Source organism: Drosophila subpulchrella, unplaced genomic scaffold (genome assembly GCF_014743375.2).
Source record: "Drosophila subpulchrella strain 33 F10 #4 breed RU33 unplaced genomic scaffold, RU_Dsub_v1.1 Primary Assembly Seq354, whole genome shotgun sequence".
Classification (NCBI taxonomy): Eukaryota; Metazoa; Arthropoda; class Insecta; order Diptera; family Drosophilidae; genus Drosophila; species Drosophila subpulchrella.
The window spans coordinates 8,622,393-8,875,926 of record NW_023665577.1 but is presented as its reverse complement, the minus strand read 5'-3'; the positions used below and the strand labels follow the sequence as shown (position 1 = coordinate 8,875,926).

General features: G+C 41.4%; 32 protein-coding genes across 64 annotated transcripts; 17 read left to right on the top strand and 15 right to left on the bottom strand.

The window, feature by feature from the left end:
• Positions 1–3,472: 3,472 nt before the first annotated feature.
• LOC119560458 (complexin) lies at positions 3,473–33,096 on the top strand. Of its 11 annotated transcripts, none has more exons than XM_037873909.1 (8): positions 3,482–3,503; positions 5,674–5,853; positions 7,382–7,547; positions 14,969–14,980; positions 23,147–23,304; positions 23,591–23,723; positions 25,884–27,000; positions 28,361–29,892. In XM_037873909.1, the coding sequence occupies exons 3-7, from the start codon at positions 7,493–7,495 to the stop codon at positions 25,955–25,957; spliced, it is 432 nt and encodes a 143-aa protein (XP_037729837.1). In that variant the 5' UTR covers positions 3,482–3,503; positions 5,674–5,853; positions 7,382–7,492; the 3' UTR covers positions 25,958–27,000; positions 28,361–29,892. The 11 variants fall into 11 exon arrangements, with proteins under 11 accessions (XP_037729842.1, XP_037729841.1, XP_037729840.1 ...); XM_037873905.1 differs by having other exon boundaries at positions 3,484–3,618; XM_037873906.1 differs by lacking the exon at positions 3,482–3,503 and adding an exon at positions 4,792–4,924.
• LOC119560457 lies at positions 19,790–22,814 on the bottom strand. The gene is made up of 2 exons (XM_037873904.1): positions 21,714–22,814; positions 19,790–20,920 (listed from the first exon to the last, which is right to left on the bottom strand). Exons 1-2 carry the CDS (start codon positions 22,606–22,608, stop codon positions 20,037–20,039), a joined length of 1,779 nt encoding a protein of 592 aa, XP_037729832.1. The 5' UTR covers positions 22,609–22,814; the 3' UTR covers positions 19,790–20,036.
• A 5,008-nt stretch (positions 33,097–38,104) lies between the features above and the next one.
• Positions 38,105–42,173, top strand: LOC119560377 (melanization protease 1). Its single transcript, XM_037873785.1, has 4 exons — positions 38,105–38,324; positions 38,518–38,681; positions 41,063–41,231; positions 41,283–42,173. The coding sequence occupies exons 1-4, from the start codon at positions 38,255–38,257 to the stop codon at positions 42,005–42,007; spliced, it is 1,128 nt and encodes a 375-aa protein (XP_037729713.1). The 5' UTR covers positions 38,105–38,254; the 3' UTR covers positions 42,008–42,173.
• Positions 42,041–43,286, bottom strand: LOC119560378 (charged multivesicular body protein 3). Its single transcript, XM_037873786.1, has 3 exons — positions 43,126–43,286; positions 42,752–42,992; positions 42,041–42,702 (listed from the first exon to the last, which is right to left on the bottom strand). Exons 1-3 carry the CDS (start codon positions 43,168–43,170, stop codon positions 42,311–42,313), a joined length of 678 nt encoding a protein of 225 aa, XP_037729714.1. The 5' UTR covers positions 43,171–43,286; the 3' UTR covers positions 42,041–42,310.
• Positions 43,287–43,936: 650 nt separating this feature from the next.
• On the top strand, positions 43,937–46,831 carry LOC119560333 (ATP-dependent RNA helicase SUV3 homolog, mitochondrial). Of its 2 annotated transcripts, none has more exons than XM_037873723.1 (6): positions 43,937–44,362; positions 44,418–44,921; positions 44,978–45,287; positions 45,341–45,475; positions 45,540–46,169; positions 46,229–46,831. In XM_037873723.1, exons 1-6 carry the CDS (start codon positions 44,053–44,055, stop codon positions 46,629–46,631), a joined length of 2,292 nt encoding a protein of 763 aa, XP_037729651.1. In that variant the 5' UTR covers positions 43,937–44,052; the 3' UTR covers positions 46,632–46,831. The 2 variants fall into 2 exon arrangements, with proteins under 2 accessions (XP_037729651.1, XP_037729653.1); XM_037873725.1 differs by having other exon boundaries at positions 44,224–44,362; positions 44,429–44,921.
• A 129-nt stretch (positions 46,832–46,960) lies between these two features.
• LOC119560334 (synaptotagmin-14) lies at positions 46,961–52,795 on the bottom strand. Its single transcript, XM_037873726.1, has 5 exons — positions 52,308–52,795; positions 52,084–52,245; positions 51,679–52,005; positions 51,386–51,612; positions 46,961–49,414 (listed from the first exon to the last, which is right to left on the bottom strand). The coding sequence occupies exons 1-5, from the start codon at positions 52,351–52,353 to the stop codon at positions 48,431–48,433; spliced, it is 1,746 nt and encodes a 581-aa protein (XP_037729654.1). The 5' UTR covers positions 52,354–52,795; the 3' UTR covers positions 46,961–48,430.
• Positions 52,796–56,598: 3,803 nt separating this feature from the next.
• On the top strand, positions 56,599–65,969 carry LOC119561106 (BEACH domain-containing protein lvsC). 6 transcript variants are annotated; one of them, XM_037875005.1, is made up of 10 exons: positions 56,599–56,788; positions 61,218–61,429; positions 62,661–63,091; positions 63,163–63,356; positions 63,425–63,636; positions 63,851–64,024; positions 64,102–64,186; positions 64,245–64,326; positions 64,387–64,960; positions 65,201–65,969. In XM_037875005.1, the coding sequence occupies exons 2-10, from the start codon at positions 61,258–61,260 to the stop codon at positions 65,224–65,226; spliced, it is 1,950 nt and encodes a 649-aa protein (XP_037730933.1). In that variant the 5' UTR covers positions 56,599–56,788; positions 61,218–61,257; the 3' UTR covers positions 65,227–65,969. The 6 variants fall into 6 exon arrangements, with proteins under 6 accessions (XP_037730933.1, XP_037730932.1, XP_037730930.1 ...); XM_037875004.1 differs by having other exon boundaries at positions 56,599–56,797; positions 64,387–64,988; positions 65,201–65,967; XM_037875002.1 differs by having other exon boundaries at positions 56,599–56,782; positions 64,387–64,988; positions 65,201–65,966.
• Positions 65,970–65,979: 10 nt separating this feature from the next.
• On the bottom strand, positions 65,980–74,797 carry LOC119561104 (zinc finger matrin-type protein CG9776). 3 transcript variants are annotated; one of them, XM_037874998.1, is made up of 7 exons: positions 74,010–74,797; positions 73,782–73,949; positions 73,056–73,243; positions 72,298–72,975; positions 68,288–68,439; positions 66,329–68,223; positions 65,980–66,172 (listed from the first exon to the last, which is right to left on the bottom strand). In XM_037874998.1, exons 1-7 carry the CDS (start codon positions 74,659–74,661, stop codon positions 66,162–66,164), a joined length of 3,744 nt encoding a protein of 1,247 aa, XP_037730926.1. In that variant the 5' UTR covers positions 74,662–74,797; the 3' UTR covers positions 65,980–66,161. The 3 variants fall into 3 exon arrangements, with proteins under 3 accessions (XP_037730926.1, XP_037730927.1, XP_037730928.1); XM_037874999.1 differs by lacking the exons at positions 73,782–73,949; positions 74,010–74,797 and adding an exon at positions 73,338–73,471; XM_037875000.1 differs by lacking the exons at positions 73,056–73,243; positions 73,782–73,949; positions 74,010–74,797 and having other exon boundaries at positions 72,298–72,591; positions 72,657–72,765.
• A 3,090-nt stretch (positions 74,798–77,887) lies between these two features.
• On the top strand, positions 77,888–78,305 carry LOC119560446. Its single transcript, XM_037873892.1, has one exon. It carries the CDS (start codon positions 77,911–77,913, stop codon positions 78,199–78,201), a length of 291 nt encoding a protein of 96 aa, XP_037729820.1. The 5' UTR covers positions 77,888–77,910; the 3' UTR covers positions 78,202–78,305.
• On the bottom strand, positions 78,226–80,671 carry LOC119560444 (S-phase kinase-associated protein 2). Its single transcript, XM_037873890.1, has 5 exons — positions 80,525–80,671; positions 79,463–80,339; positions 78,996–79,395; positions 78,781–78,940; positions 78,226–78,527 (listed from the first exon to the last, which is right to left on the bottom strand). The coding sequence occupies exons 1-5, from the start codon at positions 80,581–80,583 to the stop codon at positions 78,341–78,343; spliced, it is 1,683 nt and encodes a 560-aa protein (XP_037729818.1). The 5' UTR covers positions 80,584–80,671; the 3' UTR covers positions 78,226–78,340.
• A 54-nt stretch (positions 80,672–80,725) lies between these two features.
• Positions 80,726–84,468, top strand: LOC119560445. The gene is made up of 3 exons (XM_037873891.1): positions 80,726–80,864; positions 80,938–81,238; positions 83,635–84,468. Exons 2-3 carry the CDS (start codon positions 81,022–81,024, stop codon positions 84,093–84,095), a joined length of 678 nt encoding a protein of 225 aa, XP_037729819.1. The 5' UTR covers positions 80,726–80,864; positions 80,938–81,021; the 3' UTR covers positions 84,096–84,468.
• A 6,036-nt stretch (positions 84,469–90,504) lies between these two features.
• On the bottom strand, positions 90,505–91,457 carry LOC119560792 (Krueppel-like factor 16). Its single transcript, XM_037874421.1, has 2 exons — positions 90,803–91,457; positions 90,505–90,743 (listed from the first exon to the last, which is right to left on the bottom strand). The coding sequence occupies exons 1-2, from the start codon at positions 91,455–91,457 to the stop codon at positions 90,505–90,507; spliced, it is 894 nt and encodes a 297-aa protein (XP_037730349.1).
• A 16,853-nt stretch (positions 91,458–108,310) lies between these two features.
• LOC119560006 (probable sodium/potassium/calcium exchanger CG1090) lies at positions 108,311–122,651 on the top strand. The gene is made up of 7 exons (XM_037873280.1): positions 108,311–108,644; positions 115,003–115,236; positions 115,296–115,530; positions 116,405–116,694; positions 116,747–117,731; positions 117,936–118,124; positions 118,185–122,651. Exons 1-7 carry the CDS (start codon positions 108,642–108,644, stop codon positions 118,193–118,195), a joined length of 1,947 nt encoding a protein of 648 aa, XP_037729208.1. The 5' UTR covers positions 108,311–108,641; the 3' UTR covers positions 118,196–122,651.
• Positions 122,652–125,921: 3,270 nt separating this feature from the next.
• LOC119560809 (sideroflexin-1-3) lies at positions 125,922–131,152 on the top strand. Of its 3 annotated transcripts, none has more exons than XM_037874445.1 (7): positions 125,922–125,936; positions 126,775–126,944; positions 127,004–127,153; positions 127,258–127,375; positions 127,429–127,590; positions 130,460–130,587; positions 130,656–131,152. In XM_037874445.1, the coding sequence occupies exons 2-7, from the start codon at positions 126,782–126,784 to the stop codon at positions 130,898–130,900; spliced, it is 966 nt and encodes a 321-aa protein (XP_037730373.1). In that variant the 5' UTR covers positions 125,922–125,936; positions 126,775–126,781; the 3' UTR covers positions 130,901–131,152. The 3 variants fall into 3 exon arrangements, with proteins under 3 accessions (XP_037730373.1, XP_037730372.1, XP_037730370.1); XM_037874444.1 differs by lacking the exon at positions 125,922–125,936 and adding an exon at positions 126,142–126,280; XM_037874442.1 differs by lacking the exon at positions 125,922–125,936 and having other exon boundaries at positions 126,213–126,944.
• A 119-nt stretch (positions 131,153–131,271) lies between these two features.
• Positions 131,272–137,081, top strand: LOC119560056 (contactin). 2 transcript variants are annotated; one of them, XM_037873363.1, is made up of 8 exons: positions 131,272–131,482; positions 131,820–132,772; positions 132,826–134,511; positions 135,007–135,173; positions 135,239–136,111; positions 136,165–136,333; positions 136,394–136,527; positions 136,585–137,081. In XM_037873363.1, exons 2-8 carry the CDS (start codon positions 131,911–131,913, stop codon positions 136,876–136,878), a joined length of 4,185 nt encoding a protein of 1,394 aa, XP_037729291.1. In that variant the 5' UTR covers positions 131,272–131,482; positions 131,820–131,910; the 3' UTR covers positions 136,879–137,081. The 2 variants fall into 2 exon arrangements, with proteins under 2 accessions (XP_037729291.1, XP_037729290.1); XM_037873362.1 differs by having other exon boundaries at positions 131,272–131,561.
• Positions 137,082–138,763: 1,682 nt separating this feature from the next.
• On the top strand, positions 138,764–140,692 carry LOC119560840 (protein Tube). Its single transcript, XM_037874491.1, has 2 exons — positions 138,764–139,349; positions 139,404–140,692. Exons 1-2 carry the CDS (start codon positions 138,896–138,898, stop codon positions 140,309–140,311), a joined length of 1,362 nt encoding a protein of 453 aa, XP_037730419.1. The 5' UTR covers positions 138,764–138,895; the 3' UTR covers positions 140,312–140,692.
• A 1,484-nt stretch (positions 140,693–142,176) lies between these two features.
• On the top strand, positions 142,177–143,644 carry LOC119560836 (E3 ubiquitin-protein ligase TM129). The gene is made up of 2 exons (XM_037874486.1): positions 142,177–142,900; positions 142,955–143,644. The coding sequence occupies exons 1-2, from the start codon at positions 142,268–142,270 to the stop codon at positions 143,540–143,542; spliced, it is 1,221 nt and encodes a 406-aa protein (XP_037730414.1). The 5' UTR covers positions 142,177–142,267; the 3' UTR covers positions 143,543–143,644.
• Positions 143,645–143,687: 43 nt separating this feature from the next.
• LOC119560837 lies at positions 143,688–148,459 on the bottom strand. Its single transcript, XM_037874487.1, has 2 exons — positions 148,019–148,459; positions 143,688–144,167 (listed from the first exon to the last, which is right to left on the bottom strand). Exons 1-2 carry the CDS (start codon positions 148,217–148,219, stop codon positions 144,024–144,026), a joined length of 345 nt encoding a protein of 114 aa, XP_037730415.1. The 5' UTR covers positions 148,220–148,459; the 3' UTR covers positions 143,688–144,023.
• A 5,918-nt stretch (positions 148,460–154,377) lies between these two features.
• Positions 154,378–156,777, bottom strand: LOC119560858 (E3 ubiquitin-protein ligase MARCHF5). 5 transcript variants are annotated; one of them, XM_037874524.1, is made up of 4 exons: positions 156,673–156,777; positions 155,404–155,914; positions 155,146–155,342; positions 154,378–155,092 (listed from the first exon to the last, which is right to left on the bottom strand). In XM_037874524.1, exons 2-4 carry the CDS (start codon positions 155,908–155,910, stop codon positions 154,660–154,662), a joined length of 1,137 nt encoding a protein of 378 aa, XP_037730452.1. In that variant the 5' UTR covers positions 155,911–155,914; positions 156,673–156,777; the 3' UTR covers positions 154,378–154,659. The 5 variants fall into 5 exon arrangements, with proteins under 5 accessions (XP_037730452.1, XP_037730454.1, XP_037730449.1 ...); XM_037874526.1 differs by lacking the exon at positions 156,673–156,777 and adding an exon at positions 155,980–156,155; XM_037874521.1 differs by lacking the exon at positions 156,673–156,777 and adding an exon at positions 155,993–156,155 and having other exon boundaries at positions 155,404–155,940.
• Positions 156,778–158,070: 1,293 nt separating this feature from the next.
• On the bottom strand, positions 158,071–159,554 carry LOC119560948 (Golgi to ER traffic protein 4 homolog). The gene is made up of 3 exons (XM_037874686.1): positions 159,291–159,554; positions 158,994–159,228; positions 158,071–158,941 (listed from the first exon to the last, which is right to left on the bottom strand). Exons 1-3 carry the CDS (start codon positions 159,440–159,442, stop codon positions 158,309–158,311), a joined length of 1,020 nt encoding a protein of 339 aa, XP_037730614.1. The 5' UTR covers positions 159,443–159,554; the 3' UTR covers positions 158,071–158,308.
• Positions 159,555–160,776: 1,222 nt separating this feature from the next.
• On the top strand, positions 160,777–166,139 carry LOC119560944 (BTB/POZ domain-containing protein KCTD9). Its single transcript, XM_037874682.1, has 3 exons — positions 160,777–161,353; positions 163,990–164,121; positions 165,435–166,139. Exons 1-3 carry the CDS (start codon positions 160,835–160,837, stop codon positions 165,747–165,749), a joined length of 966 nt encoding a protein of 321 aa, XP_037730610.1. The 5' UTR covers positions 160,777–160,834; the 3' UTR covers positions 165,750–166,139.
• A 4,138-nt stretch (positions 166,140–170,277) lies between these two features.
• On the top strand, positions 170,278–174,162 carry LOC119559923 (methenyltetrahydrofolate synthase domain-containing protein). The gene is made up of 6 exons (XM_037873126.1): positions 170,278–170,608; positions 172,014–172,184; positions 172,244–172,959; positions 173,015–173,083; positions 173,137–173,356; positions 173,412–174,162. Exons 1-6 carry the CDS (start codon positions 170,530–170,532, stop codon positions 173,813–173,815), a joined length of 1,659 nt encoding a protein of 552 aa, XP_037729054.1. The 5' UTR covers positions 170,278–170,529; the 3' UTR covers positions 173,816–174,162.
• A 616-nt stretch (positions 174,163–174,778) lies between these two features.
• LOC119559924 (serine/threonine-protein kinase 32A) lies at positions 174,779–187,933 on the bottom strand. Of its 3 annotated transcripts, XM_037873127.1 has the most exons (9): positions 187,668–187,933; positions 180,354–180,520; positions 178,953–179,008; positions 178,728–178,893; positions 177,246–177,316; positions 177,048–177,174; positions 175,989–176,114; positions 175,671–175,852; positions 174,779–175,610 (listed from the first exon to the last, which is right to left on the bottom strand). In XM_037873127.1, exons 2-9 carry the CDS (start codon positions 180,406–180,408, stop codon positions 175,044–175,046), a joined length of 1,350 nt encoding a protein of 449 aa, XP_037729055.1. In that variant the 5' UTR covers positions 180,409–180,520; positions 187,668–187,933; the 3' UTR covers positions 174,779–175,043. The 3 variants fall into 3 exon arrangements, with proteins under 3 accessions (XP_037729055.1, XP_037729056.1, XP_037729057.1); XM_037873128.1 differs by lacking the exon at positions 187,668–187,933 and having other exon boundaries at positions 180,354–180,909; XM_037873129.1 differs by lacking the exons at positions 180,354–180,520; positions 187,668–187,933 and adding an exon at positions 179,276–179,823 and having other exon boundaries at positions 178,953–179,054.
• On the top strand, positions 185,003–186,261 carry LOC119559926 (ubiquilin-1). The gene has a single exon (XM_037873130.1). It carries the CDS (start codon positions 185,134–185,136, stop codon positions 186,184–186,186), a length of 1,053 nt encoding a protein of 350 aa, XP_037729058.1. The 5' UTR covers positions 185,003–185,133; the 3' UTR covers positions 186,187–186,261.
• Positions 187,934–191,511: 3,578 nt separating the features above from the next.
• On the bottom strand, positions 191,512–200,766 carry LOC119560147. Of its 2 annotated transcripts, none has more exons than XM_037873501.1 (7): positions 200,416–200,766; positions 195,508–195,638; positions 195,351–195,456; positions 194,467–195,285; positions 192,554–194,400; positions 192,349–192,494; positions 191,512–192,292 (listed from the first exon to the last, which is right to left on the bottom strand). In XM_037873501.1, the coding sequence occupies exons 2-7, from the start codon at positions 195,603–195,605 to the stop codon at positions 192,093–192,095; spliced, it is 3,216 nt and encodes a 1,071-aa protein (XP_037729429.1). In that variant the 5' UTR covers positions 195,606–195,638; positions 200,416–200,766; the 3' UTR covers positions 191,512–192,092. The 2 variants fall into 2 exon arrangements, with proteins under 2 accessions (XP_037729429.1, XP_037729430.1); XM_037873502.1 differs by having other exon boundaries at positions 195,508–195,632.
• LOC119560148 lies at positions 195,703–196,949 on the top strand. The gene has a single exon (XM_037873503.1). It carries the CDS (start codon positions 195,816–195,818, stop codon positions 196,893–196,895), a length of 1,080 nt encoding a protein of 359 aa, XP_037729431.1. The 5' UTR covers positions 195,703–195,815; the 3' UTR covers positions 196,896–196,949.
• Positions 200,767–201,513: 747 nt separating the features above from the next.
• Positions 201,514–205,676, bottom strand: LOC119559757 (eukaryotic translation initiation factor 3 subunit A). Its single transcript, XM_037872827.1, has 4 exons — positions 205,482–205,676; positions 204,299–205,383; positions 201,914–204,245; positions 201,514–201,802 (listed from the first exon to the last, which is right to left on the bottom strand). Exons 1-4 carry the CDS (start codon positions 205,528–205,530, stop codon positions 201,753–201,755), a joined length of 3,516 nt encoding a protein of 1,171 aa, XP_037728755.1. The 5' UTR covers positions 205,531–205,676; the 3' UTR covers positions 201,514–201,752.
• Positions 205,677–205,761: 85 nt separating this feature from the next.
• LOC119559758 (tRNA (guanine(10)-N2)-methyltransferase homolog) lies at positions 205,762–209,868 on the top strand. Its single transcript, XM_037872829.1, has 3 exons — positions 205,762–205,964; positions 208,120–208,915; positions 208,975–209,868. The coding sequence occupies exons 1-3, from the start codon at positions 205,839–205,841 to the stop codon at positions 209,517–209,519; spliced, it is 1,467 nt and encodes a 488-aa protein (XP_037728757.1). The 5' UTR covers positions 205,762–205,838; the 3' UTR covers positions 209,520–209,868.
• A 433-nt stretch (positions 209,869–210,301) lies between these two features.
• LOC119559759 (putative lipoyltransferase 2, mitochondrial) lies at positions 210,302–211,737 on the bottom strand. The gene has a single exon (XM_037872830.1). It carries the CDS (start codon positions 211,688–211,690, stop codon positions 210,983–210,985), a length of 708 nt encoding a protein of 235 aa, XP_037728758.1. The 5' UTR covers positions 211,691–211,737; the 3' UTR covers positions 210,302–210,982.
• Positions 211,738–211,882: 145 nt separating this feature from the next.
• LOC119560833 lies at positions 211,883–216,031 on the top strand. The gene is made up of 6 exons (XM_037874480.1): positions 211,883–214,373; positions 214,435–214,588; positions 214,646–214,770; positions 214,836–214,938; positions 215,012–215,283; positions 215,345–216,031. The coding sequence occupies exons 1-6, from the start codon at positions 212,263–212,265 to the stop codon at positions 215,448–215,450; spliced, it is 2,871 nt and encodes a 956-aa protein (XP_037730408.1). The 5' UTR covers positions 211,883–212,262; the 3' UTR covers positions 215,451–216,031.
• Position 216,032: 1 nt separating this feature from the next.
• On the bottom strand, positions 216,033–238,414 carry LOC119560834 (elongation of very long chain fatty acids protein AAEL008004). 5 transcript variants are annotated; one of them, XM_037874485.1, is made up of 11 exons: positions 238,182–238,414; positions 224,183–224,449; positions 223,013–223,095; positions 222,721–222,828; positions 222,478–222,558; positions 221,685–221,768; positions 220,602–220,658; positions 220,414–220,519; positions 220,209–220,345; positions 220,000–220,155; positions 216,033–217,674 (listed from the first exon to the last, which is right to left on the bottom strand). In XM_037874485.1, the coding sequence occupies exons 2-11, from the start codon at positions 224,238–224,240 to the stop codon at positions 217,363–217,365; spliced, it is 1,182 nt and encodes a 393-aa protein (XP_037730413.1). In that variant the 5' UTR covers positions 224,241–224,449; positions 238,182–238,414; the 3' UTR covers positions 216,033–217,362. The 5 variants fall into 5 exon arrangements, with proteins under 5 accessions (XP_037730413.1, XP_037730409.1, XP_037730412.1 ...); XM_037874481.1 differs by lacking the exon at positions 222,478–222,558 and having other exon boundaries at positions 238,182–238,412; XM_037874484.1 differs by lacking the exon at positions 221,685–221,768 and having other exon boundaries at positions 217,363–217,674; positions 238,182–238,413.
• A 6,684-nt stretch (positions 238,415–245,098) lies between these two features.
• LOC119559879 (elongation of very long chain fatty acids protein) lies at positions 245,099–250,146 on the bottom strand. The gene is made up of 8 exons (XM_037873015.1): positions 249,635–250,146; positions 246,849–246,983; positions 246,599–246,789; positions 246,455–246,535; positions 246,235–246,397; positions 246,034–246,170; positions 245,698–245,976; positions 245,099–245,251 (listed from the first exon to the last, which is right to left on the bottom strand). The coding sequence occupies exons 2-8, from the start codon at positions 246,907–246,909 to the stop codon at positions 245,099–245,101; spliced, it is 1,065 nt and encodes a 354-aa protein (XP_037728943.1). The 5' UTR covers positions 246,910–246,983; positions 249,635–250,146.
• Between the last annotated feature and the right edge of the window lie 3,388 nt (positions 250,147–253,534).

Below are 253,534 nucleotides of genomic sequence, written 5' to 3'. Positions count from 1 at the left end.
CCTATTCCCTGTTCAGAAGTCAAATCCTTTTTTGCCGTGTTGAGCTGATATTCCACTATCGGTAGAGTGGCGCCTTGAAATTCTTATTCCACCAAACTTTAACTGTTGTTTCACTGTGTAAGGACGCGTGTCTGTGGTAACTCCCTTGTTTAACGAGCCTTTGAGATACATATTCGGATTTAGAGCGGCGGTGATTTAGGAGATGTAAGGCAGCGACTGGCACTTATCTGTTCGGCACAATGTGCCAAATCATCGACCGCCATATAGACACGGGCTCCGGTCGACAGAGATATGAGTATCTCGTTGTCAGCCGAGTCTCGGCTGACATGTCAAACACAAAGACTGACACAAACACATGCGAAAAATTATCATTTGTCAAATCAGAACTTGAAACCATTTTAAATTTAGCCACTCTGCCAGTCATTTGCCTACGCCCAAAGCCACCGCAGCCAGCTAATACCCACACCCCATCCCAAAGCATCAAGCTTGTGCTTTTGCGGGTCCAAACTGACAATGTCTGTGTCTGAAGTAAAGAGAAGTTGAGATGTCATCTTTGCGGCGGGTGCTGTTGAATCCTCATTGATTGAAAACGGTCGTACTAACCATGGAAGACACAGGATAGGCTTCAGTGCTGACTGCATTAGACGGCGGATATTCGATATCAATATTTTATGACAGGCGGTTTATTAACTTTATTTTGCAGATGAAACTTTAAAAGAAACAAGAAATAAGGCAATTGTAAAGTCATTCGACGAGGTACCGAATAGATTATTGATAAAAGGTCATTTACTGCCATTTGTGATATTTTATAGATACGAACGAGGAGTAGTAAAACCATGAGGAAAATTAATAATGTATATTAAATGTGTGAATAAAATAATCCAAGCCAAAAGCCCAATCATTATGAGTTTTTATTCATCATTATAACTAACTTATATATTTTTTGAACAAGAAAATGTATATATTTTTATAGCTGTGACTTGTAGAGTAAAAGGGTATACTAGATTTGTCGAAAAGTATGTAACAGGTAGAAGGAGGCGTTTCTGACGTTTCACTAGCCGAGTCGAACTAGCAATGTCCTTCTGTCCGTATGAACGCAGAGATCTCACAAACTACAAGAGCTACAAGAGTTGGGACTTGGCATGTAGATTCTTGGGCTTGTGCAGCGCAAGTTTGTTTCAGCATGGTGACACGCCCACTGGCTAGCGCCCACATTCTAAATTTGTTTGTAAGAATTTAAATGAGATTTTGTTCTTGAAATCGGATCAGTCATTATTAAGTTATAGCTAAATAATAATCAAAATTTGCAAATCGAGATTGCACACAACATGCAGCAAATCAGCTGTTGTTGCTGATACGCCAGCTAGCCGCTGGAGGCGCTATAGGCTAGTTGGCGTTATAGGCTAGGTGGCGCTATAGGCTAGGTGGCGCTATAGGCTAGGTGGCGCTATAGGCTAGGTGGCGCTATAGGCTAGGTTACGCTATAGGCTAGGTGGCGCTAAAGGCTAGGTGTCGAGGCCATCGACTATATCCTTTTCTCTTGTTTTTATTTTTTAACTCAGGATCTAACATTGTTTCTTTATTGTTATTATTATGATATGTAGATCAATTAATAAGTAAAGCAGAAACTCGCACCCACGATCTCAATATAAGGCTATGTGCGCGGTAGACAGACTTAAGCATTAGTGGCGTTAGAAAGGGTGTGGCACACTTTCTTTTTGTCGATCGATAGGTATTGACGAGACTAATACATTTCAGTTAAAATTTGTTATCCAACATGAAAATTGTGTGCGCCACAGGCTTGGGCGATTTGTGGGCCTTAGAGTGGGCGTGGCATATTCGCATAACAAACTTGCGCTGCGTACAAGGCTACAGAATCTAAGTCTGAAACCGCAATTCTCTATCATTGATAGTTTTCGAGATATCTGCGTTCATATTTACGATTTTTTGAAGCTTGTGAGCGTTAAAGTGGGCGTGGCAAACTTGTTTTAGCTTAATGGATAGGTATTGATGAGAAAAATACATTTCAGTTAAAATTTTTATTCTGGCATAAAAACTGTAGGAGCCACAGTTTCGGGCGGCTTGTTGGCGTTAGAGTGAGAGTGTTGGGGTTGGCATGTAGATTCTTGGGCTTCCTGCGCAGCGCAAATTTGTTTTAACAGGGAGCCACGCCCACTCTAACGCTCACAAACGACTATAAAATTAAAAACCCGTCTGGCGCCCACATTTTTCAATATTTTGTAAAAATGTTAGAGATGGTTTGTTCCTATTATAAATACAATACAATTTCGCCACAAAAGATGAGAGTTTCTTCTTTCTGCTACACACTTTCCGACAAATACAGTACTCTTAATCTACGACCAACGGGTATAAGATGTGATCCATCCTATGGGAGCTAAAGGATATAGCTGTCCAATCCGATTCGTTCCGACTTAAATACTACCTGCACTTAAAAGAAAACGTTACGATAACTTCAATCAACAAGTTATGGCTACTGCTCAAAGTCTCTAGGCGATCCGGTCCCTTGTCAGTCATTTCTGTGCAAAAAGGCTGAAAGAGACCTTGACCGTGTGTAAAATGTGGCTAATTTGCCTGCCGTCGGCTAATGGCAAAGTGATCGAATGTCAAAATACAGCGCCAAAAATAATCATAACAAAGAAAATATGAGGTAAGGATGGCCAACGCGAATTCCATTGAGAAACAGCGGAATGAAGATGAAATTGGTAAGAGGGGTGGCGACGAGGTGGAATATCCAAGCCGGTGGCATAAGGCGAAATGGATTTGATTTTAATCAAAATAATAGGCTGCGACACCGCAGGATGACGTGTCTGCCTTAATTAAATAATTTAAATAAATTGCTCCTTTGGCACGCGCACGCGAGCACCCACGGGAATTCCTCGTTCTTTCCGTTCCCGAGCCTACGCTGGAGGAGGAGATTGCTAAGACCCGGGAAGGAATCTCCGGCGGATCGAGTAAACAATCCGGGCACAGCCCTTATCACTCGATATCTTCCGGCTGGTGCGTAAAGTTTACAAGCGTCGCTGTGCCACAATGAAGGCATAGCACACATGCCCAGAAATTAGCAAGGAATAACCTGTCGTCGGTTCCGCATCCGAGCCAGGTCTAATCGCACATAAGGCAATTTGTTTATCAGAACACCCGACTGCGAGGCTTGTGCTCATACGTGTGAGGGGGGGTGCCCGTCTGGCGGGCAGGCGGATACTCCCACCCCTAGAACGCCGTCTCTGGGACCAAAGGGAAAGTTGTTATTAGCCAACAATTTGGCTGAAAGCTCTCGGAAAGCAAGCTTTCGCATGGTTTGGGGTCAACTGTCAAATCTGACAGAAGAGGGCTCACTCGCCATCGACCTCTCTGCGTTGGGGGCTCTCTCTCTGTGTTCTCGCCGTGCGTGTTATGGCCACAAACTCTACACTGGCTAACGACTTGTTTTTGGCAGTAAATGTAGTTTCGTCCGTCGTCCCCGCCGCAGAGCGAACTTTTCGGTTTGTATACATGCAACGCGTCGAGCAGAATCAGTGTGACATTGCTGAGTGCCGCGTGCATTACTGTGGCGAAAATACCAAAGTTTTGTAGTTTTCGGTGTCCCGACTGTTCTAGGTAGGCAGTGGGTCCCCCTTTCTCCTGAGCAATTCCAATGGCCAGTGGACCATTACCCCAGCGACAGCAATGCCCTGGTGGCCAGGACGTGACTGTCATTCCAAGCAGGGCGCGTCGCTCTGCGGAGCCAGAAGTAATAAGCAATTTGTGGCGGAAAAGTTATATCGCGCGCTGCGCAGCAAGAGATGGCCGGGATATAATTGATTGGTATATAAGCTGAAGGGATTGCGTCGGATGCAGAAGGGCAGAGCCCAAGCCCAAGGCTTTTGCCCATCGCTTCGCACCCACGTCCAGCGAGCAGATTGAAATCGCCAAGAAACTATAATTGACTGAGTGGAGAACAACAAAGCCCCGCCAGTGGCGCTGGCATGGCAACCCTGGGATCTGAGTCGCACTAATTAGACGTAGGAAGAATTCTTTATCGCAGGACAGCCCCGCTGCCTCCGGGCCGTCGAAGTCGCAGTCCGCCGGCGGACGGATGAGCGGACGTGGCCAGAACTTTGCAATTTCCGTATTCAAGGCTCCCTGCTTCCGAAGCTGGCTTCCTGCCGCTCTTTGTCGGCCTCACATATGCAAACAATCTGGAATGGCAGCTGACGTGACGTGTGCAGTGGGTGCGGCGGTCGGAGTGGTGATAATGACTCGTTGGTTGGCTCCGGCCCACACCGCAGAGCGAGCGTCTTATCAGTAGCGCCTGGCCCGCTGGCTCCGGGAAGGCTCGAATCAATAACGCATCTCCAGTGCGTTCGGCGCAGGCGCCAGCGCACAAATGTAGGCAGCGCTTTCGGTTTCTGATTTCAAAGTCAAAAAGTCAAGAGCGGGAGATAGAGAGAGAGAGAGAGAGAGATAAAGGCAAAGAGAGGGGAATCGAATTATGTAACGGACAAAAGAAGCGGCAGATAAATATATTATTACTCGCTGCGAGGGGCAGGGGGCGAGATGGCGTTACATAAAGACCCCCCCCCCCCCCCCCCAGTCCTACAGCAACAACAGAGGGCTTTTGCGCCCTGAGCGCTCCCCGCTGAACGAGCCCCTAGTGCTGTTGTCCTTATCTAAGTACTCGTCCCACTCGTCGTTTCCTCTCGGCGACCCGAGCTGCACAAAGCACTCAAGCCCGAGCCAAAGCTTCGTCCCCTCGGCGAGCTCTTTATTGGATTCGGTTGCTTCGGCCGCAGCCGTCGCAGTCGCTGGCGTCGCCGACGTCGCTGCCTCTGCCGACGTCGCAAGCGGTGCCGCGACGTCGAGCCGAGTTTTCCATGTAGGGAACTCGGCAGTGGCGTGCAGAAGAGTGCGAACATAGCATGAAGTAAGAAGCGCCGAATAAAACATAGCGACGGCCTGGGTGAAAAGTGGAAAACCAAAGCAAAAGTATTAAGCACACACACACACACACACACACGCATGGCGCAAGCGAGTGCGGAGTTGAGCGAGTGAGGGAGCTTATATAGAGGCCTTGGGCACATATCACGTATACCCATGTCGATACTGGCCCACCGAGGAATCACACAAAAGTCGACGAACAGCGCCCGAGCACGAATAAAAATCAAATTGATTAAAAAACGTATTCCATCGAGCTAATTCAATTGCTCGACCATCGACCGAGTGCTGCAGTGCGAGAGAAGCTTTATGTAATCAGTGAAAAAAAAAGCGAAAACGGGCTGGCACCAAAAGAATTCGGCTCGAATTCAATCGAATTTATTTGCTGCGCCTGTTACGTAAAGTAGAAATCTCGTTTGTTGCGGCAACCGCCTCCCCCATCCGACCCCCCCCAACCAGGGGCATAAAAGGCACTTACGTGCACGTTTCCATAAAAGAAACCCTAATAAAGAAATATCGATAAAAGCAACAAAGCAGCAAAGCAAGTGGCACGGCAGCACAATAACAGCGACGACAAGAGAAACATCAGTGGCAGTGTGTGTCCCCTATTTTCAAATTAGCCACCAGGCCAACAGATTTCGGTTCGGGCAGCCGAGGTCCTCGAATCGATCCGGGATCGCCGGACTTTAAGCGTTATCTCGGGCCTTATCTCATACCCTTATCTCTGCTTGCTTTCAGGAACCTTGTCCGCCCAATGCACTCTCTTCTCTGTGGATTTCTTTAAAACAAAAACACTTTGGCGAGGACTATTTCTAAACTTTGCTCCTTCAACAACAAAATCCACTCTGTAGCGCCCACACACAGACACAAGAATCTCCAGCGGAAATCTGAAAGGAATACTTGCCGAACTAAGCCCAGGTAAGTGAATGGCCCAACCAATCCGAAAAGTGTCAGAAGTATTCCTCAAGTATGCTCCAAACTTTTACGCATTTAACGTCAAATATTTGTGCAAAGTTTAACGCATTTTTCACATTTTACGCGAAGAGTGCTTCATGGCAGTGAGATTACACAATCTCTGGGTTCCTTTAAAGCATGCGGGATGCAGTGTAGATCTATTATTTAATCATCAAAAAAGGGGAAAATGGCCGACCCACCTCGGCGTATACTTGATACTAACCTGAGCCATTTCTGTTGAAACCCGCTGACCTTTTTCTAACCGGGGCCAAACAGTCATGGGCGCGGGTGTGGTGTTGGGCCACGGGCAGGCAACAAAATACCTACGAGTCGGGTCGAACACAGCTTATTTGCGTGTTTATTGGCTTTGGCTTACTGGTTCCTGGGTTACAAAACTTCAAACGTAATTAGATAGCCAGCTGAGCGTTCTTTGGGTCAACTTGTGTTGTTTATTTGCACAAGGATAAGAAAGTGTTCCCTGCCTTTGTTGGAACCACACCTTTAGCTACCCGGCCATAAAATTCGAAGCACGAATGCCATAAATTTGTGCTTTTATTTACATATATTAAGTCAGGAATGTTCGTCCTGCCACAACCCCAGTCCCGATTAGTTTTCGGCTGAGTGGGAAGCCACGCTAGATGCTGGGGATTAAAGTGAATTTTCCAAACTGCAAATGCCCGGCCCATAAACAACTCAGCTGTTTGCGGACTGAGTGCCTATCACAGGGCCAGGAAAATGGACTGAAAGCGTCGTGCAGCATCAGCTTAATTCACTAGCTGGGTCGGGGGACTGAGGGCGATCACAAGCCAGCAGCAAAGTGTACGCTTCCCAACTGACACTGGCCAGGGAGATGGCCCAAATGGTTTTTATGCCAAACTAATTTCGTTGCTCGTTTGCTGGTGTTGTTTTAATTTGCGCTGCTAGCCAGAAACAGGCTGCCGCCTTCGGCTTAAGTTCGTTAGCCCAATTTGCGCAAATATTAATACATGGTTACAAAGAGACAGACACAGCCAGCAGCAATGGTATACTCCGGCTTGACCCTGCTGCTGCTCCCCCAGCCCGGGGCGTAATAAAATTGAAAATTTTCGGCTGGAGAGCAAGCAGCCCACATTCATTACGGCATTATTGTGCTACCAGAGCGGGCCGAGTTATTAAATTTCCCGAATCAAGTACAGCACCAGGGCTCCTACGAGGAGGAGCAGGGAGGGCACGGGCACAGGCCCGGCTGCAGTCGATGAACTGTCCTGAAACTGAGGCTCCACCCAGGCAAATCAGGAACTGGACACGAATCCGGGGGATTCAGCGGGGGCAAGGCTGATGGCCGGATCGTTTCTAGTCGGCTCCCAGAAGGTCAGAGGGCGGGGAGCTCGACTTAAGGCATTTAAGATAAGCGGCTTAAAGTATCAGGCCGGCCCAGGTGACAGGGCACTCCTTTTTGTCCTGCCACACACCAAATTAATTTGTTCTTTTCTCTTTGTCCTGCCGCTTCCAGCTTACCGAGGACGAGGAGTAGAGCCAGCGCGGAACGCAAGTGCACTGCCCCGCGCGGAAGTAGAGGAACCACAGCCAGCAGGCGCCACGCCCTTAAAGCGACAGCCCAAAGATGGCGGCCTTCATAGCTAAGCAAATGGTTGGAAACCAATTAAGTGCCGTTAAAGGTAAGTCCCACCGGAAGCACACAGCCTCTAGTCACCCCGAGCATTTTATTTTTGGCACCCGATCAATACACTTTGATATGGATGTGCGGGTATACATAATTCATTTTCAAGCTGCTGCGCAGCGACAAAAATTACCACACATGAAAGTGGCCAACGCTTTTAGATACACAGCAAGGTCCTGTCCGCCCTCCGCCATCCTCATCCGTACCCTCATCCTCATCCGCACCCTCATCCCATCTTCAACCCCTAGCAGGCATTAGGTAAAGTCATTGGGTTCCCGTTTGCTGCTGCTTAATCAGCGGCTGTGCAATCGCTCGGAAAATCATTGAATGCTTTCAGAAAGCGAAAAGTGGGCGGGCGAGGGCGAGAATATTTAAGTTGAAGTGCTTATCAACCGTCAGCATGCGAGCCCGTTCTGAGCCTGGGCATTTACATAGAGCAGCCTCCTGCCCGCGACATAATGTACATACATACATCTCCTTACCCCGGCAGTAACCCCGTTCAATTTGCAAGCCCGCTGCAATGCCGCTCCAAGGTTTGCCCCATCACGACTCCAAAAGCTGCAGCTGAGCCGAACAGAGCACATTACGGGGTCCCTTATCGAACGCAAAAATTCTGCACGAATGCGCAGGGAAGTGGTTCCGACAAATTGATACAGTTAATTGTGTAGATTGATGCTGAATTTGTCACACTCCCTTGCCCAGAGGGAGCCTCAGCCGGAGAACAGCTCAGAGCCGGGCGACTCAATCATTCCGCCATCCTGTTGGCCAGGCTGTCAGCTGCGACTCTGCTCGCTTGGCGGCTAGTACACTTGGCCATTAGGCTGTCAAATCTGGCAGAGAAACACGAAAACGCTATTAGCATGGGCATAAAATTCGAAAAACCGAACCAAATCCTACCCTGGTAGTGAGGGATTGTGTGGGCACTTACACACTCATTCATACCTAGACCAGTTACCAAGATACTAAGATTCAGATACTCTCCCCGTTCCCGTACTCGCTTCTGTGTCATTTGCTCGCCCCTCGGCCACCACTGTTGGCTCTCAATGATGCACCATAAAATCCGCCTTAGTAATGAAAGCGAAATAAAATATACTCGTAAAATGTATGGTCGGAAAAGCTTGCCAACAACAATTTCTAGCCACTTCTGAGCAAAGTTTCCTTTAGCCAGACTCACATGTCAATTGTATAGCTAGCGGATATTCAACGCTTTTCCATGAAAAACATATTTTCTGGATCTAGACTACGACTTGTGCGAGGTGGGGTGCTTAGTGGGTGGCAGGAAGCAATGCCAGCTAATGCATTTCCACTGTCACCACTTGCACTCGTAATCAGACAATTTATTTGAGCCCGCGTTGCCCTTTATTACAATTGCCTGTCCTGCGTAAGGATAAGTTATGGATTAGTAATAGCTTTTCTGGCCTGACGTTTCAGAACATTGAGAAATGTCAGGAACAAGCTACATTTATTGTCAGCGCCTTGAATGCTTTACAAATTTGTCCCCTTTTCCAGTTCCTAGAAACCAAAATTTGCAAACATCCTTACGCTGCTTTTCGAAGAATGTGCTGAAGGTTGGGACATGTGACCAATATCCAGGTTCAGTTCATACTAACATTAAGTATCTTCTTTCGGGTGCGCTTGTTACTTTTGTATACCCGTGCAGAAGGTATTATGAGTTCAGGCCAGTGGCGGATCCAGAATTTTGTTGTGGAAGGATAAAAGGAAAAAAATCTGTTGAGTATAAATCCAGCAAGAGGGAACGCTATAGTCGATGCCATCGACTTTCAAGTACCCATTACTCAGCTAAAGAGAGTGCGAAAGGGATGGAAATATGCTTGCCTGTAGCTAGCGCCAGTGAAATCAGCTGATTTGCTGCATGCGGTTTGTAATATTGATTGAATTTGCAAAATATTGAATATTACTTGGTTATAACTTTCTAATGAATTTCAATAGTTTTTGGCATAGATACCTAAGGGGCTGTCCATATATTACGTAATCATCTGGGGGTGGGGAGGGGGTCGTTGAAATAATTATGTTTGATTACATGGGGAGGGTGGGGGGTCTTGCACAATGATTACGTAATTATTTTATATGTATTTTTTATTTAAAGAATCTATTCATAAATTTATTTCCCTCCAATTAATGCTACCCTATAATTAAGTCGATACACGTATTCTACCATTTGTATATCGGAAAAGAAAATGATTAGTGGATCACTTGATCAATGGCTTGACGAAGAGAATGTTAGAGATAATTTCAGCGTAGACGAACCGAATTTGTCATAACAAACTCCAATCATAAACAATATTAAAGACTGGATTGCATACCCGTTTGAATCCACAGATTAAATCAAGAAATAGTAGTAGTAATACAATTATTATTTGATAATATATAATATATATAATTATATATATATATAATATATCTAACAGACATATTCAATATAACAGGTTTTTACCTGTCAAATATTTTTAGGGCAAATAGTCCAAAAATTAAAATTTTAAGCAGTGCATGACCTTTAATTGGACTTAAAACCATTTTTAATTTTTGGATCATGTATGACCTAAAATTTTGTTCATTATCAAACTAGGCTCTCAGTTTTAAAGCTATCGATGCAAAACTTTGCCAAGGGTCGGATCGGACAACTATATCCCAAAGCTCCCATAGGAATGATATGATATTTTCTTCATTTATTTTAAACCATTTCATAATTGTAAATAAAATTGTCGTTTAATCAGGCGAATGTATCACATAGCCGCCATAGGACGACAATCAAAAATGAATTAGAAAATAATTATAGCATTGTGGTTTTTGAAAAAATTCTGTTCTAGCCTGGGTACACCATTATTTTTAAATTTTCGAACTTTATATTTTTATGTAAAACTCGGAAGATTATATCATAAAAACACGTATGATTCAATTCATCGGCTTGCCGAGGCTAGCTTCCTTTCTTGATTACAGAGGACTAGTGCATTTTTGTAATAATTTCCTTATCTTTTATTTTCAGGTAAGCGTTCATAGAACAACCCCTGAACGTCGCATAAATACCGTGCGTAAGTTTCTGTCACCCCACCCCCTATCTATCTGCCGTGCATTATTAAACCAAAATAAAAACTTATAAACTTTATCAAAGCATACATAAACAACTTAATATTTTATAGATCAAAACATTGTTTTTATGGCACTACCTATTTAGTTTACTGTTCACCGCTTTTGTATCTGTTTTGAATGGAGACCAGGTCTTTTAGATTGGCAAGAGCATGATTACATGATACAAATTTAATAATTATTGGCCTTTGACCCGTTCAAGATTGAAACTCAAAAATGGTTTTTCATATAAAAAATTTTTAAAATAGTTTTACTTAAGCTTAACCTTGCACAACACATAAATTTCACACAAAAACATATCGGAGTTTAAAATTTAGCATAACCTAATTTTCTTATTTAATAATAGTTTAAGTGAAATAATTGTCAGCTTTATAAACCCGTCAAATAATAGAATAGCCAAAAATATGATCAGCAGTTACAAGTACAAGGCTGTTTGCAAACTGCCATTCGGGTAAAATGGAACCAAAAAAAATAGAAACATAAAATTAAATCTTTTTAAACTTCCACGAAGCAATTCCAATTTTGCTTATTAGTTGGGTGCTTCTGAGTACGAGGCGAATAAAAACGATTGCTCCATTATCTTTAGGTACCGCGGCTTAGCAAAGGATTCAAAAATCCAACGTTTGCTGATACTTTGAACTATATGGTCAATTTCATTGGACATATCTAATTTATTTTCCTGAAACACACCACGGCATTACACAAAAAACAAGAAAGAACGCCATAGTCGAGTGCCTCGACTATCAGATGCCCGTTACTCAGCTAACCAACTTTAAAACGAAGAACAATGCTGTAGTCGAGTACCTCGACTATCAGATACCCGTTACTCAGCTAAAGGGACCAAAGGGAGATGGAGAAATGCAAGCAGCAAAGCGAGATTGAAATGCGCCACCTACCCGTGATCTCAATATAAGGTTATGTGGGCGGCAGACAGATTTAAGCGTTATGGGCATTAGAGTGGGCGTGGCAAACTTTTTTGGGTCAGTCGATAGATACTGACGAGACTAATACATTTAAGTTTAAAAATTGTTTTAAGCACGAAAATTGTGGGCACCACAGGAATTTTTGTGAAATTTATTTTTATACCCTTGCAGAGGGTTTATTGTTTTCAGTCAAACGTTTGCAACGCAGTGAAGGAGACGTTTCCGACCCCATAAAGTATATATATTCTTGATCAGCATGACTAGACGAGTCGATCTAGCCATGTCCGTCTGTCCGTCTGTCCGTCTGTCCGTCCGTTTCTACGCAAACTAGTCTCTCGGTTTTAAAGCAATCGGGCTGAAACTTTCCCAAAAGTCTTATATCTTTTGCAGGTAGTATATAAGTCGGAACCAGCCGGATCGGACAACTATATCTTATAGCTCCCATAGGAATAATCGGAATTAAAAATTTAAAAAAATTATAAATTGGTGGGAATATAATATGAAACAAATTATAGCTTGGGTGTTTTTTGACATATTATCTTATACTATTGGGAATATCATTTTTTGTATTTTTATACCCGTTACTCGTAGTGTAAAAGGGTATACTAGATTCGTCGGAAAGTATGTAACAGGCAGAAGGAAGCGTTTCCGACCCCATAAAGTATATATATTCTTGATCAGGATCACTAGCCGAGTCGATCTAGCCATGTCCATCTGTCCGTCTCGGAAACTATAAGAGCTAGGCTATTGAGATTTGGCGTGCAGATTCCTGAGCTTCTTACGCAGCGCAAGTTTGTTTCAGCAGAGTTCCACGCCCACTCTAACGCCCACAAACCGCCCAAAATTGTGGCTCCTACAGTTTTGATGCTAGAATGAAAATTTTAACTGAAATGTATTGTTCTCATCAATACCTATCGATTGAAAAGTTTGCCGCGCCCACTGTAACGCTCACAAACCGCCCACAAACTTCAAACAATCGTAAATATGAACGCGGTTATCTCGGAAAATATCAAGGATAGAGAAATGGGATTTCAGATTTAGATTCCGTAGGCTTGAGCGCAGCGCAAGTTTGTTACGCGAATAAAAAATTTGCAAAAAAAAACTTTGCCACGCCCACTCTAACGCCCACAACGCTTAAATCTGTCTACCGCCGGTAGGTGGCGCATTTCAATCTCGCTTTGCTGCTTGGATATCTCCATTTTCCTTTGGTCCCTTTAGCTGAGTAACGGGTATCTGATAGTCGAGGTACTCGACCATAGCGTTCTTCCTTGTTAAATTTAATAATTATAACTGCAAGGGTATACAAACTTCGGCTTTCCGAAGTTAACTTCCTTTCTTGTTTTTAACTTTTTTCCATGTATTGATAACCAAAATTTGTTATGCCAAAAGTTTCTCTAAACAAATCTAATAGAAGCTGCAAAACAATTTTTCAAAAATAGTTTTTTTATATCATTTTTTGAATGTGACAATGTCAGAAAAATGTACTATGAAAAAGAGAAAAATATGGCTCGAATGCAAATTTCAAAAACATTTTCAAAACGTCAAAAAAATTTAAGCAAAACGTTTTTTGAAAAATTGTATTGGAGTATCGATAGTAGTCGCCTTCGTCACTACGTGGACTGCCGTCGACAGTGGCTTAGTTATTCAAAACTTGTTTGAATAATATTGCGATTGGTATGAATATTAGAATGTTAATTGAAATTGATTTTTTTGGATAGGGATCCATTTAAATTTATAATAAAACAAAATCTTCCAAAATTGCCGTTGCCATTGGGTGTGGCACTCCACTGAAGTAAGCTTTCGCTGCTTAAGAGCCCCTAGAATCTGTATGCTTATGCGTAACAGGTATTGTACGAAATCTCCGACTTGTTTTTGGAACTGTACGTCAAAGCTGAATATCAAAGATTTTTCTGAATTTCTCTGAAAGAACCGTCTCTAAAAACGCTTCTTAATGAAAGACTATTCAAATTTGTTTAAGAATTTATTGTCCTCTGTATGCTTCAGTTTCACTTTCAACTTGTTATTATAGATATGTTGTATTCGATCGGATAAATTATAAACAAATCTGGGTTTATCTTTTTCGGCCTCAAGTTCCGATGACATGTGTAATGCCGTGCTGTATAGAGGTTGTTTTAATAAAAACATTAACGTATCTCCAATTATTTGGGCAACATAATTAAAAATGTCGACAGACATAAGATTTTTGATTTCTTAGCTATACCGGCTTATCGATGATGGAAAATTTTTTGTGTGGGACTTTTACTCAGGAGCACCCAAGTATAAGCGTAAAGAAATAATGCTTATAGAATTTTTGCACTGCGTACCCATATAATTTGTTGAATGTTGATTGTAATCGCCTCATTCCGATGTTTGCATATTTAAATATTAATCCCCCAAGATTTAAATTTGGCAACAATTGTACCTACAATCTCCTTTTATACATTTTAAATGTCATTATAAGTCCTAGCTACCTAACCACAACAAGCTAGATATTTTCATGTCCCTTAGATATAATAAAAATATCGTAATTTATTTAACCTAAGTGCAGATCATATGACAAAAACACCCCGAAATAATGAACCTCCCAACCACACACAAAAACAAAAGAAGAATAAAATATATTTTTTGTTTATACCTACAATGCCTTCACAGCCGAACTTTACCTCATTGTAAAACACACGAACACTAGAGCTTGACAAGTACACCATGCCAAACACATTGAACGACTCCCAAGTGCACAGCAATCTAGAGAATAGCTTCGCTTTCCCACCCCCGCCCCACTTCCCTTCATTCGCCCCTTCCCGGCCACCCAACCGCTTCCTCAACAGTAAAACCTCCACGGCGCTAACAAGTTCTCCTCGAACAACAAAAGCCAACAATGAACACAGCTGCCATCGCACCGATAAAAAACATACGGAAAACACAATTCAATTTCTTCTATTACAATTTCTTCCTGATTACCAGCCCTCGTCTTTCAGTTCGCTCTTTATTTAGTACTCGCATATTTACATGAATGCCACGCCCAAGCCAATCCCGATCCTCAGAGCACTCGTGCCCCCAACTGCCTCCTTAATGGAAATCTGAATTGGAACCGGCTAAAAGAACCAAATGGTCGGGATCCCTCTATCTGGCCATTCGAGCAGCTTCTGTCAAATTATAAACCAAAATGCTATAGCGACAACTGTTCCCAATCCGAACCATCTTGTCTTCCACCAAGCTCCTTTCCGGCTTTTTGTATTCATTTAACATGTTTTATCATTATATATACTACTACTTATCCATACACAACTTGCAACTTCGAATTATAGTTCATAAAGTGTCCCAGTGAATCAAAACAGATGGTGAAATATTAATAATACTTTTCCTTTACTTCCCTGAACACGCTCGACAGATGCTGCAGGCGGTAATTTCTCTATTTACCATATTGTTTTATTTTACTATGTCCATAAATATATATTGTATGCCTTAGTCTTGATGCAATTCACAGCGTCTACCATTTGTATTGGACATGCATTTCCACTAGAATCAGTTATTTAAATTAATGGCATCATAAAATCAAAACCAATATCCAAATTCCAAAATAAAATCAACACAATCAATGGCCATCCGTTAAACTGGGATGATGCCAAAAATTCAGCTCAGTAAATCAGCTACCCCTATTATTCCAGTATTTCATAGTTTGCCTCGCTACCACGCTGCCTCCAAATGCTATACGCAAACACACGGCTTGGAGATAGATCTTCATAGAGTATATAACAACAGTTTCATTTAAAGCGCTTTTTGTTTCTTTAATTTCGTATACTCAGGGAAACTTTGGGCGGCTATGTGCATCTTGGAAAACTTTATATCTTTCAAATCAATGCTCAGAAGATTAAATTTCCAATCATATTTAAGCGCTAGTGGGTCAGCGGGTCATATCATTTATTGTGGCTGTAAATTGAAATTCGGTAATATTCACCCAACAATTTCCGCACAACTTGAATTCGTTTGGTTAAAACACGCTATTTACATCATCAACTCAAGATCTATAGTCTAGAAATGAGCATACTTCGCATTGCATCGGGTTTGGTTCTCTAATTTAAATTAGTTCTAGACATTTAACTTTCTTTTGATTTATACGAAATATACTCTTTACGCCGATACACCCAAACTCTTGCTTTTTGCGAAAATTGTTTTGTTTAAACGTTTTTATCTAATTCTTCTACTACTACTCTACTATCGAACTACTTCTACTACTGCTATGAACTACTTAAACTAATATGGAACCATACTAACTACAAAACTACTTACATCTTCTACTATTCTACTATAACTACTCTAATTACAACTCAACTACAACTTATATACTACGAATTTACAATGAGGTAAAGTATAAGTATAATGTATTTACTAAAACTATCGAAAAAACTTGTACTTAAAAGATAACACACACGACAAAAAAAATAAACCAACAGCACACCCACAACAAAATATACTTCCTATTATTTGTGTGCAATTGTTACCCTTTGATATACCCCAGTTAAGTCTACAAACAACAAAAGTGCCGAGATCCCTATAACATGTAACCAAATCCCCGAACTATTTTTTCTAGCGTAAGCCGACATTTTGACACAACCGAATACTACAAAATATTTCTTCCAGTTTAAAACCATTTTCCAGACCATTGTAAGTCAGTCCATTCCGTCATTTTTTAATTGTCTGTCGTCCATGAGCACAAAATGCTCACCCTTCTCTCTTAAATTCTAGAGACCTTGCCAGAAAGTATTCAACATAATATACTACATTTGTGCTATGAATTTCATGGATCCTTGAACACGTGAAATTCATGAAATAATACAGAATATTTTAAATTTATAAAGAGCTCTATAGCGTTAAGTGGGTTGTTCCTCAACATATCACGAATGGAGGCTGTATTCATAGTAAACTTTCGTGTGTTATCGAATGGGTGAAACGGTGCTTAGGCCCACACGATTTTGCTCGTTTTATTAAAATTTATCGTGATATCATGCACACAGTAAGAGATTTCAAGCAAAGGGAAAAAGTAGTCGTAGCAACGATGGGTGGATGAAGAGTACCGGCCTGGGGTGCGGATGGGGCTATGGGGCTAGAAATTATGTATATTAAAAATTCCTTAAATATCCCTGATCTGAGTACAGACCAAAATATTTGCATGCGGCTGTCCGGAACTCAGCCGACACGATGCGCAGCTGTGCATTTTTGACAAATTTTGCCGTTTGCTGGCATGACGTCGCATTCCTAACGTGCCTGGCAAGGGTCCCTGAGTGGATGTGGCAGAGGAAATGTTTCCACGACTGCGGATGGGGCACACAACTAATTGCTGGCACTATAAGAAAGAGCGTGCACGCGGTGAAATGCCTCCGTCCTAGCCAAGAGGCCCGAGCGCCTTCAGCCAAGATTCTGCGAGCAGTCAAAGGCGCAGTGTCTGCGTAATTTCAACACTTGCACACGCTCTGTCTTCTCACTTATGCACTCACACCCGCAGATCGCAGTCATAAGTAAATATCGGGTCCTTCGAGGCTGTTAAATTATAATTACGGCCGGAATGTGGTAGTTGCTATCAGCGACTATGACAATGAAAACATTAGCAAAAAGGCGTGTGCCATCTCCTCGGCGACTAAGCCAGGGCCTCTTCAGAAGTCCCACGTAGTCCCCACATGTCCCAGGATTGTGGGCCAGTCCTCAGCCGCCTTTCCTCCTCCTTTCTTTCCTCTATTTGGCACAGCCTTCCCTTTGACCCAGATGTGTGCAAGGCGGTGTCGTCCTTTGGGGCCCAACGAGGCTCAGCGGTCTTGAACCGGATTAAGCAAGAAAATAATTTGCTGTTCGTGCCTTTTCACCAACTCCATGCGTAGAGGGCAGCAAAAAATTACGCATTTGCGACTAAGAGGGGACGAGGGTGCAAAAAATACTTGACACAAATGAGCGTGAGTGTGTGGCGGGGTGGCCTCTTCCACAATAAAATGGAAATGGAACTCTAATGTATTAGAGCGTGTATTAAACAGAATAAATGTCACCCGACCAGCATCCGCAGCCACATCCTCTGGCACATCAACACATCCGCCTCGGCTGGGGCTTAGCCATGTACTTAGGGCTGTGGATAAGACAATTACGCTGGCTCCGTAGTTGCTCTTTGGGCTCGTTTGTGTTCCATTTGCGCCCTGGTTCCCCCACGACTTCCTCATCGGGTTGTGCTGACGTGTTGGTATTCAAAACAGCATTCGAAGCAATAAAACGCACTCTAGGGTTTATCCGAGAGCTGCGGCTCGTATATCAGACTTATGACTTCTGCCGAATACTTTGTGATGTACTGCCGGGCTCATCCCCCATATCTCCTGTCACCAAGCCTAGCCCTAGCCCCCGCCCCAGTTCCAGTTCCTTGAGGCAGATAGGTATTAAGTACCCTCATTTCGCCCATGACACGCAGAGAAAAGTAAAGCTTTTAACGGGAAAAAATAAAATGAATGAAGGCAAGAAACCCCAAGAACCAACAACCAATTTGTAGAGACTAGCCGACTGATTTTTCGGGCTGTCAAGAACATTTTTCATGCAAATTGAAAGCTTCCGCATGCTTAAAGGGCCATCAATGGCCTCGCTAACGGGTTGTCCATTTCCATTAGTGGGGGCAGCAATAGAAAATGAAGAAAAATAAGCGCCAAGAATGCGGAGCCAATGTCGAGATGATGGGATGTGCGTCTTTCGCTGGCGGTGTTAATTATGTTGGCATGATAATTACATTACAATAGGCTTGATTAGTTTTTAATTGAATTGTGCACTTATTCGGAGGCCATCTTGAATCTGCAACTGGAGTCGAGTTTTAAAGGGGTTTCGCCCATCAACTTTGAGGGCCAAGTTATGTCCACAACAGGCACAATCGCATTCGCAACTCGGTGGGTGTGAGTGGGCAGCACGCAGAAAGCGAGACGGAAGAGGGGGAAGTTCGTAAAGTTCATGAAGTTCATAAAGCAAATTACAAAAGTCCCATAAAAGCGGGCTCTTCCTGGCTGCTGCTCCTGCTCCTGCTGGGTGTATCCGGCTATTTGACACCATTTCGCAAATCAATTTTTATTGTAAAATGCGTTGACTAATTTATGAAAACAATAAATGCGTCTGCAAACCAAGTCAAAGTCACCCCCAAAAAGTTCATTCACAAAGCTATTCAGCAAATTGATGACTATAAATTCAATTTAATGTGCGATGCCTTCTGCAGCCGCCCAGAGAGAGAGAGAGAGAGACGGAGCGAAGAGCGGTCATCCGTCATCCCCCGAACGACACTCCCCATCCGCCCCACGGGCGGGAAAGTGCTCAAGAGCAGCCGCGATTCTGCGCCAACGGCGTGGCTGCGTCTCTGTCGCCCCACAAGAAGCGCCCTCGGAGCGGGCAGCGATGCTGCCTGGCTGCTCTTATCAGCATCGCAGGCAGGACCAGAGCGGACCCAGGAGCCGAGTCGGACTCAATCCGCTGGAAGTGCGCAGGCGCACGACTCGAGGGCCACTGAAATCCCGGCTCGGGCCAGCGCCGGCTGCGACGCGACTGCGGCAGCAGGCATGGCGTCAGGACATAAAAGGCCGGACCAGGACTGCCAGCACTCCTACTCCGGGCTCGCACTCCTGCGGCTGAAGTTCAATCCGCCAGTGCGCCAGTCCGCCAGTCCGCCAGTCCGCCTTCGAGCCGTCTTCTTGCACACAGTTCGTGGGCACTCGTGGTCGCGTTCGCACTGCACTTCGGGCACACGCTTGGAATCGATTGAGATGGCCATGGCAACGACGCCACTGGAAGGAGGAGGGCCACCACCACCACGGCCGAGTCGGGGTGTCGGAGATGTTGCAGCTCCTGGCTGAAACCGAGTCCAGTAGTGCCAGCGTCGGCTGAGGCAACGGTTGCACTTGCATTTACTCGGGCCGTAGACGGATACGGAGACGGAGGACAGAAAGCTCCAAGACGGACAGATAGCAGTGGCCAAGAGCGCCCTGAAATCATGAATTTCATTGGTATGAAACGCCTAACGCAAATCTAAGCCACAGTCTGCCTTCCAACACTGCCTTTCGATTTCCGGTGGCGGACTCTACTTGCTTTCGTCTTCTTTCCTTTGAACCAAACACTGCCACCACTCCACCAAACTACTACTACTCAACTCGCCAAAAAAAACACACAAACGCTGTCACTCTTACCGAAACCGTGTCCCATGTAAGTCTTTGCAAGCGAACAGCGAATCGTTTATTTTTTTTCACCTCCATCGCTCATACGTAACGTAGCCTATCCGTAAGCATATGGTGGCACTGGTGGTGCAGCCATGTAAAGTGGGGCGGGAAAAATCAATCGATTGGGGGTTGCTCGGGGGGAGAGCAGCTCCAGTGACTGCGGGCACGGCCTATCGATTTTTAACACACCAGCGGTGGGAGCAGCTGGACGGGAAGTTCAAGGTCCGGGCTCCGGCCAACTTAGAGGGTATCGCAGCTCTGGTGCTGCGGATAGAGACTGTCGCCGGGTCGACACTGGAAGGCCTCGCCGAACTCCCTCGAGCTGCGGAGCTTGGCGTGCGTCACCTGCCGCTTGCGGTCCTGCTGCAGGACGCCCAGCTCAGAACGGCAATCGACGAGTAGGTTGGCCACGAAGAAGAGCCTCCGCAGGGACATCTTCGTTCGTCCGGCTGCCAGGAGTGTGTCAATTCTCTCCTGGAACTTTGTTCGCGTGGCCAGCCATTGCCGGTACCCACTCAGCGCCAGCCTCTGGGCCAACAGGCTCAGGAGCAGATCATTGGCGTTAGCTTGTCCGGCGGCGCACTCCTGGAAGGCGCCGAAGCGCTGCTCCGAATCGAAGCTACGCCAGGCACCGGGCGTGCTGGAGCTACTGCCCGCAGCCACCAGGCTCAGGGAAAAGTACTCGCCCACCAGAAGGTAGTTGAGGGGCGTGCTCAGGTTGCGCTGCCCCAAGAGGGCACTGACCGTGGCGAAGGCCAGGTTGTAGTGGCGCACCAGCTGGGCGGACTGTGAGGGCTGCGGCCGTGGGCGCTGGAACTTGCGAAGCTTTTCCAGGTTCCGGTACAGGCTCCGCCGGCCCAGCAGGATGCCGTGGTAACTGGCGTCCAACAGCTCGTCGCCGTTTATTGTAAGGCGCGTGACGCTTCCGAGGAACTGCCTCGAGCTCTGCTGCGAGATCTCGTCGATCCACACACTGCCGGCCAGCTGATCCACGTAAGCCTTCCCCAGCACCGAGTACATCTGGGCCAATTCGTCGCGGTTCGCAGTAACCCTCGGCGCCACGTGCGCGTAGACATCACCGACATAGGTCTCCGCCAGTTGGTGGCAGTCCGCTTCCACGATATCTGAAAGAAAGGAAGCAAGGTGGCTTGAGAGGCATACCAAGGCTCGAATCCAGTTTAGTGCCGGCCAACATTTCTCGGTTAGATACAGCCTGTTAATTTGATTTTCTCGATCATCAATGTTAAAGCTAGCTTCAACAAAAAATAAACAGCTAATGCAATAATGGTAAATTCTGTGATGGACAGTTTTTCGTTTATATAAATTAATAGGTCGAGAAAACCGAGGTGCTGTTATGACCAGTTTACAAATCGGGTCCTTAGCTACATTACCCATAAAAACCGACCCTTAATTACACAACAACGAAACGAGAAATTCTTTAAAATGTGACAGGCTAATGACATTGTCCTTATCTTGGCTCATAATAATGTCCTTAAATGAAAGCATCGAACCACGAATACTTAAGATCAAGATGGCATTCACAATACTGATAACAAATTCTAAAATTAAACCATATTGACGATCTTGAATTAAAAAATCTAAACGCGAATTCCTAAGATTTAATTGGTACTGGCGAGTTTAACCATATTAACATCATTAAGTGGTAGAAATCAAATCGCGAATTCTTACTATCAAGATGGTAATTTATTAACCTCTTAAAAGCATGAAGAACTCTCTGTTAGATATTTTTTGTAATTTTATATCCTTACAAAACCTATGCGACATTAATTTATTATTCAAATGGGCCATTTAAACCTTAAATCTGTTATTAAACAAACGTGTTGTACTCTTGAAATTATTTTTCTTTGGGAACAAAGTTTTTGATAGCAGAATAGAAGACTCAATCGTTTAACTCACCCATTAAGTAGTCCGTCCAGATCCAGTTGAGCAGCCGGACCATACTGGTGTTCTGCAGTAGCAGGAAATACTCGATCAGTCTGGGCAGCTGCTTGACAACGATGGTGTCCCTCTCGTGGAGCGTTTTGCCGCCCAGCACCTTCCGGAAGTATCCATCCCAGTCCAATCTGCTCAGCGAGGCGTTTCCAAATGCACTGCGCTTGAAGTTGCCGTAGCTGAACTCCACCTGGTCGTCTACGTGCTCCGCCTTGACAATGTCCCGTCGACTGCGCTCGAGACTCAGCACCTCGAGGGCGGCCACGTGGGCGCGGCTCTGCTCGACTCCGAAGCTCTGCAGGACCTCGCCCACCCGCTGCTCGAACTTTCTCAGAGTGTTTCGACGCGTGAAGTCGGGCCTAAGCACCACCAGACGCCTGTTCGACTGCATGGTGACCGCCGACTCGAAGAAGTATGGCGCCCCCGCGTCGTGAAAGTGCCCGATAACCGTAAGCCAACTCTGGGTTTGGTTCGTCCGCTGACTGGCATTGGGCTTCATTGGCTCCAGGACAGGCCAACCGCCGCTTAGCCTGAACAGCTGAGAGGCCTTGAGCGCCTCTATGCCCCTTCCGCTCTCGCAGGACTTAAAGAAGTTGACCAGCTGCAGCTCCATGTCCATCAGCTGAGCGACGTCGGCCTCCTTGAGCAAGCTCTGGAACCGCTGCCTTCCCGTCTGGCTAAGGTTGGCACTGCGCGAGCAGACGTAGCCGTAGAAGTCCTGACATGGCTGCTTATTGGGATCCAAGTACTGCTCTATTTTGTATGAGAAGGTGAGCAGGTCGTTCTCCACCCTGGCCAGGCTGTCCTGACCGTAAACTTGGCCAGACATCCACAGGATGGTCAGTAATCTTAAAAGCATTTTCGCCCAAGTGCTGCTTCTAAGACGATTCGAATATAAATGTGCTTCGCCACCGTTCACCGTTTTTACCGCCGGTACCAGGCCTTGTTTTTCTCCTTGGCGGTCGGAATGTCAAAGGTCGCTGCTAATACGACGGCACACTTCCGCGCTTCTGCTTTCTGACTGCTGCTCGGACACACTGAGCCGCCAGGGCGCCCAAAGCTATGTCTAAGTTCCAACTAATCGCGTTCGCATTGGTTCCACCCGGGACTGACACTGGAATGAAAACTGAAATCACTCGATGTGATAACCCGCTAGGCGATAACGAGACAAGCTGTAAGGCGTGCTCTAATCATATGTGTCAAAATGTCGGGTTTCGATTCCGATCTAAAATTGGTCACGGCCGATTTTAAATTAAATTAGTTTTTAACATTAATGCTGTGTTTCTCAAAAATATTCGATTTTGACCAATGGCCAAAGTCGGCTTAGATACTCACAATATACACAGCTTAAAATCTCTGGGTAACCTCTTTTCCCGTCTGTTATGCAGGCGCTGTAGGAGGTGATGGAGGCGATGATGGCGACGACAAGGAAAAGGCAGAGGAGGAGGAGAGGGAGCGTCAGGAGGCCATTAAGGAGGCCGAGGACCGGCGCAAGGAAAAGCACCGGAAAATGGAGGAGGAACGCGAAAAGATGAGGCAAGACATTCGCGATAAGGTGAGTGGGTGGGGTCTTTGTGAACTTTGCAAATAAAGTGAATGTACCTACATATGTACATACTGTGCCCTGACATAATAGAACCATTTCCTGGCGCAGTTCAAATTGACTCTAGTAGGGAGTCCTTTTAATGAGCGACTCCCTAACGGAGTCAGATTGAACTTCAAGGGAGCGAGACAACAACAAGCAACTGCCAAAAGTGTTAGCTGATAAGAAAGTAGACAGTGGCCAATTTTCAGAGTCCTAAACAACCTCTTTATCTACCGACTTCATATTAATAATTTAGTATAACATCAAGAAGAAGGAAGAAATCGTGGAGGCGGCACCCCAAGAAGAACCCAATCCCCTGATGAGAAAAAAGAAGACGCCCGAAGAACTTGCCGCCGAAGCGGAGCAGGAAGAGCTCGACGACTTTACAAGTAAGTTTTGGCCGCCGCTGTCGATTCCTGTTCCCTCTTTGCTCAGCTACTGGCATCTATGTACTGCAAAAAACCTTCCAACGAGACGGGCCTTCGATTACGCCCCGATTGCCCCTTTTATGAACTGTTTCAGATTTTAGGTTGTCTTTTTTTCTTATCCTACTGCTATGCCAACGGCTCACGCGAGACTCGCCAAGTCCAGACAATACCTAAACATGTTGACTAACAATTAAAACCCGAACCAAAACCGAATAAACAATCAGCTTAAAACTCAACGGCGCTCGAATGTAGTAGCTGTGTTTATGTTTGTGCATCTGTGTGTATTCAAGTGCAATCGAACTATCCAATATAACTTTCTGAACAGCTGCCTACTAACCAAAGCTATCTATCTATCTATTTATATGTACTCTTTTCCATGTGTGAATAATATTTAAGCTCTAAACCTAACTCTAATGCTAACTCTAACTGCAACCCTATCTGTCTAAAATGTAATGTTCAAATGTAATGCAACGACGAGTATAAACATTGTCAAATACATCTATATAACAAGCGTGCACACCATTCAATTAATTCATTTTGTTCAGTTTTCAGACTTTGAATTAGTTTTACTACGTAAATAAGTATGTACCAGAGAAATCTAGATATCATTTAAAAACATGAAAGTGTGTACTTCATTTTTTATTTTATTCTATTTTAAATGTATGCCAGTTTTTATATAAATTATGGGTAAACGCTGAAATTAATGAATTGGTACTAGCAGACGTATTAGGTTTTATGTTATTTATGTTATTTACGTAATTCGAATAAGGTAAGTGCGACCATTCGTTAAAACTTTAATTTCCTTTTGTGTGGTAATATTGTTGTAATACATTTGTATTCAAGAACTACTCTTCAGCCTTCCACACCACTAACAATAACCATTTTCGACTACTCTCGCTATTCCAATAACCACTCCGATTCTCTGTATATTAATATGCAAAATAATTAGCATAAACAGACGAACCATAATCACCCAATACTCGACCGCCTCCCTCAACAAGATCAATATGCCAAAAACATAAATTTTTTTTTTAAATTAAACTGAGAATTGAAATAGGTTTGAGCAGATAGCTTTCGGGGCTGTAAAATACCATTTCAAATTATTTTATATAATTTTTAAAACATCAATTTCACCAAATGCACTTGTTCATAGTTAACATATAGCGCCTATTATTTCACATCCTAATATAAAAACACTATAACAAAATACATGTGCTTGTGTGCTAAACTGCATTTTTAAACTAAACACGCACATGAAAGTATAACTCTAAGCCAAAAAATATAAACGATAAATGGACGAGCAACAAATACAAAACTTTTTCCCTCTCTTTTACTCTTTCCCTTCAATATGTGTGCTATATGTATTTAACATAATGCAAAGTCGTATGCAAAATATATATATTGCTCATATACTGCATATGTATGTGTATTTTCCTCGCACCAAAATTAAAATCTTTGTTATTATTTCACTATCAATCTATCAAACAGCTACATAGAGCTTCAAAACAATCGATAGTACTTTGAAATTTTCGATATATTTCTTCTATTAATTTTAAGTCGATTTTTACCGACTTAATTATTCCTAAGTATCAAAATTTTAAGAAATATGTAGTGCAGTTAAATTTCCTATAGTAATTTGAAAATTTAATTCAAGATACGTTGTATAATTTCAACATTTTGTATACCGTTTCTTTGGGGAAGTAATAAATCAATTAAATAATGAAAAATCGATAGTATCAAGAAAAACTCAGAATCGACAGCAGTACCTATCGACGTTTTCAGCTCTACACCTAATTATAACTTCAAACATACATAAGACAGACTTTTACTGTGACGTTACAAGTACTACTTACAATAAAACCCTGACTAATATGCGAGTAATTGCTCTTTTGTTTTGATTTTTACGATTCTCATACGAATGGTAACCTTCCGCAACAGTAGACTTTCCAGTTAAAATACTGCTAAGATACCTTAGATAACAGTTACATCTACAGTATACCAGTTACAGTACATGAGCATCCATGAATACATATACATAACAGTTAACATGTCAAACATTTGTAGTCTATTCTACAAAATATGCTTATTTATTGCTGTTTCCATACTCAATTTCTTTTACAGAACTGAAAAATCAAATAGAAACGCAAGTAAATGAGCTAAAAACCCAAATAGAGGGAAAATGTGTCATGCAGTGATATGTCATCATATTTTCCAACAAATAAATAAAACGAAAAAATATAAATAATACTGAAAACATTCAACCCATAAAAGGAAATTTATTTAACTCGACATGAAATTGGATTTGTTAATATGAGATCAGTTAAGATTGGAAAACATAAACAAAACGAATTAAAAGCATTACAAAGCTAGAGCCTAAAATACCTGTAACCCGGCAGCAACGTAAAGCGTGTTAAACATTAAACCCCCAAAATCGATTACAGCTATAATCCGATACGAAGCAGATATGCGAAATAAAAATGCGAACAGGACGGTGAACTCCTTATGAATTCTAAAGTAGCTAAAGCATTAACCAAATTATTTAAAGCCCAACTATAGTGAAAGCCTTTAATAATATTCAAATCACTTTTGCTTCGATAATAATGTAATATACTCAAACCCAATTTACAAAACATAATCGTTGTTTAGTTGATAACATACAATAATATAACGATCTAATAAATATATCAAATCCGCACGATGACATTCGAACCCAAAAAGAATAATGAAAACACAAAAATAATATGAAACAAAATAAATATGAAAGAAAAATATTAAGCAAATGGTGTGACAGAGGAGGCTGCCGAATCATGTAGAACCGTCGAAGTATGTTGCTGAAATCACTTTGGACATGAAATCCATCATAAGTATAGAAAGAATATAAACTAAATCGGCGAATATGTTAAAATTGTCATTCAAATATATATATACACTCGTTATGTATATGTAAATATTATGAATTTAACCACGAGTATTTGAAAATACTTACTTGCAAACGAATTGACTGCGGATACGTTTAAATTATTGATGATTCTCTAAATTGTTTATCGAAAGCCAGAAAAAAACTATAAAAATAAAGGAAATGTTTCAGTCAATTTGTTTTTTAAAGTTCGAGACAAACCATCTTTAACAGCTGTTATATTATTTTCTTTCTTATACAAACAACATACCTACACTACAATTGAGATTTTCAAAACTGTTTGAGATAGTTAATGATCTCTCTGATTGATGCTTCTGAAATGTAAGTAAATAAGATTACTATATTACTATACATAAACCTTACCCTTACTAATAAATTATTAACAATACCAGATCTAAGTTTCATTTCCATTTATTTGTATCCATACCAGATAAGTTTTGATTCAATTACAATTCCGTAGACAATATTGTACAACAATATATAGAACGAGATTATATAAATCGGTAGTCATTTAGACAGGGACAATAGCTTATAAGAGATGCTAGGCAGTTCGAGAGCATAATGCTGTGATACATTTAGCATACATTTTCCCCCGAAAACTCATTAGCATCCAGGGACTGGACACCCTGGAAGAGAAAAAACGAAACATGCATGCACAAAAGTCGGCCACAAGAAACACAGACACCGAAGCATACATATGTATATAAGTCCTTTCACCGCATACCCTTTACAACGCCGAGTCCAGAATAACGACATATACGCCGATTGTCCAAAGCATCCGCTTGTAAGGGGTAGGAACACACCTGATGACATGCTAACTTATACTATACACACTCTAACATCTTCGCACAGAAAGTCTTTTCAGTGCCATTAAATTTGTGTATACAATATATACGTTTCCCAAACGGTATTTCACCGAGATTTTCTAAGGTACAAATCGCATTACCGTATGCATGATTGTACGTACAACAGAACGAGCCGTCTCCGTCCTAAATCGAGGCACTTTCCACTTTCTATTGCACCGTTAACTGCTTTTAGGTTTCCGTAAAATTGTCTAAGACTACGGAAAATCAAAAATGGACTTCACTTTGCATGCGATTTGTGACATGAACGGCTCGTGTATGTGTTATCAGTCTAAACATACATCCTAATTTCATATTACCCACACCCACATGTATGAAATGTGCGATTTTTTGTACAATGCCCTCCCTGACTGTGAAATCAAAAATAACACACTGTTTAAAGAGTTTAGACGAAGAGCGCATATGTATAAGCATATTGTACTGAATCGAAGCAGTCTTGCAGTCGGAAAGGACAGTTGTACTCCGGGTAACCGGACATAGCTTCTCAGTTGTATTTATTTTCGTTTCTTGTCATATTAAACTGAATTAAACTAAATATACTAATTATAATAAATGTTCTAATCACACTGCATTCTATATATATAAATATCTCTCTCTCTTTCTCTGTTGTCTCTCTCTCTTTCTCTCTTTTTGTTTTTAAAACACTCTCTTTCAAATCCTTTATCTGCGCCACTTCTACTCTGCCTCAAATTCTATATCTGAAAACAACTTGAACAACATTTGCAACAACACGAAACAACAACAATATCAACTATTATAACAACATCAACAACAATTCTACCAATTCTTCACAACTACGATTTGATGGTCCTTCTTAGACATGTACTCTCAACAACAACAGCACAAGAAAACGCCTACAGCCAGTACAAGAACAACATCAACAACAACATCAACTACAGAAGTATCTAAATATGTACTATAAGAGAAACCTATACTATTCAAGCAAACAATAGAAGTAAACAACTAGCTACATGATCAACAGCATCAACTAAACTAGATCATCGCAATTTGCAAGCGACAATTTCCGCCTATCTTATTTTTAAACGTTGTGAATTAATTTGGATGTGGCTTACCATTTATTCCAATCCATATACACACTCGTGTACTCTCACATAACATGGTCATGGTGACATGCGTATGCATTTAATTGACTATATAGAGTTATAAATGATTGAAATTATGTACAGATCCAATAAACAGCAACGAAATATGTGTAAAACTTGCATTAAGAGCTGCGTAAGGAAAAAAAGATAAATGTTCCACATTCTTCATCAACGTTAGCCAGCTGATATCTGTATCTTTAAAACTAAACACTTAAAGCTTCGTCCCATTGATCTGCTAAAAAATGTCAGATGTCTTATGTTACGCATATTGGTAGGACAGCAATAAAGTAAAAAGTTCTAACGCCCCTCTCTGTCAACCTAATAAAGCAATCCTCTTGTGCCCCCTCGCTCCATACAAAGTTAGGAACGATGAAACTGATGAATGAATGCCTTAACGTGGCTCAGATGACTAGACCATGAGTAGCGAATAGATGATGATAAGAAAAGGTGATTCTACCCTAAGGAAAAGTATTTGAAATCCCTAGCTTTGGTTTCCCAATCGCACACCTGTTACTAAATCGGAATCCAAATATCTTAGCTATGATCTCTTCAAGCTCGAAACTATAAAATCTATAAAGTAATGGCTTTCTAAATATTTATAGAAAATGTTTACCTAGATTCTACTATATCTATTGCGTTTTTCTCTCAGATACTCACATATATGAAGTTGAAGGTAACTTTAATTGTTTAATATATTGAATACATATAAATAAAGAAAACGAACACAACAAATGAAACATATTATTCAATCGTAACCAAGTTTTTAAAGTAATCATAAATGTTCGAAATGTTAAATGGTTCAGCCGATTTTATTTTCATTTATAATTTGTTAATATTGTGTTACCGTTTATATTATAGTAACGAAAATGTAATTATATGTATATCAGAAAGTTCACAAAACCACATATAATGAAAAATTTATATACATATATATATATATATATATATATATACATACATACATATATATATGTGTAACTTAATAGGGAAATGAATTTAATAGAGAAACAACAGACAAAAATTATAAATAAAAATGTTAAAAAGAATACCATTCAAGTCATTATTAGATGTGAAAGACGTTCTATACACTACAAATGAATTAACAAAACAGAAATAAAAACAAAACTTAAGAAAATCGTTAATAGTTGATTAATTATATTGTTACTTTGAACATTTAATTGAAACAAAGAAAAACAAAAGGTATAATAAAAAAATATATATGTATAAATATATATGAGAAAACACTACAATACATTTGGTTTTCATTTCGAGTCGGAAGCCCAAGCGTTACTATTACCAACCTTACACTCAATGCGACCAAATACATTGTCCTGATCACACTCGAACTTTCTACCTGCCTGATATATGATACGTATAGCTAACTTGATTTGGCATGACTGTTGGTCTATATGTTTTTCCGTCTTTGTGTACGTGTCTCTCTTCTTTTCGCTGTCTCTCTCTATCTCTCTATCTCTCTCTGTCTCTCTCTCTGTATCTGTCATAATCGATCTGTCTATCTATGTCTAACTCTGCTCCTCAAAGTGTCTGTCTTGCAGTTCAAAACAGTCACACCAGAATTTATGTACATCCATGAGTTTGTGAGTTCAATGTCAGAACTTTGTACAAATGTACATCGAAAGGCCAACATCCTGCTGCCTATTTTTGATCTACTGTACAGCCGTTAATACTGCTGAAAACTCTGTAAAAATGTGTATGGGAATGTGCCATGTTATCAGTCCTATAAATACTCCTTGCAAAAACGTAAATGAGTTATCTACGTTATCTGAACCAATTTGGGTTGGGCATCAAAAGAGTAAGTATTTACTTTATATATACAAAAACGATTAGATTTTCTTGGGCTATGTAATTTTTGTTGTGTAACAACCGCCTTCAACAACATTCTGAAAAGGTAGGTAATAGCATAGCCAATCAATTTTGTGCCCATACCACACCACACAACACATGACATACACCCATGTCCTTTTCAAATTCCGCAGCCACTGACGACAAAGTTGATGACCTCTCCAAGTAGAAATAAACTCCATTAGGAAAAGTATTTATTTCTCCTCTTTTTCCGAGGGTAAAAACAAAATAAAACTCAAAACAAACTATTCCCTTTCATGTTTATAATTTTTCTCCTGCTCGGTTTTTTATGCAGTTAAACATGTCTATTTCGTAGGAAGTTTTTTTCAGTTATTCAAGACTTTCACTCTTTTTGTGTGCAAATTAACTGATTTTGTCTTGTTTATACTTTCAGCCAAGTTGAAAAAACGTCTTAGCGATGCTTTTAAAAATTGCCCATTGAGAAACTTGTTCTAAACAAAGGTCTTAAGGTTGAGAGTCACGCCACGATTCGGTTTCAGATTACACAAATACACGCGTACCGGCCCTCTTGGGCATATGTGTTTATGTGAAAAAAGAGCATGGTGCTCTTTTTAACCTTCCAACGTGCATTACCTGCCAGATCCTGATCCACCCAGGACTTTTCAAGGCGGCGATAATATTTTTTGTGTTTAAACTAGGTTTACATTAAAGGATTTCGATATCCGGACACACTTTTACTCAATTATAATGTAACAACCAAACTATATGACAATTTTACCTGTCCCCTCTTTGAGAAAGTTGTAGATCGGGTTTCTCAAGCGCGAGAAACCACATTTTAGTACTAACATGTTTGGGAATGTTGGATACTTGAGTAATATTAAAACTTTATTAGTTAAGCGCTAAGCAACGCACATTGATACAATGAAGCAGTTAGTTCCTTTGTACTTGAAACAAGATGAGCTATATTAGAGTTGGCTTAACTTCTGTCATTCCGTAGGCAAAACGAGTAAAATATAACAAAATAATAAGTCTACATATACCGACTAGAAGAAATCGTAGAAACCAAATGTGAAATGAGAGATGAATCAACAACGACATTAGTTTAAAGTAATTAGAATAGCATACCCAGAGTCTTTCAACGGTGCCAAGAGCATTTTCTTATAGCATTCGTGGATGAATACGATTAATATATTTGGCTGAAATATTTTCGTTGATTGCCAAATAATTCATAAGATTCTTAAAGTACCTGAAATTCCATTGACCCTACTGGAAGTCTAGTATTAGGTAAAGGTCCTTATAACTATAACACGCATTTCTGAATGCAGAGAATTCTTGTTTATTTTTAGATCTGCTCAACGACTAATGCGTGTTATTACAAATTTTTGGCATTTCCGTTGGAATAAATTCTTACTATACAAAGGAAAAAATTGGTTCGGCTTGCCGAGGCGAAAATGTCCTTTCCAATTTCTTCTACTTGATATTCCGATTAGCTGCCATCTTTTAAAAGAACTTGAAAAAGATAAAAATCATTCAAACAATCATATCTAACTTAAACGATTTCGTGTCTTAATTTTAAATATCACATGATTTTACAATTTAAATTATATAAAAATAGGGGAAAGCAAAAAATCGAAAATAACAATATAGTCTAAGTATATATAATTTACATACCAAATGACCGACTGAAATTATTGTTAAAAGTTTTATGAATTATACTTGCATATATACATATATTGATATGATCAAGTAAATTAATAAATAAAGAAATATATATACAAGAAATTCATAATAATATATTAAAGTTTCATACCCTTATTAATCATAAATTTGCGATTTAATATATACATACAAGAAAACGTGTAATTCATTAAAGACGAAAGAAATCAAATTGTAAAGATGTATGCCTAAAGCCAAATGAGTTATCTACACTGGGAAACTGGTTTTACCTACAATTTAGTTATAGTAACCTAAAAATTGTTTCTGACGTTATAATTTAGAAAAATAATTTAAAAATTGACTCATGGCAATACGTTGCTTTAAACTCCATTTTAGGTAACTTTCCCTAAAATATAACGGCCGTGAAACTGTTTTAAAGCATTTGTTTCAGTTAACCAGATTTAAGATATTTTCTAAGAGTAGGAAATCGATTAATAGTTTTAAAACGTGCACCAAGACATACCACTCTTTTCATACCACGAAAACCACTTTCTAGCCTTTGTTTAAAGTCCCTGTTTCCGAAAAACTTTCTTTAATACAAATATTTGCTAGAACGCCTTGTAGGCATCTATTTAAAAGGACATCTTCAAATTTCCCAACAAAACCGATTGCAGTTAAGTAATAGTTACCAGCATACTGGCATTTCGAAAACGTATCAAACTTAGCGAATGCCTATTTTTTGGTTGATAAAAAATTAAACGTTTACCAAAATTCTTGTCCATTAAATAAACATTCTTGCCCTGTCAAGTGCGAGTAAGCAGTTACCGTAGCGGCTACCAGTATTGAACGATTTAAATTGAATTATATTAAATTGCATTGTAATATGTTGTCTTGTATTTACTGTTGAATTGTACTTTAGTATAGAACGAGTTAATTTCCAATAAAAAGTTTTTAAATGCATTATGAAAAAATTCCTGTATTGGCGCATTTTATTTTCATTACTCTGATGACAGTTGTCCTACCCCCACGCAGCCGAACTTAATAAAGCCAAATGGCCCCATATTCACCATCTTCACAACTCATTATTCTCACATTTTTCTTTGTAGGACGCATTTATTGGAATTTGGTAAGACTTTTCTTAACAATTCAAGCTGCTGTCGTTGCGCGAGAAGCATTGTTTAGACATGACATTCCTAAATGTTTGGAATTCGTAGACTTCTCTGTGCCTGATGACTATGCAGTCTTTTTCCCATCCTTTCTCTACTCTCACATGGCTGTGCATCGTAGTCATCATTCCTAACAAAAACGGGTGAATGGAAAAAAGGGGAGTGAGATGAAACTTTCTTGACATGGCTTACGTTCGATAAATCAATACGGAGAGTTCCTTTATTTCCTGCAGACATACATATTTAGATTAATTAAAAAGTTAATCGCTATTTCGGTACAACTGATTCAGTATTCGACTTAGTGAGATTTTGACGCATTCAATTCAGTATAAATAAAGCTAATATTACCTGAAACGTGCGAAACATTTATCACTAGTCGTAAGAATCAGCCCAATGAGCAACAGCGCATTTCTGGATCTTATAAATAATGCAAAAACGGCTTTTAATTATACAAAGAACACACGATTCACCGTCGTAGCACTTTGCAGTCAGCCAAGTGTGAAGAACCGTGTTTATTAACACAAAACAAAAGTATCTGCGAGGGCAATACAGTTGCTGCCCACAGATTCCCATTTAATTTAATAGAAGTAGACGGAAGTACAGCTCAGAGATAAGCCGGAGGTAAATCTTAATGAAATGCATTGTCAAATGAAATGGTAAAATTGACGACGTCCACTCTTTCTTGAAGTGGCCAATGGCATTAAATCAGCAATCTAATGGCCACTGAGCAAACGACAGGGCGACACGCACCCCCTGTATTTGAACTGCCAACTTGAGGGCTGGTTGGCCAAGTGCTATTCCGTTCGCATCCGGACCTTTCGGTCTGAACTTAAAAGCACTTGTAACAAATTGAAATCATTTATTTTACTTTTTGCATTTACTGAAACCCACACTTATAGCCAGCCCCCTTGCCCATTTTCAAGTAAACTCAAACTCTTTGAAAGAGCGAAGCAACTGTTCCCAAGATTGTACACCACGCCACAGCGCCACCTGGTCGATTCCTTTATTTACGTGTAACTTTTTAATGGATGGATAATCAATACAAAAACCCGTTTACTCTTTTATAAAAACTTTAAAAATATGGGCGCTAGACAGGTTTTAGCTTTATGGGCGTTTATGGGCGTTACTGTTGAATAAACTTGCGTTGCATGCCTAGTCCCAACTTTCTAGCTTTTTCGAGATCTCATTGTTTATACGGACAGACAGACGGTGAGACGAGCAAACGGAAACGGCTAGTTCGACTCGGTTAGAGATCCTGTTTAAGAATATATGTTTTGTATACTTGTTACACGCTTTTTGACGAATATAACATACTCTACGAGTAAATTAAAACAAAAGAAAGCATTAAAAAAAATTTGCAGGCACTCCAAGATCCATATAAGATGGTCGAAAATTGGTATTTACTCCCACAAATGGCCAAGAAGTACCTATAGATACACATTGTATTGTATTAAGCGCAAGTTTTCTTAAAAACCTGGTTGCAACACTATTGGTCAAGTCTTGTAACTTCAGCTAGAAATTGGTGTTGCTGCACTGTTTTGTATATAGATCGATTTCTTACGACTTTCTCTTTACACCAATGACGTCTCATTATGTATTTTGGCTCGATATAATGATAGCAGTCGAGAAACCCGTTTTGCTTTTCCGACAAGTTTATCTGGTCCTTAATTTTTTCGGACAAATAGCTAGCAGGGACTTTATCATTGACTCGAGACCCCCCGCCCTTAGTCGGTAAATTGTAGAGTTTTTGCTCAGTTTTTACTTTAAACCAAGTTAATTTAATCAAATAGGTTAATACACTGGTCGGCATAAGTATTTTGACGAAACAAAAGTTAAGTATACTCATAATTTGAACTTACTTCTTGTAAACTTTGACATCAATGGAAAGGTAATTTAAATGCCGTTTGAATGATACAATACATTTCTTGACCCATTCAGTACTTATTGAAGAGGACGAATTTGTGTAAAAATCTACTTTTTAAACTTTTTTCCTCGTCTTGAAAACTTAAATTTTTTGATGCAAAAAGTTTCTCCAAACAAAAATAATAGTAATTACAAAAAGAATTTTTCAAAAATCAGTTTGCTTATATTTTGTATGATTTTTTGAAAATGTTTAGTTTGTTAGTTTGAGCCATATTTTTCTTTTTTTCATACAAATTTTTTCCGACATTGTTTTTTAATTTGTTTAATGTTAAGTTGACATATTCTGAAGTCATCACAAAAGTATGCTTCATTTATTTATTTATTTATTTATTTAAGATCATAGTAAAGTTTACAAACTAATCCTAACATAGGGGGTAGTGCTAGCTACGAGGCCTTCGACTACCTATTTATGTAAGCTACATTTATATTTTTATAATATATTTTAGTTCTCATCCGAAGGAAGTGCATGAAATGCAGCATACCTTTATGCATACCTTAGTCCTCCCTTATGAATGACAAAAATTGTGTACATTTTTTTGAGACGAGCCAAAAAAGTTGATATTTCTCTTTTCGAAATATCGATATTTCATTCGATTGTTTGGTTTCAGAAATAAAAGAAGCGGGAATGAATGAAAAAAGTAGATTTTAGATGTTAGGCAAACTAAAATCAAATATTGGCGCGCAAAACGTACATTTAAACCTGAAATAGACAAAATACGGCATACTCTTGGGCATTCTTAGTAAAGCTCATGAAAATGGTTCGACTTCAAATTAAGCCTTCAATTAAAACTAAAATTACTGAAAACTAAGGCAAGAAACCGAATCGAGTCGGCGATGAGCGATATTAGTAATTAATCAAAGAATTTATTTTTGATGTAATGACTCCATTTGTGGATGGCACTCAAAAGCACTCGAAAAGCAAAGTACTCATTTGCTAAAAAAAAAAAACAGTAGAAATCAACGAAAATGTTTCTTTTAGAAAACAAATAAGACATACGAGCTATTTAATATTTTTTACTTGTTGAAAATAATGACTTCTTAAAGATTTGTTAAGAAGTCGATCAGCTACATCAGCATCTTTGACTTCCAAATTTTTTTCATTTCCATCAATATTTGATGAATTTTTTACTTTAAAAATACGGTTAAAGAAAACTACTTGGCCTAATTCTTTGAAATTTTGGCATAAATTAATTTAATGTATTATCAAAAGGACTCCATACTCGGTCTGGTCATTTTCTTAAAAAAAAAATGTATTTTTGGCCAAAAATCGAATCGGCTGGCCCAGTGTGCAGCGCTGAAATGTGGATCTGCTGGGTAGGATCTCCATATCATCGGACGTGCTCAAAGCCGTATAGTTGTCTACTACTGTATGTAAAAAAAATTAAAATTGAAACAGAAATTGCAAACCTATGAAAATAAAAGAGCAGAGTTTAATAAAATATAATTACGGTGGAGTCACTGTGGGCGACAGTCCACGTAGTGAGTGAGCGCACCAGGAGAGTGTGCGAAGGCGACTACTCCAATCGATACCCCATACCGAGTAATACACTAATCGAAAGGTATTGCAAAAACTAAAAAGATTGTATACCAAGACTTTACAAATTTTAATTTGTTTTCTTACTGATAATACGCGTCGAAAGACGCGTTTGTTAAGATGCTCCGTTCAAAAAAAATTTTATTTTGTTTGTCAGTTTGTCAGCTTGTTCCAAATCGTTGTTTTTGGGTCCTGAAAAGCTTAGATAATGTTCGTTTTAGTTCTACCACTTTTTTAAGACACGCTATCTTGGCGGAAAAACTGCTTTAAATAGCTCAATTTCGTACGCCCGTATCTTGTGAATTACTAAAGATACCGAGTTTTGCTATATGTCGCTTAAGAGGTATTTTGTTCTAGTGTGATTTGTCTTATAACAATAGCTTTAATTTATCGCCAAAAGATTTTTAAATTCAATTTTATTATTTTTTTTAATCTTTCAAAAGCGATTACCGATTTCTCTTTTAACTTTAAACCTTATCTTTTGAGTTATAACAAACTTTGAATTTTGTTTGTCCGCATCCAAACTCTATTGTAAGCAAGATATAAGAATATTTAGTTCAAACACTTCAACGACTTCTTTTTAAATTTGAAACTTTATATTTGTTGACAACAACCAGAAAAAAGGTAAACTATTATAACATAAAAAGGAAGCTAACTTCACCTGAAATGTACTTCAATTACATATGTATTGAAAAACAAGAGAGAGGGCTGAAGTAGAGTGCCTCAACTATTATATACTCTTTACTCAGCTAACTTAATAACTAATACTCATTTTAAATAATTGTATAGAAGGACAGAGGCACGGAAAGACGGTTATGACTAGCTAAACTCGGCTAATGACCCTGATCTAGAATATATATACTTTATAGGGAAAACGATTCCTTCTTACAGTTATATACGTTTCAACGAATACAATCAAACAAAAGTTAACGAGAACAAAACAAAGAGACGATCGCACGCAGGTTTTTGTATCAACTTTTGTGACGAAAAATGATTTTAAATTCGACTAAATAGGTATATATACTATACTATACTAAGTAAATATACTTTCTAAATTTTCTCATTCGGCATCCTTCATCTTGGGATGCAATCCTTTTAGTTTTTCGATACCATTCGCTTGGAGTTTCACTCAGATCGTTATTTTTTTTCGCCTTCCCACACTCTCCTGAGAGGGTCCCCGATGAGCATTAAGCAAAAAGAGCGAACAAGTCATGCTGCTTCGATCGCCTCGGAGCGAACTCGAAGTAGAAAGCGTTTATAAGCTCATCTGGTAGTAGTCTAAACAAAGGCAAGCCCAGAATTGCCCTCTCTTAGTTCTGGTGTGCTTCACCAAGTCGAACCAGTCGCTGGGAGAGACCCCGCTGATAAGCTCCACCTTAGAACAAGAGGAGCTCGTCCGCTCACCAGTTCCCAGCCGCAGTCAGTGTGTTTTCAGCAGGCGCCCAGTCAACGGATCGTTCTTCCACTTACGTTTGAGTAGTGCAGCCGAGAAGCCAAGATATCACCATGAAACCAAACTTTTTTCTGGTCGTTCTAGTGGGGCTCTTGGTGGGAGCAAGCAGCACATTAGCACAAGGCAAGTAGAGCCAGTCCCAGGCGCAGTTGAGGATTGTTTACATCAATTTAAAGCACAATGCCATCGCCTATCAGTGCTGAACTTCAACCCGTCGAGTGGAGCCAAGTCGATCTCAGCTCGTAGGAATTCCCATTCCCACTTTTGTACCCGCCGTGTTACTAATCTGGGTTTTATTTTTATCTTTGCTCCCCAGAGATCTTTGGGTATTGCACAACGCCAGATGAGAGCAGCGGCACCTGCATCACCCTGAGGGAATGTGGGTATCTCTTCGAACTGGTTCAACGCGGAGCGGTTTCTGACCAAGACCGACGATTTCTACGAAACAGCCAGTGTGGTTTCCGCAATGGACAGGTCCTCGTAAGTACCAAGTTTTTTTTAAGATTTATACTAAAATTGAAGAAGTTGATTCGTTGGTAGCCGTAAACTAAATTTTTCTGTCTTGCAAACATTCAACATTCTAAAGCCTTTTGTAGCTATAGTCTACCGGTCAATTTATAGGGTATTGCCGATTTTCAATTCAAATTTGATGATGATTCCATTGTAGGCATATCAACTTTTGTGACGAAAATGTATTAAAAGATTTACTAAATAAATACACTTTATAAATATTTCCTCATTCGGGACGCAGCAATAAAATTTGCCTGTGTAGGCAATTAGCTGTTCGAATTTAATGAAGCGTGACGAATGAGAAACATTAAGAAAGATCGTATAATACATTTGTATTATAAGATATATCGCTATATTGCTATATCGCTATATCGCTATATCGCTATCGCTATTAAGAGACCCCAACGCGATCTAAGCCAAAGAAACCTAAATGGGCATTGGCTTATTTCGATGTGTACTTTCTGCACGTGAAGTCCAAATTGTGGTTACATTTCAAAACCCAAACAATTTTTCACAGTGTTATTTATAGTTATTCCAAATCCAAACTGTCTTCTCTTATACTAAAAAGGTTTTTGTCTTCCAGAAATCAGGATTGCATAGTTTTCATGGATTTCAAATAAACCTTATGAGTTATTTGCTCTAAACGAATCTAAAAAACATGTTCCTAAAAATTTAAATTAGGTCTAGTTTAGCAGTGATTTTAGTTAAAACAATTATATCAAATTAAAGTGTATAGATCATAAATTTATCATTAGCATTACCTTAGCATAAGGCGTTGAGGAGTATCAGTTCCTTTGAATTTTAGCCATTTCTAGCTTTTATTCCGCTACACTATCACGGCTTTCAAAAAGTTGTAGAACAAATTTTTTTTGTCTTAATCTTATAATACGACAAATATTGAAGGCCTTTATTTGAAAAAGGACTAACTTTTATTTAAGTTGCATTACTTTGCAATAAGGTATTGTATTGCAATTGTTTTGGTACCAATCGACGCGTATTTTGGTGAAGAATATTAAAAAAATAATGAGAGATCGGTTCAATTTGCTTATCTCATGCTTAAATTTTTTAAGTGAAAGCTTTTCTGTCCATACCATCACTGAAGATTTTAAAACAATGCGGAGTAGTCACACTCTCCTGGTGCGCTTAGTCCCTACGCGTACTAACGTCCACAATAATTCTTATCCGGTTTTTCAAAACGGGTAGAACTTAAGTTTCTTATATCGAGCTTATTAACACCATTTAAATTTTCCCAGGACCTTAAAACACCGTTTTGAGACAACCTAAATACATTTTCCACTTTATATAGTTTATAAGGATTTCAGTCAGAAGTTTGCAACGCAGTGACGTAGACGTTTCCGACCCTATAATGTACATATATTCTAAATCAGGATCACTTAAAAATCAGGATCTTCCTTAAATATGTGTTCGCAGATCAAGTTTTAATTAAAAATGTAGGATATTTTGGTAGTGTAAAAGCTATTAGCCTGAATCTTTCGAATTCTTATTTTTATAAATACCTTGATCAAGGTAAAATCACATCCCGATCCTACGTGTATGTATTCTTTTAACTCCCGTTGGAATATCCAGAAGAAAATAGAAAAAGCATGCTGTTTGTGAAGGCATTTTGCCTAGTTTAAAAACTATAGACATGAATCTTCCCAAACCTTTCTTCTAGATACCTAGAACCAAAAATTTTAAAATTATTCAATCTGTGAAGACATTTTTGGTACTGCGAAATGACTTTAAAGATCTCGCAACACAATCTAATGTTATGGCAACCAAAACTTTTACTAAAAGGGCCATTTCTAACATTATTTTAATTATTAAAATAGTTTAGTGTCAAAATAAAGTGTTTTTGATTATAAAGCTTTAAAACTACATGGCCAAGCCGACAAGAACATACTCATCAATAATTATTTTTATAAAGATTATTGCCAGAGTTGTATTTTTTAATATCCATTCCCAACCTAACCCCTTAATTTCCAGGTCGATTGGGCTTGCTAGGACGATATACAATCATTTTTATTTTGTGGTCAAGAAAGGTAGTGGTTAACGTCACTAACCAATTCACCTGGGCTTAGGTTTAATAAATGCATGCATATGTACATTGTACACATCCAGTAAATTTTCTCACTGACATCCGAAATTCTGGATGTTGATGCGATCGTTACAACTTTTTACCTCGTTAAGATGTTTACAATCCGGGAACAAATACCAATTCCAATCGTTTTTCATTTGACGATTTTTTGATTCACCCCGGAATATAAAATTTTTCTCTACGAGTATGGGTATAAATAGATAAACCTCATCGAAGGGATCAGCTAAAAATTGTTTTTATACCACTTTCTTAGATTTGCTGTGCAAATAGCCGCATGCGTGTTAGTCCTTCAAGACTCCCCGGAAACAGTCTATTGCCTCAGGCCCCCAATTGTGGCGAAAATTTTGCAGACCGTGTCGTGGGCGGCAAGGAGACAGGCAAGCGCGAGTTCCCTTGGATGGCGCTGATTGAGTACACGAAGCGTGAGTGATCAAAATCCGCCCTGGTTCAAGACTGACCCTTTTCTTCACTAGCCGGTAACTTGAAAGGTCACCATTGCGGTGGATCTCTGATAAACAATCGATACGTGCTCACGGCAGCACACTGCGTCTCGGCCATTCCCAGCGACTGGCAGTTGACTGGAGCGCGCCTGGGCGAATGGGACGCGAGCACCAATCCGGATTGCACGACCGGCAAAAACGGTCGGCGGGACTGCAACGATCCCTACATCGACTGCCCTGTTGTAGAGCGGATTCCGCACCCACAGTACCCGGGAAACTCCCGTGACCAGTTACACGACATCGCGTTGCTGCGACTGCAGGACGAAGTTAAGTACACTGACTTTATCTCACCAGTGTGCTTGCCCTCTCTGGCGTCGCAACGCAACGATATTTTTCTGGGCCGCAAGGTGGTGGTGGCCGGATGGGGTCGTACCGAGACGAACTTCACGTCCAACATTAAGCTAAAGGCGGATTTGGATCCGGTGTCGACCGATGTCTGCAATCAGCGCTACTCCAGCCAACGCAGGACTGTCACTGCCAACCAGCTGTGCGCCGGCGGAGTTGAGGGTGTCGACTCCTGTCGTGGTGACTCCGGAGGGCCTCTCTTGCTTGAGGACTATTCCAATGGATATTCTAACTACTATATTGCCGGAGTGGTGTCCTACGGACCCACGCCCTGCGGCTTAAAGGGATGGCCGGGAGTGTACACAAGGGTGGCGGCGTATATGGACTGGATAGAGAACAATGTTAGGTCCTAGTCCTAGCTTATATAAATTACCAGTGTTGAGACATGCCACAGCAAATATCGATTTTTAATACAAGGAAAATTATACAATAAATAAATTTATATTGTGTAAATTACAACACGTTCAAAACAACTTGAACTGGGGCAATGTTCACTTAAAATATAAAAACTGAAGATAAGTTTCTGAAGATTATTTTGGTGTTTATGGTAAAGCGCTGACGGGTGTTTTGTAGTTTAGGATTTTAAAAGGCCTGCCAGTCGGAATCACTTGCTACTATTTTGGAATCTAAATGCAATCCGCATAGTAGTCTATGATCTAAGATCGCAGCGAAGCCAATCGGCTTTGCATCTCCTGCAGTTCTTCGCCCTCGTCATCATCCTCCTCAACCGCAACCTCGACGCGGGCAGCAGACGCAGACGCCTTGTCCGCCGGAGTAGCCTCTGGGGGCAGGGGCGCTTCTCCGAGCTTGCCGTCCGTGATCTCCCACAGAACCTTGTCCACCTCCTTGCCCGCCTCCTCCTCCAATTCCTCAGACTCCTCCAGCGAGTCCATGGTCTCGTCTAACATCTCCTCGATGATGCCGGCCTTCATCATTTCCTTGGACATGTCGCGCATGATGCCGGCCAGCTCGGGATACCGCACCAAGCTCTGCATGGCCTGCATGACCTCCGTGGACTTTTGCAGAGATCCGGCTACCCGCAAGGTGGCTGGAAGGAGGTCGTTAGTCGGGTAAGAGAAGCAAGGACACTGACTCACAAAGTTGGTTTTTCATTTGCATCTGGATAGAGTTAAGGTGCGCCTTTGACGTGTATATGCGGTTGATGGCCTTTCGAGCGTTCACAATCTCCTTGGCCAGAATGACGCAGGTGTCACGGTCATTTTTCTGGGCCGCCTGCTTGAGCGAGCGCTTCACTTTCTCCTCCTCCCGCTGAATACTTCGAATCTGGCGATCCAGCTGGTTGCCCTCTTTCCGTATCTTGTGCGTCCACTCCTGCACCTAAACGGAATACATAGAGCAGAACAAGATATACAATACAAAATGCTGTATACAAACATACAAGGTAAAATCAAAACAAACTCGAATGACATCATTTCTCGAGCACCTCTTTGCGCCGCCCCTGCTTCGTTACCTGTTCTTTGGGATCTTTACTTGGGGTTTTGCCAAATAAGCCCATTGCACTGTTGGAAACGTAAACTGTTGAGAATTTGTATTACTAAAACTCGTATTTCGTTTAAAAGTCCAAGTGACTCATTTCGGTTCTGACAAACAATACACAGCGTTGCCACCGTTTGAATAATCTTTAGAGAGGAGCGATTCGATACCTCACCGCTTTTACACACAGTATTTAAGTCTTTTATTGAGTATTTTTGACGAGTTTGGGTGATTAATATACTATACTACTTTCGTCATTTTTTTTAGAAGAAATACTGGTCAAAATTGTTAGTTTAAAAGGGATATAGTCACAGAATCGTATGCAAAAAAGTTGTTATAAATACTTAAATGGCTTTCAATGGTTATAATCTGTTTCACAATCATCAAAACGCTTGCCTGAATGTCTCTCTCATCCTTGATCAATTCGCTAAAAACAATGGAGAAATTATTTGCCGCAAAAAACATTCCACATGCTAGCTTTCAAATTGTATTGAGTTTTGCGTTCTTCCGTGTCTTCCATTTTTTTTTTTTTCGTAAAAACACAATCTGCACGTCCTCTCTCTTCGACTACGGATTGTGTATGCCTATCAGTGATTTTTTCTTCAGCGATTCTCTGTGTAAACACGAATTAACAACGATTTTAGGCGGCTGTGTGCAGAGGGTATTACGCGGCTGTGTGCAGAGGGTACTAAGCAACTGTGTGCAGAGGGTATTACCTTTACAAATTATCGATTAGTGCCGATTAATGACGTCAAGTGCATAAGCATTCGCCACCTTCCAATCAGCTGAGCCACGGCTGCACCGCCCGTTCTGTTATATCAGAGCTAACAACGTGGGCTTGCAAATTGATTTAAGCGAATTGTTGAATTAAAACCGGGCTTGTTTTACATTGGAGTGGCCGGCCATGCAAAACTGCAGGCGCTGCGTCAGCCTGCTGGGCGTTGTCCGGCAGCCACACTGCCTGCGTCCGTGTTATTCGATAGCTCCAAATTTGCGACATCTGCACCGGGCGGGCCTGCAATTCTCCCGGAAAAAGCCGGAGACGAACGTGTCCGCGCTGTTCAAGCCGGTGCAAGTGCAGGCTAGTGCCGACTCCGAGGACGTGGGATCCGAGCTGGTGGGCAAACTGGAAAAGGCTGAGCTCCTAAAGATCCTCAACAAGTTTACCCAACGCCGCGAAATCAAGTCTCTTTGCAACGAAAACGGGCTAGACGGTACGTGAGCTCTGATTTTATAGCCCACCCTCGTCTTATTTGCATTCGTTCCAAGCCTATTTACAGCAGCAGGCCTTCGGCTCGTTCCGGAGATACTGCATAGAGGCGGAGAATCTTCCTGTGGACCTGCACATTACCTTTAGCGATATTACACAAGGAGCGGGCCACATCGATGACATTTTCCCATACTTCCTGAATCACGCAAAGACGGTGTTTCCGCACTTGGACTGCATGGACGACCTGAAGAAGATCTCCGACCTGAGGCAGCCCGCGAACTGGTACACCAACGCTCGCGCCATTACCCGGAAGATCGTGTTTCATGCGGGACCCACAAACTCCGGAAAGACTTACCACGCCATGGAGAGGTACCTAAGTGCGAAGTCCGGGGTTTACTGTGGACCCCTGAAGCTTCTAGCTACAGAGGTGTACAATAAGGCTAATGAGCGCGGCACACCCTGCGATTTGGTGACCGGAGAGGAGCGCAAGTTTGGCATCAGCGAAAGTTCGCCAGCCAACCATGTTGCGTGCACTGTGGAAATGACATCGGTCAACACTCCATGTAATCGATGCGCTTCCTGTTCTTGAACCAGTTACAATCTTATTTTCCTGTTTTAGATGAGGTGGCTGTAATCGACGAAATACAGCAGATTCGCGACCCTCAGCGCGGATGGGCTTGGACACGGGCCTTTCTCGGCCTGATCGCAGATGAAGTCCACGTTTGTGGGGAGCCAGGTGCATTAGATCTCTTGCAGAAGATATGCGAGACGACCAATGAAACAGTTGAAGTGAGGCGCTACGATCGGCTTACGGAGCTAACAGTAGAGAGCACTGCCTTGGGTTCATTGGATAATGTCGTGGCCGGCGATTGCATCGTCTGCTTCAGCAAACATGATATATATACGGTTTCGCGTGAAATAGAAGCACGGTCAGTAAAACTAATTCATATTATCCGAATGATTTCTGAAAAACGTTTTCTAGAGGAAAGGAGGTTGCCGTTATATATGGAGGTCTGCCTCCTGGTACAAAGCTCGCCCAAGCCGCCAAGTTTAATGATCCCGCCAATAGCTGCAAAGTAATGGTGGCGACAGACGCCATTGGCATGGGCTTGAACCTGTAAGTGAGATGTTACAACATTTGGGCTCCGGCCAGATAAAAAACGCACGATATTTACTTTCAGGAGCATTCGTCGAATTATATTCTATTCCTTGATCAAGCCGGCGATGAATGAGCGAGGAGAGCGTGAGATCGACACAATATCGGTTTCTTCGGCCCTTCAGATAGCGGGAAGAGCGGGCCGCTTTCGAACTCAATGGGAGCACGGCTTTGTAACTGCCTTTAAGTCGGAGGACTTGCAGACCCTTCAGCGCATATTGGCTCAAACCCCTGAGCCGTTGAAGCAGGCTGGCCTGCATCCAACAGCCGATCAGATTGAGCTTTACGCTTACCACTTGCCGAGCTCGACCCTGAGCAACCTAATGGACATATTTGTAAATCTGTGTACTGTTGACGATTCCCTATACTTTATGTGCAACATTGAAGACTTCAAGTTCTTGGCCGAAATGATACAACATGTTCCGCTGCCTTTGCGGGCTCGTTACGTTTTTTGCTGTGCTCCCATTAATCGTAAAATGCCATTTGTTTGTTCCATGTTTTTAAAGGTAGCTCGACAATATAGCCGCAACGAGCACATTACCTTTGATTTCATAAAAAAAAATTGTGGCTGGCCGTTTAAGCTTCCGAAGACTATCTTGGACTTGGTCCATCTAGAGGCCGTATTTGACGTGATGGATTTGTATCTATGGCTAAGGCAAGTTTAACAGAAGTCGACTGACTTAAAATCTATCCTAATTCGCCTTGTTCTTACAGCTATCGGTTCGTGGATCTTTTTCCCGAGGCAGCCAACGTGCGGGAAGCCCAGAAGGAACTGGATGAGATTATACAGCAGGGCGTCTTTCAAATAACTCGTTTGCTTAAAAACACCGAGGCTAGCCAGGACGGAGAGACACACAGCTACGTAATGCGCCGAGCGACCCATGTGAAGGAGCCTCGTCTTCCCAGCGCATCGCGTGGACGCCTTACCGAAAGGTTGCTCGCGCAAGGCCTTTTGACTCCAGGTATGCTTAGTGAGCTACGCAGGGAATGGGGCGCCCAGCAAGTCGGCGATTCAAGCACACTAACTAAGGAAAGCACGGAAGCAACTGCGGATGGTGACGATGAGGACCATTACTTAGGAAGCGGCGGAAAAATGAGAAAAAAACGTAGAAAATAAACGATCGCTAGGACTAGCTGGTAGACTAAGCAAAAACGGATAGTTTTAATTTTAATATAATATCGTTTTATTTTAAGTGGCAATTAAGTAATACTAAAATTATTCTTTTGATAATCAACAATGACAATTTAATTGTTTAAATTGAAGAGTAGAAATAGATGTTATGTTATCTGTCTCAAAAAAAAAAAAGAATCACTTTATTTGCTTGTAATTAATGGAGGGAGATCCTATCAAAGTCTGAAATACTTGACAATATCCTAAACCTTGGGTCGAGGCTAACCGCTGTTGTACTGTTTGTAAATGTGTAATACTGACATTAACGTTTTTGACAATTTGATTTAATTTAGCCTCGCTTTTTATCCAACATGAAGTTGTAGATTTAGCTTATATATCGCATTTGTTGTAACAACGAACACACATTCACTTGAATTGTGGTTATAAAATATTCGACACTCAAAACATACAGATTTTAAAAAGATATAAATACTATAAATTGCAAAATACATTCATATGGTTTTACATACAAATGAATATTAAGTTTATTGCATGAGCATGGGAATAGCTGAATAGTTCTTGTTTTTCATGTTTCGATTTAACTTGAGTTTAAAAATAAATTAGTTTAGGTATTTTTTAAAGCTTTCAATTATCTCTCTTTATAAGTTAAACTTACGTAATTCATGCTGTTCAATGCTGAAACAAAACGCTCAGCTTTAAATATTCGAACCATACCGACCAAGTCGTCGGTTATTCAATCTAAGGACCCTAAGTTTCCAGCTCAGTTGTCCAATGCCTAATTCGAAATAAAGCTCTAATAAAATCCACATGCATGTAATGCATTGTATGTTCCAATATTTCTATCAACTTTGTTTTGCCAACTTTTCTTCTGATGTAGAAGATGTCTTGTGCGTTTGAATTCTAAGGTACCGATACTTCTTTGTCTTTCTCTGGATATCAAAACTGGAACATGAGCATGGCTCTTGATCAAAATAGCAAGAGTTAGTTGTTTTAATTTATGTGTGTAAGTTTGCAGGTATGATGTATTTAGGTATGTATGTAAGTATTAACTACAATTGTTCCTATGTATGTATTTTCGGTTTTCTTATTTTCTGTATTAAAAAAGTGCTAGTCTTAACAGACTTTGGGCAGCCTATGCCGGGCTTAATATTTAAATATAAGATGCAGAAAGGTTAATTACAAAAATTCGTCACTTATCTGTAAATGACGCACAAACGTACATATGCGTACTCTTTTCGCACCTCAGGTTATTCAAATAGTATTCTTTATCACAAACAATCATAAAATTCAAATTTTGAGTAGTAATTTATGAACTGGTATTTTACATGCACTTAACGTGCCACATACCATTGCGTATAAAATTTCAAAATTCTGTTATTCCGTTCTAGTTTTTCATATTTCTCACATTTTATGAACAAAATGTGTGCCAAATTGATTCCAAACTACAAATATTTATGGCCCAGTCTAGGCTAGATTGATCAGATGATCCAAACCATTTAGTCGGTCTCATCCAGGGTTAAACACTCGACAGCACCAGCCATCGTTAGTGAATCGACCCCCGTAAAAACAAATCACAAACACCGACCTTTGCTTCAAACAAAGTCCAGTTCCAGGCCCGGCTCAATATCGACTGCAACCGCATTGTCTGCAGGGAATTGAGCACCATCGTCCTCCAGGCACGACTTTCTCAAATCTTTCTCGCGGGACCGGTCCTTAAACGCAGCCAGGCCCAGCTTCCGGAGGGTCTTTCCGCTGCGTCCAGAGGGCTGGCCCAGCTGCTCGAATCAGGAGTCCACCAGAACGTGCCAGCGGGCCAGCATCTCGCCCTTGGGCATCTCGCACACATCGGCCCAGTGGGCCACTTCCTCCGATCCGGACGAGTTCAGGCCGAGGCTGAACCAGCCGACCATCTCGTTCTTCTTCATGTGCCGCTTGGCATACACGGAGATCATCAGAGTGACGTCGTTGAGTTGGAACAGGGCCACCTGGAAGGCGAATGTCTCCTTAAAGAGCGGGTTGGGCTGGCCTCTACGGGTTGAAGTCTTAGCCCGAGATATCTCCTGGCCTATGCTGCTAACCATTACCATCTTTACGTAGGTGTCTGGTGCCTTGTTAAGCGACAAGCTGCGGAACTGGCTGCCCTTGATGATTTCTACGCTCAGCCTTCCGGTGACCCCGTTGTAGCTTAGGCCCAGCAGCAACTCGGAGACGCCCCCGTGTTGCATGGACGAAGTGGAGCCTGCGCTTTCCGACCGCGCCAAGCTCATGAGGTCGCTGGTGGAACCCAGACCCGAGGATGTGTTACGGGGCTCGAGCGGCAGCCACAGATTCGTCTCCAGCTCCAGATCCACAGTCGCGAAGCTAACGTACGCCTCCCCAATCAGGCGCTCCTTGCGGAGCCGCTCGCAACCGTACAGCCGCACCCGAAGGCCCATGTTGTTCACTTCCTCCGGGTTAACACGGTGCAGCAGGAAGCTCTCCATGTACTGAGGATTCTCGCCGCTGCGGATCTTGGTCTTAAGTTTCTGCTTCTTGCTGGGCAGCATCAGCATCCGCACCTGCGTGTGGGTGGGCTGACCACTGCCCAAAGGCGGAATGCTTCTGGCTTGCATCACGTGCACAGTCATCTTCCGCATGGGGGCGTCGTACAGCAATGACAATTCTAACTCGATGGGTCCGCGCTGAACAGCTGTGCCCTTGGGGTCAACCCCTACCAGTAGGTCATCCGATTTAATCGAGCGAAGATCGCTGGTGTCAAACAGGGGTTCCTGCAAAGAGCAGAGTTGTGCGCATTAGTCAGTGGGGTTATACTTTTGTATTTTATATACATTGTATAGTCATGGAGATAACTAGAAATCAGTTACTATCGGGAAAAATTAACGAAAATTTTACTTTTCTGTTCTTATATTTTTTGTCCCATTTAGTTGGATAGTGTTAAAATAGAAAAAATATTTTGGTAATAGTCCAGAACAGCAGGCCCCTAGTTTTCTTTTAACTGATTTTATAAGTTGCGTGTTTTGCTATAAAAGCAAGTAGTTTTTTCTTTTTTGACAAAAATCTGTAGTTGTTTTTATAGCAGGCCAGTCCATCCTCGATGGATCTTTAAGAACTCGAGTGACTATGGATGACCAACATATAACTTCGCATTGTGAATCTAAATAAACCGAGGTCCAAGGAGGATTACTTATTTTAAAAAATGTTTGGGGTCATAGCTTCCTTACTTTCTTGGTAAATCCCAACTCCGGGATTAAAAAGGTATACTGTTTTTTGTAGTTTTTGTAAACCAATTTCAGAGCTAGATATTAGGCCTGTTCTATATTTCGTTGTCAGTATTGGTGGATTCTGAAAGTTATTCTTATATGTAAATATTTAATAAAAAAATGTGTATTGGTAGATTCTGAAAGTTATTCTTATATGTAAGTATTTAATAAAAAAGATGTGGCTTTTATTTTGATACACGTTACTCATTGAGTAAAAAGGTATATTAGATTCTTCGGAAAGTATGTAAAGTACAACAGAATCATTAGCCGAGTCGATTTAGCCATGTTCGTCTGTATACGCTTAGATTTCTGAAACTTTAAACTTGGTCAGAAATATAATCTTAAAAAATAAAAAAAACAAAAATCAAACTCACTTAAAGTCATTGAAAAAGATTCTTTGTTTTTATAGCAAAACAGGCAACTTTTAAATTTAATCAAAAGAAATCCACTCATTCCCGCAGAAAAATTTGTGCGCGTAAATTGCTAAGAAATCGCGGCCTATTGGGAGTAATTTTTTCACAAATTTTTGGGAAACAGGCCTCTGTTCTAGACTATTACCGTAAACTAAAATGTAACGTTATCGTAAATTTTCGGTGATTATTTTTTAATTTTCTAAGAGCCCGAAAGCCTTGTACATCAAGGGTATATAAACATTTTTTAGAGCAATTGCTAGATAAAGAGAACAATTCATTTCAGTTAAACATTTTTTTCTAGCACTTAAACTGTAGGAAATCTGAACTTTCTATCTATAATAGCTTCAGAGTTCACACGGACAGACAGACAGCCTGACATGGCTAGATCGACTCGGCTAGTGGTCCTGATTCCCTATACCTATGAACACTTTTGCCCGAATACAATATACTTTTTTACTCTACAAGTAACGGGTATAAGAATCTTCAAAACTGTGGGTAGCGCTATGGTCGTTCGTGGGCATGACAAACTTTTTTTTAGGTCAATCGATAGTTTGCCAATCTGTAGACATTTTTATTCAAAAATCAAATCTGTGGGCTCCACAGTTTTAGGCGTTTTTTGGTCGTGTCAAAGTTTTTTTTGGGTTAATTGATAACTATAGATGAAACCAATACACTTCTGTTAAAATTTGTTAACCAGGTTTGTGGGCGTTAGAGTGGGCGTGGCACTTTACAGAAACAAAGTTAAGCTGCGCAGGTATCTCTAGAATCTGAATCGCTTACTGCTACCTGATACATACGCTTTCTTGACGCATTCAACATATGACATTGCTTCCTTTCATGTTATAACCTTTAATAGTTAAGTTAAAGGATTTATAGCAGAGGCATAAAGATCTCGGCGAAATGAGAATTTCACCCAAAGAGATTTCCGAGTCACCCCGAGTGGGTTAGTAATTTTCTTCGTTGGTTGGTTAGTTTGTTGGTCCCTACCTAGTTCAAGAGGGTTTACTGAGAGTTTTTCCGGTTGGAAGATATTTGCTGGGAAACCTTTGAATTTATTACCACTTACGTCATCGTTATTGTTGTTGCTGGTATTATTGTTAGTGGTAGCACTTGAGTTGTTGTTGCTGGTGCTGTAGGTACTGCCGATCGGAACCACCACCACATTGTCCCGCTCCTTTTCTACTTTGAGTGGAGCAGCCACCTCGGCCCTGTGTTGGTACCTTAGAGCCTGCGTCTTGGCTCGGTGTTCTGCACACGGATTGCGGAAAGATGTTGCCGGGTGAGGGGTTGTGGCTGTCAAGAAGTCAAGACCCATTGAGACGCATGTCAATTAGCTGCCCCTGACCCCGGAAGCCTTACCTTTGCTCACGGCCATAAGGATGCCAGTATGACTGTCCACGGAGGCCTCCATGGAGTCGTTCGAGCTGCACTCGCTGTGCGAGGACGGGATCCCGACCTTGCCCCGCTCGGCGGTGGCCAAGGGGTCACGCGTCACCGTCACCCGCTGCAGGTCAGCTCCGGTCTGGTGGTAGTTAAAGCTCTGTGCTGTCAGCGGATTCGCTTGACTGATCCCCAGTCCGTAGCCGCCCGGCTTTTCGCCCATCTGATGCTGCTGGTGCCACCGCAGGCGCCGCAGGATATCCTCCTCAGAGTCGGAACTGGTGTTCTCGTAGCGCCGTTTCCGTGCTGAAAGGACAATAACCGGTCAGCTCGAGTCAGCACACCTGGGGAACGTCCTAGTCCCGCCCGGTCCTTTGTACTCACTGATCTTCTGCACGCACTTGGCCGCCAGGTGGCGCTCGTCGCAGCAGTTGATGGCATGGCGGTAGTGGAAACAGCACTTGCGACTGATGTACAGGAACAGCAGGAGCAGCAGCACGAGGACGCCGAAGAAGGCGCCCAGCAGCGTGGTCACCTCGACGGTGCCTGATGATTTAGATCGACAGGTCGGGTCAGAAGGGGGTGCTTTGGGTGGTCCGTATACATACCTAACGTCGGAGTGCTATCCAAGCCAGAAGCGGACGTAACAATCATCTTGGCTCATGCGAGAACCCTGGCCAAAACAACGTCCTCTACACTGAACTCATTACACCTGGACCGAAAGGCAAGTCGCTATAGCTTGCTTTCACTGCAATAAGAAAGCGAAAGCTCGGGAATATGACAGCACACTGGCACAGGACACCTGGAATCGATTTTTCGCAGAACAAAGGCTGAGAATCAGAGTAAATGAGTCGTTTGGGACACTGCGGAATTCAAATTCGCCTTAACGCATTCAGGCAACCGATGTTTGAGACCCGTGAAATTTTTTAACAAATGATAAAAGAGCAAATTCCAATATTCTAGTAATCACTTTCGTTTTCGCAAAGTCGTCTGGGCCTTTTAATAAGTCTTGCGGAGTAGGCAGCGGCCGTTTCATAAATAAGAAAATAAACAATCTAGGACCCGTGGTTTGAATCGGATTAGTTGCAAATACACTGGATGGAAAATTTGTCTCAAAGCTTACACTTCGGAGCTTAATCCCTCTACCCCAGAATGTGTACAAAAGCGTTCGCAAAAGCTCTGGTTTGACAGTTGCATTGCAGTAACAACTGTTGCTTATAATATTGTATATGGGGAGGACGAGATTTTTAACGCTCACGCATACAAGTTACAAATTGGGAATCGTGAGCACTAACCTTCGCACCAAATGGCCACCGGTTTTTTTTTATAAAAATTGGTTCAAACTATATGCTTAATTACATTTTAGAAGGAAAAGAGAAACCCTCAACATTATGTCACCGCTGACGGCAGTTCACGTGGTGTCGAAGCGCACCGGGAGAGTGTGCGTGGGGAACGCATTCCAATAGGAAACAGAATACCCGAGCTAACAAAAGGAGTGGACACGTAAAAATACTTTTCATGGTGATTTCAGTTTCCAACTGGTCAGCGGGTTGCTATATATATTTCTGGCCTAATAATGAAAAGGCGAATATTTATCATCAAAAATGGTATTAGTGTTTTTCAAAGAATTCTCAAGAAAGATTTATACACTTTGGGATGCGCTCATACCGATTGTCTAGCACTTTACTTACTCCGATTGAGACACCTCCAAGACACGGTTTTTGAACGCTTAAAAATCGTTGACCACGCATTCTTCTCTTGATGTGCGGAAAGTCATTGGGTCAATAAGGTGCTGTACGGCGTATGAACTATCAATTTCCTCGTTTTGGCCGGTCAAAAATGCGCTGCTTTGAGATGTGTGTGTGAGAGCATGCATTGTCATGGTGCACAGTGAAATTTTTCGAAATTCTCCGAAGACTTCAGGCAAACAAATTGTGGTGTTCATGCAATAACGAATGTATGCTGGTGGAAGAAATGCCCAAGGATGCCTCTATCTCACTGTTTGTCACATGAAGATCTTGCATTATCAATGGATCAATGTTCTCTGGCACGTTTGAATTCATTAAATCAGTTTTTGTGTGCTTTTGATCGAAATCAGAAGTTTTTGAAAAGTCAATTAATTGTTAGATTGTAAATTGGTATGCCTCAACACCATAACCAGAAGTCGTCATATGTATAAGATTATTAAATGTTGTAGTCCTTTTTTTATTGCAGCGCAATAAATAAATACTCTTTGAAAGTGTACTTGTTTAGACGAATTTAAAATCACTTTTCGCCACAAAACTTGATATCAAAACTTTTGTACGCAGAGGGTGCGATCGTCCCTTTGTTTTAACCTCGTTGAAAGGTATTTTTGTTTGATTGTATTTGTTGGAACGTTTGTAACAGGTAGAAGGAATCGTTTCCGAACCTATAAAGTACATACCCTTCAGTTCTGCAGTAGGGACGCGGTGACATGGCTCAAGGCAAAAAGCTTTTTTTGTGCCTAAAACGCTGTGCCGCTGTTGACGTCAGCAGAGCAGTCGCCGCAGCCGTAGAAGACTGCCCACGAAAACGATCGTGCAACAAAGAGAGGCAGATATTCGGATATTTCCCTCTCTTTCTTGTCTTAGATTCTGCCTGCACTCCGCGCTCGCAGAGACAAATTTCGGCCGGTCCGTTATTTTTTTTTGCGTCTCTCCGTTATGTTCGGCTAGCGACTAATATTTCGGCGGAAAAATTTTCGTGGAGCAGCGACATGTGAATGCCCTAATATTTTAGGAGCCTTATTGTATATCGAAAATATACAACTGATATTGTTTTATAAAAGTAAATTATTTGATTATAGTAAAATTAAGTAATTTGGACTTACTTATAATGTTATGTTTACTTATTATACATTTTTATTACAATATATTTTTTTAGTGTAATTATAGAAAATTAGTCCGTTAAAATTGATTTCAATATTTAAAACATTAGTAGTATTAGTAATAACATTTTTAAAAAATTCGTATTGTATTTTTTACTTAAGAAGTACAAATTATATAGTCGGATACATTTCGCTTTAGAAAGGGTATAGGAGCAGTGGCACGCGCCAACAGCGAAAAGAAAACAAAAGAAATCAAGTAAAGGGTTGAGAAGACTTGGTGCATTCTGTTTGAGTGATTGAAAGGGAAGCATGCATTTTAATTGTGCGCAGCAGAGTTACTTTAATAGTTTAGTTAATATAATAAAGTCAGGTAAGTGCTACATAAAGTTTAAGATGCTGTGCATTGATCTTAGTTTAAAGTACGTATATTTCGAAGGTATTCAATGGGTTCCGTTAGCCGAAAGTGGATGACGAAATGTTTTGTGGCAAAAAAAATCCCGCAAAGGGTTTATACAACGCTATAAATGGTAAATATACAAATAAACAAATAAAACGCATTTTTTAAACATATGTTTTTTCAGGAGCGTTGGCCATGGATTCAGAGGACCCGGACAAAGGTTTAAGAACGGCGATGACTAACTTTAAAAATAAGCTTACGAAGCAAAAAAACAGAAACAATAATTGTACAATTTTTGAAAATCTAAATAATACCATATAATTAAAATGAATTAAAATGAAATTAAATATGTATGTATTTTAAATTCTATATTTTTATAATTGAAAACTCCAGGAAAAATTTTGATTTTCACAAGTGATTCACTTGGGACGTGTCCCTTGCAAGTGATTTCACAAGTGAAAACTCAAGGAAAAATTCTGATTTTCCCAAGTGATTCACTTGAGACGAGTCACCGGCACGTGACAGGCCATACGAAAAATGAGTATAAGGAACAAGTGAAATCCCGTAGGACTTCGAAAAATTTTCATTTGAATTTTCACTTGTGAAAATGCGGACATCCCATACAATTTTCTATATGGAGCGTCACTTGTTCTTCACTTGTGCACAAGGACATGTCCCAGGTGATTCCCAAGGTGATTCACAAGTGAAACTTTTTATTTGGAACTGAAGGGTATGTTCTTGATCATATATACATACATATATAGTCTTGATCTGGAGCATTAGGCGAGTCGATCTAGCCATATCCGTCATTCCGTCTTTCTGTCTGTTCATCTTTAAGATCTCGAAAACTACAAAAGCTAGAAAGTTTGGATTTCGCATGATGAATCTCTGGGTTCATGCGCAGACCAAGATTGTTGCAGCCGAGTGCCAAATTTTCAAAGATTTTTGATTGTACATTTTATTTTAAGTTAACTTTCAGTATCTATCGGCATGCCAACTGTTATTTAAAGTGACTATTAGTTAATAAGTTAGCTGATTAAAGGGTATATAACAGTTGAGGTACTCGACTGTAGCCCTCTCTCTTGACTTTCAGTACATAATTCAAGTACATTTTAAATAAAGTTAGCCATCTATCTTGATTTATAATAGTTTACCATTTCCCAGTTGTCGTCAACGAATATAAAGTTCCAAATCTAAAAAGAAATCGATTAAGCCGGATTTTAGCAATCAAACAAAAATTGGCACAAAAAAGTATTTTTTCATAATTTCGAATTTACGACAAGGAGGCGTGCATAGTATTTATTAAACCCTCTCAACGACATATATCACAAGTTTATAGCTGCAGATGAAAGGGATAGCGGATAACGGACTGAAAGCCGAACGATTGGACTACCTTGTATAATTGTACCATGGATCTGAGTACAAATCGCTTAAGCGGAATTTTGTCGCTGCAGCAGAAACACGATCTGTCTGAACACCCTACTTTACTTTTTGTACCACGAATTATGCACAGAAACACCCACTGTTCGTCGCTTATGTTATCTGCACTGCACTGTATTTAACAGCAAACATCGATTACCGTGACAACCGGTTTTTTTTTACAGAGGAACATCGATACAAAAGGCCTTCGGTGTTTTTCCACCTCTAGTTTCAATATTCAACGAATTTGCTCTGATCTGTTGTGCGGTTAATTATCGGATGTTGTTTAAACTGCAGTTGTCAACCTACCAGATACGCGAATGTTTATCCGTGACCACACCTCCGCGCTAAGTCAAAATCGAATTCAAATTAATTTCCGAACGTGACGCAAATACATTTTAAATGGCCAAAGCCGCTGTGTAGGTGTGAGTGCTGTGTGTGCCAAATTGAGATGCCTCTGATAATATAATTAGCGTTAAACTGTTTTAAACGGTGCTCAGTGGGGCAATTCAAGCGGGAATTCCTGAGCATCGGCTAACAAGCGATTAAACTAATTTTTAGAGTTAAACAGTCCACTCTTAGGTAAAACTGTCCAGGCAGATTCAAAACCATGCAACGACGTCATCTCGAGACATTTCGCTTTTCATTTCGCAGCAGACACTGGCAACACAATGGTGAATTGGAGGGGGTGGGACTGAGAAACTCGATATAGGCGTATTTCCCATACCAAGACCACAGACGAAAGTTGACAACTATTCGCTGCGACTCACTTCTTCGGAATCCACATAGTTAGTCGATAGTTCTATTCATGAATGCTTAAACTCACATTTGTATATGAAAAAGATCATAAAATTTAAAATCGAACTAATCAAAACTTAAAAAGTTGTAGTAGTAGATGTAAATGTTGTTTCAACATAAAATATTATTCATTACATTCAAAAAATGTTTGTTTGGAGTCCGTGAAACCAATGCAACTCCAACGCTCTTCGGTCGGGTCAACAAACCAAACGACTTGCTCCTCCGACTCTTTGTTGGCATGTGAAGTTAGTCATTGATACGAGGTCCGGGGATGGATGGGGTCGCTTTTGCAACTGCCTCGCCATCTCCACCGACAACGCTGCTTCGCTTTATCGGTGTCATTGAAATTTTTTGAATGAAAGGGTCAATACACAGCAGCTTGTCTACTTAGGTATAACAATTGCTGAGGTGAAACCGGTTTGCCGCTTCATTTTGGATGAACTCGAGCATGGATTCATTACCAAATCCACCTGGTCACTTTCCAAGTATGACTTCAGTGGTTGCCCCAATATTGTGCTCCTTTGTTACCTCCGACTGATATGCCTCTATCTAAAGTGGTTGCCTCTTGTTGGCAACTTGGCCCAAAAATGGCAACTATGTAATGTTGTGTCTTTTTAGCTTGTGACGCTCACCTTGCTGGCTTGATTTCAGGGTCACATAGCTTTAAAGAATCTCAGCACCCGCTGTGTTAAATCCATTGCCATTCTCATTTCGTTAAGCGGAACAGGGTCAAGGACGTCGAAGAGTGAATCTAAGGACCTATACCCTGTTCCGTTATGCACTTTGCACAATCGTAACGTAACTACTAAGATAATTTTAAAAAGGGTTATTATGAATGTTTTAAATACTTATTTAAAAGCAATACCAAAACAAGTGAAATAAGAACATTCTTGGGAGTTAAACATTTTATATAAGTATGCATAAAACAAAATAAATTATGGAATAAATTAGGGCTTTAAAATCTAAAAATATAAAATATCTTTGGATAAAATACCCTGACGGGCAAATCTTAAACACGATTTCCCCAAATGCAACTTTGGCGTTTGTAAGATCTTTTAAAACTTATGTAGCCGAAAGCAGTTTTATTTATTTTACTTCTCAAATGTATATCTCATTTAGTCAATATTAAACATTTTCTGATTTTAGCTTCACTTAACTCTCCGATTTTATATTTAAATTGGCTTGTAAATTACCATTGGGTTTTTTCGTGTCAAGTATAATATTTTCTTTTGTTTGTAAAACAGTAGATCTTTTGTTAAAAATAAGTAAAATTTGAACTGGAATCAAAAAATACTTATACGTTTGTACCTTAAGCCTAGTACTCACATCGACGAAAACCGCGAGCTAACCATAGGAGTGAGCGAGAGGCAAACAGGCGGATAAAGGTTTTCGTCGGGTCTGTTTCTCAGCGCGGTACTCAGATGAGCTAAGGAACTACCAGAAAAAATACCAGATTTCGCGAGTGAATTTTCGATGAACGCCGTTAGCCGCGGCCCAAAGAATAAGAAATTTAATCTTTGGCGGTGTTCGTGCCATTGTTGTGGGACTTGACCGACAGGAAGCAATACCACAACGGGGCAAATCCGCAGAACAGTTGAAGCGCTGGAGGAGATCCACTAGAGAATCCCAGTGGGAAGGAACATGGGACATCGCTCGATCTCCGACGAGCTCTCCATTGAGGACTCCTCCTTCACCAGCTACTTGGCAGCTGGTGATGGAGCGGAGATAGAGGATGCGCCGGCTTCTATAGGGAGGAGAAAATAAGGTCGCCCGCTAAGGGACAGCTGGAGGAGCCTCACTCCTCCAACTTTCCCTTTTTTCCTCCTCACTATAAAAGTGGTGGAGTCCTGCGATTCTCCAATACAGAGGTCGTCGAAGATCGTATTACCGGTGGTTCTGGTAAAAAGATACTTATAATAGTACAACCTAACCAAATTCTTCTGGCCAGAATTTACTTTCATTGAGTGGACGACGTGCTCCTTCCCAATAGAATTCTCGATTGGATTACCTTCAGCACTTCCGTTCTTCTACGGATTTGCCCTGTTGTGGTATTGCTTCCTGTGGGCAACTTGGATTAGGTTTGGATTATACGTCCATTTTCATCTGCACAGACCTCCTGAAAACGTTTTGGGTTTCGCCTTTCATTTTTATACCTGTTACTAAAAAAAATCTTAAACGGAAGTAATTTTTTTTCTTTGAATCTAGTTTTATTTTTATACCCGATACTCGTAGAATAAAAGGGTATACTAGATTCGTCGGCAAGTATGTAACAGGTAAAATGAAGCGTTTCCTACCCCATAAAGAATATATATTCTTAGCTATGTCCGTTTGTCCGGATAAATGCTGTGATCTCGGAAACTATACAATATTGGGATTAGGCATGCACTGTTAAAATTCCTGCGCAGCGCAAGTTTGTTTCAGCAACGTCCACAAATCTCCCAAAACTGTGGCTCCTACAGTGTTCATTCTAGAATAAAAATTCTAGACAGCAATACACGAAATAGACTAAAAACATTTATATTAATTAGGGTATTTAATTGCGTTGCAAACGTTTGAAAAGTGTAAAAGTGTAAGCAGTTCCATACAATATAGTTTTCAAGGCCTACAACACCCCAGGCTATGTATACAAATCTGTTGTACTTGTGTAGAAATAGGGAGTTAATAATGGGTACAAAGCGATGGTCTGAGAGCGAAGTTAATAAAGTCCTAGATTATATGTTGGATCAATACAAAAATTTAAAAGTTATCTTTGCAACGATGTTTTAAAACGCAATTGAATATCCTAAATATATATGTTTTAGTTGTTCAATAAAATAGTGGGTCGAATAGCTTTATTTATTTATTTTTATAGCAAAATACGTAACTTTGAAATTCGATTAAAAGAGAACCGTGGAAGACCGCGCCTTTGTTTCTTAATGTAAATTCTTAAGAATTCGCGGTTCTTCGAGGATCATTTTTTCCGGAATTTTGGGGGTGAGGACCGTAAACTACAGTATTACCAAAAATACTTTCTAATTGGACTTTCCTTTTTTTTAACGAGTACTAGTGCTATTATAATTGTACAGTGTTGTCATGGCTTTTTTCATTAAGAAGAGAGAATGCTATAGTCAATGTCATTGACTATCAAATACCCGTTACACAGCTAAGGAGAGTTCGGCGGAGCAGCAAAGCGACTTTAACAATGATTGCACACTTTATTTCCTTATAACTGTTTAATAAATAGTCCGATTAGACCAATTTGTAGCATGTAGATGTATATTGATAATCAAAACAAAGACCATTTTCTTTTTTACGTAATATTCGAAAATGTAGGCGCTAGACAGGTTTAGCGTTTTGGGCGTTAGAGCTGAAATAAACTTGCGCTGCGCAAGAAGCCCAGGAATCTACATGCCAAATCCCAACTTTCTAGCTTTTACAGTTTTCGAGATCTAGGACCGAGTCGGCTAGTAATCCTGATCAAGAATATGTACACTTTATAGGGTCGGAAACGTTTTCTTCTACCTGTTACATACTTTCCGAAGAATCTAGTATACTATACTCTTTTACTCTACGAGTAACGGATATAAATATTCACTAATTCACAATGATTGACATACTTTTTTAAACCACCATACGAATATTTTTATAAAAACAAGAATTATGCCTCGACTATATCTATTACTACTTAGCCAACAAATTTAATACATAATCTTATGGTCCGATTTAACAGTGGCGGATCCAGAGACGATTCTTGGGGGGGGAAATTGAACTTATTCTTCGATTTGGGGTTCAAACTTACTGCGAGAGAAATACAGTACAAATTATAAAACAAAAATATTATTTGGTGAGAAGAGTGTTGTATTTTAATTTTTTTATTGCAGAGTATATTTTTCTAGCAAACAAGTAAAATTTTCAGGTTCTGTGGTTCCAAGGGGGGGGAAATTTCCCTAATTTCCCCCCCCGTGGATCCGCCACTGGATTTAAGCATTTTTTGGCGTTCCGAAAGGTTTTGACATGTTGCTCTGATGGTCGACTGCGGAAAAAAATGAAGGAAAAAATAAAAAGTTCTTTGTTTAGTTTCTGTTACAGAAGTGAAAAGAACGTTTTGCGCGAATAAATGACAACCACAAGTCCGAGTGAGATGAATACAAACAGCAGAGGATTGGATTCCACCGCAGACGTGCTCCCTTTGAGTGGTGGCAACAGCTCTCCCTTAACCCCAGAAAGCAACAACGAGAACGGAGTCCAGAAGAATGCCAGCACCATGGGTCTAATCAGCACACAGAGAGGTGAGCGAGATACCGATAAATAGTAGTTCAATGTGACGCCAAAATAAGCAAAAAAGATTGTACACTTTATTTGCTTATAACTTTTTAATGAATGGCCCGAATTGAAAAATGTTTGCCATGTAGCTTTTAAATGATGATCAAACCAAAATCTCATTTACTTTTTTCCATAATATTCAAAAATGTAGGCGCTAGACAGGTTTAGCGTTATGGGCGTTAGACATTCGACCCTTGGAAGTTTTAGCTCAAATACTACCTGAAAAGCAAAGAAATCATGTAATAAAATTTTCCAGATAGTTTCAAAACTGTGAATATGATTATAATTGATTATTTTCTGCTGATCTCTTAGTGCCAGGAGCTTTTCAATGACTATATTTAACATTTATCCATATACATACATTGTCTAAGCTTACGGTCAGCGATCGACTTAATTTTATTTTGTTTGATTCAAAGCCTTGGTACGTAATCTAACATTATAATGAGATACGTAAACAATAGTTAAGTCGAACCCAACAAACGAAAAACTCAGATTATATAATGGGATCCTAAATTATCTACTGTTTGATTCGCATGAATAGTTGCAAACAAATTTTGGCCTTGTGAGTAGTTGGAAATATGTACAATCAAAACTATTTATACCCGTTAGGCCTAGTATTCAACCTAACAAAAAGTCGTCCAAAAACTAAAAAGTTCATATAAAAAACGTCACAAAATTTTTGTGATTTATTTTGCCCTTGCAGAGGGTATAATAATTTCAGTCAGAAGTTTGCAACGCAGTGAAGGACCCCATAAAGTATATATGACTTTCTTATATATGACTGACCCATTCAGTGTTTATTGAAAATTCCCAATTTTTGTGAAAAGCTTGTGAAAGTTCAAAAAGTAACTTTTTCCTAGATTTGAAAAGGAACATTATTAATGCAAAAAGTTTCTCTAAACACTTACTAAACGGAAACTAAATCAAATTTGACAACTTAAAAACAAACGAAAGCGAACCAACCCACAAAACTCGTTTTAAGTCCTGTGTGAGGAAATATCTTAGGAATCCCGATAATACTTGGATTTAGTTGAATTAGGCTGAGCTGAACAAAGTGAAATAGTTAAGCCTGGGCTGTGAGTCATTAGAGTTTTCACAAAGACAGTTTGCAGGTCGTTTTTGCTTTTTATTAGCACATCTACGCTGGTATCCAAAACGATGTTTGGTCTTATTCCAACACTCCATTTCCTCTTTTAGCTATAGATGCCACCAAGCGGAAAAAAATTAAGCCGCGCAACATAGCAGCTTCTACTTCAGACCCTAAACCCGAAAAAACGGCGGCCACCCTTAATCATCCTAAGTCCAGTGCAGCCAACAGAACCGAAATTAACTATTCCAAGGATCATCTCGATGCCTGGCTTGAGAACTGTTTACGGGATGCCACAAACGCCCAGTTGTCATCCTCATCTGAGTTTTTGGACTTCATCCCGCCCACAGCTCCAGCTCGCAAGCAAATGTTTGTATGTCAACAGCAGCAGCAGCAGCAACAGCAGCAACAGCAGCAGCAACAACAGGAACAACAACAACAGATTAAACAGCTACAGTACCAGAAGCAGCAGGAGTATTCGAAGCGTTCACAGCCATATGGTGTTGGCTTAGGAACGCCCTTTAGATTGGGAATACAGCGCGTGAGTATAAGCCATAAGGAGAATAACATTTCGTTTACAACGCCAATCCAACGAAATTTCCCCTCGTACAGCACTCGCACTCCCTTAGTCATCGATATCCGATGCTAATCCCACCCCAGACCCTTAATGGCTGTGGCATAAGCTATGGTTGTGATGGTGGCCAGGAGTTTGCTAGCTTACCTCCACTGGTCAACATGATGGGAGGAGCAGGAGGCACTGGCTCCGAGCACGAACCAAATTCCACTGATGTACTGGATGGAAGAGGGTAAGTCAATTCTTTGAATTCGTACTGAACTACGTATCTAATAGTAGCCCTTATCTACTTAACATCAGGTTTCGATTCAGCGATCCATGCCTTTTGAACCCCTCCGATAACGACTCCAAGTTGAGTGGTCAGAATACCCCAGAGTGTCGGAATGGCAACAACAATGGCGTCGGCTGCGATCTGTCAGAGCAAAACAAATTTTTCGCGGCCCTAATGGAACAAATAAACATGTTGCATGACACCAATTCGAAGATCTGCCGTAACTTGCATGAAACAAAAGGTTTGTTGATTGTGGTGTCAAGAGCAGCTCTCGGAGATGTGTTCACTACAGTCCATTTAAAATGACTCATCGATATTTACTCACTGGACTTCTGCTTTAGTCACACAAATCTTCCGAAACTTGAACTTACTTGCTATAACCTGTTAATTTAGAATCAGTTGTCACTCATTGCCTCTTTCTACGTACTTTCTTGCACTTGTAAACACATTCACAGTTGAAATCGAAGCTTTAAAGCACGCTCCTAGTGGCCACCCTTGGGCGGGAGTCGGCTCGGGCGGCATGCGGCACCGTAGAGATAGCTTGAGCGGATTAAGCACACAAAGTCAACCTCTGGTATTTGGCGGTGGAATGGGCGGGACTCACAGCCCGGCACCCACCTTTCATTCAGGTATACACTAGGTGGCTCCCCTAATGTTGCCATGGATCTAAGTCGCCGATTGCTAATAACCGATTCTCCCTTTCCAGGCGCTTACACTCCGGGAATGATGACTGATGTTGTGCGCGAAGTAAAGGAGGCCGCTCGCGTTCGCGAAGATGCACTGCTCAGTCGGTAATAAGGGAATTTTAAGAGATATTTACATAGGTACACATATGCAATGTTTTTTCAGAGTTAAATCAATGGTTGAGGAGCGACAATGGTCCCTGAACGAGGGCAATGCCCGTGTTCTGCGAGATATTGATGATCTGAAGGTAAGTGCGGTATTATAATCTATAGCGACGGGCTTGCATTGCTGATTTTCTATACGACAGTCCCATGTAATGCAGTTGCGACTGGAGAAAAAGGAGACTAATAAGCGGCTGTCATATCTTGAGGCCGAAAACAAATGCCTGCGCCAAGCTCTAGCCGGTTGCTATAACCAGCGGCAAACATATCACGACATAATCTACGAAAATGACCGAGCCCGTGGATCCCGAAAGCCATTTCCAAATGGAGGTGGCGCCGGAGCGTTTGGAGTCAGAAGGGCGCAATCCTTTAACCTGCAGTACGGAACGATGCATCAAACGCCAAATCAAACAACGCACTCTCTGGAAGAGGATGACGAAATAGTGGAGGAACAAGTTTTGGAGCAGGACGAGCTAGAGTCCCTGACTGGCAACAAAAGGCAGTCTTGTTCGAGCAACGAATCCCGCAGCAACGGGATACAGACTTCAACCTCAAACGCTCACTCCCTGACACCTAAATTGCCACAGCAAACAATACGGAGCCCTCCCACTTTTGCGCTGATTTCAGATCAGGAAGACCCGGGAAATCCGCCACCACTTCTGCCGCGCAAGAAAGAGCACGCTCAGTTAAAAAGGGAGCTTAGTGAAGCGGACGCCGCACGTAAGGAGGCAAATCAACGTATAATTGCGTGGGTGTAGTTCGCTCTATTCTATATTCTCAAACTAACTCAGCACCCTTTAACTTCACATGCATGAATGTTTTAGAAGACACTAGCCTCATTACACTTAATTAAACATATCCACTTAAACCCAGTAACTAATAACCAAAACTTACATATTTTTGCATCTGTTTTTATCTTTCGACGGGTCCTTGTGGCGATGTACCATGACACTTCTATAGCCTTGAAAAATTGGTTAAAGACCTAAATGCCCAGGTGGCTGACCAGCCAAGATGGAACCCGAGCCTATCTGGCGCAGCTCTGGCAACGAAAGTCAGCATGGCGGACGGTCCGGTCACAGACTTATAGTCTTAGCTATTGGCCTCCGGCTCGAAACCAAAACGCCAGCAGCAGGCAATGCGGGTCACTAAGTTATAGCAGCCTGACCTACGTGAACGGTCACTTCAACTACAATGCACCTTTCGCTTCAAAATTATTTATAACTCAGTAACCTGTTCATAAGCTCTTACTTATTACTTAGAATGCTTTAATTCCGTCTCAACTAATTATTTTATCAAAATCATTTTTAAAACTCGAGCTCGTAGTTCGATTATATATTTGGCTAGCGCAAAAAATATTTGTTTACTAAAAATAAGTTGTTACTAAAACTTGATGATGAATGTGGTGTTCTTTAGCAGGTCACCAATATTTTGTAATGAAGATATTTTAACAAATTATGAACGATCATTCTAAAATGATTAACTAAAAAAGTGTACCTATTGAAATGAACAAAAATCAAAATGTAGTATATAGAAACAATTATATTTACTAGAATAAGTGTATACAAAGTTGGCCAAGAATGTGTTGTCGCTAACCATATTTTTTAAGTGCCATTTGATTAAACTGAAATAAACTAAGGACCACGAAAATCACTTAGCGCTGAATGGGTGTGTGTTTCTCATGTGCATCAATGTAAATTCAATATGAATTCAGCGCTAAGGGATTCGGGATCCCTTATACATTACATACAAATATGCGCATTTATTTAAAACGTTCCGTCACATAAAACCTCAAACATAGGTCTCAAACTAAATTATAAAACGGTTCCATTTCTTATGGGACACCACGACTTGTCCTTCGATCCGTCCATCTGTGTAGGCGGCGTCACTGCTACCGTTTTCTGCGGCCAAGTCAACTCAAATCTTACAACGCATCTGTGAGTTTGAATACATGTACAAAAAAATCATTTTAAATTGATTTACAACTAAAATTTAAGAGTTACTATGTAATGGTTTATGAAATTATCGATCTTAAAAAATGGGATTCATTTCATATGATGAATAATGTGACTAAAGAGACGTTCTACATACATTGTGCCGCCATGTCACTGCTGTCGATCCCTAGCATGGCTAACTCATCGAGCTCCGCTTGACGCCGAAGTTTCTCACTGTCTGAAGGCGATGCAGGTGGCTTTGGGATTTCTGAGATATCCGCTTGCTGTTTCAGGGCCTTGATTTTCGTCTCATCATCATCGACTTGCGGTAAGACTGGAGGGGAACTTGGCATAGGGATATCCTCTGCGTCCATATTTTTTAAGTTGGCTACATTTTCGCCATTCACAAGCTGTGACTCTTCATCCTTTTTCGGAGTCCGTATAGTTGAATTATTAGACGCCTTTGTTTCATCAATAGTCACAAGGTGAATACCCTGCTTAGCCAGATCTTGAAGATTATGTTCACTGAGTACTGCGTCATCCTCAACGATGGTGGTGATAGTCTGAGGCTCAGTTTGCTTTTCACTGTTTTCATTTGATGCCTCCAGTGACGTTCCCTCGCTAGGGAATATTATATCAAGGGCTTCGGCCAGATCTTTTGGCAGTTCCCCGTCGCGTGGTTGGTCCTCAGCGTCTAACGGCCTTGTTCCCAGATCAGATTCTGCTTCGTCAATGCCAGGAGGCAAGACGTCCTTCGCATGGTTTTCGTTATCATGATGTTCACTATTCTCTGGGCCATTGGCTTCCCCGTCAGAGCCTTCTCCCGGCGGGGGTGGAGGCGGGCAGCTCGTCATCAAGTTGGCGAACTGAACGGGATCTGGCATGAGCTCTTCGTAGTCAACCATCATACCCGCGTCAGGATGAAATGGAGGAGCGTTGCCGAAAGCATCTTCCATCATGGCCATCTGAATCTGCGCCGCTGTCGGTGCGGGCTGACGAACCGCTGCTCCACCCATTGGCGGAGGCGGTGGAGGCGGTGCCTCTAAACAGCCGTTGGTATAGATGGCAACAGCATCATAGTTGGAAGCTGCAACTGGCTGCTTTTTGAATACTGGCATCTTACCGATAAATGGCAGCTTCTTGCCTCCAGGCAAGGAATTGCTACAGGGCTTTGAAGTCTTTGACTTGCTCTCTGCGTCCTTCTTGTCCCGCTTAGTATCCGTCTGCTTGCGTTCGGGAACTGTACGGGGCCGAAACTCGGAATGCTTTACGACTGGACGCTCTATTCGATCGGTAGAGCGACTGCGACTGCGTCGGCCTCGACCTTCTCGGGAACGACTTCTCCGGCTGGATCTCAAGGGCGAACGAGAAAAGTGCCTACCTCGACTTCGAGACCGCCGCCGGTAACCACGGTCCCTATCCCGGTCTCGATCTCTCCGATCTCTATCCCGTCCGCGACTAATGCTACGGGTGTGGCTCCGCCGCTTAGAACGGGAACGGGAACGTCGGCCTCCGCTCCGCTTTAACTTTCCCTCACTTTCGAATGATGTATGCGGAATTATTTTACGGTCCTCCGAATCACGCGGTCCCTTGTTTTTGAGCCTGCCTTTGAGCTGCTCCAACAGTTTTTTCTCACTCTCACTTATTACAGGCTGAACAGTATTCCACTGCTTCAGCATAGCTTCGTCTTGTTTTTTTTGATCCTCCTTTTGTTCCTCACCACTGGCTGAAGTCCATTTACCCCGGCCTGAAGCATTTATTGAATCCTTTATGATTGGAGGCGGCGGCGGTGCTAGAGACTGAAGAGGTACTTGCGGCTTTACAGATGTCAGTGGAGTTTCCTGCTTTCGCATGGTCACGCGTATTGACGCTGCGTTTATTGGCTTATCTGATTGCCCACTTGTTGGCTCCTCGGTACGTCCTTTCTTTGGTTGCGGTGCCTTACCATCTTCCGACGAAGAGCTATCAGAGGATGACGATGTGCTGTTTGCGTCGATTGTACTTCTCTTGCTCTTCTTCCCATGCTTACGCTTCTTTTTCTTTCTCTCACCGCTACTCGTGAAAACGAAACCGAATGAAACACTATATTCTGTATTCAAATCCTTCTAGTCCTTACCTCTTTTTCTTCCGTTTTTTGGACGCCTTCTCCTCGTCTTTCTTGTTCTTATTTTTATTCTTAGAGTCATCTTGTTCCCTCTGTTGATTCATGGCCCGCTCGCGGTTGGCTTGCCACTCGATTTCATACTTGGGATTCTGGTTTATAAATAGCTAGAATCAAATATGATTAAGAGAAAAGCTAAAGTTTTATTTTGTTTAAAAAAAGTCACAAATTTAAATTTTAAAAATCAAACCTCCATAAATAGAATATTCGTAACTAGAAGTCTCTATAAGTCAAAAAATTGTTGTAAAAGTCGAGAGTATATAAAAGCTAATGATATCGATGCCTGCTTAGCAAATGGAAGAAAGAAATTCAGGCAGACAAGAACCAGAAAAAAAAGTGCAGTTCCATTCCACGTGTGGATTTAACCTTTAACATTACCCTTGCAGCGGATGTTATAACTTTAGTCAGAACTTTGGAGCGACATTTTCAACCCTATTAAATTTATATCGCTTATTTACTAGAAGAGTGAGATAGTTTCAAAGAATATGATTTATAATAATGTGTAAAACTTTCATGACATGAAAGTGGGATCGCTTTGCTGATGACAAATGGCGCTTGAAAACTTTAAGTGCATCTATTCCGAAATGATATTTTTTGAGATCCCTCACTCTTATATTATATAAGCAATATACATACATATGAACTCTAAGATCTCGGAAACTATAAAAGGTAGAAAGTTGGGATTAAGTACACCTTCTCTACGTACATAACCCTAATTTCTATTTGGCCCAAATTTTAAAACATTTTGTTTAAGTATAAATTTAATTTGATTTTAATGATCATTACCTATCCTAAACACGCCAATAATCATAACAATCGAAAAATTATTTTTAATGTTATGTATATAATGAAGTTAAGAAGTTAATAAGAAATGAAGCTTACTTCGGCAAGTCGAAGTAACGAAGTTAAGAAGTTAATAAGAAATGAAGCTTACTTCGGCAAGTCGAAGTAACGAAGTTATGAAGTTAATAAGAAATGAAGCTTACTTCGGCAAGTCGAAGTTTATATACCCTTGCAAGTCGTTTCTATGGGATCAATGTATTTACAGAGTTTTCGATTTTTAGAAAACTAAAAAGTAATTACAGATATATTAAAATAATATTCCATTTTATTTACGAGTTGAATATGTTTTAGCGATATCGAAATATATCGGTTTTTGTATTTTTATAACATAAATTTTTCGATCTTTCCTATGGCAGCTTTATGACACAGTAGTCCGATTTTTATGAAATTGATATCATAATTCTTAAGTATTAAAAATTATATATACCGAAGATGGAAATATGATTAAAAATAACAAAGCTACAATTATTTTCCTACTATTATCCCATTAATTATTAAACAAATGCTATTCGTGGCTAGATCGACTCGTCTAGAGACACTGATCAAGAATATATATACTTTATGGGGTCGGAAACGTCTCCTTCACTGCGTTGCAAACTTCTCACTGAGATCAATTTGACAGAACTGTGAAGAGTAATGTGGTTACGCCAAAACGACAAATAAATATACAGGGTTTTCACAAAAATAGGTATTTATGTAACGACATCAATATAAATCTAAAACTAAACTTAACTAACTTAACTTTATAAAATGTGAGTAATATTATTATGTTAGTAATATTATAATATATATTATATTACAATAAATTGATGAAACTAATACATTCTTTATCCAACTTAAAAGACACGGCATTTTACTCATGGGTAATTTTAACATGTTCTGAACATTTGGTTAAAATATACATATACTGAGTAATTTTGTTAGCTTTATGCTAACAAAAACAAAGTGAGCCAAAAGTCTTTAAAGTACGTACATGTTTCATCTATAAGTCAACTAAAATCGTCAGCGTTCAGGAACTTGCTCACTTGGTAAGCGATCGAAGAGAGTAGGAGCTCGTACCGCAAGATCCTCTTTGGAATTATAGCGTTGCGAGTGCGATTTCGAGCAAGCTCTTTGCATGTTGTTATTGGGCTTTGTTTTTCTTAAATCTCTATTAGAGTTTTTATCGCAGACTAGGAGATTCATAAAAATATTGTGACTCAATATTTTTTTGTGTTGTTTGTAAGAGACAAAAGATGGGATCGGAGGTGGGCAAAACAAAACACGTGTGGGCGGTGTTTCAAGAAGTTATTAAAATAGGCTTTGTGTGCATGTATTGTAATATTATAGTAATAATTATAAATAGCCCAATCCAGGCATATTTAAAAGAATTGGAAGCCGCTGTTTTAAATAGGTATATTTGAAGTCTTTTTTATATGAATAATATTAAGTTGATATTAATTATATTTTTTTCTGTGTATACAAATGTTGAATTTTTTAAATGAATAGTTTAAAATGAAAAATTAAAACATGTGCTTAATTAAGCCGATTCAATACTGTTAACCAACACTTGTTTTGGTTACGGTACCGTAACAGAAATAAAACAAGAAAGGAAGTTAACTTTGGCAAGCCGAAGTTTGTATACGTTCGCAGTTATAGTTATTAAATTTAATTCAAAATTCTTAAAATTACAAAAAATTATATTCCCAATAATATCAGATAATAAGTCAAAAAACACCGAAGCTATTATTTGTTTCCCATTATTATTTTCCGATCGTTCCTATGGCAGCTATTTATGTATATAGTCGTCCGATTTTGATAAAATTAAGTTCGAAATTCAGAACTAATTAAAAAATGTTATTTCCAAGCGTAGGAGATTATATGTTAAAAAGCACCAAAAATATAATTTATTAACATTTTTTTTCCGATTATTCCTATGGGAGCTATAAGATATAGTTGTACGTTTCGGCTGGTTCCGACTTATATACTACCTGCAAAAGAAAGAAGACTTTTGGGAAAGTTTCAGCCCGATAGCTTTTAAACTGAAAAACTAGTTTGCGTAGAAACGGACGGACAGACGGACATGGCTAGATCGACTCGTCTAGTGATGCTGATCAAGAATATATAATCTTTATGGGATTCTGACAGAAATCATAATACCCTCTGCAAGGGTATAAAAATGTTACCAGAAACCGAAACCGATTTAGTTAAATCGGTGATGAAGGTTAAAGTAACCGAAACCCATGTTTGGTTTGGATTTAATACTTGGCCCTTACAAGTTTTGCTTTCCGCTATTTAATTTTTTTCTTGTCTTTTACCTTTTTTTTTTTTAATTTTAGAAGTAAATAAACCCCAAAAATATAGGAAAAAAACAAAAGCCACTTTAAATAACATTTGGAGAGTTGCATCATTTTCTGGCCAAAATGGACTTATTCATACAGAAACTCGAAAGGAAGCTTTGCTAAACCGAAGTTTATATACCCTTGCAGCTTTAACCATATCATGCAATTAAAATCATTCGTATATTTTAGAAATCTTATATTTGAAAGATTTGTGTATAAATATACCGATAGTTGCCTTAACAACTATTTGATATTGTCGTACGATTTTTACAAATTCTGAAAGAAATCCTGTATTCATATACATATGATCAAATCCAAAGAAGCTAGAATTTTTTTTTCATAACATTCCTATGGGAGATATCTCTGTGGAGTTCAGCTTTAAAACCACTTTTTCTATAATAATATGTTACCGCTGTACACGCCGGTATCACTTTAAAAATTTTCCAAAGAATCGTTCTTGAGATATTCGCGAAAAACATGTTTTTAAGAGGTAGAAGGAATCGTTTCCGACCCCATAAAGTATATATATTCTTGATCAGGATCTAGCCATGCCCGTCTGCACAGACATGCATGCACAGACGCAGAATGAGACAATTATAGAGTGTGTTATGTATAATTTGTTCATTACAAAATTAAAACATTTTCGAACACATCGCCGTGAGGATAAGGTTTTTCGTTTGTGATTTTTCGAAATAATTATTTATTGACGGTTTGATTTTTAATATCAACTAAGTTCAGGTGAACAAATTCGATTTCTTTATGGCTTTTGCTTAAAAACTAAAATATTTTGTCTTAACTTACCTCATATTTGTTAGAGTGTAGCCTAGACTTGAGGTGAGCGGAAGCGCAGTGCAAGTCTCCAATCCAAACACTACAGAGCTTGCAGAACCAGGCGTTAGCCGGAACCAAAAATTGCATGCCCCGCACAGGCACGCGTTTGGCAGGCGCGTTTTCAAATGTAGGAAAGGGATCGTGGTCAATGCCCACATGCCAGGGAGTTTCTATGGTTTCGCGATTCATGTGTTCCTCGGCATGCAAATGCTTGAGATAATCTCGCGCGGACCTTGGAAAAATGCTGCAACTCTCGCACCAATGCTGTTCAGGATCGAAAAACACAAAATTGTAGTTTTGTGTGGGAGCTGGTACTGGTTGCGTTTCACCGTGTCGCTGATTTGACTTCATCGACTTCATGGCACGGTGTTTGAGCTGATTTGTGGGGCTACCTTCAGCACCGCCGGTCTCATCCTCGTCCCCGCCATCGGATGACGAAGCGGACGAACTGCTAGACGATGAGCTGGAGTCCGAGCTGTCAGCGGAGCTATCACTGGAGGAGTGGGATCGGCTACCCTGTTGCTCAGCCTGATTCTTCCCGTGGAGCTTGGGCTTAGAGGGTTCATCTTCTACATCTTCGTAGCCAATTATGCCGTTCAGCATGTCTATAACGTTTTCGATTGTGTCCAGTTTCTTCTTAATTTGGACCTACATAAAAAAAATTTTACACACACCATACTTATAAACTTAGAATGACTAAATAATTATGCTTCGGGGAATAAATTCACCTGCAGGCGGTCGTTTTCCTCGATGAAATTCTTGGTGGTTGGAGAGGGTGGCGCTTCGCCTGCTGCCAAGTCTTCACGCTGGTCCCTCAGCACTTTCATTTCTTTCTTGAGTAGCGTTACCTTCTTGACGTAGTTTGCCCGCTGTTTCTTTAGCTCGTCCTTCTGCTTCTCCGCCTCTTGAGCCACGGCTGTTGATCGGCGGTATATAGATGAGGGATAAATAGAAAGGCTCTTATTAAAACACATTCTGGCCAAAGAAATAAAAGTTCAAATTTCATTTACAAATGCATTCTCAAGTGCATTTCACCGACTAGTTACACACGGATGCAGTCGCCGGATCAGATCTGACCGCGTCGTGATAGCTTGTTCTGCCAGTCCTCGATGGGGATGGAGTCCCTGTGGGGGCGACGGCGGGCGTCCAGATTGGCGTAAGTGCGTCTTTTGACTACCGCCACACAATAACTGCAAAACTGCGTGTTCTATTCAAAACGAAATGAAATTTCCAGACCCTCGCTCGGGTCGGTTTTTGTTCTTGCTGCGCGTATACGGCTAGATTGATTGATCTGATCTTTACCCTAGTCTTTTGGTAATTTCTGGTTTGCGAGTCTTTAGCGCGCATTTAAGTTACAAGTACAAGTAATCATAACAACAGTAATAAAACATAATGTGAGAGGTTTGCATGTGAATGTTCGTAGGGACCACATTATAATTCATTTCCACACTTACCGTCCTGTTGCGGCAAACCTGCGCTGTCGAGCGCTGGTCCCTTCTGCTCCTCTTCCAACTGCTTGTCCGGCGACGATTCGCGGGCCTGCTGAGGCTGGACCAGTGCGTCCGGAGCAGACGCCTGCACTCCAGCCATGGACTGTGTCATCCAAACTTGCTGGCCATATTCTGCAACAAAAATCGGACCGTTTAAAGTATAGATTATTTAGTCTGGACTACCTAGCTTACCATTTACGCCCCAAGCGCCTGTGGGTGGTGGTGCGTATCCGGCGCCAAAAGTGGCTTGCTCAGGCGTTGGTCCTGGCATGCCGTATCCCGGTCCCTGGTTCGGAAACGCGTTAGGCGGCATTCCGTACTGGTGGCCATAAACATCAGGTGGAGCGCCATAGGGAGCATACATTTGTGGGACCATAGTGCCATAGCCGGGAGCCATTTGCTGTGGCGGTCTTCCCTGAGGCGGGGGAAGTGGTGGGGACGCTGGCTTCTTTTTGGGCGACCAACGACCGCCACGTCGGGGAGAGACGCTGCGGGAGCGAGAACGTCCATAGCGACGGGGTGGGGGAGAGCGGTGGCGGTGGCGGTCGCGGTCAAAGCGGCGTCGGGGGTACCGCCCGTAGTCAGGCGAGTCATAACGACCGCGGCGCGGAGGAGTCGGTGAACGAGACACGGATCGCCGTCGCCGAGTGGTTGGGGGCGATGCTGCGTTTCGGGAATCCGTGCGACCACGGTTCCTGAAACTCGATTTAGCGCTCTTTCCCGATGCACTGCTCCTAGAGTCACCCTTCTCGATGCCGTCGACGCCGGGTGGGCCTGGGGGCAGGTCGACCGCGTTGTCCAGACGCCAGTCCACCGGCTGCCTCGAACCAGAGTCTTCGTCCATCAAAAAACCGTGAATGTGTCTCACGGGCTTCAATGCTTTTACGGCGTCAGTTCGATGACAAAAACTTTTTTCTCGTATATTCCAAAATTACGTGCGAAAAATAGTTATAGAAGTGGAGAAATATCGATGCGTAAATCGATGTTTATAAAACATCGATGTCAGTGATGTTATTAAGACATCGATGTCAGTGATGTTTCTAAACATCGATAGCATCTCTGGGTTTATAAGAGCAACATGATTAGGGTGTTCCCTAATAGCCTTTGCACACATGATCCTTGAAATCGCAGTTGCAGAAGAAGCTTAAGGTAAAAGCTCCACAGGGCGTGGCTGTGCAAATTGAGTTTGTCTAAACAAATATTAAAAACAACGCAAAACTAAATGCAACTTGAACGGTAGCATGTGGAATGATTTCAGCAATAAATGGCCGCGTTCAGCAGAGCAAAATGATACCTGATCAGTGATGGAATTCTTACGGTAGTTCTGCTGAACGCACCTAATTACTAAAGAGGAACGTAAAATTAGTTCGCTACCTTTTCGCCATTTGACGGCGCATTCACCTCCCAAAATAGTTGCTTTAAAATGGATATAGCTATATTGGATATTCGCTATTCCTTTCACTACGCTTGCCTGAATGGAAATCTCATCCTTGATAAATTTGCTAATAGCAACAAAATAATTACTTTGCGCTGAAAACATTCCACATGTAAGCGTTGAAATTGTGTTTAGTTCAGCGTTGTTTTGCATTTTTTCGGAGCAACTGAATTTGCTCGTCGTCCGCCTTCGGATACGGTTTGCGTATGGCGATCAGCTGTTCGCCCCAGCGATTCTTTATGTGAACAGGAATCGGCTTAAAGATACAATAGTGATCTTAAGCCGCTATGTGCGGAGGGTATAAGATGAATTTTGTTTATAGGAATATACGGTAGGTGGATTGGTGTGCAATCTCGAAAGAGCCGATTTGCTGCATGTAAATATATCTCTATTTCCCTCGCACTACCTTTTGCTCAGTTACGGTAATCTGAAAGTCAAAGACATTGACTCTAGTGTCCAGAGTTTTAAAAAAAAATTGGAGGTTCTTTCCAATTGGAAGTGATCGGGGCCAACTGAGGAGCCCCGATATATCTTAGCAAATCAGCTTGCAGTTATAAAAATCTAAGGTCTTTTTCATAGTGTCATTAACTTGACTTGTGCGTTGGCTTGTTCGCCTCGGCTAGTGAACCTAAAATATATATATACTTTAAGGGGTCGGAAACGTCACCTACACTGCGTTGCAAACTTCTGACTAAAATTATTATATTAGTAAGTAATAACGTTAAGAAAATAGATCAAAACTTCATATACTTCTTGAGTTACTGGAAACCCAAAATAACCGGTTATTTCAGATTTAGTTAAATGGTTTGAAGTTACAATTTTTTCAAACTTAAAAGTAATCAAACAAATTTATACCCGTTACTCGTGGACTAAAAGGGTTTACTAGTTTTTTCGGAAAGTATGTAACAGATAGAAGGAAGCATTTCTGACCCAATAATGTATATATATCTTTGATCAGGATCACTTGCCGAGTCGATCTAGCCATGTCCGTCTGTCTGTCCGAACAAACTCTGTGATCTCTGAAACCATAAAAGCTAAAAGTTGGGATGTGGATTCAAGAGATTCTTGCATATCAGAAGTGTATTGGAGGAAGGTGCCACGAACACTAATCACCCAAAAACTGCCAATAACTGTGTCACCCAAATTTTCAAAGATTTAAATGTAAAATAAAGTCTTTTTTCTATTGCAGCTAGTATATAAGTCGGAACGACAACTATATCTTATAGCTTCCACAGGAAAATTCAGAAAAATTATGAAAACAATTTTTTTTAATCATAGCATCGCTATTTTTAGACATATCTTCTATTCTACTCTATTTTGAATTAAAAGTCAAATAAATTGGAGCACTATATCATACAGCTGCCATAGGAACGATCGGATAAGTAATAAGAGAATAATTATAGCTTCGTTATTTTTGATCATGTTTGCTTTTACTTCGGTATTAGCATGTATTTCACTATTTCAGAAATACGATAAAATTTGATACAAATCGGACTACTATATAATATCGCTGTCATGAGAAGGATCTCAAAATTAATGTCAAAAAATACAAAAATCATTGTATTGATATTTTTGTGAGTATTTTTTTAGAATATCATATAGCTGCCATAGGAAGGGTAGGTAAATTAAAATTAAAATAATACAAATGTCAATCGGAGTCCGTTTTATTTATTTGAACAAACCCTTCAAGCGCGGATCCAGAAGAGGACTTAAAGGGAAAATCTCCTCTCTGGTGAAAAGTGAATGGAATTTTGAATACCACTCGAGCTATATTTTGTAATAATTTTGGTTTTCATTTTACTCTCTTTTTTTTAATATCAGTGAAGCTAGCAACAATTCATAAAAATTACAAATTGTGTACTAACATTGACTACTTTATTACTCCAAGAGTATATAAGCTTCGGCTTGCCTAACTTAACCTCTTTTCTTGGTTTTTTTTAAATTTTATTTGGGTTTTGACTGTATCTTATGCGCACTTATATAAAAAAAAATTTACTTAGTTTGTAATCAAAAACAAGGATAAGCCATTTATCAGACTGTTACAAGTGTTTAAAAAACAACTGCAAATTAGGATTAGATTTTGTTTTAAATTAGTTAGAATGCAGCTCTTTTATGAGGACTTACACTTTACGTAGGCTCTAGGTCCTAAGTCTAGAAAAGGGAGTCCTACTATATGCTATGTTGCTGTTATTATGAACCTTTAACGATAATGCTGGCGGTCATTTTCCCAATACTGACCAATCTAAGATCGAAACGGTCTCTTATTCATATGTTTTGTTGCCTACTGTATGTATTGTATTGTTGTAGCGAACCCAAATTACCTTTAAAAATTAGGTGAACCACTCGGAGGTTGTCTGTGAAGCATTTTATTGACTATATAATATAAATACCCAAAATTTAAAAAATAAAGTTTACTAAAAAACAGAAAAACCTTATTGGTATTTAAACTGATAACTATGTGACTCATTGACACTACTTAAGTTATCGCACATTGCAACCAAGAGCAAGCACTGCAATCTTTTCCTTACTGTTTTGAGTGTTTACTTTGATGCCAATTTATAAAAGCATTTTCTGGTAGCTGCACTTAAGCATACCGTTGCAACAGTGTTGCTATATAAGGCTTTGAATGTCTCCAATGAGCCATCAGTTTGTCCTAAGATGAAGTTTCAGATCGCCATTAGCGCCTTCCTCGTTATTTCGTGTGGCCTTGTCCATGCCTATGATGGTGACGGACAACCAGGTTGCCAGTCCCAAGTCGAGTTAGACATTGCAGTTTTCCGAAACAATTGGGATCCCACGTCGTACTGGAAGTGTGAGACACTTGATAAGCCAGCCACTGAACTCAAGTGCCCCAGCGAAACGGGATTCATGGATAGTCTCAAGAACTGTGTCAGCTGGGAGGAATGGGAGTGGGAGAAACCCGTGGCCCCGATAAGCGAAGCGGATTAGTACTAAACGCACGAAACTTGGAAATAGAACAGCAGAATGTGATTATTTATGTTGTTAAATTGAGAATAAAAAACTGCGCTAGGGGTGGCATACGCAGTAAAACAAATTCTTATGGTAAAGGGAAAAGCAAGAACGGGAATTAGTCCCGTGTTCGAAGGCCCCAAATCGAGGTGCGACGTGTGCCCACAGTCGGTCTGGAAACTGAACTGTGAATAAACTTGTTGATGCCCATTTTGGGCATTTGCTTCTCAAGGACTTCCATAGCAGCGTCCGACAGCATTCCAAATATGTCCAAATAGGTCAGAGAGGGCATACCCTTAAGTTCACTGGAAGCAAAAATAAATTAAATTAAAGGAGTATAAAAAAATTAAACTTCGGCAAGCCGAAGTTTTATACCCTTGCAACCTAAACCGTATACCGAAACCGACAGACGGACATGGGTAGACCGACTCGTCTGGTGACTCTTATCCAGAATATATATACTTTGTAGGTCTCAGTAGCGTTGAAAACTTCTGACTTAAATCATAATAACCTCTGCAAGGGTACAACACAATAAAATGTGGAGTAGAGTTAACTTACATGAATCTGGTAGCAGGAATGAGATAACAACGCGAAACAGATAAATATTCAAGCATCCTAAACTTCATAATTGCAGTAATGGCTGCTGGGGTAAGGCTGTTGCAATCAGATAGATCAAGCTCCAACAGCTGGGGGCACCGTTTCTGTAGCGATGCCACATCTAAAATAAAGTTTTAGCCAATATGGATCGGGATGATCTATTGGGCACTACTTACGAGAGTCAAACAAAACACGTCGGCAGCCAGCGATATTGAGCCGAATAACATTTGGGGAGATGTTAGTAACCAACGCCGTGACAGCATCTGCGCTAAGATCAGTCCACGATATGTTTAAGCTGCTTAGGTTGGTCAGAGACTGCATCATTAGACGTACACTGTTGGTTGTTAGGCCGCTGGCCATGGTCAGATTGACTGCCTCCAAGGCTTTATTTCTGGCGATCTCCGTGCAGATGCTATCATCAAGCTCAATGTTCTCTAGGCTTATTTTCTTTAGCTGGCGGCAGTGAGATATTAGTGTTCGCAGTGAGCTCCGGCTAATGGATGCCATGCTCAAGTCGAGATATTGAAGTCGCGCCCTAAATCCTGCCGATGATGGTGTGAATGCTGGTTCCTGAACCTGCTTTGCAGGAATAAATAAAATTACTAAACTTACCCTCGAATGACAATTTGCAATTGTTACTTACACTTGCCTGGGCCAGACGTATTACCAAGACTCCTCGCCGCACAATTTGCTCGAGGGCGCCAGGGCGAATGGTCCGCAGACCCAGATCCAACCTTGTCCACAAGGTCTCATCGCGGGAACAGCGGTTAAAGCGGCGACAAACGGTGCTCATTCGCAGTAGCGTCTTCTTGGGGAGCCACTTGAAGATGTTTAAGAGGATTTCGTCGGAAAGTCTTTCGAAGTAGTTTATCCCGCTGCTGATGTGGGCGCTCATGGCAGGGGTGCGGTACACAAAAAAGCTGTCCGTGGGCATAATACGAGTGATCTGTGTTGACGAATGCTTCTTTGCCTGTCGAACTTGCGCAAGCCTGCTGGTGGAGGGCTGAAAATTGAGCATGGCCGCCGTCTCACTCTGGTTGTTGCAGCTTACTGCTGCCAAGGGGTTTCGCAAGCGTTTGCTTGGTGAATTTGAGTTGCTGCCGCCTTCAGAGCCCAGTGCCGAACGCTTTGACTGTGCCAGGGTCTGCAGCTTCTCGGCCGACTGGCGGGTCAGGGACATTGCTTCCTCGACAGCGATACTTTCCTGCGTGGTGTCCGCTGAGGAGCCCAAGCTCAGGCGCTGTGGATGATGAAGCTGGTGCACCATACGGGGAACACTGACGTACGGTGTCGTCTCGTTGGAGTTGTCGTCGCTGGTGGCACTTGCACTGACCGCCAAAGCAATGGCCGAGAGGGCTGAGGAGCTGCTCTCCTCTGAGTCCAGCATCCCAATGCCCATTTCCTCCAGGGCCTCAAATGTAAGTGCCGAGGGCGACGAAGGGTGCTCGTTGAGCGACGACTTCGTGGCGGAAACTAGTGCGCCGACCGCAGAGGCGGAGTTCTTGCTGGCCGAGCGTTTTCTGCAATAGTCGTGTATTAATTATAAGTGCACAGGTTGAATGTGCTTGTTCAGCACAGGGGGAGCGGTCAAGAACCAGCAAATAATAGTCACTTTTTTGACCTCGTTTGGCCAACTTGCTGTACGTGTGACGTCACGGGAGTAGTTCATAAGCAGTTTCCTTGCCCCCAGCGAAATAGGAATTACCTGGTAATAGGACAAAGATTTTCCATATTCTCGGAGCCCCTGTGCTTTCGGCCGCTCATATTTACATAAAATTCACTATTTTTCTCCGCCGTAAAGACCAAAATTTCGCGCTATTTTTGCGGGTTACTAGGGTTGTCACCGCATGACATTTTGGTATATAAATGATATCGTTATCGATATATGCAGGAACAGCCGGCGTTGCCAGACTGCTGATTCACTAAGTGCTACCGTATTCACAAACAAATAACAAAGGCAAAACAGTTTATATCAATTGTACAACGTCCATTATTAAAAAAAACAAGGCTGATTGTGATTGCTACAGTCGACTGAATCATAAATGGTGAGTAACGCGCCCTTAGACGCCCCTGGCCTCAAGGCACATGTACATACTCATTCCACTTTCTTTGTTGAAGCTGGATTCTGGCCCGAAGATTTCTAAATGGTGAAAACAGTCCCGCTTCTGCCCCTTCCATCGGTCTTCCACTAGCACTATCAAGATGAGCATGCGCACACGTGCGTTGGTCTTCTCCACCTTCTTCGGCAGCTGTCTGGCCATCGGCCTCCTGCTGGTTAGCATGACGAGTAACCACTGGGTTCAAGCGACTCCACGCCGCAACTCCTCGGCGGAGGCTAAGGGCGAGGTAAACTTAGGACTCTTCTACGGCAACCAGCACCTGAATCCCGGATTCGGCGTGCGCACCTTTCCGGTTGATGGTAAGCCCACAAAATAAGCGGAGAAGGCTACTTGGGGAACATATGCACATATGTATGTCCATATGTAGTCAATGGAAAGTGGCTGGAGGACCCGTGCACTATGGGAATTCGACCGCATTTTCTAGCCGAACTTGATAACTTGTTCAACTTAAAAGATATCAATGTAAAATTTTAACAATCATTTTTGTATACCAGTTTCTCGTAGAGTAAAGGGTATATTAGATTTGTCGAAAAGTACGTAACAGGCAGAAGGTAGAGTTTCCGACCTTACAAGGTACATATATACAGCCTTGATCATATAAATAGCACAAAAAGTACGCGTTAGAGTGGGCGGGTCAAACTTTTTTTAGGCCAATCGATAGCTGTAGATGAGACAAGTTCATTTCAGTAAAAAAAAGTTTTCTAGCATGAAAACTGTGGGCGCCAGTTTTGGGCGTACTTTTTTGGGTTAATCGATAGGATTAATAGATTAAGACTAATACATTTTAGTTAAAGATTTTTTCTAGCATGTAAATTGTGGGCGCCACAGTTTTGGGCGGCTTGTGGGCGTTAGGGTGGGTGGCATATTCGAGTAACAAACTTAATCAGATTTTGTTTTAATTATATCTGTATCTCCCTCGTACTCACCTCAGCTGAGTAACGGATATCTGATTGTCGATGGCATCGACTAAAGCATTCTCTCTTGTTTTAACTATCAGACTATTTGTTGCAAATTTATTATTTTTTTATAAAAAAATTGGGGTTTTTCTGCCCTTTTTATAGCCTGCATAAACATTAGACTGGTACGAGTATCTTTGCTACTATTCTCGAGTCTAGTGGTCTAGTGGTCCAACCGACGATTTTTAACAAATGCCAAGGTTAAATTACTTTCTATTAAAGATTCCAGAGCCGCTATAACGCCGTCATATGAAGATGACAAACTTAGCCATAAATGCGAAACCTGGTTTACTTCTTCAACTTTAGTTTCAATGAGTTCGTCAAACGAATTAAAATGACATAATGAATGAATGAAATAACTGAGTATCGCTTTTAAGTTTTAGTGACAACAATTGCTTGCGTGTAGACAACTGCTAAACTCTTTCTGTCATAGATTGAATCTAAATTTTAAAAAACTTTTTTTTAAGTATCTTCATATTTAGCAAAACCTAAAAAAAGTTTAAATACTCAATGATCACGCCCTTTTCGCATTTCTCCACTTTCTCTCATTTATCCGAATCTTTTTCTCTTCGTCTATACCCTTCAACACATCTATTTAGTTTGACAATGCTCTTAAACGAAATTTCTGGATGTAATATTTTTCTCAATTAAATTGCCTTATATATTGTTTCATTGTTTTTCAGGGACTGTCATCATAATGAGTTTTATTTTAAAACTCAAAAAAAATCAATATTTTTGATTAAAAAAAAAAACTCAGAAATTATTACTGTTTTGAGTTTTATAATAAAAATCAAAAATAATCATTATTCCTGAGCAAAATAAATTTAACTCAAAAATAATGATTATTTCTGAGTTTTATTTATTTCAAAATTAAACTCATTTTGAAACCACGGCTTCCCTGTGCCGATTTTTTGAAATATTTTTTAGCATACCAAAAACCAATACGTTTGGGAATGTCATTAGATAAGTTGAGTTTATGATTTTCACAATCTATAGAAGCTAATCTAGTCTAAATCAACAATGATCATTATACCCTTGCTGAGGGATTTCAGTCAGAAGATTGCAACGCAGTGAAGGAGTCGTTTCCGACCCCATAAAGTATATATATTCTTGATCAGCATCACTAGACGAGTCGATCTAGCTATGTCCGTCTGTCCGTCCGTTTCTACGCTAACTAGTCTCTCAGTTTTAAAGCTATCGGGCTGAAACTTTCCCAAAAGTCTTCTTTCTTTTGCAGGTAGTATATAAGTCGGAACCAGCCGGATTGGACAACTATATCATATAGCTCTCATAGGAATAATCGAAAAAAATTATATCTTTGGTTTTTATTTAACGTATAACCTCACACGCTTGGAAATAACATTTATTAATTAGTTCTGAATTTCGAATTTAATTTTATCCAAATTGGACGACTATAACATATATCTGCCATAGGAACGATTGGAAAATTGGTGGGAAAATAATGTGGAACAAATTATAGCTTCGGTGTTTTTTAACATATAACCTCCAACGCTTGGAAAACTCATTTTTTAATTAGTTCTGAATATGGAATTTAATTTGATCAAAATCGGACGAATAAATTGGTCTGGTAAATTGTAATCAGTGTGAAGCTTTTGAAAGTGATAATTGGAACAGAAGTTCTTTATTTTCTGCACAGTGAAGAACTATTATTTGACATTCATAATAACTAATTTAATTTTTAAAATACGACCCGTTCTAATCTGATCGCCTACTTTCAGTTTACACGTTTGTCCGCACGGAGAACGGCGAAACCAGCTTCTGGCTCTGGCTTCTCACCACCTTAGGCACTGGCTTTGGCCTTCTGGCCTGCGCAGTGGCCGCTATCGCCGCAGTCCTGAAGTCAGCCTCTGCGGCCAAGAAAGGCGGAACAATGGTGCTTCTCCTGGCCGCTAATATATCAGCTGCGGGAGCCCAGGTGGTGGCATTTGGGGCATGGCTGGTGCAGTTCTACAAGTACTTTACCCTCAACGTGCTTCTTGCCGAGCACCAACAACAGCACTGGTACAGCACTGGACTGGCCTACCTTGGCTACAGCTTCTACCTGGTCGTGATTTCCACCATCGTGGTGCTGCTTAACATCGCCGTTCTGTTGTACGCCGAGCGCAGAGATCTCCGCGACCGCCAACGCCTGGAGCCGCCAAGTGACGACAAGAACAAGGCCGCCATAATGCTCTACTAAGGAAGAAAATTATAATTGTGAATAAACCTCAAAGCATCTGCTCGGCAAGCGGACGAGCAGCGACACCAAGTAATCTCAGTGGCTCAAATGTTTGTGCCTTACTTAAGGATGCCTTTTGCTTGCCAACCACAAGGCACATTTATATACCCAAGATTAGATAAGCACTTACTTCAGGCTCACGGCGAACATTCAGCGGCATTGGAACCCTGGAGAACGTGTGCATTTCACTGCCCGCACATACCCATATTTATTTACCATATTTATATACTCGTTTGACTTTTTTCTCTACCTTGTATTTACTGCTACCGACAGCCAAGTATTTATATGTGCATATTTACAAATACAACAACAGTCATTACTACAAAATAGAAAACACATGCGCTTTGTTTTTTAATTGATATATCTATCAGGACCACCTTCCAAGGGAAGTGGGACTTGACAGGAGCACACGCTACACTTCCTCATGGTTAAACTCAGAAACTGCAAGAACGAGTCAATTATAAAAAGGTCTGGGGGTGTCAGTGCCTTGATGAATTGTTTAGGAATCTTTCTTTTCCCAAATGTCACAACATTTCTAACGTTCCAGCTAAGTTATGTATATATGTAGGATCGGAAACAGTGAAGACCACACGGCGAGCGCAAAATCCAAGTGTCATTGCATTCAATTTTGCAAAGAAATCAATTACCTTTATTCTGTCAACGGATGTATGTGTCTCTTTTCCGGGACTTGTACTTTTTTTTGTCTTGGTCTTGGGAGGCACTTCCAACTCCGTCCCAAGACCCATCACCCTGAGCTGCTATAGATAGAGCCAATTACGTCATCATTAGTTTTGATTAGTTTTCAGGGCTCATGTTGATGGGAAAACTGCTCGGCACTTCCGGCACCACCTACTGTTTCCCATTCGGGCTCGATGTCCTGCTGGGCGACGGTCGGGTGCTGTTTTGGTTGGTTTTTGGTTTGATTTCAATGACTGCGCAAAATTGATGGACGTGTTTTTGATTGAGGCTTGATCGGTGCCACCTTTCCTTGCGTCATGCAGCAGATCTCTTCTGAGTGCGGATATTATTCAATTGTCCCGTCTCCGACCTTCTTCGCCTGTGGCTTATCTCGAAAAAACAGCTTAGGACCATGTGGGGGGATTTGGGCAAACCAGTCGACGTTTCGTCAGTTTCCAGCGCCTTATCCTATCTGTGCACTGCAAGCATTATGCGATACGCGGCGTTAGGATTAAAAGACAAATTGCGTATATATATATATAGCCTTGCAGAAACCGCGCAAGGAGGGTCTCATTAGGGTCCTAGCTCGGGCGAGATTACGCAGCGGACAATAGACTTATTAACAGTGTTTATGCAGATAAACTCATCGTTTAGCGGCTGTCGGGACATACCCACTTTATCGCCCAGGGTCTACGGACATACCCCTGGAAAATACGATCGCAGGCCACTAAGTCCGGAGGAAGGGCGTCGAAACTGGGAGTATTGGGCAACTCCAAGCTTCCGAGGAGAGTCTGTGGCAACATAATTAAAAGGAAAGTCTCGAAATCTACAGCAGTGGCCTATCAATAGAAATACCAACTCGGTCACCACCCACGTTGAATAGGGGTTCTATATAAACTGGGGCATGAAGTTGACATTACTTTTTTATAGATCAGGCCCGTCTATTCATCGGAAAAGACTTTCTATAACCGCAAAACAGACAGGCCAAATGAAAGCCAGCAAGAAGGCCAGACCAACTGTCTCCTATTCTTGCGGGGATGTTGCTCCTGTCGGCCAATAAATTTTCCAATTAAATGGATCCTCTGACTTTTTGAACAGAAAGATTCTACCCCTGCCTCGGGCATGCCTGTGTCTCATTCATCCCTATGCTTGTTGGTAAGGGATGAGGGTTGGTGGGTAAGGGGATGAAACAGTCGCACTGGCTTGGCTGAGAACTGGCGCTGTGAAAGGTAGCCAGACCCGTTGAGCTGCGACTCCATTTTTTATTGTGCTCACTCTTGGCTTGTTTTGATCCTTGGGTTTTCGCACTGCCCTGCATCCAATTGCTTCGGCCGGCTATTGTAGAAATGCGAAATTATGGCCCGTATATTTCTCTATTAGTGGCACAAAAGACATTTCAATTTCTCAATCTGGGTGGGCAGAGGTTCAGAGGTGCTGCTAGGAAAGAAGTACTGGTAGTCCTGGCAATTACCCCGTTGCGAAATTTCTTCGGACCACCCGAGGAATCGTGTTTGACCTTTTTGTGGTCATGAATGGCCAGTGACTTACACGGCAATAGTTCAGAAATGTCAATAGGTTATTGATAGCCAACTACTTTCTTGTTAGGAAATATTGCAATATATTGTGTATGGAACAATGCAGAATTACACTTATCAACCTAGTGCAATTTTATATGTACAATGTACATATTTGTATATATATACATAAGGGCGGGTCGAGTTGGGTGCCTAAAAATCGAATAGGGGGAACGTAATTTTTAAAGGATTTTAAGCCATATTACCGAACAAACTAATGGTCTAAAATGGGTTCTGACCCCCCAAACGAGAATGAAAACAAGGAAAACGCTATAGTCGATTGCCTCGACTATTACTCGCTACTCAGCTTAAGGGAGTGCGAGAGGGATGAATATATGCTTAAAGGAACTCTGCTTTTTTTACTAACACACCTAGCCCATAGCGCCACTCATCATCTTCTTCTTTAGCGCCACCTAGTCTATAGCGCCATCTAGCCATTGGCGCCCCTAGCGGATTGGTGGCGTATTAGTACATGTGGTGTGCAATCTCGATTGAATTGCAAAATCTATATAATTATTTGGTTATACCGTTTTAAAAAATCTTATTTAAATCTTAAAAATATAAAAAAATATAATTTCAATAGCATTATACCACAATGATACATCTTAATGATGACAGCAATTGTGCACAGCCACCGTTTACCAGTCAAATTCCATACGACTTTCTAGGAAAATTTCTTTGACGGTTTCTCTGTAATGCATGCAGCAAACGGATGTTTCCGAGATTATATTCCACACGAACGCGCGACCAAGCGTCTTCTTCCTTTTTTGCTTATTACTATTTAATGAATGTTCAGATCTGAACAATTTATAGCATGTAGAAGGGTATTGATAATAAGAACAAAATCCTACTTATACTTTTACAAAATATTATAAAATGTGGGCGCCAGACACAGAGATTTCGCGCTAATAAGCTTGCTGGAATAAACTTGCGCTGCGCAGGACGCCCATTCTGCATGCTTAATCCCAACATTCTAACTATAGTTTCCGAGATCTCAGCATGTAGTATATATGTACGAACAGACAGACGGATGGCCAGATCGACTCGGCTAAAGATCCTTATTATCTATATATACTTAATGGGGTCGAAACGTTTTCTTCTAATTGTTACGTACTTCCGACGAATTTAATAAACCCTCTTACTCAGGAGCCGTTCAATATTGAAAATTACAATTTGGCGTGACTTAACCTAAAATAAAACTTTTTTGATGTTATGTTGAATTGAAGAAAAACGTTATTCAACTAAGGGGAGTGCGAGGAAGAGATTGCACACCACTGCCCCACCTATAACTTTTTAACGGTCCGACTATAAGAATTTTTAGAACGTAGATGGATATTTGTGGGCGTTAGAGTGGGCGTGGCATATTTGCGTAGCAACCTTGCGCTGCGTACAAGGCTACGGAATCTAAATCTGAGATCCCAAATCTCTATCTTTGGTAGTTATCGAGATATCCGCGTTCAAATTTACGATTTTTTGAAGTTTGTGGGCGGTTTGTGGGCGTGGCAAACTTTTTTTTAAGTCAATCGGTAGGTATTGATAAGAACAATACATTTCAGTTAAAATTTTTGTTCTAGCATCAAAACTGTAGGAGCCACAGTTTTGGGCGGTTTGTGGGCGTTAGAGTTAGAGTTCTCTTATAGTTTCCGAGATCTCAGCGTTCATACGGACAGACGGACAGACGGACATGGCTAGATCGACTCGGCTTGTGATCCTGATCAAGAATATATATACTTTATGGGGTAGGAAACGCTTCCTTCTGCCTGTTACATACTTTCCGACGAATCTAGTATATCCTTTTACTCTACGAGTAACGGGTATAAAAATATATTTTTTGTTTGTCAGTTTGTCCCAAAACGTTGTTTTAGGGTCCTGGAAATTTAAGATGATGCTAAACAGCTTAATATAAGAAACTTTAGTTCTGCCACTTTTGCAAAAACTTACTAGTTCAGCGGGAAATCAGCTATAAAAAGCTAAATTTTGAATGGACACATTTTCCAGTTCCGAGCAATTATGCGTATGTTTAACTTTTGTTTCGTCAAAATACTTGTGCCGACCAGTGTATGTTAATATTAAATTATGCGAAAGAAGCCCACAGTACTTATTGCTTTTACATGCCAGAGATTTCGTGCCTCTCTCGTTATCTCGTTTATCTTTTAAAGCCAAGCGCTGCTTAGAATAGCTGCCTACTGTTGCATATACGAGTTTGTCTTTAGTGCAGCTCCGATCTTGAATAATAAAACACGACTTTTCGCAATTTAAACTTATTGTGCGTTTTAAATATTATATTGACATTAAGGGTGGCAAATTACTTGTCTTCCCCTCAACAATTTCCAAGACAAAAAATGGTTATATCTTTTGATTGGTAGACTGTTTTTTAAACGAATAACCTACTACCCTGGCATAAGTCCAAAATTTCGGTAAAAGGGAACAAGCATAGAGAATGCTCTTTCCACTGGATTATCGAATGTCAATCAAACCAAACCGTCCTCTTATTAATTGCCAGCAATTACGTATGAATTCGGGGTAATATACAAACACTTTGAGTAATGGGTGCTTGCACTTTGGGTCTCGAGTGTCCGCCAAAGAGTCTAAGAGCATCTCTGAGACTAGAGCAAATGACGAAATTGTATAGCGTCGATTGAAAGGGGCACGTTATAGATCATTGTTCCACTTGTGCGATGTGAACGACGACGAACTGTCTGGCAGATAGAAAAATATTCTCAGGACCTAAGTAACAATGAGCAGGTAGGGGACAGGTAATGTAAGACCTGCACGCCTCTATCAAGCGGACAAATTTCCCATTGTCCTGGAAGTTGGCCGAAAATCGGGTACCAGCTATACTTCGGATCCAAAAGTCGCCTGCATAAATTGCATCTATTGTCCGCTGGTAGAAGTCACAATGATGGTGACCAGGGGTCGATCGCTTGTTCGCATAACAAATTCTAAAAACACCATAGATAATTTTTCGACTTCTAGCAGACTTTGTGTCTCGGCTGCTTTGCTCAGGTGGACCACTCCATTGTCCTTATGAATGACGCAAGCTGTCAGGTGAGTAATGGCGAGTAGACGTGGAGAGATCTGTATCTGGGGAGCTGTGGGAAATACTGCCAGGCGACATCAGTGCGTGGCTTCACTTCATTTTGGTACGCAGTTAGAGAGCAAACGCTGCTAATTGTCGTGGCTTTCCCTTTCCAGCTTGACTGCCCCCGTCTGGGCCGTTGTTTTATTTCTGCTCAGCTATGAATTGAAACTGGATAGATTTGGCCCAAGTGACTTGTGCATTTGAACCCTTTGATGGCATCGGCAACTAGAGTTAAGATTTCTCTTTGATTTTGTCGGCATGACAAGCGATTTGCGAATTATCTGGTTAGCGGGAAGTGACACTGTCTCGAAGAGTCATTAAAATGTAAACAAAATGGTTTCTGCTCATTTGGCCCCAGGAGATCGACATAGATAATAAAGATTATAAATGACCTTGATGATATCTATACTCCTGATCAGGTAGTTAAGCCTGTTTTAAGCCCAGAAAGATCTACTGTAAGAGAAAATTAAAAAAGGGGGTTTAGTATTTTGCTGCTTTTTGTATTTTTGGGTGTAAACATAAATCGTATAATTAAACTCTCAATATTTAACTATGTTCGTATAATATCAAGGTGTAAATCGTATATTTATTGGTAACCGCGTTCAGCTTATAAAACTGTTTAAAAATCAGCTTAGTTTTAGTAGAGACTCGTTGCACTCGAGCATACAAGCCGAAAATCTCTTAAATCTCTTAATCGCTTAGCATATGAGAAAGGATCACTTAAGGAGGTATTTACACATGTGCGGGATTTCTGTGCGCCCACCACTGGTCACGTAGCTGGAGTGTAAATATGCGTTAAAAAATAAATATCTCAATATTTGCATATATCGTCGGGGGTCTCGGAGATAGCTAGCGTTGATTGAGTTTGGTGAGCGCGCCATATTGCGCCAGGTACGGCTGAGGTAGTTCTGTCCAAGATTGGCCATGCGTATTGGCCGGCATTGGGTTCGCTGGATTCGGTTGTGCTCGCTTAAAGCGTGCAAGCGCTTCACAGATCGCAGAAGGGGCGTGGGGCCGGGGAGCCGGGGCCTCCCCATCAGTAGCCATATAGGTAGGGATACATGGGCACAAAGATGGCCGGGCCCAGCTGGCGCTCCTGCGGCATGTGCGTTTTCATGTGCTTCTTCAGGTGGTCGCGGCGCCCAAACTTCTTCCCGCAGACACTGCAAGGATACGGCCGGAGTCCTGTGTGGATTCGCTTGTGGCGCGTCAGCTCCTCGTTGCGCGTGAAGGTCTTGCCGCAGGTGTCCACGTCGCACTTGAAGGGGCGTTCGCCTGCAAGGATAGAATCGTTAGTGCGACCGCCATGAGAGGACCTCTTTTGATCGACTTACCGGTGTGGATGCGGATGTGGCCCTTCAGCTGGCCGTTGTTGGAGAAGGCCACGTCGCAGTGGGGGCACTTGAACTTCTTTGGTCGCTGCTTGCGGGCGTTGAGCGCCTTCAGCTGCGCGTCCTCGGCCATCACGCGGGCGTACTCCTGCTCCATCAGGCCCAGCGCGAAGGGGTCCATGCCAAAGCCGGACGCTGCGGTAGGCGCAGTGGCAGCGGCAGCTGCTGCGGCGGCGGCGGCGGCATAGTACAGGTCACTGGCGGCCGGCAGAAACGGGGCGTGCTGCTGCGGCGGGGCTGAGGAAACAGAGCTGGCGGAGGGCGGGTCCGAGGGCGACGGGTGGGGGTGGGGGAAGACCGGGTGCGGAGCGGCGTCCAGGAGCGGGGTGGAGGTGCGGGTGTAGCTGCTGTGGTTCAGGCCGTCCTCGTAGCAGGACTTGCTGCTGTTGCTGCTGCTCGACGAGGAGGAGGACGCGGACGAGAAGTCCCGGTGGCAGTCGTGGCCGAAACTGGTGCTCGGCAGCTCCGTCTTGATGGTGATGGTCTCCGGCTCCTGCTTCACCATCCTGGGCGCTGAGGCGGCTGCCTGGCGCTGCGTATCCCAGGGGCGGAACAGGCGCGAGTAGGTTTGCGGGGGGTGCAGGTTGATCTTCGACATTCCGCTACTTTCGTTGGTTCGGTGACGGGACTAAGGAACGGAACGACTACCGCGACACCAGGGCACTTGCTTGGAACACTTGAGAATCAGCTGGGGCTGGGATGGTTTCGTTTGGGCGAGCCGTGTGTGCGCTGCGAGATCTCAACTCGAACTGAGCTCTCCTGCCCCGACGCCTCCTAATTTAAGCCCAGGACTCTGCCTACCTACGCTACCTATACAAACGCACTCGCTCGTCCTGCGCTCACGCACACGCTCACGCACACGCACACCGAGGGCCGCTTCATTCATCGATTTGTTGTCTGTCTGAGGATGTGCGAGCGAGAGAAATGCCCGGGGTGGTTTCTGTTTCGGTTTCGTTTTCGGTTACGCCTGCACAACAATGGCGGCCCGCTCACGCACACACTCGCAGCGGAAGTACATAAGGATCCGGCGTGTGCGTGTAGTCCTGCGTAGTTTTCCTGACGGGAAAATCGACAATCCGCTCGAGTGGCGGGGGGCAGCTTCCATAACTTGCGCTTTTTACGCACGAACCACCACTTGTGCGTATATACGCACTCTATTTATTGGGCCCTGGCGACCCCTGCGCTTCAGATTCGGGCCCAACTTTAAGTAAAACATTCACGATTATGAATTTTACGCTTACCCACTGACAAACCCCCAGCGCCTCCCGGGTGGTTGGCTTAGGGCTTGGCTCTGGCCTCCTCTCCCATTCCCATTCCCGTTCCCAACCCCATTCCTGTTCCGTCGTCCTGCCCTCCGACCAGATACAGATACTGTGCCGAAAGTGTAACTCAGTTATCTGCGGTTTGGTTATCATGGGCTCGCTTTGGCGGCAATTTATTATTGAGTTAAGTGCTTTCGCCGAGGGTGGGTTTTGGGTGTCCTGGATATGCAAAGTGTGGGCCAAGGGACCGGGAGTAATCGCAGCGATTTCCAGCGGGCCTGACACTCAGGGCGCCGATAAAGGTTTGAGCGTGTATCTCAGATGGTACAGTTGGCCTTAGCTTTGTCTTTGGGGATGCTAAGAAAAACTTTATTTCCTCTAGTGGGCGTTTGCCTTAACGCGAAGCGGGGGGCAGGTTAGGAGAAAGAGATACAAAACACAATGGACAACGAAGGGATATGAGTGTGAGTGATACGTTTAATGTTATAATTCAGGGTATATTTTTATTCTGACTATTATTCAATACCCCTAGGGCTCAAAGATTTTTTAAGATTTCGATTTCAATGTTAAAGTAATGTATTTAACATCTTTGATTGGTTAAAGAACCCAGAAGCCACACAGCTATAGCTGTAACATGACCGTTTTCTCTTTCGAATTTTCAAATACAAGTAGGCCGTAAACTCCAAATTTATACACGTTTATTATATCTCAAACTTATAAGTTTAAAGTAACATGCGACCGAGAAAAATGCCTTAAAACAATGCATTTCATATTTATACATATATTACACTAGTTTACAGCCATCGAAGTTCCGGATTATTTATTTAATAGACTTTTTTATGCTTTCTAAACAGGATGGTGTCTCTCAAAAACGTATCCAAAAATTGTTTTTTAAATATTTGTAGTTATATAATATACATATTATCCCAGCCGCAATCAATTTCTATTAAAACGTAGTGTCTAGTAGCAAACTGCTTTACCAAAACCGAAGCATTTTATACTTTCTATAAGTTGGCTGCTATCTCAAGCTGCTTTAGCCAATCCTAACGCCTTAAGCCTTCTGTCCGGCCATTTAAAACAAAAGGGAAATCATTTGGATTACGTCCAACTTCATTGTTCCAATGCTAATGAGTGCAAGGCTTGGCTGGGTTGCGTGTGTCAGGTATGTAGGACTCGAAGTATGTAGAACCTGCCATAAAGGGCAGGCCGCGTAGGACATTTCATTCACGACTCTTCTCATTTTAAGGGATTCATTCATAAACTGGGATTGCCGTGAGTAGTGCCTGCGATCTGGGTGGACGTACGAACGGCTCAACGGTGACAGGTAGGCAGTTGGATTGAGGGGTGGTGAGGTTATAAAAATCCACGAGCTTATTTGCGTAGGCTGGGGCTTGGCTTGCAGCCGCCTGGGAATTTCCGAGCAGATTCTTTAAGTAACGAGCGCCGGTATTTCCGCGCTATCGTCTCACAGCTCGACTGGTCGTAAACTGCAACCTACCTAAAACAATGAGGCACTCATAAATGGTAAGAAAGGAAGTTATAAAACAATTAGATACAGAAACCGCTCTGCCAGTGAGTGAGATTTCATTCATGGAATGCCTGAAGTGGCTGCTTCGCCCAATACCTGGCCGTTCCTCATTAGAGTGCAAATGAGATAAGCACTGAACAATACATCATATTATGATTAATTGGGAAATTTTTCATGCGTTTGTGCTTGAGTTGGGAAACGTCACGTATGGGGAAGTCCGTTGACTGTTGGTATAGGATAGACGTAGTCCGTAGACGGCGACATGATCAGGGGAAACTTCCCTCCTGACTAAATCTCATCTTGGCATATTATTATGGCTGGCATTGCCATTTTACCGCAGACAAATTTAAGCCTCGCGTCCGATTTTCAAGCGCAGCCAAAATTTTGCTTTAAAAGCATATCTTTCCTTTCTAATAATAGTGATCAGTAGTATTCAACCGTTTGTGTGACCTTAATAATTCCAGGATCACGTAGATCAGAAGCGAACTAAAAAGTGGGTTTTAGTATGTCCCGGACTCACTTCTAAAACTATATTTTAGCGGCGATTAGTAGTACAGAACTTTTTTTCTGAAAGAAACTCCATGGCATATCAAGCAAGCGCAATAGCAGTAGTTTTAATGTTTTTATGATATAGATTTTTTGTTCATGTCTTTAAAACTGTTCCTTGTATTAAGAAATCGGTTTAATATACATACAGAGGATATTTTAAGAGGATAACTAAGACATTTAATCATGTGACCTACAAATTAGTTATTTTATGTCCTACAAATTATGAATTTCAAAAAAAGTTAAGTTAAGTTGCAAATTTTGACTGTTGGGCGCTTAACCAATTGTAAACCAAATTTATTTGTTCATTTCTTGAATATTGATTAAGAAATTCTTATACTAAACATAGCAAAGTATTCTTATTCTTTTCAAAAAGAAAATAAGATCAAAAGGAACTTGTGTGTACTCAGTTTTGTTCACAAATAGTATTTTGGTCGTCTCCAGGTGCAATTTGATGTAAAAAATCAATGCTTCTTAGTCGCTCAGCATTTTAGAAACTTAATTCCTAATTTTAGATATTATAAAAATTGTAATCCCAGAGTAAACGAAAATATGATCGGAAACAACAAAGATTAAATTTTCCATATATTTAGTAATTATTCCTATTGCATCTTTATGATTAAAGCCATTTTGTTGGAAACATTGAAATGTAACCTTTCCAACTTTTAAACTTCTTCCCTATAAACATATATAGAATAAAACAAACATAATCAAATAAAAATTATATATACTTCTCATATTAAAATTCACATTTTGCTAATGTGTATACTTTTTTCCCATTCCCAATTCATGCGCCATTGCTGGCAAGCCCCCATTGTTTTCAAAGATTGTCCAGCTGACATCGGCCAGAAAAAGCATTAAGTTCTTGCCTGGGCTTTCCAAGGGCAGCTCTATGTCTAGTTATGGGTGTCAATGTCAATGGGGGCAAAATCCAGGACAGGAGACTGGAATTCGGATAAATAAATCAAATTAGTTTTTCAATCGAATGCACTCGACTAATTCCTATGAGTTAAAAGTGGTTGGTCTTTTCGGTGAGTTGCTGGCGTAGCATTGAGTTCAAGCAACAAAAGGTTGTAGCAACTCATGCCGAAAAAGCCGCAAGCAGTGGTCTTGTCGTCCATTAAAAGACTCGTCACGAAATCCACCCCGCTTCAGACCTATTTTCCGTCCCTTTCACAGGATACGCTCGCGACATAATACATTTATTTTTTCCCGATTTATCCTTGGCGTGCGCTGCCAGTCCGCTCCTCCCTCTACTTTTCTTGGGGCTGCCACGGCACCTAATTGGGAACCCTCGCTCATCCCTAGGACTGATCTTTAGGGCATGTGCGCGCGTAGGAACAGCTGCCGGGCCAAGCAATGGCGTCCTCGAATAGCTCCGCCTCCCGCGTGAGATTTTGTCGCCCGCCGAGTCAAAACACTTCGGAGAGTCTTCGACAAACATTCAATTTCAACTCAGTTGACAGCACTGAAAAAGCACTTAACCTCAAATCCCATAATCCCGTTGTAATGCAGACCATTCATGGGATGACAACTGGACTGTGGCTAGAAAAAGTCTTTGTGCAGGCACTACTGCGGCGGTGTTCCATTTAAATATTCAAACGGGCTGTACTTTCCAGCCTTGCAGCCTCCTTCATGGGCTTGTGTGCCAATTGTTGACCTCGTCGGGTAATCGTTCTATTATTAACAGATACTTGCATTCAAACAATGTCGCAGTTGTGCTGCCCGCCTGAGTCGCTATTTTATTTACCTGTCTGGGATAACACGGATTTTCGGTTTACGAACGGACAATGAAATTGGAAAGGGCAAGTTAAGTTGTTCTAAAACACCTTCAAAACTGTGTCTCGTTTGATCCGATTGAAATTTTTGGCATTAAATGGGATGGGAAATCGGAAATGCATCAGTCTCCAAAAAAACTATATATTCAAGTAAATAAATATATGTTTGTAATCATTACTGATACTCGGTAAATTACATTTACAAAGAACTCATTTAAACCATTTCAGGTCCTTCCATTTTGTATATATGTATACACTTTAAAGTAAATCAGATTACAATTTAAGCCATTTCAAGTCCTTCCATTTTGTATATTTATGCATATACAATTATACGATTACAATTTCGCGATAAATAACGAGCAAGTTTACACATATACGTGTATATTTAAATGCCCGTTAACCGTTAGTATGTTTCAAATTTCAATAAAAATAAAATTCCAGAAAATTTTTATTTGCGCGGCATAGTTGTTAGAAATTGGTATTGTTAATCAAAATGTATTTGGATAACATCAATCTCGAATGCTACTTACAGAAAAGTTGTACAGTTTTTTTTTTAAGTACAGTCAAAGCAAAGCGTTTTTGTGACTTGTGAAGGGTATCGTGACAAAAATTGTATAGGGCATAAATGATTTAATTTTTTTTTCGGTATTTGAATCTTTTCTACAGCCGATAACTAAAAAAACAATTTTTTTGTTAACTTTTGTGAAAAATAAATTGAATAACTTAATTTGTTCAATTTAAACACGGAAGATAAGCATATTTTTAAGTGTACAGTTACATTTTTATTTCATTATTGTACAGTTTCAATATTTCGTGAAGAAAAAACTTTTACAGGAATATGCTCAGTAGATGTAAGCAGCTTTCTGTTTTTAAACCTTTTAAAAATATCTATTTTTAGAAAAGTGACTTTCAAAAAACGAATCGTTCGTCTCTATACCCCACACTCCCCTATGCATAATCCCATTTTTGGCTTTTATAGTTCCCGAGATCTCAGCGTGTATACGGATATGGCTAGATCGCTTCGGCTAGTGATCCTGATCAAAAAATATGTGTGGGCCATTTTTTTTACAAGCCGATCGGATTTTGCGAAAAGTATTTTCTGACATTTATGATTTGCCTAAAAACCTTTTTACGTATACAAATCGGTAAGTAAGAAAACACGGGTATGAGGATAATTTTTTTAGTTCGAATATTTTATAGTTTGTAAGATAACGCCAAATTTCAAAAAGTAACCTCTGTTTTAAGATCTATAACTCCAGCTATAGTTATATAATTATAATTTCTTCTACAAACGCACGTCACAGCAAGTGGTGCATTTTGCTCACTCATATAAGATGCTTATATTTTTTGTCCGACCAAATAGGTACCTATTAGTATACGCAAAAAAGTAACAGTATCATTGTTGTAAAAGAATAGCCCTTATATTCTAATATCTTATATACCCTTTTACTTTACAAGTAACGGCTATAAATTTCTTTAACACATCTAGAAAACTAAACTATCTAAGTAGTGTCAAAATTACCTTAACGTTGAGAAACCATTAGTCCTATCTAAAATGTAGGTAATAATGAGCAAAAAACTTGTATTTTAAAATTGAACATTAAAACTAGAAATTATTTATTTCTAAGTGCTTATAAGCATGATAGTAATATAACTTATTTACTTTAATTGTTTATTAAAGTTAATTCGGATAAGTGAGTATTGTAGCTTCATGGGAATCGATCCCGGGTCTTCCCGGGAACCACTTAAAGGTCCCGCGGCAAAACTGAAGAATAGGGGCACAATTCGCTAGCATAGAATTCTCTAATCATTGGCATGAAAATTTAGTCTATTATTAACCTTAAAGGTGGGACAATAGTCAACATATTTTTATTTCTATGTAAGCCGCTAAAACAAAAATTTCATGCGTTGCCCAAAAAAATACTTTTTTTCTGGGTGTAGAAGAGACTTTGATACAACCAACGAAGCTAGAATTTTTGTACCATTATATTTCCGATCATTCCTCCTAGTAGTCCGATCCGTCTCGTTTTGACTTGTATATTACCTGCATTAAAAATAGTTTATTGAAAAGTTTCATCCAGATGGCATTTAAGCTTCGAGACTAATTTGCGTAAGCATGGCTAGATCGGTCACGTATTTCCTTAAAATGAGACATTTTCGCCTTAAGACTTCGCCGTTTTTTGTTTTAATCATTTATGAAACTGCACACTTTTTGTCTTGTTAGAACATCCCCTTCAAAAAACTCGCCGTTTGCATAAGCTTGCGTTAGGCCTCCTAAAACGGATAAAATAAAAATGGAAAATATGCGACGAATTTTGTGGGTGTGTTTTAGCAGTATTCGAAATTCTGTACAAATTAACTAATAGGGAGAAACCCCAGTGATTTGAATAATTTCTGAATGTTTCGAAACTTATAACAATTGACATAAGGAACTTGTGTTTTACATATTTCTAATGAAGATCAAGGATGTGATCGAATCGCACTGCTGATTTATGCTAGGCTCAAGTTTAAAATTCATTTCCACCTACTCTGCGCTAAAAATCTCCTCAGAATTTGACCAAAGTCCTAACACCTATTCAATTTTATTGAATTGATTTTGCGTCTTATTGCGGATTAAAAAAGGAAATCGTCTTAGTACTCTTATATTTTTGCAAGTCTGTGTCAAGAAAGAAGCGTAAATCGGTAACAATTGTTTCTTTCTTAGTTGTAAGAATGGCTGAGCAGATCCGGGAGCGGTTCGAGCAAAGATCCGACTAAGAAATTGAGGCAGTAAAGATGAAGGTCGGCTCGCTGCGTGCATCATAAGTGGTTTGGCTCGCCCACAACAGCCGGAAAGTCAAATGCAAATTGAAATGTACGGGAGCGGTTTGAGGGCAAAGCCTTTCCCAGAATACACAGATTGCTACCGCTGCTTATCCAGAGCCCTTGTACTGTATTGTCTAAGAAGCCTTTTCACACTTAGTTATCAATGCTATTTTGGGCCGTCTGACCTCTCAATGGAGTGATGCAAACGCATGTAAAAGAAACAGTAGGATGTTGGCTATTGAAATGGGCTTGGGTGATGCGGCTGTCACCTAAGGTGCAATTATGATTGAAAGGTGCAAGTAATAACCGATAAATTCGTGTTTACCTAACTACTCCGGTTCCTGGTCAGCTGTCAAGTGCTAGGATAGAGTCCATCTCCTTCTGCGCACGTTCTGTGATGAATGAATGGATATTCTGTGAATAGCCCTGGATGAATGATGAACTGCGTTCAGAACAGAACTAAAGTGAAGCCCTCCTTCATTATGTACAGTATGTAGGTGTACCATTGCCCAACCACGACGGTCGGTAGAGCTCTCGATCAACCTTGCGAATGTCACATCACGACCCACGTTGCCTGAGGGCCGTGCAATTGTTGAACTTGCAAAACGTTGGTTCTAGATTGATTGATCGGCACTGCGTTTTTATTCCATATGGCAAGGGAAAAATGTATAAAAAAATGTTATTTTGCCACAAAACTATAATTGCTAAAAATTGATTGATAACCATACTATAGTATCAAACGTGTAGCTTTGAAGTCGAAACGAAAAAATCATGTGGTCAAGTTCCCGGCGACAGTAAAAGGTTCTGATATTATATTTTAGAGGCGTTTGCTTTAACCAATATACATTTTAAAATTAAATCATGTACATATTTTGAAAGTATGTTCTCATGAAGTCCAACCTAAACGAATTAAGGTATGTATTTTGTATATACTATAGTTACTTAAATTCGTTTGTAAACTTGTTGTTGCAGGCACTAGATCCTTGGGCCCTACTTTAATATGTGACTGAACGAAAAACCGCAAAACTACTGTAAATTGACACAATAAATTTAAATTACTTCCACCCTTCTTCACCTAGGCGCTTCCATTCTAAACCCAAATCCAGCCCGAGGGTTTGCAGACTCTCCCTGTTAGGGGGTTGGACCTAGGGTTGGTGTGGCCACAAACCAAACCGAAATGTCGCTTTAGTGGAGTGAGTGAAGGGTATCCGAATGAGCAAAGGGGGCGAGAACGAAGCCATCAACACGATTATTTCGCATAAAATAAATTGATTCCAGCTAAGAGTCAGGCATTCCCTTTGATGCCGGTGAAAGAACGCCATACACACCGAGCACAAAACAGACAAAACGAAAACAGCGCTTGAAAAATGTCGAAATTTGTCCACAATAAGTGTTTTATTGAGTCGCCATATACAAAAGATTGCCATTGCCTCATCCCCGATCCTGTATTTATCTCCGCTATAAACCACGGCCCAGCCACTCGATGAAGCAAAAGCGAACAATACAAAGGGACAATAGACCCGAAGACGGGGAAAGTAGTGGCACGTCTTCGCCCCTAGGTATCAAGAGTCGGAGGGGCTGCGCCGACACCTTTGGCTGACACCTTCCCTCGACTGCCTTGAATAGAAAGTGCGGTATGAATAATGACAAGCGAGCCAATTTCGGGTAGTCGCGTCAAAAGAAGAGTCAGCTCGGATCCTTTTCCTCCATTATGCGCGCTGGGATCATTGTGTAAGATTGAATAGTAACGTGGCATCCTTGGCAGCCGCTCGGGCAGCCCAGGCCTCCTGCGGCGATGCGGTCGCCAATGTGGCTGGCCCGTACCCTTCATGTGCTCCCGTGGCAGACATTGAGCCGCCGCTTAAATTGAGCGTGCGCAATCGATTAGCTGCCGCATTTTCGTCACTGAATTTGTTTTTAGTTTAAAATCTTATTCGGAACTGTTCGACCCGTTAAGAGTGTCATTAACGTTTTTCATTCACAGCCTACACACAAAAAAATGTTCTTGGTCAAATTGACCAATGCATATAGTTCTGTAATCATATGCCTCGACCACCTGCTACCCGTTACTCAGCTAAGATTAGTGCGAGGGAGATGGAGATATGCAAGCAGCAAAGCGACTGCTACCAAGATTGCCCACCACGCCACCTAGCGTCGACTTCTTTATTCGCATAAGACTTTTCAACGGATGGTGTGATTTGAACGATTTTTGGCATGTTATTATCACAACAAAATCTCATTTACACTTTTACAAAATCTTTAAAAATGTGGGCGCTAGAGAGTAATACCAACCTGAAAAACCTGAAAATGTTAAAGTGAAAATTTAGAAAATTGGAGCTGGTGGTGTTAAATACCTCACGGGGGCGTTAGATACTTATCACAAATGATACCTCATTAGTTAAAATCCATACTCCGTTAAAAGTTGTTCCAAAAGATACAAGATTTTGTGGGACTTTTCAAAATGTACTTTATTGGTGTATTAAGAAGGTCAAGACTGAAATCTTTTGTTTTACGACTTTTGCAAAAACCCGATAGTTTAGCGGAACATAAAAAATAGCTAGATTATAGTTTCTAAACAACTAATGCAACAGATAAGTGCTACGTGTATCTGCCATTGTCTAAATTCTCTAAATACAGTGGGTTTAAAGTTATTACAAAAAGTTCTTTGGTCCAAACGATTTATTTATTATATTATATTCGACAAACATAAAGTACTAAAAATAACTGTTCGCACAAATTGTGACATCAGGAAAATTATTTTTAGCTTTATTAAAAGACTATAAAATCAGAAATCATGGGAAAGAAGCAATAAATATAACAATCAGCTATTTCTGCCATTTCTAAGTCTCAGTAATCTAGGAATGTAAAATAAAAGAGATATATCTGCGTTGAATTGTCATTTGCAGAAGCAGCCGCGGCTCTTTCTAGGAAATACGAACATTGCTTCTGTGAAAACCCGAATGACTTTAGGATTTACCGCCTAATAATTGAGCCATAGAACCTGTTACAATTGAGAAACCCTTATACAGTCATATTTCTTGGATGAGCTCAAGAGTCTCTCGAACGCTCCCATTAATTAGACGAATTGTCTATTTGTAAGGTGTCAACAGGTATGGTGTTATTGGGATGGCAATTTTTTGTAGGTGACGATCGAGAAGGAGGACGAAGAGTCCTCCTCAAAAAACTTTGTTTTTGCGAGAGGCAGGCATGACTGGCGGCAAGATCAAAGGAGCGGCATGTCATGTTGCACATCAGAGATGCGATTGGTGTCGCCCAGCCGCAATATAAAGGATAAAGTGGCAAGTCCATACAATTGCTGTTCTAAGCGGCACTTCAAATGAAGCGCTGACAAGAGATCGTTTGTTTGCTGTCCGACTATGCCATCGTACTTGACGTTTAATGGCGGGGGGTTATAAATAATTATCAAACAAATCAATACTTAAGTACATATATGGCTTATCCGTTCTGCGATATTCAAAAACGTTCTTGTTGATGTGAAGTAATTTGTCTTCGTACCGTCGTAGAGGTTATAATAATATCAACGCTTAACGTACATATTCTTTGCATCAACTGCCGAGCTAATCTAGCCTTGTCCGTTGGTCCGTATGTGCTCCCGTCCATAGGGATACATTTTTCCTAAAATACTTCTTTCTATTGCAGGTAGTATATAAGTCGGATCGGGCAGGATCGATCAACTATATCCTATAGCTCAGTAGAGGGGATAGGACCATCTTTTCAAAAATTCAGACTATACCAATTATCTAACATGGAAACAATCGGAAATTAATGATATGAATATATATATATATGAAAACAAGAGAAAATCATATCGCCGCGGGCCTCGACTATCAGGTACCCGTTACATAGCTAATGGTAGCAAATCGGTTGTATCCGAGATTGCACATCACACTAACACGCCACCTAGCGTTTATATGAGTAAACGCTAGGGAATATATACCATATACCTAGTTCCCTGTCTAAATTTTTTTAAAAGGATTTCCAAACTTTTACTATTACGCACAGTGGCCCGAAAAAGCAAAAACCTACCTTATATCAGCGGAGACCTATGGCGACCAAGTTTTTGTTAACTTTGGGAACTTGTTAAGGGCAATAAAAAAGGAAAAAAAACATTACTAAGTGAAAAATATTAGTGAAGTTTTTTTAAAATTAATTCAAAGAAAAACAAGAAAGGAAGTTAACTTCGGTAAGCCGAAGTTTGTATACCCTTGCAGTTATAAGAAATAATCAATGTTAGTAACACCATGCTAAATTCTTAAGGATTGTTGCTAGCTTCAGTGACATTTCTGGAAAATTAAATTCGTAATGTTGAAAAATTTAAATATTCTATATCCCAGAGTTAAAGAAAATACGATCAAACTGAATAAAGCAAAAATTTTTGAAAAATAATATTTTTATTATTTCTCTGACCGTTTCTTTGACAGCTGTTAAAGCCGTCCGATTTTTATTAAATTTAATTCGATATTCCTAAAAATACAACAAAATGATATTCTCAATAGTATAAAATAATATGTCAAAAACTAGAAAGGAAGTTTACTTCGACAAGCCGAAATTTGTATACCCTCGCAGTTATAATTATTAAATTTAAAAAACACAAAAAATGATATTCCCAATAGTATAAGATAATATGTCAAAAAACAACAAAGCTATTTGTTTCATATTATTTTCCCACCAATTTTCCGAACGTTCCTATGGCAGCTATCTGATATAGTCGTCCGATTTTGATAAAATTAAATTCGAAATTCAGAACTAATTAAAAAATTTTATTTCAAAGCGTAGGAGGTTATATGTTAAAAAACACCGAAGCTATAATTTGTTTCATAATATTTTTCCACCAATTTTCCTACCGTTCCTATGGCAGCTACATGATATTGTTGTCCGATCTGGCTGGATCCGACTAATATACTACCTGCAAAAGAAATAAGACTTTTCGGAAAGTTTCAGCCCGATAGCATTAAAACTGAGAGACTAGTTTGCGTAGAAACGGACGGACAGACGGACATGGCTAGATCGACTCGTCTAGTGATGCTGATCAAGAATATATACATATACTTTATGGGGTCGGAAACGTCTGCTCCACTGCGTTGCAAACTTCCGACTGAAATCATAATATAAATATAAAAAGATTTTAATAAAAACACGAGAGAACACTATAGCCGAGTGTCTCGGCTATCAGATACCCATTGCTCAGCTTTTTCAACACTGCAGTGTTGAAAGTCACTAGATGGCAGTAAAAGGACCGACAATTTGTGCACGTAACAGCGCTGTTAGTCCTTCTATTTTCCCATTGGGGTATAATGGGGGTATAATCCACCATCCGATGAACGGATGGTCCATAAGGTTTTTCCGTTCCGAAAACTTCCCAGTTAGTTCCCCATCTAAGTTCGTCGGACTCTTTTTGGCGATACTTAGGCGATGTTTTTTCGGTGCAACTCTAAGCTCTTCTTCTTGACAGTGGAAAATGAAACAATCACTACGAAAACGTAAACAATAATGACGGAACGATCGAAAATGGAAGGCGCAGAGGCAACAGGTTTGGTTCGATTAGCAAGATCAGCTGTTATCGGATGGTAGATGGTGGACGTGCTCTGTGGCAATCGGAGCTTCACATTTGTCAAAAACCCCAACCGTTTCAAACGGATGGACTCTATGGGAAGGGGGTATTAACTTCCAAAAAATTCTCGCGAAAACTTTCCGCCCAGCATATGGCTTTCAGATTTTAATTATCATCATTTAATTGCATCATCAGAATCACTGTGGACGGCACTACACTTAGTGACGAAGCGCACCAGGAGAGTGTGCGAAGGCGACGTTACCTTTACTTAATTGGTCTTAATACAATAGATTTAAAGCTATAGCTAAAAGTTTTTATTTTTAACCACTTTTTGGATTTTTTCTCAAAATTGGATCGAACGATTTCCTTTTTATATTTTACAGCCCTTAAGATTCCTCAACTTTTAATATATGTATATATAACACTTTTTTCCAAAAAAAATTACAGTTTGTAAGATATTGAGCGATTAAGAGTGCAATCCTTTTAAGTTCAGTGTGAAAAACATTTCTTGCTTACCTTGAATGCCCAAAACTATGCTATATTAACTTAATGAGGAGAAATTATTATAAAATACTTTTTAAGTAAAAGGAAAACATTTAGATGTTTGTCATTGAAAATTAAAGACAAGTCTTTTTAATAAATAAATTATTAAAAATTAAACAACTTTGTGCGTTGAATTTTCGATATCTAACTAAACATACTTTATTTAAGTTCCTAAAGAAACGGTTTCAATACTAAAGTATAGTGCGGCATACAGTAACTATGCTATTACAATAGCTCATACGAGTATGAATATTATAGCAAAAGTGAATATAACTATTATTTTAAAATTGATGTTTAAGACAAAAACTTCTGATATAAAATACACACCTCTTATCGAGGTAAGGGGTCGTGACGATCGCACCTTCAACACACAAAAGATCTAATGTACAATTTTGTGACGAAAAATGATTGTACATCCGACTAAATAAATACACTTTCTAAAATGTTTTTATTCGGCAAGCTACAATAGAACATACCTTTGTATGCAAGAAGCTTTAATACTTTGATGAAGCGGACAGAATGAAAACAAAAAATATTAATAAATTAATATTTTAGTTCATCGTGGGTCTTAAAATTACTGCATTTCATTTAAAAATATTAAATAACTAAAAGCCTTTAAAACTTAATATGTCTGTTATATATTTATGTCGGACCTTACCAAATAATGATTGTATGGCTCACATTGTGAAACTTCACAAAAAATCGTAAATATGAACGTGGATATCTCGGAAACTATCAAACATAGAGAATCGGGGTCTCAGATTTAGATTCCGATGCCTTGTACGCAGCGCAAGTTTGTTACGCTAATATGCCACGCCCACTCTTACGCCCACAAGCCGCCCAAACCTGTGGCGCACACAATTTTCATGCTAGATACAAAATTTTAACTGAAATGTATTGGTCTCGTCAATACCTATCGATTGATACAAAAAAAACTTGCCACGCCCACTCTAACGCCCATAACGCTTAAATCTGTCTACCGCCGGTAGGTGGCGCATTTCAATCTCGCTCGCTGCTTGCATGTCTCCGCTTCCCTTTGGTCCCTTTAGCTGAGTAACGGGTATCTGATAGTAGAGGTACTCGACTATAGCGTTCTTTCTGGTTATAACTGCAAGGGTATACAAGCTTCGGCTTGCCGAAGTTAACTTCCTTTTTTGTTATACCTTTGCAGAGGGTATTATGATTTCAGTCAGAAGTTTGCTAAGCAGTGAAGGATACGTTTCCGACCCCATAAAGTATATATTTTCTTGATAAGCATCACTACACGAGTCGATATTGCCATGTCCGTCTGTCCGTCCGATTCCACGCAAACTAGTCTCTCAGTTTTAAACCTATCGGGGTGAAACTCTCCTAAAAGTCTTGTTTTTATTGCAGGTAGTATATAAGTCGGATCCAGCCAGATCGGACAATAATATCTTATAGCTCCCATAGAAATAATATAATAATATATAATAAATAATGAGAAACTTTGGCGTGCAGAAGTTAGCTTCCTTTCTTGTTCATAGTTACACTCATAGAAATTTTACTGTAAAATCTCCCTCAAAACAAGGAAAATCGCCCTAAAAAGGGGGTCAATGGCGACTGGGTAACAAAATAACAACATTTTTTAAAAATGCCTCAATCATGCTACTGCGCTGGATCCTGCTTCCTGTGCTCCCCGTTCTTCGTTCTGCCGCCAGGAGTTCTATCGGTATGGGACCGGCTACCACTAGCGCGGCTTCCTCAGATACCGTGCAGAAGCTGCTTGAGATGCGCAGTGCGCAGCGTCCATATGGGCGCGGCGTACAGAATAGTAGAAGTCACCATTGTGGCTATGATCCTTCTGCTGTGCTGCTTTGGTCCTCGAGTATTGGCCATCATCCTTGAGATGGCTGCAGTCGATCTGGATGCTTTGGCTGCTGCATACGATAGGTGTGTCTTGAACGATAGCCTGTGGTCGATCAGTACTTCAAGATACTTGATTGAGGCACTTGTTTCTATTGGAGTTTATTCGACTCGTATTGTTGTTTTCTCCACAGTCTTCCTGCTGCTTATGAGCACTGCCTCCGATTTGTGCTCGGCGACTGCTAACCCGTTGTCTGCGAGCCAGCACATGAGGGTGTCTATCGAGAGGCTGCATTTATCCGTGATCTCTTCGAGGATTTTCGCTACCGTTACCAGCGCTATGTCGTCCGCAAAGCCCACAACAGTGCATCCTTCGGGTAGTACCTGCCTTAGGATCCCGTCGTACATGGCGTTCCAGAGTATTGGGGCCAGGACTGAGCCTTGAGGTACTCCTCCTGTCACCTGGTACTCATGCTCTCCGACGTCGGAGGAATATGTGAGCACTCTGGCCTTGAAGTCAGGTCGATCAGGTAGTCCGAGATTCCCATGCGATGAAGCGCTTCAAGGATCCAGTTGGCAAAGTTAAAGGCATTCTTGACATCCAGGGTGCAGACGAGGCAGTACTCTTTTCAGCCACCTAGACACCTTTCTCCTTCGAATGCCTTAGCAGTCAAATGGGTGACCGCTTAAATCGCGTCAATGGTGCTTCTTTTTCTCCGGAAGCCAAATTGGGGGTCCGATAACGCTCTGAGTTCGTCGAGTTCTTTTTAGAGGTTGGTGCAGATAATGCGCTCGAATATCTTCCCCGTTGTATTTAGCATACCCCTATCTGTATGAGGTCAATCAACTTTCCCGGTTTTGGGATGAGCACCAATCTTTGCCGTTTCCAACCTATGGGGAAGGTTCGTTGGGTGGGACAAGTGTTATACATCTCCGGGAATATACCTGGGTGATTTGCCACCAATGTGTGCAGTGCAGCATTGGGAATGCCATCGGGGCCAGTGGCTTCTTCAATCTTGGTTTTCCTTAGTGCAGCCAGAACTTCGGCTTCGCTGCAAGTGGCCGGTGGGGGTCGGCTGCCTGTTGAGCTTACCCATGACCATCCTGTATGCTGACCCGAATGGTTCTGCATCCGCCGCTTCGCACAGCTCCTGGAAGCATCTGGCCTTGCTAACTTCGATCGCGTTCTTCAGCACCTTTCTCTTGGCTCCATAGGTTGATTCGCTTAGCTCCTGGTTTCCGCGTCCTCTGCTTCTCTGACACCTGCGCCGGACAATTCGGAGGTAAGTATCACCAATCGTTCTTTGTGTGTTGTGTGTATTGCTTGTGTTGGTGGTCGGAGCGTTTTTTTCATGCCTGCCGTTAAAAGCTTACTGCTTTTCAAAGCTAGCGGCAGTAATAATATAACTAATGCACTTTGGACTGTAACTAGAAAAGCGGTCCATAGATGGCGCCCACTGTTCCGCCCACCCGCACTCGCCAGGCGTCGCACTAGTACGTTTCCGGCCGAAGTGTTCGGCTGTGGTGAAGTTGTGCGGCAGACGCGACGACGACGCTTCGGCTGCAAATACATTCTAAACGGCGCTGCACAGTCCGCGCTCACTCTTCATCGGTGGAAAAGCAAGCCAGCTCGTCGGTCTTGTGGGTGCTCGTCCGGCGGAAAAAAGCCTAAAACGGTCGATTGTAAAATGATTTGCTAGTTTTATTCCCAAACGCAAACGAATCGAGGCTTTGGTGAAGGCCCTGATGAATTAGTGCAACTGGCCAAGTGAACTCAACTCTCCGGCTGACTCCTTAGATGTTTTCCAAGGCAACGATTTCTTCTGTATCTGTTTTCCGCTAAATCCAACTACCGCCTGTAATTAACGGGTCCCAGAATCCGTGGAGAGTAAACCCCGAGCAGCACCACCAGGACCCTGTGAAAATGGTAAATGTTGATTATGAAATGGGTTGCAAGGTGCTGGCCTAATCCGCTGAGCCCTGTTTATCCCCATTCTTTGGCTTAATGCAAATTGCAAGTCAATTGTCAGCACTCGTCCTTGTTGAGCGAATGAATTGCTTCCTTCGTGCTTTGTTGTTTTGCGCCTCTGAAGAAAAACACGAGCGTGTATGATGTAAGCCGAGCCACACAGCCACCAAGTCTCTCCTCTCCTGCCGCTCGCACTTTCTCCTTGTCTCTTTAGTTAGCACAGCCATTTATTTTTATAAGATGACGCCGTCATCGTGGGTTTTCACCATCCCCTCCTCGGCCCTCCCCGCCCCGCCCCGCGAAGGCAACAACAGCATCAGCATTAACAACATCGGTAACTAACGGCAAAAGTCAAGCGAAAAACACTGCGCCATCCCGCTCTTGCAACCTTACCCAACAGCACGTGGGAGTGGGGGAGACTGTGGCGGTGGCAAGGGAGGAGGCGTAACTGTAAATCGATATTTTGCGGCATGACCGAGTGGCCTAAAAGGGGGGCACTGGACTTGCGGACTGGTGTGGTGGCTTTGGTTTCGTTAGTTTTTCAGTCAGACAGACGCCGCGGAGGCTTCGCATCCCACACCCACCACGATGCTATCGCTGTGTCCCAGGGCCGTTCGCATTTTTTGGTAAAAGTCCCCACAACCTATCTTCTGAGAGAGATAGAGAGAGAGAGAGAGAGACACCATCGGTCTGGCAATTGCTTCAATTTCGCGCTGTTATCACACCACCAGCAGCAAGAACAACAAAGTACGCCAGAACTGTCAATAACAAAGCATTTTTGCTCAAGCTTATACAAAAGGCGTCTCATCCATGGTTGCTGTTTCTTCAGAACTGTCACAATTAAAGGCACTGGGTGTTAAAGGTGATGTTACAGGGTAGACACTCAGTTTTGACTGGATGGGATCTGAAACTAATCCACAAGCCACGAAAATTGGGATTTTGTTTCTATCTCACTGCTGATTACTCGACGTTTACACAGGTCGACAAAATCCGGATTACTTTTTGGTCCAAGGCTAAACGCCACATAAACTGAAACTAATTTTCTTTCAATTTTTAACAATTCTTCCATCACGTCAGTTCTTAGAAAAACATGGTCGAAAATAAAACCGAAAAAATTCGGTCACTAAAATTAATGTATGGATTCAATCTTAAATAATATACGAGCCTGCTTGAGTTTTCACTTCCAAAAGATTTACACGTGTTCCAATTTCCCCAACCTGTACCGAACTTACTTTTGAAAGAACTGCACGGATTCAAAATGTCCTCTGTTAGCTTCCGAAAAAATATAATAGAAACTTTTCGTCAAGCATTCGGCTGGCGAAATTTAGTCAGCCAGCATGAAAAGTAGTTGTGTAAAAATACTTCGAGACAGCTTTACATGCAAAAGATGATTGTATTACATTCATTGATGTTTAATGATGATTTTTTTGAAACTGTCCCAAGAAAGATGATGGTAGTTCCTGGTAGAGTTTAGCCCCTAGATCACAAAAAATATATAAAAAAAATGTTTAATGATTTGTAGATTTTTTTAAAAGTTTTTTTTAAAACATATTTTTGGTATCTCCGTGTTTTAAGTTATTTCTTGAGTTGCGCTTAACCAATTTAGGCGGTATATCTTTAATTTTTCCGAATAAATAAATAGGCTACACTGAGTATATTGTGAGCTATAACTCGGCAAACTTTGAAAATTTGTTTTTTTTTAAAACAATTTAAAGCGTCTGTTGAACTCGAAAAAATTTTCCCACTGATTACCGTGCAATCCAAACATATTTTCACAAAGTCCACGGTAAAATAAGTTTAGTTTTTTTTGTTATAGTTTTCATTGATAATCCGATAGCAGAATCGCGCCTGCAATTTAAATTGTAGTACTAACCAACGTAACAAAGTTCATCTTATTCCCGTAGTCAGTGTTGTGGAACTGAAAACTTATCCATTTAAAATATTTTTGACTTCTTTTTCATGATCTAGGGATCCAACTCTACCAGGAACTAGCATCTTCCTTTTTGGGGCAGTTTGTCTGTAAGCTAACGTTATCGCATATTTGGTTTATAAATAATTATTTTGTGGTTGCACTTCAAAAGCCGGTTAATTCCAACCTTTACAGTTTTTGAAATTCCTCCGCCCGTGTTCTGAAATCAATTTTTGGTCAAAATGGGCAAGGGTTGTCATGGTCAGCATAAAAAAGTAATTTGTTAAGATGAGATCTGAATATTCTCTATTGTGTTCGTTTTACTTTGAAAGAAAGAGTTCAATAGCTTATAGCCAAAATGCTACAAGAAGGATTATTGTAGTTCCAGGTATAGTTGGACCCCTAGATCACAAAACAGAAGTAAAAAATATTTTACAACACTGCATAAGGGAACAACACGAACCTCCTTACGTTGGTCAATACTGAAATTCAAGATTTTATTATGAGGCCAGAAATATATATAGCAATCCTCGTACAAAAAAGCCGAGATAATTGCGTTTTCTCTTGTTACTAGATCGTCTTGTAAAAAAAATGTTTTGCAGTACTTACCGCAGCATTGCAAAATTGATTGGAATTTACAATGCTTTTAAACATATATTAAAACTCATCTCCCATAGCACGAGTATTAATTGTTTAAGAATAGGAAGAAAACTTGTAGTGCCAGAAACTATTACAGAAATAAAAATCTTATACAAATTACGATCATTTTTATTCCTATCTCATTGAGACGCTAGGATACATATTTGTAACGAATACTTTCTCTAGGTGTAAAAAAACAGCTTTGATAGGAAATGCAAGCCTATTGCTTTTATTTTCGCTAGCTAAAAGTGGTTTGGGTAGACAACCGTATCGGCTGTGTCTGCAGCTTGTCGGTAGAAACATGAAACCAAGCTTAAGCTGCAGCAGAATTGTAGCAAAGGCCAGCCACCCAAACAAAGCCATATAGTCTTTTACTTAAAGTTCAATGGTAGCCTGGGTCTGCCACAGGTACTTAACTGTGGTACACCCTCCATACCATAGCTTTTATAAGCACTTTGTCAAATTTACCCAAGCAGAGACTTTGGTCTCTTTTGGTAAAAATTAAGTTTAAAGGTGTTTACCAAGATCTTATATCTTTCATTCGGTAAAATGGATTACAAAAATTTGCCTACGACGCTCTTAACGGGTAAACAAAAACACTTCCACTCAAGGTAAAAGTCGTGATGATATCACAAAATATAAAAAATCATATAATATTTTACCATATATTTATCAAATTTTTTGACGAACAATGATTATATGTACATTTTACTACATAAACGTACTTTTTCTCTTCAGCACAAGCGCCTGAAGAGCACGGCTCTGTGGTTTTAGTGGTTCAGATGGGTTTCGGCGCAGAAAATATTGATTCATAGTTGTTACTTAAGGTTTTTATATAGCAATTATTATGATTCCAGGAACATTACACAATAGCTGAAGGGACTTTACCTATAGGTTAATACCCTTAGCTTGGAAACTTATCTCCAGTTCGTGGCTAAAGTACCAAAATTTCGATTTTTATCCCATAAACCATTCGTAGCCTAGAACCAGCTGACATAGCTGAAACGGTACTTTGAAACTTTGACTTCAACAGAGAGCAAGCATAATTTTTGTGGGACTTCACTACTTTAGTAAAACGTAAATTTGCTAAGTCTATTTTTGTCATTTTTATAATTATTACTCGTAGAGTAAAATGGTTCGTCAGAAAGTATGTAACAGGTAGAAGGAAGCGTTCTGATTCTATAAATAATATATTCATGATCAGGATCACTAGCCGAGTCGATCTTGCCATGCCCGAATGTCTGTATTTTTTATAAGTAAAAGAGAATTTTTTCTAAAGTCAGGGACATTTTCCTTTAATCATGAAAGCGTTAGAAAATGGTAAGCAAAAAAAAAGAATCGACCTCAGAACAAGAACAAATTTTTGTATATCTTGAAATTATTTTAATGAAATTAATTTAATTATAATTATACCCTTGCAGATATAATTATTAAATTTAAAAATACAAAAAATTATATTCCCAATAGTATAAGATAATATGATAAAAAACACCGAAGCTATAATTTTTTTCATATTATTTTCCCACCAATTTTCCAATCGTTCCTATGGCAGCTATATGGTATAGTCGTCCGATTTTGATAAAATTTAATTCGAAATTCAAAACTAATTAAAAAATGTAATTTTCAAGCTTAAAAGGTTATATGATAAAAAACACCAAATATATAATTTTTTAAATTTTTTTTTTCCGATTATTCCTATGGGAGCTATAGTTGTCGATCCGGCTGGTTCCGACTTATATACTACCTGCAAAAGGTATAAGACTTTTGGGAAAGTTTCAGCCCGATAGCTTTAAAACTGAGAGACTAGTCTCCGTAGAAACGGACGGACAGACGGACATGGCTAGATCGACTCGTCTAGTCATGCTGATCAAGAATATATACATACAGTGGTCGGCATAAGTATTTTGACAAAATAAAAGTTAAGTATACTCATAACTTGAATTTACTTCTTGTAAACTATAGGCATCAATGGAAAGGTAATTTCAATGCCGTTTGAATGATACAATACATTTCTTTACCCATTCAGTACTTATTGAAAAGGACGAATTTGTGTAAATCAACTTTGAAATTTAAAAAAAAAACTTTTTTCCTCGTCTTGAAAACTTAAATTTTTTGATGCAAAAAGTTTCTTCAAACAAAAATAATAGTAACTGCAAAAAGAATTTTTCAAATATCATTTTGCTTATATTTTTTATGATTTTTTGAAAGTGACAATGTCGGAAAAAATTTGTATGAAAAAGACAAAAATATGGCTCAAATGCCTGTTTTTAAGCATTTTCAAAAATTCATAAAAAATATAAGAAAAATGATTTTTGAAAAATTCTTTTTGCAGTTACTATTATTTTTGTTTGAAGAAACTTTTTGCATCAAAAAATTTAAGTTTTCAAGACGAGGAAAAAAGTTTTTTTTTTAAATTTCAAAGTTGATTTACACAAATTCGTCCTTTTCAATAAGTACTGAATGGGTAAAGAAATGTATTGTATCATTCAAACGGCATTGAAATTACCTTTCCATTGATGCCTATAGTTTACAAGAAGTAAATTCAAGTTATGAGTATACTTAACTTTTATTTTGTCAAAATACTCATGCCGACCACTGTATATTTTATGGGGTCGGAAACGTCTCCTTCACTGCGTTGCTAACTTCTGACTGAAATCAATATACCCTCTGCAAGGGTATAAAAATATAAATATTTTCTGGAAATTACAATTTATTTCTGGAAAATATAAATATTTGTTTTTGCATGATCTGGCGTTCCGAAATATTTAATTTCAGAACTGGTCAACTTTACTTGGCTACTTTAATTTATTGATGTTTATACCCGTTACTCGTAGAGTAAAAGGAAGCGTTTCCGACCCCACAAAGTATATATATTCTTGATCAGGATCACTAGCCGTTTCGATCTAGCCATGTCCGTCTGACTGTCTGTCCATCTCTCCGTATGAACGCTGAGATCTCGGTAACTATAAGAGCTAAAATACTGGGATTAGGCATGCAGATTCCTGAGATTCCTGCGCAGCGCAAGTTTGTTACAGCAGGGTGCCAGGGTGTATCGGAGCTGCCAGATACAACAGGGTCAAATTTTATTTCACGCTTTTAAGAAATCATGAAACCCATAGCATTAACATAGTATTAGTAAAATGCTCTTAGTAGTCCCACAAAAATGGGATTGTTCATTATTCAAGTTAAAGGTTCAAAGGTATACGTTTCAGTTATACTTCGCTTCTGGGCTACAAATGGTTTTGCTGTTATTAAGCCGCAATAAGCATGCAAAACTTAAAAATTTTGTACTTCGGTTTTTTTTAAAACTGCGACGTGATGGAAAAAGCCTTTTCAGATGGACCCGTCGACTTGTGCCATTACTTACTTTCCTTGGTTTAAACTTTAATTAATCTAAGTCTAATCTTGCTAAAATAGCCGTTTCTTACGTTGTGCTCAACGGCGCAAACTTTCTTTAGGTTCTGTAAGGAAAACCCATCCGTGAAGTAATTTTAATACTGTAGGGTAACTTTGGTTCACGGTTGATGAACTTTTAAAATAACAAAACACACTTTTCAAGCAAATGTATCTATTTAAATATTTTACTATTAATAGTAGGTAAACAAAGCAAAAAAAAACTATTTATATTGGTAAACTACTATTTCGTATCTTCAATCCGATGTTAATTGCATGGTATTGATTTATCTGCAAGGGGATATGAATTTTGGCTTGCCGAAGCTAGCAACCTTTCTTGTTTTAACAGCACTAAGGCAAGTCCGTACTTTACAGATTGTACGTCGCCGATCCCGCCGCGCCCGTATGTGGAACATGGGGCTGCTTTTCTTAATCTACTATTGCGTCAGCATCTACTCCGCCAAAGGAGACGTAAAAGAGGGACAGTCCATGCCGCTGGACGTGGGCGCTCTGGCCGAGGACGAAGGCGACGCAGAGGCTAACGGACAGGAAACCGCAGAGGGCAACACAGAGGGCAAGTCCGTCTTGGAAACCACACCGGCTTTTGAGGTGAGCAGTAAAGGTTTCAAAAGCTGCTTATCACTTATGAATTTATTCCATCCTGGTAGGCCCAGGAGACCACGCAATCCACTCCTATACACCACGCCGTTCCTACCTGGCGACCCAAGCGGGAAAACTGCACGCCTCCGGCCATCGAGCAGTTCCCAGAGCCGCTGATGAACAAGTGGGCGCGGCAGCACGGCGGCCTCATCCTGCACATCCTGGTGGCCGTCTTCACATTCTTCGGCCTGGCCATAGTGTGTGACGAGTACTTTGTGGCCAGTCTAGATCGGCTGTGCGAGGGTGAGCTTGAAAGCAGGGACTTTTACAGACATCTTAGAGAAGTTTTAAATAGTGTACCGTAATGAAAATGCACAGTCTTTTACTTAATGGTGTTTATACCAGGAACCGAAAATAATAGTTATTTTTTTATTTTTGATCAAAAAAATCATACACATAAAAATTCACAAAACCAACTCAATCCCGCAATGACCTAACAATTATTGACTTGTTGGAAATGGTCATAAAGGACCTTATATTTTCAGAGATTTATATAAAAGTCTGAAAATATTAGTTATATGTCGACTGAAAAATAAAACTCTTCCCGTAACTTTTATTCGATGACTTTTAAATTAAGTCGTCTCATAACTGGACTGAAAAAACAAAGAAGAACAAGCGCTGCGTACAAGGCTACGGAACCTAAATCTGAAATCCCAATTCTCTATCTGTGATAGTTTCCAAAATATCAGCATTAATTTTTACGATTTTTGTAAGTTTGTGGGTGTTTTGTGGGCGATAAAGGGGCATTCTTTTTTAAAGATCAATCGATGGGTATTGATGAGAAAGATACATTTCAGTTAAAAATGTTATTCTTGCATTAAAACTGTAGGAGCCACAGTTTTGGACGGTTTGTGGGCGTTAGAGTGGGCGTGGCACTGATGAAACAAACTCGCGCTGCGCAAGAAGCTCAGGAATCTGCATGCCTAATCCCAGTATTGTAGCTCTTATAGTTTCCGAGATCTCAGCGTTCATACGGACAGACGGACATGGACACGGACTAGATCGACTCGGCTAGTGATCCTGATCACTGGTTTTATTTCCTGCCCCTATAGTACGATATTATAGTTTCCTAGAATCTGGTGCATTCCAAGCACAACTAATTCTGATTATTTTGTAGAGCTAAAACTTTCGCCAGATGTGGCGGGCGCTACGTTTATGGCTGCCGGAAGCTCAGCACCTGAGTTGGCCACTGTGGTAATAGGAGTGTTTTTTGCCAAGGATGACATCGGCATAAGCGGGGTCATAGGTTCCGCCGTGTTTAACATCATGTTTGTGATCTCCGTCTGCGCCCTGTGCTCGGGCACCGTCTGCCAACTGAACTGGTGGCCCCTGGTGCGAGACTGCTTCTTCTACTGTGTCTCTATCCTAGTTATGCTGATAATCATTTTCAACGACGTCATATCCTGCGTAAGTTTGAAGAAATCGCAAGCGATCTTATCTAACCCTTCGCCTATTTTAGTTTGAGTCAGTAGTGATGCTTCTCTGCTACGTAGGATATTGTGTAGCTCTTCACTTCAACACAGAGCTGGAACGGTGGGCGCTAGGTCTGAACCTACCCTTCAAGCTTCCCAGCAAGGAGGAACAGTCGGCTTTGGTGACGTACAAAAACGTCCCCGAAAGCTCCTACACCCAAGAAAGTGCTGCACAGGCCCAGGGACAGCAAGCACCGAAAGACAACGACAGCAGACATGTGGAGCCGCAGAACGACTACCAGAACTACAGCGATCCCAATGCCAGCTGGGACCCGAACGCCGCCTGGGGAGAGGAAGGCCAGCCGAACCCAGTGGCCAATCCACCGCCGGTTGATGACTGGGGCATGGGACAGATCGGCAAGGAGAACATGGGCTACCATGCCGACCAGCCCGAGTCCGTGATCACCGGAGAGGCGGCATCGGCGGCCGCTACGACTGCCAAAAGTGGTGGCCAGGTGATACCCACCCAGGCCGCTCCGGCCGGAGGAGGTGACTACTATAAGTCCACTGACAAGCAGCGGGAGCCACGGCGCGATCCTCTTCTCCGGCCAACGGAGGGAGGGCTGCCAGCCCTGGTTGCCTGGTACGTGGTTTACCCAATCCACTTCCTCTGCAAGAAGACAATGCCCGACTGCCGGCAGGATCAGTACCGGAACTGGTACCCATTCACTTTCCTGATGTCGATGGTTTGGATATCGTTCTACTCCTACTTCATGGTGTGGATGATCACAGTGATAGGGTCCACGCTGGCCATCCCGGACACAGTGATGGGTCTGACGTTTGTGGCCGCTGGCGTGTCCGTCCCGGATGCCCTAAGCTCAATAGCCGTTATCAAAGAGGGCTACGGCGACATGGCCGTGTCGAACGCAATTGGCTCAAATGTCTTTGATATACTAGTGTGCTTAGGTCTCCCCTGGTTTATACAAACGGCCATCATTAAGCCCGGCTCGCACGTCAACGTTATATCAAAGGGTATGTACTAAACCCGATGTTCCCATATCTGCGTGTCTATCTATCTCGTAGTGCTCGTCAAATGTGCAAAGTGTGGTATGCCCGGCATGAGTGTCCTAGCTGTTCTCCTAGCTAAAGTAGTAACACTAATCCCGTTCAAGTCTAATCCCTGAGTACTATTTTTCTCTTTCCTCCTCTGCCTTTCCTCCCCGTATCGATTTCCAGGACTAGCCTACTCCACGCTGTCACTCTTCTCCACCGTTGTCTTCTTGATCCTCTCCACGCACCTGAACGGCTGGAAGCTGGACAAGCGACTGGGCATTATCCTTATGGTATGGTACTTGTTCTTCATTACGCTGGCGTCGCTCTACGAATTGAATGTCTTTGGCTACATGAACCCACCCGAGTGCCCCAGTGAGTATGCTCCATGGATGCGAATGTAAGACCTTCTCTACATGGCCTGTTCCATTTCAGGCACTTACTAATAACCCGAAGATGTCAGCAACGCACGTATAGTCGGATTACCAGCACCAAGTACCGTATACATATAGACATATGTACATGTAGAGTTGTTCATAGCCTCAACTAAAACCAAAAATGCAAGAACTGGAAGGAACGTTCACCTAACTTTAATTAAAGGACAAATTTAATACTCAGAACGCGTTTTACATGGATTTTTACATTGCACCAGAAGAAAGTGGAGTCGATAAACCAAATAATAAAGTATATAAATGTACATTTATACTATATTTATTCATATGTATTTAAATAACACTTAGGAAACTAGCAACCAATACTAAAGTGCTTCTTTCTAAATTGAGAAACTTCTTTATTTTTTCTCACATAAATTTATTTTTAATACTGATCGTTCAGTCAGTTAAGATAAAATTATAAGACCGCCATAAATTTAAATAAAGCTTAAGCATAGCCGAGACGACTGTCTCCATAATTTCATGATAAATTCGTAAGCATTTGCATTGCCCTTTTAATTTAAAATAAAACAAGATCTCACTAAGATCCCTAAAACAGTTTTTCACGAAGCTTAAATATTAATTAAAGAAGTTTATCAACGCTCAGACCTGTTTTCTCGTCATTATGGTAAGCTTAAAGTATGGTTTAATCTTAGAAATTGTATGAAATTTATATTTTAAGCCGCCTATTTAATTTTAACATGACGACGAGAAAACGGTATTTAAAATGTTTGATTTCTGCAAAATGTGTTGTAATATGTTATCACTTCCTATAAAAATATTATTTAGGGCTAAAAATAGGTTTCGCAATTCAGAGAGAAGTACACATACATATGTAATAAAAAAAGTATATATAAAGCAGAAAAGCAACTGTAGATAGGGAGATATATATATGTAACTAAAAATACAGAGAGCAACAACAAATAAGTTAATGTTGCACACAACAGTTGAATAGATATTATATTATATTATTTATTCGCTTACATTTATGTATATACTTTTGTATCACATCGCTTTAATTATAAATCTCAATTTTACGAAATTTTGTAGAAGCTCCGTAAACTAAAACATACAACACTAGTAGAAATTACTCATGAGCTAGGTTTTGACCCAGAGAATGAATATTTTGAGACAGACCAAAACAGTCTTAACTGTGGAACAAGGACAACGAATTTTGTTACATTATTGTTGTTGTTTTATATTCAACTAAATTTACAGGCGATGATTTAACGATACCCCACGAAACACGTCCTAATTGATACAAAATAACATTAAAGTGCAAAGAAATTTATCACAGCGGCAATTAATCGTGTCAATTTATTGTAAATAACATCCAGTTATAGAATATATTAAACACTTCAAGTCAATTTGTGCTCATAACCAGCCCCGTTCCAGCTTTAATACTACTATTTAAAGCTAGGAGAACTCTTTAAGTCTTTATTTTTAATCTATAATTAGCAAAATGTAATTCATTTTTGTTCAAACCCAGTTTCTATAATATTTTAAGGACCAGCGGAAACTCTTTTACTAGCAGAAGAGTTGTGAAGGTGATGCTGGTGCTCATTACACAGAATCCTAATCATACGTTAGCTAAGAGAAAATCCTAAGACAAAAAGTATACATGTAGTATATATACTCAAATGTACACTTACCAATACAAATCGTACTAATTTAGTGAGCAATGCTTAATGAACGCGCTCAAATCATAGTCAAATACATACGATCTTATATACATACATCCACATATTTACACAAAGTTAACATACATATATGTACGAATGCAGATTCAAGGATAATGTTTAAATGTTTTTGAAGATATGAACCTAAGCCCGGAACATTGACTTCTATAGCACCAGTTTACAAAATAAAATCGTCCAAATGCTACAAGAAGGCTACCTTGGTTTTCCGGTATCGTTAAGCTCCCTGATAAAAAAGATAGCACTAAAATTTGTTTGCATGGTGCCAATTATGTAGGTGTAAAAAACGTTTTGAGCCTGTTTCTTAATTTTTTATCTCGAGCTCTGATGATCCAATTTCGGTCATCAAAGATTGCCGTTAACAGAAAACACATTAGCGATTGCCAAAGGTTCAAAAATTCACTCCAAATTAGTTTGCTGATGGATTGTAGAGATCATTAGATTTTGTCTTCGGCAAAAGTACCTATCTTCAAGTAGAAGCAATATAATGACGACCCCAAAAGTACCTATACATATTCCTTATCAGAATCACTAGCCAAGTCGATCTAGCAATGTCCGCCTGTCCGTATGGGTATGAGTAAATTGTATCTGTTAGTCAAGGCACTCAACTATAGCGTTCTCTCTTGGTAAACTTTGTCGGGCTATAGCATTGTTATTAGCTACTGAAACTATATGGTGTGTATGGTTGAAGAGTGTTTTATTACCAGTAAAATGTGTCTTTCATGGCCGAAATCGGCTTATCAGAACTCGAGATAAAAACCAATAAAGAACGCTATAGTAGAGTCCTCGAATACCCCATGCCTCTTTTCAGCTACAGGGAGCGCAAGAGACATGGAGATATGCAAGCAGCAAAGCGACTTTTTCCGAGATTGCAGGGCGCTACTGGGCAATTACAATATTTGGTCATAAATTCTTAATGATCGGTCCAATTTAAACCACTTGTGGGTAGGTATTGATAAACAAAACAAAATCAAATTACCACTTTTACAAAATCTTAAAAAATGTGGGCTGATTTTAGGGTTATGGGCGTTTGTAGTTCTCGAGATCTCAGCGTTCATTAGGATGGCCAGAAAGGATGACGCGGATGGCTAATGGCTAGTTCGGCTCGGCTAGTGACCATGAGCAATAACATGTATACTGTTTAGGGTGGAAAACGCTTCCTTCCACTGTTATATACTTTTCGACGAACACAAAATATCCTTTTACTCTAAGAGTAACAGGATTTTATGAAAACAGGCTAAAAAAAAGTGGATACACTTAAAAATAAAACTAGATCAGGGAGCTTAATTTTACCCAAAAACCAAAGTAGCTTTTGTCTAGCATTTTGGCGGTTTTATTTTGTAATCTAGTATAATAAATGTAAACCAACTTCCAGAAGCGAATTAGTCACAAGATAAACAGCACCGATAAAAAAATTAGTAATACTACTGTTCTTCAACTTTTAATGTCCATTGTTGTCTCAATATACCGCTCGATATTTATAATTTGTTGTACTACTATATTATGTATTCACGTTTCTCGTATAGTCTGTGTCCGCCTGTCTTTTTACTTCGTAAGAGAACGTAAATTTCGGCCTCAAAACTAGAATTTGAGCTTAAAACCTATAACATATATTTACGGTTAAATGTTTGTACATTTACCTCTCGCAGTATTTCGATCAATTTTAAAATGCATAAGCTTTAAATTCTAATTAACATTATAGTTTGCCGGTTAAAAGTTGGATTATATTTTTTTAAAAAATTTGTCGACACTCATTTTAGGTTTTACAAATATCTAATTTTAAACATTTTTGAAAGACATGACAATAAAAAGCCACATTTTTTTCTAAAATTTTTGAATAATAGTTTCATATGCAATGTAAAACAGCATGAGCCTTAAAAGTTGAAGGGAGGTAAAACTACAGGCATTTTAAGAACATATAAGCGTATTTGAAATTCATCGTTACACAATATATATTACGAACAATCGCCTACTGAAAATATTCACTTAATGAAATAGCTCATTACGTTGGTACTTTATTACCATGACACAAGTAAAAGGATCTTCCCTACCCTATTAAATAATTATTCCACAATGTTTATTAGAGCATATAATTTTACATAAATGCATGGCCTACAAGTCTCTCGGTTTAAACAGTAACAGTACACTCAATTATGGTACAATATACATAAAAAACCAAACTAGATAATCAAGTTATACTTCTTGATTTAAAACTAAAATTAACCCTTTTGTTTCAATTTTTAAATAAAGGTTAAATACAAATGAAATTATTTAAAACAAAAACCTCTTTGTGAAAAATAAAAAAATACATATTTCGTGTTACTTCTAACAGTATTTAATGCAAAAGTGCACCTATAAGAGACATATTTAAAATTCTGTACGCTACTTTATTTGTTGATGAGAATCCAGATTACCTAAAGCTTAGAAGAATAGGTAGAAACAAAACCATCAATTAAGGAAAATGGTATATCCCTACCAACATATACATACAATGTACAATAATTGTTACATATACTAACATACTTAAAACTAAAACATGCTATACCAAAACAATACAGTAAAAGTTTACATCTGAAATTTGTGTTAATTAGTCGTAATTGTTTGCAAAACTATATTCAAACCTGTTTCAAATTTAACTTCGGGTCGAAAACGTTTACTTATTGGTGAGATTGAACATAAAAACACTAAAAAGTATTGCTAATATAAAAAACTGTTGTTGTTATGTTTAGTCTAATGAATTTCGGAAATAAATGCATTAATAGATACAAAATAAACAACTGGATTTCAGACATTGGTGTGGTCATAGTGGTTATATAAAGAATAAAGCACCCCGCTATTATTAGCTTTTACATGTTTTCCTTTTTTATATGGGATTGACACTAGTTTACTGACAAGAAGTGTATGGCAGTTTCTGTTTCAGCAGGCCGCAGCCACTTTCACTCTAACGCCCACAATCGCCCATAACGCTGAAACCCGTTTAGCGCCCATGTTTAGCCGTGTATTCTAAAAATTTAAATTAGATTTTGATCTTATTATCAATACACATCTACATGCTAAGAATTATTCAAATCGGACCACTCATTAAAAAGTTATAATCAAAAAATAATAAATAATTAGCCAACTCAAAGAGTGCGAGTTGAATGAAGGTATATTCATAGAGAAAATCGGCTGCTTACGAAATTTATCTGGCATCACCTAGTTTTCAAGTTATGTAGCGAGTTATTGAAATCTCGTTAACAGCCAATAGCAATGAACGATAGGTGGCGCTATCTGTTAGCTTCGTAACTAGTATCTGATAGGCCAATACATTTCAGTTAAAATTTTTTATATAGCATGAAAATTGTGGGCGCCACAGGCTTGGGCGGTTTGTGGTCGTTAGAGTGGGCGTGGCATATTCGCGTAACAAGCGAATATAAGAGTAACGGCTAGATCGTTGGTCCGTAGAAGGCACTTTAAGCCAGATTGTTTCCTAGGCAATAAGCTGAGGAAATGTATTATTAGGGATTGACCCTATTTATTTAGAACATTGCATTGAACAATTCACAAAATAGCATTACTAAAATTTAAAATTAATAAATTTAACGAGCAAAAATGCTGCGAAAATAAAACAAAAAATTAGTTGCCATTGAATGATCTAACTCCAGGCTTTGAAGGCACCAATTTTATTCGGCTGAAAAATTTAGCAAGCAGTCTAAACGAATCAGATAGGAACTGCGTATTGATATTTGATGAATCCTTTTTAAAGAGTTAAATTTCTTTTCAGTCTGGGGCCGACATAGCTGTTGGTTTTATTGACCTCGGAGATGGTATGTCAGACCAAGATCTGTATTCCTCTCCAGCTACTGGCTATATTGCGATTAGGGCTCGTGGTTTGTGTTCCGACTTCAAGGCCCTGGTATGCGTAGCATTTGTCGGAAGACATATCCCTTGGAAAATAATTGCCGGTTTGCTAGAAAGAGCCTGCCAAAAAGCTGAACTAAAAGAGCGTGCTTTTGTCTGTGATCAAAATCACAGCAATTTAAAAGCACTTTGAATGGCTAAGGACAACGATGTTCGATATTGGTTGACATCGAGAGTAAATAATATTTATGACTATGTACATCTGTTTACAAATATACAAACAAATTTAAAGCTTCATCATTATCAAATTGGCACAGACATTTTGTCCTGGGATATTATTGAACAGTTTTATACGTACTATTCGGTTGGCTCCGAATCTTAATTGTTCGTTGCTTTTCACAAAAGAAGACCTTTACTCGGCGAATATTGAACCGCATGTACACTGGTCGGCATATGTATTTTGACAAAATAAAAGTTAAGTATACTCATAACTTGAATTTACTTCTTGTAAACTATAGGCATCAATGGAAAGGTAATTTCAATGCCGTTTGAATGATACAATACATTTCTTTACCCATTCAGTACTTATTGAAAAGGACAAATTTGTGTAAATCAACTTTTAAATTTTTTTTTCAAACTTTTTTCTTCGTCTTGAAAACTTAAACTTTTTGATGCAAAAAGTTTCTTCAAACAAAAATAATAGTAACTGCAAAAAGAATTTTTCAAAAATCATTTTCCTTATATTTTTTATGATTTTTTGAAGGTGACAATGTCGGAAAAAATTTGTATGAAAAAGAGAAAAATATGGCTCAAATGCCTGTTTTTAAGCATTTTCAAAAATTCATAAAAAATATAAGAAAAATGATTTTTGAAAAATTCTTTTTGCAGTTACTATTGTTTTTGTTTGAAGACACTTTTTGCATCAAAAAATTTAAGTTTTCAAGACGAAGAAAAAAGTTTTTAAAAAAAATTTAAAAGTTGATTTACACAAATTTGTCCTTTTCAATAAGTACTGAATGGGTAAAGAAATGTATTGTATCATTCAAACGGCATTGAAATTACCTTTCCATTGATGCCTATAGTTTACAAGAAGTAAATTCAAGTTATGAGTATACTTAACTTTTATTTTGTCAAAATACATATGCCGACCACTGTATTTACTGAGGCGGTTAGTAGTGGCATACAAATTACTGCTGATAGTCATTTTAATAATGTTTTGATGGCAAAAAATACTGCCATATTTATAAAAAAATGAGTGAGGGCTTAATTTAGTTCTCACAATCAATATCTACAAGTAGATTTAGTCAACAAGCTTTTGAAAGTTATTTTATTTTCCAGAGAAACAGAGCGGGAAATATACAGCCAATTTTTTTTCAGTTAATAAAGAAAAAGTACCGTAGCCAAAATAGTTCTGTCTTTTGTGACACACCACCGGTTCAACCATTAAGCCTTGTTCAAGGCAAATGCAGTTTGGAGAGCTTGGGAGAACGTAATGCAATACGTTATAGACTGGCTACTATACTTCCGAAATGTCTTAACGTACAAATATTTTGCAACTGTCGGGAGAGTGTAGCACCTGACTCCTCGAAATTTTTAGAAATAAACAAAAATGAAGGCGATATTAAATTAATGAACCCTTCGAAGGCCCTGCTTGAAGTAGCAATGCTTCATGCTGATATATTTAAAAATGAAATTAACAGATTCCCCAATCAAATAAATATACTTAGATATATTATTAATATATGTGTTGAAGAAAGTAATAAAAGATCATACTGGTTCGGCTCAACAAGCCCATGCGCAACTCATAGAAAAGAAATCCTTAAACTTTTTCTGGTATCTTTGCTGAAAGATCATTATAAAAGGTACTCTTGTAAGTGTATTGCCACCTGGGACATTTATGCCCAACGGCCCAAGCATATCAAACTCTCTTAATTTTTACTTTTACACTTTTACTGCGCTTTCTCCCAATCCAACTACAATTTTGAAAGCCTTGGTATGCAATCCTTTTTTCATAGTCGCCTTCGCACACTGTCCTAGTGCCTTCCAGAGTACCGGGTAAAATCACCAAAAAAAAAAGACTGATACAAATTTTAAATGTCAGTTTTGGCAAATGAGACTATGCTTTGATTTAGCCATCATTTTAATTGCTTAAAAAATAAATTTTTATAACTTTTGTATATTACGTATGAATGCAACTTCCAAAATTTTCCGTAACATACGTAAGTATATTGACCACTGACAGAAGCGATCAAAAAAGCGCAGAGTAGTGTTTACCTCCACAATCGGAATTTTTAATGCTTGAACAGAGCAGACCACCTGGCAAGCCCAGCTGTTAAATACCGCGCATCCACTAAAGCTCTCTCCCACGCTCTTTTCCAGCCTTCCCGCACGTAGCTTTCGGCACAATAACCGTTACGCATACACATTTGCCGCGTGGAGAGAGGGGAAAGCTTTCTGGAGCTTCAACCGGTGTCGCTGTCTTCCGCTCATTCGTCCATTCACTGCCAAAGTGGTAGCAACGGTGCGGGTGAAAGTTGCTTCGGCTGGAAATACATTCTAAACGGTTCGTCTGTGTGCGCTGCTACCTGTTCTTTTGTCTGCTGTGTGCGCTCCCTCCGATAAGACTCGTAGATTGCCAATATTTTATCATCTTCGCAGACCAATTATATAACCCTCGGTAGCCTTGAGTGCATTATCACGAAAGACATAGTTATCGACCATTGACACCGAATTTCAAAAATCCTCCCTATGTACTCAGCGGTATATGCGTAGTGTTTTCTTGTATACGCCTACATATACATACATAAGTACATATGCGCAAAGAAGCGTTGTCGGGTGAAACTTGTTTACCAGCGATAACGCGTCGCTGTTAGGTCACCAGCATCGGGCTGATAAGAGCTATTTTCTGAGGCGGGCCGGAAAACGCTACTTACGAAACATACAACACCGCTTTGTGACCAATTCACCGTAGACGATAGATTTGGTGGCACCGGACTTTTTGTGACCCGTTCCATTCCTTACTGATAAGATACATTTGCAAACCATATACTCATTCAGCCCAACCATGAGCCCTCTCCCCCGAGTCAACATCGACGAGCCAAAATATGATCAGAACTCATATTTGGGCAGAGCCAAGCACTTCTTTCTGCTTACCAACCCGATCAACGTGCTGGCCTCCTCCTCCAAACTGGAGGAGGCCCGCCAGATCGTACTAAAGTACCGCGCCGGTAAGGAAGATCCACTGACCAGTCTTCAAGCTCCCTAATGTTACTTAAATTACTTTAAGGTAAGGATGTGCCCGAGTGCAAGAGCATCGACGACGTGTGGCGAGCCAAATACCTGTACGATTCGGCTTTCCATCCGGAAACGGGCGAGAAGCAGATAGTCATCGGGCGCATGGCGGCGCAGATGCCCATGAACACAATCATTACCGGGGGTGAGTACGAGTGGCGATTTTGGAACTTAATTGGCTCCATTTGAACTATCCGCTGCCGCGCTGCTAAATAACTCGAACACAATAATAGCGCAATCATTTTCCAGGCATGATGGCCTTCTACAAGAGCACAGCCGCCGTTGTCTTCTGGCAGTGGTGTAATCAGACGTTCAACGCTATTGTTAACTACACGAACCGCTCGGGCACCTCGCCCATTAGCCAGCCGTAGGTACCGATTCGTAGAGGCATTCGCATTACTAAGTTTATCCCCCGACTAGGCAACTGCTCGCCTCTTACTGCCTGGCGACCGGCGGAGCCCTGGCCACGGCCCTGTCCCTAAATCGGGCGGTGAGGAACATGAATCCGCTCGTTGGCCGACTGGTCCCCCTGGTGGCAGTGGGCGCGGCCAACTGCATCAACATACCCTGCATGCGGATGCAGTAAGTAGACTGGACTTTTACATAGAAGCCTATAGTTCCTTTACACACATTTTTCTGGAAGAACTTCTCAAAATTATTAGCCTGTTGTGGTTTTCTATGCAAACTCTTGATAATGTCGCTATGATATTATCACCAGTTTAATCATACCATTCCACTCCACATATGATGGTCTGGTTGAACTCACTGATTAAGGACCATTAACATTTTTAGTTTGGTACCATTTAATTTTTTAGTTAAAAGCTGTTTTTTTTCCTATTTATAATTTAACAAAATATTTATGTTCCCGTTACCTTGTCAGAGATGCCAACCTAACGGAGCATTTGGAACATTTGGCCGATTTAATTTTATAAATTGGTGCTATTGACCATTTTCCTCATATATCGGCATTCGTGAAGAGTAAAAGTATAGTATCTATTGAATACACAATGTACAATTACTATCTAAAAAAATCTTTTACAAAGAAGGAAGGTAGCCTCGGCAACCGAACTTGTTCTTTTATATAAATGGTCCGATTTCAACAATTAATTTTGGCAAGTAGATGGGTATTTATATTAAGAACAAAATCCATTTTGAAAATTTACAAATTATGGGCGTTAGAGTGGGAGTGGCACTCCGATGAAAGAAACTTGCGCTGCGCAGGAAGCCGAAGAATCCCAACATTCTGGCTCTTATAGTATCCGAGATCTCATCGTTTATACGGACAATCGGACATGACTAGATCGACACGGGTAGTGGTAGTGATCCAGAATATATATACTTCATGGGTCGGAAACGTTTTCCTTTACCTGTTACATACTTTCGGACGAATCTAATATACAGTACAGTACATACTAATACAGAGCTGTCCGATTTTTAGAAAACTAAACTAATTATACAAATTTTAGATAATGTTCTATTTCAATTTACTACCGTGCATGTTTACCGAAAACGAAATATAACGGTGTATGTATTATTTTAATTAATTATCCGATCGTTCCTATGGCAGCTATATGTTAAAGTCTTCTGATTTGATTTAAATTGTACTCGAATTCTGAAATATTAAAAGAATGATATTCCCAAGAGTGGAAGTTAATATGTCAAAAAAAAAACAAAGTTATAAATTTTAACATTTAAAAAAAAAATTTTTTGATCATTCTTTTGGAAACTATAGGATATAGTTCTCCGATCCGTCTCGTTCCGACTTATATACTACCTGCAAAGAAAAGACTTTTGGGAAGGTTTCATCCCGGTAGCTTCAAAACCTAGAGACTAGTTTGCGTAGAAACGGACAGACGGACATGACAAGATCGATTCGTCTAGTGATGCCAATCAAGAATATATATGAATATGAACTGATATCAATATACACTCAGAAAGGGTATAAAGAAGCAGTTGCTCATCAAAGCATTGGCAAAGGGGCATTTTAAATCTTGACTTTAATTTGGTGATATCATTTTTATGAAAAAAAAAATTTCAGAACAACACTTTCTTGGTGTCTTATTTATGCTTTATTTTTAACAACTTATAAAAAGTTAAAAATGTTCTTTAAAATGTTTTGAAGTAGAATGAATGAATGAAGTATATTTAATTTTACGTTTTCTTAAGAAATAATAACATAGTAACGGATTACCATGGAAACAGGTCTTGATTTTACCAGAAATGGTACCTGAAAAGTTAAAAAGACCTTTTTAGCATGTAACAGCAAAAAGACGAAGCTGGGACTTTCGAAATATCAATGAAAATGTTCAAAAAATGTTTAAAGAACGTTCAAAAATAGTATTAAATAAAATATTTACTGTAAGACGATTCGATACCGTGGTTTTGAGACTCCATCTAGCCAAAAATATCGTATTTTTTGTCAACTTTAATGTTTTATTTATATCGAATAATAGAAAAGGTTAAAGGTTAATTAATTTATATTTATATCTTATATAAAACTTAGGGAATACGTTTTATTTTACTCCTTACTCGTACAGTAGAATAGTATATTGTATTCGTCGGAATCTATGTAACAGATAGAAGGAACACTTCAGCCTGGCAGCCTGGCCGCTGGCAAGTTGTGATATTGAATATTTCGGTACGTTAGATCATGGGAAACCCTTTCTACTTTTTAGAAAACCTTTCTACTTCTTAGAAAATTTTTACACTTAGAAAAGATTTATACTTTTTTAGGGTTATTGTCATATTAGGGTTAGGGTATTAATTTTTAATTAATTTTGATTTTAGTTCATGGTAACCATTTTAAGGATTTTTTCTAAAATGACAAATTTTTTAAAATTAAGGGCGAGTCCTAAATCGTACAGAAAACTATACAAAATTGTCCATAAAAATAGGAAATCGGTGGCTGTCTAATGCCTTGCAAAATTTACTTTCACAATCATCTAAATAGATTAAGCTTGAGCCCTCGAGAAATTCAATTTTGTATACCAATTTGAATTTTTGAACCATTTCTTGCAATAACAAAAACATAACGGCAGAACACGTTAAAAATTACCCAAAAATGTATTTGTAAATTTTATTTTAAATAACATATTTTTCAATGGTTATCGGTCCCGTTAAAAACCGATGTTTGCTCACATTGATTGAGATTTCCATTCAGATAAGCGTATTGAAATTTGAATTGGAACTATTGTGGGCCAAAAGTGACGCCACAAGAATTTTCACGAGCTAGAACCGCTTGGACCCTTTTAAGTATTTATAACACTTTCCTTGCATACAGTTTTTTGCTTATAACCATTTCTTAAGCAACAATTTTGGGAGGTGGATGCGTCTTCAAATGGGGTTTTCTTTTGATAAACAATGTGTGTTGTGGGGCATTAGGAAATATTTCTTTTCAAGATGAGATCTAAATGTAACTGTTCGGCTAATTTAATCTACTTGTCTTTTTTAGGGAGCTGCGAAACGGAGTGGTACTACTGGATGAGAGCAACAACGAGATGGGAATTTCCCAGAAGGCGGCCGTTGTGGGAATCTCAACCGTTATCCTAAGTCGAATTGCCATGGCCATCCCGGGAATGAGTAAGGCCTCCCCAGGGTATACCGAAACATTATGATAGTTTGATTCACCTTCCTTCTATGTATTTCAGCTCTGACCCCTGTTCTGATGAATGTCCTCGAGAGGAGGGGATTCCTGGCCAAATACCCGCGATCCAACGCCCCCATTCAAACGCTCTTCTGCGGCTTCGTGCTGATTTTCGCCACGCCTCTCGGATGCGCCTTCTTCAAACAGCGCGCTGGCATTAAGGTGGACTCTCTAGAATCGGAAGTGCGCGACAGCATTAAAAAGAAGCGTCCGGATCTGGATACCGTCTGGTTCAACAAGGGACTCTGAGCCCCTGTGCACTTTACGAGCTTAACGAAGACAATATTGCTTGATTCAGCTGCCTATTTATTTACTCACCTTGCATTTATTAGCAGTTTGTCTGTTGAGTTTTGTTTGAAATACTCATGATGTTATTCCTGACCGCACATTATTACCGATCACCATATCTCGGGACGGTGGTGATCAAATTAGGTTGCAGCGTATCTGGTAGTGATTGTGTAAAAGTGAAAGAAACCAAAAATAAATGCTGTTAACTGTTGATTTTGAACTGTGTTTTCAACTGGACAGAGTAGTGCCCAATTCCGGGCGAATGGCAGTTGGCATCGGGTCATCGACTATCGTTATCGCGCCCGTGCAACGTCGCGACCAATCGAGGCTTGGTCATACCTAACTTGTTCGACTCAGCTTGGGCTCGGTTTTTGTTTTTATTTAATTAAACTATAATTTAAATATGTAGCTTAAATTGCATCCTTAATTTAGAATTGTTTGGACGAAACCGCGTGTACCTGTAAACACAATTTTGCAAGCCGAAGCACAACCGTTCCCGTGAATTCAAACATTTGATTTCTGTGGCAAGGCGACGTAATTAAGGTGTGGTTAAGCAGGCATCTGCCTAAGCGAAACACCAATTAAGCTTCCTCTGGGCGTTAAGATTGGACCAACATCTTTGGTAATTGGCAACTTTATATCGCAAAGCGACAACAACTACGTAATACATGAAGCTTTACACAACTTGTTTCGGTGTTATATTCTCATCGCGGCTTACGACCACGCCTAAGTCACACACACACACAGGTGTGCCGACACCCAACGGATTACTATTTCAAACTACATGATTGACCATAAAACGCAAGATTTGTTTACTTTAAATTTGTTTATGCCATTATTTGTGCAAAACAAACAAGAATATTTCTATTTCTATTTTCAGAAACAATCGTGTACAACAGCAAGATGTGCCTTTAGTTCACTGTGTGACGACATCTAAACCTGAGTCCACTCCATTTAAAACAAACCCGAGTATGTTCTCAAAAAGCATCCTCATCGGCGGCTTTCTAGTGCTCCACATAGTTGGCCTTGCCGCGCCCCAGATACTCGGAGACCTGCCTACTGTCCAAACGGATCCGGGGCAACCAGGGCAGCAGCCACAGAGTTATCAGCCCACCTACAATAAAGACTACTCGCCGAGGTACAATCCCTTGTATACTGGGCAGCAGCAGAGCCCGGAGTCGAGCCAGTTTGACAATACCCTGCTCGAAGGACAGAGCCCCGGTACCTATAAGGGGTACTACGATGGCAGAGGGGGAGCTGGAGGACTTGGTGGCAACGTAGTCGGGCCTGGAAATAACATGGGCGCGCTCGGACCGCAGTACGATCCATTTAACCGAAACAGCATTGGCGCGGCGGGAGTCAGTTATCGCGACGCCTACAATGATGAAGATAACTTCTGTCCGGAGCACTGGGTCTCGTTTAGGCAGACATGCTATCGCTTCATTCGTTCGCCAAAGCGCAATTGGGCTGAGGCGAAGAAGATCTGCAAGGCCTACAATGCCGATTTGATAAACGTGGACAACGTAGAGAAGCATTCATTTATACTCAAGAATCTCATACTGCAAAATCAACGGCAGAACCGATTCTTTATCTCTGCCCGACAGACAGGCCCCGTAAATTGGGTAAACGACGACAACACCCAGCTTGTACAGATCGAGGACTCCTTTTCCATGGACGAGCACGTGCCGCTGGAAAACGAGGATCTGCACGATAATCGTTTCCTTGTTCAAAACGATCTAAACAACCGAAATCTTAACAATCCGAACCAGTTCTACAACTCGCTGCCGGGCAGTGTTAATCAGCGGAATCAAAATAACTTACGCGGCTTTATTGGCACGTTCCGATCACTTAAAATTGTACTTTTCTAATATTTTTGTCGCCCGCAGGTCCCAACCAGCCGTACGGAGACAACGGATATGTGCGCGATCGCGTTGTCTACGCTTTCTCGAAAAAAAGGGATCGCTGGATGTTTATGCCAGCGTACGAAATTGAGCTGAATCTCTTCATCTGCGAGTCAAAGGTACTCTACAGTCCAGACAATGTTAACATAAAGTTAGATGACAAGCGCCCTTACCACTATGGACTTGATATTAACGACATGGAACGTATTCCACGGGGTCCATACTTCGTAAAGCAGCCAAACGACACGACTTTTGATGTGAACAAGAATCGTTTGATCAACGATGTAACTCTTAGCTGTTTGGCCGGTGGTTTTCCAACCCCCTCGTACTACTGGTACCGCGAGGTATACGTAGATGACACTCTTGAGTACCAGAAAATCGATCCACTGGCGCAGGATCGGTATACAATTTCTGGAGGTAACTTAATTATCTACGATCCTAAACAAGCATTAGACCAAGGCGCGTATCACTGCGTAGCAGAAAACAAATTTGGACGCATTCGTTCCGAAAGCGCTCATCTAAACTTCGGTTTCATCATGGAGTTTAACCTAAAACGCTCTGCGGAGACGAGCGAGATGAACTGGGGCAAATCGATATTCTGTGACCCACCGCAGCACTATCCCGACGTGCGATATTACTGGGCTCGCGACTATTTCCCCAACTTCGTGGAGGAGGACCAGCGTGTATTCGTCTCCCGTGATGGCGCCCTGTATTTCTCCTTTATAGAAACCGTAGACCGAGCTAACTACTCGTGCACTGTTCAGACCCTTGTGTCGGACACCGGACGCAACGGACCTTTTTTCCCGCTGCGCGTGACTCCCAACAGCAATTACCAGGCACTCATATTCGCCAACACTTTCCCCAAAGTCTTTCCGGAGGCGCCAGTGGCAGGTGACGAGATCCGGCTGGAGTGCATGGCCTTCGGTTACCCCATCCCATCGTATAATTGGACTCGACAAGGCCTACCTCTCCAACGCAATGCTTACACTATCAATTATGGACGCGTGTTAATCATCCAAAATGCCACCACTAACGACAACGGCGAGTACTCCTGCACGATTACCAATCCCCGCAAGACGCTGATGAAAAGCATCTATATCAACATCCAAATGCGCCCACAGTTTACTATTCCTCTCAAAGATATGATAAAGGACTATAACAGCGACGTGACTTTTATATGCGAGGCTTTTGCAATTCCGGACGCAAACTACACTTGGTACAAAAATGCCGAACGTCTTGACCCCACAACTATTAATCGTGACCGATACATTATCCAAGACAATGTGCTTACCATTAAGTTCCTCGAAAAGGATAAGGACGAAGCCATGTACCAATGCGGAGCCCAAAATCAACTGAAGACCTCGTTCTCTTCAGCGCAGCTCCGAGTGCTGTCTATGAAACCGTCTTTTAAAAAGCATCCGCTCGAATCTGAGATCTATGCTGTTTACAATGGGAACACTACAATTGTCTGCGACCCGGAAGCTGCTCCACGCCCAAAATTCCAATGGAAAAAAGACGGCCAGCTGTTAGGCTCGGGAGGCCACCGACGCATCCTGCCCAGCGGCACACTAACCATTGCACCCACATCACGCGATGACGAGGGCGTTTATACATGCATTGCATCTAACCAAGCCGGCACCGATGAGTCCCACGCCCGAGTTATTGTTCTACGTAAGATGTTATTAATTTAAAAATGTAGCTTAACGTATTGATATATCGCATAAGTTAAAAAAAAGAAATGCCATTTTTTTGTTCTGAAAAAAAAAATAATGCTTAAGTGTAGTTATACCAGTTACTCGTTGGAAAATATGTTAAACCGTTTAAAACAGACTACATTGGAAAAGGTTAGTCAGTCAATAACGTCTAGATATGATTTTGCAATTTAAATGGTGCTAATATTTTATTGAACAACAAATAAGTTAGCTGAGTAAGGGGAATATAATAGTCTTTTTTTGTAGTCTGTTTTTTGTTAAGTGTAAATGGCTTTTTGTTCTGATTATCAATACCCAATACCCATCTCGGAAACAGCCGATGGGCTGCATGCATATCTCATCACCCTTGCACTGACATTAGCTGAGTAACGGGTACCTTATAGTCGGGAACTATAGCGTTATTTTTGTATATTTTTAAATATTTTCTTCAACTAATGAATTCAATTACTTGCAGAGGAAATCCGATTTATCGAGTCTCCTCCACAACGTATTGTTTCCAAGGAACATGACTTAATCTACTTGCGTTGCGAGGCCGCCTTTGATGAGCTACTGGACATAGCTTATGTTTGGAAGCACAACGGCGAAATCCTAAAAAACAACCACGATGGCACCGGTAGAATTGTAAGCTGATTTTTACCAAATCCGTATTTACCGACAATATATGTAACGCAATATCCGCATTTCAGATTGTAGACTGGAACAGATTAACAGTGCATAACACCACCATGCGAGATGCCGGCGACTACGAGTGCGTGGTCAAGTCGGCGGTCAACGAGATAAGTAGTAAGACCAGTGTGTCGATAGAAGGTGCACCTGGCGCACCAGGCGGCGTTCAAGTCATACAGATCAGTAAGACGAAGGCCATTATTGAGTGGGTGGATGGAGCTAACAACGGTCGCCCAATCCGCTACTACAATATCCTAGGCCGCACCAACTGGAATCGCACCTGGGTTAATGTGTCAACCAATGTCCAGGCGCGGGAGGTGGATCGCTACACATCGCGCCAGCAAGCTGAGGTGGTCAATCTTACGCCGTGGTCGGCCTACGAGTTTAGTGTAACCGCCGTAAACGATCTGGGAATTGGTACGCCGTCAGCCCCATCGCCAATATACAGCACGTATGAGGATAAGCCTTATATAGCACCGAAGAATGTGGGTGGCGGGGGTGGAAAGATTGGCGACCTTACGATTACCTGGGACCCGCTGTTGCCGCAAGAGCAGCATAGCCACGGTATACATTACAAAGTGTTTTGGAAGCTTAAGGGAGCCATCGAATGGGCATCCGACGAGATTAAAAAGCAGGATCATATGGGCGTAGCTGTCGTTAACATTCCGCTGAACAACTACTATACACAGTACGAGGTCAAGGTGCAGGCCATTAACAGTATTGGCAAAGGACCGGAGAGTGAAGTTGCTGTCATTCACTCCGCCGAGGACATGCCACAGGTGGCTCCCCAGAAGCCCTTTGCGCTTGCCTTTAATTCAACATGCTTTAATGTCACGTGGCAACCGATTGATATGTCCCGTGAAAACATTCGAGGCAAACTTATTGGACACAGAGTAAGGCTGCTGTTTTAAATATTTTTGAATTCTTATAAACTTGTTCGGTTTAGCTTAAGTACTGGAAAACTACGCACCAGGAAGAAGATTCAGTTTACTACCTGTCACGTACCACAAGAAATTGGGCACTGATCGTTGGACTGCAGCCAGACACCTACTACTTTGTGAAGGTAATGGCATACAATGCTGCAGGAGAAGGACCCGAAAGCGAACGTTTTGAAGGTGGGTTAAGACATGTACAAAAATATAAACACCATATATTTTCCTATAAATGATTTTTAGAACGCACATATCGAAAGGCCCCACAAAAGCCACCGTCTTCAGTTCATGTATATGGAATAAATCCGTCCACTGTGCGAGTTGTATGGCGCTACGTTTCCCCGTCGCAGGACGAAGAACCAATCGAGGGTTACAAGGTACGCCGCCAGGCTTAGCGGCCAAAAAACTCATTATTGACGTATCAATATTTATAGGTTCGCATTTGGGAAACGGATCAGAACATGATCACAGCCAATAATACCATCGTGCCAATTGGACAGAAACTTGAGTCCTACATCAACACCCTTACGCCCGGAAAGAGCTACAATATGCGAGTCCTCGCGTACAGCAATGGAGGAGACGGTCGCATGTCCAGTCCCACTCTGCGCTTCCAAATGGGCAAGACGACTCGAAATGCTGCAAACACCCGACATGGCCACAACATTAACACGGCACTTATTTTAAGCACATTACTACTTATAACAACTTTTTTCTACACAAGCCACTGAATGCAGCACAAATCAGGATGCGTAAATTAGTAAGTAAGAATAAAACTATACTAAGAAGTGACCTTATATGAGAGTAAGTAGTACAGCGATAAAAAACTAAAGCATTCCATTCGTGCTCCTTTGTAAGCTCCTTACTTTATGTAAAAACATACCGTCCATTTTAAAGACTTTTTAAAAACAAATAAATTTGTATCTTTCCAAAAGTGTATCTCATTTATATGGCTTTCCGTGCTCAGGGGAAAAATAGTTGAAACCAGGGTTCGAAAATAATAATTATTTTTATACCCGTTACTCGTAGAGTAAAAGGCTATACTAGAAAGTGTGTAACAGGTAGAAGGAAGCGTTTCCGACTCCATAAAGTATATATATTCTTGATCGGGACCACTAGCCGAGTCGATCTAGCCATGTCCGTCAGTCCGTATGAACGCTATGATCTCGGAAACTATAAAAGCTGCAATACTGGAATTAGGCGTGCAGATTCTAGAGATTCCTGCGCAGCGCAAGTTTGTTTCGTCAGTGTGCCACGCCCACAAACCGCACATTCCAGAAAAAGTACCAGATTTCGATAGCCGCCGCGCAATGATTAAGTAATTTTGGCTGAAGCGAGTTGTAGGGGTTTTGCCTGTCTCTTTCTAGCACTTTTATTTTCTAAAGGAACGAAAGAAAAAGTCGCTGAAGCGTAAACCCCCTTCGTGTGAAGAGCGTATTATACAAGCTGTGGAGGGAAGCCCAGTACTGTGGAACTTAATCCACAAGAAGCACTCGATGTTGTCCTTAAAGCCTAGTACTCACATCGACGAAAACCGCGAGCTAACCATAGGAGTGAGCGAGAGGCAAAGGCTAAGGCTTTTCGTCGGGTCTGTTTTTCAGCGCGGTACTCAGATGAGCTAAGGAAATACCAGTAAAAATACCAGATTTCGCGAGTGAATTTTCGATGAACGCCGTTAGCCGCGTCCCAAAGAATAAGAAATTTAATCTTTGGCGGTGTTCGTGCAGAAGCGGTGATGAATTTAAAAATTAAAAATCCACAGATTCACTAGAGAATCCCAGTGGGAAGGAAAATGGGACATCGCTCGATCTCCGACGAGCTCTCCATTGAGGACTACACCACCACCAGCTACTTGACAGCTAAAGCGGAGATGGAGGACGCGCCGGCTTCTATGGGGCCAACCATATACCACGTGGACAAATTGTAAGCACTTTTTGAACCCCCTCCCCCCCTCGTGGACAATCGTGGATTTTTAACTAATTCGCTAAACATTTTTATTTTTTTATACACCAGCAGATTCGTCTTCTTTACATTTCTCCAATTGCTTTGTTTGCTGTTTGTCAACAAGTCCAGCTGATTGACAGCAAGACCATGGTAGATGCATTGCGGGTGAGCTCTTAAAACTTCGGTCACACTGAAAGAAAGGAATTTTTGACTAGTGAGCTGTTTTTCGATCTGAACACTAGTACTACTGGGTGTTGAGTACTACAAAATATTACATTATGTATAGTACTTATTTAATGGAATGTAAACTCGTCATGTTTTTTCTTCAACAACATCGATGTTTTTCCCCCCTGTCATCGATGTCTTTTCTCGGTCTATTCAAGTATTCTGTGCTTATATTCTATTGGGGGAATCTAAAACCATTAAAATCGTATTTTTCGGGACATGCCTTTGTATGTAATAGGGATTGCAGAAGGTCTCTAGAAAATCTAGAGAAAGTTGGATGGCAATTAGATGGACTGCAACTATTCGTTAAATGTCGCAAGGTTGATAAGCTCTATTATTCTAATGGATGTGTTTAGTGGAATTGGGCTATAAGCCCAGTTTCAGGAACATCCCCAATATTACAAGAAAAATAAAGTATCATTTTAGAGCTCAACAAGGTCATACTGCACACTGCGGTATCAGTAAAAGCCAAGACTATATGCAAACATGTTTTTATAACGCACATCTTGAAAATTGAACTCTTGACCCGCCCAAGCCACACGCACTCCCACAAATAGAACTGGTAGTTAGGTGAGCACCATGGCCAAGGCGAACGGCTGGAATGGCTGCGAAATGGGCGTGCAGGTAAACGGGAGCAGTTCTTCGAAGTACTCCCGCGGCACGGAGCTGCGACGCGTTGAGGACAAAGATATCTACCGGCTGGCCAAAATTCTGGACGAGAACGCTTGCTGGCGCAAGCTTATGTCGATCATACCCAAGAGTATAGATGTGCAGGCTTGCAGCGCCGCCGGATGTCTGAACTTTCCGGTGGCCATCAAAAAAGGATTTAAGTATACTGCGCAGGACGTGTTCCAGATTGACGAGGCCGCGAACCGACTGTCGCCGGACCAGAGCAAGTCCCAGATGATGATCGACGAGTGGAAGACCTCGGGCAAGCTCAACGAACGTCCCACAGTAGGGGTGCTGCTCCAACTGCTGGTGCAGGCTGAGCTCTTCAGTGCTGCGGACTTTGTGGCAGAGGACTTCCTAAATGGTAATTCAGACTTTATTTTCCTTAAACGAAAACTGTATTTTCTGACTGCCTTAGAATCCAAACCTGCGCGCCCGGTGGACGGTCCCGGAGCTATCATTAGCCTGGAGCTGTTGGATGAGGACATGGATGTGGACAACGACGGCCTGAGTCCCAGCTTCCAACCAAGTACTACAGCTCTTGAGGCGGTTGCTCAGGGCAGTGTTGGCCTAAACCTGGACATTTTTGATAAGAACATGGTGGCTCGGGACAAGAGTGTGCCGCAGCCATTTGGGGATACCCCTCCTGTAGCTCCGCCTCGACGCCCTCCAAGAGCCGCTGCAATCCCTGGCTCCGCTGCCCCAACCAGCACTGGATCCTCGACGTTGACCACTCCGAACTTACCCAATCTGACAATTCTCAATCCCAGCGAACAAATACAGGAACCGGTGCTGCAGCCGCGCCCGCAAAACATCCCCAATCTGTCCATACTCATGGCTAGCTCTAATGACTCAACCACAACATTTTTGGATAACCCACGGAACCCAGCTAGCTCCACTTTACCGCCAAACATACCACGAATCACCCTTTTAATTGACAATTCAGCAGAAATAAGTCCTCGCACAACTCATGGTCCAGAGAAAGCTGCTAAATCTACAACGCCGCCAGCGAACTTAAACAATTTACCAATGATAAGCGCTTTGAATATAACAAATGACAATGGGGAGACCTCGTGCCCAGACAGCAGCAGCACCACCAGCAGTTTAAGCAACGATGATGATGGAGAAGGGGATGGAGAGTACGCGGATGCCTCTTTGCCCAACCTAAGCAACTCAGAGCAGCATAACTCCAACAATGACTCCAGCCTGACAACGGTCACTGGCACCAGCGGTGATAACAGCTTCGAGCTGACCAACGACTCCAGCTCGACTTCAAATGACGACTACGCTTGCAATATTCCAAACCTAAGTGAACTGCAACAGTAGATAAAATCTACGTCCGTCACGAAGTATAATTTCCATGACCGAGACATTCCCTTTGCCACCTAAGCTTAAGTTATGTTTGTCTAATCCACATACATGTATTTTTTTATTTGTCGATTTCGGCATTAGATGTGGACCTAATTAAATGATGCCTAATGTGTAAGGGCCTACTAGAATCTAAGATTCAGGGCAAGCTTTCGAATTACTGTTGTTTCGTTGTCCATATCACGAGTACACAGTGCATGACATGTATCCGTTTCGAGAAAGCCATAAAAATGTAACCAAATAACAAATTCTACAACATTTTGTATAACTTACAAAATACTCTTTAATTTTATAGTATATACATACTTAAACAATAAATAGTTTTCATGGACTGCGTTATTTATGTGTAGATCCCTATGGTAAAAACAACTACAAATAGCTGCAGAACTGGAAATCTGCTGCACTCCGATGAACTAAAGGACATGCATTGGTTTAGCAGAAAACAAGGTATAACTAAAAAATTAGAAAATTCGAGTCAGGATTTACCAGCCCAAATCATAAGACCTAAAGTTATGAAAAAAATTATCCTAAATCGTGTTATCGTCGGAGGTACTCTAAAATACATTTTTTGAAAAATCAGCTCCAAATAATTCCAAATCAGGGTACTTTAAAAATAGCAACGTTTTGACTTGAAGGTTGACCTACGGTTGATTTGTTATAATCTTGAAAAAGTTTTGATTGGCAGCACATTCTTTGCAACAGAGGATAGAATATCCAGAAAATGAGACACTATACACTATTTTCCCTCGAATGCAGCGGTCGGCACGGAATGCAATGACATTTTTTCTATTATTTGTGTGAGCAACTTGCAATTGCAAATTTCACTTAACAAATGTGAAAAATTTGACGGCAGCATCATAGCAAGGCCTTTTCGAGGAAAAATGTCAAGTATTGAAATTGAAAACTTTTACTAAACCAACCATAGATCTGTTGATTTGCCACCGATTTTTGCAAACTCGGTCTTAACATTTGGAGGACACACTTATTTTGAATCACTTGCTCAAACTAATTTATACAATTTTTGTATGCTAGTAAAACTCAAATAAAAACTAGCTATTACGAAAAAGGCTAGTAAATTTAAATTTTGTTAACATCTTTAGCAAATAACATCGGTAATTGGAGGTAAATCTTTTTACTTCCAGGTACTGTCAATTGACAATCAGTTGGATAATTGGATTCTGAGGTGTCAGCTCTTTAACACGATAACCCAAAAAAAAATTGTTTTTCTCATGTTTGATTCTTTGGAAAATTGTTTGAGTACCATCAGTGTTTAAAGGGAGTCCAAATTAGTCTATAAAACGCAATTTTAAAGCGGAACTTTTTTTTGTTATAAGCTGGTGTAATCTTTCTTATCAAAGTAAAACGATCAAGAAAATACTTTTTTTGCAAAAGTTAAAATTTACCCGGTTTTGAGGGCAACCACAAAATAGTTAATCAAATATTAATTCAAATTTTGATGATGCAGTTAGGAACAATAAACATCAAGAAATTTGATAAAAATATTTTAAAACAACTAATTATCATGCTGGCGAACTTAAATCCGTCCGCCAAATGCGAAAAGTTTCCGTAAGAATTTTTCTAAAGTTAACAGAGTTAGAATAGAGGGAAATTTAGTCCGTACGGTTCTTTCTAAAGTGATTCTGGGAACAGGGTAATTTGAATCCGATTAAATATTTCGGAAGTGAAAACTGGATCACAGGCATTCTTTGGAAAAAGATTATCCCATTTCTGACTGGGAACACATGATTTCGAAATTTGATAAGTAGCCAATCGAATGGTTCCAAGTCATCGATGCTTGCGGGTGCACTAAACTATCGATAAGACTATTAATCGGTGGACTGTGTAGCTGAATAACAACAAACGGGCAAATCTTTTGTTGTTTTGTTTTGTCAAAAATCCAAAATTATTCGCAACATGGACGAGTCGGAACTATTGTTTAATCTCTTCTACTTTCTGCTGTGCATGGTCATCATCTACCCCCCCGAGGAGTTTCAGCGCCTGGGCTTCACCATTGAGCAGTTGTTCGCTCGGTTTCTTGGCGAGGAGTATCTGGACTTTGTGGGCTACCACCTGCGACGCACATCGCTAAACCTCTTCGTGCACTCCTGCCTGCCGTTCTCCTACTTTCTTATCCACAGACTGAAGTTCTCCGTCTTCGCCACGCAGGAGCCTCTGGAAGACTCTGATCTCGATCCAGATTTCCCGATGCCCCAGGAAGCGGTGGCCTTCAAAACGCTTACGTGGAAGACCGCCCAGCGGTTCAGTGTACTGGCTGTTCTGGCCGTGCCCGCTCTCATCTTTAACTGGCATCAGCAGAACTGGCGCCGGCACCCGATCAGCAAGGCCCTCTCCAAGTACTCCAACTCGCCAGGCAGCTATAGTGCAGTTGCAAGCGACATTGGCATCGAGTTCCGGCGACCGGAAATTTACAAAAAGAAGTTAAACTCTATAAGCACTGTGATTGCCACCCAGAACTGGATAATCAAAACCACCATGTACAATGTCCACTTTGCTCATCAGAGCAATACGTCGCTCAGCGTAGCTAAGGTCAGTTAAGGGCGATTCCCTAATCGGTGTCGCTAAAATATTTTTTGTTTGCAGGCGGAGACCTACAACATACCCCATCACGACCAGAACGACACTCTGCAGATGATAAGCATCATTGTGCAACCGATGAGACAGGGTGTGAGCGACTTCCACATACGAATTAATGCCTTAGAGTTTAGGAACCTGGAGGACCGTGTGCGGCGGCCCATAGCCATTCCCTCCAACATCCAGTTCCACCGAAATGTGATCGATCGCTTTGTGGACGTGTTCAAGACGCAAGTTGCTCTAAATCCCATATTTCCGGCGGACGCCACTACGGATAAGTGTTTTGCCTGCATGCTAAACGAACCAAACACCAAGATCCAAAAACAATGCGCGGACTTGGATCGGGATGGTGCTCCCCTTGCAGAAGGGGCGTGCTGCTCTAACTGCTACTGCCGCCCCATGTGGTGCGTGGAATGCCTGGCCCGGTGGTTCGCCGCTCGCCAAACCGACGTGGATCGCGAGGTGTGGTTGGAGCAGAAGTGCACCTGCCCCATGTGCCGGGCCAAGTTTTGTGTGCTGGATGTCAGCTATATCAGACCCACAGCCGACCCGAGAGCCACTCAGTATTACAGACCCGAAGATGTGGCTGATACGTGATTTCCGACTGTTAAATTTACAATTAAACGACTCTTAAATCGAACCTGGTTCTTTATTGGTCTGATTTAAATATAATAACTTTCATTACAATAAGCTTAAAAATATGCATATTAATTAGTGCAATTATCACGTTTTAATACTTTAACAATCTAAGCAAGCAAAAATGCAGTTTATAATAATTTTACTTAAGTATAATTCATCTACGCAAAGAGAGAGTAAGTGATTATGTGCGAAAAATGCCTTACTGAACACCTAATCAAGATAAAATGAATCAAGCTACGAGAAGTGTAACTTGTCTTCCCTGAGCTGCATAGCCCACCCGTAGTGCAATAAGTCCTCTGTCTTTCCCCTTTTCTTTCTCTTTCTTATCTTTTCAATCTGATAAAATAAAGCGTCATGCTATACTTATATACATGATAAATGTGTTCATTATAAAGGAAATACCCAGAAAATATAGCCGTCGGCTTGACAATGCCATTATTTATAAATTCGTTTCATAAAAACTTTTATAGCTCTGCACTTGGTCACGTTGACTTCTCGCTTGGGTAGCTGGCGTCGTTATCAATCCTGTCGTTGCAGGGGCTGCAGCCTTGGAACATCCGTTGGGCGGACTTCGACATGAGACCTAAAAGAAAAGATTTTAGGATAGTTAGAGTCTGTCATAAGAAAACTGTTCATTTATAACAAATGGGAACTCAAAGTGGTTACCCGTTACTCAGATAACCAATTCAACTTATAACTGATGGTTTTATATACACATTTTTTGCCATGCCGAAAAATATAGACAAATTGAGTAAAGAAACAAGAAAGGAAGCTAGCTTCGGCTTGCCGAAGTTTCTATACCCTTGCTATACACTGGTCGGCATAAGTATTTTGACAAAACAAAAGATTCTTGTAAACTTTGGCATCAATGGAAAGGTAATTTAAATGCCGTTTGAATGATACAATACTTTTCTTAACCCATTCAGTACTTATTAAAAAGGACTTATTTGTGTAAAAATCTATTTTTTAAACTTTTTTCCTCGTCTTGGAAACTTACATTTTTTTATGCAAAAAGTTTCTCCAAACGTTTCTACGCAAACTAGTCTCTCAGTTTTAAAGTTATCGGGCTGAAACTTTTCCAAAAGTCTTATTTCTTTTGCAGGTAGTATATAAGTCGGAACCAGTCGGATCGGACAACTATATCTTATAGCTCCCATAGGAATAATCGGAAGAAAAAATTAAAAATAGTATTTCTTTGGTGTTTTTTTAAATATAACCTCCTACACTTGGAAATTACATTTTATAATTAGTTCTGAATTTAAAATATAATTTTATCAAAATCGGACGACTATATCATATAGCTACCATAGGAACGATCGGAAAATTGGTGGGAAAATAATATGAAACAAATCAAGCTTCAATGTTTTTTGACATATTATCTTATACCATTGGGAATATCATTTTTTGTGTTTTAAAATTAATGATTATAACTGCAAGGGTATGCAAACTTCGGCTTGCCAAAGCTAACTTCATTTCTTGTTTGGAATGTGGTTGAAAGAAACAGCTCTATAATTTTAGACAACTATATAATTATAATATAATTTTTTCCACATTTTACATTGTTTTTTTTTTTTTTTAATTTGAGTAGTAACACCAAAATTAGTATCGTTACCCAACTGTTCCTTTTTTGAAGGAATATAGTACCACATTTAAATCGTACCAAACTATTTATTTTTCTCCATGTGTTTTGTTGTTTTTCTTAACATAAAATTCTAAATTGTAGAGTGTAAATTGTCAAATCTATTGATTTTCATCAAACAAAACAATTCTTCAGTAGCCTAATGGTTAGAGTGCTCGACTTTGATGATTGCATCCCCGGCTTAATCCCCAGCGCAGACAGAAAAGTAAGTTTCAGATTAGGAAGTTTAACTTATTGTGGTAAGGTAAGTGTCTATAAATAAACTACTTTTTTTTGTTATTACCTATATTTTTATAAGTTATGTCAGATTTAACTATTAATTAGTTGCCTTTAAATAATTTTTATGTGTGTATCTACATGCCGAGAATATTACATATCACACCTTAATCTTAAAAGTTGTTTGTTGCTTGTTGCAGTCGCGTTACTCCAGTAAAAATAAACCATTTTAAAAGATAACTGTTTTTTGGTCGGTTCGGTCTTAGAAAGAAAATTCAAAATTAAGCTCTGAAAAAACAGGCAAGTTTGGGGGCAATGTACGCATTACGTACTACGTAAGACTTAATACAAATATGAAAGAAATTTCTATGACATGGATAATACTTGGATCTTTCACACAACTCTGCTGTTTTGGTGTTGAGGCTGCTTTTGTTTTCGTTTTACATTTTTATATGTTCCGATAAAGGCCTTTAAAAAACAAACTCAAACAAAAAAGGGGTCTTGGTGTTAAAGTTGTACAGCTATTTCAAAATTATACGACACTTTTTATTAATTTATTGTTATTTTTCGCTAACATCTTTAACTCAACAATGTTTTCAGCCAAAATCATTTGAAACGCAAAAAAAAAAAATCAGCTTATAATCTAATCTTATCCTCACTTGAGTTGTCCTTACATATAAATCTTTGCAAAATTTCTCATTTAAGGGCAAAGTACACAAATAATTATTTTTTGTTACTGCCCTCTCAAAACCTTAATCTTTTTAAAATGTGGTTCCGTTTAAATATAATAGACTTATTTACAAGAGTCTTTCGTTACAGGTGCTTTCTGATATGTTCATAGTCTAATGTGGCAATGAAGAAAAGTAGGGGAGTGTAGGGTATAGTTACAAACAATTCGTTTTTTGAATGCCACTTTTCAAAAAAATTGATATTTTTCAAACGTTTAAAAGCAGAAAGTTGCTGACATCTACAGCTCATATTACTCAAAAAGTTTGATAAAGTTTGATAAAATTCCAGCGGAGTTAAATACTACAGTTTCTAGCGTAAGCCCATAATTTTTTCACTTTTGAAAGTTGTAGGGTAAGGTAAAATGCCTGCTTCAGTTCTGGGCTTAAATTGAACCAGTTAGGTTATTCAAATTCTAGTTCACAAAAATCAACAAAAAACTATTGTTTTTTTAGTAATCGCCCGCAAAAAAAAACTTAAAGCACCAAGAACAGTTGCTTAATACTTGTATAAAGCACTGTGGACGCCAGTCCACGTAGTGACGAAGCGCACCAGGAGAGTGTGCGAAGGCGACCACTATATATACACGAAAAAATGAACATCTACAGTGATGTTCCGATCGTAACGAGGGATACACGAATCGAAAGGTATCGCAAAAACTAAAAGGATAGCATAACAAGATTAAAAAAATCAATTGGTTTGGGAGAAGGGGCGTTAAAAGTGAAATTAGATCTGTTGGGGCCGTAGGAATAAATGCTCAAGTTTATTAGTCAAGATGTACTCTTACTCAAAATACAATCCGATGCTTCGTTTAAGTTATACGCAAAACAACATTTTGGGAAACTTTTTAAAATGAACATTTTATGTGGGTTGACAGTTTGTTTTAAAACGTTGTTTGAAGGTCCTTGAAATTTAAGATGATGTTAAACAGCTAAATATAACTAAATATACCACTTTTGGAACAACTCGCTAGTTTGGCGGGAAAACAGCTATAAATAGCTAAATATCGTAAGCCCGTAACTTGTGGACTACTATATGCTATATGTCGTTGGAAAGGTATTTTGAAATACTGTGTACGCCTTCCTAAAATGATTTGTGTAAATTTATGGAAGGAACTTATTTAGTCGAATGTAAAATAATTTTTCTTCACAAAATTTGATATCAGAAGTTTTGTATGTTGAAGGTGCGATAGTCACGGCCCTTTACCTCGTTAAGAGGTGTTTTTGTTTGATTTATCAGACTTGGTTTACCACAAATCTTTGCTCTGGCACTACTGAAATTGAATAGGTTTTTAATTTTTGCCCACCTTTTCAGTCAAAGTAATCTCAAGAACAAATAACGCGAACTCTTAACAACATAAATGTAAATACATCACGCCACGATAAGAGAAATCTATTACAATTTTTTGAAATTTAATCTTATTTTGTTCATAGCCTAAGGTTTTAATGAAGAAATTCTTTTTTTTTTATTTAAAAAACTAATTTTAAAAAATAAACAAAAATTAAAATAAGGGAGTGCCTAGACTGTCATATACTCGTTACTCAGCTAACTCATTTAACTCATTAAGTAATTGTTTGATATACACCACTTTTGGCAAGCCGATAGATATTGACAAATCAAGCAAGATAAAAATTGCACTTAAACTTAGTGATTTATGGGCTTTAGAGTGGGTATTGGCTTCACATGCAGACGGTTCGCGACGGAATTCCTTTTGTTGTTAACCTACACATTAACCTAACCATCAGTGCATATTACCAGTCGCTGATATTTACAATGTGCATTACTCGCATTATAGGCTTTATAAAATTCACCGAAACGATATTTAAAATGCGCAATAGGCGCAAGGGCCGCACCTTTTCGTTGTCCTTTGGAGATCCCAATCCGGCAGCGAAGAGCTTGCCGTCGACCGTGTCCCGCTTCTTGCTCTTCGAACGGAAGCGTCCGGATCGGGAGATTGAGATGTTGCGCCACTGGTGATTGTAATCGCACCGTTTTTCCTCCTCGCTAAGAACACTGTCCAAATAGTGGATCGTTGGCTCGTGGGCGGCTGTCATCGCGGCAGAGGTGCTGTGGCAAATCAATTGGGTTCGGCTGCGACCTCTGTTTTTTTCAACTGTTGCTGCTGGTGTTTACGATATTGCTGTTGATAACGGCTAACACAAGATAGCCGAACTCGCACTTCTACTGACTCAGATGGCTTTTGTTGTGATTGCGTTCGTGGCGATCAGAGTCCGAGATGCGGATTCAAACCGGCACTCGTAGTTCCCGTGGAGCGTTTGGTGTGCGACTGCTGCCAAGTTCCCGACGCTGCTGCTACCAACCAATCTAACCAATCTATTCAACGCCGGCGTTGACGACGCACAGTGGCGCACAGTGACCAAAAAACTTAACAAAACCTTGAGCTACTACTACGACAGTAAATTTATTCATTAAAAACATGTCACGCAGCATTAAGTTTTTAATGTAGCCCTCATTCAGGTAAAATGTTTTAGAAGCTTGTAGCTGCCGTTTATCTTTCAACTCAAATTTTGCTCTGAGTCTATATTTCAACGTTTTTTGGGTCCGAATTATATTAAAAAAATTTCGCTGACTTTTACTAAGGTGTATTTAAAAGTTTCAGACATAACTAAAAGATATTAATTACTCAATAGTTGTTAAAAAATGTAAAAAAAATTGGAATATCAGCCCATATTATTATAAACAAGAAAAAACGCTATATTCGAAGGCCTTGACTATTAGATACCCTTTACTCAGCTATAGAGAGTGCGAGAAGGATGGAGATATGCTTGCTAGTGGCTATCGGCACCTACATATAACACCAGCTAGCTAGACCAAAAAGTATGTTTGTCGGTTTGCTTTATTTTTTGTGTAACAGTCCTGGGATAGTTTTTGTCGTATTAAACCGATTGAGCTGAACAATATTTGCTTTGCAACTTTTGGAAGACGGAAAAAATGCTAAAATATGGCTATAAATCGAAAGGCCATAATTTTCTAAATGTTTCCCTTTCGGCACGCATAATCATAGTACGTTTTTTGCTTATATATGCATATGCAGAGGGTTGTCATTATCCTATTATGTGATCCTTTCGGCTCCCTGGCCACTCAAAGCTTTATACCGTCCTATGAGCCATGCATTTTTGCATGGTTAGAGTCCATTAGAACGTCATAAAAGGCTCTTAACGATAAAATCGGATTCAGGGCACCCAATCACAACTGTAAGTATACAACTGACCCTGATCCTGAAAATAAAATATTCTTTTTCGCAGAGATAAAGGTATTTATTTTTTTTATTTTTATATATACCCACTTTTGGTGTAATTTAAGGTACTAAATCGATATTATGCTACTAATTTAGCATTACACCAAATCGGTTAAGTTTTATCGAAAAAATTATTAAAAACACAAGCGTGCCAAGACTTTTGTCCAGCTAAATCTGCCTATTTTTTTGGTTTTTTAATTTAAAAAATGTAGTTTTAAGGGATAATGTATTGAAACAAAATTAATTTGATTTTTAAAAATTCCCCTTATCCAAAAAAATGTTGTTGAATTTTATAACACATTTATAAAGGTAGAAAAGCGCACTTGAAGTTCAAGATGCTAGGTGTGCGAACACTTAGTTCGGCACTGTAGCTGCCAAAGAAACGATCGGATAATTATTGTAAAAATGTTACAAGGACCTTTATATTTTGATTTAAATTAAATTGAAACATCTTATTATTTCAGTAATTAGTTTTAAGTTTTTCTAAAATCGGAAAGCTCTTTAAATACAATGCTCCCACAGGAACGACCTGTAAGGGTGTATAAACTTTGGCTTCCCGAAGTAAGCTGCCTTCTAGTTTTTGCATTAATTTGGCGATCTTTCCTATGGAAGCTATATAAAGTAGTAGGCCGATTTTTATCACATTTATTTCGTATTTCTGAATTAGCTTCCTTTCATGTAATTACATTAATTTGGCGATCGTTCCTATGGCAGCTATATGATATAGTAGCCCGATTTTTATCACATTTTTTTCGTAATTCTGAAATAATAAAAAAAATGCCATATACCGGAGAAGAATAGAAAATGATCATATGACAATAACACATATAAATTTAAACTTTCTGAATGTAAACAAGAGTTCACGAACTTTCATAACTTTAAGCAACAAACCCTGTTAAAAATATAAGTATTCAAACATATAAATAAACTTAAAATCAGTTATTTAATGAAGAGGACAATATTTTCGAGGAATCTTTTTCTTCTTCTTCTTACTACAACCGTCAACGGAACATGAAGTTAGCTTTTTAAATCTCGAAGGAAGGCCAACATCATTACGTCAAAATATATTTATAGAGTTCCACTTAAAGAGTTCATTTTGTAGAAACGATAGATTGTTTATCCAGGCAAAAAATATTATAATAACTTCAGACATTATAGATGCAGTAAAACTTGCAATCATTCCTAAAAGTATTAACCAAGATGCTCACCACTTTCTAAATTTTTCTTGATACCCATTTATTTACATCGCACCGAAACGCAGACTTCCAAAAATATTTAAAAACATAGATACTTTTGACAGTGCAGTTTCACTTAATGTAAACAATGAGATTTCACCAGTTAATAAGAAAAATAATCCCACACTAGACGATGCAAAAGTCAATGGTTGCCTGATGGACATAACCTTTCAAATTCGCAAATTTTCTTAATTGCCAAATGTTTTGGATAAAACAAACAAGAAACATCAAAACGAATATTAAGTCCTAAAACCGATCATTTCGTCAACTCGATTTCTTATAAAACTAAATTATCTTTAAACTTTCATAATAAAAACGTTTTTCCCATTTTATTTTACCTACACACAGGCCACTACTAGACTTAAGAAGTGTCTCAGAAGATACTTCTTTGTGATCCCGACCGTTATTGTTTGTGTAAAATGTGTTCTATCGTGTTTCTATCTTCCAGAAGTTACAAAGTATTTGTGCATGTTTGTATGACTGCTTGCTACAGAGTCATCCTGTAAAACGGCTTCTTTATAATTTTAAGCATTTCTAAAACTCACTTGATCATGAGTCACATCTTCCAGGAGGTCTTGCTCAGTTTTGGTACAAAATGGACAATAAGAATTAGAAGTAAAGGAGGTATTAAGCCCGAGACCTTCATTTAAACCTAATATGGTGGTTTTTGTACTACAGAGTTCCGTCCATAACACCAGGATCCTACAACTCGGCGATCAAGCCACCCAACCCAACACTATGCAATGACATACAAAATTAATAACAAGATGCATGACAATTTTTAAGAATAGTCAATTATAAATTTATTATGTTGATTTTTCGACTTTTTAGCTTCATCACAACATAGCCAAAAGCTAAAGCGGCATCACAGATCACGGGTATTAAATTTCCCTCAGTATGTGAAGAGTAAGCGATATGTGTTAGTTTATATACATATACTCAACCTTTTTAATACCCTGACAAAGATAATCATCTGACTATGATGCTAAGTCCGACCAAATTCATCAATTTATCGTTTCTGAAACGTTTAATTGCTTATAATTGGATATTTAGACTTTCACATAAACATTAAAAATTATTTAGTCACTTAAAGGGCATGCAAAAGTCGATGCTGCAGAATGTTGCTAGCTCATAGCATTTTGGCGTCTCTACCAAATGCACACATATCTTACCTGTGCCCCCGATGATAAGCGCAAATAGACAAAACAAATACAAAACTTGCTAGCAATTATAAATGATTAGATCGCTTTTTGAAGCGTTCACTTCGGACAGTTCCCTAACAGGGCAATACCCTGTCTTTGCGGTATAGACACCGTTCTGAAAACCTTTCGACGTAATGATGGTTGCCAACAATTGTCATAGTAAAAAGCTAGGTAAAACTTAAAAAACTGAAATGCCGAAAAAGGATTAAACTAAAACTTAACTTAAAATCTTAAATTTTTATATATTTTCTAGGATCTAACCACCTTTTTGTTTTACCTTTAAATCAATGGTTATCATGCTTAAGTGCCCCAGTAAATGATTAAGTAACCAAATAAGTTAGCTTGCTAGCTATCAATCTCGAAAGGTAATATAAATAGTCGTTTAACTTAAAAAATCCAAGTTATATACACTGAGAATCTAGAGAACGAAAAAATCTAAAGCAGCACGTTTATTTCATTATTATTTCTTCTCACTTTTTCAAGTACAAGTGTTCTTGAAATCAAGCATAAAGGGTTTTTGACTTATTTATTAGGAACACCTAATGCTCGAGCTCGTTTATTGGGAAGCAGCAGATATCGATATCTTCTTGTTGATTATGAATAAATTGGGAAGATCAAAAATAAGAGAGACATTCTCGAAACATTTTCAGGGAGCTTTCGAAGTTCATATACTCCGACTTTTGTAAAATGTTCTTTTTTTCAGTAAGCTGCCCTTCTAAGAACGTAAGTTATCAACAACTAATAATCAAACATTTGTGTTCAATACCACAGGTCGTCAAAAAGAACAAGATTAAACGCTACAAAATCTGGAAGGGTTTTACCCTAAGACCTACACCCAGAAAAATTGAGAACGAAAAAAACCGGGAACGGTTCTTCTTTGTTTAAGAATTTTGTCTTCTCACTTTTTTTCTCGATATCGAGACGAAAACGATGTCGATTTTAGTATTCCGAGTCAAAAGTAATCTCGGCTTTGATGTTGTGGAAGAGTGACGTGAGGGGAAGACGTAGACAAAATGAGAGTGACAGGCCGAACTCCTCTCTTTATATTATAGGGAAGTTAACGAAATGAGCTGCGGCTCTATCTCGCTGCAAATTAACTTCCTCGTTTTTGTGCAAAGTGTGTGGTTAAGTTAATGAGAGGCATAAAAAGTGAAGTAAGGTCCTTCTCCGCGAGTTCAACTTAATAAAGGCCTTCCCCTCCTACAACATAGGCAAAATCAACGTTGATAACGGTTTTTTTCTGCGTGTAAATTTAGAAACTTTCCATAACGTCACAGTTTAAAGAAAATCGTGGTCAAGGTATAAAATGTTGTATTTTTAGGCATTATCCATAAATATCAATAAAGATCCTTTAATAGCACAGAACCAGTGTATAGCTACAATGCTACTTTGAACCTCCGACCCTATAAAGTAAAAATATTCAGCATCACTAGCCGGTCGATCTAGCCGTGTCCGTCTAAAAAATAGTCTATGTTATCTTCGGTGCCACAGTTTTGGGCGGTTCGTGGGCGTGCCACATTAGCGTAACAAACTTGCGCTGCGTATCAAGCTAAGGAATCTAGATTTGAAATCCCATTCCCAGTTTTATTTGGACGATTTTTTCAGTTTGTGGACGTGGCAACATTTTTTAGGCCAATCCATAGGTATTGACGAAAACAATACTTTTTGCATTTACACTGAGCAGTTTTTCCAACACTTAAACTGTAGGAACAACAGTTTTTGCGGCTTGCGGGCGTTAAAATGGGTGTGGCATGTTCGCGTGACAAACTTGCGCTGGGTACGAAGATAGGGAATCTAAATCTGAAATCTTAACTCTTTAGCTCTTATACATAGTTTCCGAGATCACAGCGTTCACACGGACAGACGGACATGGCTAGATCGAATTGGCTATATTAATGCTGACCAAGAATATATATACTTTATGGGGTCGGGCGCATCCTTCTACGTGTTACTAACTATTCCCCCCATACAATATACCCTTTTACTGAGAGTAATGGTTATAAAAATCACTGGATGAATAAGCACTAACGTCGAATTTTTGGGCTATGATTCACCGCCAAAAAGGCCATGAACGGTATTGCAGTATACTGATGCAAGGAACGATACTCCTAGGAAAACAAAACTTTCATTGTCGGGCGACCACTTTTTTTGTGGGTTCATAATCTTAAATCGCGTAGACTTTCTTGTTCCCCACCATTTGAGCTAACACTTAGCAGCAATCGAGCCAGACGCGAAAGGCTCATATGGCATTTTGTCCAATCTTTCTCCAAGCCACAAGCATCTGTGAAATCTCAGACACTACAAAAATGTTGGTGGCAAACAACTTGCCCAAGTACGCAACATTTTGAAAACTAACTTTACTGTTATTATAGTTTACTGTTATATTTCACCCACAGCCGAGGGCTTTACTTTTATTTACAGAGGCAACTTTATAATATACAAAGGGGTAACGTATAAATTAAAGTCTGTGGAAATATATAAATACATATATAAATCCATTATATACTATATCGATATTAAATTTATGGACATGGCGAATTTTCCTTTATTATTAATAAAATAATTGCCATGGCTAATTGGCGTCTGGTTTGAATATACATTTAGATTCCGGCCATTACACATAGTGTATTTTAACAATAAATTTAGCTTTCCTCCCTGCAGGCAATGCCAGAATTTTAGCCACCTTAGTTAAAGGGCTTGTGGTGTGTCCTTGCAAGTGGTAAAACAATTAACTTAAAACAAACGACAACTCGTAGGAAAAAGTTCGCCCTATAAATTTAAATCAATAACAATTCCTCCTAGACAACGCTCCCGCCACTATCGCCGCGTGGACGAGTGATTACTGCGTCCATACGCTGAGCAGGAGGCACTGGTCGTTGCTGGGGCTGCTGATCCTGTCGCGCTGCACTTGCGGCATTGTTATTGTTGCGATGCATGAAATTCCGAATGTTTTCCTCAGTGTAGTCGACGATTCGACGCTTCTTACGGCGGCCGTATTGTTTTTGCTTCAGATAAATTTTCAGGATTCCCTTAACCGTTATAAAGGTGAGTCCTCCGAGGAGAGTGCGATGCAACGTGTTGTCGACCGAGTCGAAGAGAATTCGTCCTACGATCGACGATATAGTGGGAAGCAGAAGGGCGCCACAGAAAACTCGCGTGGCCGACACGGGGTCCGAAAGAGCCGGTGTAGCCGGATTGCTGGTGCTTTGCTGGTCTTCTTCCTGATTGCTGCTTAAGACAGAGGCTTAAAAGGCTGCTGGCGTAGATGTTGTGTGTGCACTTACAGGTTCGGATAAATTAGGCTCATGAAAGGAAACTTCCGCACAACCGTCCCGCGGTTTCGAATAAGGCGCAACAGGGCATCCTCCCATCGAATCAAGCGACCAAGCACCAGTCCCACCGGAATTGCCGGCAGCCCGATGAGTAGAACGAGCGGGTCGCCGGCCTCCATTATAGACATGCCGTGCTCATGACCCACAATCTGTGAATGGTAAATTCGCTTAACAAGGCAACTAATTGGTAATTAAGATCGTTATAAGTACCTGTAAGAATGTAACCGCTCCATACGTGACAGCTGTCCAGTATAAAGAGCCAACAAAGAATCCAGCCGCCAGGAAAGGACTAAGGCGCTTGATGAGATTGTCCATCGCCTCCAGGGCACCCCCAAATTTGCCCATCTGGGGGAACACAATTATGTACTCCGTCTGGCACTGTGGACAGGCCACAGAGCGCAGGGCGTTGCCCTTTTGGGTCTTCTCGTCAATCCAGCGGTAGAGGCAGCTCTGGTGCACCCACTTGGTGGTGCCACGGCACTGGCAGGGCTTAACCCACGCCGCCAGCCGGTTGTCTTCGTCGGTGGCAAAGCAGATCCAGCAGCAGCGCTCCGCCTCCGCCACATCACCACCCACCTGGACCGTAGTGGAAGTGGATGCATCTGTGGGACCTTTGTTCGCCGACGCAGGTGGAACATTCAGCGTTGTGTGATCTTCTTCGGCAACATCTGCAGGTGTCGCACTGTCTGTGGGGGCTTCTGCACCTTTGTCGGCCATTTCCCTAAAATTGTCACACCATATCATGTACTATTTATGTGTGTAACTCGACTGCACTTAGGTCACGACCTTTCTCTCTTACTTTGCGTTCACTCCCTTTACTGTGTGCTGCTAGGCCTGAGGCTTGTGCTTTCACTTCTTTACTAGGCTATCAATACTTTGTGTTTATTTTGAGGTGCTCAACAAAAATTAAACTAAAAAAATTTTATCTGATATATTCTGCAGGGCACATTCGATGGAGGTGGAAAAACATCAGTGTCAACATCGATGTTATCGATACTTTTAGAACATCGGTAACATCGATGTTTGGCCCCTATCAGCGATGTTTTTAACTGTTTTCCTTATACCCTATTTACACAGAGGGGTTTTCGACATTTTCTTCCATGGGAAATAAAACTCGCTAGTTATTCAATATTTTTTGCTAATTTATGTTATTTTTGTACTTTGCGTTTCGCGCATTTTTTTAGAAGGAAATGCATTTAAGGTGTTTTTAACCCACCATAGTCCCTTTTAAATTTTCACTACGCTTGCCTGAATTGAGATCTCATCTTTGTTCAATCTGCTAATAGCAATAAAATAATCATTCGGCGCTAAAAACATTCCACTCAAAACTACCACGGATCGACAGCTTTACTCATACAAAGTCAGTACTATTGGATTCCTCAACACGTATCTCTTCCTACCTGAGGGTGGAGTCCACGGCAATTAAGACTCCACCTCCTCGCCTGGACGGTCGATCATGCCTATAAATGGTGTACCTACCAGGAAAAATCTCGGAGTTTAGGATATCCGGTCTCAGTAAACACAATAATGTGTGATGCAAAAGAAAGACTATCCGAATAAAATTTAGTTAGCTTGCTACTAAAGCCTCTGGTATTCTGATAGGAAAGAGTTAAGCTAGTTTTTAGAAGAAGAAGGTGCGACTGTAGAAGACGAAGGAGCGACACTACTGGGGAGTCTTGTTTCTACATGTCTTTTTCTTTTACTTGAGTTCCGATTCCTAGTTTTGAAATCCATTATCATACTATTTTTGTTTTGTGTTGGCTTTGCAAAATGTATGGAATGAGGTTCAACTTTGAAAACTTATTTTACATCGGGTAAACTGTTTTGGCAAATTTTTCACCACGAACACTCGACATATAAAAATAACAAATAGTGGTATGATTGAACGGATTCATCCACAGAAACGGCCTTCTAAACTTAAACAAATGCGAAAAATCTGGCTTTTGGCGAATATCTTTTAAACGGTTCCTTGGACATTTTTTTAATGAGTTCAGCGTGATCAGTGACTCAAAACTAACCAGAAAAATGGGTCTCCACGTTTATTTCGAACAAAAAGTTTAGTCTGTAAACTAGTGTTATATATATCTATGTATCGTATCTATACATGTTTCATCCGTCTTGCTCCGACGTATATACTACCTTCAATAGAAATAATACTTTTGGGAGGGTTTCATTCCGATAGCTTTAAAACTGAGAGACTAGTTTGCGTAGAAACGGACAGACGGACAAGGCTATATCCACCTAGTAAAGGTGATCAAGAATATATATACTTTATGGAGTCGGAAACGTCTCCTTAACTGCACTGCAAACTTCTGACTGAAATCATTATACGCTCTGCAAGGGCGTACAAATAGGTGGCCTATTTGAATCGTTTTAGTTTAGTTTAGCCACACATTATCTCTCTGTCGGTTTTGAGATATTGTGGCTACCAGTTGAAAAACTCTGTTTCGTGAATACCACGTTTAAAAGTTAAAGTTGTCCCTTTAGCGCTCTGACGGGCATTCCTTCTCAGGGCTGTAACTTTCGAACGACAATAAATATAAATAAATCCATTTAGACCAATGCTCGACACGGAATACAATAACATTAGCTGTGCATAGCTATTCCGTGCCCGCTTAATATGACGCTGCCGACCGTTGATCTAAAGGGATTTATCAGCATTCAATAAAAAGTATAGATGCGATTTATAAAAAAAAATTCAAGACATTGCTGAACCCATGACATTTGATATTGCAAAACAATTTCCGAACTTCCGCAAAAAGCTCAAGGATATTTCCTTCATTACGAGTAAGACCGCCAAGCTTCAAAAAGGCCTACAAAAGAGCACATTTGAAGCGGTTACACTGCAAAACTCAAAGAATGTGGCACGGAGTATGCTTGTTGATCATTGTGAAGTACACTTTTGTATAATTTTCAACTAAAACACTGTGGAATCTACATTGCAGTTATCGCGACTATACGCTTATGGTAAATAATTTTCCATACATTACATTAAAATTATAACAAGAAAAGCACGATGAATTCGTGGCAAAAAACTTCGTTGATTAGAAGCGACCAAAGCAACCTAGGGTCCTCCTCCATTATGCACCATCCCTGCAAATAACTCTAGTTGATGTTAGTCCAGCTCGTTATTTGCGTTCTGCCGTATTTGCGGGGTGCCCTGATCGTCTATGTCGTCTTCGTCGAAGCCCGCCATTAGGCGATTTAGTATGTCACCAAACATACCGCCTAACCCAGGCGTCCCAGCGTGACTAGCTTCCGGCTGCTCGTCGAAATAAATCACTCCAATCTTAGCCACGTACTTCAGGAACGATGTGTCTCGCTTTAGCGATGGATCGTAAAGCTTCCGCAACGCCCGAAACCCAGCGACACGCTTTGAGTCAATGAGGCGAAACAGGAAGTACAGGAAGTTAACCAGGGGTTCTTTGTAGGGGAACTCATGCCTCAGTAGCTTTGTGTGGTAGCGCGTGTACTCGTCGAACGTTTCCTCGGCGGTCTTACGATCCTTAAGCGAGAGCTGCTGCAACACTGCCTGCACCAGGAATAAGTCCACCTCGCCCTGGAAACCTCTGCTCTGGCTGATTTCAATCAGCACCCGCCCGCAGAGGCTGCCGTCCTGACAGAGCAGATAATGGTGGCGAGCAGATTCGATGTTGCCCTCTGTCCAAAACACATGTGCAATCAACTTGTGCAGTACCGGATGGCCGTACTGGCCGTGCAGGGCCGTGCTCCACTTGATGGCCCGTTGCTGGAGGAGACATGTAAGTGATTATTGCGACACGTCGCGATTAAAAACTCACGATTAGCGTTTCGCGCTCCACTGTCGTGGCGTTCAGGCCACGTATCAAAGCTCCCAGACGTGGCACCCACAGGAAGTTGTCGGTGTCCTCCGCCTGCGGTCCTTGCTTCTCCAGCGTGTCCACTAACAGAAGGCACAAGTCCGCAGCGCTGCTCTCCTGCTCCTTGGCTATTAGCTGTTGGGCTCCGTCGAAGAGCAGATCCAGGCAGTCCTGGTAGCGCCTCTGCGCTGTATACCTATCAAGAGCGATACGATATTAGAACATGTGTTACATATGTATATCTTGCAAAGAGAGTACCTAAAGTACAGCGTCCTGTACATCATGTGCGCTTCGTAGAACTCTCCTCCGGCCAGAGATTGGGACAACTTGGCAAGAACACGGCTAACGCCGCGTTGCCCGGTGGACACCGCACTGCCGCTGGCTATAGCACCTGTCTCAGCGGCGGCCATTAGCTTGTTTGCTTTGTTAATTTTTACGCGTTAAAGAAACTTTTTCGACGATTTGGAAGCCTAATTTTCTAATTTTTTTATATTTACATATACACACATCCAGATGACGAGCCTATCGAAATTGAATGCAATTTTATAGCCTCTTCACACAGGTTATTAGTATTGAAGCAGTAAAGAGTTCACACCACCGCTATACATATTAGTCATTTCATGTCAAACCCGTCGCTCAATTTAGGAAAAGTTTCGAGAAAGATAAAACAATTAATTTCAACGGAGGACTAGCACAGCACTATTTTGTATCTTGTTCGGTTGGTTTTATCTAGCAGGATCCGTCGTAAATAAAATAAAAAAGTTAAATGAAAATTACACAAGAAAATATTTTTAAAATGTTCTATATTTTATGTTTGGGAACTTTTTGTCACTTCCTTAAATTATCAAAAAAAACAATACCCGAGATCTTAATTTATTATATATTATGTAGATAGTAGATAAAATAAATTTTGGTAGTTTGGAAGTCCCTATAAAAACATAAAATCCTGCGAGTACGAACGGCGAAATTGTTTCCGCTTTTTTTTGCAGTATACCTACAGAGTAGTAGTACTTATCTAAAGTTCTTTGGGACCAGAAGATTAAGTGCTTATTATTTCTTAAATTAAAATAAAAAATAAAAAAATTATATCCGGGGTCAAAAAAGAACGGGCTATTTCCTTTTTCAGACAAATTGTTCCGAAAAATACCAGAACTGTATGCATATACTAAACATCCAATATTGAACAAATATCGATTTTTATGTGACTTGTTTTGCCTATTGCTCAATTCATTTAAAGCTTAGTTTTTGTTTTGTTGCGAAATTACAAAATTTAAACTTGTTAAAGGCGAATATTATATAAAATGTATGAAACTTATCTACAAACCGTTAATGTGTTCTTAATGGTAAAACAAACAGCTGTTTCGTAATTGTTCGTGACAAGTTTGAGCTGAACGAAAATGTGGGAAACGGCACATCTTTAGCCTGGAATTATGGCGTTAACTCTATTTCGAAAGAATACGAAAACTCTATAGTCTAAAAAGCATGCAATAAATTTGGGATAATGCATAAAATTGGGATCCAATGGGAATGATTCTTAGCAATCATATTCGAAGTTGATAGCCAAATTGAGACAAAAGCAAGCTTCGCACAAAAAAACCATTAAAAGGTTTTGATTTTTTTTCCAATAAGCTGATGGGCAGCATTTCGTACAGCATAAGCGCTGCTGGTGATGCGACTCCGTGTGAACACTCAATATTGAAACCTACTGCGAATGACATGACATGGAAGAGGAAGAGAGCGAAGTCAAAACAGCTGAGTATTGGCAGCAGATTGTGTAGCTCATTGCTGAACTGCTCAAGCAAATGGACAGTGACCTGAAGGATAGTGTTCCCGCTGATGCCAGCGTCTTCTCCCCAAATCGTTGGGTCAAGCTGAATGTGGGTGGTCAGATATACGCCACCACCATCGATACTCTGGTAGGCAGGGAACCGGACTCAATGCTAGCACGAATGTTCTTGCAAGATGGCAGCATAATGCCCAGCGAGCGGGACGAGCAAGGAGCTTTCCTAATTGACCGGAGTCCTCGATACTTCGAGCCAATCATCAACTATCTGCGCCATGGCCAATTCGTCTGTGACTCTAACATCAGCGTACTGGGCGTCCTGGAGGAGGCAAAATTCTTTGGCATATTTTCACTTGTAACCCACTTAGAGGAGCGCCTGGGACAACAGGAGGGTCCGCTGGGTGATAGGCCACTGACGCGCAACGACGTAATCAAGGCCATCATTCAGACCTCCGTCATAACAGAACTGCGCTTTCAAGGCGTAAATCTTTCCGGAGCTGATCTTAGAAAACTTGACTTCCGCAACATCAATTTTAAGGTATGCGATGGCGATGCAATAATGAGAATAATTAAACCAAGATTAATTACTATAGACGAGTGCCTCGACTATCAGAAATCCGTCACTCTGTTTCAAATTTTAATTAAAATCAAATTCCAGGGCATTTCTAATGGCGTGGCACACACTACCGATGCCAGCGCAGCCACCTAGCGGTGTGTAGCGGTACCACTGACGGTACTTTTAGAGCAGGGGTCGGCAGCGGCCTATCTAGTGAGCATAGGAAAGTGTTCTGCCCATCCTCTGCTCGCTCACGTATAACGTAGATGTTCGTATGACTTCGGCATGGGTCTTCGGGTCCTTTTTTTCTCAGCTTCGGCGCACTTTTTTGCTGCTGCGGCAGAGAATTTCAGTGCAAAACAGAGAAACGTCAGGCGTCAGAGCGCTGCACGCCAACTTCGTGTTTTTTACACTCACACTAATGCAAGGCAAACTTGTGATGGTATGTGTGTGCCGACCACTGTTTTAGAGTAAAAGTGTATATTGGAATCGTCGGAAAGTACGTAACAGGTAGAAGGAAGCGTTTCCGACCCTATAAAATATATATATTCTTGATCAGGATCACTAGCCGAGTCAATCTAGCCGTGTCTGTCTGTCCGTATAAACGCAGTGATCTCGGAAACCATAAAAGCTACAAAGTTGTAACTCTAGAAATTCCTGTGCAGCTCACGTTTGTATCAGCAGAGTGCCACGTCCACTCTAACGCCCACAACTCGCTCAAAACTTTGGCCCTACAGTTATAATGCCAGAATAAAAACTTAAACTAAAACGTATTGCTCTCGCCTAGTGATCCAGATCAAGAATATATATACTTTATAGGATCGGAAACGCTTTCTTCTACCTGTTACATACTTTCTGACGAATCTAGAATACCCTTTTACTCTACGAGTACCGTCAGTGGTACCGCTACCCACCGCTAGGTGCCTGCGCTGGCATCGGTAATAACGAGTATAATAATAACACTTTACATTTTTACGTTTTATTGACGATATTCTGGTTAGACACGGGCGTAAAATCATTACTTATTTACTAATGGGCCGATCTCAACAATTTTTTTTGGGCGGCTTGTGGTCGTTAGAGTGGGCGTGGCATCCTGCTGAAGCAAACCTGCACTGCGCCAGAACCTTAGAACCTGCATGCTTAATCCCAAAATAGTAGCTTTAATAGTTTCTGAGAACACATCGTTCATACGGACAGACGGACATCGGGCTAGATCGACTCGGCTAGTGATCGGATCGGAAACGCTTCTACCTGTTATGCGTTTTCGATTTGTGGGCGTTAGAGTGGGCGTGGCACTCCGCTGAAGCACTCTGAGTGTCAAATTTTATTTCTTTAGATATAATAACGTGGGTGCTAGGCAAAAATTTGTGCAATGGCTGTTTGTGGGTGTGGCACTCGGCTGAGGCAAACATGAGTTTCATAGGAATAAGTTGAATCTATACTCACAAAAAAAAATGTCATCTGTACCTATCAAATAGTTACTCTAACGTAATGCGTTAAGGTAAGGGTTACTATAAGAAATAGATATGTCACAATAAATAAGGGTATCATGGGTGAATTTTTTGTATGGTAAATACATTCCTAGAAAATTATTAAAATTATTATTTAAATGCATATTTACGTCACTGTAGCTTGGTAATTTATAAGCAAAATTAAAAAAAGTAATTTTTATATTGCCCTTTTTATGAGTGACTTCCAGCTAGTGTGGAAGTATGTCGAAGACTTTAGAGAATATGTTTTAATTAAAGACTTAGCTGTTTGGAGTTTGACTTGGGACTCTAGGTACACGAGACGCTAGACACAGTTTGGTAAACATTTTTAAAGTTATTATTGCATACTTTTGTGTGGAAGATATTACGTTAGATTAACTATTTTTAATAGTTAATTTACTAAACAGTTATTTACTATTACAATAAAATACACACATCACTTGAACGTAACTATGTTAATAGTGGCTTAACTATTAGATAGTAAGCAAAGCCAAAACAAATACGTATATGTATTTAAATATTAAGGAACAATTTTTTATGGTTACTAAACTATTTGCATTGGTCAATTTTACCAACGAATTTTTGTTGTGTGTATGAAACATTTTGACCCTTGAGAAGTGTGGTCGCCAGAGCGTCTGATTTCAATTTCCAAACTGGAGCCACATAGAGTTTAAATCTTTAAATCGCTCAAATAATATTCCATACTAACAGTTTGGCCGGGTGGAAGGAATTCATTGAGCACCACACCGACCACATTAAGGTCGGTGATCAGGATCACTAGCCGCCTACTCGCGATCTCAATATATGGTTATGTGTATTGGCCGAAAGTCTTAGCAACTATGGCCGATTCCTCCCTGTACCTGTTTTAAACTTTTGGCAACAGAGTACAATAAATAATATGGTTATGTGCGCGGCAGACAGATTGTGGGCGCCACAGTTCTTCGCGGTTTGTTGGCGTTAGAGGGGCGTGTGAAACTTTTTTTGGGTCAATCGATAGGTATTGATCAGAACACTAGATATCAATTCAAATATAATTTAAATTTGCAAAACATTAAAAAGTCAACTGAACTAACTTTTTAAATCTAAATTACTAAATATCATTAATAGACCATTGTTTTTCCTCCACAGTACGCAAACATGTCGCGCTGCAATTTGTCCCACACCAATTTATCCCACACCTGCTTGGAGCGAGCGGACCTTCAGTACGCAAACTTGGAGTGTGCTCAACTAGTTTCAGTTCGAGGGCTTTGCGCGAACATGGTAAGAACTTCCTCACCAGAAAAAGGAATTTAAATCTGGCACAGCCGCATTCCATTTTTAAAGAAATGTATTAGAATTTTTGATTTGTCGGAAAGTATGTAACAGGTAGAAGGAAGTGTTTCCGAATGTACATATATATTTTTGATCTGGATCACTTGTCATTTAGCCATGTCCGTCTGTCCGTATGAACGCTAAGATCTCGGAAACAATAGGAGCTAGAACGTTGGAATTAAGCATGCATATCTTGCGATTCCTGCGCAGCGCAAGTTTGATTCAGCAAACCCATCTAACGTCCACATTTTTTAATACTTTGTACAAATTTTGTTCTTAAAAATACCCATCTATATGCTAAAATTTTATTACAAATCATTAAATCATTAAAAAGTTATAACTAAATAAGATTTAATATTTAACAAACTCTATCGAGATCTCACACCGCATTCAGGAAATCGATTGTTTTCACTAACAACCCTCCTAGCCTATAGCGGCACCTATCGTCTATAGCATATCTCCATCCCTCTCATAGTCTCTTTAGCTGAGTAACGGGTGTCTATTAGTCGATGCCATCGACTATAGCGATTTGTCTTGTTTATAATTTTGATAGTTTGTTTTCAATTTGATCTATTCAATGAATTTGTCAATTATTTGGCAAGCAAATACCGTAATTTATAACTTGTGATCTCAATAACAAACAGAGGAAGAGGGTCGAGGTTTCTTATTTAGTTCCTTAGGTATTGATTCAGAGCAAGTTTTTTGTCCGAATCAGAAATTATAAAAGCTACACAGAAGGGATTAAGGAACCAGATTCTAGAGATTGTCACAGTTTTGATGCTAGACAAAAATTAAAAAAATTTTTTTTTATTAAGCTTGTAAAAAGACCCTGAAAAGTATACTTATTCTTGATTAGGATTACTAGCCGAGTCGGTTTTGCCTAGACCGTCTGTCTGCCCGTATGAACGCTGAGATCTCTGAAACTATAAAAGCTAGAAAGTTGGGATTAAGTACACAGATTTTTGGGGCTCTTACGCAGCGCAAGTTTGTTCCAACTAAGTGTCAGGGCCTTTTTAACTTCCATAAATTCAGGTTCTGCCTGTCCCACCTTTTTGAAGGTACATAGAGAGCCCGTGCTTTCTCTATGCCATTATCGGCATGCTAAAAGTTAAGTTAATATTGTTAGCTGAGTGTCTGGTATACGATAGTCGAATCACTCGACTATAGCGTTCTCTATTGTTCTAAGCTCTACTCCTGCAGTGCTTTAAAAATTGTATTTTCCTAAGACTAGGAATAAGATTTTAACCTGCCAAATCTTTCAGGAAGGTGCTAATTTGCGTGGGTGTAATTTCGAGGATCCAACAGGAGTGCGGACTAATCTGGAAGGTGTTAACCTCAAAGGAGCTTGCCTGGAAAGCAGCAACATGGCCGGCGTTAATTTACGTGTCGCAAATTTAAAAAACGCGAATATGAAAAATTGCAACTTACGAGCAGCAGTCTTAGCAGGAGCAGATTTGGAAAAATGTAATCTTTCAGGCAGTGACTTGCAGGAGGCCAATTTGCGCGGAGCTAATTTAAAGGACGCTGAGCTTACTTTAATGGTGACCCCTTTGCATATGTCGCAGGCCATACGATGATATATACGATGGGGACAGTATTTTGTGCAATTACATATCACATATAAGACTCTGATGTTTATAACTAAAAAATTTAAGATTATTGATTGTAAATACTATAATTTTAACCGTAGCCCTAAAAGTAAACAGTATTAGGACTTTATTGTATTTGCATAATTTCCATTTGTGTTTTAATTTCCATTTGCAAACACAGTGCGAAAGACAAACAAAATCACGATGTTAAAATCTAGTGAAGATCGAAAATTCAAAAAATATCAAATTTTGTGACCAAAAGTAATTATGTATTTTCGATTTAAGTTTGATCCGTTTTTATGCAGTTTTTAGAGCTTGTATTCAATATATTTTTATCATATGAACTTTATTTTAATAAAAATGCTTTTAAACCAACTAAATATTAACATATGTGCATATTAAATTCGCGTAAAACATTCGAAAGTAATATCCGGAGCAGGCTTGTATGTATGTATGTATATTTGAACACAATCGTAAAGTTCTTTAGTTTCTGTTAGTTTTGGTTTTTCGGCACAGCCCTAGTGAGAGCGGCGATAATCGACGGAAAAGAAGTTTAATCGACAAGTTTACAAGTGCGTTGATAAGTTTAAGTCAGGTAAGTGATCATTTAATTAATTAATTACAAGATAATAAATTGTGTAACTTTTTTACTTACAGTCTTTTTATTGATTCGCCCTTTAATGCAGCGCTGCCTGTAAAACAAAAGTAGAAACGAGGAAGAACGCTATAGTCGAGTACCTCGACTATTAGATACCCGTTACTCAGCTAAAGAGATCAAAGGGAAATGGAGATATGCAAGCAGCAAAGCGAGATTGAAATGCGCCACCTACCGGCGGTAGACAGATTTAAGTGTTATGGGCGTTAAAGTGGGCGTGGTAAACTTTTTTTTTGGGTCAATCGATAGGTATTGATGAGAACAATACATATCAGTTAAAATTTTTATTCTAGCATCAAAACTGTAGGAGCCACAGTTTTGGGCGGTTTGTGGGCATTAGAGTGGGCGTGACACTCTGCTGAAACAAACTTGCGCTGCACAGAAATCTCAGGAATCTGCATCCCTAATCCCAGCATTGTACCTCTTATAGTTTCCGAGATCTCAGCGTTCATACGGAAATGGCTAGATCGACTCGGCTAGTGATCCTGATCAAGAATATATATACTTTATGGGGTCGGAAACGCTTTCTTCTGCCTGTTACATACTTTCCGACGAATCTAGTATACCCTTTTACTCTACGAGTAACGGGTATAAAAACTAAAATATAATTAAATCTGACATTTATTTTCAATATTATTAATCGCCGGACGACCCTGACAAATGTTTCTCAAGGCGATGCAATACATTCAAAATAAATAAAATAAAAAAATGAAGTAAAGCAACACTAGTAAAAAAATAAATATAAAACAATACAATACACAAATAAAAAATGTATTCTATTATATAAATCTATTTTTATCAAGTTCTGCTGAACGGGGCCATTTGCTCTACAACTTTTGGTTTTGCGGGACAAAAGCTAGATGTGTCAGGTTCTCTAATGATAACTCACATACGAAATGCAAATAAATACTGCGCTAAAAACTTTGCAACACCAATTCGTGGAGGATAATAACTTTTTCAGTACAAGAGAAGGCAGTTTTTAATTACATAATTTCTTTGGACGGCTGTCCACGTAGTAACGAATTTAAGCTGTTGGGGACATTGGGGATAAATACCACAGATTACTGGGCTAGTTGTATTCTTACTGAATATACTCGTCAAATGACACCGCATTCAGTGCCAAAAATCAGAGTCTTAGTTCAAAAACAATATATATATTTCGTTTCGTTTGTCACTTTGCCCCAAAGCGTTTTTTGAAGGTCCTGGAAACATTGAAATGGTGTTAAATAGCTAGATATAAGAGCCTTTAGTTCTACCACTTTTGAAAAACTAGTTAGTCCGGGAAAAGTATGTAAAAGTATGTATGATGCCTGACGTTTCTCTGATTTGCACTGAAATTCTCTGCCGCAGCAGCAAAAAAGCGCGCCGAAGCTGAGAAAAAAAGACCCGAAGATCCATGCCGATGTCATACGAACATCTACGTTATACGTGAGCGATCAGAGGATGGGCACTAGATAGGCCGCTGCCGACCGCTGGTTTAAATTTGTTATTCTTTGTGCCGCGGCTAACGGCGTTCATCAGAATTCACTGACGAATTTGTTAATATTTTGGTATTTTTGCCTTTCGCTCACTCCTATGGCTAGCTCACGGTTTTCGTCGATGTTAATACTAAGCGTTCTGGAAGACAAGTTTGCTGAAGCAAAATGTTTTCTCTGAATTGGACCTCTATGTAAATATGCTTTTATTGGCTCACTCCAATAGGTAACCCGACCAAGTGGGACAAGGCCATTAGCGGCGATCAAGGAACAGAACATGGGGCCTCTGTAATTTTTTGATTCCGCAGTCTTAGGGAACACCCCTACTCCCATCATATATCCCCTTCCCATATAGTCCATCCGTTCAAAACGGTTGGGATTTTTGAGAAATGTGAAACTCCGATTCCCGCAGGGCACATCCACCATCTACCATCCGATAACAGCTGATCTGAAGACCTGTGGCTAATCAAACCAAACCTATTGTTTGTTCCTAAAGCCTACTACTCACATCGACGAAAACCGCGAGCTAACCATAGGAGTGAGCGAGAGGCAAACAGGCGGCTAAAGCTTTTCGTCGGGTCTGTTTTTCAGCGCGGTACTCAGATGAGCTAAGGAAATACCAGAAAAAATACCAGATTTCGCGAGAGAATTTCGATGAACGCCGTTAGCCGCGGCCCAAAGAATAAGAAATTTGATCTTTGGCGGTGTTCGTGCAGAGGCGGTGGGGAATTTAAAAATTAAAAATGGAAGAAAAACACCAAAAGGGCAAAACGTCAGTGCAGATGAAAAATAGACGCCTAATCCAAGCTGTTGCACATTATTGTGGGACTTGACCGACAGGAAGCAATACCACAACGGGGCAAATCCGCAGAATAGTTAAAGCGCTGAAGGAGTTCCACTAGAGAATCCCAGTGGGAAGGAACATGGGACATCGCTCGATCTCCGACGAGCTCTCCATTGAGGACTCCTCCTACTTGGCAGCTGGTGATGGAGCGAAGATAGAGGATGCGCCGGCTTCTATAGGGAGGAGGAAATAAGGTCGCCCGCGAAGGAACAGCTGGAGGAGCCATCACCAGCCATTATTGGCCAGCTAGGAGCTGGAAAGATGGCGAAGCATCCGTGGGACGAGAAAGAAGCCTTAAACTTCTAATTTACATAAACAAAAACATTCGTTGAAAATTGCATTTATTTTTATTTTAATTTCTTTGTGCACCAGCAGACTCTTCTTTTTTAAATTGCTCCAATTGATTTGTTTTCCATTTGACCACAAGCCCAGCTGCTTGACAGTAAGACCATGCTACATGCATTGCGGGTGAACTTTGAAAACCTCGGTCACACTACAAAGAATAAGATTTTTCGACTAGTGAAACTCTTAGCCGATCTGAGTACTAGGCTTAAGAAGTGAATCAATTTTGTTTCGTCAACATTTTCATTGCATTTTAAAGAATTAACACTTATTGGGAAAATTCCTGAGATTATTCAAATTCAGTTTAAAATGTTTAATTCTATTGCTCCGAATGACTATTTTTTGACTATAATGACGATGAGATGTTGGCCAACAGCGACGCCACAAGAATTTTCTTAAGTTAGAACCGTTTGAACATTTTTAAGTATGTATAACACCATCAACGCATACTATTCTTTCGCTATATCCATTTTTAAGCAACAATTTTGGAAGGGGGATGCGCCTTTAAATTGCTTTTTCATTACATAAATACTGTACGTTTTGGTGCAACAGCACGGCGCATCAGTTCAAAAGCATTTCCTCCTCAAAAACATTCCAAAACGCCATGTTCAAAAATCAGCTAAGCTCGTAAAAAATACTGAATAAAACACTGGAATACTAACTCGATATGCGTGTGTGGTCCCATTTTCCGCTGCAGCGAGTTGTAGCGACTTTTTCCCGTCTTTTACCTCTCTGTGTGAATAAGGTATTAATCAACGAAATATTAGCTACTGTTTGTGTGAACACCCCATCAACTTTTTATAGATGTAATAATAATAGGGTGTCTGAAAGGGGCATTAACATACATTCTCTCTTTTGTTTATAGCGTTTAGGTGAAAAGAAGAAGTTTAAGTGCAAGAAATTAGTAGCAAAGACTGTTAAATTATATTTTATAAACCGCTTTATATTTCAACTTCGGTTTCTACTGATAAAGCATTTACTGTATATTTTTGGGACGCATTCCGCCAAAATTTGAATTTGATAGGCAAGTGCACCACACCGATAACAATCTGACTAAATGAAAGTATTATTTTTTTTTGGGATTTTCGGCACACGCTCACTCACCCCACATGTAACCTGTCAAAGTCAGAATCAGAATTCATTTCATTTGCGTTCGTTTTCTCTAGCTTAACTGGTCGTTCGGCGTTTGTAAATAGTTTACTTTTTTGTTTTTTTCATTCGAAAATTGCATTAACGGTCCAGCAATCGCGTCGTGCAAGAGAGGGGCAAAACATCGATTGTCCGAATTTTTTGCCACCACCAAGGAAACGTCAGTTTTCAAACGTGGTTTTTTTGGAAGCAGCCGGAGAGGTAGACGTTGCTCTTGTGTAAACTTGTGTTAATCCAGCGAAAAAAAATCTTAAGCGAAGAAAAACCTGCAGCGGCTTGATACACAACTTAAAACGCGATACGATGGAAGATCAAAGCAACGCAGCTCCCGCTGCCGCCGCGGAGAACGGCGCAAACACCGCGCAGGAGGTGTCGTCGACAAGTAAGTGTGCCCCTCCAAGGGGGCGAATAGAACGAAAATTGCATATACCTGCGCGAGTGTGAGAATGTTATCATAAATATTTTGCGCCGCGTTTCACCAGCCTTTGTATTGCCGTATTTTAAAAGGGGACAAGGTCTCGCACTCCCTTTTGCATACGGCCATTTTACGAAGTGCGAAGCCAAAAGGTTGTCAAAATTCCGCCATATTTATTTCTAGTGGATTCTAGCTGTAAATAAGAGTTGTCAAAACGCCGAAGTTCAAAGCAATAAGTCATGCCCAGCGAAGGTACAAAATGTATGCCCGCTTATTCTTTTCTCTCGGCGATCCACGGCTATATTGTTGACATTAATTACGTCATCTTAGCGCGCATTCTGCACACAATTACCAGTGAACCCGCAAATAGTACTATATGAATCATTTTCGGCTGCTCTTGGCCGATTTCGAGTGATTCTGTGCTCGCCAGTGTCATTTCATCTTGCATGGCGCTCTTCGACCGCCCATTTTCCGTGGTTTCACACAACCACAGGCCGACGGCACTGCTCACACATACATATTAATTGAGAAATTCGCGATTTTGATGCGCTCATCGCCGAGAAATGTTTTTGCGTGCGTGTGTGTGCGTGCCGGAGCGTTGCCAACTTATTGGTCATGCGTCAATATCGATATTTGGATTCTTCGATGCGAACATGTTCTTTGATGAGCAAGCTAACGTAAACGCGCGGAGGGTTCTACAATGACCAGTTGTTAATTATTTCAAGTAATTTTTTTCAACCGCACATGCATATGTCAGAATTGGCACAGGTGGCAACTCTGCCGAATCTGTTTTCTATGCAGATTTCTGTTGTTGACGGCGGTGACTGGTGTTTGCTGCTGTTTGGGTCAAATTCACACATCTGATTGCTGGATGTTTATCAGCCACGGTATCACCTTTAGTCCAGCTCAAAAGTGGAGTGATAACACTGAGCGCCATTCCAGCCGATAAGAGCTACTGCCGACTGCCACTCAGCACATTCAAATCGCACTCTTAAAGTATACGTACAGTCAAACTCCCGTAGCATGAACCACCATGTGCAAGCGATTAAACTGCAGTTACAGGTGTAACCGATAAAGTCAATAACACAAATTTGATTTTATTTTTGTCCGTCTTTGTTTAATAAAGTAACAATTATATTTCAAAAGTCGCATGCACAAAATACGTTTTCAACGTCCATTTAAAGTAAATACCTGTCTGCATTCTACCATTGTTGATCGACAGGACTTATTTGCCTTTAGGTTGAGATAAACGCTTAATTTGCGCAAATCGAGTAAAATATTCAAGTGGAAACATTGGGGAAGGCTTAATAACACCCGAATGATATACAAGATTTATACTCAGCTCTAATTATAAAATTATTGTACAATACAGCTCAGCCCATAGAGCCCACAAAGCGCTCGTTGCGCGTGCAAACCTGGAAAAAGATCCAGGAGGGAAACGTTGGCATCGGATTGCACAACATATTCAACCGAATTCCTTCGTTTGTTGATGCTGATAAAGCTGCTGCATTGCTTATCAACGAGGAGGAGTTTAAGAAAGCACGTAAGAAGATCACCCAACCTGATTTTTACCCACGTTAATTGATCTATTGTATATTTCAGAGCACATCAAGGTAAACATCGACCGCGCCTTGCACGAATTCAAGGAACAAGCGTTGCTGGCCGACAAGTCTGTTTACTTGCCCAGCACCCGGGACTCTGCGGCGCTATGCCTCAAGGTAGATGTGCCAGCCGATGCCACCGATGAGCAAAAAAAGGAGGCTCTGCGCGTCCAGGACATCCAGAAGTTCCGCACGGAAATCGGACTGGATAGTGGTCTGAAGTTGGACATAGTGGTGATTGGCTCAGTCGTAGTGTCACGCGATGGCTATCGTATTGGACGCGGGAATGGGTTTGCTGATCTGGACATCGGCCTTCTTATTGAACTTGGAGCCATCACACCGCAAACAGTTATTGCCACGATCGTGCACGATGTGCAGGTGGTTGACACTTTGCCCCTAAACCTATTCCAGAAGTATGACACGCCAGTGGACATCATTGTGACTCCCTCAGAAGTGATCCGTGTGGCAAAGCGCTTGCCTCGTCCCAATGGCGTCTTCTGGGAGCTTCTTTCCGACCGCCGTCTAAAGATATTGCCTGTGCTGCAGCAGCTTAAGGAGCGGGAGGAGAAGGCGGGAAAATCGATATCTTTGAAAGAGGAAGATACCGACGTGGAGCAGCATCAAAACAACAGACGCCGCCGTGGGCCCGTGCGTCGTCGCTTCCAACGAGGAAACCCAGGACGGACCACCTCACAGACTGACAACGAACAACCGGGCGTAAGTAGAAACCAAACCCAGTACATTTGAGTAGTTTTTAACAGCCAATAAACAGGAGACTACCCAGAAACGCACTCCGCGCCGCAAAGGTCGTTTCGTCAACCGCCGCAGACGAACAACTAAGGTTAGTAGTTACAGTCTGAGTAAAAGCATAAGTGATCATAATTTCCAATGTAGTCTGAGGGCGATCAGTCTGGAGTTGAGGGAGGTGCCAAGAGTGAGGATCGTAAGTTCGAAGAAGCTGACACAGGTGAGCGTCGTCCAAAGAAGAACAAGAACCGTGGACCGCGTGATTTCTGCATTAAGTTGACAAATTTGACACGTGACATACGCGTCAAGGACTTGAAAACTGAACTTCGTAAACGTGAATGTAATCCGATGTCGATTACTTGGAAGGGTAAGCTACTTCAATCTTGTTTGTAAGAACTCAGCTTACAAGATCTTTTTGGTAGGTCACTTCGGGAAGTGTTTCCTTCACTTCGGAAACCGCAACGGTACCCCCAGTACTCAGGATGATGTGGACAAGGTGCTGAAGTCGCTCAATGATCTCTCGCTAACCATTACCACCGGTGGCGAGACTACTGCAGTTGCCGCAGCAGGGGCTGAGGGCGATGCCGCCGTGAAAAGTGAACCAGCTGAGTCTGCGGCGCCTGTGCAGACCAAGACCATAAACGTCAATGTCGAGCTAATTAAGTTTGGCGCCAAAAAGAGTGCCAGCACCATTGGTGCAAATGCAAGTGCAGGCGATGACGGAAACGCTGCCGGCGGCGCGCAAAACGGAGGAGAGGCCGGGACTGTGAGTGTCGGCGACGAAGGTGGTGCACGCATCGAGACTGTCGATACCACCACAGTATAGTATGACTTCGCGCTTGGCGCAGCCAGTGAACGATCGCGGCGGATTTCCGCCGGCAGCGCAACGTTTGGAGTTCAACGAAAAAAAGTAACATTTTGTTTAGAAAAAATCGAAAAATATCAAACAAAAAATGAATAGAAAGCGAACTCCGGACAAACACAAAGTACACTCAACATACACACTCACTAAATACACACAGACAGTTAAATGTGCATACACTAAAGATCATGTTTTGCAGCTTGTAGTTTCTTCTTCTCCTTCATTACTCTACCAAACAAGAAAAGCAAAAGCAAGTTTTTCTAACGAGAACACAATCCATTGACGCTTTTTCTAAACAATTGCATTTGTTTTTGCCTAAGAAAAAACAAAAATTCGTTGGACATTATAATGTTTTCAACTTAATTGAAACGATTGCAGAAATACTCGTTCCACAAATGCAGAGTGGAACACAATTTCTTCTAAATAATCCTTTACTAACTTCTTGGGACATGTTAAATTACTGAGTTACACTTCTTAAAATTATCAATTTTGATTTCACACCCAACAATTAGATCAGTGGCTCTATCCCCTTTAAGCAGTTGAGCTGCTAATGGGACTAGCAGTTGTGGTCGAAGTTAGAGTAATATTAAAAACTGTAAAATCAATCGGAAAGCCCAAATGCAAAAATTTTAAATTCTATCAAATGAATTAACAAACTAACATGTTGCATTTTCGCTGAAAGAATTATATAAAGAGATAATTGTAATTTGGTTAGTGTTTCCCACTTTCACCGCAAACACCAATACCTTTAACTATACATTTTAACAAAAGATCAACACATGTGTGAAAACATCAATTATACAATGCAGAACATAATAATTATTTACTCTTTTTTTATACAAAGAAAAGGCAAAAAAATGTGAAACATGAATGAAATATAACTTGAAATAAAAATAAAAAAAAATAGGAAAAAGACCATAATGCTGTTTTCTCGTTTATTTTACCTTTGGACTATCGTCTAACAGTATGTACAATGGAGCTTAAACCTATTTTTACAACTAAAGTACCCTAAAAGATATATAATGTTAAAATTATTATAAACATGTACAAAAAGTGAAATTCAGCGCAGCTCGGAAAATAGATTCTGGTTCTTTGTGGAGGATTCCTCTCAAGTCATTGTTGGGTTAGTGGGCCCGGAAACGTGTGCTCTCTGAAACCTGTTGCTTCGCGACCCCTTGACTTTCTTTCGGTATTAATTTTGAATTGAGTTTTTTTCTATGTCAAATTTGCTACCAGCCGATTGTTTAAATTGAGGCGAAGGAGTGCGATCAATAAACTCAATGCTGTCATTTTTTGACTGGGCGGCTGGAGCTGATGCGGTCGTGCAGTCGGCAACGTGCACGATGGATGCGGCGGCTTTCTCCTGGATGGGCGCCAGGCTGTTTACGATGGAGTTGGCCATGGCCAGTTCAAGTTCACGCTGCCAATCGTTCTCCTTCTGTTCCATGGCCTTGCGCTTTAACTCCTTGTAGCGGTTGTAAACTATAAACTCTTTGACCAGCGTGGTTTCGGGATCGCTGTCGCGCTGTGCTGACCGCTGTTTGGCCAGACGCTTTTTCTTTTTATGCAGGGGCCGCGTCTCCACAATCATTTCCTCCAGCTCCAAGCAGGGATCACAGTTGAGGTGGTCTTCAGGGGGCTTATAGATAGGCTTTATCTTCTTCTCGAGCACTTTCTGGAAGTCAATGTTACGCAGCAAGGGCGTCTGATGAAGCTCCTGTTTTGTGCTGATCCTAGCACCAGGATAAGTTGAGAGGAGCTGCAAGAACAAAGAATTGTGCTTTTACTCTCAGCCCTAAACCAATCATCTGCAACCCACCTTCTGCAGCAGATCGACAAAGTTGCTGCTCCAGTAGCGGGGATAATGCACAGGGGTGTTTAATACATTCTTGATCTCCGTCAGGGGCGTGTTTGAGTGCACAACAAAGGGTCGAATGTTTTCCCGCATCTCATAGGCCACGACGCCAAGTGACCACCAGTCCACCGGATAGCTATATCCGGCTAAAATGAAACGGAAATAATTAGGATGCCGTCAATGGGGTGCACCCGAGTCCCCGTCCACATATAACATCGGACTTGCGTTCTGCACAGGACCTCAAATTAAATTTTTGTGGGTCCGACTCGTTTATCCACTCACCCACTTCGTCCAGGGCACACAAAAACACCTCAGGTGCCATATACGGCTTCGTCCCCGACATGCTGCAGGCCAATGCATCCTTTTGCAACCTCGTTGCAATATTAAAATCAGTCAAATGGGCATGTCCTGAAAAAGTACAACCATGTTAGGAAGTCTCTATCCGGAAATAAAATAAAAAAAATTTTTAAATAAGGCGAAAAAAAGTACAATAAGCAGTTTGGTGGAAAAATTGTGGGGCCTGCAAATTGTTTTTATAGTTGAAATTTTAGTATTAACCTTAAAGTTGAGGGCGCCACAATTGTCAGCGATTTTCGGACATATCAAACATTTTTTATATTAAAAAGTAACATTTTTGTTCTAGCAATAAAAAAGTAGGTCCTACAGACCAAAAAAAATCTTAATTATCATAAATCAATGGCCATATTTTAATAATACAGTGGAACCATAGCATATTTAATTTGTTTTGTTGAAGAAATTTCCCTGAAAACTGAAAAAAAAATTACCAAGTAATTTAAAGTTATAAATAAAATAAGCAAAAAAAAACGCAGCGTCATTATCTTTGCATCTGTAAAATGGATTTATTTTTTTATTCTTTTTTGAAATCCCATATATATGGTGTAATATCGGGATAAAAAAATGTAATTGTTTTGAGACTGTAATGAAAATCTCGGTAATTTCGCCCTTGCTTTTTATACCCTTGCAGAGGGTATTATGATTTCAGTCAGATGTTTGCAACGCAGCGAAGAAGACGTTTCCGATCCCATAAAGAATATATATTCGGTGTAACTAACATTGATTATTTCTTAAAATTGCAAGGGTATACAAACTTCGGCTTGCCGAAGTTAACTTCCTTTCTTGTTTCAGGAAAAAATTTGTCCGAACATGAAAAATTACCCGGACTCCTGTGACATTAACGGGTTTGGTAAGCCGGTTTCCAAACTGAATACCTTATAAGTTTGTTAAGGAACGACCCATATAATCCATTGCAGTTATATAACAATCACATTCCAAGTCCCCTAGTTTTGACCAAGTTACTTTTTCTACGCTCTGAAAACATACCGGCATCGTCCAAGAGAATATTGTCGGGCTTTATGTCCCTGTGGACCACTCGGTGCGTTTGCAAGTACTCCAAAGCACTGCCAAGCTCGCACACTAATAAGGCAACACTCTGCTCGGAAAATTCCACCTGAATGGTATAAGAAGTACAGAATTAAGGAATGAGCTGCAACGGGGGAGGAGCTGTCAGTGGGAACTTACTCGGTTTTGTAAATGATATCTTAAGTCGCCGCCAGTCAACAGGTCGCAAACCATGAATAAGTCCTCCTCATCTGTAAAGGGTATGTAAAAGGGTATGAGAAATAAAGGTATGTATTTAGTATGTGTGCATTTATGACTGCTTTGTGACCAAGCTTCAACAGAAATACTCAAAGTTAATTTGCATTTTGATTGGCAATCAGTAACAGCATCAGACAGATAGGAAAACCAAGCAAGACACAGAGCGCTGGAAAAGCACCAAAAGCGGGTGGGGGTCAGAGCACCGGGAAAGTTAACAGAGCCAAAACCATTTCTATACACTCAAAATAAAACTAACACTTAAGTTAAGAAAGTCGTCTTATAAAGTGTATATATTCTTAGTCCTGATTTAGAGTAGCCGAATCGATCTAGTCATGTCTGTCCGTCAAAAAACGTAGAATTCTATGTATCTATGTTAATACAAAGGTTATACAAAAACAAGCAATAGTCTTACACTGAGAAATACTGAAGTTTTAAAATATTGTGGGCAAGTAAACATTCTTTATACATATTGTATAAGGTTGCATTTTAAGCTTGAGCAAGCTTGAACTGTTTATGAAAGTGTTAACTTTACATTAACCTTGTATGTATAATATTTACGTTTTAAAAATTAATTTTTTTAGGAGTTTATTTGAAGGCAAAACAATTTAGGAGCAAGAAACCTGTCGAAATATAAAAAAAAAAGAAACGATCAATTCAAGTTTTAAATGTAAATTCTCTCTGTGTACGCAAATTGTTCCTTAGTTTTGTCGGGATAATACTTTCCTTTTCCTTAGTTTTCAGAAAACTGCCAGTGAGAAAGTATACTTTCATACCCGTTATTGGTAGATATTTAACAGGTAGCAGGAAGCGTTTCCGACCTCATAAAGTACATATATATATTCTTGATCAGGATCACTAGCCGAGTCGATCTAGACATGTCCGTCTGTCTTTCCGTCCGTATCAACGCTGAGATCTCGGAAACTATAGGAGCTAGAATGTTGGGATTTCACTTCCTGCTTCCTGCCTCACTCAAGTTTAACGCCCATAACGCTAAAACACGTCAAGCGCCCACATTTTTTAATATTATTTAAAAATTTAAATGAGATTTTGTTCTTATTAACAACAATACCCATCTACATGCTAAAAATTATTTAAGTTGGGTCATTCATTAGAAAGTTATAACTAAACAATAATAAATAATTAGCAAACTCAACAGAGTGCGAGAGGGATGGAGATATAGCCCCACAGAAAATCGGAAGCTTACGAAATTTCACTAGCGCCAACCAAGTTTGAAGTTATGTTGGGTATTAGCAAAATCTCGTAAACAGCCGATATGAATGAATGATAGGTAGTGGTTTTGTGTTAGCTGAGTAACGGGTATCTGATTAAAAGATAACAACTAAGAGGGCACAAAAGCCTTGGATTGCCGAAGTTAAACTTAACTCTTCCTATAAAAGCACTTACCCTGAAACGAGAACCACAAATTGACAAGAAACGGATGCTCCAGTGACGATAGCAATTCTACCTCCTTTATGACACCGCCAAGAGCTCCACGAAGCTCGCAGGCAGAGCGACTAACATATTTCATGGCGTACAGGCGTCCGCTATCCCGCTTTTGGACAATGCAGACCTGAAAAAAGTGTCTAGTGAGTTCCAGAGATTTCTCCTCGGAATGCAAGCGGATCGCACCTTTCCGAAACTTCCCTTCCCAATGGCGCGAAGGATTTGGAAGTGATCAAAATTGACTGTAAAGTGAGAAGAAACGATAAACATACATAAGAGGCAATAAAAGTTGATCTTTTGGCCTGTTCACAAACGACTATAACACTAAAGCCTAAAAAGCAGAGTTGCTTTAATCATATATCCATCCCTCTAGCATTCCCTTAAGCTGAGTAATGGATATCTAATAGTCGAGGCCATCGACTAGAGCGTTTTCTCTTGTTACTTTTAATATTATATTTTTATTCGCCTGTCCACACACCCGATGACTTAAGGCTTTGGTAATGCAGTATGTGGCCCATTGTAGGTGAACTGTCAAGGTAAGAGGACTTTGGGAAAATTTTCTTTAACTGAAGTCTTTTTCTGGGGCATAGAAAAAACGGAGGCAGAAAGTCCACTTGCAGCAGCCAAAGATTGGGATATTTGAGTCCGACCAACGCCTCAAAGTGATTTCTGCCTAGGTAGCTAATCCTGAGCTCCTGCAGTCGTTGGCAGGTGCTCCCCAAGAGAAGTTTGAAGTCATCTCCTTGCAGGGGTACCTCAAGCAAGTTAAGCGAAATACTGGTTAGCCGGTGACGCCATAGGCTACCGAGGAGGAAACGGCAGCGTTCGTAGCTCTGCAGCATCGCAATTTGGTCGGGTAGGTCTAGGAGTGTCAATATTCTCGACAGGCACAGGTCGTCTACCAACTCCATTGGACCTTAGTTCGCCTCGGGTGTGTGCTATCCAAATTTGACATGTAGATATCTTTCCTCTGGGCTACTGTGTTTCAGTAATTGTACTTATGTAATGCAAAAGCATTCGTTAAAGGATAGCATACCTGAAACCAAATTACATATGATATAACGTAATTTTTTTTAAATTAAACAATCATTTTAAGAATAATTTTTGGCGATAATTTCGTTTTAAGTACTGTCAACTCATTGCGATTTCGCGACAACAGTTACTCTTTGAGTAGAAGGATATATTGTATTCGTCGGAAAGTATGTAACATGTAGAAGGGAGCGTAAGTAAGTATATAGTTAAATTCTTGGCATCTCGGAAACTATAAAAGCTAGAAAGCTTGTGTTAAGTATACAGATTCTAGGGGCTTTTAAGCAGCGCAAGTTCTGTTCAGCCGATCTTGACATGTCCGTATGAACGCTGAGGTCTCGGAAACTATAAGAACTAGAATGTTAGGACTTGGCATGCAGATTTTTGATTTGGTGTGCCAGAAAATGTTTAAATGTTTAATGTTTACAAAACACTGATTTTAAGTTGATTAGGGTGAGTAAGGGGTATCTGATAGTCGAGGCACTTGACAATAGCGTTCTCTCTTGGAGTGCACTGTATTCAGCTCACTCCGCTTCATAATATCAATATTGTACTTACCATCATCATCGGCGAGCAGACTCGCGTCGGATCTGCTCGATGCGTTGGCGCCCATGGTGCTACATTAATGGGTTGATCCGTGGTCTTGTCCTTTTCCAAAAAGTACTGAATTGGTTTTTTTTAAGTCGTAGCCTTGGGCCTGCTTTGGTTATTTGACCTATCTGGGGCTTTAAATCAAATTGTTGTTAATTGACTAGTTAAAATAAAGTTAATTAAACACATGAATAAACATTTATCTCCCTCACAATCCCTTCATCTGAATACAGAGTATCGAGGCACCCGATTATACCCAATATAAAGTAAAAGGGAATATTAGTTTCGTTGGAAAGTACTTCTGTGAGCCAATATGATGGTAAATTTTTTTGTAAAATCAAAAATCTTTATTTATTCCCCTTTATAGTAATCCCCTACCAATAAAATACACTTATGCCCACGTTTCTTCAAATCCCCGAAACATGCCAAATAGTCCCTTTCCGGTAGAGCCATACTCGTAGAGTATAATGGTATACTAGATTCTTCGGAAAGTATGTAACAGGCAGAAAGAAACGTTTCCGACTCCATAAAGTATATATATTCTTGATCAGGATCACTAGCCGAGTGGACCTAGCCATGTCCGTCTGTTCGTCTGTCCGTATGAACGCTGAGATCTCGGAAACTATAAGAGCTACAATACTGGGATTAAGCATGCAGATTCCTGAGATTAGTGCGCAGCGCAAGATTGTTTCAGCAGAGTGCCTCGCCCACTCTAACGCCCACAAACCGCCCATGACTGTGGCTCCTACAGTTTTTATGCTAGAATAAAATTTTTAGCTGAAATGTATTGTTCTCATCAATACCTATGATTGACCCAAAAAAAAGTTTGCCTCGCCCACTTAAACGACCGCAAACCGCCCACAAACTTCAAAAAATCGTAAATATGAACGTGAATATCTCGGAAACTATCAAAGATAGAGAATTCCGTAGCCTTATACGCAGCGCAAGTTTGTTACGCGAATATGCCACGCCCACTCTAACGCCCACAAGCCGCCCAAGCCTGTGGCGCCCACAATTTTAATGCTAGACAAAAAATTTTAACTGAAATGTATTGGTCTCGTCAATACCTATCGATTAATTGTTGCCACGCCCACTCTAACGCCCATAACGCTTTAATTTGTCTACCGCCGGTAGGTGGCGCATTTCAATCTCGCTTTGCTGCTTGCATATCTCCATTTCCTTTTGGTCCCTTTAGCTGAGTAACGGGTATCTAATAGTCGAGGTACTCGACTATAGCGTTCATCCTTGTTATACCCGTTACTCGTAGAGTAAAAGGGTATACTAGATTCGTCGGAAAGTATGTAACAGGCAGAAGGAAGCGTTTCCGACCCCATAAAGTATATATATTCTTGATCAGGATCACTAGCCGAGTCGATCTAGCCATGTCCGTCTGTCCGTCTGTCTGTCCGGATGAACGCTGAGATCTTGGAAACTATGAGAGCTAGGCTATTGAGATTTGGCGAGCCGATTCCTGAGCTTCTTACGCAGCGCAAGTTTGTTTCAGTAGAGTGCCACGCCCACTCTAACGCCCACAAACCGCCCAAAACTGTGGCTTCTACAGTTTTGATGCTAGAGTAAAAATTTAAACTGAAATGTATTGTTCTCATCAATACCTATCGATTGGCCCAAAAAAAAGTTTGCCACGCCCACTTTAACGCCCACAAACCGCCCACAAACTTCAAAAAATCGTAAATATGAACGCGGATATCTCGGAAACTATCAAAGATAGAGTATTGGGATTTCAGATTTAGATTCCGTAGCCTTGTACGCAGCGCAAGTTTGTTATGCGAATATGCCACGCCCACTCTAACGCCCACAAGCCGCCCAAGCCTGTGGCGCCCACAATTTTTATGCTAGATTAAAAATTTTAACTGAAATGTATTGGTCTCGTCAATGCCTATCGATTGATCCAAAAAAAAATTTGCCACGCCTACCCTAACGCCCACAATGCTTAAATCTGTCTTCCGCCGGTAGGTGGCGCATTTAAATCTCGCTTTGCTGCTTGCATATCTCCATTTCCCTTTGGTCCCTTTAGCTGAGTAACGGGTATCTGATAGTCGAGGTACTCGACTATAGCGTTCTTCCTTGTTTTTTTTTATTTTCAAACACGGTTTCGGTTTAAACTTTAAACTATATAGATGTATCATTTTTCATCCCAAAAAAGGGTGTTTTTGCTTTATGAAACTGACGCAAGGACTGAAGCGACGACAGATGAACTTCGTTCGAGTATTTAACGTTTAATTGCAGCAGAATCGGCCGATTCATTATCTAGCTTGAAAACCGTCATAAATTGGGTTCAGCGTCCGGTCTTCTGCAAGCGCGCCCAAGGTGGTTATCGAGATAGAAATCGAGTTACATACATAATGGCATGGCATCATCAGAATCACCGTGGACGTTATGAGGTGTTTTTTTTGATTTCATTATTATCCCAATATGGTATTTTTAATTTACAACAAGAGAGAGTCGATGCCATCGACTATCAGATACCCTTTACTCAGCTAAGTGTACTGGGAGCACTCAGGCAGTTCGAAGGGCATACAATTAGAAAAGCGCCTCTTCCCAAGAATGCACACATTATTTGCTTATAACTTTTTTAAGAATGGCCCGAATCGAACAAAATCTTATTTGAATTTTTTGAAAATATTAAACAATGTGGGTGCTAAACGGGTTTTAGCGTTATTTGCGTTTGTGGGCACCCTGCTGAAACAAACTCGCTCTTCCCAAGAAGTTCAAGGATCTACATGCCAAATCCCAATTTTCTAGCTTTTATAGTTTCCGAGATCTCAGCGTTTATACAGACGGACGGACAGAGAGATTTCGAGATTTAAGCAAACATGGACTTTTACTATGTTTATGCTATGAATTTCATGCATTCTCCAACACATGAAATTATAATAGCCCCTATTTATACAACACAGACAAATTCATGAAATGATATTAGTAAAGCTGTCAAATTTTTTGAATTTGATATAGAGCTCTACAGAGTAGTAGGCTGTGCCTCAGCATTTCGTAAATTGGGACTGAATTCATAGTCAACTTTCGTGTGTTATCGAAGTCATGAAATGGTGTTTATGCACACACGAATTTGCTTATTTCATGAATTGATTTCATGAAATAGGCATAGCATAAACACAGTATATATTGACTAAAAAATAAGTTTTAAGGCCATTGTGGACTTAAATAAAAATAGTAAATATGTCGTAAAATGTTTAATTTAACATTTACTAACCATTTGTAATCAGTTTGTCTCTATGTAAGGGCCATATAATATTAACTTTAAGGGATATATGGAAAGGTAATAGTCACTAAACCTTTAAAATAAAAAAAACCTGTTTCACAAGGGCTTTAAAATTCAGTGTTTCGTAATAAACACGTAAATACGTATATTATAATAATACTCAATAATTATACCCGTTACTCGTAGAGTAAAAGGGTATACTAGATTCGTCGGAAAGTATGTAACAGGCAAATGGAAGCGTTTCCGACCCCATAAAGTATATATATTCTTGATCAGGATCACTAGCCGAGTCGATCTAGCCATGTCCGTCTGTCCGTCTGTCTGTCCGTCCGGATGAACGCTGAGATCTCGAACTATGAGAGCTAGGCTATTGAGATTTGGCGTACAGATTCCTGAGTTTCTTACGCAGCGCAAGTTTGTTTCAGTAGAGGGCCACGCCCACTCTAACGCCCACAAACCGCCCAAAACTGTGGCTCCTACAGTTTTGATGCTAGAATAAAAATTTTAACTGAAATATGTTGTTCTTATCTATATCTATCGATTGACCAAAAACAAGTTTGCCACGCCCACTTTAACGCCCACAAGCCGCCCACAAACTTCAAAAATTCGTAAGTATGAACGTGGATATCTCGGAAACTATCAAGGATAGAGAATCGGGATCTCAGATTTAGATTCCGTAGCTTTGTACGCAGCGCAATTTTGTCACGCGAATATGCCACGCCCACTATAACGCCCACAAGCCGCCCAAACCTGTGGCGCCCACAATTGTTATGCTAGATGAAAAATGTTAACTGAAATGTATGATCTCATCAATACCTATCGATTGATCCAAAAAAAAATTTGCCACGCCCACTCTAACGCCCAGAACGCTTAAATCTGTCTACCGCCGGTAGGTGGCGCATTTAAATCTCGCTTTGCTGCTTGCATATCTCCATTTCCCTTTCCATTTCTGATAGTCAAGGTACTCGACTATAGCGTTCTTCCTTGTTTTTAAGATAAAATTCTATTGGCTTTGTTGTTTAAGTTTTGTTTTATTTTTGACTATTTAAATGCAAAATATTTATCTTTGTAATGTGTAAATAATAATTTTAAAATGTCTAAAATATAGTCCATAATATGAACAATTTTTAACATTCAGATTTTCATCTGGCATTTAGCCACTCGAAAATATAACAAGGTCGTAGGCCAGCGAACTGTGTCAGCCTCGGTTCTATGACACGGGTTCGAACCCTGCAAAAGACACATGTTTTTTATAATGTGTAATCTGCACGTGAGTTCTATAGAAACATCGTTTTACCAAGTTACTAATATAAGTTTGTTTGAAATAGGGTTGGACAAAATATTTCTCGGAAAATCGTGTGTCAAACGAAACATTTGGGATTCTGACAAGCTAACGACATATACATAGTACCACATACGTAGTCTATTATATATATTTTATAACTTTTCGCTCGGTGTCGGAGAAAACACACTAGTTCCGACCTTATCTACATTGCACGACGCTGAAGCATGAGCGGCGAAGGGTCCATAGACATCCGCGCAAAGGGTGGCGGTCGCGAGGCCACCGTCTCACTGCGCCAGAACGAGCTGATTCGGAATCTGCGCGCCCTTGTGGCCGTGCGCTTCGAACGGGCTATTTCTCGGATCATACTTGTCTTCGCTGGTCAGGTGCTAAACGATGAGGGGACCATAGACAGCAAGGGCATCGTCTCTGGAGTCACTGTACACGTGGTTTGTCGTGCGGAAGTTCCTGGCTGTGCATCACCGACGTCGAACCCGGTCACTAAGTCCCTGAAGTCTGGCGATCGCCTTATGAGGTCGTGGAAATCAGCCAACATCGCCTACCTTCACGATGAGCCCGGTGTGCTTCGAAGCCTGTTGCAGTCCGATCCGCGCATCCGGAGCCTTCTCGAGGAGAACGCGACGATGCGCCACTATCTAAACAGCGACCAGAACCTGCGCGAGATGCTCTCGTTGGCCTTTAGTCCGGCCAAACAGGAATTGGGACGCCGCCGCGACCTCCACATATCGCGCATGGAGTTTGTTCCCGGCGGCTATAAGGTGCTGAGCCGCCTAAACTATTGTATGCTCCAGGCCTACGAGGATAACGTGGCCATGTCCTTTCAGCAAGCATCACAAGGTGATGAAGAATGCACGAACCCCCAACGAGGTCGCGAAGTGAAGGACCCGCTTCCAAACCCTTGGCGGCGCTCGTCCAGCACCTCGGACTTAAGGCAAATGGGCGTTTTTGCCAGACGCATCCTCGCAGGACGTGCCTCCGTGACCCAAAGTGAAAGTTATACTAAGGATATCCCGGAAGGCCACACGAAGCAGGATCTAAGCTGTGGTGCAGTAGAAACAGGACCCCAGATCAAGCGCGGAGACTTTCATTCGCGGAATCAGGGTCGAATTCAGCACTGCTATCAGGACCAGTTGGATCAGCTGGTTCAGATGGGTTACAGAAACCGCAATCGGAACAAACGCGCCCTGCTAATCTCTCTGGGCAACGTCGACAGCGCTGTCAGACTACTGGACCACTGGGATCGGTCTATGGAAGAATAAGTTCCATTCGAAATACTTTTGTTATGTTTTGTTTTGGCCAAAAGTCGGTGACTATAGATCCCAATTAAATCTGCAGAAAAAATTACTTGTCTCACAGTATTATCCTAGTGGGCTATCTGATAGTCGAGGTACTCGACTGTAGCGTTCCTCCTTGTTTACTTATAAGACTCAATGAAAATGAAAAAGAAAGCACGCTATAGTCGACGTCCCCGACTACTAGATACCCGATACTCAGCTAAAGGTAGTGAGGGGGAGATATAGATATGCATGCAGCAAATCGGCTTGTCGGTATTGACAATTTCGAGATTTCACTTTAACAAAATATTTAAAAATGTTGGTGCTAGACAGGCTTTAGCGTTATAGGTGTTTGTGGGTGTTCTAACACAAAAGCACTCTAGTGCTGAAATAACGTTGCGCTGCGCAAGAACCTCAAGAATCTGAATGCCGAATCCCAACTTTCAAGCTTTTGTAGTTTTGGTGAAAGCTAAGGAATCATCGTAAGTCCCAGCCCTCTAGCTCTTATAGTTTCCACAATTACATCGTTTAAATGGACAGATGTACATGGCTAGATCGACTTTATAGGATCGGAAATGCTTGTTTCCTCCGGTTACATCCTTTCCGACGAATCTAGAATGCCCTTTTACTCTTCGATTTACGGTTTCAAAATGTAAGTCGATTATATTAATTGTAAGCTTGGATGTTCACTATTGTCAGCCAGGGCGTGTAAAGTCCCGATTCACCGGCCAATCAATTTCGAAATGGACAGATGACATCATATTCTGTGGCGCAGAAGAAAAATCTATAATTTGAAGCGACAAGATGGAGCCGCGATTCATGTTTATGGCCGCACAGTTGAGTTGGCACGAAGCCTTTTTAATTTATGTAAACCCAGAGCAAACTCGAGTAATGTCTCAATATGCCCGGTTGCTTTGCATAATCCCCGTCAAAATGTAAGTTGGTGTCGTATTAGCATAGATAAGTCATTGGTAAACTAGCGTGTATCTGCTGCTAAACCAGGTTGAGAAAGAGGCACCAGAAATTGCTCAAAAGCCACCCCAAAACACTTGCGGATCAAGTTGACACCTAAATTCATTGCGACCAAAGTGAAATAGGGTTCATTGACATTACCTGTCCGTTTGCTGTCGTCCGCTTGCTCTATGGCTTAGCAAAAAAGGATATTAGACAAACACCCCAGGAAGTGCTTGCCTTATACTACCAGCAGCGGGGAAATTATCGTAGCGCTATTAAGGACGCAGAGGTAACCACTTCGATTCCTTTGAAGTTATCGATTGGCATGGCTCACTTCCGAGATGTTGTTTTTGTTCCTACCTATGCAAGCACGCTCGCAGGCTTATTCAAATGGGACTCGCATGTAGCGGTCCAAAGTGCCAACCATTTCTACCACAACTCTCACTTGTGTACGTATGTATGTATACGCGGTGTACACCATACCACACAGGTGTGAGTTGGTGTTTCTATACCTGTGCGGAGTGGGCCACCTAAGTTGTTGCAATTGCTCCTTTGATCCCTGATGGATGTATATGTACACAGCTGGCGACGGTGAAAAGTCACGCGATGGTCGCCACAACACTCACGCACACAGAAGTAAAATGGCCGCTGTTACCGTTAGCATTGCCGTCGCCAATTATTTACGTTTTCGCTATCCGTTTTTCGGCCGTACGTTATCCTTTCTTGGCCGTCGAACCACCGCCTTGTGCCTCTGCGAACTGGGGACTGAAACTGCTTTGTTTACAGACGTGCCCTTTGCCCTGTGGCTCTGCAAACGGCTCTCGCGCTCTCTGAGAGACTCGGCGCAGGCGCCGTGAAAGCAGAGGAAAGAACCAAACCGGTGCAGAGCCTTATGAATGAACGCCAATTAGCCTAGCTGGCTAGCTTCACTCTATTAGCGTTTATGACTGGTTAGGTCTATTTACGTAGCATACTTTTCAGGGCGCCGATTAGGTGCGCCAACTTGAGCGTAAATTGATGCGGATCCATCCGTCACGCTGATGGATCAGCCTTCATCCGGTTGGGGCTCCGGTTCAGGCTGACAGTCTGACGACACTCTTCTTTGTTAAAGCTTTTTACCACTCGTTTTAAGGGTTTAATATATTGGGGGGTTGAAGCTTAGGATTGCGCCTGATACCTTTCGCTAACACTAACGTTTATAAACTCTTTGGGCGGTTCCGACACATGAGTGAGCAGTTAAGGGATAATAAGGCACATTGTTCTGTAAATGTCCTATTAGTTTCTATTACTATGAAAATGAATCGATTGTGTGCCTGATTTGTGAGCCAAATTTAAATTTCTCATTCTTTGAGTAAAATAAGCTGCTTTAATTTAAGGCATAGCATATAATTTGACTTCATTAAACTTAAGCAGTGGAGAGTGGGGTCAGGATAGTTAAGGGGAGAAGATAGTTTGTGGCCCTAGCGGCTAAACGGCTCGTTTAAAATGCGCGCCGCTTAATTTAAGGTGCCTTAGAACACTAGAGGGCGACACAAACAAATTGAGTTTATAGCGCCATCAGTTGACGAAGCTATGAATTAATTCTGTCAATGTCAGTTCTGACAAAATAATTTCATTCTGTTCGGGACTCTTTATTGAGAACTGGTCGCTCGCGGAATTTTTTGATGTAAGTACTATCTGAAGCCAAATTTCGTGCCAAACGCGTATCTGTGCTTTATTTTTTTGTGCTCTTCATTATTGGTGACATTTTGCAACAATTCAAAACACTCCCTGTGGGACAAGGATAGTTGAAAGTAGTATCTAACAAGGAAGAACGCTATAGTCGAGTACCTCGACTATCAGATACCCGGTACTCAGCTAAAGGGACCAAAGGAAAATTGAGATATGCAAGCAGCAAAGCGAGATTGAAATGCGCCACCTACCGGCGGTAGACAGATGTAGGCGTTGTGGGCGTGGCAAAGTTTTTTTTTTCTTTATTTTATTTTTTTTTATCTAGCATGAAAATTGTGGGACCCACAGGCTTGGGCGGTTTGTGGGCGTGGCATAATCGCGTAACAAACTTGAAATCCCATTTCTCTATCCTTGATATTTTCCGAGATATCCGCGTTCATACTTGCAATTTTTTGAAGTTAGTGGGCGGTTTGTGAGCGTTACAGTGGGCGTGGCAAACTTTTTTTTGGGTCGATCGATAGGTATTGATGAGAACAATACATTTCAGTTGAAATTCTCATTCTAGCATCAAAACTATAGGAGCCACAGTTTTGGGCGGTTTGTGGGCGTTTTAGTGTGCGTGGCACTCTGCTGAAACAAACTTGGGCTGCGTAAGAAGCTCAGGAATCTGCACGCCACATCTCAATAGCCTAGCTCTTATAGTTTCCGAGATCTCAGCGTTCATCCGGACAGACAGACGGATGTGGCTAGATCGACTCGGCTAATGACCCTGATCAATAATATATTAGGTTGTCAAAAAGGTCCGGCGGTATTTTTATTGAGTTTTCAATTGTTCATAAAATAGGTTAAAATAATGCTATTCAATTCAAATATGCGCCGTTTTGTTCGATGACGCGTTTCCAACGAGATGCCAACTTTATAATGCCCCTCCTATAGAAGTTGGCTTCCCTATTGTCAAAAAACTGGGAGAGCCAATTTTCACAGGACTCTCTTGGGGGCAACTTCAGACTACCAAGCGCGTTCGCCATGGACAGAAACAGGTGGTAATCACTTGGTGCGAGATCCGGCCTGTACGGTGGATGCAAAAGAACCTCCCATCCGAGCTCCCGGAGCTTCTGGCGCGTCACTAAAGATGTGTGTGGCCTGGCGTTGTCCTGATGGAAGACAATTCGGCCTCTGTTATACAAAGATGGCCTCTTCTGCATGAGTGCTGCCTTCAAGCGGTCCAGTTGTTGGCAGTACAGGTCCAAATTGAGCGTATGGCCATAAGGGAGCAGCTCATAGTGGATGATTCCCTGCCAATCCCACCAAACACACTGAAGAACTTTCCTGGCCGTCAATCCAGGCTTGGCCACCTTCTGGGCCGCTTCACCGCTTCTCGACCACGACCGTTTGCGTCACCATACGCTTCAAAAACTGATCGATTTTGTTGCGATTCAGAAGCCATTCGCATGCGTCGATACGGTCAAAGATGCACCCATACATCGAGCTCCTTAGTGACTCCAACTTCTTCAACTTGTTTATAATGGTTTGATGACTCATGCCCAGCTCTTGACCGATGCAACGGCTGCTACTATGGCGGTCTCTTTCGACCAAGTCAGCGATTTTATCGCAATTTTCGACGACAGACCTCCCGGAGCGTGGCGCATCTTCTACCACCTCTACACCAGAACGAAAATGTTGACAACATCGTTATGCGGTGGAAATGGAAATGGTCCACAAACTGCACAAATTTCATTGGCGGCTTGAGATGCATTTTTGCCTTCATCGTGGTAGTACTGTACAATATGCCGTATATTCTCTTTATTGTTGCTCCATGTTTGCGACCCTATAACTCACGAACGACTAAAACAACAACAAATCATGAAAAGACCTTCCCAAAACTGTATAGCATGATCCAATGCGACGAATAAAACTAGAACTACGCGCTTGCAGCGACAGCAAGACTTTTCTTGACAACATATACTTTATGGGGTCAGAAACGCTTCCTTCTACCTGTTACATACTTTCCCACAAATATTGGCACACAAGCTTTGGTGTTAGTTTTTTAAAGTCATTTAAGCGATACCCTTTATGGGATCGGAAATGTCTTCATATCGAGAGTGTAATATACTGCATGGGGTCGCAAATGTCTCCTTTACTGCGTTGCTAACCTAAGACGGAAAACATAACATCCTCTGTAATGGTTAAAAAATTAGAAATGAATAAGGCCTCCTCCTTGTTGCACGAGCATAACACCCAAGGTTATTGTAAAAAGAAAAAATCAAGATTTATAACAATTGGTCCGATTCAAATTCATTTGTTTGAAACTAGAAAAATTTTATTAAATTATCAAAAGGGAAGTAGTATAAAAGATATAAAAGGACAACTAGTTTCTGCTACTAACGTAAATTTTTTGGGCCGTAGTTTTTAAATTAGCAAATCATATTAAAAAAAATTACTTTTTTATTTGAACTTATTTCGTGTCAGAGAAATCCTATTAGAATATAATAAAGGCTACATTCAAATTCAGAGTTTGAACTTACCATTGCTAAAATTCATTTATAAAAATTTGAAAATCGAAACAAGTCTAACTGCAATTTCCAAGTTGAAGATTTCAAAATAGCCTAAGTGTAGCTTTTGTGGATAATGTGGTTGTAATTCAAAAGTTACTGAGTAAATTATAAGTACGTAAAAAATATGTTCTTTAAAAACTAATATCAAAGTTTAGTTATCAACAGTTTAATTCTCGGCAGACGCATGCTGCATGCGCGTTCCTTGCTCTCTCAAAATACATCAATTTTTTACATATTTGATATTTTCAACACATTTGATTTGTTATTGTTGCAGGGGTGGCTGGTTGTGTTTTCAGTTCAATTGATGTGGTGGTTAGATACATTTTCATTTACAAAGCTATTTGAGTGCATTTATCTATTTCTATGGATCTTCTGCTAACTTACATGCAATAAATGACTTTGTATGCATTACGCGGTTATCACAATTCCATTTTCATTTCAATTTCTTGTTGTTTTGTTTTTAGTTTTCATTTTCGGTCAATACAATTACCCTAATGTATATTGCAATAGATTTATTGCTTGCATAGCTCTGTCAACTATGTTACGATAAATTATGAATTATAATCAGGCTTTTCAGTTATACAGCTAGAAACTTCGGGATTGGTCTACAGTTATGCAAGAATAGTAGTAGAAGAATGGTTGTAACGTGCTTCATATTCTCAGAAAAATTAAAATTAAAATTACGAAATTAAGCAGCTTTCTGCCAAAATGTCACATCTGATTGTTCTCTTGGGATACAGAAGCTGGAGCTCGTTGTGGCTCGACAGGAGGAGTAGCTACCGCCGGCTTACCAGCACTTAACTTTGCCTTTACTTTAAGCAATAAGGCTTCGAAAGAGTCTTCCTGTACTTTCGGTGCTGGTGCCTCCTTGGGAAACACATACGAGTGGTAATTATTGATACCAGCATTATCTAAAACGAACAAATTAGGAAAGTCCGTATCATGAAGCTTGAAATATTTTACTTACCCAAGTCAGCGTAGGATGCACGACAGAAAGCACGTCTTCCTCCAAAGCTTATATCATACATGTTAATTTGCGAGTCTCTAGGACTCGTGTCGATGGCCGTGAATGCGTCCTGCGCTCTTTCGTAGGTGACAAACCCGTACTTCATTCTAATATAAAAGATAATTAGTTGTAGTTTAAAATATTTGTTCAGGCTTTTCCCTCTTACCCATTTTCTTTGTAATGTATTGTTATCTGTTTAATGCTTCCATAAGGCAAAAATTTTCGACGTAACAGTTCCTTTGTGGTCTCCTGCTCAATGCGACCGACGTAGACGATTCGCCGCTCCTCTACGGCCGGTTGCGAAACGTTACGATCGGTGAATCCGCGTCGATTGTTGTTATTAGGGCAGTTATTGTTAGGGTAGCGCGAGCCAGACCTTGAACGCGAGCGGGAACGCGAGCTGCGTAGTTTGTTGTGCGGACTGCGGCTACGCTCGCGATCGCTTTTCTCGGAGCCGGAGCAGGACGAGGAGTCGCTGGCCCTCTTTTGGTTTTTGGAACGTCGTTTGTTGTAGCTAGTGCGACGTTGTCTGCGCTCGTACCTGCCTGCCTCTGAGTAAGATGAAGAGCTCACTGAGCTGCGATGGCGCTGTGTGCTGCGAGAAGAATAACCGCCGTTCCCAGTACTGCCTCCCAAAAATGTTGCTGCTGCATCCAAGTTACGCAGCTGCTCAATCGAATCAGATCGCGATCGAGATCTGTATGACACAGAACTGTTACAGTCCGAGGATGAGCCACTCGAAGAATTGGACATATTTGAACCCGAACCATGGGGTCGTCGCTTGCGGTAATTACGTCGCGTACGTTCTCGAGACTTTCGTGTGGGAGGAAGCGACAAGAGTGGGAATTCCGGTTGCAGATCAGTTTGGGTGGCAATGCTTACAAGAGTTTTGCGCACCCGATCTTTGGGCAAGTGCATAATGACCATGTCTTCGCCATGCTGAACATTTTTGTCAGTCGAACTCATAGCTTGTGTGGCAATGGACGGTATCGTCGCGAGGGTCGTGCTACTGGTTTGTCTGACAACTTCGCTTTGTATGCTAGCTATTAGGGAGTTGCTTATGTTCTTAGTGGTATCTTGACCGTTCGATATGTTGTACAGCAAAACTGATGACTTTAAAAGAGAACGAGGGGAGGCCTTGCTTAATTGATTAGGCGGTATTGTTATGTCCGTATTGCAACTAACTGAGACTATTATAATCTCCTCATAGTTCGAGTTAAGTTTGTTGCTGGGTGGACAAATCACTGGATCGGGATCTTCAGTTTCCATACAATATGTGTCCTTGACAATATCCTTAAGTGGCGGCAACTTAGTTACCCGTGGCACCTTTGCTGATACGCGAGAATCGATTATCTTTAGCTGTTGAGCCCGTTTCATCTCTAGCATGCGCAACACCTTGTTCTTGGCTACTGTAATCGGATCCATAGGCAAAGAAGTTTGTTCTTTACTGGGGCACTTCAGGCTGTTAACAATGTTCACTATTGCTGCTTTCTGAGGCGATGGGGTAGGCTTTAAAACAGGGCAAGGAGTGGAGAACTTGCTGGCCACTTCTAATTTCGCCTGCTTTGCCGGAGTCGGTTTGCTTTTTACGTTGCCAACGCCGCCACATCGACGCTGTTTGTACTCTTCCAGATTTAGCTTTCGCTTTGGGGCTGGCGTCAGCGTCACAGTCGAGGTTATCGCGGAGGTTGGTTGTGCCGAAGATTTTTCTGGCGCACACGCTGCCACTGCGGCGTCCCTTTCCTGCTTAAGGAGTGAAAGGTTTTTTCCACCCAAACCTAGACCTGTACATGGAATTTGGTTTGCTGGCGGCTGCTTGATATTTAATAATTTAGAAGCCTCGTTTACTTTTTTAGGTGCTATCTTGGATGGCTTGGACAAGAAGGTACCTCCAACCTTTCGCTTAAGAAAGTCACACTGCTTTTTATTGGGCACTAGGCAAATATTTGCAGGTCTCGGTTTGCTTACAGTTGGAGCTGCGAGTTGATGGGTCTCCTGTTGCATGGGTTTATTCTGTGCAAAATTTGACAGAAACTTTTAATAATAATTTTTAATTAATAACTTAGCCTTACTTCTTACCTCTTTAACAATCGGCAAGGTCTTCTTGGGACACCAGGAAGGGTCCGCACTTACATTGTCCACATAGCTCAAATCTGTGGAATTTGGAACTGATTCCGTTGTCTGACCAGTTGCCCAAATAGTCTCATCCACATCGATAACATCGACAGTTTCAACGTCGATAATTGAGTCCGAGTCATAATCAGAGTCCCTTGCCTTGGCGGAATGAACTTTTGGTTTTACCACAGTCGTTGACACGGATGGATATAAAACTGGGGCTACTACTGCCTCAGTGTTAGGTTTAGGTGTTTCCTGTGCTTGCAGAGACTCTTTTATGCGACAGGCGTTTAGATTTTCGGCAAAATCATCTTTGGTAATAAAGTCAGCTAAGTCAAAGTTATTGACGTCGATATTTAGTCCGAATGCATCTACTTCTGAGATAACTGTGTTTGTACTCAGCGTTCGTCCCTTGCGCTCACTGGCGCTCTGCGGGGTGACGATTTTGTCATTGACGGGGAACATACTTTGGTCCTGATCCTCGTTGTCAATATCATATTCGTCTTCGTAGTCGCTGGAATGCGACTCATAGTCACCAATCGATGAGCTGTCAGTGCGGGTCCGAAATGTGGAGGCACTGCACTGGCTCTGTGCGTCCTCCTCTTCTGTAAGACAGTCAACCCCAACATCTTCTCTGTCATACTCTACAATAGCGCTTATCTGGCGCTGCTGCTCGTAGGCCACCTCGACGTCACTGTCGGTGATGGCCTGGTAGACCTGGGCATTAAGCACGTTTGCATCTTGGTCGCCCAGCTCCTTTTCCACAAAGTCACTGTAGATCAGCTGTTCAAAGAATAAGTATCGATAGAACTGGTGACCACTTGAATGCCTTTCAAGACAAAACCTACCAGATTCTTTCTGTTTTGCAGATCCTCCTCCCGGTTGGTGCCGAGGAGGGACTCATCTGTGGGCACAATGGGCAGAATACCGTTAAGTGTATCTGTCAGTTGTAAACTGGGAGTATTGCATGAGTTTGTGATCATTTTGTCAGTAACAGACACTTACTCATCGTTAGATGACCAGAAAGTCGGATCAGATTCGTATTTGGCGTAGTTTCCCTCAAAGGGATCTTCTTGGAAAACATTTAGCATTCGGGAATCCATTGCTGCTTACAAGCACATCAGCGTATACTGCAACTAAATAAAAAACATTTTTATTTGGGGTTCTTAAGGTCAAAATTAATCAAAGCAGTTTTTTCGTTATCAATCCAACCACATGTACTTTTTTAAAAGCCAAACATCAAATACATATAGGCCTGTTGGATAATCGACGTTTTAAACTCACATCGTATTAAATCTGATACCAAACGAGAGATGCCAAAAAAAGTGATAACAAGGCGTCAGCGCAAAGCTGCAGAGTCCAAGCGAAAAGCCGAAGAAGAAGCGCATCAGAAAGGACCTGGATCCTTACAAACGGGGGGTGTGAATAAATGTGACGAACCTGGTATCGGAGGTGACAAACCTACTGACGCAATCCCAACTGTTCAAACTAGAGATTTAATGGTAAGCAAAAGAGCTGAAGAAATGCCCAAGGTGTTTTTGGGTAGAAACAAGAAGGATGGCAAGCCAAAACTACCGACTTCGAATCAAGCTGGCGATAAATTACAGAATACGGATCAACCATGTGATGCTCTGCAAAAAATTCGAAAATCTAGTCATAGAAAATCATTTCTCTCAGAGGTCAAAAAAAGTGCCTTGAACTTGGAACAAGTTTTTACTACCTCTACTACATGGTATGACCAGAATAACAAGTCCCTTTCACAAGAATCAATGATAGCCAGTAAAGCGACTGACACTATTAATATTAGAACAGCTGCTAACTCGGTCTTCCCATTGGTATCCAAATTTTGCAAACAAATTAAGTCTCATTTGCATACGGTCCTTCCCAAGCGAAACGGTCTGGTGTCAAGTCCCCAACATCTAAAGGAAAAAGGAGCCCAGCGAACTCCAGATTTTCAGTTGAAGGTCAACGAGCTCATGAGTTTAAAGACGGAACCTTTGCTGGGATCGGGGATAAATATCCAAACTGATCAGAACCGCGAAGGAGAAAGTTGGACCCCGGCTGCCCTTCCAATGGTGCCGAGTTCGGAGACAAATCCGAGCTCCGGGTACGAAGCACCACTAAAGGTCTTGGGCAACACGGGCTACTTTATTTTGACAGGCACAAATGCTCGGCAGGCCCTTCAGCTTACTGAACTTGCGAGAAAGAATGTTGATGTCCAATCATATTTGCAGCTACCATCCGAGATGATGGATCAAGTGGAACAACAGATAGCTGAGCTCGACAGAAACCGTGAACAAATTCTGGAGAAGATGCGTAATAAGCATACAATTCTGGCACAACCACGAGCATCGCGAGAAAAGAAGCAGCACAAAACACATAAACAAATCTAATCATTTTTAAGACTTAATACCGTGAAACCAAATAAAAGGTCCAAAGAATGCAAACAAGCCTAAATCAAGCCGATGGGTTATTAATTTGGTTTATTATACCCGTTACTCGTAGAGTAAACGGATATATTGTCTTCTTTGGAAATAAGTTAACAGGTAGAAAGCTTTTTAGACCATACACCCAGAAAACATCTCTGTTTAAGAATTTTGTCTATAGACGCTAGGGGGCGCTATATGATAGATGGCGCGTTAGTAAAAACAACCGATTTGCTGCAAGCATCCATTCATCTTGCGCTCCCTTTAGCTGAGTAACGGGTAACTAGTCAAAGCCAACGACCATAGCTTTTCTCTTGTTTTAAAGAAAATGTTGAGTATTTCCTAAAAAGAAAATTTCAGCAATAGAGGGAACTAACCCAAATAATTCTAGTCGAATTTACATGTTACATTTATTTTTCATTATTAGTAACTGTTTATTAATATTAATACGTAAAATGAACTAAAAAAAACATTATAATATAATTTTAATTTTAATGGTGTTACTGAAATGTTACCATGGTTGCCATTTTTATACAGAAAAACGTGACAACTCTACTTTCAACGACGGGTGGAGAAACATCATTTAAAATTTTTAAATAATGTATTGCTGAAAACTTAATGAGGTTGCCTGCAAATACTTTTTATACCAGCGACTTCCTCTGAGGTGCTTTGGATAGATCCTGTCGGATCGTTACACGAGGCTTGAAGATAGATGTGGTGAATAAGCAGATGTATATTAATAAAAACCAAACCATTTTTAATGGATCTCTAAGAATAAGCTTATCTCTTAGTATATCTCTTGGATAAAGTTAATTTCGGGATTTCAAAATAAAGTTTTTGTTTCAACATGAATCATACAAGTTTTTTGTTTACGTATTTTTTATTCTTTTTATTTATTTAAAAAAATATTTTTTAAAAACATCGAAATTAAAAAAAAAAAAAAACACCTTTTCTTAACCCTCTAGTGCCCAAGACCGCCTCCAGACGGGTAAGGTTAAAAACACCGTTATTTTAGTCTTTTCATTCCTTTTGACTCGGTTTTGCGTTTTTTCTAATTCGGGGAAGTCCAAAAACTAAGTTCGTTGCGTTTGGAATACATACTAGAGCTTGCGCAAGCTGCTGTAGTCATTTGAAGCAGAAAATTTGTGCTACTCGGACGAAATAATTATTTGCAAATTAAGTGCAAAATATAAATATTTTTTTAAAATATTATAAAAAGTTTGTTGCTGGAAAAAAAAATTGTACCGTGTTGCTGATAGTCTCAAGGACTCAAAAAACGAAACCCACATTAAAAATAAGATTTCGTTAGCTTTCTATAGCTTTTATAAGGTATCCCGTCTAGAGGCGGTCTTGGGACAATTCGGGAAAAAAAAATTATAAGGTAAGTTTGAAAGTGGAACAACCTATGACATATTTAAGTACAAATAATTGCTTCAGTAGACATGGAGCGACGACAAGTGAATAAGCTATCAGCTCTTTCCGACGTGGAGATTGAAAAATGTTTAAATTCCATTGATATTGACATTGATACGGACGGAGAAGAAGAATTGGAGGAAGATTTGACTGATGATGTTTGCGAGGCAGCGCGTCCTGTCAATGAGGAAGATGAAGAAGCGATTGAGAAAGTTATACATATGTCGGATTCTATGTTGGCTAGAGAGATTTGTGTAACTTCAAGCGGAAGTCCTACTCCTTTTGCAAAATTGTTGTCACCCTCAAGTTCGATTGCATCCAATTCACCTCAAGCACAGAAACGCAAACGCAAAGCGCCTGCTGAGCAAAATATTGAGCAAGCACAATAGCTGAATGTGTAGGATCTGTTTGGGCTATAGACCCAAAATCACCGCTTTTCAAAAAGATGTTGTGGCGCCAAACGAACCTAGTCATGGATAAATCTGCAATATCCTTTAATGAGCCTGACCTCGGAGCACTTAAAAATCTGGATACGCCATTCAAGTGTTTTCAATTCTTTTTGAGTGATACTATAATTGAGCATATCACGCAGCAAACAAATTTGTATGCTGCCCAAAAGGATGTCAATACTTCGTTTTCTACAACCAATTTAGAAATTCGAAAATTTATTGGCATTTTATTTTTTATGTCAGTTTTTCGCTTTGTGAATTTAAGTAACTTTAGTTTTAATTGTTGTTTTATTTGTTTTTGGAGCCTTTCTTTAAGTAGTTTATAATAAAACGTGTAAGCAAAAGAATTGATTACCTAATTTTTTGTTGGCCTACCTTCCCAAAGCCGCCTCTAGGCGGTCCAAGGATATAGTCCTATAAAACTCGATCCATGCAAAAGTAAAAGTTTTTCTAAAACAAACATTCACTTTTGATACATAATGAATCCAAAAATAATTTTTTTTTTGGAAAAGAAAATTTGGGCACTAGAGGGTTAACAGCCTTGAGGTTCCTGGCAGCTGATAATCATCTGACTAAAACTCCACAATTTTGCGAAATGCGAATGTCATCGATACGATATTTCAAAAATGTTCGACAACCCTTCTATATGAAATAGTCGCGAAATCAGCAAGAATCGTTGTCTTGCTCAGGGAAGTTAACTTCGGCAAGCCGAAGTTTGTATACCCTTGCAGTTATAAGAAGTAATCAATGTTAGTAACACCATGTTAAATTTTTAAGGATTGTTGTCTCAATGCGTTGCAAACCTCTGACTAAAAACATAATACCCTCTGCAAGGGTATAAAAATAAGATTTGTTAGGTTGTATGTTGTCTGGCCAACTCTAGCTTATTTGAACCGCATGTTTCATTTACAATTAAAAGGAAGTGACCACAACATTTCGTTAAAAGTAGGGAAATTCGTATGCGATTATAACAAATGGGAGTCGTCCGATTAGGGCCGTTTTAAACTGGATCTGCGAGCACATATTAATATAATTATATGACAAAATTAACGACAATTGGGAAAGTTTTCGTAAAGTATTTATCATTTTTGAATTTTTTTGCTTTAAAAGTGGCTAGAAAGTAGCCGTAAAACAGCTGGAACGGCAACTCCGCGTGGCATCTGCAGTAGCCCCTAAAACAGCACCCTTAAGACATTACCAGCAACAGATCAACAGGTCGGGAACTAGCGTTGGATCAGCCTTATATTATGACAACGTTAATCGAACTTAAAGCATACACTTCGAGCCAAAAACACGGGAAGCCGACAATAACAAACATGCGCACACTCCGCAGCGTGAAGAAGAAGCAGCCCGCACATGTGTTGCCCCAACCACGTGTAAGTGTGTGCCCGCGATGGGAGTGTGCGTAAATGCCGCCGCCACGCCATGTGCTTTTGATTTTTTACGAACAACAATCGAATCGAAAACCTCTCGCACGTCTTCACTAGCACCTTTCACATTTTGTCACATTTGTTTGGAAAGCTGTTTTCTTGGGGAGCTGCTTTGAGGCCACTGGCGAAATACAGAGCGGATTCTCGTTCCAACTCGCTATCGGCAAACTCAAGGGGTCCGCCGTGCAACATTACCTTCTGAAATCGCAACTGCTCGCAGCACAGAATCACTCTGTTATTAATATGTGGGCCCACGTTAGCCGAATCGTTTCGTATTTGTTGCGGCCGTCTGTTTTAACCTCACATGTTCAGCGCCGCGTCTGCAGCACCCTCACACGCACAGGCCTTATTCGGCCGACAACCAGCAGCAGCCTTTATGCGTCTCCGCCACTCAAAGGACACCCACTATTCAAGGTTGGCCAACGTCACTTCACGACAATGCATCCACAAACACTTTATCTCATGAGTCGGGAATCACACATTGCCCAAAATATGTTCACGTGGAACGACTTGTTTCGCGGCAGCGGAGTAAACAGTGTGGCCAGTCATGAGTCTGCTGACAATCCTAACACCAAGTTCTGGCAAAAATACCGAGTAAGGGCTGGAGAAGTATGAATGGTCATTAATTTAGCTATAACCGATGGTGGTTTATAGCTATTTATTCAAACATCCAACATTATTTACAGAAATACGTTATATTTAATTTATTATCTGACCGTGGCTTAGGCAAATAAAGGTAGGGTATGGAAATTCCTTAACTGTTGAATTGTTTAATTTTGTTCAGCTCTTTTTCAGCGGATCCATACAAGCTCCATTTTAAGAAATTTCAAAAACCAGAGTTTTCACCTTATTTTATTAAAAAGCCATGGCAGACCTGTAACTTTCTGTATCACCAGTAAGCATTATTCACTTTAAAATCAATTTAGGCAGTATTTATATATTTCTAATTATATTATTAATCACCTACTTATGCTGATAAATAAAGATAACAAGTTTTTACTTCCGAAAAAATGAAAAACAAGTCATAGCTGCTTGAAAATTCAACAGGAACCATTTATGATGAATTTTTAACATTTCAGCAATCCAACAGTAGGGAATACTTAGAGAAACACAGCAGTAAGATTTTGTTGAAACTTTAAATCAATCGGTATATTTTGAAAATATTTTTCTGGAAACTATCCCGTCGATATCGATTATAATAATATTATATTATACCCTAACGCTTATTGGTGTCCAAAGTAAATAAAATGGGTTTACAAAACAAAATATTTGCGCCCTTGGGAAAGAATACTATTGATAATTTAGAACGTGTTTATTTTATTCGAAAGTACTTTAAGGAGTAGCGGTTCACTGACTAACTCCTTTTTAACTGTCTGGCACAAGCATTGAATAGATTTAGTATACCGAGCCGAAGAGGCTCTATTCCAATAAAGTACAAATCGGATAAAATGAAAACTTATAAAGATTATTATGTTGCGTATATACGAAAATGCTGGGCAACAACGAATCAATAAACGAAGATCCGGAGCAGTTTAACGACGCTTGACACTGGTCCATTCACCATCATCGGCGGCTTTGTTCTCTAAAAAATATAAAATGTTATGAATGTGTCCCCTTAACCTGGTGGTAAGTCATACATTAGGGTGGGTCACTTTTTTAGGCCCCATACTAATCGACATGCCCTACTACTCACCTTTGTCTTGGGGTTGATCACGCTTAGCTGCGGGTTTTTCCTCGCGAGGTCCAGGAGCCGTACGCCAGTTGCCGCCTCCGCCGCCACTGACTGCTTCTTTAGGAGCAGGTCCGCGAAGATCCCCTCGTGCGTCGCGCACATCTCGATCGCGCCTTTCGCCAGTCGTACGGCGATTTTCCCGATCACCCTGACGTGGTGCGTCGCGCCAGTTGCCGCCAGTCTCGCGCTGAGGCTCTTCAGTACGACGTGGGCCTTCGTTGCGACGGAATCCACCGCGGTCATCTCGATCATCTCGTTCCCGGCGCTGTCCATCGTCACGGTCACGGCGAGGTCCATCGTCCCTATCCCGGCGAGGTCCATCGTCCCTATCCCGGCGAGGTCCGTCGTTGCGGAAGTCGCGCTCTCGCTCTCCGCCACGTCGCCACTTGTCGTCTCGGGATTGGGGAGCTCCACTGTCTTTGGGGACAGCAGCACGCTGGGAATCTGGCTCACGTCGTACACGCCACGAGGAGTCCGCTCCTTCGTTGTCCTTGCGGTCACGGTCTCCTCCACGTTCCATGCGATCTCCGCCACGTTCGACGCGGTCTCCACCACGTTCGACGCGGTCTCCACGTTCGATGCGCTCTCCTCCACGCTCAATACGATCGCCTCCACGCTCTGTACGTTCACCTCCCCTCTCGATACGTTCCCCACCACGGTCGTTGCGATCGCTGGCCGCAGGAGCAGCTCGACGCCACTCCCCGGCACCGCCGGCAGAGGCAGTTGGACGGTCACTTCCACGGGGACGCCAGGTGTCGCGTTCCTTCTCGGTGCGTTCGCGCTCCACGACCACCTCCCGGGCTAGACGCTCACGGTCTTCCTTGATTTTGCGCTCGGCCTCCTCCTCCTTGGCACGCTGCTTTTCGTATTGTGCGCGCCGCTTCTCGTCCTCGGCCTCACGCTCTAAACGGCGGGCCTCTGCTGCGGCGCGTTCCTCGGCAGCCTGAGCCAAGCGAATCTCCTCCTCTTTTCGGAGACGCTCCTCCTCCTTTTCGCGAATGAAAGCCTGGCGGCGCTCCTCTCGGCGTCGAACAATGCGGTCAGCCAAGCGTTTTTTGCGCTCCGCCTCCAGGGCAATCTCGAACTTCTTGAGCTTTTCAACGTAGAGAGAAGCACGTTCCTTCTTAAGCGCCTCGAGGAATTCATCCCGGTCGGGATACATGCGTTTGAGACGCTCCTGCTGGCTGACAGCGTCCTTCCGTTCGGCGATGGCATTCTCAATGCGCGTCTTCTCGGTGGCCTCCCAGAACTCCTTGTCCTTAACCTGCTTATCGGCCAAGTATTTTTCAAAAAGCGGAATCTCCTCCAGGCGTTTGGCACGCTCAAAGTAGTCGATTTTCTTCTCCTGCGATTTGAGCTTTGATTGCAGTTCCTTGGCCTCGCGCTGCAATTCCTCGCTCTCCCGCTTAGCGATCTGCTCGGCGTCCAACTTCTTGATGCCTTCCTCGTCCAGCTTGGAGAGCATCTTCTTTCCGTGGGCCGTTTGCGAGATTTGCTGCACCTTTTCCTTCAGACTCTTCTCCCGAATGGCTTGGATCTCGTTTTGATGGCGCTTACGCTCCCGCTCTTCCTGCTCCTGCTCGAGGCGCTTCTGCTCGGCCAGTTTTGCCTTGCGCGATTCTTCCTCCTGGCGCCTGGCCTCCTCTTCCTCGCGTGCATTGTTCTGCTTCTCGATGTACTCCTTTCGGTCCTCGATGATCTTTTGGCGCTGAAGGATTCGCTGATGCTCGCGATCCTTGATCTCGTGGTAGTGGTGCACCATCTGGGTGCGGAGCTTGGCCCGCTGGTCCCGTTCACGGTTTGGATAGACAATGGAAACGGCCCTGGTCAGCACGGTAGACATGTTAACCAACTGGGAACGGATCTGTTCCGACGGCATGGACTGCAGTGCAGGCCCGTCGGGTCGGTACTCGCGCTGGCTTTCGGTCAGATCAGTGCCGAAGTAGATGCTGTTCTTCTGGTGGTCGATGCGGATCTGCATGTCGTTGTGTCGCACCGACTCGACCAATAGCTTTTCTAACTCAAAAATGTTGCAGAAGCTGGCCAGCTGCAACAGACGCTGAAACTGGATGCTTTCATAGACCTGAGAGATCTGACGAATCAAACGCATGATGGTGACGTCCTTCAGGGACTGGATGTAGGGAGTGAGTAGAGTGTTCTCGGGACCGCCCTCAATGACGTCCACAATAGACTGAATGCGCTTGCACAGGTTTAGTGGGTTAAAATCAACCTCCAGCCAGTTATACAGATTGCGGAAGTCCTCCGATACGAGTTGGGGAACATTTAAGCGTACCTTAAATTTGCTTGGATTAGTAACTAGTCATTTTGAAGATTTGCTATACATACCACTTCGCGAATAAGCGAAACTCGGGTGGGCGGCTGGGGAAGACCCAGGAGCACGGCCAGTTTCTGTGCCTTTTCCAGAGGGCTCTTGTCCGCCTCGATGAACCTGTCGAATTCTGGATGGGCCGAGGGCAGCGGAATAGAAAGGGTAGCCAGAAGGACATGGGCAGCCATGCGCTGCAAATCGTCCTTGGTCAGGTTCTTCTTCAGCTCACGCGTCAGCTGAAAGAGCTTCAGCAGGGCTGCAGCGTGGAAGAGCTGGTTTCCCGCCTTGCTGAAGACCATGGCCAACTTCTGGTAGTAGTTTGCCATGGTCTTGGGCACGGGCGTCTTCTTGGACAGGGCCATCAGACCGTGGATATCCTCGATAGCCTTGTAGGCCTCCTGCCACAGCTCCATCTGGATGGCAGAGTCGAGCAGGTATAGCCTGGTGTCCAGGCAAAGCTGCTGCGTCTCCACCTTGTTGATCGAGACACCAGTGGTCTGGTTGCTGCTCTTGCAGATGTCCTCCAAGTGCTTGCGCAGCTTGTCGCACAGGCGCCGGAACTCGCTTTTGCGGTTGTACTTGAGACAGAACTGGAAGGCCATCCGGGCGATGTCGTGGTACAGCGCCTCGCAGTGGGTATTCACGCGGAGCAATTCCAAGCACTGGCAGTAGGACTCCCAAAGAAACTTGACCCACGGCAGCAGAATGGTGCGGTCGGAGCGGTCCTGGGCGTCCTCGCCGCACACGGCACTCATCAGGATGCTCTCGGGCGTGGCAATATTGTCCAAGTCATCCAGCTCCAGGACGGCCACGGCCGCTGAGGACTGCGCCTGAGCGGCCTCCGTGTGCTCCTCTGCCATCTTTAGGTAGCCGCGGATAACGTTCTCCAGCGAGTTCACGTTTACCAATTGGAACATGTTCCGGTACTGGAAGAGTCCCTCCTTGGCGATGTGCGACTTCTTGAGTTCCACGCACAGGTACAGGTACTTGAACATGAGCGGCTCGATGACCGTCTCCGAGTAGGCATAGTTCCATCGCTTGTTCCGGAACACTTCCTGCAGAGTGTCCAGCGCCCTCAGCGGCTTGCCCACCTCGATGAACTCTGCGGCGAAAAAGAGACGCGTCGTATTAAGAGAGCGCAGTTGCGGGGCCACGGCTTTTCTCTTCGGTCACCGCATGGAAAATTTTCAGCACACTCACCATTGGCTCTTTTCAGAGCATTTTCCGGGCGTTGCGTGTAGCGAGCCATCTTCAATTGCTTGAATTACTTGCGGCGGCACTTGAAATTGATTTTGTTAACAGGTCCAGACGGTTTTGGGACCTGAATCTGCTGAAAATTGTTAAAATCTTCGGCTCGCCTACGTGTGGCCTGCGGGATTTATGCAAAATGGCCGAGTTGACGGCTCGCATGGTTGCACGCAGCCGATATTATCGATAGTGTATATCGGCACTCGATAGTTTACCATTTTGAGCCGGCCGCACGACAACCCTTCCCCGATGTAAACAAAAACACGCGGAGAACTCGGATGTGAATCCACCCAAAAAACTAAAATTTAAATGACCAGCTATAGAAAATACATCTTGTGGTTCGCCCAGGAGCATGTCGACTTTCGAGTTCAGGAGTTCGACTCGCTTGTTAAAATGTTCGGACTCCAGGTCCGGAGGCTCACTGAACAGTCCTTGGTAAATTTGAAATTCTAGACTAACATTTTAAAATTTAATTCATTATAAACAAGAATCCCGTTCTTTCACTTTGAAAAGCCAATGAGAGACATTTCCGACCACATAAAGTGTACATATTTATTTATGTATACATTAGGGTTGACTTTTTAAACTCTTGCAGACGTTTCCGACTCCATTAAGTATATACATATGTATGCATATTATTGACACTGGACAAGTCGATCTAGCCATGTCCGTCTGTCCAATTCTACGAAAACTAGTCTCGGTTTTAAAGCTGTTGGGATGAAACTGTCACAAAAGTCTTTTTCAATTGTAGGTTGTATATAAGTCGGAAAAAGCCGGAACGGACAACTATATCCCATAGCTCCCATAGAATCAATCGGAAAGATAATGAGAGAAAATATTTTAAATTATGTAATTAATTATAACTAGGAAAGTAACTATAGCTTCGTTATTTTAATGCCCGTTACTCGTTAAGTAAAGGATTATATGCATTACATTCGTTTGAAAGTACGTAGCAGGTAGAAGGAAGCGTTTCCGATTTAATTTTAAATGGATGATCCGATTTCGACACTTTTTGGGATTAAGATAGATTTTTATAATACAAAAAAATGGCATTTACTCTTTTACAAAATCCTTAAAAATATGGGGTCTATGGGCGTTAGAGTAAGCGTGGCACCCATCTAAAATAAACTTGCATTGTCCCAGAACTTCAAGAATCTGCATGCCAAGTCCAAACTAGCATTTATAGTTTCCGAGATCTCAGCGTTCATATGGACGGCTAGATCGACTCGGCTAGTGCTCCTGAACAAGAATTTATAGGGTCGGAAACGCTTCCTTTACCCTTTAACTCTACGAATAACGGGGATAATAAAAACACCCCTTAACAATGTAAGGGGTCGTGACGATCGCACCTCAACTTACAAAAGTTCTGATATCAAATTATGTGACGAAAAATTCGACATCATTCGACTAAATAAATACACTTTCCAAAATTGTCTAATTCGGCACGCTGCAATAGAATAGAGAGAAAATTAAATATTTTGCTGAAGCGGGCAGAATGGGAATACCTCGTTACCTCGTTAAGAGGTGTTTTTATTTGATATATGTGTAGACTACATTGTGTATAGTACATTGTAAGCTACAACTCAGCAACCTTTGAAAATTTTAAATTTTTCAACAATTTAGTGACTATAAGGCGTCTGTTAATATCGTAAAAACTCGATAAAAAATCCAAAATAAACAGAGACATGTACTATTTTAAAGTTACCGTCCGAAAGCTACTACTATACACAATTAAATGCAAATTTGCTGCGACAATTCGATATTAATAAGTGACACACAAATGGGAAGGAGAAGCCATAAAGGTGTAAAAATTAAAATTATGAATTTTAAGATCTTGGTAATATTTATATGGTGTTAAACAGGTCAATTTAAGATACTTTTCTTAACACTTTTGGAAAAATCGGCTAGTTTAGAGGAAAACAGCTATAAATAGCTAACCGAATAAAAACATTTTAGAAAGTGTTTTTATTTGTCACACAATTTAATATCAGAACTTTTGTATTTATGTTGGGGTGCGATTGTCACGACCCCTCACTTCGTTAAAAGGCGTTCATATTTCATTAAACTAAGTTGTATTTTAACCAAAACCATTTTTTAAGATATCTCGAATCAACAATCTTTCTTACCAAAGTACCACAAACATAATAGAGAACGTCAGACTCATCTCAACAAATGCAAGCGGATAAGAACGGGTACAAATTTTGAAAAGTCTAGCATTTACCAGCTTTTGAGGTGCAACTATAAAATAATGAGTTTCCGTGTAAATATTTCGGAAGCTAACAGAATAACAAGAGAGGGAAATTCGAGTCCGTGCAGTACTTTCCGAAATGAATCTGGCAACAGATTTGGGAAATTCGATTCCGTGTGAATCTTTCGGAAGTAGATCCTAGATTTCAGCGTTCATACGGACAGCCGGACATGACTACATCAACTCGGCTAGTCATCCTGATCAAGAATGTATTTATTTTCTTTATAAGGTCGGAAACGCATCCTTCTACCTGTTACATACTGTTTTACTCTACGCGTAACGGGTATAATAAGAAACCAACACACTGTAAATAAACCATGTTTACGCATTTTTATTTTGTAGAAACCCTTTTGGTTGGTCGAGTTCCAAGACAAGGAAGCTGCCCTGAAATACGCTTCCCGATCTGTTTTGCTACGTGCGATTTTCGAGCTCTACGCCCACGCCAACAACTTAACCGAATTTCACGAGACGCTTCGGAATCACGTAGACACAAATCGACACGCGCTGGCAGGATATTTCCGACCAGATACCAGCTTCAAGATCGTGGTGGAGACTTACAACAAGCACTTCAGCCAGCGGGAAAAAGTCGCGAAAATCGAGACTATGGATTATTTACCGATAGAAGGACCGGTCAACCTGAAGAATCCCCAGGTTGAGTGGTGGTACATCGAATTTTGGGGCCTGGATCCCACAGATGTGCCGCCCGAACCTAAGGACATTCTATTTGGCCGACTGTTGGCCTCTGGTCAGAGGCATCTTATCAAAGACCTGTCGTTAAAGCAGCGGAAGTTCATCGGGAACACGAGCATGGACGCCCAGCTGAGCCTGCTGATGGCCAACCAGGCAATGGTGCGCGAGGGTGACCTTGTATTCGACCCCTTTGTTGGCACGGGCTCGCTTTTGGTAAGCGCGGCAAAGTGGGGCGGCTATGTGCTAGGAGCCGATATAGACTACATGATGGTGCATGCTCGCTGCCGACCTAGCCGCATTACTCAGAAGGTGCGCGAGAAGGACGAGAGCATCCGGGCCAACCTAAAACAGTACGGTTGCGCGGATCGCTACGTAGACGTGGTGGTTGCGGACTTCTCCAACCGATTGTGGCATCCTCGCCTCTCTTTTGACAGCATCATAACAGATCGTAAGCCAACATTTTACCGCCCTTTAAAATGTGTATAAATGGACCCCTATTCTTTTAAGCTCCTTACGGAATACGCGAGGCCACAGAAAAGGTGGAGACGAAGAACAGCTCCAAGGACAACACTAGAAGAGAGGACATGGTGCATTATCCGTCAACGTCGCACTACTCCTTGCAGAGTCTTTACGGAGACTTGCTGGAGTTTGCTGCAAGGCACTTAAGACTGGGTGGTCGCCTTGTGTGTTGGCTGCCTTTCCACCGCGAGGACTACGACCCCAAGATGCTCCCACACCATCAGTATTTGAATCTGTTGGCCAACTCAGAGCAGCCATTAACTGGGAACACTGCACGACGCTTGCTTACCTACGAAAAATGTTCCGAGTACAGTTCGCCAGACCGGTCGTTGGCAAGCGCAACACAGATGTCCACGCTCTCACAGGACTTTAGGGATCGATACTTTAACAACGATCTGGAGTCACGCAAGGACCGTCGAATGCGAAAGGCTGAGCAGCGGGAACAGGGCCGTGTCGAGATGGAAGCGCGAGGAAAGATTCCCTCGAATGGGCGTTCTAAAAAATGTAGCCTTAACAAGGCTCGTTTTAACTGATAATTTGGACATTAATTAAATATAAAGAAACGAATATAAATATTTATATCCGTAGATTACATGGTATAATGTATTCGATGAAATTTATGTAACAGGTAGAAGAAAGTTTTTCTGACCCTATAAAGTGACTAGGATCACTAGCCGAGTGGCTCGACATCATATAAGCGTTACTCAGGTAACCATTTTAATCACCAGAGTGTGTGAAGGCGACTACTATATACATAGATCCGCAGAATTAACAATCTGTAGTTTCAAAATATTATTTAGTAAGCTAGTGTAATCTTTCTCTCGGTTTACTAAGATTAACATTACAAAATTTTATGTTAGTCATCCGTGGTCACGTATGTTATTAAAGAATCACTGCCCATCACGTATATTTTATTCTCTGTTTTGGGGACTAGCCTTCTATAAAAGCAATTACCATTTTTAGTTAGGAAAGCACAAATGTTTTTTATAGCATAAAACTTAAAATAGAAGAATAGGCGACTTTTTTCGCGGAAAAACTTTTGGTCCTAAGTTCTTATGAAACCGCGGGCCATCGAGTAAAAAGAGGTTGAAATAATTTTATAACTATTGTATTAGTTATAATTTAAAACTATTGTACTTGGAAAATTTAAGCAAAGGCCGCGTGATTATCATTTTGCATTACATTTTCAGCGACATATGTATACATAGCACATACATATCTGTAGCGGTAGTTGTTTAGAAACTATAAGGCGTACACTCAGAATATTTCAGAGAAATTTCTGAAACTTAATTACAAAATTAAATTGTAATGGCGGTTTTATAAATTTTAGGGTTAATTTTATTTTGAATATATTCATGGTTTCCGACCTGTTGACTGGCGGCGACTTAAGATATAATTTACAAATCCCAATAAGTTCGTAAAGTACCCAAAGATCCATGAGATTTTTTAGACCATTTTTTTTAAACCAAGCTCGAATCGCATTTGGTCTCCATTTTATGGTGATTTTGTAAAAATAAGGGCGAAACGTTGGTTTCTAAGGCCGACTTAAATCATGTTTATAAGTGTAATTTTGGCTGTTTTCATAGACTAAAAGTCATTTAACCATCTGTCTTGCAGGTGCTTGGTTTGATAACTAGTTAGTAGTAGTTATTTGAGTATAAAAGGAGATGTGAAGTAGTCAATAGGCAATAAACCTTTTTACTTTACAAGTATCGGGTATACCTACATACGTATTACAAAGCATAAACAAATTTTACAATTTGGTAACTTCCATGTCAAATAACTCTGTTAATCCTATCATCCTAAAGGCTGTTAACAGTTTCCTTGTTGATAAATTGCTGAAATTTTTGGAAACGAAGTTTGTGTAGAACTGCTGATAAAATTCAACTAATTAATAGTTTAGGGAATACCCTGAGTGCATCAGATCAGAAAAATCGATCCATAATTCAAATAGCTTAACTTTGTTTTATGTACAAAATACGTAGCATTATAGTAGTTATTTTACTTCTGCACTTTTTGTAACTTTGCCTTCGGCCTGATCCTGCAGGCGGCATTCAAACACATTGGCAAAGCTGCTCAGGAGTGCGCCGCTGGCCTCCTGGACGGGGACATGTCTGTCCAGCTCCTGGCTGAGCGAGGTCACACCCTTGCCCTCAATTCCGCAGGGCACAATATGCTCGAACCATCGAAGGTCCGTGCAGCAATTGAGGCCAATGCCGTGCGTGGTGACGTAACGGGAGCCGTGAACACCGATTGCGCAGATCTTTTGGTTGCCCACCCAGATGCCGGTGTCCTTGGTTGTAATGGCATTGGGAATCCCCAGCTGGCGGCAGGCTTCGATGACCGTCCGCTCTAGCGTGGCCACGTACCAGCGCATGCTCGCCTTGAACTGGCGCAGGTGCAAAATGGGGTAGGCCACCAACTGGCCGGGGCCGTGGAACGTGATCAAGCCGCCGCGATCCGTGCGCTGGAAGTCGGCTCCCAGCCGGCGGAGTCTATGCTCATCCTCCTCCGTGTAGTCCTTTGTCCTCAGGCCGACTGTGTAGACGGGATCGTGCTCCTGCAGCACCAGGTAGTTTCGGAACTCCGAGGGTGGGTCCAGAATCTGGGTAGACTTCGCCAGGCGTTGCTGCAAGTGCATTCCCTCCGCGAAGCTATGGCGTCCCGCTCGTACCACGGTCACCAGGGGTCGGCTCGATGTCATGTTTTGACTTTTTAATAATTAAAACCATTCTGCAAGGTTTAATATTTAAAAAATACTAGCTTTACAAAAATACTAACAGTCTCCGGGTCCTATCGATAAATTGATCGATATATCGGCTTGATGTGCAGACTTGTTGCAATAAAAAACGCAGGATATTGGTTTGTTCGCGATTGTTAGCAAATTGAAAATTATTAATTCCATTACCTTTAAAGAGTACTTTGTATAAATATTCGGCTCCGTAAACCCTTATCGATAATTTGTTTATGATTGCGATTCGCGAATGACATTCACGGGTGTTCGCAATTATGGTTGTAATGTAATGGACCTCTTCTTCTTGCAAAATTTGACGTTTGCAATAAGAAGATAAAAAATACTTACACACGCACGCTTCGGGTTTTATTGGGAGTTTGGCGTGAAAATTGGGCCCGAGCCAGCCCACTGAGAACCGTATTCTCGCTGGGATCGCAGCAGATTCGCGGCTGATTTACAGACGGTGGACACATGAGGCGCGCATGAAATTCCAATAGGAGAGCGGAGCTGGTGCGCAAAAAGCACAGGCTCCATCGAGGAACATGGCGACACGTCAGGACGACGAGCTGGGGGGCGGCGCGGCCGAACCCGCCCCCTTTCGCGTCCTTCCCCACACGGAGGAAGTGGCCAACTTCCGGGCCCACCAGCAGCATCAGCACCAAAACCAAAACTACCTGATCCACCAGCAGCAGCACGGCCAGGCATCTGGGCCCATGATGTGGCCACATCCGCCGTCACATCTGGCCGCACCCCCGTTTCCGCCCCATCTTCAGCAGCAGCAGCCGCAGCCGCACTTGTACAACGAGTACCTGTACAACCTGACCTACTCCGGGCAGCCAGGCCAGCCGGAGACCTACTCGGTACTGCCTGTGGGACACGGAAACTTCCTCAAGGTATACCACTGCCCGGAGAACCCAGTCAACGAGGCCAGCGCTCAGCTCTTCACGCATATCAACATGGCCCCGCTTAACCACCATCAGCTGCAGCAGCACCAGACCGCTTCGCCGACTACGCCGCACCCGACTCCGCTCTATGAACTGTTTGCTACGAATCCTCTGACCTTGCCGCAGACCCAGCAACAAGAAGCCCAGCAGCGCCAGCCTCAGCAGACGCAGACTCAAACTCATACTGCCCCCCAAATCATTCATTCGCCGAGCAGTGCTAATTTGCTTATCAACAACCTGGTTAATAACTGGTCACCCAACCTAACTGGCGGTAGCTACATACAATTCGGGGATGAGGCTAACGAGAATGAAAACCACCAGGCTGAACCACAGACAACCCAGGCACAGATATCAAAGCAGGTCCAGCAGCAGACGCCGGAGCCTCTGTCGCAATCCGTCAGCCCACTGCCAGTGGCCTCCAAACCTGCAAAGGCCCACAAAATAACTTTGGCCACTGCCACCGTCTCACCAACTGCCATCAACAAGTCGAGCGTTGTTGTGCCTGGTCATACCGAGGGCAAGAAGCGCATCGTGGCCGAGGTAAAACCCATGCCCATGTCGTACTCCGATGTGCTCAGCAAGGGCACAAAATCGAGCGCCACTGGGGGAGAGATGCGAGCAGGCAACGCAGTGGACTACAGTACACAACCGCAGCGGCGTCAGGGCAAGGAGGATGGAAATGGAAATCGCGAGATGCGCATGGCGAAGCGTTCGCCTATGCACGACTCCAAGGAGATGGGTTCGGCGGCGGCCAGTGTTGGACATGCGCACGCCAGTCGAGGTAAGAAGCGAGGTCCGGCCAACCAGGCTGCAGCGCTCAAGGTGCAACAGTCTCAGCCCCTCCAACCGACCTCGCTACAGACGCAGATCAAATCAAGCAAGCCTATAAATCAGGACAAGAAGCGGCCACTGCAGCCGAAGAGCTTCAGCAGTAACATCAAGTCTACAGAGCAGAAAACAACTTGCGCGTCGGCCCCCTCTAACATCAGCTTGCAAAATCACAGCAATTTGACATCGACCACCAATGTTAGCAACTCATCACGCAAATCAGGCAATAACAAACCCAATTCCTATGGAAGTCACTCGAATCACACTGGAGCCAGCTGCAATTCGGGCAGCAGTAATAACAGCAGCACCTTTAATTACTCCAGTAATAACAATGTTAGTTCCTCTTCGTCCAAGCGGTATTCCTCCTCGAATCTTAACTCGAATAACAGTTCTGGCTACTCCTACTCATCGAAGCGCAATCGAAGCAATGCCTATTCCTCGTCCAACTCGCCCACCCATGCCAACAGCATTTCCAGCAGCCGCAACTACCAGTTGGCAAAACGAATCCTGCACACTTGGTGGATATACACTATGAAACTTTTAACTTGGCTGTTCTATTTGGTCTACGATATTATTGTCCTGGGTTTCAGCATGGCCTACGAGCGGATGACTCTGGCCTACGTGTCTGGATTGACCTATGCGCGGCAGCTGCACAAAGAACTGAAGCAGAACTCTGGAAAGCCGAGCATTTGGTGGCGAAGTTACTGGCGTCGATTCGACGCTCGATTTGCCAAGAACTCACGCTGGGCCGTGTGGAGACGTTTTTATAAACGCAAACCTCCTGAACCCACATCTGAGCAGTTCAAAACTGGACGCCTGCCACAAACCGGCGAAGAGGCAATGTACTCTCTGCTGAATTGCAAAGGGAAAGATGCATACAGGTGAGCTTTGCTTAGCGATTGTTCAATGGCTTGTCGTCCAACAAGTGTATATTTATTTCAGCATACTTGGTGTCCCACCAGACAGCTCGCAGGAACAGATCCGTAAGCATTACAAAAAGATTGCCGTGCTCGTACATCCCGACAAAAACAAACAGGCCGGTGCTGAGGAGGCTTTTAAGGTGCTTCAGCGCGCCTTTGAGTTAATCGGAGAACCGGTAAGGAATTTTAATCTCAAATATTGGGTGCCTGACTTACATTGTTTTCAATTTTAGGAGAATCGTCTCATTTATGACCAAAGCATCGCCGAGACACTGCACGCTGAGAAAGCGTGGACGGAGTTGCATGATCTACTTTCCCAACTGCAAACCAAAATGGCTGAAGCAGCCAATACCATAAGGTGCGTATGACCCAAGAGTTCAGGCTTTGAGAAGCACTGACCCTTATGTTCGCCTCCCCAAATAGGTGTAGCACCTGTGCCCAGCGTCATCCTCGCAAGCTAACCGAACGCCCTCATTATGCGGCGCGGGAGTGCGCCTCCTGTAAAATACGGCATTCCGCCAAAGATGTAAGTGTGTACTGAGATCTTAAAATGGATTTTTGTATACAAACTCTTTTTTACTCTTTGTTTTTGGCGATAGGGCGACATTTGGGCCGAATCCAGCATGATGGGCTTGCGGTGGAAATACCTGGCGCTAATGGATGGTAAGGTCTATGACATAACCGAGTGGGCCAACTGCCAAAAAGGAGCTTTGTCACATTTGGAACCAAACTCGCACATGGTGCAGTATCGCATTGTACGCGGTGCTCAACAACAACAACAACAGCAGCAGCAACAACAACACCAGCAATCGCAGCAGCCACATCACGATCGGGGTGTTCATCATCCAGGCGGAGGAGTCAGTGGGGTTAGGTAAGGGACGATTTCTTAGAAATTATGAAATATTATAATTAATATATATTCTGTCTTTCAGCGAAGCTACATTGCACGAGTTCTTAGACAATTTGTATAGCGGTCAGCACCCGGGTGCGTCAAACGCCTTCGCCGGAAATGCTCGTCGGCGAACGCGACGTAACTAAACATCGGCATTGTCTTAAGTGTTTTTAAATCTCTTACCTACGGTTATAACCCACCCAATGCGTTGCCGTCGGCTGCTTGGTCCTTACTCTCTCCCAAACAAAGCACGCCTGCAGCAGCTGGCCACTCATCTTCCCTACTCTAACCGCATTGACTTACAACTTGATCAAGAGCCATATTCATTTTTCCAAGCTGTATTGTTTAATATTTCTTTACAGAAGATTGTGAAATTGTTTGACTTGACAAATTGAATTGTTAAATTACTACAACTTAGACTAAATCTATGTTTTATTCTTTAGTTTCTGCCTACCTTTAATGGTCAGCTTATCACGCCTAGCTCTTAACAAAAAACTTTAGTTCTAAGTTCTAAGTTAACTATTCCCGTCAATTTCTAAGCGAATGCGACGGCACACGTGTAAAATTTAACACATCCAAATTAAACAAACATTAATGTTAATAAAACAATATTTAACGCAGAAATATAAATTTGATATAAATGCTTAGTTCACCGAAATTATATAAGGTCACCTAGTTTACGAAATGACCCGATGGATGGTTGCTAAAATAAATCACAAAGAAAATACTTCAGTTTAGTGTTTTTATTGAAAAAATGCTCCACTCCATTTTCACCTAATTTTCTAGACATGTGTTTTTGTATTTGTATAATAATAATTACATAGGTAATGTTTACATACTGCTCCACAAAAATGGCTATTACGCATACAAAAAGTATGGCAATTGCATACCTAGAATGTGGGACTTACAGTCTATTTTGTTTTTTTTGATTCCAACAATTTACTGATTTTAATGCTCGGTTTCAAGTGGATCGATCTTATGGTTATGTCTATTTGTGTTCACTATTTGTATTCAATATTGATGTTCTGTGGATGTTTTTGGGTATGCACCGTTATTGATGATCAAGAGATGCAAATTCATATCGCGTTCAATTTTTTTAGCCGCATAATTACTTGTAATAAATTAATGAAACTTTATGGGTAATAGCCTGTGAATTCTTAATGTTTTCGTACATTACTTTTCTTTTGTATACTTGGAAACGTTTCACAAAATATGTCCAATACTCGCGTTTGAAGATTTTGTTAAACGTTCTTTGTTTTCTGTAATGAATGACTGTTATATTTTTTAACAATTATTGTGCCTAATTTTAAATTAAATTTGTTTTTTATTTATACATTTACAAAATTTGCCGTTGGCTTCTTTTTTTGTTTATTTTAATAATATATGTATTTATATACACACATATATAAGTTAAATTCTAGACTTAAATAGTTGAATTCCTTGCTCTCACACAAAATAAGTGTAATAAGCATTAGCTTTAGTTTTTAAAGTGTTTATGCTGGGCTTCGGTTTATATTATTGTTTACTTGAAATCTTGATTTGCGTATGCTGGTTTTTGTATTATACAATCCGCTGGGGTACTTATGATAAGTAAGCTTTGTACAACTAAAGTAGTTTAAAGAAAAAGAAGCAACAAATCATATTTAAAGTAGTATGCTAGAAGAATGGGTGCATATGCATTCGCAATGCCTATACATTTGCATTTGCCTCAACATGTACGCAGGCATACCATTAGCATATTTTTGTGTTCGGATACATGGTATTTGGGCTCTGGAGAATATACTTTGCAATCTCTGCAAGTTTCTTGTTGTGGTAGTTTAAGTTCCGACCTCCGCTATCTGCGCTTAGTCAGCATGTTTTCCCAAATGCCCATGAAAGTGTGTCATTGCGTGAAGTTTTGTATGTAAATGGTCTTCGATGTGGAGTAGTGAGTTGAAGTGAAAAAATGTGTGCCTGTGGAAATGACTCGTGGAGCTTCGCTCCTTCCCAGGAAGCTCCTGGCACTGCCGTCGCCGGGTCCTAAGCTCTGTGCTGGCGGCGCCCCTCCTTGCCCCGATATTATTTCGGCGTCTTCCGCTGTTTCAGCTCCTGGGAGGCGTCGTCCAGGAGCTTGGTGGCATATCCGTTCGTCAAGAGCCCGCCGTTTGCACCCTTGTGCGCGCTGCTGCTGGCCAGCTGTTTGTAGCCATTGGCCACGCCATTCCCATGGCCGTTGGTCAGAGAGTTTGTGCTCCCGTTGGCCTTTGACACGGGCGTCGCGGTCGCCGCCGCCTCCGTTGGCTGCGGCATGGCCAGGTCGTCATGGGCGTTGATACTCTTGCAGTAGCCGTTGGGCCTGGCATGTCCGTTGGCCAGCGCCCCGTTCTTTTTCTAGAATAGGAACAGACAAGGCACGGTTAGTATTGGTATTATAATTCATGTAATTTAAAGTATGTTTGGCTTGTAGAGCAGAGTGAAAGGATCTGTTGCAGAAGGAATCTTTTCCGATATCATCTCTAAAGACCTTTATTTTGACGGAGCGAAAATTAAATTAATTAAATTAAGTTAGAGCACCCAAATTTATACTCAACATTTCAAAGGGGCCTAGGTGCCCACTAAGATTCGAAATGTCCCCCAGTGGCTCCAAACAGCGTTTCAAAAGATCAAAATGACTCATTTTAAATGCCCCATGCCTAAAGTGTTTATATCATCGCGCTTTTTTCACAGAAATTTATTTTATGAGAACAAGAAATCATTAAAAAAAATGGTAAAAAAAAAACATTTTGGGAAAAACTTGAATCAACAATTTTGAATTAAAAAGGTACACCGTTTGTCCGATGAACATAATTTTTTGTGGGCTATATCTATAGCCCACATTCTTAAGTTTTTCCACTTTTTAACAGGCTTTTTCGCATTTTAATGCAGAAGGTCAAAGAGAGCGAGAGTTCAATTTATAAGAATAACATTTTCTAGCAGTCATCGAGGTAAGTACATAAAGGTCCGAATTGGTAACACAGTGTAATTAATAGTGCCTGTGAGTCCAAATTTTGTAACATATTATTTTAAATCAAATAATTCAGAGCGATTCACGAGGCTTTTAAACTTTTAAGATGAAGTACGTATAAATCTCTATATGTACATTAGAGTGGACTTAATTTAAAGTGAGCTCAGATTTTAAAATTGTCCCTTTCTGTGAGAAATACATTTTTGCAGAAGCCAAACATTTTTATTTCAACTTTTAGGCGGTTCGCATTTGTCCTAAGTGGTCAGAAAAACATGATTTAAACTTGCGATTTTATATTTAAAAAATGGTTAAAAGTTATGGTGTTATCTGCACATTTTCTGTAAACTTTTTTCTATATTTGTATACCCTTGCAGACCGTACAATGATTTCAGTCAGAAGTTTGCAGCAAAGGACACATTTCCGACCCCATAAAGTATATATATTCTTGATCAGCATCACTAGTCTAGATCTAGCTATGTCCGTCTGTCGTTTCCGTCCTTCCGTTTCTACGCAAACTGAAGCTATCGGAATGAAACCTTACCAAAAGTCTTGTTCCTATTGCAGTATATAAGTCGGAAGCTACGTTACCGGTATATAGAATTTTTTTAATGTTTCAGAATTACGAATTAAATATGATAAAAATCAGACTACTACGTCATATAGCTGCCATGGGAATTATCCGAAGTGAATGAATATGGTGTAGCTAAAATTGACTTATAACTGCAAGGGTATATAAAAGTCAGCTTGCCGAAGTTAACTTCCTTTCTTGCTTAGTATGTTTCAAACATTTTGTTGCTGAGTATTATAAATTTTGAATAAATCAGTGATTCAACATTTTCATGATTTGAAAATATGAAATATTTTAGTAAATAAGCTAAAAAACAACATATATAAATAATACAATTTTCGAGTTATCTCGAAATGTTTAAATCATTATCTTAAACTATAATAATTTATGCTTTGTGTTTTTATAATCCGAATCAAAACTGGGGAGTGTTTAGTATTTGTCAAAATGTGCGAGCAACCTTGTATTTAAATTCGTGTTTTTTTTTTAAACAATTTTTTTTTCTAGAGTTGATAAAAAGTTGTATATTTTCGGTCAGCCCAACTAGTTCTTCTAACAGATTTAGTCTAACCCCCAGCGTCTCACAATGATAATTATGCAACGATTTATCTGAATTTTTGTGCGTATGTCTGGCATTGTTTTTTTGCTGTCCCCCACCAAAGCTGTGGGTATTGTCTTCCCGTTTAACTTTCACTCGCGCGGCGCGAAGCTCTTTGGATGCGAAACGAAGCCGGTTAACGATTTATACCTCGGCCCAGTGCCGGAGTCGTGGCTTTGAACCCAGCTCCCAAATTCCCAGAGACCTACTTGACGAAATCTCGTTAATGAATTTGGACCACAGCTTCTCTCATTTGTAATCGGCAGGCCGCAAGGTGCAGTGGAGCCAATGATGATATAACCGCGCTTGCCTCACAGCTTCGAATCGCGTCGCTTCGGTTAGGTATTCGTTTTCATTTTCATTAACACAAGCCGCAATCTGGAACGCTGGTCGCCAACGTCGCCTCGGGCAACGTGGGAAGCTCAAGCCACGAATCACACTGATAATAGTGGAGCGGCTCTTTGTTGGGACCACTAATGTGGGAAAGTCTTTCGGGGTACTTTGAGGTGCATTTGGACCTCAGTTCCGGGGGGGCTGGGGCCGACTCACCATCATGCGGCTCCTGTAGGCTGCCTTGTAGAACTCATTGAAGAGGAAGAAGAACATGACGGCGTGCATGCCGATCCACCAGACGAACGCCTTCGGGTAGTTGCAGTCGATGAAAAGCAGCTGGAAGGCGTGCACCATGATCAGGATGAACTGGACCTGTGGAAGCAGCGATTAGCCGGGGAACTAGGGAACTTCGCACCGCAGCTCACCATCTGCAGGGTGGTCAGGTACTTCTTCCACCAGAGGTACTTCTGGTACTGTGGACCCATGGCCGAGAACATGTAGTAGGTGTACATCACGATGTGGACGAAGGTGTTGAGCAGGCCGAAGAAGGTGCTGTGGCCACCTGGGTTGGAGGGAAATTGGATGGTCAGGAGCACTGCGGATAATACCCGTACTGTCACCGCAACTCACCCGGGGTGAACTTAACGCCGAACCAGACCGACATGGGCATGCAGCCGTGATGGATGACATGCAGCGTGGTTACCTGGCTAGTCTTCTTGCGCAACACGAAGAAAATCTGTGGCGACGCACAACAAGTTGATTTATGAATGCAATTACCGGGCGCAGGCTCCCGGCCGGCGCTTTGATCAGTCACTCACCGTATCCATGAATTCGGTGAACTTCGAAAAGTAGTACCACCAGCAGGCATGAACCATCTGATTCAGCAAAAAAGGTAGCATGTGGAGAAGAGGTGTTTATGTTAGTGCGATTATAGTGCTAGTGCTGTAGGAGTTGTTTGAGAAATTCGGTTGGGCTGAGTGTTGCTCGACCCTATTCAATGCAAGGAATGATACACATCTTGTGGGTGACAGAATTCAGTTTTCCAATGTTGAATACGGTTGAAAATACCATTCCTTACAGATGGAATAGGGCGTGCAGTCGTGTCGGCTAAGCCGGCAACAGATCGCACCGAATTTTTCACTCACTCATTCTTGACTCGTTTAAGAGTTCTGTTAAATAATTAAAAAGTATATAAAACACATATGCAGACTCCTGGGCCCATAATGTCCGCATAGCACTTGCTTAAGTGTTGACTATATGATCGCAATTATTTAAAATATTCATGGCAGCCTAAAAAAAGAATCTACGACTCAAACATATTTTAAGATATTTATATATTAAACCAGAACATACATGTTCTGGTTGCCTTTTTTTAATACATTTAAGCAAGTGTCATATGGTCAAAAAGAAAAAGAGGTAGATATCATTCGAGATTCAGTAGGGTTAAAGATTGTTTTTTAAAAGGGTGTAACACACCTAGGAACAATGGGTAGTAAACATTCAATTGAAAAGATTTCGCATTTAGAAATAATAATTAATAGACTGCAGTGTTAGGGAACAGATATTCGCATATCGAAGTCGAACCATTGAATTTTAGTTCGGTGATAGTAAAAGAGTAGACAGTTATGTACGGCATACACATGCTGAAATCTGGGTTAGAATCCATAAGGTTTCGGTATTAGCACGTATGCAGTAGCCCTTGACCCCACCACACCGTATACTAGAGGTTGTGACATAATGGACCCTCTCCATGGGTACTACTACGAATGCATTAAATGATTATGATTATCTATAACTATTCGTGCACTAACACCGTAATGGAAATTAAACGTAACCAGACTGCTTATCGTTATTTTGTTATCGGTTTAGTTATCTTACTGCTCGTGGCGGTTAACACATACCCTTAACGTTCTAGGATTATTACTATAGTCGACTGGCTGACATCGGAAGCTATAATGTCCAGTTAGCCAACCGGAAATGCCTATCTGCAAATGTAGAGCACAAAAAGTCACTTATGTATATTCGCTCGGCTCTGTGTTTCTTGGATGATTTGTGAGAGCTATTTGGCATTGGGCATCGTCACCGGATCTTGGCTGAAAGACCTCCCTTCCAGGTCTATTGTTCGTGGCAAGCTCGCTCAGCTGTCGGCTATTTACAGAGGTGCATGTTTGGCGGTGCGCAGGGTTAGTGTGAGTAGCACTTAGATGGTATCAACTTAGTCTTAAACGCGATATTACGATTAATCAAAGCGAAATTAATCACCGATCTTGTTGGTAGCACTGTGTGTTTTGGCTAGCATTTATATACAAAACAGATCAGCAGCACTAAGGTGCGTTAGGGTACTTGGTTGGTATTAGTTAAAGCCGGTCGAACACATCTGGCGGTGACGTCTGGGGGCGCCGGGAGTTATTTGTATGTACCATGGACAATACGTAGTTAATACAATGGAAACGACTAAAAGGCGAGGCGTGGCTGGTTAATACTGCAAAAAGCGTTGGCTAGGTCAGTGGCCAGATCAATAACAATACTTTAGGATTAGATTAAGCAGAAGCCGCGCTGGATTGCCCTAATTGCAGATACAGAATGGTACGCGAGTAACTGCGGTAACGAGCGATTGCTCTGAAGTGGTCGGGCACTATTGGGATCTGCACACACTTATAGGTACTCTAAGGCACTGCCGTTCGGGACACTTACTCTCCGGGATGTGGGACTATCTGTGTAGTCCACCGGCTGGCACCGGAAGCTGTACGAGCCCCACCAGCCGCCCATCAAGCACTAGAACAGAGACATTAGTTGCAAAAATAGGTTAAATTTGAGTATGTAGCATCCTCCACGGGTCCGCAGGTCCACGGATCAGTCCAGCGACGATGCCACGCGATGAATGAAGCTGCTGGGATGTGGGAAAGGGGCGGGATGGGATGGGATTGGAAAACCTACCTCGTAGAAGAGCCACGCGCTGAATACAACCTGTATGGCATTGTACATGACTAGTGTGTTCTGCAGATGCAGCGGCTTTCGATTTTCCATTAACCGGGGTCCTAGCACCTGGGGGAAATAGTTACTTTCAGCATTTATGTAATCGCCGGATGTAGCAGTTATTCTTATCACACGTTGATATGGCGAGCGTGGCTAAGGCCAGCCCACCTTCTTATCTTTGGGCGCGACTACTGCTTCAGAAGCCCAAAATTGGCCAGCCGGTTTCTTGGCAGACTGGAAATTCGATACTCACCTTGACCAGATACACGTATGTGAGGCAAACGGCCAGTGTGGGAAATGGGGACGACATCATGGGCCAGCCTTTTGTCCTTGAGTCTGTGCGAAAAGAGTGAAACTATTAGAGAGGCTATTGTCGCTTCGAGGCTGCTTTTGTCTAGTACTAGAAACTACTTTGGCAAAAGCAGAAGCTAGTTACTTAGAAGAATAACTTCCATATCATTGACTTGGCCCTGATCTGGTTCGTTTCGAATGTTCGAAACTCGCAACAAACATGCACAGAGAGAATTCTGACGTTCTCATTTGAGTTGAAAATGTTCTTAAAAATAGAAAAAAAATGTTGAAGTTGAAAATATTCTTATTGTGCACATTACATTGTATATCTCAACAACTAAACTATTAGTCCAGTCAGTAGTGTATACTTATTAAAAAGTTGTTAAATAAATTCCATTTCCCTTTTCTCTTCTCACTATTTTGTCCTAATATTGAGAACAATGATACGAACGAATGATTTTAATTTAAGTACCATGTACTTGAATATTTCTCTCTGTGTGTATAATATAACTTATACTTGAAACGCTTTTTGCATTCAAATTGGAAATAAATAAATGTATCCATTAAATTTGCAAAAAACGATTGCGCCTCATTATTTCTTATGAAATGCTTTTCTGTGTAGCAAATTTTTGACTGAAACTTTAAAGCCCCCTGTTAGGGTATTAAAATATGAATATACTGCGGATAATATATTGGCGGATGGCAGTTGTTGTAACACAATTTTAGCATGTTTCGGGTGGTCAGCTCGAAATTGCTTAACATTTGTCAAAGAAAACCGAGCAGCAGGCGGTGCTAAAACGAGTTGTGTAAATATTTGCCTAGATATAGGTAGTAACGTGGGTAGGAAGATGTTCTCAGCACGTGAATAATGTAATGGCCGTTCTCAAGAGAAATGAAGCTAGAGAGCCTAGGCAGTGTGAGAGAACCAGTGCTGCCAACCTCTCTTGACCAATTAGAGAACTGGTGTCAAAAATTATTTATCCATCGGCTAAACCCACTGCCATTTTTGGGGAGAAAAGTGAGCAAGAGAAGCGACATTGAAATGTTCCCCATGTTGCGGTCGCTGGTCACAGTCCACCAAAATCAAGGTTAGGCAAATTAGCGAATCCCCCCGCATTTGGGGAGTACTTACCACTATGTGAGTCTATGTATCTGCTTATGCTGTCGATGTATTTCATAATTAAGGCCATTGTGTTGCTGTGTAGTGGTTGGTGCTTTTCCTTCGCTCACAGAGCAGTCCTTCTATACGATTACTTTGTAGTGGGTGTTCCTCGTTGATTGTACAATTGGTTTGGTGGTTAAAGTCTTGACTTTCAGGAATCGAGTCCTGGTTCTGATCAGGTTGGTTTGAGTGTTCGGAATTTATTGCATTTGATGCGGGGTCAAGCGGATTTTCGAACTGCAAAAAGAGATAATAATAAAAAATAGATAATTATTAAAGACCCAACTACACATTTATTTAAAGACACAACAGGGTGAGATCGTTCCGGTTACGTTACGAATTTCCACTTCCAATTCAAGTTGGAGCCAACGACGACCCACATCAGCCGGCCTTCATGGGCCCCCATTAAACACCCTACAACTCCAGAAAAAGCATGCTCGGAGCCACAGAGCCGAAGTCGGAGGCAGAAACAGAATGAGGTTAACAAACTAAAGGCAAAAGCTGCTGGGTCAGCATTTTATCGGCACATTTACATCTTGTTTATAATTGAACGTTCTCGTTTTCAGCTCTGTTTTTGGTTATTTCATTTATCGGGCCAATCGCGGAATTTGCACCTCTTATCGCGGGAACGGATATCGCAAATCGGTAAATTGAGCGCAAGTATTAGCCAAATCAGTGAACGGCAGCACTGGAGCAAGGGGCGTATGAGTAATATTCGTAGAAATGTTTGGAAGTATTTTTATAGACGTCAGTCTCTGTTTTCGGAAGCATTCAGGTCCGCTGACGAGTACTGCCCAAATATGCCAGGCTTGATGGAGGGAATATGTTATCTAGGGTAGTTAACAAAGTAGCATTGATTTCCATTGTTGAGTAAGAATGCTACACCTCCCACATTAAGTGTTTAGCTGCATGGGCACATAACTCATACGCTACCATCGACGTCACGCTAGAGAACCGTAAATGCTTAACAATAAAGCCCCTTGGTGCCACCCTTTGAGTGGAAGTGGCTGTGAGGCGATAATTAGGTGAACCTTCGGTACCGGGAAAGGACCTACCCACCCATCCAGGACAGCCTTTCGTTGTATTCCAACCCAACTGGGTGCGCCACGAGCCGGACAAAGTTAGCTCCTGCTCTCAAAGGAATTGGTTTGCTACTCAGGACACGGGCACCGACCAATCCAAAAGTATTTGTTTTGATTGGCGTCCATCAGTATCAGCTCAAGCTGAAGGAGGAACATCCAATGTTTGCCTCGTTAATGGGCGTAGCAAGCAACAAGCGAAGGCGATACAAGAAAGGGAATTAAGCCAGTGCCACCAAAAAGCCAATTTTAAACTAATTCAAAGTCAAAGCAAGAAGCAGTAGAAACTGGTGGGCGGTTGGCAAGGGCTGGGCTTGCCTTCGCCTAATTTAAAAGGGTTGAGGGTGGTCGACCACCTCTGCGAAGAAGCGGCCACTGAGGGCGATGAAAAGCCAACAGCAGCAGCAGTAGCAGCAGCGACTCAAAGCCAAGCCAAATATTGCCGTTTCATTGACCTGGTTTTGGTTTCTTCAGCCGCCGCCCCACAAGAGCCGTTCCGGAAGGCGTGAGGCAACACTGCTGCACACTTGGCATGTAAGGCGACACCATCCCTCCCCCAACGCTGGCCATTCAGCAACACGCCGCTAAACCGGCGGCAGCCAAGGCGCCACGTTGCCCCAATATCATCACGTGATGCCGCATAGGGTTTCTCTTTGCCACTGGCTTATCCTCGCTCGTGCGCAGAGGCTCGCGGCGCGTTTCTTGAATGAAAAATGCGGCCACGAGAGCAAGCCACCCCTCTTCTGGCCCTCTGGGTGGGGGAGGGTGGCCTGTGGCAGGTCCGGGCATGGTGTCTGGTGTCGCGTGACTCACTCGACGCACCTCAGACTTCTTGGCCGGGCCAAGAAGGGCGCTCGACGCGCTCAGGCAGTCGCAGGGAAACACGCTTAATGCGCGTCCAACACGCCATGAATGACGGCGAAAGACGCGTGGCGTTTGGTAGTTGTCTCCGTTGTTGACACAATAATATTTGGGGGGTGGGGGGGCACCCTATCAATTCGCCATGCGAAGAAGTGTCGCGAATGTGTCCTCACATTCCCATCACCAGACCATCGTCTATTGATTTTCGTATCTAGTATCTCCTCGGCGACCCTTGACTTGGCCCAAAGACAGGCTCGACTGGTTGGCCAAGCGAGAGCTTGCAATGGATGCCAGTGGTCAAGTATCGTTGGCCCCCAGCTGTGGCCAGCGTCAACAAACTTTGACATTTGGTTATCGAACCCTTGATGGCAGGGGACTGCCCCTTCGAACGGTCGCGTGTGTTGAATTGCATCAGATTCTTGAGTGCCATTTTGAATTATACAGCCTTTCAGCTTGTCAAAACAGGCAAAGGCCCATTTGAATGCGCATTTGACAGCCCCGAAATTTACATACCGATAAAAGGTTCAATCACTCTCGGGCGATCGAAACGCGTCGCATATCTGCATATAATTAATTCATAATTAATTGCCGAACCCGCTGCGTAAATTACAAGTGGTTGCAAAAAGGCTGATCAACGACTGAGTGGAAAGGTACCCCGGGATTTTTGGGGGACCCAGTCCGAGGTGGCGATGGAACCACTCTGCCGAGGGGATCGGGCCGAAAGATTACCTTGATCGTTGCACTCGATGAGCAACAAAAACGGGGGCGACTGCCGGGCGTTACTCCGGGGAAAAGGTCTCCAATTGCTGCTGATCAACAACTACTGTTGCTGCGACTGCGGTAGAGCTGCGCCCTCGGCTCGGCACAGGGGTCTTGCATTCCGGAATGGCACCAGCTACTGAATTGGTGGCTCCACGCGGTGTCCTTGGGAACAGAGCAGCTGGGAAACAGATCGAACTTTTCGAAACTCGGCTTTCGATTCGCGACGGGCGGGCGGCGGGAAGTGGAAGTGGGCGGCGAGCGGGACAGAGGCGAACCGTCGACATCGACTAGCGGAGCACGACTAACTGGCTGCCACGGCGACTGACGAACTAAGGCCGCTGCGGCTCAGCGGCCAGCTCAGTCGCGGTCGCAGCCGCAGTCGGCGTTCGCCAAGCCGAGCTTGGGGAGCGGGCAGAGGCGTTGGCGTTACCGCTGCCGCTGCCGCTGGTGGGCCATTACGAATTAAAACACATTTCTCCGCACAGATTTCCCCCGTGAAGGGCCGGAGGTGGGATGACTCCGAGCTGCGGGTCCGGCTGCAGGTGGAATTCGCAGTGCGTTGGCGCAGCTGCACCACTCCCTTCGATTGGGAAACCCGCCCGTCGAAGACGCGGAGGAAACCAGCAGGCCAGCGGGCGAAGACGCTGTCGCAAGAACGCCGAGCTGCGAGCTGCGGTCGGAGTGGGGCAAGGGCCGCCGCTTGATCATGATCGATTTCAGTGGCAGGTGATGGCTCGCATACCAAATCGAAGCTCGAGCTCCGCACTTGTCGATCAATTAATTATTACGGCACTTCACACATACTCGCAGCGGGATGGCCTGGGTTTTTTATGGCTTTCGGGTTTTCATTTCACGTTTCTCTTTTGTTTTTTTTTTGGGACTTTTGCGCTCAAAATCGAATTCATGGTCAAGCTGTTTACGAATGTGTGTCGCCAAAAAGAAGCCACAGCAGCAAATAGCGCGGTTAACGAAGGCGGCGGGCAACAACAGGTTGACCTGATGAAATGGAAATTGAAACGCGTTTTGTGTTTTGACGCAATAGTCTATTTTGGCCTTTGTTGTTTATTGGGTCGCCCAGCGGCGAAGAATGTCGCATCATAGTTTCGAAACCACTGGCTCTGTTTTCTAGGGCAGCCCACACACAGCCCGCGAAAATATTCAAATGCGGCGGCGATCGGCCGCCATAACTCAACTTTCCTCATTTTCCAACTCCAATTTCCATAGCCTGGTCTCTATTAACTCGAATTCGATTTGGGTAGATGGTGTATTCGCCCTACCAAAAGCCAGCTGAATGGAATGCGACCTACGTTGCCTAAGCACGCCGAATTATCTGGAGCCATAACTTGTGAAAGTCTGTCATAGCTGCCGTTTAAGTATTTTGTTCTCATTTATAATAAATCTATAAATCTAGCGTGGTTACCTTGGGTGGGAAACCCTTAAGATAAACATAACACAGTTGCACAACCAGCCCAATTTCCCCAAATCTGGTGGGTGGATCGCGTTATGGCGTTCGAACATCCATTGAGTTGCATACGGGCGGTGGGCGGCGCTGCCAGTGGGCGGGACGAGCGTTTCCGCCGGACTCATTGATTGACTTGTTGAGGGGCCACTTTCTCTGCTCCGCTCTCTGCACTTTCGCCAGCGCTCTCTTCCGATTGCGACTAAGAGCGGGGTGCGAGGCAAGAGAGAGAGAGACAGTGAGAGAGAGAGAGGGAGGGCGAGAGAGAGCGCATCCATCTTTTGGGTGCGAGTGCGAGCGGAATGTCTTGGAATTATGTCATATATTTACACACATGCGTTACAACAACGTGACGATACTCGGCGGTGCGGGCTTTTCGCCTCTGATATCTGATAGTTCCTGGGCTCTGCTCGGTCCTAATCTGGGATGGCCCGCTATCGCCCTCGATAAGGCGATTAGTTGCTGTCCCTGTCCCTGTCCGAAGCAGACTGGGTCGCAGGTAAGGTAACTGATAACCGCAGGTGCCGCGGCGAGAGCGAAACGCAACGAGGGGCGTACGAATGTTCTGTTTTTCAGTGCTGGCACTCGCCGCACTTGGGTCAATTAAGACGAAAAGCCGTGCAACGGGGCTAATTGAGCGCACGACTGGCCGGGGGCGGGGTCAGCAGGGTGCAGCATTAACTGATTCCGCCTGCCGCGGCTCGTTTATCGGATGGAAACACTGCTGGTTCTTGGGGACACTCGACGTCTGTTACGTGGTTTTTTGCGCGACACACAAGGACACAGGGAACAGCAGCACTTCACTTCACTCCACTCCACTCGGAACGCCTGGGACAGACACTCCAAACCAAGTCCAATCGCAAAACCAAACCGAACTCGAATCGTACGCAATCTAAATAGGAGTAACACTTTACTTTGAGTTCGTTTTGCAGTGGTAGTAGCAGACTAGGAATTTGGTGTGGAAATCGCTCTGGCCTGACCCAAAAAGCGAACCAGACGAGGAAACCCAAAGCGAAATGCGAACTGAGGCCCGCTGCTCTGGCGAAGAGCGGGCGAACCCCGAAACCGAAAGCCAGCTGCGGCTGAAGAGAAGAGCGCCGCAAAGAGAGCCAAAGAGGGGCGACACGAGCTGCTACTGCTGTTTGCTGTCTGCTGTTGCTGTGTATCTGATTCTTGCGGATATGTGAATGTTGATGGCAGCGGCAAGCCGCCAGGGAAATGGCAAGGCGGGCAAGAAGAAGACCAGCTGTCGTCGTAGCAGCACTAACGCGCTCAGTGTTGCGTCACGCGCTGTCCAGCGGCAGCAGTGGGCAACACCAGCGTGTTCGCTCCCTCCGTATCCGCCAGATACATTGTACATAGCTTGGCGCACAAAATACCGGCTGCCTTGGCTACGTCTAGTTCGCCACTAGCGTTTTCTCTTAAGGCGCCGCTAGCGGATGCGCGAGCCTCTCTTCAGAGCTCTCTGCTCTCGCTGCCAGGGTTGCCATCGCTCGCCATTTTTGCCAGCCAAATAAGCAACTGACTTGAGTGCGGCACGGCTCAAAAAGAACAACACTGGGTGATTGCATTATGTCATCGCCAGCGGGAGAGGCTACTCCCCCCCCCCCTCGCATGTTGTTTTTAGTTTTTGGGTTTCGCTCAAAGCTACCCTCGACTACACGACGCAGAGACACAGATACACCACACACAGACACGAAAAGGACACGGGTCAGTGTGTTTAGTGTGTGCCCCTGGTGCTTTCGCTCCTGTCGCTCTCGCTCTTGCTCGTTTCCAGGCAAATGAACCGGAAATGATGCTACCCCTTCAGGACACATGTCGACCGTGTTTGCCAAACAAAACCTATCGTTAAACTTGGCCAATTTAAACTACTAACTGTACGCCCACAAAAATGTATCTCGGATTCAATGATTCAGCGGCCCATGAAATGAATAGCTTAATTAAAATTCTTAAGCTGATTCAAGCTATTGATTCTGATTTTAACTGATTGAAGCACACTAAATAAGTTTCCCTGGTTTTCGGTGAAAGTTTATTCGACTCTGGTGGGCATTTATTAAAGACTAAATAACGTACTCTGTAATTCTGTAACCTACAAGAATGGCACACCACAGATACGCTTTTCGCACTGTTTGTTGAGTACGAGTGTAAAATTGCATTCGCAAGACATAGCTTTTGGTGCGGAGTTATTTCCATACTGTGTTCCTGCCCATCAGAGATTGCGGCAAGTGGAAGCGTGCAAATTCAAAGCTGCTTAAGACGAAGAAGTCCAAATAGCTTCTCTACGTGATTGGGCTGCTCAAATTGCCCGATGGCCAGCGGCGCCTGCGCCCTTGACTCACTTGTGTTGGCCCGGCCAAAAGCATGCGCAGAATACATATGGCGGGTGAACAGATATTGGCCGTCGGGGCTGGGGCTTTGGATGGTGGGCTGCTTCGTATTAGGATGGCTGTTATGCGGCTGGGGAGAGAATTGCCCCTACGCCCACGGTCGCACCAGGCTCTCGCTAACTCAATTTAGTTCCGTCGGGCCATAAGCTGGCTTTAATTGTCGGCTTTGTGGCCCCGGATGATGATGGTGATGCTGGAGCAACCGACGGAGTTGTGCAGGCGGCATCGCAATATCTCTGATAGCTCTGATTTCGCCGTCGTCGTTACAGTTACTTGACTGGGGCAATGCAGTAGCCACCACCACTGGCATTTCATTTACGAAACTTATTAATCGATTTATATGCGCTGGCACACCAGTAGGCGAAGCGACCCAAGCCGGGCAACCCGAGAAACTTGACGACAGCGGTTTGGGATTCGGTAGTGCATGCGGGCCCAAGGTAAGGTGTAAGCTCGACTTTGTGCTTTATTTTCAACAAATGATCCGCGATGTCACAAGTCGGTCAGCCAAATGTTTTTTGGGGACTAAGAAACTCAAGAGAACTTTTCTAATTAAAATGGGATAATAACTATTCCAGTGCTTCCATTTTATCCTTACTCCGAACAGATCTGCCTAGGGGCGTTATCCTACAAAATCTAAATCTTTGCCACACAGAAAAAAACTTCAAAATGTTCCCAACCGTTAAAAAAAAGGTAACGGTAATAGGTAATTTGGAAGTGCCCGAAATAATTTTGTATTCAACAATAATAATTTTAGTCCGAAGTTTGTAACGTAGTGATGGAGACGTGAAAATTATATATATTCTTGATCAGCATCACTAGACGATAGACTAGACGAAACTCTCCGAAAAGTCTTCAATCTACGGCAGGTGGTACAACAACAGCTATATCATATACCTTTCATATGTATGATAGCAAACTTAACTTTAAAAATACTCTGCTTCGTTGTTTTTGATCATACACTGTCGAAAGCAGTACACTTAGTGACGAAGCGCACATGGAGGGTAAGTACATGTAAGTATTTTGACGAAACAAATCATAAATCAATCATAATTTTAACTATACATGTTACATGTTGGAAAGGTCATTTAAATTCCGCTAGAATAATACAAGACTTTTCTTAAGCAAAAACTAGGATAGATACAAATTTAGTTGAATTATATAATGTTGAAATACGTTCATATTTTAACTACTTTTGTAAGCTTCAACAATTTTATCCCTTTATTTAATGTTTACCTAAATGGGGCCGAAATCTCTGATACCTTATAGATAATAACATATAAATGAAATGTTAGTCAAAAAATTTCCCTTTTTTAGACCGATTGAAAATTATTTGCATTAAAAGTTTGCTCCCTGTCACATTCCGATTGAACTGTAAGAGGGCCTAAGGAATAACTTTGATAATAGTTAACAATGATTAATAATAGTTAAAGGCATACCAATTTTAAACAAGGTGTTAGCTTTCCAGCAGGAAAATAACTTAAAGTCAAAAAACGATTGAAAAAATGTCATACAACAGATAATGACCATTGTACAATTCATGAAAATTCAAAAATGTCATGTTTTCTAAACATGTACATGTATGCATGCATAGGAGAAAGATATTCAGGGGATTGATAAATAGGGCGGTGCTTTTGCACATGAAGAACTTTTTAACAAATCCTTTATCGTTGTATTCTTTGAAATACTTAATTGTTTCGGAAGTGGAATATGCTCAAGTTGGTTTGCACCTTCGACCATTGTTGTGACCAGATTAATAGAAACATTTTAATCGCAATCACAGATAAATAAAAATTTATATTTAGCTGATAACCGGGTGTATTCGGAAGAAGGGTGAACCTGATTGACAACAAACAGATAGGTCGCATCGACATACAATATCTACTCCTACAAATATTTACACTGAGGATAAAATTGATTGACAGATATTGCCACTACCTGTAATAAAATTTGAAAGATTAAGCCATATTTCAGGTACCTGCCCGTCAGGTAAATAAAAGTACGGACGAGAAAGGGACATGAGTTAAGGTGTGACCGAGTTCTCAACTGAACGTAACAATACATCGCAGCATAAAAATAATTAAATGTGCTGGAAAGAGACTAAAGTAAAGAGCAACGTCGAAGCCGAAGACAATGGCGGCGACAGGGTTAGACAAAAAGAAATCTATTTAAATTGGACTTAAGTTTGGCTTGACTTTTTAGGGAATGTAGCGTCGAGGGGAAGCGTCAGGCACTTGGGCCATTGCACAATGGGCGCGTCACCGCAATAGACAAAGCACAAAGCCACCTTTCAAATTGAAGGCTTAGTTAGCTAATGTGTGGTAATGATAATGATTAAGCTTGGCAAATACCCCAAACGCCAAATATGCATCACCAACGGCCTCGCCGGATCCCAGACTCTTGGTTTGGCAAACGCCACCGAAAGTGACAGCCGGCGATGGCCCAATCCCAATGGAAACTCAATCCCGACCCTGACTGTGACTTTCTCGTCGTTCCACGACGGTGGCACGACTGACAATTCTACGGGCCATAAAACCTGCGGCCCTTGCACGGCTGCACTAAAACGGGGAGCCATTAAAATCTTTGCGAGCGTTCTGGGCCCTGAGAAACCAGTGAACTGATAATGAGTAGCTCATACCCGCGACCACGCCCACCCGAACGTGTATCGAACCAGCTGTTTGGCTAACTGGCGGACAAGTGTAGGCCCGCTTAGGCAGCTATCTTCTAGAGGCTGGAAATAAAAACCCAGTCAAGCGTTACGCTTTCGCAATTGCCAAGCAAACACAAAAGGCGTACGAAAATTATCGAAAGCCACTGGGAAGTCGGGGCAAGGGCGCAGGTGGCTTCTTAACCTTTCACAGATCCATTGCTGCACACACCCAGGCGGAGATGGAGATTCGCTCTGGAGTCGTGCGACCCGACTCCGCTGACATATCTTCGATCTTCGCCTATTTGCCCAAATCGGGAGCTATTCACCTGTGTTTTCATCGCTTCCCAGACCCATTATTTGCCGCAAACACACCCAGCAAAGCCAATAAGCCCCAAACGGCGTTTCAAGAGGGCTGCTGGCTGATATGGATGTGCTTGGTATTTCTAGTTTTGGGCACAGAGAGTGTGAGAATGTAATCGAAAGTTGTTTTCGCCGAGGGCCGCACATGGCGCAATTTGTAGCTTATTTACCTCTGAAAACCCCAATAAATAAACAAAGTTCATCTTGGGGACCGTTTGGCCGAGGCACTCGAGTTCTCCAAAGAAAATATTAAGTCAGCGCCTAACATCCGACTCGACGACTACAGGCCACCGAAAGTCAAATATTGAAAGTCCCGCCTGGGGGCGGGGCAAAGGGCCTGCCTCCGGTGCACTTTGGTACCACTTGCGATTACGGAAGGGGCTACGAGTTGTTAATCAGCAGTTAAATCTCGGTACGGAGGCATTGATTAGTCGCGGCGCTGTAAAGTGCAGTTTCATGATAGCATTCCGCAGATAATTACCTAATGCTGGGCGTGAATTAGGAAAGGAACCCCATGACACCTGTACACAGTTAGACTATCATCATCATCCGCCGGTCGCAACTTGTCAGCAAGGGAAAATTAGAAGGTTCCCGGAGAGGGCGGTACGAGATTGCCAGTAAAAGTTGTTTAGCAGTGGCTGTGCCAAGGTCTCCTCTTGGGATCACTTCTAACCTGGTAATTTCAAAGCAGCATTCCGCAGATAATTACCTAGTGCTAATATGGAGTTAGGGGTGGTTTCATACCTTTTGAACACCCCATTTCCTTTCACTTTTAACCCGAGGGGGCCTATCGCCCGAGACCTAATAACACGAATAAGATACAGCTGTACCCTGTCTGCAACAGAACCGCAGAAGGCTCCCGAGGAAGGCAATTTCCCATTTCGATGACAACAAATGTGTCTAAACAGCCGCGATCCCAAGGCCTGCTCTTGGGCAAGGTAACTTCGCTAATAGCCACTAATCTCTGTACAAACCCACTCCAGCTTCGGCCTATAAAGACGCGTTCATATGTGCGTGTGCTCATCTCGCGGCGCATAGACCGCAAATGAGCGATTACAAACGGTCGAGATTGGCTGGAACAGGCCCTCGGGCCAGACAATGGGGGCCAGGTCGGGAGTGGGGGATTGTCGACTAAGCATAATTTTGGACCCGCTTTGTGCCCGCTCTCGACAGCTCAATCAACGCGCTTGGTGGAGTCTTCATCGCCATCGCCATCGCCATCTTCTGCCGCATTTCAATGTCAAAATTTGAAGTGAGAAGTCAGTGGCTTGTTGACAGATTTATAGCGAGCAAAGTAACCGCGCAAACGAGCAAAATGTTCATTAAAAAGAAGCAGCGCAAATGCGTCGTACGAGCACAATTGCCTTTTTTTTTGGACATATTAGTCACTAATTTGGGTTGGTCCGATCACTTTTATTTTCGCCATGTCAAGGCAAAGCACGATTTCAAAGTGCTTCAATGCTTTACTGGCTTCGCTTCTTCCTCCTGTTAGCTTCCGGGGAGACTTGATTTTTTCAGACTTCGTCTAATTAATGCATTCCGAATTATTTGCATGCAATGCAACTGCGATTCTACGCGGAAATAATAAGCATGTGAAAAGCTGTTGAAAAGGGTAACTTATCCGCAACAGAGAAAAACGGGGCTATAAATTAATTATTGATTCGCTAGCATTAAGTTTTCTTACTGGTCCGATCAAAGTGATGTTAAGTTTTGACATTTAGTTGAGTTTATGTTTCACCCTCTCGATGTCAGATAAAACTTTTCCTGATTGAAAACATTAATTAAAAGCAATGTTCTAGTTAAAAGATCTAAAAAATATATCAGTATTAAAAAAAACTCATATGGGAATAGCGTTTCCATATACGATTTTTTTGTACTTTATATTTCTAGTTTTAATAAATCCTAACAATTCGCAGAAAACTGATGAATGACTTAAAAGTTTTTACATTAGGTAAAACAAAGTAAAATAAAATATTTGTATTCCATTTTTTTTTAATTGGCGTAAGATGGCAAATCGCATACGACCATATTTAATTGAACATAAGATTCGGTTTACCATTCTAAAAAATGTAAGCAAATAAGTAAAAATAAATTTGATTTTCTAAAGTTAAAAATACTGCCAGTACCAAGGCTGATAAACTATAGGTGTAGTGGCAAACTATACTCTCTACTTTTTTAGAAAAGGGTGTTTTTCGGGCAGTGTAACACAGTATATATCTAATGAAGGATTTGAAAAAATCAAAACCATATTCTGTTACTTTTTTTTAATACAAGATCCATTAAGAATAAATTAAATACACTCTTTTAGGTGATTAACTGAAGGTAAAAGGATGGTGTTCTTCTGGATCGAGGAATTCCTTGAACATGTGTAGTCGGAACTCATTTAAGAAAGATTTTGTAACGATTAATTAATTGTATTTTCCACATCTCTTACAGGGTGTTGTTCCTGTTTTTTGTTTTGCTGTTTACGCTTTGGCTCGCTAATTACGGCAATTTACTGGCCAGCTTTTTAGCAAACTCCGCTCATGTAGGTATACTTTGTTATTGCTTCTAAACCGGGATAGACTGAATCTGTGGCAGACAGTGTCCACGAGTCTTGGTCTTTGTCAAAACATGCAGACGATGAAACTGAAGATGCAGATGGGTATTTAAGTGGGCGTATTTTCCAGCCAGTTTCTGTCTTTCGAATAAAAATATTTTTTTTCTAAAGTGTGGGGATGTTGCTGACTGCGCTGTTGCTTATGTCTATTTTAAATGCCGCACACGTAGCACACATAGGCGGACGAAATTCTGTTAATTGTTTCTATTAGTCACCACAAAATGCAATATATATGTCTTAATGCCAGTATACTCGTATTTCGAAAATATATTATTTGGTTCAGAACAAATTAGAAAATTTTAATTTACTCAAATGTATATTTATTTTTTGTCAGAACTTTCAAATGTTTAGAGTGCGATCGTCACTAGTTATTCACCAAGTCAATACCTATATGTATATATGCATTCCAAGCCCTATAACACCCGCCCATTTGTTTACCTTTCTGTACTGCAAGAACTTGAGATCTCTTTATACGTACCCAACATCACAGTTTCTAGCACGCCCCATTAGTGCTAGCCATGCGATTTGGAAGCGAGATCCTGTTCTACACAAACCAAATGCTTGAATTATTTATAGACAGTGAGAGGGCCTAAGCCGAAGTCGAGGCCCCGCCGCCGAGTGCTAAACGGCTTAATGTTTGGGTAAATTTTAGCTGGCAACCTGTGGAGGCTTCCCCACTGTCGAGCCTAAGATCTCGGATCTGCGATCTGAGGGGATTGGCGTGTAGCCTGTAAATTCGCTTGAAATGCGGACTACGTGCGTGGCATTCGAAGAACGGCAAGCGCGCAAAGAAACCCGGATGGTTTGCATATGTAAATACCGAAAGCGAAAACCCCAGCTTGCGATTTGAAAAGATTTGTCAGCTCGGAGGAAACGGAGTTTGTCAGGAAACGAGTGGCTCCGTTCTGTGACAGAACAATGAACCAGCCCTTCTGTGCGTTCCCAGGCAACCAGCCACTCCAATTAGCTGCCAACGCGGAAGCAATCATCGATCTAAAAGCGTCCACAACCATTATCGATCGAGGAGGTCGCATCCGTCAAAAGTCCTCGAAAGTTGTTCCCAAAAGCGGTTTACAACCCGTCCGACCACGTCGACTGACAGGGAAAACCCAAGGGGACTTTTTGCTGGGTCTGGGGGCAGGATGTTCTGCGACAAGTCCAAGGCCAGAATGGGGTCATCGTAGGTCCGGTTTTAAGCGAATCGTTTCCGCACTTGTTTTATACTGCTGTGCATTAATATTTATAGCGCAAGAAAAACTCTGCCAATTATTCGCCAGGGCGGGCTAATTGCGGAAAGCACTTCGGACCTCGAACTTGGTTCCAATGTCACCGGATCACCGGGAAAGTTATGGTATAGCATGCCAAATAGTAGATGATCGATTAACCTAGAAGCCACAACTCACAAACAGCTGTCCCAGAGGTAAACAAACCCCAGCTGATCGAGATTTGGAGAAGGGCAAACTTGTCTGCATCCAATTCTTGCAGAGCCGCCCCCTTACCCACCTTAGACCCCATCTAGAACTTGGAGGGTACACGTCCAGAACTGGAAGATCGGAAGAACTAAGTCGGATTTCACAAGGCGAGCTTGTGCAAGTGCGGGCAGCAGGGTTGCCACACTGCTGAGCACCGGATCGAACGAGTCGATCGCCAGTCAAATCGATTATCTCGGATGGTCCGCGCCTTATAGCCATGTAGCCAACGGGGGGAGGTGTTTTGGCGTTGAGAGCGCCGCCGTCCAGTCCAAAATGGTTATTGTGAACGGACCAAGCGAACAGTTGCAAAAGAGCGAGAAAATCACATGTGCGGGCAACTTACCAACAACTCACAAAAACCCGCAACGAAGGCAGCAGCAGCAGTAGATCGGTTGGTAAATCGCTGGAGACCGAAAACTGTTAGCTGCAAAACCACAACACAGAAATTGCACGGGCCCGAACTATTTCACAAAGTGTTGCCAAAGAACTTTGTAAAATGATTGCTTTCGCAATGTTGTGTTGGCTTTCGCACACTGGCGGGCGAGAGTCGACTGCGATTAGCGCGCGCTTGACTTCTGAATGAAAACTGAGCCGCGTTCGCGCTGTGGGGCTGATTAAACGCGAATCGAGCGACGCAGCCGAGCAGAATGCCGACGCCGACGCTGCGCAGGCGCAGGCGCAGGCACAGAGAACGCGGAGCGCCGCTGTGGAAACTTTACGGCCAGCGCCAAGTGCAGTGCGAAAACTTTCCGCGAACGATCGTCAGTCAAGTGCAGTGCACGAAACAAAGCAAATATTCTAATTGCCCCGGACCCCGGACACACCGGGAATTCGACTCCAACCCGAACCCAAATTCGAACCCTAGCCCTAACCCGGTTTTTGTGCTCCTGTTGATGTCTGATGTCATCGCGGAGGCAAGGTTCAAGTACAGCTACCGGCGAAATTTGTAATCGCACCTAACATATGTACCTGCCCATTCCGAGTGAATATTACCGGGGATGAACTTCCGAAAAGGTCCCAACTACAGGTGCAATTCCTGTGCACGTACAGTGGACATTGTACACCGTACATTGTACAGACATTTGTAGATAATCATGTTTATTTACATGCCAAACAATTCATACCTTAATAAACCTTATAGCTTTAACTTAATTTAAGTACGTTCATAATTACAAAGCTCCTTGAAAGGTGAAACATTATAAAACGAAGGCTTATCTGTAAGGAAAAGGGTTTACTGAGTCCTCACTACTATTAGCTTTTTTCATATTTATAGGTTAGGGCGGCTCTATGGGTCCATTGTGATCATATTTATAGAAGGCAATCCAAAGTAATCTCCTCTGTTGGAATTTTTTATACCCGTTACTCGTAGAGTATAAGGGTATATTGTTCTCGGGGGAAAGTATGTAACAGGTAGAAGGAATCGTCTCTGGCCCCATAAACTATGTATATTCTTGATCAACATCTCTAGCCGAGTCGATCTAGCCATGTCCGCGTGAACGCTGTGATCTCGGAAACTACAAGAGCTAGAGGGTTGAGATTTCAGATTTAGATTCCTTATCTACGTACGTAGTGCAAGTTTGTTACGCGAACAAGCCACGCCCCCTGTGATGCCCACAAACCGTGGCTCCTACAGTTTTCATGTTTAAACAAATTTAATCTCGCTTTGCTGCTTGCCATATCTCACTCTTCCTTTTGCTCCCTTTAAATAAGTAACGGGGAAACTGATAGTCAAGGCACTCGATTATAGTGTTCTTCCTTGTTATTTATGTACGTAGGAATTCCAGCCGAAGATATTTATGTTTTTGATAAGCATAACATTAAGTTTATTGGAGAGTGTTCCGTAAAACTTAATTCACTTTCACTCATAGTAAATTTACCAAGGAAAGAGATTTTGGACGACTCGTAGAGTAAACGGGTATACTGTATTCGTCGAAAAGTGAGTAACAGATAGAAGGAAGCGCTTGCGACTCTGTAAAGTACACAGAGAAAATTCTGACGTTCTCATCTGAGTTGAAAATGTTCTTAAAAATAAAACGACATTTTTAAGTTGAAAATGTTTTTATTTTGTTCGAATCAAGTTGAATTGCCGGTATTTAAGTAGATTGTATGTACAAATAAACTATTAGTTCAGTCGTTGGTGTATACTCATCAAAAAGATGTTAAATTAACTCAATTTAACTTTTTTCTTCTCTCTCGTTCTTATATTGATACCAAAATGTACTTACACGGTTTTTAAGAACGAATGTTCTCAATTCAAAAACAATGTTCTCAATTCAAGAACAATGTTCTCGATTCAAGAACAATGTTCTTAGATAGTTTTCTCTGTGTATATATATTCTTGATCAGGAACACTAGCTATGTCTGTCTGGCGTTAGCGTGGGCGTGGCATATCAGTGAAACAAACTTGCGGAACCTAGGGCTCCTAGAATCTGTATTCAAACTACCTACATAATTCAAATCAAATGAGCGATTTCTGAAGCCGAATGTCGAATTTTCATCAGTTTCGCCTTCAGCTTAAATTCCAGTACTGAAACCGTTTGTATTTTAAAAATCCGTTCTTGTGTGCAAAATGTTAAGTGACCCGGTATTTAAGTTTTACTACAGTTCAATCGGATTGAAAAATTTCTGCCGAGCCGTAGTCAGGCTCTGGGGTAGGTTTCAATATCTTCGCAATGTAGAGCAAAAAAAGATTATCACACGACATAATAGAATTAATCAGACTGCAATTCTTGACCACTGCACAAGGGCGCGTGCCAAAGTGAACAGAGAATTACCCAACAACAGCTTGAGTGCCCTCGAGAAGCTCCGTCGTAGCTCTAAATACGACAGCCAATCTCCTCGTGCATTACGATGCATTTAGTTATGTCAACTTGGCTAACATCCCGCCTCCTCTAACTGCTGCGGTTAGTGTCCAGAGCCGACAAGGTCAAGTGCCTGTCAAATATTAACCCTCGCAGCCCAGCTGACGCCACCTACTGGTGAGCTTTGTTTGCCCATAATTAGTATATTAAGTAATTGCCAATTTCTATGTTAAACCAGTGGCAAACTGCATTGTTATGAGCTTTTTCGGTTGGATATTATAAGTACCCCACACGGGTATTTTTTATTCTAACGTGCCTATTGCGTAAATTTTAGATAAAATATTTATTTTGACGAATACAACATCATTTTCCGTCACAAAAGTTGAGATCAGTACTTTTGTATGTAGAAGGTGCGATCGTCACTTTTTTTATAATCCTACAAACTCCACAAAACTGTGGCTCCTACAGTTTTATTGCTAGAAAAATATGTTATCTATATATTGGTTTTGTCAATACCTATCGATTCACCAAAAAAAATTTTCCACGCCCACTCCAACGCCCACAAACCGCCTAAAACTGTGGCGCCTACAGTTTTGATGCTAGAATAAAAATGTTAGCTGAAATGGGATGGTCTCGCCAAAACCTATCGATCGAGTCTAAAAAAGTTTGAAATCGCGAGTAGGTGGCTCCTTACAATCTCGCTTTGCTGCTTGTATTTCTCCCTTTTGGTCCATTTAACTGAGTAAATGGTATCTGATAGTCGAGGCACTCGACTTTAGCGTCCTTCCTTGTTTTACCTTTTTAAGCTGTGTTTTTGTTTGATATCAGAAGTTTTTAAAATTTTTTAAAATTTAAAATTTTATTAAAAAGTAACAAAAGTTGTGGCCGCTAGCTGGCGACTGTTCGGGTCAGCAGCGTGCCATGATTGAAGGCATAGGGAATAGAAAATGACATTGTAATCCGTGTCGACCGCTGTTTTAGATGCTTAATAACTTTTGAACGCGCTTAATTTTAAGGACGCGCCCAACTCTCATTTTCAATATTTATACCCCTACCTCGTAGATTAAAAGGGTATACTAGATTCGTCGGAAAATATGTAATAGGTAAACCCCATAAAGTACATATATTCTTGATCAAAATCACTAGCCGAGTCGATCTATCCGTATGAACGCTGTTATCTTGGAAACTATATAAGCTGAAATACTATAAAATTTAAATTTATTGTTCACAATACCTATCGGTTGACAAAAAAAAAAGTTTGCCACGTCCACTTTAACGGATATCTCGGAAACTATTAAAAACAGAGAATTGGGATTTCATATTTCGATTCCGTAGCTTTGTACGCAGCTCACGTTTGTTACGCAAACATGCCACTCCCCCTCTAACGCCCACAAACCGCGCAAATTTGTCGCGCCCGCAATGTTCATGTTAAAAATAAAATTTTAAGTGAAATTAATTAGTCTCGTCAATACCTATCGACTGACCCAAAAAGTATGCCACGACCACAAACCAACCACAAACTTCAAAAAAACGTAAATATGAACGCCAATATCTCGAAAACTAGATTCCGTTGCCCCCTCTATCGCCCACATATGTATTAGTTTCGTCAATACCTATCGATTGACCTAAAAGGCGGAACGATCCGGATCGGACAACTATATTTTATAGTTCCAACAGGAAAAATCAAAAAATATTTTTAAAAACTTTTAAAAATTAAAATGTTTTTTTGACATGTTTCCTTACACTTAAATTTTTTTTAAATATCAGAATTTCGAATCTAATTTAAAAAAATCGACCGACCTTTTCATATAGCTAATATAGGACAATAATTATATCTTCGATATTTTTGATCATATTTTCTTCTACTCCGGTATACAGCATATATGGGCAAATCCGAAAAATGGTCAGCCAGGACCAAAACAAAAAAATCTTCAAAATCATCGAATTTTTTGCGTATTTTCACAAATTAATGGCCATATTTTCATAATACAGTGGAACCAAAGCATATTTCATTTGTTTTGTTGAAGAAATTTCCCTGAAAACTGAAAAAATTCACTTTTTTCATTTTTAGCTACTTTTAAAGGCATTTTTATGATTAATTATTTCGCAAGGAAAACATATGATTTGTTTGAACTTTTTCTACCAAATCTCTTTATTGCAATCTAATAAAAAGATTAAAATCCAAAAAGAGCAAAAAAATTTTCAATTAACTATTAATTAAACAACATGGAAAAATCGTACGTTCGCGACCGGTACTTAATTCAATAAAAAAAAAACAAATGGAGATATTTCCTTAGGAAAAGTCTCGAATGAAAGCTGCATGAATCCATTTTAAAAGTAAAGTTATTGCTTTAGAGTGTTCCGTCCCAATTCGTAGATATTTGCATTTTACTAGATAAAGCCAAAGTCGATTTCCATTTTGTGTACGTTCGCGACCGCATGTTTTTTGCCAATATTATGAAAATGATAGCTCAATAAATCCCATCATTTACACTAAGCTAAGAGCTAACAAAATGCTATCGAATAGCAAAAAAAAATTCAGAAAACGTTTATTTTCTTTTTTTATTTGCACTAAGTGCGTACCCCTGAAAATGCCCATATACAAATTTAATTTAGTTAAAATGGGACTACTATATTATATAGCTTCCGATATAGCTTTCGGTTTGGCGAAGAAAGCTAATTCCTTTCTTGTTTTTTTATTCAGAAAGATATTTCAAAAAGGTGTTTTTCGAACCTTTTAAATGGACCCCCTTTTGTTGTGTTATGATTCACTACAAAATCTGCTGCCCACATTCAGGCAAGATACACCCCTATCTAAAAATGAATCAAAAGATATAAGTGGATAATTGTATAAGACCCTATGTGGGTCTTTCCGGGGGTAGAAAGAAGCGTTGTTAAACTCTGAAACAAACTTGTTGCATTGCAATTTCCAACCCCACTAGAGTTTACAAAACGTGCCTTTTGCCACAACTGCCAAGACCTTTTAAACACTTAAAACATCTGGACAAATGTACTAGTTTATTAACATTTACCGTGTACACTATGTTCTTAAGTAATAAAATAATTGTATAATTTTGTGAGACTCTCCCAAGGATGACAACAATTTTTCCCGCATTCCAAACCAAAATGGAAATTGTCCGTCAGCGTTATAAAAATATTTTCTTGGAGTTTTAGTATAAATTAATAAGCTTTATTCAGGTTTTCCATAGTTTTTGAACTTGTCAGCTTTAACCACATAACTTAACAATGAAACCAATACGCACAGGTTAACAGACAGAATTACACTTACAAATAATTCGTCAGAAATACTTCTCACATCTCTGAAATAAAACCGTTTAACAACTTCAAACCAAAAGTGGGAACAAAGGGATATTGTATAAGTAGTAATAAAGTATCTTATATGAGCCACACCAAACGAGGTTCAATGAAATGTGAATTGTTGACAACTTTTGTTTAGATTCTTCTATTTGTTGACAATCAACGCCTAAACTGATTGTCTGCTCCTTAAGCCGTTTTGCACTTACAGTATAAAAGCTTTATTTCCATGTGTTCTTTGTTGCTCTGTTTTGCCTACCTATAGTGTTTTTTCGTCCGGTCGTCCGTTAAATTGATTTAAACTTTAAAATTTAAATTTAAATTTAAAATTTAAAGCCTAGTAAGGCTATGGAGAGGTCTGGGTCGTGTTACACTTTGCAATTGGCTAGCTAGCTACAATATATATATAACTTTTACTATTAGACCTCTGCAATGAATTCCAACAAACTTGCGGTCCTCTCATTATACAAAACAAGCTACAAATAGTATAACGTGTTGTTTAAGTTTAAAGCAGACTTAAGAGAGCATGTTTAGCTATCGTTTATCATAACGTCTCGATTTGTTATCAAAAATTGCCATAAAAAGTCTACACCTAGAGTGAGTATGTATGCATTTTTGCAGGTTTTTGTATGCAGTAAGCTACACTTAAAATGGTAAACTGTATGTGACGCTAGTTTAGAACACGCTTCAATGGCTATATAAATATCGTTCAAAAAATAACTTTTCTCTGCGTATGAGTGATTGTATCTGTGTTTCAAAAGAGACTTGTAAACTGGTGCCGTAGAAAATGTTTATAAAAGGGTTCAATTATCTCTTAGTTTGTGCTGCCGCTTCTCCTACTTAGCTTTAGTTGACGGTTCGGGTGGGTGGGCATAGGTGGCGTTTGTTCGGTAAGATTCGGCTCATCCGAATGACTTTCGACATAACTGATTTTATGTATTATTCGTATTTAAAATATAAATTACTAAAAACAATTCAAAAACCGAGTTCTCCTGATGTTGCCTTGCTGTGGTGCCAATTGTCATACTGCATCTGCTACTTCTGCCAAGTTTCTTGTTTGACTTGTTCTTCAATCGGGTTCAGTTACACGCTAAACACTTAACATAAACATAATGAATATCATCGTAGTACACCTAATCAGTAGTTATTTGACTTTGCGCTGGTGCAGACTAGAACTACTGCTGTCCGGGTTGAAGATGGCATCGTTGTTGGATAACACACCCTCCTTGAAAAAGCCGTCCTTGTAGGCACCATTCGCATGCCCGTTGCTCTTGACATACTCGTCCTCCATCACAGGCTGGAAAGAGAAAACAGATAGCTCAATGAGTTCGGGTTCAGACTCCAATGGACGATGGCACGTGTGTGCCGCCAGCAAATGCTCATTCATTTGTGTGCTTTTCTAATGGGCAGCAGATTGGGATTGGGGCTGAGATCGGACCTGGGCCTTCGCATCCGGCTTCACATGTGAGCGCTAATTGAAACGTCCCCCGCCTGTGCCGAGAGTTCGCAAGTGCTGTTTGCTTAACTTAGCTAGTTAGAATTTTAAGTTGATCAACAAAGCTATGATGATACAACTGCCCACACCGCCTCGACTCTTCCGATTTCGCATCTTGGTTGAGTCGAGTCGTCAGGGCCTTGGGTAAGTCAAGTAAATATGTTTGCGCAGCCCCTACTAATGGCACTCAAGGGCTGCCCTAAGGTCCTCCAATCTCGCGGCAGGTCCGCGGTGACGCGATGACCTACCATGCAAGCCCCCGTATTGCTGCCGTTGGCGACCAGGGTGTCCCCCTCTCCGACATGCTTGCTGTGCCCATTTGAATGCAGGCCATTGGCATGCCCATTGGCCTTGACCGCTTGCCGGCGCCGTCGAGCTGCGTTGAGATATTTGGCTTTGTAGAAGTCGGAGAAGAGGAATAGGAACATCACGCCGTGTAGTCCTATCCAAACCATGAAGCCCTTGGGGTAGTCACACTCGCGGAACAGAAGCTGGAACTGGTGCGTGAAAATGGCCACGAATTGAACCTGAGAGACAAGGGAAAATTAGAGGTCTGCCAGGCAGAAGGGGGTATTTAGGCCTACCATTTGGAAGGTGGTCAGATACTTCTTCCACCAAATGAACTTTTGGTATTTCGGACCCATGGCGGCAATCATGTAGTAGAAATACATCACAATATGCACGAACGAGTTGAGGAGGGCAAAGAATGTGCTGTGACCGCCTGCAGATGAATAAATTAATGAGTTGTGGATTTGCTATCCCTCAGTCGCGATGGTAATACGTACCAGGTGCAAACTTAAGACCCATCCAGACAGAGAAGGGCATGCAGCCGTGATGAATGACGTGAAGTGTAGAGACGTGCTCGTTCTTCTTTCGCAGAATGAAGAAGAGTGTGTCAAAGAACTCTGTGAACTTCGATATGTAGTACCACCAGCAAATGTTCACCATCTATTCGGAATAGAATTTAAGTTTACTTTCTCAGGACAATCCTTGGGGCGAATTTACCCGCATAGCCAGGCCACTAGTGCTGTAGTCCACGGGCTGGCATTTTAAGCTGTAATGACCCCACCATCCGCTCATTAAGTACTGCAATGGAACAAAGGCGGATTGAACTAAGAACAGGGCCAAGAAGCGGCAGGAGCTACTTACCTCATAGAAAATCCACGCGCTAAATATCGTCTGTATTGCGTTGTAAATGACTAACACAGATCGCAGCTCCATTGGTTTTCGTTTGGCCATAAGCCTTGGTCCCAGAGATTTACTGAAGTAGGCATAGAATATGCACATAGCGAGTGTGGGCAGTGGCGAGGATAGCAGAAAAAAGTTGTTCACGCGAGGATCTGGAAAATATGAACGCTATTTTAAGAGTTCTAACTCAAATTTCCTGTATCGGCCGTACCGCTCTTATTGTCCATGAGGTCCCGATACCACTCCTGGGCTTCTTGCAGTATGATTGCCATTTTGTTGTCTCGTATTTTTGTTGGTTCTGTGATGCTAGCAATAGAATCGGTCTAACTTATGGTTCAAAGCCGAACTGTAATGGAAATTAAATAGTGATGTTTACTAAATGGTATGCATATTTGAGGAATTTAAATAACTGATGCCTAAGCTGTGTTTAAGTCACAGCCAACTTATGACCCCTAAAATTTCCAAAGGGTAATAGCGCTGAACCTGTCGTATTTCGCGGAACGCCAGTCGGCGAGTGGGATTATATATACCTATATCTTAGTGTAGCCAATATGCTAAGCACACGACAGTGTAATTGCCAATGCATTAGAGGCAAAACACATTAAAAAGTGAGATTCATGCAATTAACAATTCGCCCGTTAATCAACACTTCAGATCAGGAAATTATAGACAGGCACGGCGGCCCAGCGGAGGCGGTAATGAGGGGCGTGACTTGGCCACTTGCACAATGCGAGCTGCTATTTGCTGGCCGGAGCAATTAAGATGCCGCTAACTGGACAAAGACTGCACTTTGTACCGGCCGAGCGGATTCCATATTCCAGCACAGTGGGCGCAACCCATTCCGACTTCGATCTTATCGCGGGTTCAGCGAGTTCAAGCACTCCACCGTAGCGGCCAGTTTCTGGTTCTCGCCGCACAGTCTTATGAATTTCAATTGATTTGCCGGACGGGGCATCGAACGACATCCAGCGAAAGCCGAGACAAACTCGTCGATGGGACAGGTGGAATTTTTTGTTTAGTTATATTATATATATATATATATAATACATTTTTCCGACTGTTAATGTTCTACTGCAAAGAGTATGCGATAAATCAGAGTAAGAATATTACGATAGAAAATGTTACTTTCAGTTTTAGAAAACCGACCGTTAATACATTTTTGAGTTCGATATGTGAGGGCCTTTAGATTTGCTTTGCGGTCTCTCAAGTCCCGACTTTATCTTTTGGGGTTGATCAACTATGTGATATGATAAAGTTCTTATTTAATTGGCAAATAAATAAATAAAATGTTATTTTAGTAATGGAAAGCAAAAACTATCACGGTTACTTGTAACTTTGTGAGACTCTATATGGACCATGAGTTCAGACACATCTTTCCAGATGCTTCCCACCGCTGGCCAGCCAAAGGCATTTGAACGGGTAAGTTGCGGCCAATTCAGGTTGTTTTTTGAATGTCATGAACAATAAACTGGCCATGGTGATGGTGATGGCGATGGCGATGACGGTGCCGATGGACACGTAAGAGTTGTGCAACTGGCTCAATAACCGTTGACAAAAATGTGCCGCTTTATTGCCGCTGCCGCTGCCGCTGCGTTGCCTCAGCCAGCGCGAAATTCGCGGCTGTCGCAACCGGTGAGTGGTTGTTGGTGTTGGGCTGCTCGCTGTGTGGGTCAGTGGCACGCTTTGCCAGGCGGCCTCGCCCGGAGGCACAGCATCCGCGAGGTGCGACGACTGCGGGCGGCTGGGTTGCGATTTCGCTGTGAGATTTGCATAAATTATGAAACCCTTGCGATGACGCTTCCGCCGAGGGATGGGCCACAGCACAACAGCCACCAGACATCAGCTGGCTAGCTGGAATGGGAGGCGGCGCCCTCAGTTATGTAAGCCACTCGACGAGGGCCCAGAAGATGCAAGATACGGCAAGCATGGATCGGCAAACAAACAAACAAGCGGGAACCTGTGTTCGGGCACACGCCCTTCCAAGTGTCGCCTGGTTTGGTGCCGAGTAAACAGCGAGCTCCAGAGCCGCCTGTTGCTCTTCCGGCCCCATTGGCTGCCCACCCGCCGCCCAGCCCTCAAGGCCGTGCCAGCAGACTGGACTGTGGGGGCTTGGGAGTTCGGGGCTGGTGCCTGCACGCCATTGCCCACACGGATTGGCTCTGCAGTAGCTTGCATTTCTGAAATCAATTAGAGCGGCTCCTCCCCCGGGCCAGCGCAACCAGCCCTGCAGCTACGGAACGGCAAAACGGCGTAAATAGTTTGATGAGTTTGCTGATTTTATCGCCGGTCATCCCGGGGCGTCTGTATGTAGATTTCCCGGCGATGACCGGGTTTTCCGTGGCACTCGCCCGCATAGAAAACCTAATTAAGTGGAAAATCGATGCGCCGGAGCGCCGGTGGCTGCGGACAAACGCTCCTCGGCAGAAGCGCGGGTGACGCATTCCGGGGTGATAAGCGTGGCCCACGATGAGCAAGGAGTCGAGCCAATCAGTGAGTCATGGGCCAGCGTTTTAATCTCCCGCAAGGTAGAGATAGCCCCACAATGATAGCCCCGACAATCAGGGGGAATGAGTCGGCATGCTGTCCCCTTATCAGTGGGCCGCAGACCCAGTTTGCCCAGATCCATCTGGGCGATCGGCTAATTGGATTCGGCGATAAGCCGGCCAAAAGTGAGCAGTTTTTATCAACTTGCGTTTGCGAATCGGTGGGAGTAGTCCCGTCACGTTTCGGAACCCACTGGGGGCGGTTATACAACCGAGGTTCATTAGATTGGGCCACGCACCTGCCTCCTTTTTTGTCAGTGTTCAACTCGCCTGCCTCTTCGCCCGCTCGCATTTATTTATTTTGTTTTCGACTGGAGTTTCGCTGGCCAGCGCTGGAACACTGGCTCTTTGGACCCAGCACTTGCTTGGGTTTCTAATTAGGAGGGTGTTCGTTATCTAATCACAGTCACTCGGCAAGGCCAGCACACACACACCGCACACTGGGGGCACTCACTTGGTCAATCAGCATGGGTTTCGCCGCTTGGCTAATCGGTAATCGGTTATTTGGCAACTGGGTCGATCGATCGGCTGGTTCCGTTTACGCGATGCTCCGCCTCGCACGCTTTTAAGCCAACTGACGGCTGGTCGGATGTGCGTCTGAACCTTATCAGGCGGCGGTGGCGACAACCGTCAATTTCGGAACTTCGGCGACTCGACGAAGTGGAATCGATCAGTGCGCGCACGAGTAAAACGATTATAAGGCTTAACTGTGAATCACGCCCTGCACCTACTGGGCGGCGGGGAATCAAGTATCGGGAATCGGGAGTCGGGAGTCCGGTATCGCGCACGGAGTATCGGGTACGGGTGTCCAGTGACCAGTGACCAGTGATCAGTGTCGTTCGCAGTCGCCGCGGAAAGGGCTTGGGCTTATCACAGGCACAATGCCAGATGCGGCGCGAGAGTGGTCGAGAGCCCGGCGGCAGACACAAGCCGCTTCGTGAACCGTTGGCCAGCGTGCCAGAAATACAACTGACGCAGCGCTCCACTCCGCCGATCAAAGATGGCCTGGCCGGGCTTCGTCTCGGCTCATGTTTGTGGCCGAGCCGCGCTTACATTGCAAATTATGTATTTATGCACAGCGCCGGTGAATAAACTAGCACCATGCACCGGCAAAGGCAAAGGCAAAGTCCACATTCCTCAACTGGCGAAAATGCAAGGTAAAATGGACAAGTGGAACATTTTCAAGACACTACTTTGGATGCAAAAAGAAAGAACGGTAAAGTCGGGCGCCCCGCTTATGAAATGCCCGATTTCCTTTAACCTGTGATAATACATTTCACTGGCAGGCAGCAAGCGCAAATTTGTATACCCTTGCATAGGGCTTTTTAAATTAAGTCAAAAGCTTGCAACGCAGTGAAAGACAGACTCTTGATCAGAACCACTAGACGTGTCGATATAGACATACCCGTCTTTTTATACGCGTTACTCGTAGAGTTAAATACGCTACCATACTACTAGTAGATTCGTCGGAACAGTGTATATATTCTTGATCAAGATCACCAGGCGGGTCGATCGAGCCATGTCCGTCTGTCCGTAATGACCGCTGAGATCTCGGAAACTATAAGAGCTATAATGCTTGGAAGCATTTTTTTAGGCAGGGTGCCACTCCCACTCTTAATATTTTCTAAAAATTTAAATAAGATTTTGTTCTTTATATCAATTCCCATATGCATGCCAAAAGGTATTAAAATCGGATCAGTCATTTAAAAGATATAACCAAATAATAATCAATATTTTGAAATTCAATCGTGTATACACACCACATGCAATAAATCAGTTGTTTTCACTAATACCCGAACAAGCCGCTAGGGGCGCTATAAGCTAGTTTGCGCTATAGTCTAGATGGCACTATAGGCTCACGGGTATTTAATAGTCGAAACAGTCGCTTCTCTGTTTGCAAATCTCCCCCACACTCCCTTTGGCTGATTAACGGGTATCTGATAGCCGATGCACTCGACTATAGCGAAGAGTTTTTCTTTGAATTTAAAAAATAATTTTAGCATTCTTTGAAAAGTGATTCAGATGTACAACATATTTGTATATAAATGTAATAAACTAAATCTGTAAATATTTCACATTTTCAGTTGTATAACGATATTAACAACATACCCTTGCCGTTGGCATTGTCATGTCAGCAATTAGATTCATGCACATATTATATTGTAATTATTCAGCCAGCATGATCTAAACTGGAAAGTTACAAAAAAATTTAAAATGGTCTGGTCCACACGAATCTTTAAACATGTGTATATAATAGCCACATATGTATGTAAGTTTATAATTAAAGTGCCTAATACATTAGAAAAACAGAAGAGGCTTGGAAAGAAATCTATAAAATAAATGAAAATACTGGAAATCATCAGATACCCTTTACTCTGTTTTAATTTTTAAATTAAAAAAATTCCAACGGCATTTTTACTAGCGTGGCACACATACTTTTTATAAGGTCGGTGACGCTTTCTGGTACCTGTTACATACTTTCCGACGAGTCTAGTATACCCTTTTACTCTAAGAGTAACGGGTATAAAAATGAATCGACTTAGTTCGTTCTTCGTTCTTAGTTTTAGAACAACTTGTGCTCAACATTCTTTAATAATAACTTTAGTTGAAAATGAACTTATTTTTATACCAAAAAAACTTTTTGTTAAGACATAAGTTATAGTTAGAATTTCTAGCTTTAAAAAACTCTTACCCCGACCTCAGTTTGAATCTAGACAATCGCCTCAACGAACTCGACCGCGCTCGATTCTAAAAGAGCCCTGTGTAATCCAGGCACATGTACTTTCGGTCAAAGGGCTAGTATACCAATTAAATGTATTATTAATTAAACATAACAGTCAGGAACAACCTCGTCGAGGATTCGATCTCGGGGCCTTTCTTAACAAATGGCTTTTAAAAACTAAACCAACTTAACTTAAATTTAAGTACGAATGATTCTTATTCTAAGAACGTTCGTTCTAAAAATTTAAACTACGAGTCGGAACATTTTTAAGAACGTTCGTTTTTTTATAGTAAATGTAACATTATTAATGAAATTCATAGATTCGTCACTAAAGTATGGTCATTTATAAGCAAAATAAAAAAGTAATTTTCAAAGTATCTTGAAGACTTGTCTTATCTCTTCAGAGTTTGGCTTGGTATTCTAGGAGTACCTGACGCTAGAACCAGTTGGGAATTATAAACAACACATTGGAGAAAATTTGTAAAGTTATTGTTGCATACTTTTGTTATTTTTGATATTTATTAAAATATTTACTATTATAACAAAATGCACACATCAAGTTTTTGATGTTTTTAGAAACCTTAGAACTGGAGTCTTTCATCTTATACCTTTTCTACACATGGCACTCATTATAAATTCTCCATTAAAGCTTGTAGTTTTAATAGGTTCAGTTTGGGGAAACGTTCTTTACAACTTCGTAAAATTGTACATAAAAAATGCTACTACCCTGCAAAGATAAAACCACAGTTTAAATGACATGGTTGATTGACCGTTGCTGTATGCCAGTGGAAGCGGAGAACGCGAGAAAAACACGCAGGGAGATTGAAGCGGGGTTTTTGTTTTCTGCTTTTCTGCTTTCCGTGGCAAGTCGCCATCTTCTGCGGCAACAGTTAGATGGCTGATGTAACAGCGACTGACGCGACAGCTCGTTGGCCAGTTGGCCATTTCTAGCCATGCGTCGGATTTGGCTAGCTGGCTAGCTGGCGAGTTGGCCAGTTGGCTGTGGGCCATTAGAGCGCCGCCAAAACCACTTTCGCTTTCCGGTGTTGATGTGGATGGGTCACCCTTGTCGACGGGGTTGCAAACGCCTGCAGACACCTTGCCGACGGAAGCTTTTTCCGCTTGCGAAACTGTGCCGCATGCAACAAGTGCGGGGATCCCCGGCCAGCCGAACGGGAAACGAGAAGAGGCCCGATCAATGCGGAGAGAGAACGGCTCGAAGTCGAAAAACCGTTACCTGCATGCTCGAGGCCTAATTTCTGGACTGGTCAGTCAACCAGCCAGTCTGCCCCAAAAGTTGGCCAACTGGAAATACGTTTTTATATTCTACGCGCTCGCTACTTTCTTTTCATTCGATTTCTGTTCTCTCGCAAGGAAATGCAAATGTGACCCTTTGTCGACCATTAGTTCCTCACAAGCCAGATCTGGGGGCGTAGAGTGGGCGGGCCGATGAGGTTTGCTAATTGCCGATTCTCGATACAGGTTCAAAGTCCGGCACGTGTCGGTCGAGTGAATGAACGTTAGCAATATACTCGAACATCTTTGAACAGAGTAATTATTGACAAAAATGTCACTTACAACGATTAACTGGGTTTCGTAGTTTACCATTTTCAAATCATATGCGTTATTAAT

What these genes read in the sequence shown, in the direction of transcription:
- LOC119560457 (XM_037873904.1), bottom strand. Translation starts at nt 22,608, where the DNA reads ATGCTTTTAAGATTACTGACCATCCTGTGGATGTCTGGCCAAGTTTAC. An exon ending in CTGGACGGACTACTTAATGG is followed by an intron (nt 20,921 to 21,713) that starts GTGAGTTAAACG and finishes CCTTTCTTTCAG; the next exon opens with ATATCGTGGAAGCGGACTGC.
- LOC119559758 (XM_037872829.1), top strand. Translation starts at nt 205,839, where the DNA reads ATGACCAGCTATAGAAAATACATCTTGTGGTTCGCCCAGGAGCATGTC. An exon ending in GGCTCACTGAACAGTCCTTG is followed by an intron (nt 205,965 to 208,119) that starts GTAAATTTGAAA and finishes TTTATTTTGTAG; the next exon opens with AAACCCTTTTGGTTGGTCGA. An exon ending in TGACAGCATCATAACAGATC is followed by an intron (nt 208,916 to 208,974) that starts GTAAGCCAACAT and finishes TATTCTTTTAAG; the next exon opens with CTCCTTACGGAATACGCGAG.
- LOC119559879 (XM_037873015.1), bottom strand. Translation starts at nt 246,909, where the DNA reads ATGGCAATCATACTGCAAGAAGCCCAGGAGTGGTATCGGGACCTCATG. An exon ending in CTAGTGGCCTGGCTATGCGG is followed by an intron (nt 246,398 to 246,454) that starts GTAAATTCGCCC and finishes TATTCCGAATAG; the next exon opens with ATGGTGAACATTTGCTGGTG. An exon ending in ATCTGACCACCTTCCAAATG is followed by an intron (nt 245,977 to 246,033) that starts GTAGGCCTAAAT and finishes CTTGTCTCTCAG; the next exon opens with GTTCAATTCGTGGCCATTTT.
- LOC119560377 (XM_037873785.1), top strand. Translation starts at nt 38,255, where the DNA reads ATGAAACCAAACTTTTTTCTGGTCGTTCTAGTGGGGCTCTTGGTGGGA. An exon ending in TCCGCAATGGACAGGTCCTC is followed by an intron (nt 38,682 to 41,062) that starts GTAAGTACCAAG and finishes CCACTTTCTTAG; the next exon opens with ATTTGCTGTGCAAATAGCCG. An exon ending in GCTGATTGAGTACACGAAGC is followed by an intron (nt 41,232 to 41,282) that starts GTGAGTGATCAA and finishes TTTCTTCACTAG; the next exon opens with CCGGTAACTTGAAAGGTCAC.
- LOC119560833 (XM_037874480.1), top strand. Translation starts at nt 212,263, where the DNA reads ATGGCGACACGTCAGGACGACGAGCTGGGGGGCGGCGCGGCCGAACCC. An exon ending in TTGAGTTAATCGGAGAACCG is followed by an intron (nt 214,589 to 214,645) that starts GTAAGGAATTTT and finishes TTTCAATTTTAG; the next exon opens with GAGAATCGTCTCATTTATGA. An exon ending in TACGGCATTCCGCCAAAGAT is followed by an intron (nt 214,939 to 215,011) that starts GTAAGTGTGTAC and finishes TTTTGGCGATAG; the next exon opens with GGCGACATTTGGGCCGAATC.
- LOC119560378 (XM_037873786.1), bottom strand. Translation starts at nt 43,170, where the DNA reads ATGGGCTTATTTGGCAAAACCCCAAGTAAAGATCCCAAAGAACAG. An exon ending in GTAAAGATCCCAAAGAACAG is followed by an intron (nt 42,993 to 43,125) that starts GTAACGAAGCAG and finishes TATTCCGTTTAG; the next exon opens with GTGCAGGAGTGGACGCACAA. An exon ending in GCAAATGAAAAACCAACTTT is followed by an intron (nt 42,703 to 42,751) that starts GTGAGTCAGTGT and finishes ACCTCCTTCCAG; the next exon opens with CCACCTTGCGGGTAGCCGGA.
- LOC119559923 (XM_037873126.1), top strand. Translation starts at nt 170,530, where the DNA reads ATGGAAGATCAAAGCAACGCAGCTCCCGCTGCCGCCGCGGAGAACGGC. An exon ending in GCAGGAGGTGTCGTCGACAA is followed by an intron (nt 170,609 to 172,013) that starts GTAAGTGTGCCC and finishes TGTACAATACAG; the next exon opens with CTCAGCCCATAGAGCCCACA. An exon ending in GCCGCAGACGAACAACTAAG is followed by an intron (nt 173,084 to 173,136) that starts GTTAGTAGTTAC and finishes TTTCCAATGTAG; the next exon opens with TCTGAGGGCGATCAGTCTGG.
- LOC119559757 (XM_037872827.1), bottom strand. Translation starts at nt 205,530, where the DNA reads ATGGCTCGCTACACGCAACGCCCGGAAAATGCTCTGAAAAGAGCCAAT. An exon ending in TGCTCTGAAAAGAGCCAATG is followed by an intron (nt 205,384 to 205,481) that starts GTGAGTGTGCTG and finishes TTTTCGCCGCAG; the next exon opens with AGTTCATCGAGGTGGGCAAG. An exon ending in TGATCAACCCCAAGACAAAG is followed by an intron (nt 201,803 to 201,913) that starts GTGAGTAGTAGG and finishes TATATTTTTTAG; the next exon opens with AGAACAAAGCCGCCGATGAT.
- LOC119560006 (XM_037873280.1), top strand. An exon ending in TCTAGATCGGCTGTGCGAGG is followed by an intron (nt 115,531 to 116,404) that starts GTGAGCTTGAAA and finishes ATTATTTTGTAG; the next exon opens with AGCTAAAACTTTCGCCAGAT. An exon ending in TCAACGACGTCATATCCTGC is followed by an intron (nt 116,695 to 116,746) that starts GTAAGTTTGAAG and finishes CGCCTATTTTAG; the next exon opens with TTTGAGTCAGTAGTGATGCT.
- LOC119560148 (XM_037873503.1), top strand. Translation starts at nt 195,816, where the DNA reads ATGCCAAAAAAAGTGATAACAAGGCGTCAGCGCAAAGCTGCAGAGTCC.
- LOC119560446 (XM_037873892.1), top strand. Translation starts at nt 77,911, where the DNA reads ATGAAGTTTCAGATCGCCATTAGCGCCTTCCTCGTTATTTCGTGTGGC.
- LOC119560834 (XM_037874485.1), bottom strand. Translation starts at nt 224,240, where the DNA reads ATGGCCTTAATTATGAAATACATCGACAGCATAAGCAGATACATAGAC. An exon ending in ATACATAGACTCACATAGTG is followed by an intron (nt 223,096 to 224,182) that starts GTAAGTACTCCC and finishes CTTTTCGCACAG; the next exon opens with ACTCAAGGACAAAAGGCTGG. An exon ending in CGGCGTTAAGTTCACCCCGG is followed by an intron (nt 220,346 to 220,413) that starts GTGAGTTGCGGT and finishes CCTCCAACCCAG; the next exon opens with GTGGCCACAGCACCTTCTTC.
- LOC119560458 (XM_037873909.1), top strand. Translation starts at nt 7,493, where the DNA reads ATGGCGGCCTTCATAGCTAAGCAAATGGTTGGAAACCAATTAAGTGCC. An exon ending in GGCAAGACATTCGCGATAAG is followed by an intron (nt 23,305 to 23,590) that starts GTGAGTGGGTGG and finishes TTAATAATTTAG; the next exon opens with TATAACATCAAGAAGAAGGA. An exon ending in AGAGCTCGACGACTTTACAA is followed by an intron (nt 23,724 to 25,883) that starts GTAAGTTTTGGC and finishes TTTCTTTTACAG; the next exon opens with AACTGAAAAATCAAATAGAA.
- LOC119560809 (XM_037874445.1), top strand. Translation starts at nt 126,782, where the DNA reads ATGAGCCCTCTCCCCCGAGTCAACATCGACGAGCCAAAATATGATCAG. An exon ending in CGTACTAAAGTACCGCGCCG is followed by an intron (nt 126,945 to 127,003) that starts GTAAGGAAGATC and finishes AATTACTTTAAG; the next exon opens with GTAAGGATGTGCCCGAGTGC. An exon ending in ATACCCTGCATGCGGATGCA is followed by an intron (nt 127,591 to 130,459) that starts GTAAGTAGACTG and finishes TGTCTTTTTTAG; the next exon opens with GGAGCTGCGAAACGGAGTGG.
- LOC119559926 (XM_037873130.1), top strand. Translation starts at nt 185,134, where the DNA reads ATGAGCGGCGAAGGGTCCATAGACATCCGCGCAAAGGGTGGCGGTCGC.
- LOC119560444 (XM_037873890.1), bottom strand. Translation starts at nt 80,583, where the DNA reads ATGAGCGGCCGAAAGCACAGGGGCTCCGAGAATATGGAAAATCTTTGT. An exon ending in AATCTTTGTCCTATTACCAG is followed by an intron (nt 80,340 to 80,524) that starts GTAATTCCTATT and finishes CGACTATTGCAG; the next exon opens with AAAACGCTCGGCCAGCAAGA. An exon ending in TACGTCTGGCCCAGGCAAGT is followed by an intron (nt 79,396 to 79,462) that starts GTAAGTAACAAT and finishes CCTGCAAAGCAG; the next exon opens with GTTCAGGAACCAGCATTCAC.
- LOC119560944 (XM_037874682.1), top strand. Translation starts at nt 160,835, where the DNA reads ATGGACAGTGACCTGAAGGATAGTGTTCCCGCTGATGCCAGCGTCTTC. An exon ending in TCCGCAACATCAATTTTAAG is followed by an intron (nt 161,354 to 163,989) that starts GTATGCGATGGC and finishes TTTCCTCCACAG; the next exon opens with TACGCAAACATGTCGCGCTG. An exon ending in GAGGGCTTTGCGCGAACATG is followed by an intron (nt 164,122 to 165,434) that starts GTAAGAACTTCC and finishes CAAATCTTTCAG; the next exon opens with GAAGGTGCTAATTTGCGTGG.
- LOC119560056 (XM_037873363.1), top strand. Translation starts at nt 131,911, where the DNA reads ATGTTCTCAAAAAGCATCCTCATCGGCGGCTTTCTAGTGCTCCACATA. An exon ending in ACGATGGCACCGGTAGAATT is followed by an intron (nt 135,174 to 135,238) that starts GTAAGCTGATTT and finishes TCCGCATTTCAG; the next exon opens with ATTGTAGACTGGAACAGATT. An exon ending in AACCAATCGAGGGTTACAAG is followed by an intron (nt 136,528 to 136,584) that starts GTACGCCGCCAG and finishes CAATATTTATAG; the next exon opens with GTTCGCATTTGGGAAACGGA.
- LOC119560147 (XM_037873501.1), bottom strand. Translation starts at nt 195,605, where the DNA reads ATGGATTCCCGAATGCTAAATGTTTTCCAAGAAGATCCCTTTGAGGGA. An exon ending in TTCTGGTCATCTAACGATGA is followed by an intron (nt 195,457 to 195,507) that starts GTAAGTGTCTGT and finishes CAATACTCCCAG; the next exon opens with TTTACAACTGACAGATACAC. An exon ending in CCTTGCCGATTGTTAAAGAG is followed by an intron (nt 194,401 to 194,466) that starts GTAAGAAGTAAG and finishes AATTTTGCACAG; the next exon opens with AATAAACCCATGCAACAGGA.
- LOC119560836 (XM_037874486.1), top strand. Translation starts at nt 142,268, where the DNA reads ATGGACGAGTCGGAACTATTGTTTAATCTCTTCTACTTTCTGCTGTGC. An exon ending in CGTCGCTCAGCGTAGCTAAG is followed by an intron (nt 142,901 to 142,954) that starts GTCAGTTAAGGG and finishes TTTTGTTTGCAG; the next exon opens with GCGGAGACCTACAACATACC.
- LOC119560445 (XM_037873891.1), top strand. Translation starts at nt 81,022, where the DNA reads ATGAGCATGCGCACACGTGCGTTGGTCTTCTCCACCTTCTTCGGCAGC. An exon ending in GCGCACCTTTCCGGTTGATG is followed by an intron (nt 81,239 to 83,634) that starts GTAAGCCCACAA and finishes GCCTACTTTCAG; the next exon opens with TTTACACGTTTGTCCGCACG.
- LOC119560948 (XM_037874686.1), bottom strand. Translation starts at nt 159,442, where the DNA reads ATGGCCGCCGCTGAGACAGGTGCTATAGCCAGCGGCAGTGCGGTGTCC. An exon ending in TACAGGACGCTGTACTTTAG is followed by an intron (nt 159,229 to 159,290) that starts GTACTCTCTTTG and finishes CGCTCTTGATAG; the next exon opens with GTATACAGCGCAGAGGCGCT. An exon ending in TGGAGCGCGAAACGCTAATC is followed by an intron (nt 158,942 to 158,993) that starts GTGAGTTTTTAA and finishes TGTCTCCTCCAG; the next exon opens with CAACGGGCCATCAAGTGGAG.
- LOC119559924 (XM_037873129.1), bottom strand. Translation starts at nt 179,677, where the DNA reads ATGGAGTTGGTAGACGACCTGTGCCTGTCGAGAATATTGACACTCCTA. An exon ending in GATATCATTTACAAAACCGA is followed by an intron (nt 177,175 to 177,245) that starts GTAAGTTCCCAC and finishes TATACCATTCAG; the next exon opens with GTGGAATTTTCCGAGCAGAG. An exon ending in TTGTCGATCTGCTGCAGAAG is followed by an intron (nt 175,611 to 175,670) that starts GTGGGTTGCAGA and finishes TTGTTCTTGCAG; the next exon opens with CTCCTCTCAACTTATCCTGG.
- LOC119561106 (XM_037875004.1), top strand. Translation starts at nt 61,258, where the DNA reads ATGACAACCACAAGTCCGAGTGAGATGAATACAAACAGCAGAGGATTG. An exon ending in TTAGATTGGGAATACAGCGC is followed by an intron (nt 63,092 to 63,162) that starts GTGAGTATAAGC and finishes CCCCTCGTACAG; the next exon opens with CACTCGCACTCCCTTAGTCA. An exon ending in GAGATATTGATGATCTGAAG is followed by an intron (nt 64,327 to 64,386) that starts GTAAGTGCGGTA and finishes TCTATACGACAG; the next exon opens with TCCCATGTAATGCAGTTGCG.
- LOC119559759 (XM_037872830.1), bottom strand. Translation starts at nt 211,690, where the DNA reads ATGACATCGAGCCGACCCCTGGTGACCGTGGTACGAGCGGGACGCCAT.
- LOC119560333 (XM_037873723.1), top strand. Translation starts at nt 44,053, where the DNA reads ATGCAAAACTGCAGGCGCTGCGTCAGCCTGCTGGGCGTTGTCCGGCAG. An exon ending in GACATCGGTCAACACTCCAT is followed by an intron (nt 44,922 to 44,977) that starts GTAATCGATGCG and finishes TTCCTGTTTTAG; the next exon opens with ATGAGGTGGCTGTAATCGAC. An exon ending in TCGCGTGAAATAGAAGCACG is followed by an intron (nt 45,288 to 45,340) that starts GTCAGTAAAACT and finishes AACGTTTTCTAG; the next exon opens with AGGAAAGGAGGTTGCCGTTA.
- LOC119560837 (XM_037874487.1), bottom strand. Translation starts at nt 148,219, where the DNA reads ATGACAGCCGCCCACGAGCCAACGATCCACTATTTGGACAGTGTTCTT. An exon ending in CTCCAAAGGACAACGAAAAG is followed by an intron (nt 144,168 to 148,018) that starts GTGCGGCCCTTG and finishes CTTTTCTTTTAG; the next exon opens with GTCTCATGTCGAAGTCCGCC.
- LOC119560334 (XM_037873726.1), bottom strand. Translation starts at nt 52,353, where the DNA reads ATGATTGTTACGTCCGCTTCTGGCTTGGATAGCACTCCGACGTTAG. An exon ending in CAAGTGCGTGCAGAAGATCA is followed by an intron (nt 52,006 to 52,083) that starts GTGAGTACAAAG and finishes TTGTCCTTTCAG; the next exon opens with CACGGAAACGGCGCTACGAG. An exon ending in CCTTATGGCCGTGAGCAAAG is followed by an intron (nt 51,613 to 51,678) that starts GTAAGGCTTCCG and finishes ACTTCTTGACAG; the next exon opens with CCACAACCCCTCACCCGGCA.
- LOC119560792 (XM_037874421.1), bottom strand. Translation starts at nt 91,457, where the DNA reads ATGTCGAAGATCAACCTGCACCCCCCGCAAACCTACTCGCGCCTGTTC. An exon ending in CCACATCCGCATCCACACCG is followed by an intron (nt 90,744 to 90,802) that starts GTAAGTCGATCA and finishes CTATCCTTGCAG; the next exon opens with GCGAACGCCCCTTCAAGTGC.
- LOC119560840 (XM_037874491.1), top strand. Translation starts at nt 138,896, where the DNA reads ATGGCCAAGGCGAACGGCTGGAATGGCTGCGAAATGGGCGTGCAGGTA. An exon ending in GGCAGAGGACTTCCTAAATG is followed by an intron (nt 139,350 to 139,403) that starts GTAATTCAGACT and finishes TGACTGCCTTAG; the next exon opens with AATCCAAACCTGCGCGCCCG.
- LOC119560858 (XM_037874521.1), bottom strand. Translation starts at nt 155,937, where the DNA reads ATGATATGGTGTGACAATTTTAGGGAAATGGCCGACAAAGGTGCAGAA. An exon ending in GAGCGGTTACATTCTTACAG is followed by an intron (nt 155,343 to 155,403) that starts GTACTTATAACG and finishes TACCATTCACAG; the next exon opens with ATTGTGGGTCATGAGCACGG. An exon ending in AGCCTAATTTATCCGAACCT is followed by an intron (nt 155,093 to 155,145) that starts GTAAGTGCACAC and finishes CTCTGTCTTAAG; the next exon opens with CAGCAATCAGGAAGAAGACC.
- LOC119561104 (XM_037874998.1), bottom strand. Translation starts at nt 74,661, where the DNA reads ATGGACGAAGACTCTGGTTCGAGGCAGCCGGTGGACTGGCGTCTGGAC. An exon ending in AGGCGCTTGGGGCGTAAATG is followed by an intron (nt 73,950 to 74,009) that starts GTAAGCTAGGTA and finishes TTTTTGTTGCAG; the next exon opens with AATATGGCCAGCAAGTTTGG. An exon ending in AGGTTTGCCGCAACAGGACG is followed by an intron (nt 73,244 to 73,781) that starts GTAAGTGTGGAA and finishes GCCGATCAACAG; the next exon opens with CCGTGGCTCAAGAGGCGGAG.